At 31.1% G+C, this 269,888-nt stretch overlaps 11 protein-coding genes and 1 long non-coding RNA gene across 22 annotated transcripts; 4 read left to right on the top strand and 8 right to left on the bottom strand.

The window, feature by feature from the left end:
- Positions 1–6,767: 6,767 nt before the first annotated feature.
- LOC126748975 (zinc finger protein OZF-like) lies at positions 6,768–12,407 on the bottom strand. Its single transcript, XM_050458541.1, has 6 exons — positions 12,164–12,407; positions 11,425–11,896; positions 11,088–11,375; positions 9,341–9,673; positions 9,125–9,289; positions 6,768–7,536 (listed from the first exon to the last, which is right to left on the bottom strand). Exons 1-6 carry the CDS (start codon positions 12,311–12,313, stop codon positions 7,259–7,261), a joined length of 1,686 nt encoding a protein of 561 aa, XP_050314498.1. The 5' UTR covers positions 12,314–12,407; the 3' UTR covers positions 6,768–7,258.
- Positions 12,408–12,501: 94 nt separating this feature from the next.
- Positions 12,502–15,430, top strand: LOC126748976 (protoheme IX farnesyltransferase, mitochondrial). The gene is made up of 6 exons (XM_050458542.1): positions 12,502–12,708; positions 12,794–12,989; positions 14,366–14,561; positions 14,616–14,791; positions 14,851–15,165; positions 15,221–15,430. Exons 1-6 carry the CDS (start codon positions 12,622–12,624, stop codon positions 15,409–15,411), a joined length of 1,161 nt encoding a protein of 386 aa, XP_050314499.1. The 5' UTR covers positions 12,502–12,621; the 3' UTR covers positions 15,412–15,430.
- Positions 15,431–21,501: 6,071 nt separating this feature from the next.
- Positions 21,502–30,825, bottom strand: LOC126748797 (ribosomal protein S6 kinase beta-2-like). Its single transcript, XM_050458261.1, has 10 exons — positions 30,582–30,825; positions 26,707–26,747; positions 25,964–26,228; positions 25,368–25,501; positions 25,047–25,238; positions 24,894–24,984; positions 24,585–24,833; positions 24,420–24,527; positions 24,130–24,331; positions 21,502–22,428 (listed from the first exon to the last, which is right to left on the bottom strand). Exons 1-10 carry the CDS (start codon positions 30,666–30,668, stop codon positions 22,268–22,270), a joined length of 1,530 nt encoding a protein of 509 aa, XP_050314218.1. The 5' UTR covers positions 30,669–30,825; the 3' UTR covers positions 21,502–22,267.
- Positions 30,826–34,956: 4,131 nt separating this feature from the next.
- LOC126749027 (uncharacterized) lies at positions 34,957–37,014 on the bottom strand. The gene is made up of 2 exons (XM_050458631.1): positions 36,785–37,014; positions 34,957–35,671 (listed from the first exon to the last, which is right to left on the bottom strand). Exons 1-2 carry the CDS (start codon positions 36,936–36,938, stop codon positions 35,319–35,321), a joined length of 507 nt encoding a protein of 168 aa, XP_050314588.1. The 5' UTR covers positions 36,939–37,014; the 3' UTR covers positions 34,957–35,318.
- Positions 37,015–43,403: 6,389 nt separating this feature from the next.
- LOC126748641 (leucine-rich repeat-containing protein 70-like) lies at positions 43,404–47,583 on the bottom strand. The gene is made up of 2 exons (XM_050457997.1): positions 47,427–47,583; positions 43,404–44,694 (listed from the first exon to the last, which is right to left on the bottom strand). Exon 2 carries the CDS (start codon positions 44,692–44,694, stop codon positions 43,471–43,473), a length of 1,224 nt encoding a protein of 407 aa, XP_050313954.1. The 5' UTR covers positions 47,427–47,583; the 3' UTR covers positions 43,404–43,470.
- A 21,627-nt stretch (positions 47,584–69,210) lies between these two features.
- Positions 69,211–71,944, bottom strand: LOC126748459 (uncharacterized). Its single transcript, XM_050457714.1, has 2 exons — positions 71,926–71,944; positions 69,211–69,782 (listed from the first exon to the last, which is right to left on the bottom strand). The coding sequence occupies exons 1-2, from the start codon at positions 71,942–71,944 to the stop codon at positions 69,211–69,213; spliced, it is 591 nt and encodes a 196-aa protein (XP_050313671.1).
- Positions 71,945–85,938: 13,994 nt separating this feature from the next.
- LOC126748460 (homeobox protein goosecoid) lies at positions 85,939–133,468 on the bottom strand. Its single transcript, XM_050457715.1, has 4 exons — positions 133,380–133,468; positions 132,876–133,294; positions 108,265–108,515; positions 85,939–86,115 (listed from the first exon to the last, which is right to left on the bottom strand). Exons 1-4 carry the CDS (start codon positions 133,466–133,468, stop codon positions 85,939–85,941), a joined length of 936 nt encoding a protein of 311 aa, XP_050313672.1.
- A 14,612-nt stretch (positions 133,469–148,080) lies between these two features.
- LOC126749240 (arrestin domain-containing protein 3-like) lies at positions 148,081–149,973 on the top strand. Its single transcript, XM_050458943.1, has 9 exons — positions 148,081–148,100; positions 148,368–148,485; positions 148,543–148,695; positions 148,755–148,975; positions 149,026–149,208; positions 149,263–149,454; positions 149,506–149,680; positions 149,737–149,793; positions 149,864–149,973. The coding sequence occupies exons 2-9, from the start codon at positions 148,374–148,376 to the stop codon at positions 149,896–149,898; spliced, it is 1,128 nt and encodes a 375-aa protein (XP_050314900.1). The 5' UTR covers positions 148,081–148,100; positions 148,368–148,373; the 3' UTR covers positions 149,899–149,973.
- Positions 149,974–150,069: 96 nt separating this feature from the next.
- Positions 150,070–239,259, bottom strand: LOC126749239 (uncharacterized). 11 transcript variants are annotated; one of them, XM_050458938.1, is made up of 23 exons: positions 175,526–175,861; positions 170,211–170,359; positions 166,237–170,130; positions 166,038–166,105; positions 165,876–165,986; positions 165,544–165,686; positions 163,273–164,082; positions 161,922–162,236; positions 161,371–161,614; positions 160,591–160,757; positions 160,321–160,535; positions 159,535–159,637; positions 157,378–157,536; positions 157,109–157,314; positions 156,863–156,987; positions 154,831–155,017; positions 154,651–154,772; positions 154,383–154,568; positions 154,262–154,329; positions 154,014–154,152; positions 153,715–153,954; positions 153,406–153,572; positions 150,071–151,797 (listed from the first exon to the last, which is right to left on the bottom strand). In XM_050458938.1, exons 2-23 carry the CDS (start codon positions 170,231–170,233, stop codon positions 151,432–151,434), a joined length of 8,058 nt encoding a protein of 2,685 aa, XP_050314895.1. In that variant the 5' UTR covers positions 170,234–170,359; positions 175,526–175,861; the 3' UTR covers positions 150,071–151,431. The 11 variants fall into 11 exon arrangements, with proteins under 11 accessions (XP_050314894.1, XP_050314895.1, XP_050314899.1 ...); XM_050458942.1 differs by having other exon boundaries at positions 166,237–167,257; positions 167,528–170,359; XM_050458939.1 differs by having other exon boundaries at positions 166,237–167,392; positions 167,528–170,359.
- Positions 176,220–181,733, top strand: LOC126749241 (uncharacterized). Its single transcript, XM_050458944.1, has 6 exons — positions 176,220–176,955; positions 178,976–179,233; positions 179,402–179,515; positions 179,630–179,854; positions 180,364–180,515; positions 181,274–181,733. The coding sequence occupies exons 1-6, from the start codon at positions 176,821–176,823 to the stop codon at positions 181,470–181,472; spliced, it is 1,083 nt and encodes a 360-aa protein (XP_050314901.1). The 5' UTR covers positions 176,220–176,820; the 3' UTR covers positions 181,473–181,733.
- Positions 209,031–217,337, bottom strand: LOC126748462 (uncharacterized). The gene is made up of 2 exons (XM_050457716.1): positions 216,371–217,337; positions 209,031–209,269 (listed from the first exon to the last, which is right to left on the bottom strand). The coding sequence occupies exons 1-2, from the start codon at positions 217,335–217,337 to the stop codon at positions 209,031–209,033; spliced, it is 1,206 nt and encodes a 401-aa protein (XP_050313673.1).
- Positions 239,260–246,248: 6,989 nt separating the features above from the next.
- On the top strand, positions 246,249–249,070 carry LOC126749243 (uncharacterized). The gene is made up of 2 exons (XR_007664941.1): positions 246,249–247,803; positions 247,921–249,070. It is a non-coding gene; the product is annotated as an uncharacterized LOC126749243 (long non-coding RNA).
- The last annotated feature ends 20,818 nt before the right edge of the window (positions 249,071–269,888 follow it).

A 269,888-nucleotide genomic window follows, 5' to 3' on the forward strand; every position in this document is an offset into this window, starting at 1 on the left:
ACATTTCGGTTAGAATTTTTTATCAGATCAACTAAAGAAAAAACATTGAGGGTGGGTATGGCTAGCTTCTTAGGATTCTGCATTTGAGTGTCTTTTCCGGTATAAAAAAAGGCGTTTACTAAATAATGCGTCCGAGCATCACAGAGACACAACATTTTGATTCCTTATTTTTCCGGCTTACTTTTGATAAACATTCAAAATCTACAATTACCGCGAAAACCAATGAACATTTCATCCACAGTTACATATTCCCCACATGAATAGTTTGTATGACAATTATTCACGAAGCGATAAAATATATCGGAAATATGGGCAAGCTTGTCTCCGGCTTCAATGCGCTGACTTCTGGTGTCTGGATCATCAAATCTCAAAGCTGTGAGGAGAAAATCTTTTTGCAGTCATTACGGAACGAAATATATCACGACCCGTGCCATCAGTTGCGAAAAGGGAATTAATATCTTCGTGGTTCGACTTGAATACGCCTGCCAAGAAAAGGAGACCAAAAAATGCCAACATTTCGGTTTCGTCAACATGATTTAAAAATTGGCAGGATAAGGCATTGTGCCCATAACTAGCTTGCAAGCTCGTTATTTTTTCATTGGTCTTCTCGATAATTTGCTCAATTACTGTATCGTCAACTAACAGCTTAAAAGCTTCTGTGGCTGAATTTGGTTTGTTAACTCGTGCTGGTCCAGAAAGTCCTGGTAGATGCGAAACAATATTTCTTGCACGAGCACAGCTTGTGGCAGGAGCTGTTGTTGACCATTTTTTTCTATTTTTCCCATAATAGTAGCTTCTTACGCCAATTTCACTCTCATCATCACTACTATCTTCCAAAATATCTGGTTCAATATCCAAATTTATTTCATCTGGCAAATTACCAACACCCGGTTCAGAATCACTATCGCTTGCAGAAATATGTTCACTAACGATAGTCTCGGCATCAGAAATGTCGCTGTCATTATCAAAAAAAGTGTTAGCAAGCTGTTCTAACTCGTACTCTGTTAGTGGTGCTTTTTTATCCTTTAAAGAAGCCATTACATTAAAAAATTAGAAAACCCAAAAAATTACGTTTAACGTATGGCTGGGTCAATTTTGACCCATTTAATTCACAGACCTTAGCTAAAGGAAAACTCAAACGCGACTGCTACTCAGTACAGCCGAGGAATACATGGAAGGCAGTGTTGTCACTTGCAATAGTTTTTCCTTAATAAAATTTTTTATTTTGAATGGGGTCAAAATTGACCCACCATACCAGTTAAGGGTTAATATTATGGATGATAATAGTAACTTTAGGCTTTCTCGGGATCTAAGTGCCTCGATTGATTTAAATAATCGACCTAATAGGCCTGATCCCCTATCACACTTTAATGACACACTGGAGCACTAATTTTATATTGTCTTTTTAATTGCTAGACTAGTTCAAAACGCTCATGGTTTAGAAAGGAGCAATCATGACTTCATCGAAAAATCTGCGGTCTGTCTATATGATTAAAAAAGACATGGATTGTCCAAGATTTCATCAATATTATAATTCGTACCCCTCTTTATATCGTCGTTTAATTAGGATCTTATTATTAAGATCGCATAAATAATTCTTCAAAGAAACAAAAGGAGAGCTAAAAATTGTTAACTATATACCTAGGTTTTAAGGGCATTTATTAACCAGTTATTAGACCAACTATAACATAAATAAATTGAAAACAGCTCTGTACTCTTTGAAAAACAAATATTCTTCTGCAAATGATGGGATTTCTGCTGATATTATCCTTAACCTGTTTCAGCTTTGTGTGCAGTAGTTGAATCAATTAAAACATCTTGAATATTTCCAGATTGCCTGGCATTTTTAACGGTGGAGACCCTTAAGACCTTGCAAACTTTCGACCTATTTCTTTATTCTCCACTACTATACTATATCCAAATTGATAGAGAAGCTTGTAAAACAGAGAAGTATGACTTTTCTGCAAACACCCAATATTCTCAGTATATCCGAGTTTGGATTTCGCGAGGAGATAGGTACCCATGATGCCATCCATATACAACTTTCTTTATGAGTTCTATGGACAGATAAAGGTGGAATTTCTGCGGCAGTGTTTTCCGAGTTATCAAAAGCATTTAATTGTGTCAGTCATAAAGTTCTGCTACGGAAACTTTACCTCTATCTTCAGAGACATAGCTCAGTCTTGAAAGTCTCAGCTTCTGTTTAGAGGTGCAGTCGAGTGGGGTGTCCTATAAGGATCTGTTTTCCAATTCCTTTTTTCATCTAGCAAATCTTGATATACAGGGGAAGTTTACGTTGTTTGCCGACGACACGTGCATTTTGTGGCACAGTTTTTCTTCACTTTTCTGTGCCTACTGACCAACCAAGTTTTTGCAGGTTTGACACCAATTTCCTATTATTGAAATCAAATGAAACAAAGGTTTTGTGATTCAAGGGACTTACCGATAGGATATTTAACTATAGAGGAAAACAGCATCAAGTTTCTTGGCTTAATTATAGATGAGGAACTAGGGTTTGAAGAACACATGCAAAATCTTGCCAAGAGGATTGCTTCTGGTTTTTTGCAGTATGGGTTTTAACCAAGGAACTTTGTCCACAGGTAGATCAGTATATTTTGCCTTACATATAGAACCTGTTTCTGGGGAAATGTTAGCCACTATCTCTTACAATTGATCTTGATCTTACCAAAACGTGCCCTTTTGTCATGCAAAATCTAGGAACACATACACACTAGAAATTGCTATCCTTTCATATAAATATCGGTATAGGTTCTTGGCAGACAATCTTAGTTATGTGACAACTATGCAATTTGTAACTACTAGACAACATTGAATTGGCACATATATTTATAAATTTTAATGAGAAACCAACAGGCTACTGCTTGGGTCGGGCGTGATTTTAAATTCTCCAACGTAGAATGTATCACAAATCACACAAACATCTATTTACAAATCTTTTTTCGGAATCTAAGGTTTTTTTTCTTGATATACGGCATTCAAATTAAAACTAAAATTGGGATTCCTAGGGTCGAAGTGCGCATATAAGAGAGTTACAGTTGTGAATTTGGAACATAGCTTCTTTGCCTAAATTGATTGGACACCTATTTCACCAAAAACTTTAAAAAATGGAGATATTAGTCTTGGGAGTTGAAAAAAAAGGTGGTGTCATAAAACAATTAAAAATTTAATTAAATTGTATTTTATACCTGTATTTATAATATAGTATGGTATTTACTATAAGAAAGTCAAATATGCTTATATGATACCAGTTTAAACAGTTCATTTAATCTAGTGTCTTTATAACAATGTACCACACTTACAAATTTCACAAATATTTCGAGTACTTTCCCAACACCTCCTTAAGAAATCAAGAGATGAGATATTAATGTGTTTTCCCTAAAAATAAGCAATTGTAACTTGAATTGTTAACAAAGAAAAGACCTATTTAAATCTATTATAATGCAATATAGTTCCCATAAAAAAATTGATAATAGTCCCGAAAAGCAGAAACTTTCAATCATTTTAAATTATGATCATGTATGGGGAAAACAAGTAGATAAAGTGTCATTTATTTTGCTCTACGACCTTAAATAACCTCAGAAAAAATTAAATAGTTTTTTAAGTTTTTAATGGTTTCCCTTGAATCTGGGTTTCTGTATAACCTGATTAATACCTAGTCCCAATACATCAATTAGAAAAAATGAACAATCTTCAAATAGGACGCAATTTAGGCCTTAATAAACAAAATATTAGGTAATATGGTTATTAAATTCTCCAATTGTCCTTTAAGTTAAAAACAATTAAAACTGCAATAACTCATTCAGTATTCTCCATAAAAAAGCATTAGATAATTAAGGCATGTTTTGCTTTATTAAACTTATATGGTGGTTTAAATAGGCAATAAATCGTGGTATACTGCTGGATCCGCAGCAATTTTCACATCCAACGAATTATATGAAAAATCGGTTATTTTTTGTGAAATATTTCCAGTTTCGCTCTATTACTATTCGGGTTCTATGTAGGACCATTTGTTAAAAAAATCTCATCAGATTCGTTATTAAAACCCAATTTGTTAATAGGATAATTAACAGCAAACGTAGAGATGCTGGTCTTATTAATTTTTACCTTCATGTACAAATTTAAACTAATTAAATAGGCTAATAAATATGCATATCTAAAGATAATAACTTCTTATAGGTATAACCTTAAAATGCCAACACTGTTGATACTATATAAATAAATCTATATATCTATATTATTCTATATAAAAAAAACTACTAGTTAATTCTAATATACGAGTTTTAGCTACAATTACTTAACTGCTTAAGTAATAAGATGCAAAAAGGAAGAGCTTGTCCTTTTCTTTTAAATGGTGCTAAGGATTGAATTAAGCAAAAGACAACGTTGACCTTTAAAGTCTCACTACCAATTTATTTGATTTTTGATTGTCCTAGATGGCATTTGAGTCTAATAAATAATGCTTATGAAATATAAAGGGAGCACACATATTTTTTACACAATCCAGGAAATACATTAAATGCATGTATTATGCCTTACAACCCTTTATCAAATAATCCCATTAGGAAATTAAGTGGAATTATAGTCAATATACATGACAACACTAGGTAAGAAAAATGCTGGAATCTATCCTGCTCTCAAGCTACAGGATCAAAACATGGACCTCAACTCACTCTATTTTGCCAATTCTACTAGACACAAGAAGTGTTTTTTATGTAAAACATTATTTTCACCAAAATGTATGCTAAGCAGTGCAAATTATTAATATTTATCTCTATTAGTAAAAATTTCAATAGACAAAACTGGAAATATGAAAGATAGTCTATGGTACAAAGTTTTAGTATCCCTTGAATATACTTAAATCAAATTTCTAATTGATATTAAGTGTTTTGCTATAGGTAGGCTTAATATTAAAAAGAAATGCTCAGAGGTGAAATTCATATGCATAATATGCTTTTTTTGCACTTTTTTCAAAGTGAGCCGTAATTAGTTCAAATTAAAATATATTGGGTGCTATTTTTATTTTTAATTAACTGGATTGCCCCAAAATACCTGATTATACAGGGAATACGGCTATTAAACGGACATAGTTTACAAGATATGAAGGTTTGATATAGCATATATATATTTTTTTAAACTACACATGTTTTTAACATTTTCTTTTAATAAAATATGATTTATGTAGCAGCAATGGACATTTTTAGTAAATTAGGAAAATTAGTATATAACTATAAATCCATTTATACTTGCTTAGGTATATTTAAGTTAGTAAACCAGAAAAGTCTATAAAAAAAGAAATGTTAAAAATATTTTGTTAATAAAAATAGGACATGAGTTTTATTCGTAATAAAACGTAGTCAAATATATTATTTTATATACTTGCTTCGTGTAATTTGCATTCTATTCAATTTTGTACATAGATATAATGTATCTTATTTAAATCGTAGTTATTTGTATATCGGTGTATCTTTATAATCGTGTACGTAGATAAAGAGTAAATTTTTATATAGAACATTTTTACCGCCGAGATCTTTCTTGTATGACTAAAGTGAAAAGAGAGTTAGCATAACAAGTTGTCTTTTTTCTTTCCATTACAGTTAAGTAAAAAACTGAAAAAAGTATACTTGAAATTCATACTCTATAAACGAAACGACGCCCGATGGAATGTGATGGTTCTTTTTATACTATTGTAGAAGTAGAATAGAACTCGTAGAAAATTGTGCAATAGAGATAAAAAATTTTCATAATTAAACTATGAGAAGCTGTAGATTATACGACTCAAACAAAAGTATTTGAACAGTATATTTTTAGTAAGCCAATTTAGTTCTTGGATGTCAAACATCTTTTGCAATAATTTATTTTAAACTGAACAACTGAAGCAGAAATATATGTTACTACTTAATTTACTATACTGTTCATAAGAATGTTATACAAAAGAAGAAAAGTTGAACAAATAAAAACATGGTGCTTAAAAAAAAGAAATCGATGCAAAAGACGTAAAGAACATGTCAACAATCCCATCCAGGCCTATATTTATATACTATCTGTATGTTCGTCACTAAATATCTGTGTTAGTTCGTTAACATCTCTAAATAAATTAAAAAATAAATATATTCATATACTTGTGACTAAGCAGTAGTTATCCCTTAATATTATATTCATTACCATATTTATATATAGTGAGAACGGATTTCCCATCCCGTTATAAAAATAAGTAAGATATGTGTAAATTTATAGTCTATAATTTTTCATATTGTTGTACGATTTTTAAGTTTATATTAAAATGTTTGTGCATTAATAATATGGTGTTTTCTTACCTAGTCTATGTTTGTTTTATATATGATAATATTATTATTAAAGACATTTTGCCTGTGATGTAAAAGCAATTTTTTTATAAAATAGGTTCCGACTCTCTTACTTTTAAATAAATAATTACATAGAAAACAGTGTTTGCTTCCATAATCGGATTTCTTTGAAATAATTAGGATGAAATATTTGGTGCATAGTAATAACGCCAAACTAAATAGAGAATGCATTACTTAACAAGTGTCCTTGATGTTCCTGTTACATTTTTTTACCAAATAAATCTAGACCAATATATATAAAATATAGGCGTGTTCAGCACCAATCTTTACTTACACTTTCCACACAACCCTCCAAATTTCTAATACTCCATACAGAATCATAATATTCTTATGGGTGTACGACTTAATAAAAATGACATATTATATATATTATCACATCCGCTTTTATGTAAAATTAAAAAATAAAATACAATACATAGTAAAATACTGAAAACAGCTAAAAAGTAACAAAAAATCTCCTTGTTTTAAAGTTATACACGAAAAAGACAGACTAAATTATTATTTTTTCATCTTATATTCCGTGCTAAATTCTTTAAAAATAAAATAAATAATCTAAGATATTTACATTTTCACATCCGCTTATGTACAGGGTAGATGCAGAAGTATGGGAGATAATGAATAAATTAAAATTGCACGTTTAAGTCGTCAATATAATTATTTATTATTAACCTAAATCTTTATACTACATAATTTTACAAAAAAAAATCATACTTTAAGCAGTAAACAGCCAAGAACATTATTTAACTGACCTTCAAGCTCCCATACTTCTCCACGAATTACAATACCTTTCTATTAAATATATAACACCTAATACAGAACCACAAATGAATAAATACATGCATTCCTATACATTAATTTACTTAATATTTATGACCCTAATCAACCCCATTTCTGTCATCTTTCTCATGAATCCCCATATGTTTTTTCAGGCCTCTACTGTCATAAAACGCCTTATCACACACCTTACAAACATGATTTCGTTCATGCGTGTGAATTTTAGTATGTGCCTGCATGTTCGCCTTTTGGGCGAATTGTTTGCCGCAATAACTGCAAGCAAACGGTTTCTCGCCAGTGTGAATCCGCTGGTGGTTTTCTAGGTGACGTTTGTTGAGGCATATGTGAAAGCATTCCTTACATTGATATTTAGTATCGCCTGAAAAACCAGTGAGAATTTATTTATTTATTTATTGTGGACATTTTATTGCATTACCCAGATAACACCATAGGAGACATTGAATGGCACATTCCAGCGATATTTTTTAGAGTCATTACTAGTATGATTTCTAAATGATGTTTCAGAAACATTTCTATATCTTTTGAAAAATATTCATTATATAATATTTACTTCATAAAAATTCGATATATTTTTCAAAAATAATTACATTTCACTACATTCAACAATTCTTCAAAAATGTAAGTAAAAAATTCGATTTTACTCAAAAAATTACTTAAAACAAGATTAATTAAAAAAAAAAGGTTTTATAATGGAAATAAACATAAAATAAATACAAGTGCATCTTAAAGACAAGGTTGACTGTATACAAATTCCCCGATAATTACTGACATCACTAGTATTACCAGACTTAAATATCGGCGTAATATACGAATTCTTCCAAAAAAAAGGAAATACTTCCGACTTTAAAAACAGATTGAATAAAGTGCCAATAGGCTTTGACAGAATACATACAAGAAGCCAGCTGGGTAGGCCATCTAATTAGTAAGATAATATATCATCATATTAATAAGATTATACACAATAGACCATTGGTAACCATACTTTTAGAGATAAATCTCACAGTGAGGGAAGATGTGCCATAATATATATGAACAGAGAATCAATCAAATATATATGAAAAAAAGGATAGAAAATAAGTAAGTATTTTCTGTTTTAAGTCTTTATTCATGTTTTATCATACAGTAACTGTAAACTGCAATGTCAGTAATATATTTGTTATTTTTTAGATAGGTACAACGTTGATAAATAAATGCTAGTGTATATTATAAAATTTGAGATATAATAACAATCTTAATGGAAATTCAATGCAAAAGTTACCCCATTTAAAAACAAAACCTTGACATTTTTCAATTGTTCCAAATGGGATTCTTGCTTGAAACGTTAGATCAACTAGTGAAATTTGAAAACTTCATTATAAAGATTTGTATTATCTATTCATGGAAATAATTATAAATTATAAGAAAAAAGACATATTATTCATTATAATTTTTGTTTGGAAATGAGGGATTTATTATTTACTGATTAATTTTAAATATACATTTTAGATGCCAAATCAAGCATTTCGAAAAAGAAACAGAGACTTCAACTTAAAATAGAAGGCTGGCTAAGAAAGGTTTCAGTAATGCCTAAAAAATTGTAGGAAGATGCTACAAAGTAGGATTTAAATAAAGCTTAAATTGACCTCAATATTAAGTTATTGACTCTAGTTTGGATATTTCTGGGCCTATCCAAATTCAAATCCTAGATAGTCCTACTAGACTATCCAAACTAGGTAAATATTTAAATAGTTTTTGTTTTGGTTTTTATATTTATATTTGTCTTTTTTCCAATATTAAATAATGTTCCTAATATCAAAATAGGATGTCAGAAAAATGTCTGGTACATCTGTGGGAAAATACGCTTATTCTGGGATGTCTCTATTTATCGAAAGAGGATGTTTCTTGCATGTTTCTGTTATTAGGGTATATGCTTTATGTGCTTTTTTCCAACTAAATAAAAGCCTTACCTGAATGAACTCTTTTATGCTGATACAGGCTACCCTTGCACGAAAAGTGCTTACCGCATTCGTCACATATATAGTTGTTTTGTCCAAAATGTGATTTCATGTGTACCTGAAGCCCGGTCTTTTGCCTATACTCTTTTTGGCAAATATGACATGAATAAGTATTTTCTAAAAACAAATTTTATTTAACCTAATAAATCACTTATCAAAGAAAAATACCTTGATGAGCTATTTTTTTATGATCTTGCAATCTGTTTGTGGTTATATAAGTTTTCCCACAAATATCACAGTTGAAGTTCTTCGGTCCGTGTAATAAAATATGCGACTTTAACGTATGTTTTGTGAGCAGTGTTTTCTCACATATATTGCATTGATACAGTCTGTCCTCTTGAAGTGGGTTACGGACGCTTCCTTTAGGTCCTATATGCATCTTCTCGTGATATGACAGTGTTGAATAAGAATGAAAGCCTTTACCACAAAAGGGGCATAATAAGAGTTGTTGACCAGTGTGTTTTCTTTCGTGGTCTATGAGGTATTGTCGCCTTGCAAAGCCTAGAACATGTAATAATAATTTAGTATTTATTTTGCAAATGTACACATATATACTGTTTCGGCATGGTGTTAGGAGCTCTATGTTAGACGTCTTTCAGAACTACCTAGATAAAAGAAAACAGTATAAAAAGTGACCTTCTTAATTTAAGAATAGGAGTTGCACAGGGAACAGTATTGTGCCCAACACTTTTTACCACATATATAAACTCTTTAACAGACCTACAAACATGGGACCTACATATGGGACATTGTGAGAGAGAAAACAATAATGGGCATATCAAAAATAAAGGATTTGCTAGACAGTTGACGTTTAATGTACAAAAAACCAAATATCCTATTATTAAGCCGATCGCCTTCATTTAATTTAATTACATACATATTGAAAATTTCAATGATATATTTAAAGAAGCTCCTTACACTAAATATCTTGGCATTATTGTTAATAAGGATTGGAATCACCATATTTTGCATGTTACAAAAAATGTAAGAATATTAATTCATAAACTATATATTCACTTAAATCACTTATAATATTGGTATATAAAGCTCTTGTCGAATCAATAATACGGTATCAAATAGTCTATATCAAAACTCTTTAAAACAGTTAAATTTTGTTCAGAACTACATACTTAAAGTAATACATATTAAAGGTAAATGATTTTCAACTGAACAACTGTATACTCATGATGTACTTGATATACTCATCATGAATTCTTATTTTATTTACAGGTAATTACTATAACATGTTTGTATAGTTTTGCTAATAAATAAATCAATAAATATTAATCATCGATTAAATATACTCTTTATTCTTGCAAAAAATTAGTGTGCAAATTATGTGGAGTGAACACCTTCGATCTTCTTCAATAGTCGCTTTTGCCGATGCCTGATCAGATGGATAGAAGGAATGTGTGTCATTGTCTAAGTATCATCTGCATATTGATACAAGTTTAAGCAAGACAGAAGGTTGTTTGTATATATATTGAAAATAATAAATCTAGGAAACATGAATTAATTATATTTGTTATGTAGAGCAGAATCATTGGACAACAAAGTTACATTTCAAGATTAATGGAATCGGGACCAGTTACCAATGATTTTACCTCAACATCTGCTAGAGTAAGAATTTTAAAACAAGGGTATGACAAAGTTAGTTTTGTTTTGATTTAATTGTTAATCTGGAGGTGCATTATTTGGAGTGAACTGCAAAAATAGTTTCATTTAGATATTCTATTTATAAGAAACTTGGAATTTTATTTTAGAAATAAAAATGCATTTTGGTCTAATTCTAAACAAGAAAAAACATTAACTGTCTAGAAAAAAATGTAAAACTTAAAAAAAATAATCTGAGACATTAAACCACTTTTAACGTTTTTCTAAATATACTGTATACTACTAAAAATCCCATATTCACCTTTCTCACAAAACTGGCAAGTGTAAGGTTTCACTTCCATATGCATAACCATGTGCCTCTTTAAGTCGGTCTTGAAATTAAAACACTTCCCGCAGGTTGTACATTTGTTTGGTTTCTCACCAGTGTGAGTTCGGACATGCTCCTCATATTTACAAAATGCATCAAATTTCTTCTCACAGTAACTGCATGTGTATTTAAGGGACTTTTTGTGTTTGGTTTCTATCTTGTGAACCTTTAATTCTTCGTAGCTTTGGAAGATTGAACTACATGTAATGCACTTAAATGGTCCTGAGAAAAAAAAATTATTGTCTATTTTTTAGAATTGAACATTACTGACCTTTTTTGATTGTATATGTCCTTTTACTGCTTGCTGACCCATCTGCTTTGGATATCAACTTTCGCATAATTTTAGTTTTATTCCTAGCTCTTCTTTTCTTTGTAGTTTGCTTACTATCATCCCCATCATCATCAAACTTATCTGAGGTTTCACCATTTTCCAACTCCTCATCACTTACTTGTTCAGCAAGACCATCAGTATCACTATCATCACTAGTATTATCAACTTTTATTTCAACCTCAGAATGAGCAAAATAATTATCATTTTCATTGATTATCAAATTGCTGGATTTTACATCAACATTTTCTAACTTAGTTTCTCCATCACTCTCTTCTGTTGCAATATGTTTCTTTAAAACATCCTTTAGACATGTTTCTGAAGTTTTACATTTTGAAAGAAATTTATATATTTGGTACATCATTTTAACGCAGGGTTTGCACATTTGCTGTGGAAGTTTATCTTCTAATGAAACCTAAAATGATTCGCAAAAGACTTACTTTAATTCTCTTTGAGTATAGTCAGACAGGTTAATATAATCATTTTATGAAAAAAAGAGATTTATGTTTTATACTATCTATGATGGATTATACCTAAAGACTACAACATATATATTCACTGTTGATGAATGCTCGGTTAACTACTTCCCAATCCTTGACTCAATGAGCTTGTTTTAAATTGTCTATTTTTTTTCTTTGGTATGACCAAGGCTCAATTAAAAGAAACTAATAAATTTAAATACCTTTAAGGAAGTCCAATCATTCACAATGTCTTTTAAATAAATTTCTTCATACTGAACATCTTTTATGGAAAATAGAACTTCATCGTAGGTCAAACAAGTCCGACAAATGCTACTAAAAGAACTATAAGATAAACTTTGCTCTTCATTCATGATTTTTAACTTTATTATTTATTCCTTTCTATAGAAAAGATTCTTTTTTAAGTATTTATTTATTATTTACTATTTACATATTATTACAGGTTCTTTTAACCTTGACAATTTGACGTTTTAATGGCTTCTGTCAAACGTGAACTTAAAGTTACGTTTGACATCAGCAGCAGCCACACCTAAACTGTCAACCTAAAAGAGAGGTTATATCGAGTGAAGTAACCCTTTTATTATGTTTATAACATAATCTGGCTGAAAACATTTAAAATGTTAATTTATAGGAGCCCTAAACATAGTTAGAACATAATATCATGTCTAGGATATTGCAACTACATATAAGATTAAGTAAACATCCTTTTTGTGCTTACAAAATCTTTCAAAATAGGCTCTTGGAGAAGGTTAGTTGATAGGACATATTTTGATTCACAAAATTACATAAACAGGATCAGGATATTTTTGCAGATATTTCTTTCCATGTTTTAGAAACCGGTCATAGTTCTAGTCCCAGTTAGTTTTTACGTAAATCAGTCGAGTAAAAAGTCTGCTTTTTCCAATGCAAGTATTAATGAAAACCAATTGCAAAAACCTAAGACCGAACCAGCATGGAGTACTACACCTGCAACGAACAAATCCAACATTATTCAGCATTACTTGAAACTTTCAAAAATAAGGCTCACAAGTAAGTTATTTATCTAACTTGGTCCAAGAGGAAACTAACTTATGGTTAACAGATCAAAAAGTAATTATACAAATCGGATAAATTTAACCATATACTTTAAGTAGCTTCCGTCAACAGTGAATAAAAACTAACAGTCTACAAAATTATAATGATTAAAAAATAAAGCACAACTGCACAGTATACTACAGGCAAAAGAAAATTGAATCAGGGGTTTATGTGGAAAGAAATATTTAATGGTTATAAGGTCATAATCATTGGGGGTAATTGTGTTTTTAAATGTAGTTGTAGGGTCATTAAATAAGTCAATATCATTACTGCTGTGTAAAATATTGAACCATAAAGATGCATTTCTTGCTAAGTTAGTAGATCTATTTTCCTCAGTCTATAGATATTTCAAAAAATCTGTGTGGCACATACTCAAGTCAGTCTAGATAGAGCTTAGGAAACCACCCCAGTAACCACACATTTTAAAGTTTCGTTTTAATATCCTGCACCTATATCACAAATTAAACTTGACTAAAAAGCAGATGTTTCAATAGTGCTGTATGTTTACCTCATCTAGTAGTAGCATTAAATGGTATTAAAAACACTGAGGTCTTTTATGTGTCAACATCTCTCCTTAGATGTGTCCAAAATGCAGTATCGCTATGTGTATTTTTTTGGCAATAACGCAGAACATGCTCTTGGTTTTTCTTACAAAAACATTGAAGTACAAATAACGGATAATGCTTTGTTTTTGGGTGAAAGATTAGACAAAAGACTCGATTAGAAGATGTATGTGGAAGAAATTGCTGTCTGTATATCTAGATATTATAATTGTCAAAAATGTAGGTTGGGATCATGCATATGTACAATCCAGAATTAGGTATAGTTTGATATTTTGGGGTAATTCTTTAGACATAGAGAGTTTTTATTTTTGCAAAAGAAATATGTTAGGATTATATTTAGAATTCAGCCATCTGAAACTTGTAAGGATACATTTGCTTCATATATGTTAACATTTGTGTGTATGTATATTTTGATTGCATTTTCTTTTTGTTTATAATAATAAAGATTTTTCCAATGAAACTCTTTCAAAACACAACTACTCAACTAGAAGTAAGTCAAATTTAGTCACCTGATAAATGTAATTTTACTTATCTTTAAAAGACTACCTGTACATAATTAAAAAATTTACAATAGTTTTCCTCTTAACATTTGAAATCTGAAGCAAATTAAAGCAAGATTTGTGGTTTGTTTTTTTATTTACATTTTTTTAATGTTGTCTTATTTCAGTAAATTTTTTATTACAGTTAATACCTTAATTAACAATGTTCAATGTCCTTTGGTCTATTTTATAAACAAATTAATCTTTATTTATCTATTTATTCTTCTAGCTCTAGTTATAGTGACAGCCATGGCTGGTTACGCAATGGCTCCAGCTCCATTTGAATGGACCACATTCGCACTATGTACAGTTGGTACTGGTCTACTTTCAAGTGCTGCCAATGCTGTGAACCAGTATCATGAAGTTCCTTTTGATGCACAAATGGCCAGAACAAAACAAAGGGTTATAGTTTGTGGAAAATTAACGTAATTGTACACAATGAATAGTAATAAAAGTTATTTAAAATATGTTGTTTTTAGGCCTTTACACTCAATGGTTTTTGCTGCGACAGCAAGCTTAAGTGGATTGGGAATTTTGTACTATGGCGTTAATGGTGTTACTACTGCCTTAGGTTTGGCAAATTTGTTGCTTTATACCTCTGTATATACCCCTTTAAAACGTATTAGCATATTGAACACATGGGTTGGATCACTCGGTAAAACTAAAAATAAATGAATTAATGGAGGGGTTATAATTTTGATGGTTTAATTTTAGTTGGTGCTATCCCTCCACTTATGGGCTGGGCAGCCTGTGCTGGCTCCCTTGACTTAGGTGCGTTTCTTATGGGCGCACTTCTTTACAGTTGGCAATTTCCCCATTTTAACGCCCTCTCTTGGAACCTCCGTCCTGATTATTCCAGAGCAGGATACAGAATGATGGCAGTTACAGATCCAGCTTTATGTAGGAGAGTAGCCTTAAGACATACTGTAGCTATACAAGTTTTTAGTATGGCTGCACCACTGGTAGACGCCACAAACTGGTGGTTTGTGCTGGAAAGTACCCCACTTAATTTGTACTTTATTTATTTAGGTAATACTGAGTGCCAAAAATAAATGTAAGGATGAAAAAATTATTTATTTTTCAGCCTATAAATTTTACAAGGACTCCTCAAGTGCGACCTCGAGAAAGCTGTTTCGTTTCTCCTTAATTCATCTACCTCTTCTGATGTTTCTCTTTTTAATAAATAAGAAAAAATGGTTTGTATTTGGAGAAACTGACGAAAATAGTGAAAATCATAGTGACCATAAAGAACCTATTATGTTTTTAGAAGAATAAATGTTTTTACAAAATGCAATTGTTCCAAATTCTTAACATTTTACTCGCATAAGCAACATAATATCTGTTAATCAAGATATAATACCTGTGGTGTAAACCTAAAAAAAAACATTTTAATTAATATTGACTTTCTTGATTTGCCTAATTAATTCAAATTTAGAGAATAAATTCAATATACAAGGTGTCTGGAAGGTCAACGATTTCAAGGGGTAATGGAGCAACTCATAAGCACCCATAAAAACATAAAATGACGTAAAAAATCGATGGTTTTCGAGATATTGGCACTTTAGTGGAAGTCACCAAATTTTCGATTGTCACGCTTTAAAAATAGATATTTTTTTAGCTTTGCAACACTGGATAGCCATTTTACTAATCAAAGACAAACATTAAACTAAACAGCGAAAACATTTAATAGGACACCTATTCTGAAATGAAGTATTCAGTGTTATGAGCGTTTAAGACACTCAGAGATCTATCGACAGGAGAATGACGGCCATATTCAGTTCTGTGCATAGGAACATGATAAACGTCAAAATTGCGTAGAGTTCTATTTGGAACATTGAGACCCACTTTAGAAAGAAGGTCAGGAGCATTAATCATGCCATTAACCAGCTTAAAGACAAAACAAAGATCAGCGTTCACACGCCTTTTGGCCAATGTATCCAGGTTAAGTCTTACTCTCATGTCCTCACGATGGTACTCGTCAAAGCTAATGCCCATTCTAAATGCAGCACACCGTAAAAATCCATCTCTCAATCATATCTATTGAATTCTGATGTAGAGGAGACCACACTACTGAAGAGAATTCAAGATTAGATCTAACCAGTGAGACATAAAGGAGTCTATAGGCTTACAGAGAGAGATGTGAACTATACCTGTTTACAGCACCCAACACTCTTAGTCCCTTTAAAGTTATTTTAGAGATGTGATGAACAAATCTCAGATGCTCATCGAACCACACGCCCAAATCCTTGACTACATTCACATACTGCAAGGACTCACCAAGGATACTATATGTAGAGTTGAATCTCTTCGAACTTCTATGAAATGATATGTAGCAACACTTGGAAATATTGAGCCTCAATCCGTTCATCACTGACCACTCACACAAAGTATCAAGGTCTTCCTGAAGTTTGGCTATATCATTCACCTGCTTAATCTGCATGTAGAGCTTCAGGTCATCAGCAAACATACTTACAGAACTATGATTGATTACATTAACAATATCATTCACAAATAGATTGAAGAGCAAAGGGGCACAGTGAAATCCCTGAGGAACTCCTGAGACTACATTAGTAGGTGCAGAAGTACAGCCATGCACCTTCACACTCTGAGTTCTTCCTATCAGAAAACTCTTTAGCCACTTTAAGAGGGAGTCATGAAAACCAGCACTTTCCAACTTGGCCAGCAAGAGACCAAAGTTCACCCTGTCGAAGGCCTTGGAGAAGTCCGTATAGACCGCATCAGTCTGAACCCCCCTCTCACACTCGTATTGAACCAAACTGCTGGTTGTGGATTTCCCAGAAGAGAATCCTGACTGTTTTTCACTAATGATTCCTTTGCATTGCCATGTTAGCTGACCGCACCAAACTATCAAACAATTTGGCCAATGAGTTTCGAATACATACTCCACGATAATTGGCAATATTCCCCCTATTGCCAGCCTTAAATATCGGCATGATGAAACTGTGCTTCCAAGCTTCTGGGAAGGTAGAGTCCTGTAAAAACATATTAAAAATCATCTGGAGAGGCCTACTAATTGTATAAATACAGTTCTTTAAAAAGACATTAGGTAAATTACCTGGCCCACAGATAAACTTGTTAGGTAATTTCTGGATCTTAGAAAATACCTCCGAGAGAGTGAAGCGTCCAACAATAATATTCTCGGAACCAAATTCAAGAGAATCAGGAATGGGATAAGTAGAGTTGTAAACGGTAGCAAAAAACTTTGCAAACAAATTAATTGCTTCCCTAGACTCTGCCATTTCCTGGCCCAAAAACATCGAATTTGGAAATGCATTGCTCTTTCTTTTGTCATTGACAAACCTCCAAAAGTAACGACTATCATCCACCACTGACCTTTCCACATTACCAATATATTCACTTAGTGAAGATGAGTCAGTTTGAATATTAATATGATAAGAAACGTGGTGCAAACTATTACTAAAAATGCAGTCAACAGCAGCTGAAATATTAACATTATGCAAATCAGAAAATACTAAATCTAAGCGTTTCTGTTATTTGGTACGTTATTGCATTGAAACATATTATGATAAGAAAACATTTCAGCTAATACTCGGGCTGGATAGTGTTCATTGCAAGCTACACAAACCCCGCATCAACATCATTTGACCAAACCGCCCCAGGTAGGTTTTAATCACCGAACACCAGCACCGATGATTGTTGATAGCTTTCACAGATTTCATGAACTGACATCCCATGTAACTCGTACTTATCGCGTGTAGCATTTGGTGGAATATACACTCCACCAAAAACAAATGACTTCTTGCAAATATTTACTTCTACATATACTTGATCAACTGAGATGTAAGGAGTAGCAATTTTTCTAGATCTAAATTTATTACTAACTGCTATAAGCACCCCACCACCTCTAATCTTTGTACTTGATTCCAGGCTACGGTCAGTGCGGTAGATGGTATATCCAGGCACAAGGATTTTATCGTCAGAGATATCCTCATTCAACCAAGTCTCAACTAGGATTATGACAGAATAGTCAGACAGCTGCACTCCGTGATGAAATTGTTCAATTTTAGTGCGCATACCACCAACATTTTGGCAGTAGAGGCTTAATCGTTTTTTGAGTTGTTATTACCATCTTGAGACCTCACATTTTTCAACAGCACGATCTTGGGAACTCCTCTAATTTACTTGATTCCCAGATTTTGTTCTCCATTATTAAGGAGATTCGAAAGAGTAAGCTTTAGTTCCTTAAACTGCTTTCTCTGGAAAAAAGTCTGATCAGGACCTAATTTAATACCAGTGTCACTATACACTCTGCTCCTCAAAATCTTCAATGCCACTTGTTCATTAGCAAGAACAGCCTTGATAGGTCTCACTCCTGTACCCCTGTTCCCAACACGAAAAACTTTAATAATTTGATCCTCTGGTCTGTCCACCACGTTCTGAAGCAAGCTTCTAACTTTGTTCGTATCAAACGCCACTCTCTCTCTAGCATCCTCAGATGTCGACTCACATTGTACAGCATGATGTTCTTAGATCGCCTCTTTCGCTCTTCAAATTCCTCAAAAAAATCGCCACCTGTATCTGAGGCAATGAGTGCTCTGTTTTCACCTTCACTCTGAGAATTAGATCTAGAAAAGGCTACTTGAAGGTCTAGTAGGAGGCTTTGTCCACAAATACTTTGTATTTTATGAAAACAAAGAATGTTTGGCTATTATCATCATCACCAATTTTGCAAGTTTCCTACTAATTCAGTTGCTTTTACCACTGCAAGATCTTTATAATAAGCGTTATTAAAGGATTTAAAAAAATAAACCAATAGTGTTTTGTAATATTTATTTTGTTACAAACAATGCCTAAATTTAGAAAAAAAGTAATTAAAATGATAGCCGTTTGTAAATTTTAAACCTAAAAAAACATAGTTTTTTTTAAACCCCATTGCACTAATTTTAACTCTATTAAATGACAAACACTGGGCAAAAAAACTACCACATTTCTTACTACTGAAAAACACGACAACCGTTTCTTTACATCACTAAAGTAAAAAATAATGTATATGTATTCATATCGATAATTTTTAAGACCAGAGTAAGATACAAGATTTTCAATTGAAAATATTAGGAAGGATAAGTCGCTTCCCAGGAAAAGAGTATTATAATTTTTTATCGTTCAAAAAAATACATTCTAACATTGAAAAGTTTGTATCAGTCACTCGTTTTGATATAAACACTAAACCCGATTATTAATAACATAGTGGTTAAGTAACACAAATTTAACTAAAAAACCTGAGGATACATATGTTATACCTAAATAAATTATAACTATCCAGTTTAAATACAAGTACAACACAAATGCAAGGCATTTGCTGTGTTCCTCTCGCATTTTCAAATATACAATAAAAAAAGGTTTTTTTTTTAAATAAAGGGCTCTATTTAAACCAGCTTTTTCTGATAATATATTGCATGGCTGACAACAAGAGGTGGCACAACGAAAAACGCACTGCATATATATGTATATTGACAAATTATAATGATCATACAATATAGTATCGGGAGAAAAATATATGCTATGTACTTTATTGTTTAAAATACCTGATACAGGTATATTTAGTTCAAAATATACACACAGGACCAGAAGACTTTTTCTCTAGGGTAAAGACTCCTTTCTCTATTGTCTCATATATTATGAGAACAATTAAACTGTAATAAATAGGGCAATAACTTACCTTGTACAGTGACTCTTTTTATCTCAATATATTGTGTCTCTCTCAGTATTGATTCCAGTAGAGCAACAAAATTTCGTTAGTTAGTTTATCCCAAATTAGTCAATTGTTTGATTAATTCAATTATTGGTTTTAAGCTTCTATAAAAAATATTAGAACTTAAGCACCTTATAAGTAACATAAAGAAAATACCAGCAAAAGTTAACATTTAAAAAGACAAAGTGTTTTAGTACCAAAATTCAATTAAAAAGTTTTCTTTTATTGGTGACAGAGAACTAAAGACACACCCCTAATTCTTTTGTACACATCCATCCACCTTTTAGGGGAAAGTGTTACAACTTTTTAACTAAATAAGATAAATCGTGGTAAAACCATAATAGTAAATTATATTTTGTTTAAATACCTATAATGAACACATAATGCACCTTGAGTTATGTTAAGTATTTCAAACGACATAATATATTAAATGTGATATAAAAACATACTTGTAAACTGAGCAAGCAAAGGTCTTTTGCTGTTTTTAGCATATCCTATGCTACAGGTAAGTAAATTTAGGTATTTCAGTTTAACCTGCCGTTTATTTTCCTTAATTGTTACTAACATGCAAAATAAGTTTTTATTTTAGTTTCATTTTGGATAATGTAGTAGCGCATTATAAATTTCCTATATTTCATATAAGCAAGATTACAGCAATCCGTACTTTATATCTTTTAAAGTCTGTATGCCGTAAGCATGCTTTTTGTTAGGAAAATAAAGCGCTTCCCTAAAAAATAGGCCTTTTAATGTCCACATTGTTTCATTATTTAAAATGGAGCTAAATCAGATATACCGAATGTCTCAAAGTGCCATACCGTATTTGTAAAAAGAAACAGGTTATCCGAAATCCGTACAATATATCCATTTATCTCATTCTGTAGACTTTGGCAAGATCTACAGTATATTACTAAAATAGTGAAAATGTATGTAGGAAATTCAGAAAAAAGTCTTAAAAACGTAATTTGCTTAGGAAATTTTAACTCATTTTCCTGGAAAACACATCTATCAATTCCATTAACAAGAAAGTCGAAAAATTGTTCACACCCAGCTAAAAAGAAATGACCCATAGTGGGTTTTTGTGCGTAATGCAGTTTTATATCCCTAGTCATCTTTTTGGTAGTAACAAGCGAAAAACAGCAATATGAAAAACACAACGTTAAATCAGAGAATATTATAATAAGTACGATATTTTGACTTCCTGTCGGATATATTCGATATAAATGAAGCCGTTAATGTTATTGGAAGCAGTTAGGCGACCAATATATGAAGGCACGAGCGGCCAGTGGAATCACGAAGCTCGAATGCACAATTGAAAGAAAGCCCATTATTTGTAACAAAAATCCGCATTTTATGCTTTTAAAAAGCTTAATAGAAAATCAACGAAAGTAAATAATGTGTTTATTGTATATTTTTGGTAATTAAATCCTAGGTTTCGAGTATCGTAATCCCACCGTGGGTTTTAATTTTTTGGTGAGGTTTTTCACTGGATTCTATTTAAGTGCAACTGATACTTCTCAAAGTCCAGTTAGGGGGACATTAAGTTGGAAAGTTTTTGACTAGCTGAAGTTTGCCCTAAATAATATATTTTAAGACAATTAACACCTTAAATCCACTAAATATAAAAACATAAGTTTATGTTTTATATTTCATGAATCTTATTTGTTTATTAATTAATAATTATTATAATCTTCAATTCCCTTGAATTTATAATTCTATTCTCAATAACAATTATTACACACGCTTAATATATTTTAATAATCTCCGTAGATTTTGAGAAGTATATATTTGTTTTTATATTTGTACTTATCTTGAGACATCCTTGGTATGATTTTCAGAATCTTGACAAGCCACCATAAGGCAATGGCGGTTCGCTTAACTATTACTAAAATACAGTCATTTAAAAAGCACTATAATTTAATTAACACAAGTAAATAGGGAACTATTAATTTAAATAAAAAGTCGGTAACAACAAAAACTTCTCGCAAAACCGTTGAATTAATCGACAAAATAAAGTTAAATAACTCAAATAATCGGTAACAGTGAAAACGTCTTGCTGAATCGACGACAGAATATCCTTCTCTCTACCATCGTTTTAATCACAAAGTAAATTTTTATCCTAAACCATTTTTGCATTTTGAGAACAGGCTAATTATTATTATTCTTCACTGGAAATCACTGGTGATGGTTTCACTAGTAATCAAACAAAATTAGGCCTTGTTACCATGACTCAATTTAAACAAAAACTATAATTTAGGAAAATAAATATGACTTGGTAGCGTGCACAAAATATCAATATAACAACTTAGGTCTAACTAAAAAGAAACGAAGAAGACGATCGTCGATTCAGCATTAAGATAAAAACTATAGATTAAATATTGTACTATAATTTATCTGATACTATATATGCGACAAGCCGCCGCTACTACTCACTTCCATCATTTCAGTGCAATTTTGGCTACTAAGGGGGTACTCAGACTTTCCTATTGGAATTCCGAATTGGGTCCTAATATTGCTGCTTCCTAGTCTAGATCCAGTCACGTCAGTAGGACCTGAACTACCTAAATAAGAAAACAGAAACAAACCATATTATGTACCAGAAGCAACTTTTTTGCAGATTTTTCCATTTCCTAAGTAGCAAGAAGAGCACAAAGATTAAAAAATCCTAAAAGCTCTACCCTCACCTCCCTTATACATGACAAAAACTAACGATTACTATGACAACCGTCATGGTCAGCTAATCAACAATCCTTGAGCCATGTTACTATGCGGCTTTTAATATCAGGCCAAATTAAAACTGTCAATATTTCGGAAACTATTAATTTTTGGACTGGATAACCTTATACAAAGTTAACCTTATTTTCAATTATCTTTACGAAAAAATAATAATAATAGGGGGTTTCCATTTAAAAAAATTGACTTTTAATGATTTTTTCACTTTAATTTTTAATGCTAAATTTTGACCCCGCTGTATTTTTTTTAGCCAAATATTAAAATAATCTTTTAAAGTGGTCCTTGCTTTAAAATAAAACCAAAACTAACCAATAAATAAAGGCTACTAAAAGGGAGTAATCGGTAATTATGTTAGGGTTCATAAACATAATTTTTCACATTAAATTAAAAATATGTCAAAAACGGTTACACTTAGGTATAGGACATTATACACAAGATATATCTAGAATTTCACGTGGAAGCCAAAAAAGTAAAAATATACAGGATGCTCTATTTAAAATAACAAAGTTGACACCTACTTCCGATATAACCGGAAACGTCACAACTGTCAAAATATTTTAGTTGGGTGGCCCTCATCGGCTGTGCCTGTGTTGCCAAATTTTCAACATTTTTGAAAAATTTGTTTCCGAGATATCGATCGCGTCTATTCGTCGTGAGACACCCTGTATAGAGAACTGTAGTGGATTAAACAAAAACTTATCTATAATCTGTTTATGGCAGCAGTTAGTAACTGATAGATGGTTTAAATCAGTTGAGCATCGATTTTTGATTGCTGGCCATACTCACCTTTCGTGCCATAGGGTTTTTGTTTTAATACAGAATATAATAAAAGTATGAGACGAGTTTATAAACCAAAAAATGGTTTGAAACTGTTAAGAAAACAAGAGACAGGTAGACCGTAAAAAGAACTATTTTAGATGACAACGAAAAGGTGCAATAAATGAAGACATTAAGAGTGTTAAAATAAAGAAACGAACGTTACATTCTGCCTGCATATATGAAGAAATAGGAGCATGTAATGAGGTTGAAAGTCAAATTTTAGGCCAAGACAAAGAGGAAGAAATGGATGTATGGAGTAAAGAAAATGAAAATGATGATGAGTCGAATTTAAACGGATTTTAATGAAGATTAGTTAAGATGTTAGGCCAGTACCACTTAAAATATTCCTAGTATGGAAGAATGAACCATTTTTTTCTCTAAACAGTTTTTTCAATATCCATATTTTGACAAGAAATATCTTTAGTTAATATTTTTGGCAAAAGTGAAAAAGTGATATGCCACATTTTTTTTCTAAATTGCATAAAACAAAGAACAACAACTTCTTAACATATTTGATTTATAACCTTTAAAATTATATTCTTCATGAAAATATTACCCAGTATTATTAAAGTTTACCCATAAGAGCATAATTCGGGATTGAATATTTAAAACCCATTTACCTCAAACTTAGCTTCTTCCTCTAAGGTCTTCAAAATCCGCCGCAATAATTTACTACATAATCTGACCTTATTACTAAACCTTGAACTTACCTGAAGCGCCTTCGTAACAACAGGGATCTATAAAACTAGGCACATTTGGATGGTGCAGGTGGGAACTGGAAGGCAAATTTGGCATGTTAAAACCCAACGGGTGTTGGCGATAGGAAGACCCAAGTTTACGTGGCGATCGAGACTTGGAAATCGATGGTTTGTAGATTTCTTCCAATATTGATGGAGCCACAAATGTGAATCCCTATTTAACATATTTTTTAGTTAGTTTTGTATAATCAAAATAAATTTGTTTGGCCTTAGTACTAAAATAACGGAAAAATAGTGCATACCTCAAATATCATATTAACACTCTCGCTTAGGTATGAGTCTACTGGTGAGTCGACAGGAGTTTGTCTGGTGAACTTGGGATCGAACTGGGATACGTCATCTTCACTGGACTAATGTAAGAACAAAACTATAGATATTTCCTTCCTTTAAAGACTTGAATAACTTACTACACAGGGTTTATAAGGCGGTTCTATCCTTTTATTCAAAACATCATCCCAATTGATATGCTTGAAAAAGGGGTGTTTTTTAATAGCTTTGGCATCGTCAGGTGGCACGCCAAGTCTGTCTTGAGGTTTCTTTTTTAATAGTCTTCTAAGAATATCCTTCATATCAGCGGTCATGTAAGGCGGAAATGCGAGTTTGCCTCTTAAGATCATTTCTATTGTGGCCTTTCTATTAGCACCGTGGAACGGCGGCTAAATAAATTATTAATTGTTTAGCAATATAATTTTACATAATTATATTGTTTAACGTACCGCCCCTGTAGTCATGTCATATAATAAGGCCCCTAGTGACCACCAATCAGCTGCTTTTCCATGACCCTGTCGTAGAATGATTTCTGGAGCCCTAAATATAATAAAACATACTCGGTTAATAACTAAATACATGCTAAGTATTGAACTATTTACATGTACTCAATGGTTCCACAAAAAGTTAAGGTTCTAGTGTTGTCTTGTATGTGCTCCTTTGACAATCCAAAATCAGTCAGTTTTACGTGACCTTCGTGGTCAAGTAAGATATTCTCAGGTTTTAAGTCTCTATAGATTATTCCTAAACTATGTAAATGCTCAAGAGCGAGGGTTATTTCAGCCAAATAAAATCTAAAAATAAAACCAGCTTGTCTAGCTGACTCCTTCATACATAGAAAAATCACTTTTAAGAAAATGTATTAGCTCAAATCCATGTAGTTTGCCAATGTTTAAATCATTAATGTAATTTATTTTACTTACGCAGAGCACTCTTCCATAAAAATGCCTTCGTTTTCTAAATGAGTGAAAAGTTCTCCTCCATTCAGATACTCCAACACCAAATAAAGTTTTCCTCCAGTTTGGAAAGCGTAATTGAGTTGCACAATAAAAGGGTGCTAAAGAAAATTGAATTAAAACAAATTCAACTGCTTGAATTTAAAAATATCATGTTTTACTTTGTATAGTTGGTACAAAGGATGTAATAAGGAGAAAAAATTTATATATATAATCAGTGCTTTAATTAATTATGATTTTACATAACTAAGAAATAGTTTAATTACTTAAGAAATTTGACATATACTTTGCTATAGAGACTACATAAAAATAGATTTTGATATTAAAAATATAAGAGGCCTGTTTTGTATGAAACAAACAAGAAAAGAAGGTTAACTTTTGTTTGCTGCCTTGTTTGTTATACAAATATTACACGTTCATAGGAAAAACCGGCAGCAAAAAGCATTTTGCTTATATTAAAGTTTTCAAATTAGAAAGAGTGGTTTCTGTATAATTTATTGCTTGTGAAAAAATATACAGTACTCTGCTTATTTTTGAACATTACAGGATAACTAGATACCCACCATGACACTTTCCAAAATATTCCTTTCGGCTTTTGTATGGGATACATCCTTTTGGTTTCTCACAATAGAGGCCTTTCTTAGTACTTTCATGGCGAAAATCTTGCCCGCATCAGTACCACTTCTTTTCCTGCATTGAAACACTTTACCATAGCCACCCTTTCCTAGCACCTTCAAAAGGTCAAAATCTTTAGGAGAAATGCGTTCCTCAGTCGGATTTACTGTGGCCTCTGTGATTTCAACAGTATCAAAATCACCATCGGTTAAACTAAAGAAATAATTAGAAAAACAGTGAGAGGACGAGCTGAGGAATTTTTATAGATTTTTATGATGACAGTGAAGAAAAAATTATAGTAGTAAAAGAATCTCTCTATAAGTTTTTATTTATCACCAAGAGATTTGTTAATAAAATTAGGTTTCTTGTGGATTTTTAAACATAAAATCCACTTAAACCATTTGAAAAATGCTATTGTACAATTTCAATAAAAGGAAAAGAAAATTAATTGCATAAAAATAGCTAAGAAAATCTTGTTTTGTTGATAAGTGATGCAAGAATTACTAAGTTTACAATTACTCAATAAACTATACATTTACTGATAATAAATGTGGATAAATTTCAAAATGTTATTACAATATGCTAATATCTTAAAAGTAATAACACTAAAAAACCTTATGCTAAATCAGAAATCCATTTTTTATTATTTTAAGAAAATTATAGTTATTATTTTAAGATAATTTATACTTACTCAATTACTTCATTCGGGTTAGGGTGTTCATTAATGAGTCCCTGAAAAAAAAATTATATATTTAAATATGTTAATAGCAAACAAGTTTCTTAAAAAAGGATTATCTGCTATTGATATTAAAGTGAGGGCAAGCAGTGTTTACAATGAATATTCTGTAGTCATCCAGTTAGCAATAAATATGTGAACAGCTAGGATATGTTAATTGAATGATATAGGTACTTTTAATTGAATTCTTCATATAGTCAAATAATGCCTTATTGTTACAACATAAAAAGTTTATAATAGAATAAAATGTATAACCAGGTTTATATCAACACACTGACTGTTTAAAAAATATCTATGGAATAATAAGTTTTACAATACAAGGGAGGATCTAAAATTGATCCTTGTCGTACAATGACCCAATTGATCCAGCTAAGTACAGAAATTAGATTCTATACTGTTCTCTACTTTTCCCTTTAAAAAAAAAAAAGACAGGTTTGTGCATAGTGGTGTTCACAACATATTACCAGCTCTTAAAGTCACAGAGTGCTTCCGAATATCAGGGTGCATGATTTTAGTCTCTGGTGCCTTTTATGGTACTGATCAGCTTTTAAATTATGTGATTGTCTATTAGACTTATTTGTGACTGTATTCCGATTTGTGGTCTTACTTTGATATTTTTTTTCTCCTATAATGATTGTATTTATACATTTTTAAGTGTGTACATGCAAATTGTATCTATTATTTAATTCATGTCATTTTAATTTAATTGTAATGTTAGTTTTCTTCCTTTTGAATATGTAAGCATAATTAATAATAATAAGCCTTTATTTCCAACAGGCAACTTGCCCAATAACAGGAAACAGTTGCAAAACAATGAAAAATATAGTTAAAAAAAACACACACAAACAAACCTAAAAGAATGAAAAGAAAAGAAAAAAAGTAAAGTAAAGTCACATTCTCAAAAGTTATCCAAAAAATTAGAATAAATAGGCAAAAGGCAGCCTATGAGAAGTGAGTGACTCAATCAAGTCGTTTATAAAAAAACTAAACAGGAGCGGACCCAGGTTCGAGCCCTGTGGCACACCCGACGTTACGTTAAAAAGTATTATTTTAGCAGTCTTCCAAATTTCAGGGATTTGTTCTGTTGAGAGTATTAAGTTGATAATGTAGGTCAGCGGATCAGCCAGGACACCAATGCAATCTTTAACCAAGAGGCACACCATCTACACCAGATGTTAACTTATTTTTAAGTTTATTAGCCAAAATAATCTGGGAAGCATCAACGTTGGAAATGTCAAAGTGGGGCACATTATCAGACGTCGACGAAATGGTTAATGAAATTTGATTGTATAAATGCCTCACCAAAGAACAGTGCAAAAGCATCAACTATGTCAAATCCTGGTGCCAGCCTTCTTAGAACCAATAAAATTCCAAAAGCTAGATGGGTCCAAAGAAATATTCCTTTCGGTGTTTGATATATACAACTTATATTCATTGCATATTTGTAGTTTGATAAGGCGTCTAAGAGAATGGAATTTATTTTGAAAGAATGGAGAATTGTACATTTTAAAGTCCTTGAATTCTCGAGAATAATAATTTGGAAATCTTCTTTTACATTGCTGCTTAAGAGGAATGTGTGCGGCAAATATGCCATTCAATATATCATATAGGGCTCCACATGCATCATTAACATTAGAGGATAAATACACAGTAGACCAGTCAGCTTCAAGGATCAACTCATAAAGGAGATGGAACTTGGCCTTTCTAAAATTAAAAGACTGAGATAAGTTTTTATAAAGCTGAAAATTATGGACATGTTGGCCTGAGATGGTAAAATCAATTTCCAGTGCAGGGTGATGCAAATCCTCCAAGACAAAAGGCATGTCACTATGCGAAACAGTACAGGTGAAGTTAGATAAAACAAGATCCAATAGTCTGTTATTATAGTTTAGGATGTGATTACACTGAACAAGATTAAAAGTGTTAGCAAAATTATTCACAGCAATAGACTTTTGACTAACAAGATTACCTGTAGGTGAGTTAATAGAGAAAAGAATTAATGCATATTAGCATGAGTAAATGAATTTGATTATGCAGACCCATTGATAAAGCTGAAATGAAGAAAACCAATTTAGAAAAATGCTCCTAATACACTAATCTTCTTCAACATAAATTTAATAGGTACTTTTGAGGATAATGTCTGATTGTAGGTGTTTGTTTTTACCAAAGTTTTGTGTGCAAAGTGCATAGGGACCATTAGTTAAAAGAGATGTGTGGATTCAGGAAAGCTGGTATTTTAATTAAAATGGCCAATAACATTAAAGGAATGAGATATTGAGAGACAAAAAAATGGTTTTAAATTCCTATATTTTTTTTAATATTCTGCATTACTAAAATTTATAATAAAATATTTACCATTAAAAAGACTTTTAAGAAAAAATGACTCTAGAGCAAAATGGATTATTTTTGACTAGGGGTTCGAACAAATATTGTTCACTATAATGTCCCAAACAACCCCCTTAAGTTTGGCACTATCTTTTTGAAATACCCAGTATTTATAATAAATAAAAAAAATAATGACCTAGTTTCTTATATTGCAGTGCAAATTAACAAACAATCTTATTAAACAATAAATGAAAATATTCATAGAAAATTCTAGTTAATTGTAATTTTTAATTATCATTTTGTTGATGAAAAATTCATAATCGAAGGTCAGAGAATCTATTGGCTTTATCAAGGATAATCTAGATTTTAAATATTGATATTAAAATTTACTTAGTTTTATCAAACAATACCAGTGAAACATAGCACACTTAATAAAGTACTCATTATTGCAATCATATTATTTAAAAAATATCATCATTCCTCCATAATCATTATTAATACAATTAAGGTTTCAATTCACCTGGATGATTTTTTTTTTAAATTTATCAAATAGGAAAGTATTAATAAAATAACTTCAAATGCAAAATATGAAATAAATGAAGATCCTCTTTTACTTCAAAAGGAAAACTGCCATAAGATAGTAGGTATAGCAGTACCATCAGTTTAAGTGATTTTTTAAACACATTTATTATTTGTTGGTGGCAAGACATCTCATATCCAAAACAGTCCCATTTAAATATTATATATTGTCAGGTTTATAGTAAGAAGAATATCCAAATGCGAGATTAAGAAACTTTCTAACATTTTCATGGCTACGGTTTATATGTATATGATTCTCCATCTAAATTACATTTTCAATATTCTCGAAATGCCGCTATTCAGATTCAAAACAAGAAGGTGATTAAGAAGTAATTAAGAAATATTAAATGACCTCTAAATAAATTCTGTCTGTGACTTCAATTCATCTGTGTACCTTTTAATGTTTATACATAGTTCCATTATTATATAATATGAAGCCGAACAATGTATTATTCTCAAATAAGTTTAATGAATTAATGTTATTTGAAAGTAATAAGTTGCAAATGGATAGTCACTTTCTGGTAACCTGAGACTTATTTTAAGTAGGAACAAGGCATTGTATTTCTTGTATCAAAAGACACATAGATATTTCGAAAGTAATAATAAACTAAAATGAATGAATGGAAACTTATCTGCAGACAATATTTATAAATACCAAATTTATTTTTAAGGACAAGTAGGTCATTTAAAGCTTATAGACCTATGAAAAATAAAAGATAGTTCCAGAGTAAATTAAGCTTAATTGGCTTAAAGAAGGCCCTATGAAAAGTCTCCTAGCATATACATTATACACTGTCCATGAAAACAATATGTTGTGCAATTCACCTTGATATACTTTTAAATATTTTATTGTCTTTACAGTGGGCCTCAATAATCGTACCTTGAGTTATAGAGAATCCAAAGCAAAACATAACAAAAATACTCACCTCTGTGATTTCAATCTCATTGTCAGAATCTGATGAGAGCTCCACTGTTTCCACATCATGGAGTTCTATATCAAACAGGTCAGCCATTCTGCCGTTTAGTTACGGATGCATTTAATAGAACAAAGAATCGACTGGTAATCGTGAAAAACTGGGAGATTTGCCTAATTTAAAGTATAAAGTAAAGAGATTTGGTTTGTTCGAATTCACAACACACGACATACGACACCAAAATCGAGGTTATGTTTCCAAATTTCTAATCTAAATACCAAAACGTCAACTGTCAGAATGTTGTTTATACAAGGTCAAAGCCTGTTAGATGGAAAATAGAAGGAACCTTCAAATGATTAGTTAGATTATATTCAGTGACGAAGTACAAACAGAGGTGGCGCTAGCGTATAACAAATATGTGTTTTTAATTTATATATTAAGTAAAACAGTACTATTTAAACTCTCTAAAGCGCCAATAATTTAATGATTTAAAATTCTTACAAAGGGAAAATATGATGAAAACCAGTTAAATTATATCTGGGAAAGAGAATATTCAATAATTTAAACTTACTCTTACCTAATAGATGGCGAAACCAGTACTTAGTTTGAATTCTTACCACCCTCCAGGTGCACGTGCAATTTTTCAAATCAAGGAATATAACGTATAACTTTAAAGGTTGCACGCTAGTGACCAAATGTAACGCGCATGTCATTGACCCAATGGTTAACAACTAAAATGCTGCATAATTTAAAATCGTTTGGATAAAATAGGTTTTGGTTGCTCTCCTTGGATAATTTTAGTAAAATTTTTCTTTTTATCAGTTTTGTTGGTACCCAGCATAACCCACAGAGGTTGTTTAGTAATGGTACTACCGAAAAAACGACTCGCGCATGTCAGGACTGTAAAAAGTATAAAAATGTGGGTGGCTTAAATAAACATCTGCTCATTAATTACAATATAACATGACTTAGGAGAAACAGCGCCTGTCTATCGAATTCCGATAACCTTCTAAAATCAGTGCTACAAGGATGTGCTTCAATTATAGTTTATTTATATCCAATAGATGGCGATACACAGGGTCTGGATCTATTAATGAGCTTTATTAATGTATTTAGAAGAAAGAGAAGCAGAAGCACAGCATAAAGAAACCAGCAGTCGCACTTCAATAAAAATACATTGGCTTGAATAAGCGAGTTCGGTGCATGTGTACTAACGCAGGCGAGGCATTTTTGCTTATAGTAGGGATGCCGCTGACACTCGCTACGGTCCACGCGGCTTTTGCCTTGGCTAGAGCCGGACTTAAACATTTTTTTAGATGTTATTATCTTGTAAAATAAAAATACCTACATAGTACAAATATTGATTTTTTAATATAAATAAAGTTCATACATTAACAAAATATTTAAACAAAAATAAACATCGCATTTCTACATCTAACAACGACGATATAGAAGAATACGTGCAGGAAGTTAATTAGGTATGAACCATAACTTTAAGAGACCATTCTTTGAGTAATTTTAAAACAAAAGGTTCATATAAACATATGTCCAGAAATTCTTCGTTCTCAATATACAGGGTGTTAAAATTTAACAACAACTAAAATATATGCCACTGACTTTTGTTCAATTTTTATTATGTTCTGTGGATTATACAAATAAAACTTTTCTGTCTCTTGAATTTTTTTCGTATCTTGCTTAGTTAATAATAAATTCCAAATGAAACTTTTCCCCAAATTCCTTGTGTGATCCAGGGATATGCAATTAAGTGGACTTTTTTTTCTCGAAAAATAAGCGACATACGAAAAAGTTGTATTTGTATTTGAGTAAATCAAATAAGATATTAAAAATGGCACAAAATTCAGGTGCCCCAATTTTTTTGCCACAAATATTTCTTCAGGTCCCGTACGAGATTACACTGAACCTAATAAATTTAATCATGTTAGGGGTAAATTAGCCTGTTAAATAATTTATGGTACATAATTAATTAACACCCTGTATAGTAACGCTTTTAGATTAACATCTGACTACATAGTAGTTTAAGGATAACTAATTATACAAATAAAGTAATATTTCAAAACAAATAGAAACTCTTAGGCCAATAAATAAAGACAAATAGTTGGCAACAATTCAAAACAATTCTAACATCTGCGAATTTTTGTTATATTATTAAGTACCAACTAAAGTAAAAGTATACAATTTTGCAACTCTTTTAAATATGGCAATACTGTTAAAATGGCAGAAATATAAATAATGTCCTTAAAAATCCAAAAAAAAAAAAAAAAACATTGCTGCAACTTTAACTGATGCTTAATTATGTTATTTAAGCCATACAGCCAAATTTGCAGCTATTAAAAACTTTGGCAAAGTCAATTATTTTGCTTCATTAATAATTTTTGACATACCCCTCTTTTAATACAAAAGTTTTTATAAAAAACGCTACGCTTTGTAAAAACGCTATCAAAATAGTCACTAAGTACGGCGCTGAACTAGGCGATACACCTATGAACACAGTTCGATAAACAATGAGCTCGGCATCCGGAGAACATGGCTGCGGCATGGCTAAGGATGCTATTAGTTCGCTTACATTTTCGAGCGGAGTGAGACTGCTGGTTTCTTTATGCTGTGGCAGAAGTAATCAATTGAAGAGAGTAATGTGTAAATTGAGAGGATAGATGTCGCCAAAGGGACCGCAGAATATTATTTATAAATATAATGTACCCTATAGTGTTTATTCGTTGAAACACTAGTGTCGTCCTAGCAAAGTAATCATAAAAGTAAATTTAGACAATTCAGTGAATATTTTATGAATATTCCAATGTGTATTCTATTTTTAGGCCAACAATATATGACTTCTTTTGATAAGAGGTTCAGAAGTATGAAATTACCAGCCACTTTTCACAATCCACTGTGTTACGAACTTTGGGATGTTCTCTTCCAACTTAAAGGCCTTGCAGTGCTCCATCTAGTTTTCTTTACTATAGGTTTTTGTACAAGTTCAGTTTTAAATTCATCATCTTTGCTGTCTTTTTCACTTGTTGAACTACCATCGTCATTTTCTGGTTTATAATTCTTACCTTTTAAATGATCATCCCAGTTCTTCATATCTGAGGTACATTCAGCTAATAAATGGCAATTGCTAGCTCCAGGTACTAGGTTTTTATTAATATACTTACTTCTGTTAAAAGCACTTTTAACATTATGATTCTCAAATGTATTATTAAGCAAACACTTTAAAATAATTTTAAAATTAAATTAAATGATGTTTAAATGATTTAAGTCATAATGCATTAGTTTTCCAATACTTATATAATGTAACGATATTGTAAACACCGAGAAACCAGCTGATTCTCCGTAATTCGAAATGGCACGACGTCTTGAAGGTCAGCGAATCTTCCGGAATAGTCAGCCGAGTATATAACGAGCCGCGTCGCCGCTGGTAGTCAGTTCAGTATCGAAAATAGACAACTAATAAATTAGTTGACTATTTTCGATTTAATTCACACCTAACGAACCATAAAAACGCTACAATAATAATCATTCAATTCTTACACTGGAAATAACCATCTGCCTTTATAGGCATTAATGGGGTATAATTTCTGTTACCTGACTCAGTTTGATGCACTTGTTCAGTGGAGTCTGCAAAGAAAATATAAAAAAGCGCTTAACATTATTATAATTCTTAAAAGTATTTTAAAGCAATTTTAAATTTTACTTTGAAACAATAATGTAAATGACAATCGTCTAAGTCATAATGCATTAGGCCCTCCGCACATTAAGAAACTAAAAAGAAACTCAACTAATTGGAAATTTAAATCACAAACTAGTTATCAACTAAGAATCGCACACGATGCAACTGATAAAATCACTTCGCTTCTGAATTATCGGGGGAATTTTGTGCTTAAACTATTATTTTAGTACAGTGCACATTAAAAAAAATGTCTAGTGATTCGAGTGATGAGGATATTATTCTTTATTACTATTATAGAAAAAGGAGAAACCGACAAAAGAAAAGGAGATATTGGATTTACCCCTACATTGAGAAAAATATAAAACGCAGAGCTTTTGTTGCTGCAAAAGAACTACAAGAAACTGACGCCTGAAGTTTCTGGCCTTTTATAGAATGTCAAAGGAATCATATGTACATTTAGTACAATTGCTTGTCCCTGCTATCCACAAGAAAAATACTCCAATGCGAGAATGTGTTGGAGCAGACGAAAGAATTTTAATAACCCTCAGGTAAGAAAAACAAATTTATTTTCTTTAATATAAAAACTGAATAATTATAAAAAAATGTTATTTACTAAATTAAACATCATTAGTATTGAACATATGTCTCACAAATTCATAATAAGACGAGGCTCTCTGTGAATTATGTGTTGCAATATGAAGGAGGGTCAAGATATTTCCTTGTTCTGTTAGAATTGTTGTGGTTGTAGGTTGCAACTCTGCTGAGACTTCAGACCCTGTCGATATATTTGAATTTGGGCTCAAAATCTTTGGCGTACTATGCACTATATCATCAATTAAATCCATTGCTTTTCGCTTAAACATTCTTGTTTGGTGGGAAGACATCTCGTTCAAATCGGGCAGTAGGCTCAGTAAAAACATTTTATTGGCCTCCTGCAGCGGATCCATATTGGCATCAAGTTTTTTTTTTTTTGCTTTTAAATATTCATCAAAGCTTTCATCTATATTATCTTTTAATTGTTTATTATCTCTGTGCTTTAAAGATGATTTTTTTTTATGAATTTAAGATTGTGGAGGCTCAGATGGCAAAGCATATGAGTGAGGAGATGGTAATTGCAATGAATTTGATTGTGGGGATGGTGCTAGCAGAGACACAGAATTTGTCCGTGAAAGTGTTGTCTGGGAATCATCCGACTCTTCTTCTTTATGATCATCATGAACTTCTTCTTCCGATTGTTTCGGCAAATTCCCTGAAGTCGCGGAATTTAAAGCTTTTATATATGGTAAAGCAAACTGCATCGCAGCTGTTAGATAATAAGCCTTTTTTAATTTAGCTGAAGAGCCACTTGGAGCTGGTTTCATATGTCTCACAAATACTGCTCTCAAGTTTTTCCACTTCTCCTTGCATTCGGTCCCTGAAATAAAAAATATATTTAGAAATGATGTTTCTGATTTGTGTTTTTTGCCTATCTTTTATTTAAATGAAAACTATTAGTCCACGGCAGATTTCCGCAAAAAAGTATAGAGTAGTAGAGTGTGTAAAAAAAATCAAAATTAAAACAAAATATGTACAGCGTTATTTTAAATATATTTTAGTTTCAGATATCTTGCGACTGGAGGAACATTCGTCAGTCTGGCTTTATATTTTGCTAGAGGAGACAATACTATTTCACAAATTGTGACCAAAACCACGGCTATTATATGGGATGTATTAAAGGAAGAATATCTGCCCATTCCAGATATGGAACAATGGAAAAAAATTGCAGAACGCTTCGGTTTATTGTGGAATTTACCTAACTGCCTAGGCGCTATTGACGGAAAACATATTCGTATTGAAAAACTTCCAAATTCCGGATCCACTAATTTTAATTATAAATCGTACCATTCTATCGTACTGATGGCATGCTGTGACGCTGATGGTCTATTTACATTAATTGAAACGGGTTATGCAGGCAGAAATAGCGATGGCGGAATTTTCCGTGCTTCAGCTATTAAGCATTGGATTGAAAATGAAGTCCTAAATTTTCCACTATCTTCAAAATTGCCCAGTGACGCGAGCAATAATCAATTTGCTGGCGACGAAGCATTTCCCTTACTACGCTACTTAATGAGACCATATCCACAACGTACATTGGATAATGTAAAAAGGATTTTCAATTACCGATTAAGTCGGGGAAGACGTATCATAGAATGTTCATTCGGAATGATGGCCGAGAAATTTCAAGTTTTAGATACTGCAATAAAATGTCATTCGCCCGAGAAAATCATTAAAATAATAAAATCTGTGTGTAAACGGGAAGGCATACCATATAATCCACAGCAATTTAAAGAAAATAATAGCCCGGTCATAAATCCCGATATAGAACGCCAAAATCTTCAAATAAGTGCTCAATCTTCCGCATGCAACTTAAGGTATTATTTATCTAACTATTTCATAACTCCAGCAGCTGCTCTTCCATGGCCATGGAATTACACTGTATAGCTTATTTTGTAATAATTTAAATAAATCTGTATAAATCAATACATACCTGATAAATTTAGTTCCTTTCCAATAGCATTCCAAGACTTTTCGGTTATGTCTTTGCGCGAATATTCATTTAATGTATACTCATATAGACAGGGGTATTCTTCCACTTCTTGAACTAATCTAATATTCAATGATTGTTCTGCCATTTTCGACATTTTGAATGTTTTCTCATAAAACACATTAGAAAGTAATTGCGAGCGACTCGCATGTCCGGTTGCTGCTGACAGATCACCGACGCGTTTCAAACTGGTTACCAACTAGTTGCGCTATGTGCGAGTGCTCATAGAAATACACGGGCGGCAACTAATAAGCAACTGATTGACGATTTAAGTTTGCAATTAGTTTCTTTTTAGTTGCCTAATGTGCGAAGGGCCTTAGTTTTCCAATACCTATATAATGTCGATATTGTAAACACTGCGAAAGTAGCTGATTCTCCGTAATTTCGTCCAGGTTATTCCGGAATGGTTAGCCGAGTATATAAGGAGCCGCGTCGGCGCTGGTGGTCAGTTCAGTGCAGTAAAGTTACATAAATACTACTTCTAGTAGTCGTAAGTGATCGTGTTTCGTAGTGTTAGTATGTCAATAAATTAGTTGACTATCTTCGATTTAATTCACACTTAACGAACGTAAAAACCCTACAATAATAATCATTTAGTTACAAATTTCTGTTACCTGAATCAGTGTGATGCACTTGTGCAGTGTAGGCTGCAAAGAAAATATAAAAAAGCGCTTATTTTTTTAATAATTCGTAAAAGTATTTTGGAGCAATTTTAAAATTTACTTTAAAACAATAATGTAAATGGAAGAGGAAAGTGGCTGTGTTGCTCGAAGGACTTTAAATACTGTTCGTCCTGTTTAGTGTTCTGTATAGTCTTAAGTGTGTCTAAATGTTATGTATAATTTTAATAATATCAAATGTGTTCCCACTATGGTAAACTTCTGGGCTTAGCTGACAATTAGCACTGATGATGGCTCATACGCCGAAAGCGCTCTGCTAAGCTTTTAAAATAAAATTGTTCTGAATACATCTGGTTTGATTAATTTGTATTGTTTAATAATATAAAAGTCAATCGTCGTTAGAGGAAGTCAAAAAAAAATATTACGTTATCTTTGTTACGACGTTTCGCCAGTAAGACTTGCTTGCCTCTTCAGGCAAATTTAAATTAAAAAAAATAAAACAAATTATATAAAATATTATGTGCGTAAGAGCGACGAATAAACTTTAATTAATTAAACAACTTATTTAAGACTTTAAATAAATTTAACAACCTCCTTACCTCATTGAGCAGTTACGCACATCGGTCAAACACTACACAAAGAACTAAATCGTTTCATGGCAATTTTTTTGCATATAAGTTATTATTTATTCGATAAAATTCCAAATTCCAAAAACCCAAAATGCTGACTTATATTAAGTCAGGGATAGTGTCCGTACAAAATGCTTACAAGAGATAGCCAGTTGAGTATTTTACCAAAACAAAATACGTTATTATTGGTTTAATGCAAATATGATTTTTGCAAAAATAATGGACTAAGGAGTTATAATTTGACTTAGTGAGTTTACCACAAAGACAGACATATTCTAGCATATAAATATTAATAGGAAAAATTATTTCAACGAATGGATAAGAAGCTGTTGTTGGTTCAATAATCTGCCTTAATTTAATGTATATAAGTACTACTAAAATAAATAAACAACATGAAAAATGTAGTATTATTCTTCCTAATTTCCTAGCACTATTTGTTAGGGGGGTTTCCTGCTCCTGTCATAGATTGTAATCAAGCCATAGCAGCAGCTCCGCTTTGCTGCGGTGTTACCCGACACCCTCCGTATAATGGACTGTTGTCTTATCACTCCTTACGACAATGGCTTGAATAGCACTTGACTACATACCGATTTCAGCCGGGCATTGTTGGATTCTTTTATAAGAATATGAACCTGACAGAGGCACTCACTCTCATTTAATGCAGTTTCAAGCTGGAAGTGATGGAGATCCAATCACGCTTTTCGCTTATCTTTCATATCGGTTTATATTATAAACGGTTATTGAGGGGCTGATTGTTCATAAATTACTTAAGTCAACTTTTTTTTTTAAGTGATTTTCATGCGAACTCAATGCGCGCATGTCACAATTAAGTAGCAGTAGTCGCTTTTTACGTCACTGTTCCTGTAAAATTGACAGCGCTAATTAAGAATCGAAATAGTGGCTGGGCGCCACCTTTGAAGACAAATCTAAAACAAAAATGGCGGTTGAGTAGTAAGGTATTAAATAATAATAAGGTATTTAATAATAATAATAATCCTTCAAGGCAGTACGTACCCTAGAAATGCAGTTGCTATTACTAAGAAAAAAACTTTTCAAAATTGATTATTGAAAAGCTATTAAAAACAATAAAAAAATTAAAAGAAATACTACAAGTGTGCATACTTTTTATTTTTTTTAAAATTTAACAACGGACATGGATAACATGGATTTTTAACAAAATCCACTCTCTGTCAAAAGTTTTATACTTGCAGAAAACTTGTTATAAATATGACAGCATAGTACAAAAAACTACACCTAAATAGGTTAAATAATGCCGAGGCATGCTCGTCTTATCTAAAAATCTTACGTTAACATTAACATTATATATTAACCAAAATCCGTTATTTTTTTGTAAATACGGTATGATGAGTTGTTTTTTAGATGTTATGGGTGTGCCGTTGTTTGTAACCTTTTTATGAACATTTTGTGATAATATAATGTAAGTTTTACTATGTTTTAAATTAATTTATCAGTTTAATAACACCCTTTTATATTTTTGCTTACAGAGTTTTCCCTTGACATTGGTTTAACAACCGAAACGCGTCGGGATTTTTGAAATAAAGATTGTAAAGTACAGGACCCTTCGTCTATTATTTTTGCATAATGGTACTTCACCATGGAGAAATCTATGGGAATGTTTTTCTTAAATTTAATATTATATTAACAGTCATCTATAATTTTTTTAGTACCTACTCTACTTTACATATAATTACCAATTTTGTAGTATTTGTATAGTATTGCAAATAAATAAATAAATAATCATCACAAATAATGAATAAGTAAATATCATTTTTAACCTAACATCTCTCTAAATAAAAATTTTCAATATCTTTTCCTATTTCTTTGTCAAACTTTCTTATAAATTCGACTTATAAAATTTGTTATAAATTTTCGTACCTAAAGTAGGTTTTTTTAACTCAATTTCATTATGAAAACAATATTGTCGCAAAATCTAAATGATCAATTTACTCGGTTTTTCTAATTTATTGTATAAAATTACTTTTTTTTTTAAGGTAAATTCGACTTGATAAAATTTTTTATGAATCTTTTACATATTATTTTTAGCCTAATTTTAATATGAAAATAATCATTTAAAAAAAAAAAATGATCAATTTACTTTCGCTTTTTCCATTTTACCGAGTAGATTTTTTTTTATGTTCATACTTATGGTGTAATATTAACTAACAACATTATTAATAATTTTCATTTTAATAATTTAATTAAAATACCTTCTTTTTCTATTTCTTTGTCAATAATGAATTGTTCATTTTCTTATAAATTTTTTTATAAATTTTCATACCTAAAGTAGGACTTTTAACCCAATTTCATTATGAAAACAATACTGTCTCAAAATAGAAATGACCAATTTAATTTCGGTTTTTCTAATTTTTTGTATTAAATTAAAAAATTTTTAAAGTAAATTCGACTTGATGAATTTTTTTATGAATTTTCTACGTATTATTTTTAATCTAATTTCAATAGGAAAACAATAATTTTTAAAAAAAAATTATCAATTTACTTTCGCTTTTTCTATTTCATTGAGTAAATATTTTTATGTTTGTACTTAGGGTGTAATATTAACTAAAATTCACTTAAAAAAAACACTTTTTACAATTTACCTTTATAATTTTTTTTATAAATTTTCATACAGAAAGTAGGACTTTTCACCCAATTTCATTATGAAAAATAATGTCTCAAAATATAAATGACCAATTTACTTTCGCTTTTTCCATTTGATCGAGTAAATTTTTTTTATGTTCGTACTTAGGGTGTAATATTAACTAAATTTCACTTAAAATAAATCACTATTTCACTTTTTTTTTCAATAATTTAATTAAAATACATACTTTATAACTTACTTAACATAAAAATAATAAAAAACTACAAGTTTGGTCAAAGTCTCCAACTTATATTAAGATTAATGAGGTTTATTTGGTAACACGTGTTTCACCCCTAAAGGCATCATCAGAACTAAATTTAAAAAAATACTATAACCTATTTAAAGTAACATATTTAATATAAAGTGTACAAACATATGTATACAGCGTGACAATTTCAAGAGTAGCCATGGCTTATAATTTTTAAACCGTAAAAGATATAAAAAAATGCTTAAAACCGTTTCTATAGTAACAAGGGGGAACCAAAATGATGAATTTTTTAGGGATATACTATCATCCCCCTAACCCCCAGAGCCACCCCCTTAAAAATTTTAAATTGGAAGGGTAGTCGAGTGATACCTTGTTTGAAAGGTCTATTAATTCCCTATATTTTGCCGTCTTACTCGTTAAAATCAATGCAACCATTTCCGAGATATGTATGTCCTTTTAAATGTTAGTCAATTCATTTTACTATCAGAATAAAAATATTTATTCTGATACTAAAATGAATTGTTAAAAGCCAAAACAAAACTCCAATAAATAGTACACTTATACTGAAATTATTGAATTGTCGGAATGGTATTTGGCGATGTAAAAAAAAGGAAAATTTTCGATGCCTGCCATTCTCGAAATATTTGTTGTTTTTTGTTTATTTAAATTTTGCCTTAAAATGTTCAATTTTTGGTTTGGTTAGTAATATCGTGGTTCTTTTTGTGATTTAAAGTTCTCTCACTGCTCTAGTTTTATTTTTACAATGGTTTATACGATCGCCGAAAGAGTTGAAATGATATTTATTTATGGTTCTCAAAATCGCTGTTTTCGTAGAAGTGCCACAATATTTAATGAGAGGCACCCAGATAAGCAGGTTGGGCATTATTACATCCAGAAGTTGGTAAGAAAATTTAAAGAAACTGGGTTTGTAGGTAATATAAAGAAAAATCAGCCAAGAATACTGGATGAAGCAACTCAGATTGAGGTTCTTGGGCATTTTGCTATGGATCCTGGTATGTCGACTCGTCAAGCAGCAGCTGCCACAGGAGTGTCTCGTGAATCAGTACGAAAGATATTAAAAATTAATAAATTCCATCCTTACAAGCTACAGATTGTTCAAGAACTTGGTGATGACGATCCAGACAGGCGGATCGAATTTTGTGAATTAATGACCCAAAAAATAATAAATGAGCCACGTTTTATAAAAAACATTTGTTTCAGTGACGAGTGCACTTTTTATTTAAACGGTAACGTTAATAAGCAAAACTGCCGTTACTGGAGTGATGAGAATCCCCATATTTTTAGGGAAGGGCACACCCAATATCCCCAAAAAATAAATGTGTGGGCCGGAATTCTAGGGAATAATATAATTGGGCCATTGTTTATTGATGATAATCTAAATGGAGAAATTTATGCTGAAATCTTAGAAACAACTGTTGAGCCTTTAGTAATAACGGAATTGGAAAACCAAAGGGATGAAAATGGAGATCTTGTTCTTGGGGCCCCACCACATTATGTATTGCCTGTTAGAGAGTGGCTAGATAATCATTATCCAGACCAATGGATTGGTAGAAGAGGACCTATTAAGTGGCCGCCAAGATCGCCAGATCTCATCCCTCTCGATTTTTTTCTTTGGGGTCACCTAAAATCGGTCGTTTTCAAAACGCAGCCTGCCACCATTGAGGAGCTAAAACAAAGAATTACACAAGAGTGCCGATTATTAACAACTGAAGTTTTTAGAAATGTTCGTCAAGAGTTTGAAAACAGATTCTACTTTTGCTTGCAAAATAATGGAAGCCACTTTGAGCATTTAATAAAATAATTAAAGTTCAATGCAGATTTTTATTGTTTTAAAAATAGAATAAACCGAATATTGCAGAGTGTTTTCCTAGTTCTTAACCATTTGTACTAATGTTCAAATGTTAAATATTTTATGACATTTTCAAAATATGTTAATTTTATAAGAAATTAAAAAACACTTAAATAACCTTTAATAAAATATTAAAATTGGCATAACTCTAAAATAAATGCATTGATTATTATAAGTAGGGTCGCATAATATAGGGAATTAATAGACCTTTCAAACAAGGTATCACTCGACTACCCTTCCAATTTAAAATTTTTAAGGGGGTGGCTCTGGGGGTTAGGGGGATGATAGTATATCCCTAAAAAATTCATCATTTTGGTTCCCCCTTGTTACTATAGAAACGGTTTTAAGCATTTTTTTAATATCTTTTACGGTTTAAAAATTATAAGCCATGGCTACTCTTGAAATTGTCACCCTGTATATCATTACTCGTAATATAAGTTCGAGATTTCGATGATTTTTTGTAGTTTTTTTATAATAAGGAAAAATAGTACTAGATTTGTGACAATTTGACAAGTCTAGTACTCCTTCAATGACAATTAAAAAAAAAATTTTAGGTGATGGGATTAAAGAAAAACCTTATAACTTATAATAACCTTGAGTATATTTCTAGATGTTCAACTTATACATAGTGTGAGGTGTGTTATTAGAACTCAGAACGAGTAATATGAATAGAATCTGATGCGATATTAGTAAAATAAAACCTAGTTTTCCGTTTTAAAATGAAATACGCAATTAAAGAGGTACAAACAACAGAGGCCATGATACTAAATATGACAATAACGCAAATGTTAGAGCTGTTAGCTTGTGAGTTAGAGCTCTCGTCCCTTTTTACCGCTTTACTCTTTTGCTTACTATTTAAAAAATCTATAAAATTCGGATCCTTAATTTCAGTTATATTGAGATTATCGCAAGCTATTCCATTAATTTGCCTGAATGCACTAAAGTTTCTTCCGGGGCTTATAGTAACATTAAATTTCTTGAACTCTTGCAGATAAGACTTCCATATGTTGCATGAAAATTGATTCTCATTTAAATCAATTGCAGTGGATGAATTAGCAAACATACCGACCACCTCTGAAATGTTAAAATACAATAAATAATTACTTGATAAATTTAAAACTTGTAAATATCTCGGGTTTAAGGTGTCATTGCCCAACCGTAAAATCACCGCTTGATTTTCAGTTAAATCGAGAATTTTTAACTTCCTACACGGTTTTAATGACGTAGTCTTGACGATGGCGAGATAGTTGTGGTCCAAATAAAGTTTCTTTAATTGTTTTAAGTTCCCTATGCCTTGTGGAATTTGCCTTAAAATATTAAATGAAAGAATAAGGGTATCCAATTTGGAACCTGCATTAAACGCGTTATTACTTATATTAGAAATATTATTATGCGATAAGTCAAGTACTTTTAAATTTAAAAGATTCCCGAACGTTTCACTTCCTAACACAGACAAATTATTCATTTTTAAGTCCAAATACTTCAAGTTCGCTAAATCACTAAACATGTCCCTGTTAAGATTCCATAAGTCGTTATTACTTAAATCTAGCACTTGCAAGCAAGATAAGTTGCTAAAAGCGTGTATTTCCAAAACATTTATTGATTTTCCGCTTAGATTCAGATACGTAATGCTATCAGCGTCATAGGTCACAAAACCATTCGCCGGGACCACTTTTAATTGTGGGAAATCAAACATGATGCCATTTTCCAGGATTGTGTTGTTTTCACTTGCAAAGGTGTCGTTGTTTTTTCGGAAATCCTCTAATGTTTTGTATATTCTGTAATGCGGTTTTTCACTCGAGATGCACTTTTTAGCGATGGCCATCATGCAGAATTGGATCAGTATTTGCAAAACTTGAGATTTCATCTGAAACAAAGAACAAGAAGGTAACTATTATATTAGTTTCAATACTGAGTCAATTGATAATTTCAGTGAATTCGCATGTGCAGATCCTAGTTAAATCTGCTTATATTTGTTTTGACTGTGACGACCCCATACTTTGTATGGGGTAATCAGGGGAAATAGGGGGAAAAGAAATATTGTTGATGTATTCGTTTTCTGCCTTAGGCATACAAGTAGCTTTCAGTTTTTTTGTGATAAGCCCTAATAATTATAATGAGAATAAGGAAACATTAACCTGGAATTAATTATTTTTTTTTGTTGATTAAACCTCAATAGAAAAACACAGCTTTGAAACATTTTTATAATTGAAATAAGTAATTAATGATGAAGCTTGTCGACTCATTATTAAAGAATCATTATTAAATTGTTATGATTTAGCTAAGCCTATATAGACTAATGGGTTCCTGTACTCAAATGGATTCTTCTGTTGCACTGAACAACCCCCAAAAGTTTGATCCCATAGTTCTGAAACACCCTGTATAATAATATATATATAGAAATAATCACGGAGTTGATCACAAGAGTTGTCGAAATCAATGAAACAATAAATTGTATGATTCTAATAAAGCCCTACTTGCCTAAGATGCCATTAATTATTTATAATTATATTATTCAGATGAACCCTTGTTTGTACCTTTGTTTGTCAATCAATAGTCTTATTGAATTAATAAAAATATTCTTTTAATTCAAAGAGGCTTTTATCAGCTTAGACAAATATTTTGATTAAAGTACAAAGAGTCGTAATCAATTTTTAATGATTCGTATCTGAATAAAATTAATTAATTAATTAACTCATTATCACAGTTCATCCTGATTGAATCAATTAACGAATTTTATTATTCAGATAAATCGTTTATTTAAGTTTTGATTATTCATGATTCAGAGAAGCCTTAGAAAGAACTAAATAATGTGATTACGAAGGATCGTCATACAAGTAATTAATTAAAATACACATTATAGAGGTTCATTCTCCTTGAATCGATAAATAAATTTTATTATTCAGATAAGCATTAGTGATGCCCTAATGATCCTCAGAAAATAATGAAATAATCACTCTTATGATTACAAATGTCCGTCGACGCGTAATTATTGATTATTTTTTAACGATTTGTACCTACCTATTATTTATTAATTAAGAATTAATTCAAGATTTTTTTATTCAGATAACCCCTTCTTTGGAGTCTTATTTATTCTTGATTCAGAGAAGCCTATATCAGCCTCATAAAATAATTAAATAATCACTGTTGGGATTACATAGGGTCGTCAATGCGTAATTAGTTTTTAATAATGATGCCTAACTGTCTAGAATTCATTAATTAATTCAGTTACTCATTATAAAAGTTCGTTCTCACTGAATCAATAAAAGATTTTTTTTGCTCACATAAACTCTTATTTAAAGGTTTAATTAATCATTTTTCAGAGATGCCTTAACTAAGAAAGGGTCATAGACACGTAATCAATTCTATTTAATGATTTCTACATGCATTTAATTAATTAATTATGACTCATTATCAAAGTATTTTATTATTCAAAAAAAACCCTTTTTTAGAGTTTTAATTAACCATATTTTAGGGATGCCTTAATCATCCTCAGAAAATAATGAATTATTCACTGTTGTGATTATAAAGTATTTTTTAAAGTTCCTACTTACTATTAAACAATTAATTAAGGAAACAATCAATTGGAATTTGAACTTGAATTAATAAAGGAATTTTATTATTCAGATAAACAATTTTTTTGATACTTAATTATTCATTATTCAGAGGGGCTTTTAATAATCGCTAATTTATTAATCAATAATTACAAAAGTCGATCATTTTTTCGAGTCCTACCTGTCTAGAATAAATAAGTTAATTAATAGAAGTTAATTTTCATTGAATCAAAAAATTATTTAGTTAAACGTTTCATCGAGTCTGATTTAATTAATTGATGAAGTTTTAAATTAATTATTATTATGAATCTAAAACTCCTGATTGGTTAAATGGTCATCTATTAAATCAATCATATACCCTAAAAATAACGAAATAACCATGGTAGTGATTATAAAGGGTTATGGACCCGGAATCATTAAAAAATATTTATGACAAACGGTAAATAAATGAATATCTTATTGGTTTATTATAATTATAATATTACATGATTCAGGTAATTTTGATCAATCCGGATTCAATGAAAAAATTGTTATGTGAATTGTCATTAATAATAATAAATATATATATATAAGGTGATTCTTAACGGTGACCCACCCCTATAACTTGTTTAGTTTTTTAAGATAAAACAGTAAAATTTGGCAACATGGAGTCATCAAGAGGCGAATTCAATCATTTTTTATCACTTTAGCTTTCATCAGAAATAACCCTTCAAAATTATTAGATAGATAGATTTAATTTTAAAAACGTAAATAACAGACAGTGTGACAGTAAATAACAGACTAATGTTAACAGATAAATATAGTGTAATTTTATTTTCTTATATATTCTATTAATCTAACTCTTGCTGAATTAAATTCTACTTTTGACCATGTATATAGTATTCTAAGTAGAAATTCTTTGTTGATTTTAAAAATTAAAATAAACATGTCCCTAAATGTTAATATAACCGGTCTGACATTCGATTAACCGGTAAACAAAAACAGCCTCTTAATTACTAATGTAAATATTTATATATCTATGAAATATATAAAAATAATTACTTACCTTGGAGCTTACCGTTAGGGACGTTTTGTTTACTTACTTGCTCACTATAACATACTTAACTGCTACTGTAGACGTTCTACGGTGTCAATATTAAAGGCAAAACAAAAAAAACACTCTAATAATCGATTGACCTTAAAGATCAGATTGCCAATTGTAAATTATAATTAATAAAAAAAAAGATGGTTAGCTCGAATTAGATCTACGTGAGTATCGTTTATTGTTATTGCGTTATATGTATACCATTGACTTGTGCAGGTTGGCCTTAATGCAATAAAAGACAATATGCTAATTAATATTTATTTATTGCTTGGAATTTTCGGAGCTTTAAGACTTTTTGTGGTATATGGCAACAGCGCTTGCATGATAAGTTACGAGTAGGTAGCGACTTATTACGAGTCCATAATTGGTTCAAATACTTTCCATAGTTGATGGAAAATTTCAAAAATTGCCTGAAATTAAATAGAGAAGTTTGTCAAGATGTTTGGTGTAACATAACCTCTAACTCAATGACAACTTTGACGTGGACACTTGGTATCTTTTACTTGGAGCGTGCGCCCTTGATTGATTTATTTTGCAGAGTTTATAATTTAGTTTTTTTAGTTAACTGAAAATTACTGATAATAATTAATAAAAAAAAAAAGAAATGCATAATCTCTAACCCAATGACTTTGAAACTTAAAGTCCACTATATCTTATTTGGAGCGTGCGCACTTAATTAATTTTTTTAGTTGCTCGAGAATTGCACAAAAATCCAAATTATTTATTCATGTTATTATACAATTAAGTACTTACATGTCAATAGTTTGTTAGCATGTCGACCTAAGTTGATATCACTGTTTCTTCATAATCAAGGCCCGTGGACGCTATAGTAGTATCATCCGCAAAAAGGGTGTAGTGGCTGGTAAGATTTTTTAAGATAGATCTTTATATAAATAACAAACAAAAAGGGGCCCACAATTCATCCCTGGGGTACGCCAACCACCACTTCTTTCTCCGAGGAGGGCATATTACACAATCTTCACCACTTGGTTGGTTCAACAAGTAACTGGATGATAGCGCAATACTACTATCTGAAAAGTTATATATCTGTAGATTGGCAAGCAGGACTTCATGGAAAACGCAGTCAAAAGCCTTGGTAAGATCGCAAAATGTACTGGACAAATACATTCCATTTTCAAGGGCTTTTTGCATTTGGAAGACGTGGTTGATAACAGTCAAATATTTTCAAGTCAAAAACTTCTCAAATATTTTCAATAGTGTTGATAGGAGATATATTGGCCTATTATTTAAGGGATCATCAGTATCTTCCTTCTTATAGAGAGGGACTACCATGGCTTTTTTCAGGACAGATGGAAAGCTACCTTTTTGCAAGCACTAATTCTCTCTGTACCCGCAGTTTTGATATCATTGATAATTTTCTACATACATCTCGTTCGATCTGACGCATTTTTTGATGAGATTATCTTTAGCTTCTTAGATAACTGGTAAGACTTTCTGAATTGCATGTACCTATAGTGTCCTTCGATGGGTATTGGTTCAGATATTCTTTCAAGATTTCTCTCATTGATTTCAAATTATCATCAAACTAGTTCATAACACGATTCTGACTTTTACGTTTGATGTAAGATTTCTGCGGAAAGGCGTTCACTGAGGCCTGCATTAAAACATCCTGAAATCTGGATAATTTGCCATCAGTTCAAACTTGATCTGGCAGAATAAAAGTCCAACTGATCACATCGACATTTTAAAAAAAAATATTGATATTCCTGTTTATATTATAGGCCTACATATAACCTTGGTCAGACAAGCATCATTGGTATTTGAAGGGATGAAAAACTCCTTAAGTTGGCTAAGATGATCAGAGAAACCCGTGTTGAATAGCGTTATTTAACTTAATCCTGCCTTTCAGAGCCTTATGAATCTTTACGAGTGGGCTCTATTATCAACTGGGAAAAACCAAATGATCTGAACATTATAAGTGATATTAAAATCACCAGCTATATTATCTGACCATCACCAGCAACCAGGCTTAGTGATCGCTCCATGATATCCAGAAAAACACCAGTTGAACCTGACGGTGACTTATATACTGTGAAAATATACAAATTTAGTTATTGTATATTTATGTAACAAATTTCTATGACATGATACGGGATCGGATACCTCCTGAAGGATCGTTCAATATATTATAACTAAAATCAGAGTTCGTAATAAACATAATAGCTGTTCCTTTACCCCTATGGATACTGCGTCACAAAGCTGATGCAAGGTTGTACCCTGGTATATTGAAGGTATCAGCTTCATCCTCAGTAAGCCTATATTCAGTAAGGCAGACGGTTAAATTAAGCATTAAAGACTACACCTGTTGGTCAACAGCTTCGATCCATCAATTGATTTCGATGTTCTGCTGGTACTTCGACTTTGAAAGAGCTATATTTGTGCTCAATCCTAGTTTTTAATTTACCATATATGGTCGCTGTTACTCCAAATTGTTTTATCAGGACTTGTTTATGTATCTATCTATTTGCGCTTCTTAAGCCTGTGCAGTTTTCTTTACTTGCCTTCATTGAAGATGGTCTGTTTTTGGGATCAGCTTTTGGTTTATTCTTACAAGTAACTGTCTTCCAGTAATTTTCATTAGGGTGTTTTTCGTGGGCCTCAGAGTTGATAATACTTCGGGAATTGAACACATCGTCATTTGATTCTGTGATTAAATTTATGCCTTCCTTAGAGCCATCTGGTTTTTTCATTGTGTTATTTATGTTGTAGTTTCCATCGATTTTCAAATACATGCCAATGCTATCAATGTCATGAACGTCACTTACTTGTAGTTTATTTGAACTACCAGAGATTTTCGGTTGACCTACTCGCCTCTGAACAGTGTTACCATGCGGTGACTTCAGACTGCTGTCACTGTTTTTATTTTTTGTTTGTTTATCTTTTTTTTCAGGACTAGAATTTTAGTATTATCGAGGAATTCGATTTTTTTCTGAAGGATCGTTTTCTTCAAGACTCTTGATTCTTTGTGGCATCTCCTTCATCATTGTCTTCAGCACAACTATTTCTTCCGATCCTGCTTTTGAGGTTGGTTACTTCACGTGCGAACTCTTTAAAATGGACGCAAATCGCATTTCTCTGTATCGGAGGTTATCTGGAACATGTTGGGTAAAAGACGAACTCCCACTTTTAAACTGCACTTCAGAAGCAACTTCCTTCTTGCAATAAGCACACGGTTTCCTCACCTTGACTTCCGCCATTTTTGATACACTAAGATTGATGTAAGACAACGTTGATATTGACACTTAAAGTCCGCTGTATCTTTTACTTGGAGCGTGCGCACTTGATTGATTTCTTTAGTTGGCCGAAAATTGTGTAAAATAATTAAAAGAGCAATTTGGTATTACGTGAAGACAGAGGTTTTGTTTCTTGGCAACTGGAAAAAAATTAATTTTTCTCATTAGTAATTTTATAGTCACCAATCCTGAATACGTAAAAACAAATCCTGGGCTCTGATTGGCTTATAAAAAATAAAATTCTTACATAAGCAGTGATTTTTTTAAATTCGAAATATGTAAACAAAATGGTGTTTCAACAGTGATTTTGAAGCTTTATGAATCTAAAACTGGTCAAAAAAGATTTCTCATCTGCTTAAAAAAAATATTAATAATTATTTTTTTTATTACGATCATGAATGTAATGAAATTTTTATCTCGACAATTATTTTAATACTTTGTCTTATTATTTATCACAGGAGAGAATTTAAATGTCCAGCATAAAAAATTGAAAAAAAAATCCCAACAGTGATTTTTAATGATTTGCCTCGGTTTGACAAAACAATAAATAAATGATTTTATTTGAAATTAAGACGATTTTTATCACAGCAGTGATTTTTATGGTGGCCACAATACACAATATATGTATATATTTATTTAACAGTAATTTTAAAGCTTCCTCCAACTTGAACAACTGAACCGATAAAAAAAAATGCTTGAAGACTAAAAAAGTCATTTATCACAGCAGCGATTTTAGATGGTTTTTCACCTGAAAATTACAAGATTTTTATCTCAGCAATGATTTATACCTGGAATAAATTAAAAAGAATTTTCTTCATTAATTAGGCTGGAAAATACAAAATCTCAACAGTGGTTTTAAATATTTGGTGTTTTGAAATCAGTGAATTTTTTTTGTTGGCTTAAACTTAATAACAAATTTATCTCAATACTGATTTGAAAGGTTCAATAAAAAATTTAAAAAAATTAATAATTGTTTTATTCCTCTATTATTTTTTCGCCATTTAATTTTTTTTCTACTACCGTGCGTAAAGTACTTACTTTAGACAAAATCCCGTTTTTTTATTCACTGTTGCATTCGCCTACTGCTCATGCCACAAATTTCCCATTCATATAAAAAGAATCACTTTACACACTTGTTATATAAATAACTGTTTTAAGCAACTGAGGGTATTGTATTTATCACAGCAGAGAATTTGAAGGACCAGAGCAGAAAATTGAGAAAAAATATCCGTGATTTTGTTCTTAGGTGCCTGGAACTAGTACAATTTTTATGTCAGCAGTGATTTCTTAAAGTGGCCACAATATTACATGATATATGTATAAATTTATTTATTTTAACAGTAATTTTAAAGCTTGCCCTTACTTGAACAACTAAATTGATAAAAAAATTTACTTGAAAAAAGGGATTTATCACAGGAGAAAAATTGACTTTGTTCTTGTGCCTGCAAATGATAAGATTTTTGTTTTATCAGTGATTTTAGAGCTTCATGGATGTAAAACTGTTAAAAAAATGTTTCTTTACTGCTTGAATAAAAAAAATTTATTAATAATAAATTATCTTGTTATTTACTAACTATTTTTGCGTTTACTTATATTACGGTTTTAAATTTGAAATAAGTTTTATCTTAACAGTGATTTCAAAGGTTTGGTGTTTTAAAACCAGTGAATTTTTTTTGCTGGCTTAAACTTGATAACAAAATTATCTCACTAGTGATTTCTAAAGGTTCAATGAAAAATTATTTACTTATTTTACTATTGACTTTTTACCAATTTATCTCGGTATTAATTTTAAAAATGTAACGACTTTGCACCTTGTTATTTATCACAGCAGAGATTTTGAAAATTCGCGACCCGAAAATGATTAAAAAAAAAGAAGCTTAACAGCTCAATAATAAAACTCTTAATCCAATAATAATTTTTATAATATTACATGAACACCAGTAGCTCTCGCCAATTGTCCCGTATTTAGCTAAACGTTTAAGCCGACATGTTTTACCATATATTGAACAAAAAGAAAAGACCCTTCGATCAAAATATAAGGTGTGCCCCTCGTGTGAGGTCTTTCTTTGCCCTATAACAACGAGTTCCGTCTTAAGAGAGAGATCATCAATGGTTCCCTTAAACTGTTTGTAATTGATATGGCCTACCGTGTGTAACATGGATTCCCTTTGTCCTTTCGTTTAACGAAAAGGGCAAATGCGTGTGTTGACAACGCGATTTTAATCTTATTGAGAAAGGATGTTGAATGCGACTCTATTATAAGAGCATAACGAATTTCTGAAAGCCTATATATATCTAAATGTTACCTGCGATTTATAATAGATCTTTAGGTTTATATGTTGGACAGTTGGATTTGTACATTTTGATCTCTCAATAAGACCGTTCGCAAGTTCAATATTTTAAATATAGTTTGCATAAGCAATGCGCTGAAGCAATATGAATTTACACTTGCAGCCCCTTTTTTCTATATTTATTTTTAGTACAATTTTAATATTAAACTAGATACCTAGATACTAGAATTTTATATTTAATATTTGACTAAAAGTAATCTTTCACATTTAAATAGAACCACTTTAGACATTTCTTAGTGATGCGAGGCCTCTGGCCACGCATAAACCTTTTTTAATACAAAACTAAGTGACAAGATATTTGCAGGATATTGTAACATTCATTAGTTTTTTAATAAAAATGCATTATCTATTTGCCCAGTGGCGTAACATATTTTCTTCAAAAATATTTAATTAAAAATCCAGTTCGGACACTACTAATAAAAAATTTAAAAACTCTTTTAGACCAGAAAATACCTTTTTTTTACTCCAAAGCCGTGCATCAAATTTCATAAAAATTCTTTAAACAGTAAAAAACCTTGTTTTTAAACATCATGTATTTTGAAACCGAAGCGTTTCTGGATATATGTTTATAAGAAAAATTAGGGCTTGTTCTGACCACAGAATAAATGCCTTTTTTTTAAATTACGGTAAATATTACAAACGTGTTTTTTAGTCGAAATTTGGCAAAAAATTTACTATAAACTTATTAGATTTTGAGCTACTCGATAATACAATGTACCATGTGTGCTAAGTATTATCATGGAAAGTGTGTTAATGTTGACATGCGCGGTTTTCATTTGAGAAAATCGACATGGAAATGTGAATCGTGTGATCCCTCTGGATTTAGTGATGGTGCATATAAGACAGAGTGCGCTGGGAAAAGAAGCCGCACAAATGATATTGTTCTTGATTTAGATGATGTAGGAGATATTATGGCCACCTTGCAGCTCTTAGTCAGTAAAACTAACGAGTTAAATCAAAAAGTCGATATCCTCTTAAACGAAAACCAGAATTTGAAACATGAAATTGCCAGCCTGAAGGAATGTAAGTCGTCAATAGCCCCATCAAGTGTGAACTCCAAGTTGTTATATGCTGCATCAATAGGCACCAAAAATGACAGCAAAGTTTTGATTGTAAAGCAAAAGTGTCCGGAGAAAGACGTAAAGCAAGTGAAGGAGGATTTGAGAAAGAAAGTCAATCCTACTGTTATTGGAGCCGGTTTATCGCTAGGTAAAGCAACTAAAAGTGGCGGCGTTATCATTAAGTGTGGCAATGACAAGGAGCTAACTTCGATTCAGTCGCAGATCCAGAACAACATGGGTGACAACTACAGTGTTGAGGTACCAAAACTTTTAGAGCACAGGATTAAGGTAGTAGGCATTAATGAGTCTGAGTACAACCTATCAGATAATGAAATTTTGACCAAAATAAAGAGTCAAAATAATGTTCCAGAATCTCCAAACCGAAAAATTCAAATTGTGAGAAAAACTAAAATCGTGAGCAAAAAGTTCAATATGATCTTGGTAGTTGATGCTACCACGTATGCAGTGTTTATTGAAAAAGAGAAGATGAACATTGGTTAAAACCGTTGTCCTGTCTTCAACGAATATGGTATCCGAAGGTGTTTCAAGTGCTGTCGGTATGGTCATTTACTGAAAGAGTGTAAAAAAAATAAAGTGTGTGCAAAGTGTAGTGGACCCCATGATGTTAAAGAATGTAATGTAAGTAGCGTTAAGTGTATCAATTGTGTAGTATCTAATGAAAAGTATGGTCTTAGGCTAAACGTCAATCACGTTTTTTGGGATATAACTAGTTGTGATTCCTATAAGCGAATTGAAGAGTTACAAAGGAATAAATATATTAAGTAGCAATTAGACCTAAAATTGCACTTAACACCAACATTGTTTATTTTAATTGCCAAGGTTATTTAAACAACAAAGATAACATTATTTTACTAGTAAATGACTGGAAGCCTAAGATCTTGCTTTTGAGTGAGACTCAAAAGCTCAACTCAAGGGCCGGTTATTGAACCATGTGAGTTGATTATTGATGGGTACAATTTGGAGCAATGCACTAGTTACAACAGTAGAACAGGTGGGGTTTTGGCCCTTATTGGAAACGATATTAGATATAAGGTGGGGTCTGTATTGTCTATTGATGATTATGTCTGGTTGTTGTCTTTTGAGCTATCTATGGGTAGAGGTAAATATTTGTGCTCTGTTTTGTACCATTCGCCTCAGAAACAAGAAGCCAAATTTATAGAGTTTTTTGGGGGATATTTAGAGCAAGTTAGTGGATTTAATGGCACCAACATTATTCTTGGCGATTTTAATTTTAATTTATTAAAAAACAGTTTTTATAGTAACAAATTATTAAGTATCATTTATACCAATGAGTTAAGTCAAATAATTAAGACTCCAACTAGAATAGTCCAAAGAAGTCAGACACTGATTGATTATTTAATTTCAAATGACAAATCTCTTTCGCATAGAGTCCATCAAACTCCTAAAATTAGAGACCATTCTACTATATCAATTTCTATAGATCAATCGAAGGAACAGCCAATGGATATAGTAAGTTATACTAGGTCTTCTTCCCTACAAATGCAATAAACTTCAGGAAGAACTGCTTACATGCAATTGGAATAGAAATAGTTCAGATGTTGACTTACTAGCTAATACTTTTGTCACAGATATTAGAACAATTCTTGACATTATGTGCCCAAGGATTAAAATTATGCAAAAACAGAAATATGCTGATAAAAAATGGATAACTCAAGATATAAGGGAGCAAATGCAGGAAAGGGATCGATTATATAAAAGGGCTGCCATAGAAAATAACGACAACATTTGAAATGAATATAAGGCTATAAGAAATACCATAGTAAGCAAGATAAGAGTAGAAAAGGACAGATTTTTTGCGAATACCATAGATCATAATAAAAATAATCAAAAAGAACTCTGGAAAAATCTGAAGACGCTTTTGCCAGGAAAAAACCAAAGCATGCCTAATGAAATAAAGTTTGAAAATGAAATCATTACACAGGAGGATGATATTGCACATAGATTTAATAATTATTTTGTGAATAGTATTGATCTTATTCTTGCAGATATTCCACCAGCAACGTTGGTGGTGGCATCTCTAAGCAGGTTCTTTGCGATGTTGTTTATGTTGTGGGTGATCGTCTTTTGGATATTATCAATACATCCTTAAGTACCGGGGTTTTTCCGCAAGCCTGGAAACTTTCTACTGTTGTTCCTGTTCCAAAAGTGCAAAACACTAAATTGTGTAATAAATTTCGGCCAATTAACAACGTACCTATTTATGAGAAGCTCCTTAAAGTATGTGTTAAGGAACAGCTACTCGAACATTGTAATATAAATAAAATAGTTGTACCTAACCAATCGGGGTTCCGTGAGAATCATTCATGTGAGTCTGTCATTATTAACATAGTTGATAATTTTCTCAGGGGCCTTGACTCTGATAATCTAGTACTTGCTGTGTTTTTGGATTTTAAGACAGCGTTTGAAACTGTGAGTAGAGAAATGTTAATTAGCAAATTAGAACGGTTAGGCCTTAAACATAATGTATTGAAGTGGTTTCAATCTTATCTAAGTGGTAGAGTTCAGCGAGTCATGTATCAAAGTAGTTCATCTGAAAGTGTTAATGTAAAGCATGGTGTGCCGCAGGGAACGGTCTTGGGCTCCTTGCTATTTTTATTGTACGTCAACGATATGGTCGAGGTAGTGAGGGGGTGTAATGTGGTGTTGTTTGCGGACGATACAATGTTATATGTGGTGGGTGAAGTAAACATTCATCAACTGCAACAGGTCATGAACGTTGAACTCAATAACTTATTCATCTGGCTTTGTAGAAATAAACTAAGTTTAAATGCAAGTAAATCCAATTTTTTTTTATTAGCAAGAGATCTAGATTAAGTTCTATAGACATGGGCAATATACAGATTTCTGTGAATGGGGAAAGTATTTTGTATGCCAAAGAAATTAAATATTTAGGAACAATTTTCGATGCCAATCTAAATTTTCATGCTCATCCGGTTTATGTAATGAGAAAATTTTCAAAAAAAAGTTGGATTTATCACAAGAATTGGAAAAAATTTGTCAATGTACATCAAGTTAAAACTCTACAACGCCATTGCTCTTCCTCATTTACAGTTCTGTTCAACATTATTGTTTAACTTGCCACAGTATAGAATTGACCCACTGGAAAGAATTCAAAATAGGGCTATAAGACTGATTCTAAATTGTAATCGTTACACGCCTGTTGTCTCTATGTTGGGTGTCCTAGATATGTTGTCTGTACATTAAAGAATTTTGTATAACGTCTATTTGTTTATTTTTAAATTAAAACATCAGATGCTCCCCGATTATATTTGTAATAGATTAAGAGTTTTTGGAGATATACATAACTATAATACGAGAAATCGTATAGACTTCATACAGGTCGACAGATGGAACACAACCCAAATGCATAATTCAGTTCTGTATAAAGGTTTAATTCTATTTAACAACTTGCCTGCTAACATTAAAAATTGTATTACTTTAAATCAATTCAGAGGGCTCTTGAGAAGATTTATCATGAATAAGTAATATTGTATTTGTTATTTTATTATGTTATTTTAATTATGAGGTTTATTAAGTTTTACTATAGTATGCATTGTTTCCGTTCCAATCGTCATCTTAATTGTGGGTTTACCTGTTGACTGGGTATTTTTGGGCCAACCGGGATACTGGTTACAGCTTCTTGGAACTACCAAAGCATTTCTAAGTGTTACACGGGGGGACCAGTGTGTCTGGTCAGCAAGGTCAACCAAGTTCCAAATGTGTGTCATCGGCTGCTTGCAACCGAACCGACTCGATCAACCTGAGTCGACATTATTTTTATTATTATAAGGCAAACAACAATTAACTGTGCTTTTAATAAGTGGGGCAAGGAAATAATGCTTAGGTTAAATCTAGTTTTAATTTATGGTATACCTCTGACAGGATATTTCTGGAACCCGGATGCTGTTTCTGGATTACCGAGACCATCCATGAACAAACCGGAGTGTCCTGATACAGTTATAGCCAACTTATACTTTATTTTTCATTTATGTTTTTATCGAATGTAGCTTTTGCTAAATAAAGATATTATTTATTTATTTATTTACTGTTTGGTAAACTTTTAACATAAAAAAAATTTCTTTAATAACCCTAATACCCCTGCACATATTTTTGTAAAAATGTTTCATCCCTGAATTGCAAATTTCTAAATAAAAATACATTAAAATAACTAATTATTAGATTAACCTACTCAAATCTAAATGACGGTTTTTTATTTTTTATGCAAAAACCGTGCATCTACCGAAAAAGGTGAAATATGTAGCAAATAAAAAAACAATTTAATACACAAAAAAACAGTGGCTTCCTGCCTTTTCTTCACGAGTTTTTAGCTGAAACTTCGCATTCACGCCACTGGCGAATATAAACATTTTAAATGTTTGTTAGTAAATGGCTTTGAATACATAAAAATTAGGTATCAATTTTTATACAATGGTTGAAAGGATTTAAAAGATTGTATAGTGTTTTTATTTTATAGTACAGGATTTTTTTATTTATGGGTAATATTTAATAGAAAAATTAATTCCTTCTAAAGCCTTTTATATTATTCTCAGGTTATATCTTTGAATAAACCTAAATTGCAAATACACTCAACGAATGACAATTTTCCCCCATGTATATCCCATTTGCAATATAAATATAATAATAATTTCCCAGTTCCTAATAGAACTGCATAAAACGATTGAAATTTACCGATTTAAAACTAACAATTGCTTGATTATTTTATATTATGTCATAGTTGATTAGGTTTATTCGGAACCGAATCGCATTTTAGTTTTGAAAGTAATACGGTTCAGTAATTAATTGTAAAATCAGCAAAGCCCGTGATTTCCTGATGCAGATATTCTAGCCGAATTGCTAATGAATGATAAATAACTATATATTTTAATTAGCACTAGCAAAAACATTTTGGGCCCATAAGCCATTTGACCGTAAATTTTATTAACAAAGGCATTAATTACCCGGCCGCGTATGTTACTGCTAAAACAATATTTTATGATTATTGCCATCAATTATGTACTTGCATTTAATTGGAATAACTGTAAGCTTTTTTGGAGGTTAATAATAATTTATTTTATTTGTTTAATTTACGACCTAAAAACAGATTGTATGCTTCGATTAAATTTAAGCTGTGATTTGTAAATAAATTATTTAGGTATAATATTTATACATTTTTTATCAGTTTTTATTACAGTTTTACAATAAACTTTCATTTATTAACTACTAGGGCTATTATTATTAATTTTATATTAAATGCTTTGAATGACAGTTGAAACGCCTATTTCGTTAATGGTCAGTCCTTTATAGAGGCATGTAAATGACCCTTAAAGCGATGGTTAAAATTTAAATAATAACAAATCAATAAATAGAATTTGAAAAATACTTAAAAATCTTGAGAAAATCAATAATGTTATTACAATTAAAAATATGGAGATTTGACTCAATTACACTCCAAGTACAAATAATTTAATGTTTAGCATGAAAACCCTAATTCAGTCACGATCATATTGTGGGAAAACATAATGATGAGGACTCTTATTTATTTATTTATTTATTTATTTAGCAGTTTATTTCCAACAGACAAAGCCCAGTTACAGGAAAATCTACAATTAATGTTTTTAAAGTGTAAACAAGTATTAAATTACTATAAATTAAATAACAAAAAGAAAGAAAAATAAAGAAAAATAAGGTAAACTTAAATTACTATAGTAACATCATGTATATATCAAAATTAAAGGAGATGTAAATTAACATTAGAATGAACAAAGAAAGGGATTCACGGGACAAGGGAAAAAAGGAAGAGAAAAGGAATTATGGTAACTGTTGGTTTGTCAGAGACAAAACTAGATCCTTTATGGAGCATACAAATATGTCACAGGTTGATGATACTGAATTAAAAATTCTGCACATTTGATATACGGGATCCTGAAACCTAATGTTAGTTCTGGCGCGATCTAAAGCAAAAGTGATATTTGCTCTAGAAGCAAATCGTGGTACATGAAATAGAATATCGTTCAAGAGAGGAGGAGAATTTATTTGATTATTGACCAACTTCCATAAGAATGTTACAAAATGAATTGTTCTCCTCATGGCCAGAGATTGCAGATTAAATCTACCTAACATCAGATCATGATCATGTCCCCTAACAGGATATATTCCATCCTCACGAAACATAAGAAACTTTAAAACCCTTCTCTGAACACTCTCGATGTAGCCAACATGGCATTCATAGAAAGGACACCACCATACCAAGGAACCGTATTCCAGTCTTGATCTAACAAAGGAAAAGTACAATAGTTTTATTGAGTTTGAGTTGTTAAAGAGTCGGCTATTTTGAATGACAAAACCCAGAAGTTTCAACGAGGAGGACACTGTCTGTTCAATATGTGGCACAAATGTGAGCCTATCGTCGAATACAACCCCCAGATCTTTAATAGAAGTACTTCTACAGAGGATTTGAATGTCTATATTGTAATTAAACAAAACAGGATCCTTGGTTCGGTGAAAGGAGATCACACAGCATTTCGAGATGTTAAGACATAACTGATTTCCACTGCACCACCCCCAAATTAGGTCCAAGTTACTCTGTAAGAACAAGCAGTCCAAGATACTATTGATACACCAGAATATTTTCAGATCATCAGCATAAGCTAGTCTAAGGCAGGAAATCAATTCTATAAGATCATGAATATAAAAGATAAAAAGAAGTGGGCCGAGATTGGATCCCTGTGGGATTCCAGAAGTTGAAACAAAGGAAAACAAGGTGTTAGATCTGCAACCTTCCACCTCAACAAACTGTAGATGGTCAATAAGGTATGACGAAAGCAACGAAATTAGCCTTTCTGAGAAGTTGAATTGCTTGTTCAATTTTTCCAGCAGAATGCTATGATTTATCTGATCAAAAGCCTTACTGAAATCAGTATAAACCACATCAACCTGACTTTTTCTATCGAGGGCTGAAGAAATAAAATGAGTCACATTACAGAGATTAGTGATGCACGACCTTTTAGGAATAAAACCGTGCTGATCTATAGAGAGTAGTGATTGAATTTGGGGAAGAATTCTGTTATAAACAATAGTTTCAAAAGTTTTGGAAAAATTGCAAAGTATGGACATAGGTCGGTAGTTGTCGATTCTGTTTATATCGTCTTTTTTGTGAATTGGTATTACTTTAGCCCATTTCCAGACGCCTGCAAATTTGCCAGTTTTCAAAATAAGGTTAAAAATATGACATAAAGGCTGACAAAGGACAAACATGCAGTCTTTAGCCACAAAACTTGGAACACTCAACTTGTTTTTTAGCCTCCGACTAGCAGCAATAATTTTCTCAGTGGTAATTGATGGAAGAATGTCAATGAGGTCTGAGGAATTAGAAGGAGGATAGGTTTCTGCGAGGTTGATTGGATCTTTATAGGCATTCTGAAAAAGTTTGGCAAAAGCTGGCACAATATTTTCTGTTTCTTGAAAGGAATTACCATTGACATCGCACATGATAGACGGAAGTGAAGAGTGACCCTTCTTAGCTCTAACAAAAGACCAAAACAATGAGGGATCAGTGACAATGTTCTCCTTGGCTTGAGTCACAAATGAGTTGTAGGCCTCACGGGCTTGAGATTTTACTGTCTGACGAAGCCTGTTGTATCTGGAAAGATTAAATTCAGTTGGAGAGGATCTATAATCACGATATGCTTTTTCCTTCTTAAAGATATTAGAAATAATTTGTTTTGAAAACCATACTGGAAATCGCCGTCGTCTTCGTTGTTTTAAAGGTGCTGAAGCAGCAAAAGCTGAATCAAGTTCCTTGCAAGCGCTGTCAACGTCAGAAGACTGCAAGACGGACAACCAGTCTGCATCAAGCAACAAATTATACATGAGTGGAAAGTCTGCTTTTCTGAAGTTAAACTGCTGTAGCTTATTTGAACTTATAGAAGGATTATATTTATGAGGGAAAGCCGATTTAAAAGAAATTGTCAAAGCAGGATGATGCAAATCTTCGTCAATAAGCGGTGATATACTTTTGGTAACACTGACGTCGAAATTTGAAAAAACCAAGTCAAGAAGCCTATTATTAACATTTGGAATATTGTTAAACTGCTTAAGACCGAGGATCTCTCATAGGTTGGTCAAAAGCTTGCACTTGACACTGCTAGCTTCGGTTGTCTGATAAGACGGAACATTAAAATCTCCAACAATCATAACGCGTTTTGTGTGGACCAGATCCAGTGACATAATTGTTTCACACAAGGTCTCAAAGTTTCTCTCGGTTGAGCAAGGAGGGACATAGATTACAAATAAATAAAATACAAAATAACCATAAGTGAGCTTACAACCTAAAATATCTATAAGTGGTGTGGAGTTAAGGATGTCTTCCAAGTTAACCCTCTCTAGGTGGATGTTGTGAAAAGCTGCGACCAAGCAGCCACCACCACCACGAGTAGCGGCCACTCTATCCAGCTGTCTGTCAGATCTGAGCACTCTAAATGTTTCTGGACACAATTCAGAGTCGAGAATATCTGGTTGAAGCCACGTTTCGGTGAAGGCAATGATGTCAAACTCGCACACGGAGATCCCTGCATAAAGCTTATCAGTCTTGGTGTGGAGGCCACGTACATTTTGATAAAAAAGACGTAGGTGGTGTGAAGTGCTGGAAGGATTTAGTTTTTTGTGGCGATGACAGGCCTGTCATTGTCAAACTTGATGTAGTACAATGGTTACATCAGAATTGTTTGATAGAACTATCTTGAGACATTTACGACCTTTACTATTTGGTCTGCCCAACTTAATCACTTCTGACACATGCACTTGCTTGCCAGTAACTGAGTTTAGAAGATTAGATATTTGGGTAATTTCTGAAGTGTGTGGTAAGATTTCCATATTAAACAGCATGATATTATTCATTCTCCTCTGTCGATCCGCGACCTCTTGCATTAAATCATTGCTGTCGTTGACCTGGGATTGAGAAGTACTAGGTGGTATATTATTGACTTGCTGTTAGTTATTGTGCAAATCACTCACTTTATCAATAACCTCACTAACTTGGGTGGTCATGTTGGCTTCTAATGAGCTCAGTTTTCCCTCCAAAGATTCAATACGCCTCTGAAGAACCGGGATGAGCTTCAAACCCTCAAGGCAGAGAATTCAAAAATTTTAAACTACGTTTATTCTTCAATTCTATGACTCTGATCTCCGAACTAGTCAGATCTGAACATTCATAATGAAATTGTTGCCTACAGCCATCACAGTCGACAAACTTGCATTTATCTGTAAATGCTTTTACACATTTGCAACACTTCGCCATATTTCTAGAAGCTCTATGGTGTGTAAACAGATTATGTTGGTTAGTCTGTTATGATGTAAGCTAGGCCAAAGAAGAAGAAGAAGAAGAACTCTTAATCATTATGTTTTCTAACTACGATTGTCCCACTTATAGAAGATCACTAAAATAATAACAAACATTTTATTAACCTTCATTACAAATGAAACAAGTAATTTTGTAATAGTGATAGTAGTGATAAGTATTTTCAGATCAAAAATCTGAAGCTATTCATCTTCTTGATATTTCACAATTTTTCACCTGCTTCCTGTTAAAAAATGTCTAATTTATTTAAATTCTGAAATGTTATAAAAATATATTAATAAGAAAGAAGAAAAATAAATGAAATTATTTCACAAATCTGGAACAAAATTTAATATTAAAAAAAATTAATAAAAAGAAAATTAAGAAAGACAATTCTAATTTTTTTGTTTAAATTACCATTTTTTTTGTGACTTAACTTAAAAATAACGAATTACCACAGTTGTCTTTGTTCTAACTTATACTAGGCTCATAATATCATATCACGTTTAAAAATGAACATTTACACCTTCTAATTAAGAAGGTAGATAATATTTATTTACGGTATTCAGTTAGTTAAAAAAGTGGCACTGATTTAAGTCGATCTTTTTACAAGTAGATACCGATACTGTCATAATACCATATCAAAGTAGAACCGTCATCGTAAGCGTAGAATAGGGTATAATAGAAATAAACCTAATTAAAATTTGAATGTGAAGTGTGTGTAAAATACAAGAATCTACAAGAACTCAAAAATTTTGTTGAAAATACTAATCTATTATTCGGCCTGTAAAGAATAAAAAAACTCGAGTTTTGTTTAGGATTTTATCAGCAGGACTGATGTTTTCTTTGTTGTCTTGGCAGCAAAATGGCGTATTAAAATGTTAAAAATTTGCATGAATTATTAAGAAATCTATAATAATTATAAAATATTTCATTTCCAAAAAAATACCTTTACTTTAATGGTACGTTAAAACGCATAAAGAGTTCATAAACAGTAATATAGTTTGTATTTAAAGCATAATCTATTAATAATAAATCTTTATCGAATTTCAATCAAATTCTTTATAAATTCGAATAACAGGTAACAGTAATAGAGTTAAATATTTTTATTTTTTTAAACACACTACATCAAAGGATTTTACAAATTATTTAGCATATCTCAAATAAACTCTAAAAATTAAATTAAAATCAAATTGGAACAATAGCTAAACAGTCTAGCTATGCTATTTTCTTATCAGTAATTATGCCCAAAACTCAAAAAGAATATATAGGTTACCCTATAAATTCCCTTAATACTAAAGTTAATTTTAATACGAATATTAGGTGACAGTAATAGAGTTAGATATTCGTATTTTTTTTAAACACAATACATCAATAAATTTTAAAGATCATTTAGGATATATCAAATTAACTCTAAAAATTAAATTGAACTGAAATCCGAACGAACAATAACTAAACGGTTAAGCTATTCTATTTTCTTAACATTGATGATGTCCAAAACTGAAAAAGAACTAAATGGGGTATTTTATATAAGAACTTTCGAGTGTCACCATAATTCTAGCCTTTAAATATTATAAGCTTTAAAAGTAAGGGAGCTATTTACAACCAATTATGTTAATAAATAAAGTTATTAAAAAAAATGTACTGTTCAAGAGCTTATTAAGTAACGTATTAATTAAAAAGTCATCTAATAAGCACAAGGCTTTTAACATATTACATTGAGTGACGATTTAGCTTACAGCGCGTAATACCTTCTTAAGCTCACAAAGGCAACTGTTATTGTTCAAATGTAATTTTTGAAAAAGCCCGACTGAATACCTTTCGCACTTTGTCACTCTTAGCTCCCGAATAAAGTAATTATCGCAATGCAATGGAGGATAGATTTAAAGCTTGAGAGCGGCTTTGCGTTGCCACGGATAAAGTTCCATTTAAATCCGGCTTAACAACATCGGTGCGAGCGGGCAAACAACGAACAAATAACTTAAAAGCTGAAATCAGCGCCGAAATAAAAGTTTTAAATTAAAAAGTCCACCTGAACGGGAAAAATGCTTTTTTTGTTGATGTCTTTTTTTAGGGTTGTGAGATTTATGGTTAATGAGTCAGTATACAGGGGTTTCATTAATATTGCGAAATTAATAGTGCCTATGTCCGCAAATGCTTAATTTCTAAGATACAGGGTAATACATTTTTTATTTTTGTTTTTTCTTAATAATTTTTGTAGTTATGCAGATATTTGAACGAAAATTGGTATCTGAGGGTTTTTTGATGTGGTAAATTCAAATTTAATGTTACAAGGGTTCGCACTTGTAGAGGGCGCTACATACACGGTTTTTTATACTTTAAAAGTGTCATATCTTTTTTATGGTAGCTTAAATTATTTTTTTTTAATAAAAAAGTAGATTTATCTATTATTTTTACGGAAAAATAATAGATTTGATTGATAGATTTGATGGGCCCATTCTTTTTGCCGTCATTTCCTCGAACACAAATTGCGCATACTTTTGGAGAATGTTCCATTGCAGCTAAGATTGCAAAAGTACTTCATGCATGATGGAGCCCCACCTCATTTCAGTTTAGTTGCACGGGAAGATTTGAACACAGTGTATCCGAATTATTGGATAGGCTGAGGAGGAACTGAACCTTGGCCTCCCAGATCTCCAGACCTTAATTCCTTGAACTTTTTCCTTTGAGGTCATCTTAAACATTTGGTTTATACAACCCCAGTAGATACTGTGGAAGAATTTCGAAATCGCATTATCGCATCCTGTGGAACAATTAAACACACCCGAAATATTTGAATGAGTTCGCCAATCGATGCGTCGTAGAATAGAGGCCGGTATTGCAGTTAGGGGTTCACATTTTGAACAACTGTTATAACTTATGTTCCACCAAGTGGCCTTTTTAAAAGTAGATATTTGTCGTAAGAACTTTGGGTAATTTTTTTTCACTAAACAAAAAAATTAAAAATAAAACTTAATAAAATATAGACATTTATTTTGAAGTTTCAAAAGAGCATTGAATAGTGAATAAAAACTCCAGACTCCATATTTAAAGCTGATGATATCTCGAATCTAAAACGTTAAAGTGTAATGCCTTTATTATTTTACTACCAAAAATCTCTAAATCGCTGGCTTGTAGTGACTTTGACCAAGATATCTTTGTACGTGAAAATGATAAATTTTTTTTTGTAAAAAAAAATATTTAAGCAACCATAAGAAAATTATCACGCTTTAAAGTATAAAAAACCTTGTATGTAGCGCCCTTTACAAGTGAGAACCCTCGTAACATTAAATTTGAATTGACCATTGACGAAAAACAAAGAAAAATACAAAGTCACAAAACAATCATTGTTTATTTATGCACTGTGAAGTGTGTGGATGGCTTCTAAAGGCCTGATGATGCTCTAACTAGAGCGAAACACGTGTAGCCCGTTTAATTACATGTTGTGAGACCGTGACTTTGTGTTTTTCTTTGTTTTTCGTCAATTTTGTATGTTGGTCTCTTAGAGAAAAATGGATGAGATTTTTGGATTTGAATTAACCATATCAAAAAACCCCCAGATGCCAATTTTCGTTTAAATATCTGCATAACTACCAAAATTATTAAGAAAAAACAAAAATAAAAATTAAACTTTAACACCCTGTATCTTAGAAATTAAGCATTTGCGGACATAGGTTAATAAGGACTTTTTTAATTATTTTTAAGCAAGGAAACTCCCCCTGAATTTTTTCGCAATATTAATGAAACACCCTGTATATATCTCCAATGAACATAATTCGTTTATTAATAAGTAATTTTTTAGAGCGAACACTGATTTTCCCAGATTGCCTTTAAGGATCTTATCACCTGCAGTTTACGACCTCAGCAGGATCCTTAGGTGAACTTCTAGTTCATGTCAGGACCTCAGAATCTATTTATACCGTACAGTTTGCTCAAGGACACGGAATCCATGTCATCTATTTTACATTTTTGGCCTAAAAGTTTTTTTTATAAATTATTTAGGATTTTGAATAGAGCTGAAGATTCCAACATATCCAAAAACTCTTCACAATTCAGTTGGTTTCAGTCAAATCATTCGGATAATCAACTGTTTTTGTTATGGTGTCCTTTTCCAATGGATGGAATTAATCAATAAATTAATTAGTGAATTATGGCGATTTACAGATTTCTTCAACCATTGAACTGAGAAAGCTTAAAAATAAATTACACCTTAGAACATTTCAGATAATTCTTGGTTATCATGGAAATTATAATCAAGAAATATGTAAAAGATCGAAAAAAGTGTCAGTAAATGCTAGCACGTTGAACGCCACGTGCCCACCAGTGGACATTTTAATTTTTTATAGTGGGACAAAGTGATCACCGGTGGTCATTAGTGATTTTAGTTGCTATGACAATATGACCACCCGTGGGCACACTACGAATTATATTTGGAGACCGCGTGCTCATCGGTGGGAACGTTTTGCTTATATTTAGCATTTAAAATATAAACTTTGGTCCCAGAATGTAATCTTTTTTTACTTGGACTTGGTAGTTTGGTCTGACAATGTACAAAAAAATACTTAAAAAAATATATATTTTGAACAAAAAATGAGTAACTGAAAAAACAGTCTAAACCAAATTAACATTATTCTTAAGCAATTTCATAAAAATAATTTACTTATGGTCATTAAAACATGGTATACACATTGGTTGTTGACATTGCTGACAAATAGTGTTCACCTTTTTAGCATTTTTTCGGGCATAGGCTGAATTATGCTGTCTTGACATATTTGTATAACAGATTTTACATCTCTTTCTAGTCACCCTCTTTTGACCCTCCACTTCCTTTAATGTGTGAACTTGTCTTTGGGACTCTCTAGAAGTTGATGGGCGAGCAGCTAATGGCATATCCAAATTATCAGTAGATTCTACCAGGGCCGAAGCAATAGATTCTCTAAATCGGGTTATATTAATTTTTTTGTTATTTACCTTGTTAAATACATGTAAGGCATTTACAACTGTCGTAGCAGTTATTAGATGAAAAAGTACACGTTTATACCATTTTACAGTACGGCGACAGTAGGGGGCATAGGTTGCCATCTGATCTGAGAGATCGATAAATGTTTTCCCTTTGTTGTAGTCTAACACAACAGCTGGTTTGGTATACATTTTCCCTTTTTTTAAAAAAGTTGTAACTGAATCGTCATGTTTGGTACTAAGCATCAACACATCCCGTTTGTCTTTCCGTTTTAGTACTACTGTTTTTATTTCATTCTGTCTTGCAATTACTTCTCCTTTTTTTAATGTTGCTTTAGTAACTTCTGGAGGATTGCCTTTTCGATTGGTTCTTAACGTTCCAACGAGATGGGTCTTCTGCTCTATCATTTTATAGGCTAACAAGACACTTGTATACCAATTGTCCGTAAAGAGTGTTCTTCCTGAATTTAAGAGGCCATCCATCAATTCAGTTACAACTTTTTCTGAGACTGCTATATCATCGGTCTTCTCCTTGCATGTATAGACTTTAAATGCCCAAGTATATCCTCCTGTTACACAAAGCTTAAAAACTTTAATGCCGTATCTGTGTCTTTTATTCGGTATGTATTGCCTAAAATGTATCCTTCCTCGAAATAACACATTGCTTTCATCGATACAAACAATATCTTCTGGAACATATGCTTCTTGAAACTTGTACTGGATCATCTTTAGGGCGTCACTTATCTAATAAAGGCGATTATCCATATCTCTTGGACTTTCGTTATCACAAGTATGAAACATGCTTAATATGTTTTCGAATCTATTTCGGCTCATTATTTTAGGAATATTATTTTGATACAGGAGACCCTTAGACCAATAATCCCTTAGTTGTGGTACTTGAAGTAAGCCCATCCAAATAATAATTCGTAAAAATTTACGCATTTCCAAAGGATCGGTATCAACCCACTTTACAATTCTTTCTTTACCCGTCTGATTGCCGGAGTTTGTAATGCCGATAATTTTTTGTGAAGCAAATCTGTTGGTTTCCGTAACAAACAGATTTATTATATCGTCATTTATGAAATAGTTTAAAAAATCCACATGATTTCCAGCTAACTCAACAGCTATGGCGGGATTTACTCCTGTGTTGTTCGGAAATGTATCGAATGTTAAACGGTCTCCATTTACAGGCTTCCATCTCTGGCCATTTATAAGATTCGCTAAAAAAACAACATCATCCGGATCTCCATCCGAATTATTTCCTCCATCTTCAGTATCAGATTCTGAATCAGAGCTGCTCTCCTCCGGCTCAAAATCTCAATCATTGATCCGAAAATCCTGTTATTATTTCCTCATCAGTCAAATTTTCTAATTCAGCGGCAAGTTCAGCATCGGTTACGTGTCCAGTCATTTTTAATTAATTCTGTAACAAATAATTAATTTGTACATAAACAAAATATAAAATTAAAATAAAAAAACGGTAAAAAAAGCAGTATGCCCACCGATGAACACTTAGTCCCAAGATGTAAAATTAGATTCTAGGACCAAGTGACCACCGGTGGATCATGAAAAAAAGAAAGTAAAGATACCATAATAAGAAAATATTTATCAAAAATAATTACTCTAAGGTCATACCAAGTCCAAAATATCAATAAAACTAAATAACAAATGTTGGTCCTGACAAGCGACAAAAGAAATGTCTACCTGATTTTAATGATGACCACCGGTGAGCACGTGGTGTTCAACGTGCTAGGAAAGAAGTACGTAAGTAAGAATCAGTATATAAGTATAAATATTTAAGGAATCAGGATATTAAATAAAGAAGACTACATAGAACTAGAGAACAAGATGATTAAGGAAGTAACGATAAAGAGGCAAACCAAATTGTTGTCAAAAACGAATTTAGATTAAAAAAGATCGTTAAATCGAAAAAGATCTTTAAATCGATAAATTAGAGCCAATTTGAAACATTTTATGCAGTTCTATTGGTCAATGTTTATTGGTTAAGATATAACATGAGAATAAGATTTTTGTAAAAATAAAAATTATTACTGGAATTCTCATTCAGTGAAACAAATTTGATTTTCTGCCTTTTTTTCGTACAATGCAAGGTTTTTGAGTAAAAAATAAAAAACATGTATGTCCTGCAAGGTTCTTCATTATTCATTATTCAGGTTCTTCATTATTTTCAGAGAAATCACAAGCCCAAGCTCTTTAAACCCAATCCAACATAAAACCAAGATTACTTATTTGCATTTATAAGCTCATTGGCCTCTGATAACTCTTGGAGAGACTTCAGGAATTAATTGGGATCCTTACGTATGCTTCTGATTCATTCAGTACCTCCATTCTTTAAGGGCGAATCTTAAAATTGCCTTTCTGGATCTCATTCATGCCCACCAATATCAGCTTCAGTTGGAATTTTCTCTCAGAAATTGAAATATTCTTTAAGCACATTCTTCATTGAATTCAGAGAAGGATGCAACCAGCTCCAATTCTTTAGATGTAAAACAAGATGACTTATTGCATTTTCCAAGTTGTTTGGCCTCTTATAACTCTTCAAAAATTAATCAGAATCCTTTTGTAAACTTCTGGTTTATGTCAGTACCTCAGAATCTATCTACGCTTGACAGCTTAAGACAAGGATGTTTTATTTGCTTTTCCTTACCTCCTTTTGACCTCTGGGAACTTTCAGTGAAATTTCAATGATCCTTCATGGTCCTAAGAGTACTTTGGGTCTTTGAATAGAGCTGCAGATTTTAACATATGCAGGAATTCTTCATAATTCAGTTTAATCTTTCGAATATTTAACTGCTTTTGCTTTAATGAACCCTTCATCGTTTTTAGCAGTGAATTATCAGCTTTTGTGTCAGGATCATGGATACAGTGCATCTCATCTCCGTTCATATGAGATATCAAAATTGTTAGATGAAAAGGTAGAGCAACGAGTTGATTAAGTCAAAAAAACCATACACAGAAAACTATTTCTGCTTCCGCAAAAAATATTACATTACACCAGTGCATCAAAAAATACAGTTGATCCCTAAAGTTAATTATTAGATTAATTAATTTTTATAATGCTGTAGGTTCAATAGAAGTGTTTTTAACAGAGCTTCTCCTGGGAAGTGCTAAATCCATAGATGTGTTGACCCATTAAACTGAGAATGATTAATGCTGAATTTCAAAACTCATCAAAGAACGCTTAAGTTACGTTGACTTTTATATTAGGAAGTATTATAGAAAAAAGAAATATTAAAAGAAGAAGACTGTTTTAATTTACTTATAAACATATATCTAAAAACGCTACGTTTTCCAAATATAGCGTATAATAATCCAAGATGACTTATTAGAATTTCCAACATCTTTGGCCTTTGGTTCCTTCTGGTTTATGTCAGTACCTCTAATGGACATAATTCATTCATTAATCAGTCATTTTTTGAGAGCGAACCTTGAGATTACCTTTCAGGATCACATCCATGCCCACGAATATCAGCTACAGTAGGAACTTTCTTTGAAAAGTTTGAATATTCTATAAGAAAAATCTTCATTTAATTCCGGCAAGATTGAGACGAGCTCATGCTCTTTAGACGTAAAAGCAAGATAACTTATTGATATTTCCAAGTTCTTTGGCCTCTAACTCTTGTTGTGGTCTGATTCTTGTGAATACCTCCAATTGACATAATTAATAAGTATTAATCAGTCGTTTTTTGAAAGCGAACCTTGGTAATGCCTTTCAGGATCTTATCCATGGCCACAAATATCAGCTGCAGTTAAAATTTATTTTTGAGAATGTTGAAAATTATTTTAAAAAATTCTTCATTTAATTCAGAGAAGAATGAGATGAGCTTAGACCGGTTAGACATAGTCGAAAAGATAAAACCAAGATGACTTCAGAAATTACTTATTGGAACTTCTGTTTCATGTCAGTACTTCAAAATCTATTTACGCCTTACAGCATACTTATGACAGAAAGAACTTATTTAATAGTTTTTCGTTAACTCCATTTCACCTATGAAAACTGTCAATAAAATTCCAATGATGTTCTTTGCCTTTATTTTCTTTTTCTGAAGCTGAAGACGCCAACTTATTGAATATATAAAGGAATTTGTCATAATTCAGTTGGCTTCAGTGCTTTGCTGAACTCTTTAATGAATCAATCATTTTTAACAGTCAATAATGAGTTTCTGTCTCAATATCGTGGATACAATGCATCTCTTCTGCAGTAATATGAGATATGAATCACCTACTGAACTCGCAATGCTTCGTGCTAAGGTTTGAACTCGTCAAAGATCGTTCAAGAGAATTCTTTATTATCATAGAAATCATTATCACGAAATATGTACAATATCGAAAGAAGAACATGCAATAATTTAAGTTTAAGTGTCGTTTGCTCTTAGACAAGAAACTATTTTAGTAAAAAGGAGCTTAATATGGTAAAGCGAATATTAAAAGAAGAAAACTATCAAGAACTAGAAAACAAGATGAAGAAGATCATTGAAGAAGTGACCAATTAGTTAAAGAAGCACTCCATATAAATGAATGAGAGATCTTAGATGCTTCAACCTATTGTGAGTCTTAAGTCGGTAAATTCAAATTAACTTAAAACAGGTCATTATTGGTTTATTGGTTCTGGTATATAATTATTATATTTATACTCTAAATAGGAAATAGGTGAGGGGAAATTTCCATTTGTTGGTTATATCTACGATTTAGGTTTTTTAGAAGAAATAATTTTGCTATTGGTAATCCCTTGGCTAAATAGATCAAAAGATGATATAACCACTTAATAAATCCTCAACTAATAAAATTAAAACATAAACCGTATTATAAATCATTTCAACTCACGTATAAATGCATACATACCTACTTAAATAATACATCTTATTGGGGCAGTAACCCAATCGAAAATCCCACCCAGATTGTGTCTGTGACAAATTCGATTTAACAGTATACATTATCCGCATCCAGGGCGTCCATTTACGCCTGAGATATAGATAAAGTACCAGATGTGTATATCAAGATTAAACCAAGGGTTGAAAATAATCCACCCCTAATCCACACGCTAGATTAACTCCTTTCACTGACTACATCAAATCCTTATTCTATTTTCTCAGTGTTTTTGACAGTTTAACCTTCGACGGGGTAGGTCCGAGCACAACCGGGTTAATAAGCGAAAGGATTTTTTTTTGATTGCTACTTTTGGTCCAAAATATAATAATAATAATAATAATACAGGGTGTCCATTTATAAACTGACACATTTTAACTGCTTATAAGTCGAGAACGAAAAATGACAACAATGTGCGGGTTTCACAGAACTTCATCAATATTTTTAAAGTTTTTCTTGACAGTGTTGCCAAGTTTCAAAATTCACCTGAATAGGAGGAAAAAAGTTGATGATTTTCAAAGGCCGATTTTTCAAAAGTTTTAAATGTAACACCCTGTACTTTTTAATTGCACATGAAAGCCTGTTAAATCTTCTTTCCGAAAATGTATAAATTGTCTTAAGTTCATTATTTTTTTACAGAGCCAATTTTAGTAAATGACACCTTTTTGAAAATTTAAAAGTACAGGGTGTTACATTTAAAATTTTTGAGAAATCGGCCTTTGAAAATCATCAATTTTTTGCCTCCTATTTCAGGTAAATTTTGAAACTTTCCAACACTGTCAAAAAAAACTTTAAAAATATTGATGAAGTTCTGTGAAAACCGCACATTGTTGTCATTTTCTGTTCTCGACTTATAAGCAGTTAAAATGTGTCAGGTTATAGATGGAAACCCTGTTGTTAATAATGATACCGTCAGATGTAAATACTAGTAAAAAGTACAGGAAATAAGTTGACAAATATTGACCTATCATACCATTTATCATATCTGAAACGGGAATTATTTACAAAAATTTCTATAAAATTTAAGCATCATCAGATTCAAAAGGGAATCATTCTAAAAACTTCTAACATAAGTCTGTTTAAATAGACAAACAGCCAGAAACATTCTGACAAGGCTAAATGTCTGCTATTTTACAAGTTTACACTATTTTGTGTAAAATAAATGTATTAAAAAAGTATTAATAACACAGAAAAGTAAGGCAAAACAAGCGCCAAAGTGCTTGTTTTGCCAATTTGCAAGAACCTAAACACAAATTGCATTGGAAATGTGAGAAAACTTTAATAATATTTTTTATTTTTTATAATATTTTGAAAATATAATATTTATCATGTAAGAAATAAAATAAATAATCAACATTTTTGTTTTTTTTTTCCTCTTGTTTTCAATTTTTCCTGGAATTTCTTTTTCATAATTTTAATATAGGAATACCACATAGGAACACCTTATATTTCCACGTATTAGTACAGTTAAAAAATAAACATTTTATTTAGAAATATCAGTGGCGTCGTTAAACTGAAAAATGAAATTTTCTATACATCTCAATAAAGCATACTGTTTCTACCGACTTTATATAATGTAAAATAAGATATATGCACACCGGGCATATATCCCATCTTATGTCAATATTTAATTTTAAAATTAAAATATTTTACGCAGAATTTAATGTTTAAGAATTAATTCAGGCGGTGAAAACTGAGCGGAACGAATGACGTTTGAAAGAAATCCCAATGTTGATCTTGAGTTTATCCACCTGGATAAACGTATTTAACGATTAGGCATGCCCAGTTGTACGAATTACTATACTCAGACGGTTAGGAGCTTGTAGGAACGTTTCTTTAAAATTTTATTCTGCGCTTTATTCGTTACACTATATGTTATACTTTTTTAAGAATATATTTTTCACGTGTAGGTGTATTCACATTTACAAAAATTCTATGATTTAAATAATTAACATTGTGTGCCATTAATTAATAAGAGACAACCTTTGCTTATGATTCGGTTTTAACATTTATAAGAAATCGGTCTATTATCAATTCTCATTATCCATTTTTTAAATGCATAAAAATATTCCTTAATCATAATTATCTTAGCAGTGACTTTTAAAAATTTATTAGTTCACAAATTTTTTAAAAAAAATTGTGGAGTACGATTGCGTTATATTAATCTCAGCACTGAATTAAAATGATTAGTTAACTCAAAACTACAATTTTTTTTCTTAATGGGGTTAGAGGTCATGATTTTTTAATCACAACAGTGATTTAATGTAAGGCTTACTAAACCTCTAAAACCAGTAAAGAATTTATTTGTCACTATTAATTTTTCATTCGATTGCTTGTTGCTCATAGCAAGGATTATAAGAGATTAACACAGAACTAATAATTTTTTTTCCCAATTAGCTTACATATAGGCAAAGATTTTTATTTTATCTCTGCAGTGATTTAATATAAGTTTTATTGACTCTGTAAATTTTGTTTGTCACTATTTAATTAGGGTGTGATTGCTCGTTAATCTCAGCAGTAATTTTAACAGATTTATTAATTCGAAACTAGCCAAAATTAATTTTTCCTCTAATCAGGCACAAGCTATAATTTTTTACCACGTCAGTGACTTAATATAAGGTTTATTGTAAGACCTGTAAATATTTTTTGCGCTTTAGTCTCAGCAGCGATTTTAAACAATTTATTAACTCAGAATTAGCAAAAAAATAATGTTTTCTTTATCAGCTTATAGGTTTAGACTTTTATTTGTTATCTACAGTGATTTAATGAGACTCATTGACGTGTAAAATGTTTTTTTTTAATGGACTTACTTAATTAGACTTAATAACCAAATGACTAAAAAAACGCGTAAAATGAATGAATAAGTTACCTAATGACAAATAAAATATTCACTTCAAAATTGATTGTGGGCAACTAACGAATAAAATCTATTGCAAAATAATAAAATTATTTTAGTGTTTATAAAATTCACGCTTATGACTAGATAATATTCAGGAAATTATTAAATAAGTTTCCTTAAAGAAGTTTTATTGTGTATATATAACAAATAATATTCACTTCATAATTAGCACTTTAACGAAGAAATTTCAGAAAAAAAAATCCTGTTATAGTGGTAATTTATTAGGCTACTATAGTAAGATAGTATATACTATAATTGAATTGTCGAAACAGTGGGCTGCCAAGGCAGTTGTGCATATAGGTCTCCTGATGGACCCGTCGTGCCCCACCGGGGTTTACTAGAGCCCAACGGCCTTAGAGAAACCGATAAGGCTCTCTGGTCTGAAGGACTTAAGGTCACTCGGTACACTGAAAGTGTTACCCAAGTATTTGAACCTGGCCCGCGTGAGTGCTGGGCACTCCCCAACTACATAGTCAACGGTTTCATCCTCCTCACAGCACCATCGGTATTCCGGGTTGTCCGCAATACCGATAGTATGGAGATGGCTTCTTCAGTGCCAGTGACCGGTTAAAAGACCTGTCACTAGCCGAATGTCGCGTTTTTTTAGGCGTAGTAGATTTTTGGTAAGACAGGCAGAGGGCCCACCTATGTGCGCTTTGGCCTGTCTCATACCAGGGGACTCAGTCCATCTTCGGTGGGTCCACTTGTCCAGCAGATCCTCTATTGACGCGACCGCAACGAATTTGGTGATACTATGGGTATGGGTCCCGGCCCCATCGGCACATTCGCGGATCCCAGTCTGGCAAGAGAGTCTGCTTCCTCATTACCTGCATGGCCTGCGTGGCCAGGTATTCAGACGAGCTGGACCCTGCAGCCAATCTACATCAGTTTTTTCAGGACTTTTATGCACTCTAGTATCAGCTTGGAGCTTACCTTTGCGGCCGTGATAGCCTTAATGGCAGCTCTGCTGTCCGAGCATATTGATACGACTGTATTGCGGTGTCCGCAGCTTAGGATTTTCTGTCCGCATTTTAATACAGCGAATACTTCGGCCTGGAAGACAGTGGCGTGCTCCCCCAGCGAGTATGCCCTACTGGTATGTGGGATCCCACCACAAAGCCCTGATCCAGCTCTGTTATTCATTCTGGAGCCATCTGTGTATCAGATGGTCCCCCTATTTAGCAATGCAGGTCTGTTGGAATGCTGCCACTCCTCTCTGCCCGCAATGTGCATCACGAATCCCTCGCAGTCCACAGTCACTGGAGCTATGCAGTCACTGCCCATCAGAAGGAGAGGACATTCCTCTATGGCCCGTGACCAAATTTTTGCGTGACCGGTCTCGCCAGCACGTAGTTCGTCGAGGACGTATACCCTGTACGCAGTCCTCATTGCCTCGAATTGCACAACGAGGTCCAGAGGCGGAAGACTCAGCAGAGTCTCAAGCGCTCTCGTCGGCGCCGACCGCATGGAACCCGTTATGCTGAGACATGCAAGATGTTGGACTCTGTCCAGTTGAGCACGAATTTTCACTAAACTTGCCACCAAACGATAGCCCCTCCCCATATGTGAGAAGAGGTCTCACAATGCGGGAGTTGATCAAGTGGAGGATCTTAGGAGACAGACCCCAGGTATTGCCGAAAGCCCGCCTGCAGGCCCATAGCGCGCAGGTGGCCTTCTTCATTTTTATATATACTATAATAAACATGAAAAATTAAATGAAATGCTAAAAATGCATAAAAATCTAATTGAAATGCCAGGGATCGAAAATATTAATCCAAATATCTGGAAAATAGACAAGAATTTATGAAATAATAGAAAATAAGTCTAATGCCAAGAACCGAAACAAAATGAGTTCAAATAACTCAAAAATATATAAAACCAAATCCAGTATTCAAAAATAGAAAGTTAGTTTAAGAAAATTAAAACAATTTAACTCAAAATACGTTGAAGTTATGAGAAATAAAATGAAATATTTATAAATGCATAAAAATTAAATTCAATTGCAACAAATCGAAGGAAAACGCGTGAAAGAGATACATGAAAAATATAAAAAATTGCATAAAATGCCAGGAATTAAAAAAAAATGTATGCATTACTGAAAGATATTAAATATTACATTAAATGCCAGGAATCGAAAAGAAAATACTCTAAATCCTAGAGGTTATAAAAAATTAAATCAAAATAGTGGGAAATTATTTAAAAATTTGAATTCAAGTGCCAGAATTCGAAGAAAAATGAGTCGGAATGCCTCAAAATTTTAAAAAATTACATAAAATGATGGGACAAGAAAGAATTGCTTTAAGACTACGAGAAAAAATGCCTGGAAGTTACGAGAAATTAAATCAGGATTAAATATTTAGTTCTGATGCCAGGAATCGAAGAAAAATGTGCCTGAAAATTTCAAAAATTTTTATAAAATTCCAGGATTCGAAAACAAATTACTCCAAGTCCCTGGAAATTGGTACTAAATACAAAAAAAGACCTGGAAGAATGAGTTGCAAGCAACATACCTTACGTTAATTTGATTTGCTAATCTAACTAGGAGATATCGCTCAAAACAGTATGTTCGTTAGTACCCCTTGCTATATACTTTAAAGTTCGATTGATCGTAAAGTCATAACCTACGCGCCAGGTATAAAAATTAAAATGTGTGTTGTTTACACTAGCAACAGCCGCAAAAATTTCACGGCAACTTAATTTTCAAATTAGGGTCTATCGACTACACGTTGTCGAGGGCACATAACTGCTCCGCAAACACTCATCTATAGAAAATGTCCACAAAAGCAGCTGCCTTTGTCCCGCACACACCCCGGAGCACCTAAAATATTTTTGACATTTCGACGAAGAACGGGATACCTGACGACAAATTGCTTATTTGATCTGTGCCAATTTTTCAATTAGTCGGTAAATATTTACTGCGCCGGTGACCCGCATGTGCGCTACACTTTCTTTTCAGATCTTTCTTTGGATCTTCTTTAGGGTTCTGTATTCTTATTATTCGCTTGAGTTATTTTGCTTTATATTAGGCTTATTTTTATTGTAATAAAGTGGTACTTTCTAGCGCATGCGCAGGCTTTCATTGACATTTATGTTTCATTCTTCGACACTGATTTACTGTATTATGTATTTCTTGGCGATATAAATATTACAAAATAAAAGTAAAGAAGTCCACAGTCAGTCATGTTAATATTTGTGAATCTTGTAAAGGCCTTCGATACCATATTCTATGCTTATTACAAAATATTGAGTTTTCAGAAAAGGGGTTAGAGTTCGAGAGAATCACACTTTAATAAAATCTTTTACAATTACGTACAAAAAATTCATAAAAAAATTTTTACTACGATGTTTTTCTTGGAAGAATAAACATTGGTTTAATTATAGAATTATGTATCTACAAATAATAGCGTAACACGAAAAGATACTTGATAATAACCCTATTTGTTGTTAAAAAATATAAAGTAATATGATTTTTGAGAAACTCAATGAGTAAATTATACTTACATTTTTGCCCAATAAAAAAGGTTATTTGAAATGTTAACAGTTATATAAATAAATATTGTCTTACTAAATAAACGTTAATAGTACATTTCCGGGAGGTCACTCTCATAACATTGTACCTAATAAAGCTTTCTATAACACGTTTACACAGAGGGTCAATATAAATTATTTAAGTTACCTATATTTGATTTCATTTAATACACTTATTTTACCCACGATTACCCGCGTATTTGCTCTTAACCCTTCCTTTATTGATACATTAAGACTAACTAGGTTAAATTAACTATAGAAAACTAAATATTAAGCGAGACGTAGAACAATAATTACTTAAGAATGGGAAAGAAAACGGACTTATTCTATTTTCCAAGTTTCGCGCCCTTCTCCCTGCGTACTTCCTTCAATATTTGTATTTCATTCAAGTTTGGTAAAAGTTAATACAATAATTAAAAGGGGCGGAATGAGAAACGTCATGTCTACCGTTAGGAGAGATAAAAGTATCATTTATCGTGTTTTACTTAAAATTTTATATATTTATACACTTCTTAGATATTTATATACAGGGTGTTTCAGAACTATGGGATCAAACTTCTGGGGGTTGTTCAGTGCAACAGAAGAATCCTATATACCTAAATAGGATCTGCTGCATTTATTTTTACCTTTTGTACATGATACCATAACAACAATTGTTTAAAATCAACGCTTATCAATGTCAATTCTCAATGTCATGTTTAAAAATTTTATAGCTCACAATTTTTAAACATTTATTGCTAATGAAAAACTTTACCAATCAAGAATTGCCGGATATGCATTTGGCCTACGGAGCAACAAACTGCAAAGCACGAGTAGCATTGCGGTTGTATCATGAACATTATCCCGAACGACAGCATCCTGGATACAAAAAGTTTATTGCGGTTTATCGGCATGTTTAAGACCAAGATGCATGATACTGGTGTTGCTCGAACCGTAAGAACGGTCGAATTTGAAGAAGAGGTGCTTCAGCGAGTTGCCGATGAACCATCAAATAGCACACGTGACGTCGCTAAGAATATGAATATGAGTAACGCTACTGTCTGGCGGGTACTACACGAGCAACAGCTCCATCCTTACCACTTCCAAAAAAGTTCAAGGTATGACTGCAGCCAATTATCATCCTAGAGTTCAATTTTGTCGTCGGCTTCTGGATCACATCATTTCACAATCAAATTTTTTACGATATGTTTTATGGACCGATGAAGCCTCTTTCACAAGAGACACGGTATTTTTAATAGTAGGAATAGCCATGTTTGGGACGAAGAAAATCCTTATGTAATTTTTCCAAGAAAACATCAGAATCGTTGGTCTGTCAACGTATGGGCAGGCATTGTTGATGATTATTTAATTGGGCCATACCTTCTACCGGAACGGTTAAGAGGACCTATTTATCTGCTTTGCTGAGCACCGTTGGATTGCCAGAGGTGGAGCACTTTCTTGGCCTCCTAGGTCACCCGATTTAACGTTGCTCGATTTTTTCTTGTGGGGACATGTAAAGTCTTTAGTCTACGAAACTCTAGTAGAATCAGAGCTAGAATCAATTGGTCGAATAACAGCAGCATTTGAAATCATTCAAAACGAGGATCAAATTTTTAGTGTAGTCCGCCGAAATCATGTGCGGCGTTTAAATCGGTGTATTGAGGTTGGAGGAAGATATTTTGAAGAATTGTTGTGATGGTATTATATACAAAATGTAAAAATAAATGCATCAGATCCTACTTAGGTAATTGATATTTTTTCTAAATTTAAACGCGTCTTAGGGCCGTAGTGGCGTAGTGACACATTTCCGGACATGGGTTCCTATACTCAAATGGATTCTACTGTTGCACTGAACAACCCCTAGAAGTTTGATCCCATAGTTCTGAAACACTCTGTATAGCAAGTAGTAAGAAAGTAGTAAGTAGTAGTACTTAGAAAGTAGTAAGCTATTAAATTAACAATTTTTTTTTAAATTTATTTTTGCTTTTATGCTATAAACAGTTTGAAATCAATAAAAAAAATTTAGAAGCTTATATAAACTCAATTAAATCTAACATTTCGCTTGTACGCATCCCTAAGGTGGTAAGGGAAACTCACGCGGCGACGCAGTAGGTTCAGACGGCTTTTATAGGCATATTGTTCTTATTCAACTTTCGAATTTCATAGACCGTTTTCCTCTTTGACGCAAAAAACAAAATTAAAGCACAGTACAAAACCTCACTTTTTCCTAACGTCTCACTTGTACGCATGCCTAAGGTGGTTAAAGAAGTCTATGCGTCGACGCAATAGGCTTTTATAGCCACATTTTCTTAATAAACTATTAACATTTATTAATTTTTCTTTCTTCGTCCATAATTCACAAAAATTAAAACAGTACCCAACCTCTCATTTTCTTAAGCTTTGAACTAATTATATCAGGCTACAGACCTGTATTTAGTATTTTCTAGTACGCATGATCGATATGGTGGAGGTAGACGGTGCGCCGTCGCAGTAGGCTTTAGTTGCACTTACGTAATCTTTCACTGTATAATTAAAATACTTGCCGATATTAGTGAGAGATTCATCCCTTGCATTTCTTATGTTTGGTATTTCAAGCTCGCAAAACCAATATTATTTACCACGGTGCTTATTCTAAAATAATTAAATTTTATCATTGAACTTTCGAAATTAATAGAGTTTTATTTTTTTACAAATTACTTAAAAACAAAAGTAACGCAAACAAAATATCCATTTATAAATAAATGGAAAACTCATATACTGCATACGTACATTATAATTGCTGACTAAAACAAGACACAGGGCCGGTCTATTAAAAAATAATGGCAGCTTAGTTATAATGTTAGAAAAACAAAAATTGCTTTTCGATTATAAAAGAATAAACAAGAGATTCGCGTGTATTTTATAAACCGGAGCATAAATATGCGAATATAAAATTGAATTTTTAAATTGACTGATGTAAGTAATACAAACATAAAATTGTGTGTTTTCCAGTTGCAATTTTATTCTAGCCAATATTCAAATCGGCAATTTTCGAAAGGGTGTGTATGTAAACATGCACCTACTTGAATGTATTTACATGTAAATAATATGTAAACTACTTTTTTATTTAATAGAATCTGTACTAACATCAGATTATTAGCACATTCTCCTATACCATGTGCTTTTAAGAGCTATTTTTACTATTGTATTCATTGTTTATACATTTTTAACGAACAAATTTATAAAACATTAATTATATATAATAAAAACCATTTTGCATTGGAGGATTTGCCATTCCTTAGGGACATCAAATGATTTATTTAAATTTATTCTTGAATTTGTTGCAATTTCGAGCGTACAAAAATTATATTCAAAAATACGCATGTTGATGGTCTTTAATAATTTAAATAAATAAATATGTAGCTTCCCGTCGGGGTTTTTCTATTTATTGTTTTTTTGTTAAACGATATTATTTTGCGAAACGTTTATTTTAACGCTGCCCAATGCCACGTGAAAATATTTTATTATAAATTATTTTTATAAATATTTATCAGGTACGTTTTGCATGTCGTCGTTTAAGGCATAAAACTTATATATTAATATGCATGTATGTATTTTTTTTTAAATTATATATTCCTATAATATGGAAAAAAAAATATTCAAAAAATATATAATCTATTATCCTGATATTGCTAAATAGGGAAAAAACACAAAAGCTTTATAAAAAATAATTGAATGGCAACTAATTTGTCACAACCCTGCATTCAACACGACAAAGTACGAGTTATTGCATCTGAGTTAAGGCGCATTTTTTAGGGTTTGTCTGGCTCAGTCAGCAATAGGGCTAAACAAACCCCATTTCTGGTTTAGGCTTCACATATTAAAAAACATATAAAGAGTCCAATATTTCCCTTATTAGTTTTCTAAATTATTTAAACTTCAGTATCATCCGTATAGAGCTAATGATTTTTTTTTTAATAATTAATCATTCAAAACTAAAGGCTTCACTCAACAAGCGCTTGCTGACGTAAATCAAAACTAAATAGAGCATAGAACAAAGCTTATTTTATTATTGTGGCATCAGTATGTCAAAAGTTATCAAGATTGTGAGGTCTACCCAGTAAGGGTTTGCTGAAGTGAACCAAATTAAATTGATTATATCTCGACGCTTAATTACCTTAAAAAAATATCCTGTTAATTGGGATATATCTTTTAACTGTTCTTATAATGGTTATGATTATAGATCAACTACCATAGAAGTTATTAGCGATTTTTGTTTCGGAACTCCGGTAAAGAGGACGTGTTGTCTTACAACTTCGTTATTTCCAGTCGTATTGGATTAGGGCTTTAATAGCTATTATTAACATTTTAGAGCATATCATTTTAATTAAAATAAAGCTTATTTGATTATTGTGGCATCAGTATATCAAAAGTTATCAACAAAAAACTGCGAGGTTTATTCTGTAAGGATTTCCTGACGTGAACCAAAATTAAATTAGTTATATCTCACAAACGATTGATCTGGTTCAAATAATCTTAGCAGAATTATGTTGATTGTGACACATTTTTTAACTTTTCTTATAATGCTCATGATCTTAGGTCAACTGCCAATGAAGTTATTAGTGAGTTTTGTGTTGCATGTTGAAGGGAATGTCTTGCTTAACAACTTTGATATTTTCAACTGTATTAGGTATAGAGCTTTAGTAGCTATTATCAGCATTTTATAGCAAATCAATATTAATCAAATAAAGCTTATTTAATTATCGTGGCATTAGTATATCAATAGTTATCAACCAAAGACTGCGACCTTTACCTGGTAAGGGTTTGCTGACGTGAACCATCATTAAATTGATTATATCTCAAAAATGATTGATCAGATTAAAATAATTTTAACAGAAATGAGTTCACTATGACACACTTTTTAACTTTACTTATAATGCTTATGATCGTAAATCAACCGTGAAAGAAGTTATTAGTGATTTTTGTGTCGCAACTCTGTTGAAATGAATGTCTTGCTTAACAGCTTTGATATTTCTACTCGCATTGGGTACAGAGTTTTACTAGCTATTAGCAATTAGATTTTCTTGCAGGATCAACATGTCAAAAGTTATCAACCAAAGACTACGAACTTTATCCAATAAGAATTAACAGAAATGAACCAAAAGTAAATTGGTTGTATCTCTTAAACAGTGTTACAGTAACAATAATTTCAATCAATAGAAAAAGGTTGATAAAAAAAATACTCCATATATTTCCATACATTGCTTTTTATTTACTCTTCATAATAATCAGTAAGATAAACATTAATAACTTATTTAAAGATTTCTAAAGTAATAGGTTTATGTTAATATTATACCTAATCATATATTACAGATTGAATGTGTATTTTTTAACAATACTGTTTAAGTTAATCGTTGATTCAAATGTTTTAATGATTAACAAAGGATTTATCGTCATAAAAAGGGTTAAATTTAAATTCGGCAAAGATTGAATTAAATATCCATGTGATATAAAACAAATAACCCTATTCTCCTTAATGTGTACATTTTATCCTAAACGGGATCACGTTATTAACCCTACAACCACACTGTACATTAACTATTTACATAAATATTTACATCGAAATGACTAGATTTAAAAGATATTTTTATTCATCACATAATTGCAAAAATATTTATATAACATTCACAAAAAAATGTAATTAGACCATATTGATACTGAGTCATTAAAAACGCGGATGAAGATTTTTACTTGTTATGGCATATTTTGTTTGGAAAAATCCACACGCATTTTTACTTTATTTTCTTTCAAAGTCACCCTCTGTAGAACTGAAAATATAGGGACTAAAGGAAAACTCGTGAGTACAGTACGAACATTCTAGTAGAGGGCATAAATGCGCAAAACGTCAAAACTCGTCTGTTACGCTGATGTGGAGTTATGTTTCTATGCAAATTTAACACATTAATGCATTGGTTTAGACTTAGTCCGTCGGCGCAGTAGAATTATTTTTTTATTCTGCGCAATTTCAGCATTTAATTACTACAGTGTATCAATTGAATCTAAGCTATCACTTTAAGGTCTGAAAATGTGTGATCAGGAAATTAATTTAATAGCTAAGCAGCACATGTCCTTCAGTACGTAAAAGTACTAAATAACAATTTGTACGTTGTCAAAAAAATTAACTGATTAAGAAATATGATTTAAGCGACCTCTAGGTCCGAAGAGTCTTCGTCACTAAATTGTTGTGTTGTCGGGGGTGCTAAGATCCTTTGGGATTCTAAGTTGGACCGTGAGTCTTCTTCTTGCATTTTTCTCAGTCTTTCTTGTTCCTCCCTCTTTTGTTTTCGCCATTTCGCTCGGCGGTTTTTAAACCACACCTGAAACAATATATACACTACTTTTAATTTTTTTTAAATGATGAGACCTTAAGACATTTTTATTCAAAAATCGTATGTGGTTGAAAATTTTGATAAAAATAAATATTTGAATAAATAAATGCGAAAACCCTTGCAACGAGGAAAATCCCACAAATTATGTTTACTCTTGAACATAAACCCAGAACAATGTGCCCGATTTGCAGTTTCATTATTCATATATGATTAGTTCATACGGCGGTTTCGCAGCAGCAATCCGCCCCCGTTCCGTTTGCCTTTTCCCCTCAAAAATAATCCTTCGCCGAATAATATACTCCCGCTTCCCGATATAACCTAAAACAAACAGAGAAATTGTGTTTATTAATGCGATGATATGGGTTGTTCCCGATGTGGATTTAACTGCCAATTCCAAATTGAACAATGGGGCGGTATTAAATATGTTATTGTTAGAGACTAAAGGCTGGATGGCTCCCTCCTAAATTCCTTCTTAACTTGAACTAAATTGAGTGTTTATTTACTTTAAAAACGGCCGACGGAGTGAGAGAGTGATATTCTTTAAGGCTCTTCATGGTAAAGCCTGTTAAGAAGGCTTAGGGGGTGAGGCTTGAGGTTCAGCCTGTTTTCATTGATAATAGTTTAGCCACTTAATTTAATGAATGATATCGGAATACTTACGTGTAAGGACCAAAAACTTCTATGGATTATTTTAGGTTAATATTAATTAAATTTGATTAGATCTTTATTTGGTTATTTGATTATTTGAAAATTTTAGTTACAAAATATCATTGCATTGAAACTCAACGTAAATTGAATTGTGATGCATAATTTAAATGGCTCTGATGCGCACTTTATCATTAAATATTTTGTGGTGTAAGTGTTTTTTTGCTGTGTAACTTGTTATAAAAATTTTATTTAAAATGTATTACTTATCCGAAAATCTGTTAAATATTAGGATAAAAGCTAGCAATAAATAAAAGCCCAAAAAAATGGTTTTACATAACTTGGATGCTCGTTTAAGAAAAAAAATTTAGCATAATTTTAAAGCGCTTCATGTGCACTTTATTAATAAAATTTTGGTATTAAATATTGATAGGGTAACTCATCATAAAATTAAATTACAAAATCCTCTACACTCAAGCAAGGTAAATATTTTTAGCAATACTCTTATTTAGCACGCTCTTAATTGTTCAAAACAGCTAAAAGCCTATCTAGTATCAAGCTGTTCAATGTGTTTAGCAAACATTAATTTATCATCAGCAAAAAATTCTCTATTATTTATTTATTTATTCAGTAATGTATTACAATTTGTGACACTAATATGCTATGGACCCAAACATGCATTATCCATACTTGAAATTTTAGATATTTCTCTTTGAAACCAATTAAAAGAAAATGGTTACATTATCACACCATGCTTTAACAATTGCCAAATTCTGAGGAGATGTGAATCTGTGCAATTCGAGACCATAGTGTCATCAGTAAATGATTTGCATCATCCATACTTCGGTCCTTTATATATACTAAAACCAACAGCGGACTAAGTATAGAAATCTGAGACACACCCGCAGTGACACCCAATTCTGAGTTACACCCACTAAAACGCACCCTCTGACACCTATTAGTTAATAAGGATTCTATCCATCTCAGTACAAAACCTCAACAGCTCATTTTCAAGAAAAAGGTTTGATATGACTTTGGGAGTCATTAGGGAATAGTAGGAAAAAAATACCAAATAGAGGTTGCTGGCATAACTTAAATGGCTATGATTTACACTTCCATATTTGTTTAATTTTTTATTGTAAAATATTATTTACACATATTCAAGGTGCTATTTAAAGAAAATGCGTTAAAATTAAATATTTTAAGACACAGACCGTCGCATTAGGTTGATTATAAAATAAATATTGAACTTTTTAGGTTAAAAATCCGAGAAAAAAATTACGTTGCTTTATATGATACACATTTAATAATCATTTTTTGTTTAATGATTATTGGGGTCCCTACATTCATAAAAGCCACTACATAGCCTAAAGCCTTTGACCCTTGTTAAGGTACATAAGTGTGCCAATGAGTTCCAAACAATAAAATTATAAGATAATTAAATTTTAAAGTGCACAATAGCCATTTAAGTTATGCCTTATCAGAGAAAATTTGTCTTTGGTATAAATAATTTCTAGCATAACTTAAATGGCTATGATGCACACTTTTAACTAAACTAATTTTAGTTCTTAAATATTATGTATATATATTTAAGCTGCGATATAAAGAAAACGCGTTGAAAATTAAACGTTTTAAGATCCAGGCCGTCGGGTTAGGGTGATTATAAAATAAGTATTAAATGAATTAAATTTTTTAGTTAAAAAATCCCAAAAAGAAATGACTTTGCATGATATGATGCACATTTAATAATAATTATTTGTTTAATGATCATTGGCGTCCCCAAGTAGCCGTAAACCTTTCACTTGTGTAAGATACAACTTAGATAATACTTTGGTACAAACAATTTCTGGCATAACTATCACGGCTATGATACACACTTCTAACTAATTAATTTTAGTTATAAAATATTATTTTTATATATTCAAGGAGCCATATAAAGAAAACGTTTTAAAAATTACATATATTAAGATACAGTCCGTCGGATTAGGGTGATTATAAAATAAATATTAATTTTTTTAGATTAAATTAGTCCCTAGATTTTTAAGAGCCACTATGTCGGCTTAAACCTTTCACCCTTAATAAGATAAGTGCGCCAATGAGTTCCAAACAATTAAATTTTAATATCTATTTAAGTTATGCCTTATGATATTTTTCAGGTTATGAATTATATTACACTTAGTCAAGAGAAAATTTGTCTTTATTATATACAATTTCTGGCATAACTTAAATGGTTATGATGCACACTTCTAAATAACTAATTTTAGTAAAAAAATACATATTCAAGGTGCCATATAAAAAACACGCGTTAACAATTAAACGTTTTAAGATCCAGGCCATCAGATTACGTTGACTATTCACTAAATCTTAAATTAACTACAATTTGTAGGTTAAAAATCCGAAGAAAAAATTACGTGGTATGATACACATTTAATAATAATTTTTTGTTTATTGATCATTGGCATCCCTAGATTCACGAGAGCCTCTACGTAATTAAAATTTTTTTCCAGTCTTTTCTTATGACTTTCTTCTATTTGTTTCTAAATTTTTAAGTCTAGTTGCTCATTAAATATAATTTAAATAAAGCACCCTATATTTACCAACAGGGATTTGTTAAAATATCTGTTAAAGAAAAAAGTTCATTGGCTCTTTTAGGTCACAGGATATTAAGTAAAATTCATAACTTAAATGGATATAAAGCACAATTTTTAAAAAAAATCCTTTGGTTTAATTTTTTTTTAATTATGGAGTTTTAAAATTAAATATTTGGGTTTTTTAACTATATCTTAATTAGCCACTTTTGCTTTGAATAAACTAATTAGTATAATATAAAGATAAAACTAATAAGTAAAATTAAATTACTTTTTAATAATTAATTTACTTATTGATCTGATGAAGCCTATAAGTAAAAACAGGTGTATCACCACTGCACTTCGTGTACAATATGTATTTACTATACATAAAATTTAAAAACTTAAGTAACCAAAAAGTAGCAAACTTCTACAGCAAGTCAGTCCACAAAAGAAAAATGAACTTCATGTCCATTTACGTTATGCCTTATGATATTTTTCGGGCTCTAAATTATATTATACTTAGTCACTGTTTAGTATAAACAAAATTTAAAAACTTCAAGTAAGTAATTTCAATAAAGTGAGCATCATAAGCAATAAAATTATGCCAACGATTTCATTGTTTTTCACCATTTTGGATTTTCAATCACAAAAGCGCTTTGCCACATCCGACTGTCGACATTTTATTGAAACAAAGGCCCCTCGAACAATATTGTACGCAGGTGTATTTCCGGAAGAGCGGATTGATAACGTATATCTCATGCCTCGCATTGTAATGAGAAGTGAGTAAATTGGAATTATTTTTGGCTGGATGGCTGGTAAATCGCGCCTCACAGCGTCACATCAAAGACAAAAGTCGGGACTTATTATCGTTATAAAACTGAGCTAAAACTCGCCTTTGACGTTACCGTGAGCAATATAATTGGTATTATTTGCTTTAGAGCAGAAAGCTGACAATATTAACAAGCGACAGCCGTAGTAAACAAGTGAAATGAAATGCTTTTGAACACTTGATGCTTTATACCGGTAAACAAAATGGAGGTATAAAAAGACGGCTAACGTTTATTCCTTTTATATTTGTATTTAACTAATCCTTTATATATACAATAATTCTTTTAATTCAAAACATCAATTGTTATCTACGTGTTATTAGTTTCTAATTGGTCCAGGAATTTTATATAAATGATATAAATGTAGTGTATATTTATTTTATATAACAGAATTATATGCAGAACAAAAAAGCTTAAAAATATAGTAATATTTTTAATTCCTAAAAAATTAAAGAAAAATGCATAACCAAAAAGGATATGACTATCATTTTTTTAAAATATATTTGTTTTTTTAATTATAATTCGGACATTTTTTGGCATCTCTTGGATTTTTCTTGGATAGAACTGAGAAAGCTTAAGAGAAAACCAATTTTTTGGCATTTCCTAATTTACTTCAGTAATTGCTATAATTTCTAAAAAATTGATTAAAAAATGCATAACCAAAAAGTATATGACTGTCATTTTCTTAAAAATACTTAACGGTACTTAAGGAATATTTTTTTGGGACATTTTCTGGATTTATTTAGACAATATTTAATAAATTACATAAAATCAGATTAAGCGGGAAATATATTTAAAAAAATGTAAAACAATAACATCCAAACGAACAACATATTCGAAGTGCATAACCATAATGGATGTGGCTGTCATTTTCTTAAAATTGGTTTATTCTTTAAATAAAAAAGGGATATGGGTCATAAATATACAATTTTTTTAAATCCTAATATGGCCTAATCCTACTACCTCGGTATGGATTCTTATTATAAATGTATCATAATATTAATTCATAATACCTTGCTGATTGACCGTGGCATTATTTTAAATTAATCCACTAATTCGTAAAAGAACAAAATGGTTTTCCCCCGTTTTGTTGATTTTCGTTTTTAGGAAAAATTGATCTGTTTCCTTATTTCCTGGCATAATATTTAAATTTAAGGAAATGGCTCCGGCGGGAAATCCATCCAAGTCCCCGTAAAATAAATACAGGCAAAGCAGTTTAGTTAGTTTAGCAAATGGGGCGAGTGTTTTCGTAAGAGACTGCGGCCTCAGTATCTGTGCTAGACGGATATCAAGCCTTGATTTAAACGGGATAAAATTATAAAATAACCATCTCCACGATAAAATCGAGAATAACAATCTTTACAGATATTTTCGATTCGGCTGTTTTTCTTTCCATGTTGAAATTATGTAAATCTTGCCGAAGTTTTCTAACGGAATAAGTTAGCCTACGGTGTTTTAGTTTCCGCTTTTTAAACACGTTTTGGAACCGACCGAACCAGGTACGCTTTTAATGTAATCAAGAGATACCAAAATTAGGTCATTATCCTTAAAATGAATTTAAAATTACCGGAAAAAAATTTATTATTTGTTATAGCAGGTTATAGATAAATGCAATGTATATATGGTTAAATGCACGTAGGGATACAACAAAAAAAATACGCTTTTTAAATCAGTTCATTAAAAATTTTATTATTTAATAGAAATGCCTATATAAGAAGTGCCAGTCATGTAAATTATAGTTATGCATTTTAAAGACTATTCTTGTCCTTATAAATCCAATGCCAGAAAACGTCCAATATATAACTTGTCAAAAAAATTACCTATTTAACGCTTATGTACCTTAAATTTAAGAACATGCTCATATTAAAATGACAATAATATGCATTTTTATTATGCATTTAAATTTAAAACTATAATCTCTTTTCTGTGAAACTTATTTTTTTTTTTAAGAATCAGATTTTATATATTTTTTTAAATTAAAACAAATATCCAGGTATAAAAATTTTAAAAACTATATATTTTATATATAAAAAATGACAGTCATATCCATTTTTGTTATATATTTAAATTTACAACTATAACCTCTGCTTTGTGAAATTTTTAATTATTTTCTTTAAGCAGACGAAGGCTTATTATATTTTTTAAAATTAAAGAAAAATGTCAATATAGATCCAGGACATCTCAGAAAAAGTCTCAAGTGAAATTTATTAAAAAAACTATATATATTATTAAAAGAACAAATTCATATTAAAACAACAGTCATATCAATTGTGAATATTTACTTAAATCTAAAAATATAATCTCTTTTCTGTCAAACTTAAACTTATTTCTTTCAAGCAGAATAAAAATTAAAAAACGTCAAGGTAGATTTATGAAATGCGAGAAACTGTCTCAAATATAGTTTATTACAAAAAACTTAATATATATGAGCTTTACGTCATGTTATTTAAAGAACAAACTTATATAAAAAGTGATAGTCAGATCCACTTTGGTTATGCATTTTAAATTTGTATGTATGTATATTCGCTATTCTACCAAAATTTTTAATGTGGTGTTTTTTTCTAATTGCATTTAATATTAAGAATGTACGATAGATGTGTGCAAATGACACTTAAATCCAGTTTGGTTGTATCACTTATAATCTATACATTGATCATTTGAGTATAAGAATAAGGCAGAAACAAAGTTTTTTAAAACTTAATCTTTTGACAAATTGTTACTTTATTACTAGATTTCCCAAATATTTACCCCAGTTCATCCCTCTGCAATTATGATATTTTCACATAAAGTTCAAAAAGTTCTTATATACCAACAAAATATTACTGGAAGCCACGACGAAACGCGTCTTTATAAAATCAAATTCTAACGTTCATTTACAATTGTAAAAATTTATTCACTAACCGGAAACAAAAGTGAATAAAATCGCCATTCCAGCAATGACCGAGGGGCTTTAAAAACCGGCTTATTGTTTACCATTGGACTATGAAATCCTGGAGTGCCTTTGTGCCTTCGAGCACAGAAAAGGTTCGCATTGTCTCTGAACTTAAGATAAATGAATTCCGAATATGGGTAAAATCAATCAAACATCCAGACGTTTGTTGTAAACTCGGGATTGAGATTTGTTAAAACAACCAGTTGGCGAAGATTAAATTTTAATTTTTGAAATTTTGGATATCCATATGATAAAATATAGATAATAAAAATCTGTTCAAATAGAGTTCTAAGGCCTGGTCTGTGTTTTCATTAGATAATATGAAGCAGATATTCATATGATATTTCTCAAAGTTCATAGTGTCACTGGTGAAGCTCAATAAGCAAAATGAAGACGACCAAACTAGTGTTCAAAATATTAGGATCATTTCTAGTAATACATTAAAATAGAGCAAAATACCGAGCAATTCTAGTGAGAATGTTTTAGATAATAAAGAAAGGAAAATTTAAATTTTCGAAAATCAAGGCGACAAAATACTGTACTCTACTTGTTGTTTTTTTGACTAAATTTCTATATTTTAAAATCCACATATTGTTTTTATACTTAATTACTGTTTTTATTTCATGTTTTGTTATTTACATCTTATTATTTTTTATTACGCGATACCTTACATTCGTCAGATTAATTAGGGCTTAAGCTAATTTTAGTTTTATTATTCCTACAATCCTCGACACAGTTCTTATATCTTACCTACTAATACTACTACTGGAATTATGTGAGAAATGAAAATATGATTAAAATGCATACACTAAAAATCCAGAAATTGACATTTTTCTCATTGGAGTGCCTGGAAGAAATAAAATAATTTAGTGACTTCTGATCTCTTACTCTGATGTCCTACTAACAAGTGAATATCTTTAGCTTAAAATATTACAATTCTAATGCTACCGCTGGAACCAGGTGATATTTCATTATAAACATGTATCCTACTACTAAGTACCATGGATGTTTTAAAAAAATAAAAGTATTTCTACGTCTGAATATTTACAACGTATTAAATGAATATTTTTTCAAAGGTTTTTGATAATGGCATGATAAATAATTATTATTTTACCTTAAGAACGAACTACAGACTCAATACACTAATAACTAAATACGATTTTTTTAGATTTAGCATTGACATGCGTCATTCAGAATGTGGTTCGTTATTCACCGTTGTTTTACACATTTTGAAAACTCTGCTTGTACTTTTAGCGTTAATACACAACGAGCAGCTAAATAAACTAAAATCTAATTGTGTATATGTTTGTTAAAATTATGAAATTATTGAATTTTCTGTCCTAAAATTGTCATAAAAATATTGTGGTGCCAAATAGCGTTAATCGCTTTTTTTAAATAATTTAAAATAGATCAAGCATTGCAAAAGCAATTTTAATGTTTTTTTTAGAAATTCATATTTTCAACATTGGACAATAATAAGAATACAAATGAATATCCTAAACCTGTAATCCATTGGATTTCGAAAATTGGCTGTCCAATTAATGCTTGTACTTGGACATAATTGGACTAATTATGGTCCAATTAATGTCTATTGGACAAAAGATGCTATCTGGGATAGAATTCCAAAGTCAGGATTACTTTTAAGGAAAGTATACAAACTTAAGTTTTTTAATTGTAAGGGAATTTCTTATAAGGGAATAATTAGCATGTTAGTTGTAGAAAATTAAGAAAAACTTTAAATTTAATTAGGAGTTTTTCCTCATGTTCTCGAAAACTATTGGAAAGATGGAAAATTTTTTTAGTAGGTAAAAAATTTGAATTTTTTTGTACAAGTTGATAAATCGCTCAAAAAGCTTCAAAATAGTCCTATGAAATATTTTTGAAAAATGTACCAGAAAATGTATACAAATTTTCCCAAAAAAAAATTTCCTCTAAAAATCAAAAAAAAAAAACCCATGGGAAAATCTTCATAATTTTGGTTTTTATTTTTTTTTTTTGAAAAGCTATTGGCTGAAGAAAAAAATTGTTAAAACAACCGTGGCTTGGATTGTCAATGCGCATTAAATGCAATAGAAAAAGATGTTTTCAAGAAAATTAGGAAAAACATCTTTGTCGGAGTTTTTTCTTATTTTCTCGAAAATAATTGGGAATATGGAAATTTTTCCTTTTCCATGGTATTCCTAATCAAAAACAAAACAAATGATAAAGAATAATATTTAGTCGTAAGCCTCAAAATAAAAAAGTTATGAAGGATTTTAAAAAATTGGTAAATTTGTAGGCAAAAAATTTGAAAATTAAAAATCCTGAGAATTTTTAATGTTTTTTTTATAAATTGATTCGCTTAAACAACTTTAGAAAAGATTTGAAAAATGTACCAGAAAAAAGTTATACAAAATTTTCCCAAAAACGTCTTCATGTAAAAATCCAAACAGGTATCCATGGAAAATGTTCATAATTTTGGTTTTTATTTTTTTTCTGAAAAACTATTGGCTGAAGAAAAAAATTGTTAAAACAACTGTTGCTTGGATTGTCAATGCCCATTAAACGCAATAAAAAAATATTTTTTTTTAAGTCCGACAGTTTTCAAAAAAATTGGAAAAACTTCTTAGGAGTTTTTTCTTATTTTCTCGAAAATAATTGGGAATATGGAAAATTTTCTTTTTCCATGGTATTCCTAATCAAAAATAAAACAAATGATAAAAAATAATATGTAGTGGTAAGCCCCAAAATAAAGAAGTTATGAAGGATTTTAAAAAATTGGTAAATTATTCAATTGGTAAATAATTTCAAGTGCTGTCGGTATGGTCATTTACTGAAAGAGTGTAAAGAAAATAAAGTGCGTGCAAAGTGTAGTGGACCCCATGATGTCAAAGAATGTAATGTAAGTAGCGTTAAGTGTATCAATTGTGTAGTATCTAATGAAAAGTATGGTCTTAGGCTAAACGTCAATCACGTTTCTTGGGATGTAACTAGTTGTGATTCCTATAAGCGAATTGAAGAGTTACAAAGGAATAAATATATTAAGTAGCAATTAGACCTAAATATTGCACTTAATACCAACATTGTTTATTTTAATTGCCACGGTTATCTAAACAACAAAGATAACATTATTTTACTAGTAAATGACTGGAGGCCTAAGATCTTGCTTTTGAGTGAGACTCACGTAACGCCGGTTATTGAGCCATGTGAGTTGATTATTGATGGGTACAATTTGGAGCAATGCACTAGTAACAACAGTAGAACAGGTGGGGGTCTTGGCCCTTATTAGAAGCGATATTAGATATAAGGTGGGGTCTGTATTGTCTATTGATGATTATGTCTGGTTGTTGTCTTTTAAGCTATCTATGGGTGGAGGTAAATATTTGTGCTGTTTTGTACCATTCGCCTCAGAAACAAGATGCCAAATTTATAGAGTTTTTTGGGGGAAATTTAGAGCAAGTTAGTGGATTTAATTGCACCAACATTATTCTTGGGGATTTTAATTTTGATTTATTAAAAAACAGTTTTTAGAATAGTCCAAAGAAGTCGATTATTTAATTTCAAATGACAAATCTCTTTCGCATAAAGTCAAATATAACATCAAACTCCTAAAATTAGTGACCATTCTATTATATCAATTTCTATAGATCAATCGAAGGAACAGCCAATGGATATACTCGTCGTAAGTTATACTAGGTCTTTTAAAACCTACAAATGCAATAAACTTCAGGAAGAATTGCTTACATGCTATCGGAATAGAAATAGTTCAGATGTTGACTTACTAGCTAATACTACACAGATATTAGAACAATTCTTGACAGTATGTGCCCAAGGATTAAAATTATGCAAAAACAGAAATATGCCGATAAAAAACGGATAACTCAAGATATAAGGGAGCAAATGCAGGAAAGGGATCGATTATATAAAAGGGCTGCCATAGAAAATAACGACAACATTTGAAATGAATATAAGGCTATAAGAAATACCATAGTAAGCAAGATAAGAGTAGAAAAGAATATATTTTTTGCGAATACCATAGATCTAAATAAAAATAATCAAAAAGAACTCTGGAAAAATCTGAAGACGCTTTTGCCAGGAAAAAACCAAAACATGCCTAATGAAATAAAGTTTGAAAATGAAATCATTACACAGGAGGATGATATTGCACATAGATTTAATAATTATTTTGTGAATAGCATTGATCTTATTTTTGCAGATATTCCACCAGCAGCAAATGGTCAAACATATTTCATTGAACCACCTTCAGTCCAGAATACCTTGACACAATTTAATAAAGTTTCGATGACTAAAATGAAGGAAAGACTTAAAAATCTAAAAAACGTTGGTGGTGGGGAGAGTGGCATCTCTAAGCAGGTTCTTTGCGATATTGCTTATGTTGTGGGTGATCGTCTTTTGGATATTATCAATACATCCTTAAGTACTAGGGTTTTTCCGCTATTATAACTAAACTATCATATAGTTGCCTGGTTTACAAGCTTCTTGTCAGGCCAGACTCAGCAGGTTAGATTGAGTAGTGCTAGATCCAGCAATATCAATATATGTTCTGGTGTACCTCAGGGTGGACACTGCACACCATTGCTCTTTAACATTTTCATTAATGATATAGCTACATGTTTTGAAAATAGTGCCTTTTTATTGTTTGAAGATGACCTTAAATTTTATAGAGTAATCCAGACTCCCAAAGACCAAATTTTGTTACAGAATGACCCGAATAGGCTAAATGATTGGTGTGTCAACAATATCTTATTCTTAAACATAAAGAAATATAATTATATTAGTTTTCACAAAAGAAGTAAAAAAGTTGTAACATCATACAATATAGAGGGAAGCCCTGTTCAGTATTCTGATACATTCAAAGATCTTGGCATTTATTTTGACGATCATTTAAATTTTAATATACATATAAATAATATAGTGGTTAGGTCCTCCAGGGTTCTGGGTTTTGTTCAGTGTAACTGTAGAGAGCTATCAGTCGAGACCTGTAAGAGAGTGTACATGTCTTTGGTGGTTTCCTTATTGGAGTATGGCTCAATGATATGGTCCCCCTATTACATGAACAGCTGTCTGGCCCTTGAAAGGATTCAGAATAAGCTTTTAAGATTTTGTCTATTTAAATTATATTTGGAAATACCAAACGATCATGTTTATGATGATGCACGGAAAGTGCTGGCTATGACAACATTGAGAGAAAGGCGTATTCGTGGTGATTTAACCTTTGTATTTAAGCTTTTTAATGGTCTGATTGTATGCCCCGACCTTCTCGGTAGAATTAGCTTCAATGTCCCCTCAAGACTCTTGAGACGAAACCGACTATTTGCTTTGCATTTTCACAGTACCAACTATGCCACTCACTCCCCTATCGAAAGAACCTTAAATAATATCAACCATGAGGATATTGAAGTTGTGGGCATTGGCTTGTCTAGTTTTAGGAATCAAATTAGAGAGATTGTGTAAACTCTTCTGTTGATTTTATGTTGGTTTGCCTGTAAAAACATATTTGTATTTTAGCTACGTTTTAGCTAAGTTAAGTATAGTTAGGTGTAACTATTGAACTAATTGAACTTTGTAATATTGTTTTTTTTTGTAATGGGGTTGATCCCGTCTATTAAATAAATAAATAAATCACAAAATAAATAAGTTATAGAGAATTTTAAAAAATTCGTAAATTTATAGGTAAAAAATTTGAAAAAAAAAATTTCTGAGAAATTTTAATTTTTTTCATAAATTGACTAATCGCTCAAACAGCTTCAAAAAAGATTTGAGAAATGTACCAGAAAAAAGTTATACAAAATTTTCCCAAAAACGTCTTCCTCTTAAAATCCAAAGGGGTACCAAAATGTTCATAATTTAGGTTTTTATTTTTTTCTAAAAAACTATTGGTTGGAGAAAAAAATTGATATGTCGATGTGAATCAGATACAATAGAAAAATAATTTTTAAGTTTTCCAGACAATTGGGAAAAGCCTCTGGGGCGCTTTTTTATTTTTTTCAAAAACTATTAAAGGTATGTAAAAAAATCTTTTAGCAATGTATTCCTAATCATAAACAATAACATTTAGCTCTAATTTAAAAAAAAATAAAAGAGTTATGGAGGATTTTTGAAAAATTTGAAATGCACAAAAAATATCTGTCACTACTACTTAGTTAATCTCGGTTATAACACTGCGATGTAAATTATTACTAGACCGGAGCTCTTTACATGAGCCACGGTCTTCATCAAAGGGTTCGTTCATTGCGCATCCAAATTTCATCGATCACTTAGATATGGTTGTAGTAAGTTTTTTATTAATAAAAGATTATATTTTAGTACATTAAATGGGAAAATCTAATAAGGCTCTAGCATACGATGTATAACATAAAAGGCCGCCCAGTTTGGCCGCTTTAATTCAATTAAGTTGATCGGCCGGTGCGCTTGTTCAGCCGGCGATGCGAGCCACCCCTTCGCACCCCCCCGAACGCTGCCTTGCAACCACTGCTATTTTAGCATCGCCAGTCAGATTATTCTATTACCGCGTATCAACATCAGTCCGGGCTAATTTTGTTTATTCTCAAAACATTCCATTGTTTCAAGTAGATCAAAAATTCAACGCAATGTTAATTATTACGGACGCCGGAAAGAGTCTACCGCTGCCGCTGCTACACCGTTATCGCCCGGCATTAAGGCCGCCCCGGGCTACGGCTCGACTCCCGACGCTCAGGACCCAGGAAATAAAATTCCAGCAAAAAAAAAACTGGGGGTTTATTAGTTAAATGTCGCTGTAGGCGGGGAAATGCGAAAATAAATTATTTATAAATACTGCCTTTAAATTATTAAATGAATAAGCGGTTTTTGTTAGGAAAATATATTTAAGGTATTTTGTTTGCGATTAAATATTATTTAGTTTGACTACTTGCCATTATTTACAAAAACTTTCTAGTTATTTATATTTTATAAACCATTTTGAACCATATCAACATGAGGAAATTTAACGTTGCGTTTTTGAACGTTGATCCAACCATCACACAGGGCGTCGATACGTGGACAAAAATAAAAAACATAATAAACTGTCTTTTTGTCAAGACAATATGATAAAGAAATGCCAAACAATTGCATGCCCGTCACCACCAGAGTTACAAATATTTATCAAAATTCGGAGTTAAATATACTTTAAATTGATACCATTCGAGGTATAAAAGGTTTAAAAAAAAATTATTGACATGTGAATTTTTTTTCCGCATTCTTTTCATCAACACAGATATCCTGGGCCAACTGTATTTATTGTTATACCTGCTTAGTTATTTGTAATTTCTAAGGAAAATAAAGAATTAGATATTGGCAAGCAGGTCAAAGGAAAACAGATATATTTTTAATTAAAAACCTATTGTTTCTATAAAAGTAGACCAGATCTGTGGATATATTCTTTAAGCATCATTTAGATCCTTCGGTATATTATAGTGTATACTTTCTATTTGAGGACAAGCTGTATCTTTAATAAGATTTTAAGTGTAGTTTTTAAGATGTTTTCCATTTTAAATAGACACAACCTCTATTTAATACACATTTTTGCAAGGTCAGTTGCATTATTTAAGGAACAAACTTATATAAAGAAACTGCTAATCATATCCCTTTTAGTTTTAAATTTTAATTTTTTTTTATAATTTTTAAAACAGACTCTTATTTAACATTAAAATAAATTATATTTAGAGACACTTCTCATCAAGATAAAGGTTTATAACAAGAAACAAAATTAAACTCTTAAAGTCAAAATATCATAAATGCAGCAATTATTTGTTGGGTTACGCGTTTCGCGTTATGGCATTATCATGTATTTATGAGACTTTTCCTTTGAGTTCAATTTTTTTTTCAAAGACTCTTTAAGAAAAATGGATGAATAATTCGAATTAAAGTTTCATGGTTCGTCTTCCAAAAACCATCAAAAACTTTATTTTTTTTAAATACAATCCTGATTTTTTGTTTTAAATTTATTGTGATACTTGTTAAGACTGTTAAAATATCTAACATTGTTGTTACATAAATATTTTTTTCAAGGTTAAATGCTTAATTTCTTAGGGAACAATTTTATATAATCATTTTAATTATGCATTTTATTTTTTTTAAACAGAATCTAATTAAATTAATCTTTTAAAAATATCAAACCATCTTCAGGTTTTTTTTCAAATATGACGAATGTATTTTAATTTAGAATTTATTTACTTTTTCTTACTGGTAAAATTACTATAATTATAATAACACATTACATCTGAAATAAATATTTTATATTTAATTTAGTTACTCATTAAGACTGCCTAAATAATTATATACTCAACTCTATCTAACACATTACTATCATCAAGCACTATGGAAACAAATATTCTTTAGGGAACAAATTTATTTATATAAGTGCTTATATACTTATATACCCATTTTGGTTATGCATTTTAATATTTTTTTAAATAGAAGCTGATTTAATATCAAAATAAATTACATGTAAAGCTACTTTTTAACTTGTAGAGGTACACTTGTAACATGATATTATTAAATTTAACTTTCTGTGTTTTATATTCTAGAAATCATCTTCAATTTTATTTGTTGACTCTGTCTTTTTACTTTAAATGTGTATACTTATATGTGTCTAACCCGTTACTGTTGACATAAATAAATTAAGACAATATAAAATAAACTGACACTTCCCTTACAGTTTCTCATCTGAATGAGGAAAACCTTATTATAGACATAAATGTTCACTAATGAACTTTTAGAATGGTGTATTAACAATGGCTTAATGTTTCACCCTCAAAAGTCAGCACTCATTAATTTATCTAAGCGTCGTAAGACCGATATACGATAAGTCCTACTTAATAAGAATGAATGAAAATTGCATAAAAAACATCCGATCTACGAAATTTTTTGGAGTTAGAATACAGATTCAGGTTTACTTTGGTGTTGTTATCACAATAATTATTTAAGTGGAAAATTAGCAAAAACGATCGATTTGGTTTTTTTTCTTCAAAATACCACCCTTCATTGTTATTTAGACTATAGAAATCAATACTGTTAAAATAAATATATACCCAACTACGTATGATCCATTACTACTCGTTCCAGGTCATTAAACCATTCAAATAATTATTAAAATTAATGTCTTTCCAAAGATAAATGCCCTGTTCTTTAGAAAACAAATATATATTAAGATATTGCTAGTCATACCCATTTTGGTTATGCATTTTAATTTTATTATTGATAACTTTTATCATTAATTTTCATTATAGACATAATTATTTTTTAGTATTTATAATAATATATATAAAAAATATATATTATATTCTTTTTTTTTAATATCTTTATAAGTATGGTTTTGATCTTACTTAGTTCGGTGTTTCTCATTGTTGGGCTTTCAAAGTTTAACGTTTGCAGAATTTTTTTATTTTGCTGGGATTTTAGCTTCTTCAGTAGAACTTTGAGCCTTACTATAACTAAATTATGTTACTGCATCTGTTCCAGGATAGGCTCTAGATATTTTAGAATTTTGGTAACGTTCATTAATCAAGATGTAATCAATTTGATTCCAAATCCTTGTGCCAAACCCAAAATCACTAATAATATCTTTTACTTTCCCCTTTTCAATCAATTTCTATTATTTTCGTAATATCACCGTTCTTTGTGCCATCCAAAACTTGTTGAATTTCATTATAGAATCGTACTAGTTCTTCTTAAGTCTTATCGGAAGTGGCGGTGTATACCTAAATGATATTAAATGTTATTTCGGTTTTGTTGGTTTTATCATCATTACTCTAAAGTCAGTTATAAATTCCTGGACAAAATTATAGCACCACTTGATTTTTAAAGATTTTTTTTAATAAAGATAAAAAAATAAGCAAACTTATAAGCATTGTTAACTATGCATTATTAATTAACAAAAACAATTATATTCTATTTAACAAAACGAGATTTAAGTAACCAAATTTAATACAAGGAAAAGCATCGATTTTCACTAACTTCAATTTTGATACAAAAATAAAACAATAGACCCATAATAAATTCTTAATAACGTGTATTGCCACCTCTAGCTGCAATGACCGCTTGAAGTCTTCGCAGCATTCCTCGTATCAAATTATGAAAACTTTCCTGCGGATGTATTCTCACTCCTCACGAGCAGCATGTTCCATGATAAAGCATAAACATAGTTTTTGTCCAGTTCTGCTTTTTATACGAGAAAAGATATTATAACTGTTTTAACTGATATTTATTTTTATTTAAATTCTCTTGACAAAATAATTAGTGGTGCGATAATTTTGTCTATTTAAATTATTAATTAAACTCGCCCTGTCGTATCTATTTGATAGTGAATATTAGCATTAGTATTAATTTAATTTTGTTCAAGGAGTAACTGCAGTTGGTTGTTGAAAAACAAATCAATCAAAAACAATCTCCAAAATAATTTTTATTTTGTGGTTTTTTGACAGAACTGTTTTAATATAGAAGAAAATAATTAAATCCATAAAATATCCAGTAATTCATATATTTGCTCTCTAAAAAACCGTCTCATATGACCGCTAGATGGATTAGAGAAAATTTTCTAAAACCACTCTTATGAACCAAAGTTTCAGTAGATTAGATGACGGAAATGCAAAGGAAAAGGTGGCCTGATCTTGGTACTCAGATAACTCAGATGAAATTTGATAATTGGTCTTTTGAATCACAAAATCAATAAAAACTAAATGTATCTTTATCCTAATAAATTTCTTTTATCCAGCTACTATTCTAGCGAGTCTAAAAAAACAGGATCGGACTGAAAAAAGTGGCCATAATAATAAATCATAAAAACATTGATACACATCAAACACACAAATCAAATTAAAAGTTGGGAAAAATTGTAATGTAAGGCCATGTCTTGTTTATTATATTTAATATTTTAATTCTTTTTACAATCTACGTTTAATTTTGAATTTTTATTAATAAGTTCTTAGTTTTCTCATCTTAATTTAAAATAGTTTATGAATAATGTAAATGCTAATAATCAAAAAATAAATATTAAATAAAAGCCCATAAAATACAAATTTTAAATAAAACCTTTATTACTTTTAATAGCAGTGAGTTTTAAATGCAATTTATTAAAGAATTTTCTGTTAAATATTACAAGTTACTTAAAGGATTTTAATTAAAGTTTAATTCCCAAGAAAACATGTTTTTTTCCAAATAAAAAAAATTGTAAATGAAAATGTTGAAACTATATATATATATATATATATATATATATATATAAATGAATGTGGCAATTATTTTATTTAATTTTATATACATATTAATGCAAATAAATTATTTAAAAAAAATGAAACACCTTATATTTTTAGTTAAATTATATAATAATAATAATAAAAAAATTAATATTTTCGTGCATAATATTAATGGGCACGATCACTCTTTAATTATAACATAATTATAAGCTTATGTAATCGACAAAGCCAATTCGTTCTGTGCATATTTAGACATTATAATGCCCTGTTTATAAAACTTATTAATATTAGGAGACCAAAAAATAATATAATATAATAATATATTTCTGTTTTTGATTCAACTAACTAATTTTGTTGCATAATTTTATTGGTCACCCTTTTCTTAATTAATCAGTTTGCATTAAAAGTTAAATTATATTTAAATATGTAATAATAATAGAACATGAATCCTTTAATTTCAAGAAAAACCGCTGTAATGGATAAGTATGAAAAAATGATAGGTTCCTTGGAATTATCCATAAGTAGCACATAGTTCTATTCCCGATCCATTATATATATATTTTTTTTGGTTGCCTTGCCTTAAGCAAAAACATGGGTCATCAAGTACCACCTTTACCCTTTTCCAAATCTAGAAGAACCCCATTGAACACCTTGATTCTATTACTCTAAAATAAAAGTGTATTAGTTTTGTGCATAACTTTAATGGATGTGGTAATTATTTCTTTAAAATCTACTTATATTAAGAAAAAGTTAAATTATTTTTCATATTTCGAAAAAATTATAATTTTATGTCTTTGATTATATTAATTGATTTTGTGCATATCTCTAAAGGGCACAGGAAGAGTGGTTTCCTTTTTTAGACCTATTTTTATTAAGAAAATAGTCAATTATATAAAAAATAAAGATAAAACTTAATAACTTATATTATTGACTATACTAATGTTAATAATTAATGCTAATAATTCTCCTTCTAAAACCTTAATATAACCTCAAAAGCTCATCTGTTTCATATCAAAACAGAACAGGTTTAATTTTTATGAAATAAATAGAAAAAATACATTTCAAAAATTGGCCAGTTCTACTTTAATATACTTTCCATGTAAGTTTGAAGTTTTTCAGCAAACCTCTTTAATTTAGAAAGATCAGGATTTCGATCTTTAACAATTTTTTTCTAGAAAATCATCCTTATAATATATATAAAAGTTATCCAAAAAGATTGCCCAATCAGTATCTAAGTCATTGATAAAAAAAAATTCCAGTTTATGCTATATAATTGATTTTTCCTGTGTTTGAGATTGGTCTAGAAGTTCTTTGTATGGGTGCATAATTATTATTTAAGTTATTAGTTCCTACAACTCTCTGCTTAATCAGCTATATAACAGTTTTATTTTACCAATTATCAGTCAATTGCTTTAATTTTTTTAATGATTTCCTATATTTAGGATAAAAAAGCTGGTTTTTCCCTAATAATCTAGTCAACCCCTAAATTTTCTAAAACCTTAAAGAACGCTAAAGAACGTTTTATTACCAAAACAGATCTGAAAACGCAACATGAAAATTCGATCAGCCAAGAAAGATATGTGATACCTCACAAGTGAATCGCTTTATTTACATAACGCCGAGTAGCCAAGGGGGGAGTTAATAAAATCTCAGGCACCCCATTATAGCCGTTTTGTGCTCCTCGAAGCCGTATCTCAACCGCATACGCAAATTAGGATGCCGAATAAGTAAACAGAGCTATTCTTCTTTTTAATATAAATATCGATCGAGGAATCCCTATTTTTCAAATCAACTTTAAATACATTAGCGCTGGAAATCCTAACTGTATACAAGCCAATAAAGGAAATCAATTTATCCGCGGGCATTATTTTCCTTTTTTTCTCTTTTTTTGCTTGCGTTTAAAGTTTTTAAGATTGGAGCGGTTTTTTTTTTGTGTGGAGTCGATAAACTCCGGCGTTTGTAAAGTTTCTTGGTGTAATTTACGTGTTGGGATTATACTGATTACGGATTTTTTTTGATAAATTTACTTTAAAAGGCACATTTTTTTGAGCGCATGCAGGGTATATTTTCGTCTTATATTATTTACTGCGGATCTCCCCAATGTAACTTTTACATCATTAACCCGCGCTTAAGTTTGATTATTTTCCAAACGTTGAGCTAATTAGAAATTTAGATTTTCCCCGGAACTTTTCCGAGAATCGGGCCGCGACCGAGCTTTCTTTGAGATGTATATTATTACTCCGTTAATTACTAACCAATTAAGAAGCCCTCTTTAATATTCGTTAAATAGAAAATTAATAATATAAAACCAAAAACTTTGCACCGTTTACTGCTTTCCGGTTGAAAACTTACTTTGCCTTTAAAAGGAGTTGGACTTCTGATGATATAATACGATTTTAATTAATTTTCTTTGTATTGTTATGTGTAATTTTTTTTTCAGTGCCTAAAAAAAAAACTTCATTTTATTCAATCATTGATCTACTCCTTAGCACGTGTTTCTATTTGGAAAAGATTTTTTTGCATAATTTAAATAACTATTAAAGTTTTTAGCTGATTTTCCAGATTTTTGGACGTTTAAATATTTAAAGTATTTTTTTATTTTTATTGAAGTATTGCTGCTAAATCTTCCAGCTATTGGATTTTTTTTTGTATGCCTAGGACTTTATTAAAAAGTATTTATGATTAAATATATGAAAAATATGCAAATTGTAAAAAAAAACCATTGATAAAAAATTAAAAGGGACCTCTCATTTTATTGCAGGGATTTGACGTATTTATTTGTGTCTTTTAACCACATAAGTTTTTTTACATTTTTTTAATTATTTCTAAAATTTTTAACTAGTTTAACGGGATTTTTTTTCTAGGCATTTAAATTTGAGTCTATTTTGGATCTTTATTGCAAATTTAAAATAAAATCTGAAATTTTGGTTTTCATTCCACTAACTTTCTGGTGGTACATTAGTAATAAGTTATTATCTAGTTTTTTCTGTTCATTTGTCGGTCATATTTTATAACCTTGGAAGAACCATTGATGCAACGAATTACAAAATTCTTTCCGTACTCTTCGCTTTTTGCCTCAAGTTCTATTATTGCTTTTTTATATTCTGTACAGTAGTCTAATCAGATTTTATCTTGCAATCAAATTGCGCTAATTTTTCTTGGCTTTTAATACAGGATGAATCAGTATAGATGACTTTCAGGGGCCCACAAGAATTTTCTTACCTCTTACCTATGCGAAGAAGCTTTTCTACTTTATTCATACTACCAAGACTCGGCTTGATATGTAATGTCTCAAATACTTTATACACAACCTTCTTTTCATCCTCCATTTTCCCCAATAATTCATCGCTACCTAATTCTTTAAAGTTTTTTGATCTGATTGTCCTTCATTTCGCTAAAAACTTTTTCAGGATTAATTTTAGACTCACCATGGTTGCATTTCTGATGTTTGATAATTTAAAGCTAATTTTTTATAAGTTCCACCTCCCCCTTCAACTCTCAAACTATAAGTTCCGATGCATTCGACTCTATACAGGCTGCCACAATACACCGTTTTTGAACCTTCAATAGTATTATTTTCCATTTTACTATTTCAGGTCCTAACCTCACTTTTGAAAAAATCAAAAAAATTTCTTTGCAGATTAAAGTATATCCATAAACTTATTATTGGCGTTCAGCAAGGACCTTCAAATGCACACTTCACTGACATTTTCTATATTCTACTAATGAAAACTTAAGACGTAAATTGGAGTCAACATATGGTCTTGAGACGTGAGTCCGAAAAAACGAAGAAATTACTGCAAATACTACAAAATGTGAATGTGGAATAGGAACACAGAGTGAGAAATCAATTAACCCTAAAGATACCAAAGAAATATAGACGTGAGAAATATCGCAACTTCTACTAACTAAAATTCTAGTGGAAAGATTCATATTAACACAGAACCTACCTCAACTCGTTCCTCCTTAAGATCAACTTTCAACGCTAGCTGTTCACGAAGAACAACATCTGGATAATGCGTCTGCTCAAAAGTTGCTTCCAGTTGCTCCAGTTGTTCTTCGCTGAAAATCGTCCGGTGTCTGCGTTTCCTTTTTGGTGGTTGATGGTGATGGTGACTAACGGTTCCAGCTAGGGAAGCTGCTTGGGAGGCTGCTGCAAGAGCATGTACGTAGCCTGGATATAATCCGGGGTATGCCATTGCTGAAACAATATGGAGTGGTAAAATTACAGTTAATGACAGTTTTGATAAGAAAGCAGTCCTTGGTAAAACAACATGAACTAAAGTATTTGATGTTCAGTAATAAATTATAAGTTATGAGTGGAATTTTTAAATTTGAAAGTGTTAGGTTAGGATTACGAAGAGAAATTTGTTTAGTAAGTTTTTCTTTGCAAGAACAGAGTGGACCACATAAGATAGCCCAATTCAATTTCTCAGAATCTTCAGAATATTCAGAGTGGATACCAACTTTGTTAACTTTAAATGGGACACTCTGCATTCGACTGTTCAATTAAAGTTTTTTTTTTGCTTCCTTTCATTTCTTTATAGGATATTTATAGAATTTTTAATAGCTGCATGATCGATAGGTGATGCAAATCCTAATTTTTTGCGTTCTTCAATAATTTTTAGGATGTCTTCAGTCACCCAATATTTACGTCTGTCGACATTGGGCTTTGGAGTACCTACACGTACTACATCCAAAATGATTTTTTGGGGTTGTTGCCATATTATATCTATGTCGTTCTGGTATACGGATGCAGCTTGGAGTGCGTTTTGAGGATTTATGGGCTTAGGGGTTTGCAGTTTTTTTGTAGGTTTTTGATATTGATGTGGATTTCACTTTCATCTCCAGCTCTGCTCTAGGCTCTCTTGTGATTTCTTATGTTCACCTCTTTCATTTCTGGTACCAAATCAATATTTACCTACAATGTTTTTAATATATATGTCATTTTTCCAGCAGCTTCAATCTTTAACAGGTACACTAATTTGTGTACATATTTGAAGTATTGCTGTCGTTAAAAATCTTCCAGGTATTGAAGTTTTTTTTGTATGTCTAGGAATTTATTAAAAAGTATATATGATTAAATATACAAATTGTAAGAAAAAAACCATTGATAAAAAATGAAAAAGGACTTCTCATTTTATTGCAGTGATTTGACGTAATTATTTGTGTCTTTTAACCATCACATAAGGTTTTTTTAATTATTTTTTTTTAAGTAATTTCTTAATTTTTTCAGATTTTTGGGATTTTTTTTCTAGACATTTAACTTCGAATCTATTGGGGATTTTTATTCCAAATTTAAAATAATTTTTCATTATTTTCAGGCACTAAGAATCATTTTCTATATCTTAAAGAAATTTGATATTAAACACTTACAACTAACGCATATTCACAACAAAATAAATTAAAGACACAAAAGAGAAAAATGTAATAATATGATGTATTTTTATTTTAAGGATACAATTTATTAATACACTGGCTGCCACTAATGAAAATTTTCGTCTTCTAGAAAGTGCAATCGCCGTTGAATTAGCTCAATACATAGCACATACCGAAACATTTGCGAAGCCCTATTTATAAGGCATTGTTGGCAAAATAGATCCTGTAACATGGTGGCAGGGTTATTGCTCGAAAACAGCTATCAAGGATTTAGCAGTAATCATTTTGACGCTTCCGCCTTCGTCAGCCGCGACTGAGCGAACATTTAGTAGGTATTCGTTAGTCCATACTAAACGTCGAAATCGTTTGACGGTGAAGAGAGCGGGACCTTAATCTGATAGCCAAAGAGTCCCAAGTCAATGGAGGTAAACCAACCTCAATCCTTGGATACTTCCACGTCTAAACAGACAGCTCCTCCTCTGGGTGATCAGGTCCATGATTTATTATTAACATTAGAATCTGAGAATTCAGAGACTGATGAGTCCGATGACGAAGAGAGCGGGGCTCACGATTTCGATTCCAATAGTAGCATTGCGCCAGAAAGTTTCGATGGGCTTGACTACTGTTGATCTTGATATTGATCCACAATTAGAGTACCTGAGTTAGGTTAAAACTGTATTTTTGGTTTATTGCAGATTGCAGTTTATTTTTTTATATAAAGCTTTTTTTCGAGTTACTTTTTACTTCTTACATCATAAAACGTTTCACATATTATTTCCATGTTACCTACTTTGTATTTGTATTTACATTGCATAGCACACAAACTATGCTCAGTTTTTAAGAATATAATATCAAACCTGATCGGTAACATGAATTCTTGTATATTCTTTAAAAACCCCTTTAGATATAATATTTGGTTATTTATGATGAATATTCTTATTCTATCCGGATTTATGAATATTATGATGTTAAGGTTTTTATAAAGTTAGAACAATAATTCAGTGTCGGTATTTTGCAAAGCATTAGGAGAATATTGAGCATTTTTCTAGGCATTTTGAGAAAAAATCATGAAAAATAAGTTTTTGAATACTTTACCACATCCCAAACATAAATTCTCAGGTTTTTCTCGTTTATGCTCGTTCGTGCTCAGGGAACAATCTTTTAAATTACGTGCTCGAGAATTTTACATCACTATCTCTGTCTATCCCCTCTTTCACTGTGAACCAGCTAACAGCGACTTAATTACACTGGCATTTGGTTCAGACCCTTTGAGTAAATTATTTACAATTACCAGTGTCATTCCATTTTTTAATAAAATGTTGTTTTTTTTCACAAATCTAATCTTATTAGTATAATAAATCTTTTCTTATGTTAGTAGTAGTATTAGTGTGTGTTATAAAATATTATGTAAAAGAAACATAACTAATATAAAATATAATACCCTATACATTAGAATACTTTGTCCGGACTTACTTTAAAATTCTGTATCTGCTCATTTGTGCTCGATACAATATTCTGTATAGTTTCAGGCTTGTGATGTCCAAAAATGAAGAAAGCTAGACTTAAAGTAACAATTACAGAGGCAATTAAAAAGTTTTTAGTCCTCATTTGAGTCACAGTTAAACCTTGTGATGAGATCTTGCAGAGCTTGTCAGGCCTCCAAAGATTTAAGTGATACTTAATAGCAAACACTAGAACAATACTAATAAAAGGCATTTCCTAAATTTATTTGAAAGATCCATTATTTCTTTACACTATTTTCCTTATTATTTTGTTTGTTTACAACCACTAAAATCAAAATTAGTATTTGAAGGCAGGTTTGTGAACAGCATACTGTACCGCGACATTGCCAATATTCCGGTGTAGGCTGAAAATAATATTATATAATGTCATTATTATATAATACATAATAATGTTTCTTCTTAAATAAAAGATGGACAAGACTAGTTGGTTTAGGATTTTCAAGAAAATAGCAAGTTATAGTCAACGTTAAACTACGAAATCTTGCTTTCGCACAAAAATTAAATTATTTTACTTTAAATTATTAAATTATTCGCTAAAAAGCACAAAAATTAAAAAGGATTTCTTATTGACGTAATTATGAAAATCTTCAGAATCATTTTGTATATCTTCGAGGAATTTAAAAAAAAAAATTTATGGCTAAATATCTTAAAAATATATCAATTAAAAAAAAACGACAAACAAAAATAAAAAAAAAAATTCTTATTATATTGCAAACACTTGACGTAATTATTTATGTCTGTTAAGCATGTGAATTTTTCTTAAACATTTTTTAATAAATATTTTTTTAAATAACTTCTCCTGTTTTTCAAATGTTTCTACTCTTTGATTTCTTTCAAGCATTTTTAGTGGTTTTTCTTTTAATATAGGCATTTGAGTTTGAATCTATTAGGGATCTTTATTCCAAATTTAAAAGAATTTTTCATATATTTTAGGATTTCAGAATCATTTTCCATGTGTTCCAGGAATTTGGTATTAATTATTTGCGACTAAAGAAAATAAATGATATAAAAAAAACATTACCAAAAACGACACAAAAGAAGTACAATCATACTGAAAAAGACAAAATATAAATGGACTTCTTATTGACGTAATTGTGTAAATCGTCAGAAAAATTTTGTTTGCTTTTTAGGAATTAAACAAATAATATTTACAACAATTGTACAAAAAAACTTCAAATAAAATAAACTCAAATATGCAGTTTTTCTCTTACACTTCAGTAATTATGTTTTCAAGTAATTTATCATTTTTTTTCGAGATTTTTGGATTTACTATAGACATTTAAGTTTAAATCTACCATTTTTTCATTTGATTTTCATTCCCAATTTAAAATCATTTTCCATATGTTTTAGGCTTTTAGAATCATTTTCTATAACGTCCAGGAATTCGATGTTAAGTATTTATAACTAAAGAATATTAAAAATTGATAAATTTTAAGAAAAATGACACAAAAAAAAACACAAACTAAAAAAGACAAAAATAAGAAAATATCTCTTATTGACGTAATAGTGTAGATCATCTAGCCATATTTTTTACATCTTCTCAGTAATTGAAGACCACAGGGGAAAAAGGATCAGGGTCCAAAAAACGAAAAATTGAGATAGACACGCCAAATCGCGGAAAAAATCCAGTATTTTACGTCTATTATACCGTACCGAGGAAAACAAATGACATGACCATATAAAGTGCGTTTTGGTATAAGCCATACATCAGGGGAAAAAAGATGATGGTCCACTCGATTTATACAAAACGGATGAGAGTCCAAAAATTCCCCACTTTTAAAAAATCTTGTATGCTAGTAAATTCGGGCGTCAACAGGAAGCAGTTTGCTTTTGTTTTTAAGTGCGGTAATGTGACTCTCGAGTTTTTGTCTGCTTCACGTGTTTCTCACGGAATTTTTAAGATGGCTGAGTGTTAGCGTTACTAAAAAAAGGCCAAAATTAGATCGCGTTTTTGACTCGTCAAAAAAACTAAGATTGCAAACACATGAAACTGGTAGCAGTTGTAATTGTTCAAGGTTAAAATGTTTTGAAGTAATTGGTGTTCAAGACCGTTTGGCGATTATTAAAAACTTTAATGAAATAAAATCCTATAATGAGCAGACCTTATACTTGGCAGGTCTCATTTCGCATGAGCCAGTTAAAAGACGGCGCCAAAGCTAACGATGAAGATGTAGTTTATCACTCATTCTCCTACAAATATAAGGTAAGTTGTATTATTGTTCTAGCTCATTACTTGTTTTACAGTAGTTAATTTCTTTCAAGGTTCGAGTAATGCGAGATAATGGAGCCAAAGAGATTCCTGTTTGATACAAGGCAATGCTGTCGTTACATGGAATATCAGCGAAGCGCATTCAAAACATCCAGCAAAAGCTTGTTAAAGACGGACATGTTGGTGAAGATGGTCGTGGTCGACATTCCAATCGACCAAACAAGTTACACCAAGAAACCACTAATGCTGTCTTTGCTCATATTCGATCATTTAAAGGTAGACAGTCACACTATAGCCTTCACAAGTCGAAAAAAACCTACCTACCAGAGGAGTTAAACGTTAAGAAAATGTTGCAAATGTTTAAGGAATTACATCCGACTAGATCAATTTCATATGAGTCATATAGTTCTATCTTTGTAAACAAATTTAATATTAGTTTCGGTTACCCGCGCAGTGACACATGCAGCAGTTGCGATGAATATAAAGCAAAAATTGCAGATCTTTCACAGGCTTCAAACCTTGCTACATTACATGTGACAAATCAATTTCACCTTAAGAAGGCAGAGGCTTTTTATCAAAGAAAACGATCCGAACGCAAAAGAGCTCAACAACACCGCCATATTGAAGCTATTGCTATGGATTATCAAAAAAACTTTAGCACTAGCTACACTTAGCCACTGCCAAACATTAGCACTAATGACGTATACTACAAACGACAGTTATCGTTCTCCTTATTTAATATTCACGTTTTAGCCAGTGGTGAGGCATTTTTTTATACGTACACAGAAACCGCCGCAAAAAAAGGAGCAGACGAAGTTGCTTCTATGCTGTTTAATTACATACTTAATGAATTGTATCCCGAAGATCAAGAACTTGTGATTTTTTGTGATTCGTATTGTGGACAGAATAAAAATTATACTTTGTTTCGAATACTTCATTATGTTGTACATAAAGTAGGCCGACTTCAGTGTATAAAAATGGTTTTTCCAATTAGAGGACATAGCTACATGGAATGTGATCGTAATATGGGCTTAATCAATTCCAAAGCTTTTGTCGAACTTCCTTTCGATTGGAATGATCACATTCGAAATGCCCGTGTTAAACCAAGTCCCTTTAAAGTAGTTAGCTATGAATATCAAGAGATTTTTCGAAGCTGGACTGATCATTTAACAAACTATTATGTAACAAAATGTCCCTTTTAAACCCGCCCAATCAGAGAACTGCTCTTAAAAAAAGAAGAGCCCAGAATGATCGATCATCGTGATTCGTATAATGGAGGCTTTATTTCAAGCGTCGTAGTGCCTACAAAAAAAACTGGGAACTACCAAAAAAGGAAAAGCGAGAGGAAAAGCAGCCAAAGGCAAATTAAAAAATGTAGACAATATAGTTGGTATATTAGATCTACCTTCAGGACAATTTGAACTTCCAAATTTCAAATATGAAAACAGGATTCCCATCAATGCTAAGAAATACCAAAACCTGCAGGATTTAAAACGTTTTTGTAGAGTCGAAGCTCAACTTTACTTTGAAAATTTAAATGTAACTGAATACAAAATTTTTGGACCTTCATCTTTTTTTTCCTGATTTTGTGTACCATAATGAAATTTTTTTCTAGATGCTTATGTTAAAAAATTAGTAGTTTTAAACTCTTTTAGTAAAAACAAATACACAAGCCTACCTTTTAAAAAAAAATCTTCTAAAAAGAGTTAAGCTATAAGAAAATACAAGGTTTTTAAATTTAAAATCTGTTTTGCACAAAACTTTGGATTCGTGACCCTCATCCTTTTTCGCCTGTAGTCTTTAATTGTTTTTTCAAATAATTTCTCATGTTTATAGATTTTTTTTTTAAATTGAAATTTAAATATAATATGTACAAATATGACAAATTAATTAAACTCCTAAGTAGAAAAACTGGAATAAATTCCCTAATTTTCCACCGATTTCCATGAAAATCACATGTATGGAAAGGATTTTTAATTAAGAATAAAAAGTATGTTTATAAAAATGTGGAAAAACTGGATGTAAAAATATGACAAATTAATAAGACTCCCAAGTAGAGAAACAGGAATAAATTCCTTAATTTTCCACCGATTTTCTTCAAAAATAATAATAAAAAATCGTGTTTTTTTATATTTTTAATCAGCAACATTCTTTGAAACAAGATTAATGTGTAATCATATGGCCCTGAAGTATCAGATTAGGTATAGTATTCATCGTTTTATAAATATTGGATAAGTATAAATACTATATCATATTAGATATTTATAAATATATTTTTCCTTTAAACGTATTATTCCTAAAATAGAGGTTTTTAAATTTGCTGACACTATAATTTGAAAAAAAAAATCCGATGGACTTCAATCTTGTTTCATCCCTTTAAGTATTCATTTTTCCATTTGTTAACCATCTGATATTTCGATCGAATAAAAATAGTACATTTTATATGAAAAATACTAATGATTTTCAAAACTGCGCTATTTTAAAATTTTTTTTTTTCAATTCTGCGTCAGTCAACAGCGGTTTTTTTAGTCGAGGATTTTAGTTTAAAAAATTGTTAGTATAATCACCGAATATTAAAACAATCAGTGCAAAAGTTTTTAATAAATTCTCAAAAATCACTTTTTTTTTAAACGTCTATTTTAAAACCCATTATATCTTTTTAGGCCTAAACCAAAATAAATTAAGAATATAAAATTCATATAAACGTCTAACAAACAAAATAACTTATATATACAAAAATTTAATAAAATAACACTTCGTTTGAAGCTAGAGGGTTTTGCACTATACACCCTATTGATCTTTTTACATTATTTAATATTGGAGCAAAGTCTAAGGAAGTGTACGTGAAAAGGGATGTTTTATCTCTCTTAGGGATATTATTCCAAATTTGCAATTAACAGATTTAAAAAAGTTCGTTTTTTTTCCAAGGGGTTAATAAAAGCGCACCCTCATGTATGCAAAACAATGGTGAATTAAATAATAAAAATGCGGGCAACAATAAGCTTGGAAAAATATTGTTTGTATACAAATTTTTATTTACAACATATATTTCAATACCGTATAATAGTTTTATTACATTGTGTTTGTTTTTTAGCCCCATTATTTTGACTCGCCTCCCTCGTTGGTTTACTATTAATTTAAAAAAACAAAGATTGGCGCAAATAGGACTTTAATTTTGGAAAAAAACAAAATGTAAACAATGCCATAAAAACAGTAAAAATATAACATGCATATGTGATATGGTTAATTCAATGTTATGCTTCGCTTCTTTTTTTCGATAAAAAAACTGTATATATAAAAAATACATTTTCAAATTGCATTATATTTCGTTAGAACCAATTCAATTAATTTAAAAATGTGATTTTAAGAGATGGAAATTATTTTTATTTTTTTAATCTTTTGAAACTGTCATCAGTGAGGTTTGGTATAATAATATTTATACAAGAAAGATAATTGAAAATTGATAGAAATGTTGGGGAGCATATGACAGATTAGTTATTAAAAAAAATGGTGTCAAAAGGTGCACTTTTTATTTTAAATTTTTATTAATATTATTACTTGTGTAAAGGAAATATATGCATAAAATATAAGACCTAAGCAAATATTTTGGATCTTCTAAATACGATTTCTTTTAATCAATTTCAAACATAAACATAGTTAAAGAAGAACAAGACTAAGGATTCGCAAAGCATTTTACGTAAATAAAAATATGGCAATTATTTTATAGAATTTTTAACGTTAAAAATGACTTTTACATCACCAAATTATACATACTCGTTAAATCTGAGCTCAGTGTCTAAAATCAAACAAATAAATTCTTGCACAATCCATCTTAGGACGAGTAATTTTATCCAATACAATATTCAAATTAACTTTAAAAAAATCCTTTTTTGGGTAAAAAATCATGATATTTGATTTAACAGGGTTAAGTTTAAAATTGTGCTCTGAGTCTAAATTAAATTTATATAAAAAAAATGCATTTAAATAATCACGATGTTTAAAATAAAAATAAATTTAAGTGTCATCTGTTAAAGCCTATAGTTTATAGTACTGATCTAAAAAACTATAACTTTGCTCTTAGAAGGTCATAAATAATACTATCAAAAGCCTTCGAAAAATCTAAAAGTACCAGTGCTATTGCAAATCTTTTTGTCTTTGTCAATTTCTGTTAATATCATTATCAACAGTGATGGTACCAAAAGCAAGGCCTGTGCTTCGATTCTTTTAAACACATTGACTTTCTAGGATAATCTTATTAACATTCGACGTTGGTAAAATCATAATTATTCTTAAATCCTTAAAAGTAGCAGTGCAGATTTGCCTATAGATAGCGTTTTATTATGCATTTATTAATTGTGTGAGTGAAGTATCCATAAAATGACTTTAACATTTTGGTATTACTTTGATCGACTTCTTCAGAATATGTATTAATTTCATGTATTATTTTATTAATTTAATTGAATATTATTCCTTAACTTGTTAACTATATTCAAAACGTCAAAAATTACAGAACTCCTGTTTAAGTTTTTCTTTTAATATAACATACAGAGAACACATTACGCCTTACTTGAATAAGCTTTCCATTTTATCAATGACTAACAGGCGAAAATGTCATTCGCTGAGTTTTGTGCATAGAGTTTTAAAAACTGGTCAGCCACCTTATTTGCGTCGGTTATTTTACTATAGTCGACATAACCATGATACAAGGCATATAAATAATTTCTTAATTCCGCAACATAAAACTGCGAATTCCCAAAAATCATTCAGTTACGTAGCTATTAAGTTATGGAATGAACTAGCGGACGAAATAAAAACACAAACATGTACATTAACGTTTATAAAGAGTGTTAAAAGTAACTTATTGACCAAACAAGGAAATATCTTGTGATTTATATATTTAATTTTTTTTTGTATTGAACATGTGATTGAATTGATCTGTGTATCACAGGTTATTGCTTTGATTAAATCTATTATAGATTTCTAATTAATACAATACAAATTGCACGGTTTCTTTTAGCTTTTTAAGTGAAATAATTTAAGAAAACTGATTACTACGTGTGTTCATACATAAAAGTTTTTAGGATTTTATTTTATTTTGTTTTATTATAAATGTAGGCTTAAGTTTAGGTTTTATGTAAACTTATAAAAAATATATTTTTTTTATATTGACTATAAAAAATAATTTTCAAAGAATAATCGGAAATGCTCTGTAAATATTTACGAAAAAAATAAGTTATAGTATGGACAAGCATGGAAAGAAGCTAAAATTTGTCCACGGTTTAACAAAGGCGATAAGACAGGTATTACAAATTATAGGCTCATATCACTTCTCTCCTGTCCGGCAAACATTTTTGAGCCTATATTTTGTAAATTTGTAAATTTCTCTGAGCAGCAAAAGACTAAAAACTCTACATCTACAAATCTCTGTAAGATTACATAATATATTGCTGGAGCTGTTGGCAAGAAGTGCCAAGTTGATGTATTAACATACAGATTTTGCTAAGGCTTTCGACAGAGTCATACAGCATATTTCTTCAAAAATTGTACAATAAATTTGAATTTAACTAAATTCTTTGCATCATACTTGGACCTCATCTCCAGCATAGCGGGGTGTTATAAGAGGTCATGAGTCAAACTATTAATTTGCAACATCAGGTATTCCGAAGGGATCTAACCTTGGGCCAATACTCCTTTTGTTCATCAATGATCTGGTTAAGGAGGTAAATGGTTCCAATGATCTTAAAATTTATTCTGAAGCCAATAGTATCTTTGACTGTCAAAATATTCAAAAAAACTTATAAAAGATATATCCCTGATCTAAAAAAATTAAAAACAGATTACATTTTAATATTGATAAATGTTTTGTAGTTAGCTTCAATAGAAAGAAAACCCAGGTTGAATTTAATCACAAGTTGGAAGAGGCAGTATTGGCAACTATCTTTTAGGGCACATATTAAGCACATAACTAATAAAGTATCTAGAATGTATGTATGGTCATTGTAAGGCATTGCATGTATCTTATATTACAAGTATTCTAGAATATTACTCTATCATATTATTATGAATATGTAAATACGTTAATTATTCTCCTAGTTTTTGTACTATTTTATTAGTATTCTGTAGTTAAAGTTGATTCGTAGGGTTTATTTAGGGTTCTACTTACGTTTGGTTCGAGAGCCCCAATTTGGCCCCAATTTAGTTTATTTAGGTTATATTATTGTAAATCCCTGTAGTTTTAATTTTCTAGAATTTGTATACTTGCTTGTTTTGACTGTCAGTATTCTCCTAAAATTATTGGTCTCTTTCGGCAAAAATAATGAAGATAATTCTAAATATTTCGAAACTGTTCCATCGGGCTTTAAGAAGGACGCGCTTCGTGACATTTCATTCAGTTTTAATTGTTTAGTCAGTTTTTACCTTGGAAACAATTAAACGACAGTCAAGGCGAGTTAGGTTAGTGTTTTTGACGTTGACAGTAAAAGTGTGTTCCTGAATTTTGTTACAATATGGAGTCCTCGTTATAAAGCCCATAAGTATTCTATAGAGAAGATTCAGAACAAATTTTTATGATATTTATATTATAAGCAAACAGGTATATATGAAATGCACATGCCTAGGTTAGAAATAATAAATTTGCATCAAGGCTTAGAAAGTGGGAGAAATTATCTTGCAATGTTGTTTTTTTATTAATATGATTTTATAAATGCTCTGGATTTACTTTGCCAAATTAATTTGTATGCACCTAGGTATATAACACGTAATCCTATGACTTTTTATATGGACAGTACTCGTACCAAATATTACAAAAGTTCATCACTTCATTTAAAAATGGCGGCGGAACGTCATTTTGAAAAATTAAATTAAAAAGAAAGGGGGGTCATGTGATACATCGTTTGAAAGCTCCTACTGAATGCTTTATGGTCCTAGAGTATTAAGTCATTACTTCTACCCATAGCAAAATGGCAGCCTTTCAAAATCGTATTTTTTTTTCATTTAAAATAATTAAGCTTTAGGTAACACAGAAATGTAACACTATTTACAAAAGATGTTGAAACTTCAAGACAGTAAAACAATCTATTCAAGAACTCTTCACGAACATTTTGGAAAGTGGCAACATCAATATTGAGACATGCATCAATTATTCTTTGACGTAGATCGCCCCATAAAAAAAAGTCCAGAGGTGTCGGATCGGGCGACCTGGCTGGCCACTCGATAGGTCCTCGATGACCAATACACCGATTAGGATAAGTATTAGTCAAATATTCTCTAAAATTTCCGGTAAAGTAAGGCGGTGCTCCATCTTGTTGAAAAACTGTTTCCAACTCAAATTCATGAGGATTGTCTTCAATAATCTCAAGGATCAGTAATTCTACTGCATATTCCAACGTGTTTAAGTAAAGGTCCCCTGTCAAGTTTTGGTCTTTACTACATCTGGACAGGTGTAGTAAAGAAAATAAAAATAAGATTTTGAAAAGTTGCCATTTTGCTATAAGTAGAGGTAATGACTTAATATTTTATTAATATAAATTAGAGCTTTTAAGCTATGTATCACATGACCCCCTTTTATCTTATTTTATTTTTGGGCAAAATGGCGTCCCGCCGCCATTTTGAAGTTTTGCAAAATGAGCTAGAGATCAAAAAGTAGTATTTAGGTTGCTAATGATGTGTGTCAAATTGCAAATTTTTACACTGCTTAACAATCGAAGTGGATATTATAAAAATCTGCAATTTTAGTTTGCCATTGATTTACAATAAAACAAAATTAAATGTAACAAATAAATCTCTATTAAGTTCACTCACAATAGCCCTAAAAAAAATTTAATAAACAGATATCTCCTAAAAAATGTAAGTTTTTAACACACAACAGGAAAAATTAAAATAAAATTACACCCTGTAAAGCGTGCCCCAAAGTCCTGACATAAAAATTAATACCTCGTAGGTCCACCCCTGGCTCGTCTTAGTGCTGTCACCCTGTTCGGCATAGTTCTTATTAAATTTTTAATGTAGTGTTGAGGAATGTTTTGCCATATTTCCGGTAATTGATTGGATAGTTGTTCTAAGGTTGGAGGCTGCTCGAGCTGGTTTAATCTTCGAGACATTTCGGCTCATACATGTTCAAGGCAATTCATGTCGGGTGAATGTGGTGCCAGTCCATTCTGGTAATGCCATGAAATTCAATGCGATCATTGACAATTCTCGCACGGTGCGAACGCGCATTATCATCGATTAAAACGAATTCTTCGCCTATTACACCAAAAAATGGTACAATTATGTTCTCTATAATATTGTCTCTATATCGTAGAGCGTTTATTGTTTCATTTCTTAACACCACTAAATCGGTGCGGCCATCGAAACATATGCCTCCCCAAAGGCAAACTGAACCGCCACCAAAAAGGGTAGTGGGCGCCATCAAATATTTATAGTATCGCTGTCCCCTTTCCCTCCACACCAAAATGCGACCATCACACATATGTAGCCGAAATCTGGACTCGTAATCCGTAAACATACAAGACCTCCAGTTTTGAAAAATCCAATTACTGTGTTCTATTGCCCACCGATTTCTGCATGAACGATGTTTCCCCGTCAACCGTGGATGTGTGGCTGGCATGTAATCTTCTTCTAACAGTCTGATTAGAAATTACCCTCCCAGTAGCATGCCGTAAGTAGCTGTTAATTCTCGAAGCCGTAAATGTTCGGTTTCTTCTTGCGGTCACTGTTATATAGCGGTCTTGAGCATGAGTTGTAGCACGTTCTCGGCCTCCACCATGCCTGTAAGCTGCAGACCCAGTCTCTACATATCGATTCCATGCACGACTCACGACACTTTGGGACATATTTAGCCGGTTAGCAACTTCTTCTTGAGTTCGGCTCTCCTGTAGCCAACGTACTAATTGCTAGAGTTGTACTGTTTCTAACCGTCGTAGAACCATTATTTTTAAGAAAGTAAAGAGATTTATTGGTAACAATGAGAATAATAAAGTCTCTACAAGCACTTTTATGTGACTAAATTGTTAGGATTTTGAATATTTGCTATCAACAGGATTTATTTATAGCATAAAACGCAACTTGATAAATTTTATTTTTTTAAGCAAATTTCGGTAATTTATAAAATATCCAGTTCGATTGTTGAGCAGTTTATATAAATGCATTCAAACGATAAGAGGGGCGGGATACAATTAAGAGCCGCACTGTATATATCGTATTTGATCAAACTCATTGTGATTTATGGAATGTGGAGTCAATACTAGTTTAAGTAAACAGTATCTGGAAATCTAAAGTTATCAGGTATGTAATAAGCATTGAATTGCATTATATTATTTTCTTTTCCAATTTCCCATCTGTTGAGTTTGTACTAAATAAAGAAATAAATATATTATTAGGATCCAATAAATGATTGAGAATATTTAATTCATTTCTTAAAAGGATATTAAGTTCTTTTAAGCTTCAAGTCTTTTAAATATTTTTTTCAAATAATTCATTAGCGGTAGTGTCAAATTCTTTAAACTTTTATAATTCTCTCACTCCTGTATATATACTTAGATGCCCTGAAATTTCGAAGTGCCTAACTCAAAAAATGTTTTTTGATACTCCGTATATCACCTGAATGAATCCCTTATAATGGCAACATAAAGAAATCTTCATAATGGCACCCTTTACTTTCAAAACACATCTAAAATGCAAGTTCTATAATCCGCCGTTGCTTGTTTTAAAATCGATAATAGAGCCCCCAGGGGGGTTAAAGTATAAAATAATATTATGCTTTTTTTAGACGGAGTTGGAAACGGCGGTGCGGGATGAAAACGGGGGAAGACGGGTGGAAAATCTGCTTCCAGCCGGGCATTTTTGCATGCATGACTACTTTAAAGTAAAAGAAAAGTAACTTAAATATTGTTCGGATTTTTTAAGTAAGGCGATTTTAATCTTGTGGGATTTCTGTTTAAAAGCTTACTTTCCCGAGCTTTGTTTTTGTTTGCCGACCCGACCGAATTCGACTTTTCCCTGCCGGTTTTTCATTGATTTTCTTTATGACCGTTAAAGTTCCATTTAAGTTTGCCAAAGGCTTAATTTGTAACATAGAAAAAAAATCTCTTGCGTGTACGAAATAATTCCTCAAGCCCTTACGAGCTTTAAGCCCACCCGCGTCGATTCTAAGGTGTTTTACTTTAAAAACCCAAGCGGGCGTAAATTCACACTCGAAAGAAGACTTTATCATGGCATACATTAAGTAACCGCCAAATCTCCATACTTGTAACAGAATTCATATTTCTTTTCCGACACAACACTTATTGATTTTCTACTTATTTTTTTTTCCTTTGCCTCGCTTTTGCTTCGCTGAACTTCACTCAAATAGAGATTTTTACGCCAAAGTGAAGCTACACACGAACAATTAACCACGGCTAATCGTAAAAGTGCCTCCATATTAAGCGTGTCAAGGTGTTTGTAATTACGCTTTTGTCGAAAAAGATTAAGGGTGTATTCAGAAAATGTTTAGTTTATTAGAAAAAGGAAGCCGCCCTTAGAATAGTAGCTACAGGGGGTGGTTATAGCAACCTTACTAATAATATTCTAAAATTTTTTTTCCTATATTTTTTTTAGTAATTTTTCTGATCTCTTCTGATCCCAAGGATTATGTATGATACTTTATCTCTCTCAAAATATCTCAGAACTTTAGTAAATAAATACAAAAATCTATATACTAAAATTTTTTTTAAATATTGTGACAATTTAAACTACAATGTCAGCCATGGTTAAAAAATAATAAAGAGCCCTGCTGTATAAAACTAATATTATTTTTAAATGTAAATTATATCCGAGTTACCCGACTAAATTGGTAATTATTATTATCCGTAAATATTTATGCAACGTTTTATGGCAAAAAATCTACGTTTATATAACCAAAAATAGTCGTTTATTAATTTAAATTTTAACGCGAAACAACAACATGCGAGAGCCACGATGCCATCGGTTTCTTTTTAGTTGAATTTTGGTTTATAATTGCTTAAGTACGCCAAATGTACGTACGTTTGACAACAGCATTATGGTCAGTTGAATATAAATAGAAATTCAAGAATTATTATATTAATTAAAATACAAGAGCTTAGACAAATAATAAAAATTTAACTATCTTTTATAAATTTACCAAACATGCTCCTACATACGTAACGTGACATAAGGAAATATATTATTTATTAAAATGTTTTCCCACACTATAATATAATTGGTAATAATTGTGAAAAGTTTCCTTATTTTATTATTGTTTAATTACATTTTACTTATGATATATTGAAAAACCACTATTTTATATTATCCAATATTAAAGAATATAAAAAAATACGCTTAAAATATAGAAAATATTCTGTAAAATAAGATTCTATGTTAAAATTACATTAAATCTGTATAAATTCATTTATTCCCTTATGAAAATTATTCATTTTAATATGATAATTTATTTTTTGCTGTTTTTCATATTTATGATAATAAAATGTAGATTTTTATTAACATTTTTTGAATTTTAAAATTAAATATATAAAATGTATTAAATATTCTCTATTTTACATAATTGAATTGAAAAAATTTTTACTAGTGCAATAATAAATGTAATGTATTTGTATAGAATTATTAGGGAAGGTTATTCATTTTGATTTGATAATTTATTATTTACGTTTCTCCTTAAAAAAATTAAATGTAAACTTTATTAAAATATTCTTATATATCATTTTTTATATCTCCAAATTAACTGTGTAAAATTTTCACAAAATTCTCAATGTTACTCATTAATAATAATTTACAATGTAATATAGTATTTGAAAATATCGAAATGTATTGTATATATTCTATTTGTAATTTTCCTTGATGTACCCTTGTAGTTGATTATTTTTAAGTTGATTTTTTATTACACAGTTTTTATTTCATTTAATTTGGGAATTTTCCGTATCAAATGGGACAAATTTCATTTTAAGAATGTGCCCTTGTAAAGTGACATTAGTAAATATATATTTAATTACTTAATTAATAATAAAGGGTGTTTTTTTGAGAAGTATACAAATTTGAAGTGAAATAAAACTATAAAAAAAAATTTATTGACATGGTATTGGATTTATTTAAAAGATATTGTTATGCCATTAGTCCTTAAAAATGATTTAGGGCATATGAGCGCCACGGCTGGTTCAAATGTAGCGTAATCGAGTAATAAAGTCCAATTTTCGACCACTTTTTCAAGCATCTGGGGCCGTATCTTGGCAATAACGCGGCGAATCTTTGCTTCCAAGTGATCCAACGTCTGTGGTTTATCTTTAAAGACATGTGACTTCACATATCCCCAAAGAAAGTAATCCAGGGGTGTGAGATCACACGATCGTGGAGGCCAGTTCACAGGTCCATTGCGTGAAATTATGCGATCATGGAATGTTTCCCGCAATAAATTAATAGTGTCACGCGCTGTGTGGCATGTTGCACCATCTTGTGGAAACCAAAGCTCTGCCACATCAAGTCGGTTCAACTGAGGAACAAAAAAGTCGGCAATCATGGCTCTATAACGTTCTCCATTGACTGTAACATTCTGGTCGTTATGATCTTTAAAAAAATATGGGCCAATGATTCCTCCTGACCATAAAGCGCACCAAACTGTGACTTTTAATGGATGTAAGGGCGTCTCAACAAAAGCTTCTGGATTTTCTCCACTCCAAATTCGGCAATTTTGCTTATTGACGAAGCCGTTCAACCAAAAATGAGCCTCATTGCTGAACAAAATTTTGGATTGAAAAAATGGGTCAAGCTGAATACTGTTTTTCGCCCATTCACCGAACGTACGGCGCGCATAATGGTCATGGGGTTTCAGTTCTTGCACAAGTTAGATCTTGTAAGCTCGCAAGCCAAGATCTTGCCGCAAAATCTTCCACAAAGTGGATGGGCACAGCCCCAATTGTTGTGCACGATGGCGAATCGACTCATTCGGGTCTTCTTCAACACTATGCTCCACAGCAGCAATAACTTCTTCTGTATGGCGTCTTTGTGGATGCGTATTATCAACTAGAGTATGCGTGGTACGAAAACGATCCATGGTTTTTCGAATAACTTGCTCGGATGGCCGATTATGTCGACCGTAAAATGGACGCAGCGCACGGTAAGTTTCGCAAATTGAACTATGATTTTCAAAATATATTTGCACAATTTGAAAGCGTTGTTCTGGAGTAAGTCTATTCATTATGAAATGGCAAACTGTACTGACCACGAATACACCACCAACTGTCAAATTGACAATCACCAGAAACAGTTTTGACAACTTAAAATCGAAGCCTCTAAAAAAAACACCCTTTATAAATAAATAATTAAAATAATAATTATTTATTAAAAGGTTTTTCCACATCATAAATAGAGGATTTGTAGACATTGTCAAAAATTTCAGAATTTTTTTATTTAAAAATATTGCACAATATAAGAATATATTATTAAAAAACAATACTTTATGTTGTTTACATTATGCAATATTACAAAATATGTAAAAATACACTTAAAATTTTATAAAATATTGTGTAAAATATAATTCTATGTTAAATTACGTTAGATTATTTGTTTGATAAAATCATATTTATTATAGTAAAATAATAATTTTTATTTAGTAATTCTCGTTACAAATCCTCATGTAAATTTCTAATTTTTACAGATAAATAATAATTGACAATGTAATTATTTTTAAAGAAAATCAGTATATATTATTTATCTTCTATTTGTAATTTTCCTTGATAAACATTCTTATAGTTGCAAATATCCTTGTAATAAAATATTTTTTCTTCTTGTTTATTCATAGTAAAATGTTAATTATTTTTTATAAAATATTTCTATTATACATTTATTTCTTATTTCTTTTTGTATATGATTTATAATTTTTTCATATGTATCAAATTTTATATTTCAGAGACAAGTAGAAATATAGTTATTTACAAAATATTTAAAAATATGCTGAAAATCTATAAAATAGAATTGAATAAACTAGAAATTGTAAAAATTGTACTAAATTTTATAATTTTGTTGTTTAGTGCTTTGTGAAAATCACAGTAATTAATTAAATTATATTTAAACTATTATAATAATTTTATATACTTTTACTCATATACCAAGTTTGAAAGTGTAACAAAAATATTTATCTATCACTGTCATTTTTTAAATTATTTATTAATTTATATTTTATGTTTGCAAAAAATCAAAGCCCTTTTTTCTATATGTAATTATAACGTTTTCTATACCTTTATCAATAGTATTTTGAAGCCTATTTTTTTAAAATATAATTACATTGTAAATTATCAATTACTAGTAAAACTAAGGATTTTTTTGTAAGCTTTACACATTTGATTAGGAAATTTACAAAATAGTATGTAAAAATATTTAAATCAAATTCTACACTTTATAGTCATAAAAAAGCAAAAGAGAAAAATTTATTATTACATAAAAATGAATAAATTTATATAATTTGTAGTATTTTCTCTATATTTTGTAATATTGGATAGTGTAAATAACATAAAAATGTGAAATTTATTACAATTATTACAAATTTTATATTTATGGTACGGAAAAAAGTTTTAACAAATAATCAACATATTGATACTATTTTACACATTTTTTAGCGTCTTTTTTAATATTATATAATTGATTATTTACTTATTAATATCAAAAATTCACAATTTAATAAAAAATCAACGTTTTGCTATGAATAAATGAGAAAGGTACAAAACACTCTATTACATTTATTTAATTCAGTTCAAGCTAAAACGCAATGCTTGATTATCAAGATCTAATGTAATTTTACACAAATTTCTATTGCTCAGTTATGGAATAGATAAATTATATATTAATAAAACTTATGTTACAAGCGTACGTTATAATCAAAGAAATGTACAAATAGATGATATATTTAAACATAGTTGCGTTGTAAATTATTATTAACCAGTAAACTTTACGATTTTCTGTAAATTTTACACATCCGATTTGGAAATTTATGAAATGATGTGTAATAAAAATATTTTAATAAAAGCCACCCATTACAATACATTGTCACATCAAAATGAGTGACCTTCACGAGTGCAATAATGAATTTATACAGACTTAATATCATTTTACATAGAATTCGATTTTATAGAATATTATATATAATTTTCAGCATATTTTTAAATATTAAATGTTTGCTAATGTCACGTTACAAGAATACATTCTTAGAATAACAGTTGACACATGTGATACGTAAATATTAGTACGAGTAAATGAGAAGAAACATAAAAAATTCTTTTAAACACATTTAATGTATTCAGTCTAACCAAACAACAAAAGTACTTCAGTGTTTACATTCAAATTTAATGTAATTTTACACATATTTGTATTATGTAATAAATCATATATTTATTAAAGTTTTATTTACAAGCGAACATTTAAATTGAGAAAGATGCAAACAGAAGTTATAATACAAATTAATTTTTTTAAATGTAATTTGAGTGTCAAGTATCTATAATCGAAAATTTTTATTAAATTTTATATATTTATTTCAAAAATTCACAAAATGATATTTAAGAATATTTTAATATTAATCTATTTGTTATATATATGGAAAATAGCAAAAAATAAATCATTATATTGCAATGAATAACTTTCACAAAGGCAATAATGAATTTATACAGATTTAATGTAATTTTACATATTTTGTAAATATTCAGCGTATTTTAACATATTCTATAATATTGGATAATATAAATATTATTAAATATTGATCTTTCAATATACCATTACATTTTACAATATTAGTTAACAATAGAATTAGGAAACTTGATACAATTATTACAAATTATATTGTGATGTGGAAAAATATTTTAATAAATAATCGACATTTTGCTATGGGTAAATGAGGAGAGAATTCATTACATTTAATAAATTTAATTCTAACCAGCTGACAAGTGCAATGTAGTTTTTGTAAATATTTAATTTAAGATTACACAGATTTCTATTTTACCTACAATTTTTAGAACATTTTGTACTAAATAATATATTTAGGTTAAGTTAGGATATTTGATATTTTTCAACGGAAATCATTAGGGTTGCCAAAGAGAGTCACATTTATTTTGCAGCATTTCCACCTAACTTTACACATCTTTTATAGCCTCTGAATGTTGGAGCAAAGTTTACAGAATAGCATAATAAAAAATTAATTCTAATAAATAAATTCTATTCCGTTAACTTTGGTTGGGGTTTTTAGTACAGTAAAGATAAAGTGGCGAAAAGTGTTAGACGCATGGAGGCAGGAATCAAGGCAGTTAGAAGCAATTTCCATTACTTTTGACCAGATTGTGAGATGCTATCAGTACATAAAAACCAACCTTCAAAGAACGTTTAGAGCGACTGGATTTTTTCCATTTAACTCCGAAGTAGTTATAAACAAACTGCCATCAGAACTAAATGATTCTGGCAGAGTTTTAGATGCAAGTTCGTTGTAGTTTTCGAAATAATCCAGAGGATATAATGAAGAAGGAATTCGCCAAAGAAGAGGCAAAAAGATCACCTCAAAACCAGGAATGCAGATATCATTAGATTGTGAATTAATTCAGTCTGAAATTCCTAAAACTCTGTCTACTATATAAACATGTAACATTATTTTCGATGAAAAATATTGCGACCACCTCCACGACTAAAAATGAGTCCTTAGATGATGATATCCCACTTGCGAAATTTGTGCACAATTTGTAAATGCGTGACTTGTTAAGGTTGAGTGTGTGAATTGTGTAACAAAGGATCTGAACTTACAAGCTACGCATGCCCATGTTGTGAAGATGAAGATTAATAAAGATTTTATATTTACTTTTTGTTTTCCTGTATTACTTTATTTTTTGTTTACAGCTTATATACAACTAGTCTAAGGCAAAGGCCATATATTCAATATAACAATGGACCAAGAACTAACTCCTGCGGCACATCACAATCCTGACATTTCATTTAATTTAACATTCTGTTAGATAAATAAGAAAAAGTTTTTAAATATTTGTGTATAAATGATAACAAAAATGTTATTTTTTATTACATTTTCAACTATTTTGGAAAAATTGCTTATTACTGTAATTGGTCTATAGTTTTGCATTAAAGTTTTAGGCCTGATTAATACAATGCACTTACTCTGCCGATTTTTACAAGCTCTGCCTAAATTCCATACATAATAAACTGATATTTGGTCATGACTAGGCACTGAGTTGCATTTTAATTCATTAATTAGACCTGTTATTTTATTGCAGTCAGGACTACTTAGGTACATACTGTTGTGAATTTATTCAAAATTAATTTGCTCATTCCAATATTATGTTCTTAAATTTTATTAATAATACTTTTACTTGGACTACCAAAATATCCATTTAAACTAGACCTTTTCTCTTAAACACACTAACAGAGACTTAATTATGCATTTGGTTCTGGCCATTTTAGTAAATTATTTATGATTACTACACTTTTTAATAAAATGTTGATTTTTCACAAATTTAATCTTATAAGTATAATTCGTTTTTTTAACCCTAAAACTATTCATATTAAAAAAAAATCATTTGATGATGTCAAAATAATCCTGCGCGGGTACTACTTTCATCTAAAACGAAAAATAACGACATGTCAAAAAAGCCCCACATGCGGGGTTACTTTGACACCAATTTTAAATATTTTTTTTGGTATAATTACATGTTTTAAAAATTGGGTAAATTTGTAGTTAAAGGATCCTATCAGATAAAACAAATGCCTGATTATTAAATATTTTAAAAATTACACCAGATAATTCCCTAAAACCATGTCAAACTAACCCCGTTTTACGGTATGTTTTGTGAATTTACAGAAGACGGTTAAATTTTTAGTATTTGTCTAAATTTTTTTGTTTTTATTAACAATTTTTGAATTAGTAAAGAAATAGTCCATACTTGCAGTGAAGTCGTAGGTTAAGGTAAAATGAAAATCCTGCATTCTTCGTCCACTTATTTATTAAGCATTTAGTTATTTAAAATTCCCGACATGTTTTGGACACAGTGGTGTCCATCATCAGGAAATGAAAGGTATAAAATTGGCCCCAGGGTTTGATTCCATGTCAAAAAATTTCTCTATTTAATTTTATTGATTTTTTAAAATTTTATTAGTTTATATTCTGTTGTTGACAAAGACCGAACAGTATGCTAAAAAATATATATTCTAAACTTAATGTCTTAAAATCTAGATGTCACCTGCCTTTAAGTTTAGAATGTATATTTTTTAGCATACTGTTCGGTCCTTGTCAACAACAGAATGTAAAAAAATAAAATAAAAAAAAACAATAATTAAAAATAGAGGGTTTTTCTGACATGTAATCAAACCCTGGAGCGTATATCTAATACCAATTTTAAACCTTTTATCGCCTGATGATGGACACCACTGTGTCCGAAACATGTCGCGAATTTTAAATAATCAAATGTTAAGTGGAGGGAGACTGCAGGATTTTTATTTTACCTTAACCTACGACTCCATTGCAAGTATGGACCATTTGTTCACTAATTCAAGAATTGTTAATAAATACAGCAAAATTTAGACAAACCATAAAAATTTAATCGTCATACTGTAAAACGGGGTTTACATTGATTGACATGGTTTTAGGGAATTTTCTGGTGTAATTTTTTAAAGATAAAATAATTAAGTAAAAGATATTTAATAATCAGGCAATTGTTTTATCTGATAGGAGCAACTGATCCTTTAGCTACAAATTTACCAAATATTAAATTTTTAAAACATGTAATTATACCAAAAAAAAATAAATTAAAATTAATTAGTAACCCCAAAGTGCAGGATTTTCATTTTACCTTAATTCTTGAATTGTCAAATAAAGTTATTATGTTTATACACATCTGACCATTGTGCTATTGCCAATTGTACGTTATTAATTTAAACAAATAGATTTAATATGAAAGAAAATTATTGCGGTCTGAACTTAACTGGGCGACTGTAAAAATGTGATTTTCGTTTCTGATTCCGTTGCTAACTTCCATGACGTTTATTGGGCTTTAGCCTGATGTGTAGACTAAATTATAATAAAATAAAAAAAATTTACAAAGTCCACATAAACGCCTATGGCAAATATAAAAAAAATATTTGAATAGTTTATTGAAAAAAGGATCTTGTTGCATAGAAACTGAATATCAATAAAATATCTTTAAGGGTATAAAATTTAAGAAAAAAAGTTTGTTTCTTAAAACCAGGACCTTCAGGTTATAGGTACATTTTTGCATAAAACACCCCGTATGGAGAAATTATTAATTGAATTATGCACATAATTTCATGTAAGGTTTTGCCGTAAATTAGTATATAAAACCTTAATAAATAGGATCCCCGACGGCCGTACAGTGTTCCCATTTTAAAAAATATATCCTTACATCAAAAGGGGTTTTATTTTGTAACATGTATGAATAGTACGTACCAAGAAATTCAGCAGAAGTGGTGCCAAATCCAGCACTGGCAGCAGCAATGTGTCCAGCAAAATTAAAGCCAGCAGGTGGTCCAGTTTGAAAGACCGTCGGCCTTGGCATCGCTGTCACCGATGTAGGTCTCGGTCTCGATAAGATACTATCAATTGTAAACAACGAACTACCGCTAGGGGTCGATGAGGGCTCCTGCGGCCCGTTTTTCCGATAAACCGGTTTAAAACCCTCATTCATTTGGTTTAAAAACAGAAAGTGCTGCGGCAGAACGGTCGAGGGCTGCGGTGCCGACGTTTCGACCATCCTCAGGTCTGAATCCTCGCAGTAATCTTCCGTACCGCTGGACTCACACCAATCCAGATCACCGATTTCACGTTTTACGGCCAGCGTAAAAAAATATTCGAACAAGCCCGGCAAACTGTCGAAGATTAATGTCGGGCTCCATTCTGTTTAAAACTTCAACCGGTGCCTAAAGAATCAAAGAGGACCGAAGAACCGCCTACCGGCTGCTCCTATTGGCCCTACTATGCCAATAGGATAGGGTCGATTTCATCCCTTGCTTACGAGAGATATTCGAAGGGGGGGTTGACATGGTTCAATGTCATTATAGAGGGGTCCTTTTATGATATTTGCTCGAGCGTGTATAGGGTAATCGTTTAGTTATTCGAATTCTCGGTTTATTATTACACATCGCTTAATAGACAGCTTTCGACTCCACTATTAAACGATATGTGATATTTAAAATCTTTTTATGTCGGACAAGGGTGGGGGACCATTGAATCGCTTTCGAAAAAATGGTTTTTGATTTGGTCTGCCATGTGTGCTAAATGGGGATTACCGTGTATTATATGTTACATGGATTATATTAACGTATTTTCCTGATTATCTCTTCTTAAACCTAAGCTATGAAAAATATATTCTTTTATTCTTTTTTAAACTGTTTTTTTTGGACCTCTTTTTTTATTTAATTTTTCGTACGCGCTTAAAGGAGATGATTTTAATAAGGTTTTTAATTAAGGCTCCTACGCCGATTAATAATTTTTTTTAGGCCCTTAAAGCTTCTTTTTCGAGTTTTCCAGTTAAATTTTTTTTTAAATACTTTCCAATTATGTAAAAGTATTCCTCTTTTTTTTTCTTACAATACCTTCCCAAGCAGCACGCAAAGTCTACTACTAAACAAAATAATTTTATATTTGTTATGCGCTTATTGAAAAATAAAATATTGCTAAACGACTTTAATTAAAATAATGGTGTCTTTTAAAAACCGTATTTTATAAATAATTAAGAGCAATTGCGAAAGAATAAATCAGAAGCGCCTATGTACCACTAAGCTAATAAAAAAGTACGAACTCTGTCAAACGGTCAGCAGTCTGAACATTTACTATAAGTTTTTTTAAATTATTCTAGTTTTATAATCGTTTTAACTGCTTTAATAGTAAATTCGTTAATAACTAAATAATATTATCATAGTAAGCAATTATCTCAAAAACCATCAATATTTGATGTATAATGTCGTCTATAATGAAAAATTAATTTTTGAGACACATTTACAAATACTGTCAACAAAATAAGTATTTTCAAACAAACACTTTTTTTTTCATATCATCAACAGGGCCGAAAAAAATCGTGTGTAAATAGAGTTTTATACAGGATGTCGCATTTAAAATAAAAAAGTTCATATTGGCCACTGTTACATGAAACACCTTGCATAATTTTTTTTGCTGACAAAAATAGGCTAAAAATAATAAATATACGTTTATTCGCCAACATAAAAATATCTTGAAATTACATCAACACAGAAGAGCAATAAAACGGGTACTCTCATAAGCTGCACTAATTTGCCCCTTGTTTGTGAAATTCTTGACAAGTCACATTTCGGTAGTAAAAGTCACATTAGGGAATAGGACACTTTTCAATATTGTAGTCACATTTGAAAGTCCTTGACGTCCTTTTGACTCTTTACTAATAACACCAATACAATAAATAGGCCTAAAATTTTATTTAAAAATTTATAACTCCGATGGAGATAATACATAAAATACATTTCAAGAATTATTCACCAATTGTATTATGGAATATTGTTTTTTTTTTGTTTTTTATATCCAATTTTTCAGATCATTTTTAAACTACTTATGTTTTATATTATCTTGTAGAATTTTAGGCAGTATATTGAGGAGTTTTTTGACCAATAGCTTTTTTGCTTTTTGGAGCTTTAGAATGTTTATTTTCCTTTTTTCTGGTGGTGTAGGGATGTGCTAGAAGACTTATTTGAATTTTATTCTTTTTTACGTTCATTAAAAAAATAAATGAATATAACTGTCGTATGTCCATTATTTTTGTTTCCTTGTGAAGTAACTGAGTTGAAAATAACCGATTTTTCTCAAAAATAACTTTTATTATTCATTTTTGTACTGTAATTAGTTGTCTTAGGTGACTTAATAAAGCCAAATATTATTCCTTCAGATACTGGAACTTTATTAAAAAAGCCCAGAATTTTTTTTATTGATTTTTTTAAATTTTTTCCCAAGAATTTAAACAAGCCTTTTTATTCTTTTTCTAATATTTTCTAGTAATTTTCTAACGACATTTTAAATTTTATTCCAGATAATTCTTTCAATTTTTTTTCTGATTCTTAAAAAAAATATTGAATTTTTTTAAGGCACATAAATCGAATTTTTCTTTTAGACATTTTAGGACTTTCTTTCTTTTCTGTACACTTTTAGGTATTTTTTTTTCCTGCAGAGTTTTTTTTTATATTTTTTGTCAGTTTTCTAAATATTTTGCCCAATCACTTAAACCAAAAATTTAATATTTTCCCTACCTATCTAAAAATAATGTTTTTAAGCTCTTTTAATAAAATTTTGTTTTGTAATTTTCTCCCAAAAATTTTAACAACCAACAAGTTTTTTTTTTTCTTATGACTTTTCAACGACATTTTTATTTTATTACAATTTTTTTTCTGATTCAATTTTTTTACATTTTTCTTCAAGGTCATAGAACTTTTTCTCTTTTCTGTCCACTTTTAAGTAATTTTTTAATTTTTTCCCGGTATTTAAAATATTTTTTTGATTTTTTGTAGTCGCTTAAAACCATTTTTCCTTTCTTTTCCACGCACTTTTTTAGTTTTTAATTTTGCTTTTCCAGGTAATTGAAGAAATTTTTTCCAGGCTCTTTCTTAATATTTTTGAGATAGTTTAGGTTAGGCAACTTTTTAAATTTTCTCAGGCATTTAAAGTGACTTCTAAATATTTTTTTCTAGTTATTTTTTTGCCAATTTTATATTGTAAAATATGTAGTGATAAATCAAAATATCCATTAGGGTTAATGTAAATGCATAAGAATCTTCTACGTAAGATTTCTATGTTTTTTTTTTTGTATTTTATTATTCTGTAAATTTAAATTGCACTAATAAATTATTAATTATTAATTATAATAAATTTTACAATATAATATGATTTCTTGACATGATTAAAAAATCTTTTTTTTTCGAATAAATTTACTTAATGTTACATTATTTTTTAATTAATATGCTATAACTTTATATATATATTTATTACAGGTATCAATATTTTTAATTCATTTAAATTTACAACTGTTTTGATATAAAAATATATATGTAAGTATTAAAATAAAATTAATATTTATTACAAATAAATATGAAACAAAGCACGAAACATTTATAATTGAATTTAACGAAATTTAATGTTAGTTAATTTACAACAATCTACAAAAACAAATTTATGAAGCCACAGTCTGTCTAATTTATACAGGGTGGCCATTTGAAAATGAAACAGAGCCTATTTTGGGTCCCTCAGAACATTTGCAAAAAAATCCTCGGGCCCGTCAATTTTTGATTCAAAGGGGAAACATTTTTTTGCTAGTTTCTTAAAGCCCTAGCGGGGGTGACAAGGGCCCCCAAAATTTTAAATGGAACGGGGGGTCGAGTGATATCTTATTTTGAAGGTATTTTTATCTGGATTATAACCCTAAAGTTTTAAATCGTTACTATTTGCCTAGTCGATACAGGGGCTAATAAAAGTTACAAAAAAAAATTAAAAAGTATAATTTTAAATAAAGGGCGTAAAGATAAAATCAATCAAGTAAATGTTCAAAATGTTGGCCTTCGAGTTCCATACAATAATACAGGTTTTGTTCAAACCAAAAAATTTCTGGGGTGATTTGACGACATTCATCAATTATTCTTTGTCGCAAATGGTCTAGCGATGTTGACTGACTAGCATAAATTTTAGTTTTTAAATGGCCCCATAAAAAAAAATCTAACGGGCTTAAGTCCGGGGAACGAGGAGGCCATTCAATAGCTCCTCTTCTTACAATCCATCGTCCTGGAAACGTTTGGTCCAAATATTGACGAACCCTTGCAGCATAGTGGAGTGGCGCCCCATCTTGCTGAAATACTATAGACGATTTTCCAAGTACTCGTTGTTATTTTCTAGTATCTCCACTAATGCTGGATGACTTGAATTTTCTAATAACTCCAGGTACATCTCTTCTGTTAAATTGCCAGCTAAAAAAAGGGGCCTACGATATGTTTACCAAAAATGCCAGCCCAAACATTTAATTTTTCAGGATGTTGTGTATGCACCTCACGAAATATTCTGGGATTTGAATCAGCCCAATAGCGACAGTTGTGACGATTCACAGTACCGTTTAGGAAAAAGGAGCATTCGTCAGAAAAACATACATTAAATAGAAAGTGTGGATCATTGGCGGCTTGTTCAGATATAGTTTCACAAAATTGTACTCGCCTATCAAAATCGTCTTCGTTTACTTCTTGTACGAGATGCATTTTGTACGGATGAAGCTTTTTTTTTTTAATATTTTCTGAATGCTGCTTCTCTTAATACCAGACACGGTTGATAACTTCCTTGTGCTCAGTGTAGGATCTTGCACAATATGGCCTAAAATAGCTACTTCTGAAGCTTTATTTACCACTGGATTATCTATTTCGCGCTTTTTATTAGCCACAGACCCAGTTTCCCTACATTTTTTAACTAATTCCAAAATGTCCTTGCGATGGACCTGTCGATTAGGGTGTTGTACTGTGTTAAAGAGCTGGGCAGTTCTATTAGCATTTTCATTGTTCGCAAAGAAAAGAGAAATTATTTGAACTCTTTCAGCAAGTGAATAAACCATTAGCACACTCAATGTTGTAACTAACTAACCTTAAAGAGCTATTTGTTTGACACACTATGATCTGCCAGCAGTAATTGACAACCACTATTAAACTTCAAAATGTCGCTATAATAACAGTCTCAACAATAACCAAGAGTTCCCTTGCAGAATTGGCATAGATACCTACGGGTATTAAAAAAAAAAAACAGAAAGTACGGTTCACAATGTAGGAGAACAAAATTTTTTGTATTTATTTAACTGCTAAATTTACAAGCATTTTTTTTCATAAAAAATGTTGACATATTTTTGTAACTTTTATTAGCCCCTGTATGGACTAGGCAAATAGTAACGATTTAAAACTTTAGGGTTATAATCCATGCACATAAAAATACCCTCAAAATAAGGTATCACTCGACTCCCCCCGTTCCATTTAAAATTTTGGGGGCCCTTGTCACCCCCGCTAGGGCTTTGCACTCAAGGGGGCGAAACTAGCAAAAAAATGGTTCCCCCTTGAATCAAAAATTGACGGGTCCGAGGATTTTTTCGCAAATGTTCTGAGGGACCCAAAATAGGCTCTGTTTCGTTTTCAAATGGCCACCCTGTATATTGATTAAATTTCAAAATGTTTTGGGTAACCTTTATATTTTGTGTAACAAATTACATATTTGCTAATATTAAATTACATGAATAAACTACATATGAGTGACACACTGTTTTAGTAATACTGACTGAATATATATTTTTTAGGTACATTTATTCTGTAAAAATCTAATCTAATAAATTTACATGTTTAATATTCAAATGAATATAACGCAAATATTTAAATTTTATAATAAAATCACACCATTTTATTTCAAATAAATAAGGAAAAATGCAGAAGTCTTAGTAGATTAACCTGAAATTTATTATAAATAACCGAAATTGCTAAACAAATCATAGGAATTATGTATAATAAACTAAATATTAATTACATGAATGATGTACATGTATTTGTAATGTTACATTTATTACTTTGTAACTTAAAATTGACAAATTTTACGTATTTTATATAGAAGGTTTTTTTTAAAAGTTCCTTTACTAAAAATTGGCCTTACATTGCATTTTATTATTCACATAATCTTATTTTTTTATTTAAATAATAATTTAATATATTTATCTTAAAGAAAAATTGTTTGTTGACGGTTACATAAATCTTGATAAATATTCTTCAAAATTTCAAAAAAACGTGAACTGTTTTGCTTAAACTCTTCTAAAAATGTGTACGTAGAGAGTAAATAAAAATGCATTAAAATTAAATATAATAGTTGCTTTTGCTACTTACCTACTTTATTTCATTTTTCTGGTAATGCAAATTTGATAAATAAATAATTAAAATAGACAAATTATGTAATTGTTTACGACTATGGTTTTTGATAATCATCTATCATAATATATCATCTATAATAATATATTATATCATCAATATATTATAACATCTATAATATATTATAAATAATATCTAATTTTAAGAGACAACAAGCGAATTAATAATATAGCAGGGAAATTTGCACCAGTGGTTAACTAAAGCTTCTTACCAGATGTGAGTATACCACCATACCTACTTTTGATCGTTTTTCAAAAACTTTACAATATTTTGAATAAAAAAAAAATTTGGGATTTTATTTGACAAAATGCTTATAACTTAAAAACCAAGCAACTTCGACCTTCGCAATTTTTAGTAAGATTCTTGACTTAATCTCATTAGACACTTATTTCAGAATTTTTCTAAAAATATACAGAGAGTTGCAAAAAAATGCCTATTTGTAAATATTTTTTTTTCAAAAAATAAGAAAATGCTCATAACTCGAAAACTAAGCAACATAGAATTTTCAAAATATACACTAAGATTCTTTATTTAATTTTATTGAACACTTATTTCAGCTTTTTTCAAAAAAACTTTTAAAATTTAGAAAAAAAAATTATAGAATTTTTTTTAAATGCAGTTTTAATAAGACAGTTTTATTTTACAATATACCTAAAATTAAAATATGTACATTTAGTTATATAGCATAACATAATTTGCACTATTCATTACGTAAAAAAAAAATAAATTTAAATATAATATAAAGTTTTCTCCTAGAACTGATGTTCATTTAGCAGTAGGTGAATATTATTTAAGAATGTAAATTTACACCATTTGAACGTTAAAATACACTTTTTTTACAGATGTAAAGAATAAAACAAAAATTACTACGACCATAAATTTTATCTAATATAACATGAAACGCATAAATAATTATTTATTGTGTTTCTACATATGTCACAAGCATATACAATATTGGACCAGTCATTTTAGTGATAAAAAAAAATAAATCATTAAAATTATTGAGAATTAATAGGTATGTTTTACAATAATTAAATTCTTATTCCACTCAAAGGTTATGTAAAAAATCAATTTAAATCCAAGTTTATTATTTAATTTTGCACTAAAATTCATACAGTTGTACATGAACGCTTTTTATAATAAAAATTTACAATTTGATAGAGTTATACTGTAATTTTACATGAAATATCAATAATTTACTAAATATTTTAGGTTAGGTACCTTATATGGTTTAACTTGAAAATTCAAAATTACTTTAAAATCTTCGGCAATTAATGATGTTCCTTGCACACATTTTTTTGATATTCAATGTCAAATACTAAACTATTATAATTGCAGAATTCACGTTCCTAATCGATCAGAACAATATAGTGCAGAAAAAGCTCATTGAAACATTAATTTATAATCGTTATACATGAAAGGTAATTGACGTCTCATTTTGCCTTGCTGTAACGATCTTCTCTCGATGTCTGTCTAAATCAATTCCGTGTTAAACCCTTGGGATAGATAGGGATGCCACCCGTTCTTGGTAATCGATTCGGGAGAAGCACGCAGGATTATGAGGATTAGCGAAGGAAATGAGAACTCTCCGCCTCAGCCAATAGTATAAATGTCTATAAGACTCCGCCCATGTTATTTAACTGGTGGGAACCAACATACTGGCTCACGAGACTCTCGTTTAAGATTACAGAGTTTACGTTACGTAATTGTTTAAGTCGCCTAAGATGCTAAGACGGGACCGAGACTGGGCCCGATGGGGCGATTTATGCGCATTTAGTAAATCGTCTATCGTGGACTTATGCTCTTTTTAATTGTCCTTAATATCTTATCGAAAATATATTTTATTCTGTATTAATTTAAATACAGGAAGAAAGGATGACAAGTAACAAGGAATAAAATAAACTTGTAGATCTAGCTCTGAAAAAAATATAAGTAACAAAAGCAATTACCTATCCTACACACTAAGTAACTGAGGCAATTCTCTCATCGTATTGTTGATTGGCGAGCAATCAACCTCATTGACCAAAAATCACCCTCTCTAATTTAACCTTCAATTGAACAAGGAGCTTAAGATAATTAATTAATCAATGAAATACCTTTGTGTTTGATGGTACTTTAAGAGATTTTTTAGTTAAAAAATCTCGAGTATGCTCCTGTAAGACATCATATATGAGAAGGCATAATGCTTTTTAACAAACAAGTACCGCAAAAATCTTTTATGTACCTTTTCAATTCGAGCGTATTTTACTATTTAATTTTCCTACACATCTATTCACTTTCAAGTAATGGTCATTCTCGGTATTTTGGGTAAGACATGGCACGGTATTTGACAAGTCTTTTCCATTTACTGAGTAATGGATCACGTATGAGGGATGACAGGTAGATGGAGACGTTGGAGTTACCTAAAAAGTAGATGATTTTACTATAAATGTTCTGATTTAATAAATGGAATTTTTGAAGAATAAACTGATTGCCCTTCTGGCCTTTCTTCGTCTCGAACAAGTGAAAAGAAACCCTTGATTTATCACATTTTTCAGTTTTGTTTTGCTTCATAAATATCTAAACATTTGGGTATTCAAAGTTCTTTTTGGTCCATATAAATCACGTTTACCAAACAAAAAAACAAAAAGAACATAAATAACCCCATTTTTTGATTCCGAGCATTCGGAGGTTTGACACGTTTAAGTTTATAATAATTTGTCATCGCTGTTTGTTATCGTACGGTTTTTAAGCCCCAATAGGAATAGGACTACTCTTGCTTCCTTTGCGGAGTTTACACCGGAAGTTTAGTTTCAGCCTCTGTAGTTTCGACTAATTAAATGTGCTAGAAAATGAGCTATAGTAATACGTTGTGAAATACGCTTTTTTTTCTGGAAATTAAAAGGATTTTTTTTTGTTTAAGTAGGTATACCGGGTGGCCTAGGGTATAGTATAAAAAAATATTAAGTGACATAAAACTCTAGAGAAGTGACTGCCTGGACTAAATTATCGCTTTATTTCAGGCACTTGAGCTCAGTTGTAGATCAAAGACCTAAATGGGTGCCACAATTTATTCCAGGCACTTGAGATTGAATTCTTCTTTGTGGAAAGAAAATGATCCAGACATCAGGTTAAAAGAACATAAAACTGTAGGAAAATGACTGCCTGGATTAAAATATTGCTTTATTCCAGGCAATTGGGGTTGAGATATAATTTGGAGAAGAGAAACATACAGAAATCATGTTAATATATTATTTATTTCAGGCATTTGAGCTCAGTTATATTTTAAAAACATAAAAGGACGTCTGGACTAAATGATTGCTTTATATCAGGTAGCTGGTGGTTACAGCTGTAATTTGGAGGTAAGAAACATACAGAAATCATGTTAATAAATTATTTACTTTAGGCAGTTGAGCTCAGTTATATTTTAAAGGCAAAAAAGGGTGCCTGGAATAAATTGTTTCTTTATTCCAGGCATCTAGGGTTTAATCGTCTTTGAGGGTAGAAATAATCCAGAAACTAGGTTAAAAAGCAGTAAACAGTAAGAAAACGACACTCTTGACTGGATTGCTTTATTCCAGGCAACTAAGGTTGCAGCTGTAATTTGGAGGGGAGAAATATACAGAAATTTGGTTAATAAATTATTTATTCCAGGCACTTAAGCTCAGCTATATTTTAAAGGCATAAAAGCCTACTTGGAATAAATTATCGCATTATTATAGACATTTGGGGTTGAATTCTTCTTTGAAAGTAGAAATAATCCAGAAATCAGGCTAAAATGACATAAAACTGTAGAGAAGTGTAAGATAAATGATCGCTTTATTTCAGGCACTTGAGCTCAGTTGTAATTCAAAGACATAAATGGGTGCCACAATGTATTCCAGGCACTTGGGATTGAATTCTTCTTTGAGGAAAGAAAATGATCCAGAAATCAGGTTAAAAGAACATAAAACTGTAAGAAAATGACTTCCTGGATTAAAATATTGCTTTATTCCAGGCAATTGGGGTTGAAATGTAATTTGGAGAAGAGAAACATACAGAAATCATGTTAATACATTATTTATTTTAGGCATTTCAGCTCAGTTACATTTTAAAGGCAAAAAGGGTGCCCGAAATAAATTATTTCTTTATTCCAGGCAACTAGTGGTTACTATCTAGGGTTGAATCGTCTTTGAGGGTAGAAATAACTCACAAATTAAGTAAAAAAGCAGTAAATTGTAAGAAAACGACTGCCTTGACTAGATTGCTTTATTCCAGGCAACTAGGGTTGCAGCTATAATTTGGAGATGAGGAATATACAGAAATTAGGTTAATAAATTATTTATTCCAGGCACTTGGGTTTGAATTCTTTTTTGAAGGTAGAAATAATCCAAAAATAAATTCCAAAGTGCATAACACAGTAGAGAAATGACTGGCCTTGTCTAAATTATCGGTTTATTTCAGGCAATTGAGGTTAAGCTGTTACTGTTGCGAAACAGCCAGAATGCATGTTAATAATTTATTTATTCCAGGCACTTAAGCTCAGCTGTATTTTAAAGGCGTAAATAAAAAGGCATTTGGGGTTGAATTCTTCTTTGAGAGTAGAAATAATCCAGAAATCAGACTAAAATGACATAAAACTGTAGAGAAATGACTGTCTGAACTAAATTATCAGTTTATTTCAGGCACTTGAGCTCAGTTATATTTTAAAGGCATAAAAGGATGCCTGGACTAAATGATTGCTTTATTCCAGGCAACTAGTGGTTACAGCTGTAATCTGTATTTCAGGTAATTAAGCTCAGTTGTATTTTAAAGGCAAAAAAGGTTGCCTGGAATAAACTGTTACTTTATTCCAGCCACTTAGGGTTTAGGTCTTCATTTAGGGTAGCAACGATGCAGAAATCAGGTTAAAAGGACACAGAACAGTAGGGAAATGACTGCCTGAACTAAATTATCGCTTTATTTTAGACAATTGTGGGTGAGCATCCAGAAATCATTTTAATAAAGTATATTTATTCCAGGCCTCAGTTGTATTTTGAAGGCAAAAGATGCCTGAAATAAATTGTCGCTTTATTTCAGGCACTTGAAATTGAATTCTTGTTTGAGGGAAGAAAATGATCCAGAAATCAGGTTAAAAGGGTAATTAAACTATAGGGAAATGGCTACCTGGACTAAATTATTGTTTTGTTCCAAGCATTAGCATTTGGGGTTAATCTGTAATTTGAAAGTGAAAAATATACAGAAATCATGCTATTATATTTTTTATTCCAGGCACTTGAGCGCAGTTATATTTTAAAGGGAAAAAAAAGGTGCCTGGAATAAATTGTTACTAGTATATAACTAAATTTTTTATTGGTACAAATATTGATTAAGTAATTTTTAAAGTTGTTCAGTTGTTAGTATTTATTGGTAACTTACGAATATAAAATAGTACTTCTCGTAGCAATATCTAATGTAATATCAAGACAATTTCCGAACTAACTTTCTATTAGTGTAAGATTTAATTGATAATATATACAGTAGCGAAAGTTCCAGTGCAATATGTATTTTTAATATGGATATAGAGTTTAAAATTGGTCCATTACACCTGGAAATTATAATCCAATTTTCATTAAACGTTTATGCCATATTTTCAAAATGTAATAAGAAGTTCCCACCTCATTTAACCCCACCAAAAAAAAAATACAAGAATTTTAAAATACGAGATATATCTGTCGTATTTCAATTTAAAAAATAATAGTAAGGATTTCTTGTTCTAAATTCGTTTGGTAATGCTTCCAAATCTTCGGCGTATAGTATGAAAACAAAGCAATATTGCCCAGGGCAAAATAAGTAATATCTAAAGTATAATATTTATGTAGATGCGAGAATAAAAATATATCCCCTTCTAAAGTGTTGCCTAAAGCAAGCAGTGGGATCAAAGGGCGAAAAAAAAACGTATTAAAATTAAGTTTATAATAATAAAATATGCCCGGCTTATCGTGATTTTTGGAGGTTTTGGATAAACCATGGAGTTTTTTTGAGAAATAATAATTTAATTCTAAATCGGCTTGGAATCGTACAATCCTTGTATAGCTATTAAATCAACAACAACAAAAAAAGAAATGAGAATCATATCAAACAAAATTATGCATTATTCAGCCGATGCTATTGATTAAAAAAACGATCAATTTTTTAGCTGGTAATTATTGAGAAAAAACAGTTAATCTCTAATGTAAATTTAAACAGGTTGTTGGTCTAAGAACTTTTTACTTCCAATTTTTAGCTCTAATAATTTATAACCTAAAAAAACATTGGTATAATAAAATATGTTCAGAAAAAAAACTCGATAGCTATATATGTATATAGAAAGTTTACCAAAAATACTCCTCATATGTACCTATGTAAATCCATTAACACATCGGAAGTGAAACTCGAACCCTTCCCATATGCATGTATGTATATTAGTACTATAAGTTTGGTTAGTCTTTTATGTATTGAGTTAAGGGTGTGTTCCACTAAAAATGTAAATTTAGAGGGTGTAAAACGGTAAATGGCTGTTAGTGGTCTATCAGTTTACACAGTGCAGTGAAAAATCATTTGCCTAACATATGGCATACGTGTTGACGTTTTAATGGATTTTTCTCAATCTTGCTGTATGTATTAGGTGAAAATGGATGGCGAGTAGGCGTCAAGAAAAAGCCTTTTTTTAATATTAAACCCTGTTGATAATTTAAAATTTAATGTTGTTTTCCAAGTATGTTTTCTTCATTTTCTAAATGTAGTTTAACGTTATTCGCCAAAACATCAGAAATAATTTGAAAGGCGATTTAATCAATAATCGCGTTCAACAAGATCACAGATTTCCATATTCTAATGTTTAAAAAAATATATATAGAAAAATGTGAGTATAATTTTATTGAACGTGATTGTTATATGTTTATTCCTTTTTTTTGTCAGGAAATTATGAAAAAGTTCAAATTTACTGAAATAATGGTGGAATTTAACGTCTCATCAGTCAAAAGTGTTTATCCTACAATTATAGTGGAGCATAATTTAAATGGATATGATTGTTAGTTCATTTTTTACAAATTAATGGACACAACAGTAATTTCTTTGTTGTATTGTTTTTTTCTTTCCTCTTTATGCACATACAAGCTATAGATAACCTCCATGTAATTATATATTATAATTTTTTTATACCTATATATTGGGGTGTTGTTGAAATTATTCATATTGCAATACTTGAATAAACTTTCCAAACAATATATCATATATTATTATTAAATATGTATTTATTCAACAATTTCTTAATAAATTTTTGGTTTTGGTATTTATTAACCGTATATGCTCAAGGAATATTTATAACTGTAAATATACGTATATTATGTACGATTTTGTTTACAAAAGGAAGATAATTTTATTTATTTAAAAAAAATATACACATTATTTACATATCTAGTTCTTAAACTCGATTATTACACCTGAAATATTTAATGAAATCCTTCTAAAAAATCATTGTTTTTGTCCATATTATACAATCTAATGACGCTGTTTTGAAACGGTGTTATTAGATTAGATATTAATGACGAAACCAGCTATTATTCATGCATATTATTTTGGAAAACAATGATTTTTGAAAACAATTTCTTACTGGTAAGTTGTGTGGGGTGGGTGGGGGGAATAAGGGTAGGGTTTATGAAAAGCGTTTTTTTTGCAGAAAATTATTTTAAATTCCTCAACGTATATCATTCGGATATTTTATCCAATATTTATAGTTGTTCAACCAAAGATGTATATTTGGTGTAAACCAAAAATAAACGTTCATTTAACCGTCGTGTGTTACTTGGGTTGAACTTGAAGTGGTTTTTTTCTTGTAAGGGAAAAATAGTATAGAAGCATATAACCTAAAAAAGAAACAGACGTAATAAATCTGTTTCGAAAATTTAATTTTTTTGAAATATACAAAATGTTGAAAATCAAAAATTAAATGGCAATCAAATCCATTAATATTATGATAATTAGGAATTAACTAAATGCTTATTTAAAAAAAAAATAAAACGGTGACAATCATATTCATTTAAATTATGCTCCAATATAAAGCGGGCGCTAACGTATGATTAAATTTCAAAGGGTCATTGTGAATATTCAGAACCCTGAACGTCTATTTTGGTGATAATATAGTGTAATTCGGAAGAACATCCTAAAAATACCCTTCTCAGGCTCATATCACGATATAAGTTAAAATAATAAAATAGTAATAAGACGACCATGACTATTCGTAAAAACATTTAATCATATAAAATTCACACGAAATTATATTAAATTCTACGATGATGTAATCAATGCAACAATAAACTGTTTACCACACGACCTTCTAAAAATACTCGCGCACACCTCTGATGTCCCCGTTTCGGCCGAATCGGAATGGTTTAGATGCGCGACCTTCCTATTTGCTTTTCAACTTGAGTGTTGTGAAAAATTCATTGTTTGACAAATATTTTGCGTGTTACTGTGTTATAGACAAAAAGAAACTAAGCCTATTGCTAGCTTAAAATACCGGTAAGCCCTATATTATTGTTTTCCTATTAAATTAGTTCAGGTTAAAGATTATGATACACAAGTGGTGGTGCAGCTGCGCAATCTCCATAATATCTATTAGCCCCTGCAAATCAACAATAACAGAGGCGTAGCAAAAATAACTTTTTAAAATTTCTTGTAATTTAAAAAAAAATGAATAGGTGTCGAAGAAAGCTAACTTAAGGGCGTGGCAAGGGTTAACACCATAAATGTATTGTTTAGTATTATTGAAATTTGTGACAGTCTGCTTATAATACGCATGTGTTGAATAATGAGCTATATGATAATTAGCCAATCACTGATACTGATCTAATAGCAATAAAGGCATACGCAATAAAAGCAAACATAAGCTGACCTATTTATATAAATAATTTCATTTATATAAATAATTAATATCATAATAAATAATTTGTATTAATATTCGTTAATCACATTCCTTATATTTTTGGAAAGCTATAAATTTCATTTATTTCTGCAGAACAAGATGCCTCAACAGTGTAAACTGTTATTGGACAACTATACTGGGCAATACACTGCAGGTTCACCAATCCAGGGAAGGATTATTCTTTCTTTGGATTCTGATATAACATTAAGAGGTGCGTATCGAAACCCTTCATAAAATTACCATTTTTTAACGACTATGTGGTTTTTAGGCCTACGTATTACATTAAGTTGCATTGAACATACCGAGTGGATAGCAACAGAAACTTACTATGATAGTGAGGCAAACGAACATAAGTCGAGGGACACTCAGTTTGTAGGAAACACGGAAGTTATATCTATCAAGCAATGGCTATATGGCGACCGTAAGTACTAATCTACAAATTGAGTTAGTAAGCTTAAAAGTTTTTATTTTAAATTTTAGAACATGCCACAACAAATTTGTCAGTAGGTCAACACATTTATCCTTTTCTAATAAATCTTCAGCAAAATATTCCAAGTACATACCAGTGTGAAAAGGGTTCAATATATTATAAATTAACTGCTACAGTGGATCGACCAATGGCTCTAGACTATGAAGATGAGATGATGATTGTAGTATATTCCCCTATTGATCTGAACTTCCTTGCCAGACCTGAAGATCTGGTAAGAATTATATATTTGTACTTTAATCGTTAATAAATATATTTTTACAGCAACCCTCTTCTTACTCGGATGAAAAAACGGTTTGCTGTTGGTGTTGCGCACAAGGTCCAATTACTATGGATATTGAGTTAGCAAAGCAAACGCTGATCCCTGGTGAACACGTGGAAGTTAAAATGAGACTAACAAATATGGCGAATATAAATGTGACCGGCGTTAGTTTTGAACTGAAACAGGTAAACAAAAACCTAAATTCTTGCAATATCCGAGTCGTTTGACTTATGTTTTAGATAATATCATATAAAGTTACCGATCCTAGCAGAGATGACAAGCAAGAGTCACATATTTTAATTGATCTTAAGGATGTTGGATTAGGTGCACATGGGGAAAACACTTATATATTCAATGTCACTTTGCCACCGAACGTGGTGCTTCCAAATTTTGCCCAATGTAGCCTATTTTCTGTGGAATATATTTACACTGTAAGTAATATTCGATTTGTAGCAATCATGCTTAAAAATAAACTATTTTAGGCCACTGCTAAACTACCATCCACGCACACAAACTTAGAAGTAACTATGTATCCAAAAGTTGGACATATACCTTTGGGGAATCGTTTTGGACCATCCCATTATAATCCACACCCTCCAATTGGAGGGGGAGCTCAACCACCATTAGGTTGGACTAATCCTAGTGCACCTCCTTTAGGTTTGTATATATATAGTAATAATTTGATAGTAGTTGCAGTAAATAATATCATTTAGATGAAAAACAGCAGACAATGGGATATCCAGAAAAAGTATCGGGACCCAATGAAGTACGTAAGTATTCGTAGTATAAGTATAACTTTTTATCAAAATCTTAATTTTAATTTATTTTCTTCTGTTTTAGCGCCCCCTTCATACGAGAGCCTAAATATGCCTTAATGTTGTTCTTAATAATAAACTAAAATAATACTCAGCTATTTTTTATATAATAAATGAAAGAAATACAGATTTTAATTTATTTGACTCTATGCACAGAACACCAAAAAAAAATTTCACTGGACTCCTGATTGTCGGAAATAAAGAAATACAACAAATTTCACAAAAAAAACTATAATGTTCATTGAATTCGATAACAAAACTATGACTAAATAACAAAAAGGTTAAATTGAAAATGCAAGAACACCTAAAATACAATAGTCTAATTATTATTGACACTATATAAACTTTAATTCTGATGAAACTATAGGATATTTTCAAAACACAATTGAACAGGAATCATTAGGTTCTATAACATGAGCACAATTAATTTCTTATGAAATATTGTGCAAAATGTTAACTAACACTTAATCTATAATAATGACCTTTGGTGCATCTGTTACAGTTCTAATGCATGAAATAGTAACTAAGGATTAACTGGGGTGTTAATAAATGCATATAGAAAACAGATCAAACCAGAAAAGTATTTTTTTAGGTAATAATCACTTGAGACTTCATACTTTTTTACCCGTATTTACTAAGATTTGCGAATGAGTAATACACATTCAATGGTTATATAAGATTGTCGATTTCCTTATTTAAGTCAAATAGAACACCATATTCACTAAAAACGTTTATAACTTTATTTGACTTTTCCGATAAATACTAGGTGACCTTTTACTAGCTTATTTTCAGAAAGAAGAAGGGCACCAATTGATACAAATATGCAGAAAAGACCAAAAAAATCGCATGCTATACATAACTTTAAAAGTAAAAATGCAATTTTTTTTAGTAAATAACCCCAAATAATCTTATATAACCTTTGACAGTTTATATTGCCTAGTGTTATTAACACCCATAATTTGGTAAAATGCCAAGAAAAACACAATAACGAGATTAAATTAAAACATTACATAACGTGAAGTATGGTAAGTGATAGACTTCGTTTCCTGTAGTAGAAATTTAAAAAACGAATCATCGAGAACTATTTCTTAAAACCACATTTCTGAACATTTAACAAAATATTAAACTAACTTTTTTAATTTTTTTTTTTAGTTTTATATGCCGCAACTGCACGAAACATTATTAACCTAAGAGTCTTTTAATATCTATACAACTTCCATTGTGTTCCACCTTTTTCTGTAAAGGTTCGACCAAAAGTTCGTTTATATAAAAAAATGGCCACAAAACGCTATACTATTTGTTAATTTATGCCAACATGATTCTTTCGGTGGTTTAATTATGATAAGAAGTAGTGGCATAAACTGCACTATTCAAGGGCATTTTATGTGTACCATTAATTTTTGATGACTTCCTTTGGATAGATATTTCATTAAATATTTAAACTACCTATATTACTAATAATTAATACACTGCCGGAATTACATTAAAGCCAAACAAGTGCTTAAAATACATAAAAAAGTCCTAAGATTTGGCAGTAATATGTCGTTAGAAGTAAAATGGAATAGTCTCCTTGCAGAACAAACAATTTCGAATTTATTTTTTAGGCGAGAACTTTCCACATAGGCTCCCAACACTAATCCTAATCTTCTCCCTCAATTCAGCTTTTTTCAATTTTTTTAGCCTACGTCCAAGACTTAGTCCGAACACGTCATCTGCGGCGCTGCTACCCGTGCTCTCGTCTTCTAAATATTTTAATGGTGATGATGATAGCAAATTTAAATCTTCTAAATTCAAATCTTCATAACAATAATCGGACTTTTTGTATTTTGATGGTGGGTGAGAAGTAGAGGCTTCTTCACCGTTGACGATTTCCTCCGTAGTCGATGAGACTGTCTCATCTGTCTCGTTTGTGCGCTTTCTTTTGACTGTTTTTACCATCCGGTCGACAACACTGAATTCCTGAAAATATAATTATTGGCTTATACGGTAAACTAATAATCACAATCTCAGTACAGTAGACACTGAATGTTAAACAAATTAATTATTTCATCTGTAATATGTCATAATAAATATTAAAAAAAAAAAACACATAAAGTTAGGAAAAACTCCAATACAATATTTTTCCATATTTAGAATCTTAAAATTTATATTTACGTTTAGGGTAGCAGGGGCGTAGACTTTCAAAGTTCAACATAAGATAGAGCGTTATGGCGTGCAGGCAATATATTCCAAATAAATTAGAAAACTCAATTAATATTGACAGGATCTCAATTAAAAAAATATATTTTTAAATACATTTTTGAGTCCCCATTTGTTAAATATTACAATATCTAACAAAAATACTAATACTCTTCTCGAGCTTATACAGGGTGTCATGTGTGAAGTTTAATTGAGTTAGAGGGGCTACCTTTTAAAATTAGTTTGGTTGATACAGGGTGTCCCGAAAACGCGTGATACCTATATTTTTTTCGAAATAGCAGTCTCAGACTTGACTCTTTCTTTAACCCTAAAACTGTTTTTCCCTAAAATGCAATGTTGCCTAGTTATTGACAATTTAAAAAAAAATCACTTAAATCTTAAAATTTATTACCGACGTTTTTTATCTTTTTGAAAAATCTATGTAGAGGCTAAGTTCATTTTATCTTTAGAAATTCCAATTTTTTTTCTATACGGGATGATCAAAGTCGTTACACAAATATTGATATTTTCGATTCAATTTTGCGCTATTTTTTTTTAATGGAACACCCTGTATCTAGTAACGCGTTTTAATAGAGCATTTTTTTATATCTAACCGTTTTCTCAACTTGTTCTTAAAGAAAGAATGAAATTTTTTCATAGGCATTACCACACTTGACACACGACAAAAAACAATTAATAGATATTTTATGGAATAATATACAAAAGCTTGTCACTCTGTTCAATTCTATTTCGAAAACACTAATTAGTAAGAAAAAAAATCAATAGTTTCAACAACCATAAACCATAAAAAAACTATAGTCAAAGACAAGTAATATTAATCCCTGATGCTTATCTTATTTAAAAATAATAAGAAAGTTTTTCTTATAAGATTGGCCATGATTCATTTCTTCTTTGTTGTGTGACGTATGTCAATTATCATGTTTACTAATCATTCATGTTCATAGATTTTCCAAAAAGATAAAAAATGTCGGTGGTAAATATTAAAATTTAAGCGATACATTGATGTTCGTGAAAATTTATTTAAATTGTTAATAACTAGGCAACGTCGCATTTTAGGGCAAAACAGTTTTAGGGTTAAAGAGAGAAGTCTTAGACTCCCATTTTGGAAAAAAATAGGTTGTTCCATTAAAAAAAATCAAATTATGTACCACGTTCTTTTAAGACCCTCTATTAAAGGATTTTTCCGTTTTAATATTTAGCCACAATCGAACACCGATATTAAATCGACACTCTGTATATTTCGAACTTAAACAAGAGCAGTATTTACTAATTGAATACTATTTAATTTTATATTTTCCTAAGTAAAGTGCTCTTTGAATTAATAAAAAGTGTAAATATAATATGTGTGATTGAAAATAAAAAACTTACGGGATCGTGCGACGTGCACACATATCCATTGCTATTGGAACGTCGGATTTTGCCTTCTGCATGGGACGGACAGAAGGCAGTCATGCATTTACTACAACACCGCTGGGTCCGATTAGAGCATGCTGCACAATTATGACGGGGACATGAAAATTTGGAAACAGTTGATGCTGCATTAAAAAATTTTTGTTTAAACAAATAACTATAGTCACTATTGATTGGAATAATAAATGAATTATTAATTATTAAATAGTATAAACAAAGCGTAACCTTAGTCAAAACCTTAGGAACATTTTTTGACCAAGCACTTACCGTCAGGCATCTCATCAAGATTGACGCATTGCAAATGGAAACTTTGCAAGCAAGCTTTGTTGACGCACGTTATATCTGTGTTTTTCTTATTACATTTGAAACAGACTTGTGAAAATGATGGAGAGGTTGTAGATGGTGATGGTGCAAGCGTCCTTTTTTTACCAGATTTACGTGATTTTCGCAGTTCCAAAGGTAACGCTTCTGCTTTTTCTGGCTTTACACCTGTTAACGGAAATTTTCCTAAGCATTCGATTAATATTTGGAACACTAAACAAACAACAAACAATTCGGATACTTACCGATGAATCCGCTGCAGTTTGACGCGCCACATTTGCAGGGTTTCTTTTCTTGACCAACCACTGCCAGATTGTAGTTGAACGTTAATTCCGAGTCTGGTTGGATATCGTATTTGGAAAAAATACCTACTCTCGTGTCACCCTGGTATAGAATAAAAATCGTTTAAAAATGTTCCGTAAAAACAAATATTTCTCTTTTGTTTTTAGTTACAACTATTCTTATAACTAAATTAAATTTAAACAAAACTAACCTTTACAGTCCACTTTTGTGTTATGCAGTTTGGATTGCACGAGTGATTCATAAATCTAGATAGGTTACCTAGAAATTACAAAACCATTAGTCACAACCCGTATTAATAAATATTAATAAACCTTTTGGACCGGCATCAATAACACGTTCACTATCAACCGTCATGAAATAATAGTTTTCCTCCTTCTTTTCGTGCATTTGTTGAATTCTTCTTTGGTATTCTTCGGTGTCTATTAGTTCCCCGACATATTCGATAATGAACTGGCCCTTTTTAATGGGTCCTAAGCATTTTAAGCCCCAACCTCGTCCTAGATAAATAAATTGCAATTTTTAGCATTCTCTCAGAAACAGGATTCAAGTGGATTACGGCAGAACAAAATAAATATTTACCCGAATTCCTACCTTGCGTTGAATAAGCAGTTAGTGGAGGATAAATTCGTTTTTGGAATGATTGATTTCCACATCTTTCACCTGCACGGCATAATTGCGGGTCACATTCAGTTAGTAATAACCTAAGAGAAAATATATTTTAAAAACGCTTTTATAAATTATTACGGCTCTATTACTTACCTATTTATACAGCTGGAATCTGGTCCACAAGGATTAGTTCTACTAGGATCACAGTCACAGGCAGTGGCGTTACTTAAGTTTAATTCTAGCGATTTTACATTTCCTACGGGCTTATTCTTATTTATTTTTACATATGGTGGAGGCTTTAATCTGTCAACGCATAAAGCTTCTGTTTGTACTTTGAATTCTAAACAAAAAAAAAACATTTATTGGTAATTTCGTAAACTTTACACCTCCTTGAACAAAGTATATCGCCCGATTTATAGAAGTACATCCTAACTCAAAAACTTTTTATTTTTATAATGAGAGGTTTTTATAAATGAGATGTAATTTACTATTCTCAAAGTAATTCATAAAATTAACTTGCTAAGAGGATTTTTAAATGATGTATCATAAAATAAGGGATACTGGTATGGGGTAGACTTTATAATAAAAGCATGTACAAGTTAATTATAATACAGAAGTATATACTAAAAATTATACTTCGGAAAAACAGATTATATTCTTCTCATTTGCTTTTTAATAAAGAAATATTAATGGGTACCTAAGGATACTTCGGTCAACCAAAGGAATATACATATACCAAGAATATACATATTATATCAATATATATATATATATATATACATATATATATATACTCACAGCTTGATTTTTTATACACACTGAATTAAGCTTTAAAATTTTGATAGGTCATACTTATGAAACAAGAGCTAGATGCTACCGACACATCTTAATCTGAGATACATAAATTATTTTGGTCTGAAACTCTATGAATTATAACCGAGTGAGGTCAGAAATTGCTCTAAAGTAGAAAAATTTAAAGTATTGAAAAAAAATAATTTCTGAAAATCATTATCAATTTAAAAGGTTTTTTAACTAATTAAAGTCTTTTTAAATTTTTTAGTTTAAATTTATCTTTTTCGAGTTTAGTATTCTAGGATGTAAGTAAAACAATTCCTAATTTGAACAATTTTTTAAATAGGCATGAATGTATATTTTTTTTGCCTCTCATTATATCCATGTAGTAGATCGTAGGTCATGCATAATAATTTTGCTAATAATAATAAACTTAATACATTTTTAAAAATAAGCCGCACATTCAGATGCTTGACACCTAAGTGTTAGAATAAAGCATAAAAACTTATATATCTAGTAAATATTGATTTGTTACTACAGTTGAATAAAATGTAGTTTGTAATATAATTAATAAGAATGAACTATTTTCTAGAAGACTTTCTTCTAGAAAACAAATAAAAAATTATTTACATGAAAGATCATTAAAACTTGTACATCACAATATTACCGACAAATGGCACTACTGTCGAAGAAACTTAATTCTTAAGTGAGATTGTTGGTCTGGTCCTAATTTTACAAAAGAAGGTAATAACAGAAAAAGTGTCGATAATTATGCAGTTGCTTTACTTGATTTGCAAGCTGTTCTACCATGCCAAGTACATAATTTCTATGTAAATGTATGCTCTAAAAAAGTATAATACAATATGATATGTCCATCTGTAATCGAACGACAAGTAAAGTCCTACTTAAACTCAAGATCAATATTTAAGTATATTAAATTAATAAAAATTAGGCAACTAAGCTAATCACAGTTTTTTATAAAACGTCGTAATCATATGCAGACTTTTCGAAAATAACGGTCAGAACTATTTGAGGCAAGAGTAACAATATCACTGACCCTTAAAACTACATTAAAGCCTAAAAAAAAATTAGTGAACCTAAGTGAGATCGTGGGAAATTTAGTAAAAAATGAAGGTATTTCCTCATATTATGCAGATTTTCAGAGGTCACAAGTAGTTATCAAGCACAAGTTTGTCAATTTAAGAGTCTCATATCGCCTGCTAACAACAATAAAGGCATTTAATTTGTCTGCAATGCTAAATTAATACAAAAAAGTTAAAAAAACATTATTCTTTAAGCCGTTATACTGACAAATGTTGATTTTTGAGTTATGACGGTTCTTTTATAAATGGAGCGATATAAAGCAAATGTTTTATATTTAAAGATGGTTTACCTTTTTTTAGTTTATAAACAATCTTTGCGTCCGCGACGGCTTTTTCAAAAACTATAGCTGACTTTTTCTTAAGTTTTGTATCGCTGGGACTTCCTCCTTTATCGTCTTCTTGGAACAAGAAAACTCTACAAGAAATAATAAGCAAGTTGTAGTAATAATAGGAAAAGTAAAAAGCCAACATGCTGTTTTTTTTTTTGGAAAATGTACAAGACTATGTTCAAAAATATATAAACAGAAATAATTTACCTTCCTTTGTTCGCCCAATAATAATCATTCGTTCCGAAAAACCTAACAGCGAAATCTCCTCTGTGTTTTCGCAAAATGAATACGTTTGTAGGTATTTCGTTAGGGAAGAGTATAACGGCCGGCCACCACGGATAGTGTCCTAACTTCGCCCATACGATTTCGTCGTATAAAGGAAAACGTCCGGATTCGCAGTCTTCGCAAATATACTAAAAAAAAAATTACGGCAAATAATTTCGCTTAGAAACGCTGTACATATTTTTGATAGTTACCCTATCATCATCATCGAGATGAAGATTAGGTTGACATTCTAAATGAACGCTTGTAGGACAATTTTCGCAACATATTAAATTTCCTCCTTTGGCACAAATAAAACACCATATTGTATTGATGGGTTGAACCGGTATTGTCCTATGCTTCGGGCATATAATCTAAAAACAAAATCATTTACTAAATATTTACGAAGATCTAAATTCACTCATTTTACTTCTAGAAAAGTCATGAATATCGAATTTATCGAACGAATTTAAATAACTTATAGAAAACTAAGTCCTCCTGTAATAAAAAAGGAGATCCGACATTGGCGGAAAACTATAGGCTAATTAGCTTGCTGTCGAACTTAACAAAAGTTTCCGAAAAGGTTTTTAAACACACTGGTTGACTAGATTCAGAAAAGCTATTATTGAACAATCAATTAGGTTTCCAAAGGAATAAATATGCAAATGATGCCATTGCACAATTAACCCATAAAATATATAAAATACTTAATTCAGGTTAACATAAGCAAACAGGTAAACAGCAAAAGTATTTGATATGATCAAATACTTTTTTACAAATCAAAGAGTACTAAACTCTTAAACTCTCTATTACAGCAAGAATTCTCAGGCGACATTATCTCGTTCACAGATACAAAGCTCTTTGTTGATGGTGGTTCTAAGAGTGAAGTAAAACAAAAAATTAATTTTAAGCTCAGAAAAATTATACACTGGTTATTTTACAGTAGTTCTATTTACAGTGAATTAAAAAATGACCGCTTACGTTCCATTTTCAAATAATGTATATAATTTACCTCAAAATAAAATAGTTCATATAGACCCTCTTTCTAGACAACAGTCAAACTGGTCCATAAAAAGCTCCAGACAGGTAACCTACCTAGGAATAACTGAAGATCGACAACTACGTTAAGACATGCAGACATGCACATACAAAGCCTACCAAAACTACATTTACTTTTCTAATTTTTTAATATGTTACATACTCCATGCTAAATACTGTAAGATCTGTGTACTTTAATTTCGTACGATTATGTACGACTCCATGAAATCACTTATTACTGAGCATAAACTAACAATTAAACTAATCTACCATCTTGATATTCGTTTTCCAACCAATATGTTATATGAAAACTCAAATCTCTGTAACATTACAGATTGTTTTACAAGGCCTCTTTCTTATACTTATAGAAGAAAAAGGACAAGAACTTATAGAAGAAAAAGGACAAGTCAAAGCTGTGATAATTTCGTAAGTAAAAAAATTTAAACTGTCTTCCATTGGATTTAAAGAATAAAATTAACACGGTAATTTTAGTAATCCAATTTCGAAGTGGTTGGGGGCTAATAAATTAGATGTGCTTGCTTAATCTGGTATATATCCATTTAAATCCATCTATTTAAAGAGATCATGTCATGTATCAAATATTAAAAAAGTTTCGGGGATGATGGTCTGGTATTAAACATTATTCTAAAATTACCTGATACGGTTCTTCAATATCAATACGGTCTTAGTATTTGCCATAAATTACTCTTGGGGAATCAATAATCTTCCCTGATTGTCTGAAGCTAGCAAATATCATCTTTCTGTGACCTTTCAAAGGCATTTGATTTTATACAAATCATAGAATAAGAAGTAGCCTTGAAATGGCTAGTCATATTTATCAAATTGGAGACAAAAGGTTTGTATATTAATTCCACCAAATCTGATATATTGATAAATTCCTGAAGCGTCCCTCAGAGCTCTGTTCTGCGCTTCTTGCAATTTTTGATTTTCATAAACGACTTGCCTCATGTTTTCTATCATGTTTTTATGTACGTTTTTAATTATGATTTTACTTTATTGGAGAGATTGTGTATTTTCCTTATCATTTATAATAAGTAGAATAAAGCATGAACTGTATGTAATGTTTGACTAAATAATAGCCTTAGTCATTAACAGTTTTAGTCAGTAAGTAGTATTTAAGTCACACAAGGGGCTTTGGTTAAGTTCATGCCCTGTTTACTCCCACATTCTATAATATTCTTGCGCCGCAAAATTATGTTAAAATGAATTACCTTAACTACTATCTAACTACCTAACTTTCGCCGCTTATTCGTACAGTCATTGAATAGAATATACAAGATAATAAAACATAAAATTAGAGGACTTTTATTTACCTGAGAGGCGCCAAACACCTCGGTACCGGCCGGTATGCAAAACGTAGATGTGTGGAAAGCAGCAGGGCACAATAGACATCTAGCTATCTTGTCGCCTGGTAATCTAAAAAGTGTTTATTATAAAAAAATTAATAAGCCTATAATAAAACGATTCCTAAGCAATAAAAGGCCTTTTACCATTGAAAAGTATTTGACATGAGGCAACTGCATTTTTATAAAGTTAATGCTAGTAAATACTAATATATTGGATCTACAATCAGTAACACATTATACAAGATTTGAAAGAGGGGGCATGATTGTTTCCTTTGGTAACAACAAAATTGGCCACAAATCAATTAACAGTTTAACCTCAACTTTTCTTAATAAGTGGCCAAAATTATTGAGACATTACTTTTCAAAAATCATTTCATATCACAACACTAAGAGAAAATAGATGATAGATGAAATAGATGAAAGCAGACAAGAAATACATTCCTTTTTTACGTGAGAATAAATCAGTAAGTAAATTAAAGCATTATGTTATCTGTACTAATAGTAAAGATATATAAGTAGATTTAAGTTTATCAAGACTATGCATATGCGAAAGCTTTAACCCATATTGTGACTCTTTTCCCGAAAATGACATTAAATCCAAAAATTCCGATTTTTAGATAAAAGTGACAGTTATCAGATAACACGCAGTACTCATAAGCAACGCTTAACCCTTCTTGTAGGTTTATTATACTAACTAGAAGCAATACAAAAAAAGGTAAAAAGAAAAATAAACTATTATTTAATTATCATTACCTGCAGCCTGCAAATGCTGATCCCAAATCTTCAGAGTAACAGGTATGACAGGCGTGTGTTGGACATGTAAAGTAGTCCGTGCATGGATCACCTTTTATGCATTTCCCAATGGCCCACTTAGTTTGGGGCACATTTTTAAGACAACCCGGATGGTAAAAGCGACCACATCTGTTTTGGGTACACTTTTGCCTGGTAGTTTCACCTCTTCTTGACACCTAAAACATTTTAAATAATATAGCAGCTGTTTATCATATGTATAAATAGCGTTACCTCCAATCCGCATACAAAACAAGGTGGCTCTTTATTATTTAAGCAATAGGCACATTTAATATTTAAAACCTCTGGCGTACTCGTATTGGGTAGCGGAACTATATGAGAATCAGCAGTAACATGTTTCATGTGTGAAGTTGAAGGTGGTATTAACAGCTCTGCATTGCCTAGAACAAAAAGAGAGTACCTTGACCCGGATCTGTCAATTTTGAAAGGTTTTCCGGACTTGCAAGGTGTTATTCATAATAATAATTCATTTTTTCAAACATAAAATGCTATAATAAAGAACTATTTCGATTAATGTGTTTAAAAGATATACTTAATATGTTGACCTGTTAAGATTGTATTACTTTGTTTTAAGCCAGTATTTGGCTTAACTATAGTTAAGGTACTGCATAGAAAACTAAAAAAAAACATGCTCTAGATCAGAACACCCGTTATTCAAAAGCAAACATTCCACCCATATCACTTAAAAAGATGTCAAACCCAAAAATAAAACAAACGAAATGGATTGTTCTTGTCAATTTTTAAATACATTTTAGTAATAAATTTCGCAATATTTCTTATGCAATACCAGCCCAGCAATATCATATCATAAATGTACACATTTAATAAATTGTATGCAACTCTATACGTACGAGATAAGAGGGAGCTAAAAATAAAAGTATTAAATATAAAATTATTAACAAACTACAAAGCAAAATAAGCAAAACTACATAAGCAGATAAAAGCAAAAAACCAAAAACGCTATATGCCTACAAAAAAAAATAAAGCAGTTACCTTGTAGCAATTCTTCAGGCGTTAAAATTTTACCTGAACTCTTTTCTTCTTCATCGATAATCGATCCATCGCTACAAGCGGTGGATATTGGAGAGTCAGAAGATCGAATTTTACTTGGATCTGGTGTACTTAGAATGCTCTCTTCTGATGGGGCTCTACTAGAAAGCCCCCCGGTAGAACTTGCCTCAGAGTCTGTAGAGTCGTTATGATAAGTTGATTGCCCATCATATTTGCTCATTAATGCCTAGTAAAAAAATTTTTTTAAATAGAGCAGAAAACTTGATAGATGTTTTGTGCTTTACAGGAAAACTATGGGTAAATTTAATTTCATAAATCAATAATGATAAGTGAAAATACAGGATTTAAAATAAAACTTTTGGTAAACTTATAATGATTTTGGATTCGATTTTTTGTACAAACGGTAAACGGAGAGGTAAAATCCTCTTACAAAAGGAAACTTTTGTAAGAGGATTTGCCAAAAATTACTTTCATATCATCATAATGACATTTTTTTATCTATAATGAACTTTAAGTGATTAAACTGTATTTACCTGCATACGCAAATCAATCTGGTCAGTCACAGACAACTCGCTATAGTTCTCAGGCAAATCCTCTTTGGGTGAAATAGGGACTGAAAAGTTTTTAGTTTTTATAGTAACAATTTCAACGGACGACTGATTCTGCCTCCTCGTTACGAGACAATTTTCATTTTTTGCATTGGGAGCTGTCTTCAGTGCGTTCTTTTTTCTGTTGCGTGTGCTTATTAGCGGTTTGTCCACCCTAGATGCGCAATCTAGGTGGAAGAAGAGACCACATCTTCCCTTGCACTTAAAAAGTTCTCCTTGTTTAAAGCAGTAGTCACAGACCTAAATAAGCATAATATATTTTTTAAACGCATTTAATTTAAACAAACAGCACAGGGTGTCCCATTTTGGCTACTTTTGGGGGACGTCTCCGTTATTTTTAGAGATAGAGAGTTGCGGTTTTCGCGACACTGTACTACTTTTTGGTAAAACCAAAGATGCTGTCAACAAAATTTTCATAGCCCTTTTAATTTTTAAGATACAAGGTATTTTTGAAAATTTAAATTAAGCAAAAACTCATTCTTATAGATTTTTTTTTTCGTTGAATCCAGTGGTGCAGTTGTATTTTTTTTATTAACAGTTTTTGAGTTATAATCAAAACTTATGTTTTTTTTTAAAACAGATATGGGGATATGTACAAGATCAAGTCTATAGAAAATAATACAGCAATCTAATAGAACGTCAAAACGCAATTCATTTAGCATTTCAAAATCTGGTAAGGAGACAAATTATTATTTTGAATGCTATTCAAAGGGTTACAAAGATGTGCCAATTTTGTATCAGAGGAGATGGTCCTTTTGAGCATCTCTTGTAAAAATGTTGTTTTGTTATATGGTGGTTTTCTTATACTGTTTGTTAAATTTATATATTTATTTTATATGTTTTTTTATTGCAAAAAAAATTAAAATGATACAATTCCCGATTCGTGGTAAATTGTTATTTATTTGCGTAGTTTTGAAAATAAGTCCATACTGTGATATATTTTTGAAAAGGTAAAAAAAGGCTAATTTTATGAACTATAAAAATACAGGGTCTTCCGTTTAAAAAAAGAAAGTTTGGATTAAAACTCAAAAACTGTTAATAAAAAAAAATACATCTACACCAATAAATTTAACGGAAAAAATCTACATATAAGAATGAATTTTTACTTAATTCAAAATTTTCAAAAATGGGCTATGAAAATTTAGTTGACAGCATCTCTAGTTTTACGAAAAAGTAGCACAGTGTCGCGAAAACCGCAACTCTCTATCTCTAAAAATAACGGAGATATCCCGCAAAAGTACCCAAAATGAAACACCCTGTACCTAAACACATTTACCTTAGTATTCCGAAGCCCGTTAAACAAGTTATTTCTTTTATGAAGCTCCTTCTGATATTTAAATGTATACATATGAGGATCAACTTCCACTTTTGGCCTTTTTCTCGGACTATCTTCTTTCTTTTCATGGGCACCTTCAGCAGTTGCTCCTTCAGTGACAGATATGTTTTCAGAATTTCCACCAATATCTGTTACAGAAGGTATTTCCCTTAATTCTTGCATGTTAATCCTTTGAACTGATTTTAGACTCCTTCCAGACCTTCTTGGACTATTTACTGAATCTTGTAAACTTCTTTCAGCATCTGAAGGGCCTGCAGTGCCTTGCATACGATCAGAGGGAACATCTATCTCCTGAATCTTACTGCTTGAAGAAATATTAGCCATTTCAGACAGCAGCTCGTCTTGTACTAGTACATTTGAAACATTAATTTCAGTGCTATTATCAGGAGTTGGTAATACACTGCACATCTCTTTCATTGTATTTCCAGATTTGTCAAAGTTCTCATCTTTGTCTTTAGACTGGAGAGTTTCGGCGGAAGTATCTGGTAAGACTTCGGCAGGAGTATCAGCTGAGATTTCGGCGGGGGTAGCACGTGAGACTTCGGCAGAAGTATCAGGTGAAACTACCTTTGAAACCGCATTGGATTTTGCTTTCTGCTTACGGCTGGATGAACACGATCGAGCCAAAAATTTCATAACTTTCCTGTACGAATTACACTTGTTCATCTCGAGTTCCTCGACAGCGAGATTCCATTTCTTTCGGTATAATCGAGGTACCGTGTAGTTTTTGACCCGCTTAGGATCTTTACTCTGAAAATATATAACAGGATTATTATTTTTAATAATGATAATAAGTTTATTCTTTAAAAGATTAGAATTAGTAAACAACAATGTTTAAGTTTAACATGTGCACAAGGGCAAGAGGAGAGTTTTGTTTATAAACGTATTAATCGATTTTCTGTTGTCAAATTTACACATATTTTCAAAAGAGGAAAATTTCAGCTATATATGAACTTATATTATAATGTTAACTTATTGATTTTGAATTAAAAGTAAAAATATATATATTATCTTATTGTAAGCGCAAAAATAACATCTTTAAAGCAAAAAAAAAATGAGAACACCGCAAGCAAAAACTGATGTCATCTTGCGAAATGTTATCTTGTCAAACGGGTTGTGTTTACATTCGGAAGTACATTAAAAAAACGTATAAAGAGTTCATAAACGGTAATATTGTTAATAATTTAAAGCATAATCTATTTTTAATAAATATTTATCATGTAAATATTTTTGACGACGTCACTTTACCAATGACGTCGTCACATATTATATAATACTCTATATATTCAACAAAATAAAGTTTAGAATTAAACTATCTGAAGACACAAATGTTGTTGTTCAAAACTCACTGTTGTTGTCACGGATTTATGAATATACAGAGTAATAAGTTAAACAAAGTAGTTTTTTAAACAAACAAAAATCTTATTCTTATTCAAGTTTTTACTGCTAAGAATTGTTAAAATACATTTAAATAACAATTTTCGAGTTGATGACATTGTACAATGAACTATTGATGAAACTATTATGTACAATGTACTATGAAGTTTTGGAATTATAACGATCAAATTAGGTAATGATATCTGTAAAATAGGGATTTGTTCAAAACCTATTTATTAAATTATTGTTTTTCTCTATTTTTCAATTTTAATATACATGTGTTCTCTCTTTTTATCTATATTTATTCTACGCCAACAGATTCTAATAACTTTATATATTCAATAAAGTGTATATGGCTAAAGGTCTCGATTAAATTGGTCCAAAGAATACACAAAGAAGGTTAACGAGTTCTGATATTATTATTTCCTCCGTTACATAATAAGTCTATCCTGGTATCTGTGGTAAATTTAAGTTTGTATGTTGATTGATTAGGTGAGGACAATGATTTAAAATTCTCTATTAAAGCTATGTAGAAATGTAGAAAGACTTCGTATGTTATTATGATAAATAAGAAAGTCACTTTGGTCAAGACCAACTTTATTAGCAAAATCTGTCATTTCTCCGAAAACTCTGCAATCTTTGTATTTTATCCTGTATAAAATTTCTTACATAACTATACATATTTTTTTAAATACAATTGAAATGCCTTATCTTAAACATTTTTCAAAGAAAACAAGTTTAAGTACAACTCAGAATAATAACAGCAAACAAAACAGAAAAACGCACATATATCTCTACATATTTTTGTAGTTATTTGAGACACTAATTACATACCTCCATTAGAAATTTATTTCTAAGCATCTCCAGATCCTCTGGACTGCAATACATCATCAAGTGGCTTGGGTGGACCCATGCCCGCCTTCCCGCGTCTCCAAAAAATCTTACATGATACTTGATAACTTTTTTCTTATGTTTACCTATAAAATAATAGTAAGAAGATGTTAAGTTCAATAAACTTAATGTATAGTGTGCATTTAATGATTTATGTAAAGCTATATACTTATTAACAAAATATACCATCAAAATATAAGTCCTTGCTGATAAGCCTAATTTGTATTAAAAGCTATGCAGAATCAGCACAAATCTTAACTATACACAACGTTTACCTTTAGAAATATGTTTTTGGGTAACTGGATCTTCGCAAATAATAGCGGGCCAGTAAGGGTATCCGGATATCGCGGCCCAAACAAATGTCCCTACCGTGTAGTCCCTTTGTTCTGTAAGATATAGCATTAAATCATTTTAATTCAATTTTATATAAAAGTTACCTTTTAAAGCGAGTTCCACAGGACTGAGTATTACACGAACATTGAAAAGCCCGTCGTCTTCCTCTAACCTATAAATAAAAGGTTGTAAATATCGCCTCTGACTACCTAATTAGCCCTTTGAAGCTACAGAGCATGCACACTTGCTCATTTTTCTGATAAAATTAATGTTCACTTTTATAATATTTTATTTTACTCTTACCTCTTCATTCTATCCAAGGACCGTTTTTTCTTCCCACGTTTTTTCATAAAGGGTAAACTATGGACATTATGGTCAGTTTTTATTTCATCCTTCAGACTGTCAGTCTCACTTGATTGTAAATTACTGTTCTGAGAACTTTCACTGCAGGCATCTTCAACATCATTCTGAATATTAAGAGGAAGTTTTTCTTCAAATGTTGATTTTTCAACAGGTTCCAATTGTTGCATTGTTGCGTTTTTCTTAGGACTAATAAATTTACTATTCTGAGAATTTCCACTGCATGCATCTTTAACAGCATTATGAATATTGAGTGGAACTTTTCTTTCAAATGCTGATTTTTCAACAGGTTCCAGTTGTTGCATTGTTGCCTTTTTCTTAGGATTAATAAATTTACTGTTCTGAGCATTTTCACTACAGATATCTTCAACAGCCTTCTGAATATTGAGTGGAACTCTTCTTTCAAATGCTGGTTTTTCAACAAGTTCCAGTTGTTGCATTGTTGCCTTTTTCTTAGGATTAATAAATTTACTGTTCTGAGCACTTTCACTACAGATATCTTCAACAGCCTTCTGAATATTGAGTGGAACTCTTCTTTCAAATTCTGGTTTTTCAACAGGTTCCTGTTGTTGCATTGTTGCCTTTTTCTTAGGATTAATAAATTTACTGTTCTGGGCACTTTCACTACAGACATCTTCAATAGCATTCTGAATATTGAGTGGAACTTTTCTTACAAATGCTGGTTTTTCAACAGGTTCCACTTGTTGCATTGTCTCCTTTTTCTTAGGATTAATCACTTTACTGTTCTGAGAACTTCCACTACAGACATCTTCAATAGCATTCTGAATATTGAGTGGAACTTTTCTTACAAATGCTGGTTTTTCAACAGGTTCCACTTGATGCATTGTCTCCTTTTTCTTAGGATTAATCACTTTACTGTTCTGAGAACTTCCACTGCAGGAATCTTCAACAGCCTTCTGAATATTGAGTGGAACTCTTCTTTCAAATGCTGGTTTTTCAACAGGTTCCACTTGTTGCATTGTCTCCTTTTTTTTAGGATTAATCACTTTACTGTTCTGAGAACTTCCACTGCAGGAATCTTCAACAGCCTTCTGAATATTGAGTGGAACTCTTCTTTCAAATGCTGGTTTTTCAACAGGTTCCACTTGTTGCATTGTCTCCTTTTTCTTAGGATTAATCACTTTACTGTTCTGAGAACTTTCACTGCAGGAATCTTCAACAGCATTCTGAATATTGAGTGGAACTCTTCTTTCAAATGCTGGTTTTTCAACAGGTTCCACTTGTTGCATTGTCTCCTTTTTCTTAGGATTAATCACTTTACTGTTCTGAGAACTTCCACTGCAGGAATCTTCAACAGCATTCTGAATATTGAGAGGAACTTTTCTTGCAAATGCTGGTTTTTCAACAGGTTTCAATTGTTGCATCTTTGCTTTTCTCTTAGGACTAATAAGTTTGGGCCTTATCTTATCCTCGTCCACTTCAATATCCTTAAATCTGACAGTTTTCTTAACGCTATTAATTTTTGTCGAAGATTTCTTTAGAATAGTTGGTTTATTAGGGGTCTTTGCAAGCCTTGCTTCTTCCCTTTCTTTTTCCCTTGCACGCTTTCTTGCCATGAACTCTTTAAACGACATATAAGTTAGAGCTTCAATGCTTGAATCTGAATCCCATCGATGCACGCGTTTTTCGACTTTCTTCTTTGTTTTACGGGAAGACGCTACTTGTTTTGTGACTAGTTTATTTGGGCTTACGCTTGGAATTTCTGAGGAACTTTCAGGTAAGGTTTGGGGAGATGTTGTAGATTTAGGATGTTCTTTAGAAACGCTGGTCTGTTTATTGTCAACAAGAGCAACGTGCTCAGTGGAGTTACTATTACTTACCGAGAGATTGGTTCCTTTGGCTTGAGTACTTTGAATTTGAGGTAATGAACTTTTACAAGGTTTTACAGTAGCAAACGGCTTTTGTAATAAAGGGGCTAATTTAGCAATTGGTTCAATAGTAGTATAATCTGATTCTTGTGAACTATTAATAACGATTACGTCGTCATCACTGCTAAGAGGTTTAGGTTCGCTTGGCTTTGTTTCTTCATGAGTATCATGTACTTGAGCAGATTTTTTTGGAACCATTGATAATTTACTGCTGCCAGATTTTGTCCGTTCTCTAGATCTTCTTTTAAATGTTTTCGACCACTGAGAAGCTGTACTTGAACATGGCATACTCTGATTGCCAGACGTATCGTTGGATTGCTTAACAAGAGGTTTACGGTGAAAATAGTCAGGAGGTAAAGATTTGGTTCTTTTTGACCGTTTGACACTGCTTGAAGACCAAGCAATCCTTTTTCTTGAGGAAGAACGATTATTATTCCTGATTTTTTTATTTTTACGTTTTTGTATCTTTATATCTAACATAATGTCATCTAAAATCTCATCAGTGAATCTGAATTCACGATCTGCTTCCTGGCTGGTCTCAGGAGAACTGTCCCCAAAGAAAGTTTCTTGTATACTTGAAACAATGGAATTGTTTTCTGTTTCAGTGTTTTCTTCTTGTTGACTGTGGATGGAGCTTTCTTGTGAACTGGTTTCACTGGAACTAACTTCCATTTGAGAACATTTTTGTTTATTGGGACCACTGGAAACTACCTCAATTTCATCAAATGAATTGGGCTGTTCTTCTCCCGAGGCCCTGTTAGGTTTTCTTTGTATACTTCTCATAAATTTGTCTATCAATGGCCCCTTCATTACCATTTTAGGCAAATAAGTGATTTCAGTTCTTTTTTCCTTGCAATTAAATGGTTGGTTTTCTATTAGTACTTCTTGTGCACTGTGGTTAGCTGTTGTAGAATTATTTTCTGTTTCTCTATCCACAAGACACCTTTTATGTTTTTCCTCCAAGAATTTTTTTAGGCATACTGAATGGTAAGTTTGTGACACAGGCCCATTTTTTTTATTTTCTTCAACAGGGAACCTCTGAGGTTCACTATCTGTTAGTTCATTCTGAGTAAGGGATACAGTTTTAGGAACTTCATTATCAGGTATAACTTTTGAAGCTAAGGGACAATTTTCAGTTGTGCCAGGGGTAAACTGAATATCTTTGGAATGATTTGCGTCTCTCTTTTTATTTACTTGAATTACGTTTCCATTTACTTCTGGCAAATTTCTGAATTGCTTCTTCTTCTTGATTTTTTTTTTATATAAGCTACTGCTTGCTGTAATATTTTTAACCTTACTCTGGAAAACTGCATGTTTTTCTTGGACAATATTAGATTGTCTAGTCAATTTTGCTTGAGCAGCTGCTGAACTTGGTATAGTGCCAAAGAAATAGTTTTCCTTGCTAGAAGAAGATTGTGAGGACTCATTTTCTGTACTCGCACTCACTCTACTCTCAATGGATGACGATGTGGACAAATCGTCCGAACTTTTATTAAACTTAATCAGAATCTTTAAATCTGCCTTTGACGAATTTGTTCTCATAGCATCTTCAAGTGCTTTACATACTCTTTTTTTTAATAGTGAAATATCATCAGTTTTGGAACTCTCAATTTTCAATTTAATTTGTTTCGTCTCACTGATTGTGGATATTCTGGAAGTCTGGCATTCTGCATTGACATTTTCCATCCGTTTAAGAATCTCACTATTTAAAAAACTGTCATTGTCACTGTCACTATCTACATCACGAGTTGGGGAAAGTCTATGTCTAAATTCTGTCATGTTTTCATTAAGAAAGGATTGAGGATGACAGAAAGGCGTTACAACTTCAGGATCTTCAACTAACCACGGAAATTCAATATTATTCATGTGCACTGCACATATTTCCCAAGGTTTGACTCTGTTATTCTGTGTACTGCATGCTTCATCCTTGTCTCCATAGATAAGATTACTAAAAGATATAGGATTTTCAATTAAATTAATATTTGTGGTAAAAAATGGTCGAGAAGCCGAACTTTTAATGTTATAAACCTTTTGGAGGGCTGCTTTGACATCACGATCAAGATCGTTTGAACATCCAGGGAATGTAAAATCGCTATCCATCGTATCAGCAGCGGCAACTCGGGTTGCGGTTCTGTACTGAAATCTTTTGACACATGTCAGTGCTTAAACCAGAAAATCTGAAAAAAAAAGAAAGAATAATGTAGAATAAGAAGCAAAACATGACTATATTGGTTGAGGCCTAGTATAGAGTCTATAGAGGTACTTAGACCTTACTAGAGTCTATCTTTATTAGAATTTTAAGTTCGGTAAGGTCTTTTGAACCCATAATTAATATCAAGAACAATAAGAACTTGTTTATTACAAATTGGTGTTATTGATTTGATGCCTTAGTGTACAAGACTTCCTTGGTATTCCCCTGCACATCCTTCGGATGCCTCTTGTTTACAATACAAACATTAACCGAAATTACTTGTAGTTTCTCTATTATATGGCAGGATATTTTAATAATTGAATCTACTCGATTGTTCCAAGGCATTTGATACCATAGACCATGATACGTTATTACTAGTCTTGGAATATCTTGGTTTTCATCAGAGTTCAATCAGATTAATTCAGATTAATTAGAATAATTATATTATATATAATTACAAAAATACAAAATATATAAAAATGCAAAATACAAAAGTATGTCTTTCTGTAAGTGAAGATCTAAAGACCATGCTCTCCACTTGAGCCCAAGTAAATCCTTTGTGATGTTTTTTGGCAGGCCTACTGATCTTAAACATCTGACTAAAAGAGTTATCTTAAAGATTGGCGATGAGATTCTTGCTATGAAATCAGAATGCAAACATTTCGGGCTTATTTTAGATAACGAATTAATATTTCTATGGGCATTCAAAAAATATACAGGGAATCTTCATGCCTTATATAACTTGAGATATTTTCTTAATTAAAAAAAAGTTTTATGCGATACAATGGTTCTCTCTGTTTTTAATCATTGTGATGCTGTTTATGGACCTTTTTTAACTGCAGATTATTATGAGAAAATAGAACGATTTCAAAAATATTGCTTATTCATGATATTCGCCGTAGACAACCAGCAAGTTATAAACTGGAGGCCACCGGGTGAGTAAATATGAAACAAAGACGTTTTATTTATAGATGTCTATTGTATCATAAAATAATATAAAGTTAAAGTCTCCTCAATACTTGTTTCAAAAAATCACATTCAGGACAGATGTTAATATCCTTAATTTGCGTTTCAATGGGATCATCATATCTAGAGATTAATCCGCAAAAATCGAGAGATCTTTTAGTATTTAATAGTCTACCTTAATTTAACAGCAATAATCAAATCTTGTACCCACACATCATCTAGTTTTATGATATAATTTAAAAAAAATTAATTTTTCTTCTTGAATTTATTAGCATTAGAATCTTTTTTTATTTTGCTGAAGGAATGTATGTCTACTTCTCCTTAAGGATAAGTGTATAAATCAGCTGAACAAATTATGTTCAACTGCACTCTTGCCTTTTCATTGTATATGTATAAACTTATACTTGAATATAGATTATTATTATTTCAGACAGGCTCTGCTAATGATCCATTTCTAGCAACAGTACAGTGTTCAAATTTAAATAGTAACTTTATTATCCCAAACTGACTTATTGACAAAGCCTTATCAAATTAAGTCAGTACGACCAGAGGATATCAACAAATACTGTATTATTAAAGAGATAATGGGCATATGATCTTCCGAAACAAATCCCATAGCGAAGATGTGACTCCACAAGGGCATAATAAGCATTTTTTGCCATGTAAATGTCTAAATTCTTAGAAAATATTCTATAAGGGCATAGCAGCGTGATGACACCCTACTGCACACTGTAATTATGTATTTCATTCATTCATTCAAGAAAGTCGATTTGCATTGCATCATTCCCTAATCATGAGAGATGCTCTCTACTATGCATTTGTTAGATCCAGGCTGGACTACAGCTCCCTCATTTGGTCTCCCATTTACAGCACATTCACCTATTAGAATCAGTTGATTGCCAAACATTTAAGGATGATGTAGTCTATCCTCCAAGGGGTTTTAACCATAACCTGCTGCTCTCTAGATATACTGAACGGTCACTTGCGAAGAGGAGAGAAATACATTCGGTGAAATTCTAGTTTAATTTACTTAACCATAAAATTGACTGCCCATCCCTTTTGCAAAGGATTTGCTTACATATACCACGCCCAGGATCTAGACAGTGTCCAGCTTTTAACTTGGACACAGCCAGGTCCAACATTCTGTACCAGAGTCCTATTCACTTTATGTATCAAAACTTTACTTGATTCTTATCCTAATTTAGTGTTGATTTTTTATTATTTATTTTCTCAAACTCACTACTTTTTTTTTTATTATATAGCAATTCTTTTATAGTTTAGTTGCATGAATCTAATACAGTTCATGCATTCATACTTGTACATTTATATATTTAATTGATTTTCCTGTAACTGGGTATGTGTAACCTGTTGGAAATAAAGCTTATTATTATTATTAATCATGAGCAAGTCAGCGTCCAAAAACATTCTCAGATAGTCAATGTGTTTTCCATGCCAAATGATGGTGGTCTCATCTGCAAACATAGTTATCTTGATTAAAGAAAAATGTCTCCTCCACATTTACTTGTCTCATATAATCTTGAGCTGTATATCTACTAAAAAAATTCTTGGTGAGTTCAGAAGCAATGTTATGCTTCAGTCAAATCTGAATTATTTAGTTGAATAGCTTTAGACTAGACCCTAGGAATATAAAAAAGAGAGAAAGTATTTGTTCCTGATAAAATGCATTTTGAACTTGACCCAACATAACCTCACAAAAATGTGATAATAGAACATGGTAATTTATGAATAACAGAAGAATTTTTCTTGCCTATCTGAGACTTTTGTACATTGTTTTCGGAAGTTTATGAGGCATATATGGAAGTATCTCAATTAGGTTCATACCTATAGAGACCTAACCTCACTTCTGACTATAAGATTTATATCATGTTTTGCATATTGATTGCTTTGGAAAAATCATAGCTACATATCGAAGATTTGTTTTTTTTGAGTTTTTAATAAATGGTGTTCTGTTGGAAATCATACACTTGTCAAATATTGTATGCAACAGTGAGCAAGAAAATAATAAATAGATCTAAGCAAGTGTTAGGGAACAGTATATGAAAGTTGTTGTAAAATACCCACTGGGACATACAATATTTTTTTAAATTCCAATGTGTTGTTCCTAACTAACCTAAACCTTTTCTAACTATTTTAATTAAAAAACTCTAAAAGTAATGGTTGTTTATTTGACATTTTTTAAGAGGACACAATTATATATCCTGATTTTTCAGCATTTAAGAACTTCAAAGTCATGTTTTATATATTCTTTTATACTTTTAATTGAAGAGCCACTATAAATAAAAAGAGTATCATCAGCATATAACCTTATTTTGCCTTTTAACTTCAGTTTGTAACAGAGTTTATATAGATAAGGAACAGGATTGGACGCAAGATTTAGCTCTGTGGCATTTAAGGTAGAACTACAGGTATTGCTAATAAATTACTTTTGATGTGTTACACAGTCCTGAATCTATGTATGTCAAGAAAATCCATTCTATTAGTTTATGGATCACTAGTTTGACATGGTATTTTGGTTTGGATAGATAGAAATGATAGAGATAGAAATTAAATATAATTCAAACATACATTTTTAAAATTATATATAAAAAAGATAGATGGTACCCAATAGAACTTATTTTTAATGTTAATGTTAGAAATAGTGGTCCATGTATGTATTTACCATTTGTATTTACAAACATGAATATTCACATACTTTCTACACTACTAGGACACATAATTACAGCAAGAGTCCAACATGATGAACAGATTCCACTCCCCCTTAATTAATATTAATTTGAATTTTAAGTACATTAATGATATTGGTTTAACAGCATATAATACAATACCTATAGAAATCAGAGGCTATAAAAACATAAATTAATTTAAAAAGCATGGTAGGCAAATAATTGTTGAAAAATGGAATCAGTTTGAGAAATTATTCTCTTAGTGCATTAATGGTTAAAAATGTTTCTTTTATGTATGTATTAGTATCTTATTTTATTAGTCTTGGTATTGATACTTATTTACAAGTAGATCTGTAAAACAATAAAATTTTCGAAACATTTAGGTGCTTAGTGAGACTCTATCAAATGCTTAGCATATTTTTAAGGAATAATTATTAAACATCTTGTAAATTTTAAAATTGCATAAATAAATATACAATTCTGAGTGCAAACCATAGACACAAGTTTTCTAAAAAAAATACTATGAGCAACACAGTCAAATGCTGTGGTCAGGTCCAGATATGATATGAAGGTCTCCTTATTGACTTCAAAACATAGATGACCAGATGGTTTATTGCCAACACTGTAGACCTATTATGCCAAAAGCCAAATTGCCTCTGAAAGTATCTTGGTCACCATATTATCAGGCACAGGCAATACAAGTTGATGATATTGCCTGTGCCTGATAATAGAGAGATGGTACAACACAAGTTATATTAAATTGATCAGGTATAAATTGCCATGCCAAGGTATATCACTTAATGTTTTGCTCAACATTATGTCATAAATATTATAACCGAACTTAGTAAAAGAAGAGAATACTATGGTGTCTGTTTTGCTTTTGATATACTCTGTGGGTTTATAAAAAGCCCTGAATGTTTGTCTTTATTTGGCCTGATTATGTTTGAGTCCAACTCATCCTCTTCTTCATATACCTAACTGTTGGACCTGTTATTTCTTATTTAGCCCAGTTAACAGAATATGAATGAATTTAAATAAACATTTTAAGTACTTAGATATATTTAACCCTTTGCACTCCATAGGGGAGCTCTCAAGTTTGAAGACAAATTTTAAATGGCTCTGCTTTAGAGCCCTGAAGTGCAAAGGGTGAACATTAGAAGATATAGGTTTAAAACTTTACTCTTACTTATTAACTTATTCGGCAAATCTATTTTGAAAATATTCTGGAAAGTTGTGTTACTAGCAGATTAGACTATTTCATTTAAGCATAGCATTTAAAGGTCTGTCATAACCTTGGCACTAACCTTTAATTTGCTTTCCCTATCATATTTTAAAAAGAACACAAACTCGGTGGCCTTCTGTACATATTATACTGATAAGTATTTGCTTGGAATTTATAATGGGCCATTTAACTATAAGCAGCTGAATTAGCAAATTTTAATCTAGGTTAGGTTATCTAACAACATTAAATTCCCACATAAGAAAAGGCGAAAAAATCTTACCATTTTATGAATAGGGATAGACTTAAGGATAATTGGGATAGGTAAAAAGGATAACTCTCGGGAATATAGGTGGAGCACAGGGATTTAAGTCCACTCTAAATATTGCAACCTAAAGTATATCCAAGTTCCTATGTATACAAAATTTTCTGGCACAATTAAATTATCACTTGGTACTGGTAACTTCAGGCGATAGAGGAATATTCGCAGATTTTTCTAAAATTGAAATAACAGCACTCTCCCTTTATAACTTTGGAACTGTTTCGAATTTTCGGCGTCTCCTTGGTAAAATCAACAAAACACAAAAACAAATGCTGATCTGCCGCCTGGGACCGTTTGTTGCTTGATAGTTTTGACAATTATGACAGTGGACATACAATGTTAGCGCTGTTGCCAAATGCATTAATCAATGTCGCGCATCGGGAAGTGTGACGTCACCATTGTAAAACCCTATTAGGTTAATTTAAAGTACAGATAAGGACTATAGATAATTAAATAAATCACGTATTATATTATAATTATTATTATAGATTACATAGATGCTATTAATTGTTATTTTAAGTGAAATTAGATAATATCTTTAGACTTTGGTTTACTGTGGGGATTAAGAATTGGGAACAATGGAAGATAAAATTGATAGTGATACACACATCACCAATCATTTGTAAGCACTAATTTGAATATTTGCCTCGTGAATTGCCAGTCTTGATTTGGCATTTTTTATCTTTTATTTTAATAAGGGACCCAACTCTCATTCTGTTTACCAATCACAGCCCGGTGCTATGCCGATTATAATTCCGTTCATAAAACTAAGGTTAAGTTTTCTGGCCCAAGTTCAAATGTAGGAAGGCTTGTGCACAGCACATCAAACCCCCCTTATATTTGCAAACGTTTTCAGTGCGAAAGCAAGGTTTTATAGTTTTACGTGAAGTATAACTTGATATTTTCTCAAAAATCCTAAACCAACTAGTCTTATCAATTTTTTATTTAAGAAGAGACATTATTGAACCAAATTTTCAGCCTACACCGGAATATTGGCAATGCCGCGGTACAGTATGCTGTTCACAAACTTGCCTTCAAATACTAATTTTGATTTTAGTGGTTGTAAACAAACAAAATAATAGGGAAAATAGTGTAATAAATCATGTTTTATAGAAAGAAATAATGGATCTTTCAAATAAATTTAGGAAATGTCTTTTATTAGTATTGTTCTAGTGTTGGCTATTAAGTATCACTAAAATCTTTGGAGGCCTGACAAGCTCTGCAAGATCTCATCACAAGGTTTAACTGTGACTCAAATGAGGACTAAAAACTTTTTAATTGCCTCTGTAATTGTTACTGTAAGTCTAGCTTTCTTCATTTTTGGACATCACAAGCCTGAAACTATACAGAATATTGTATCAAGCACAAATGAGCAGATACAGAATTTTAAAGTAAGTCCCGACAAAGTATTCTAATGTATAGGGTATTATATTTTATGTTAGTTATGTTTCTTTTACATAATATTTTATAACACACACTATTAATACTACTATCATAAGATAAGATTTATTATACTAATAAGATTAGATTTGTGAAAAAAACCAACATTTTATTAAAAAGTGGAATGACACTGGTAATCGTAAATAATTTACTCAAAGGGTCTGAACCAAATGCTAGTGTAACTAAGTCGCTGTTAGCTGGTTGACAGTATATAGATATTAGTTTAAATGGATATTTTGGTAGTCTAGGTTAAAGTATTATTAATGAAATAAATACGGTAATTTAAGAATGAGTTGAATATTGGAATGAGCAAATTAACTTTGAAGAAATTCAAATCAATAACAGTATGTACCTAAGTAGTGCTGACGAGAAAGTGCATTATATAGATCAGGTTCTAAAACTTCAATGCAAAATTATAGACCAATTACAGTAATAAGCAATTTTTCCAAAATAATTGAAAAGATAATAAAAAAGAAAATGTTATCATGTATAGACAAATATTTAAAAATTGATAAATGTCAATATGGATGTAGTGAAAACAGTAATACAAGCTAATAGTGCTCCGATGGACCTTATTAGTAAACAGAATATCCACTGACCTTGATAATAAGAAAATTGTAATTGGAGTATATGTCAATTTGGAAAAGGCCTTTGACATGGTCAATTAAAGGTTGATGTAATAAGGCAAAGGTAAAAAAAATTGGTTTTAGCGGTCTTTAGTCTTAACTTAGTAAAGATAACAAATAGGGGAAGTCTTTATCTCCAAGAAAAATGCATGTGGGACACTTAGGTAAATGTATTATGCATTTCGGCTGTGTAAACAGCCATCATCAGATACAGAACATTACAAAAAACATATTTTTTGGTGAACGTATATGTTTTTTGTAATGTTCTGTATCTGATGATGGCTGTTTACACAGCCGAAATGCATAATACATTTACCTAAGTGTCCCACATGCATTTTTCTTGGAGATAAAGACTTCCCCTATTTGTTATCTTTATATACGCATTCTCCTACAAAATATGGACTTCTATTCAACTATTAACTTAGTAAGGTCATATTTATCCAACAGAATGTTAAATTTATTGAAATGTCAAGATTGTGGTGTCCCGCAGGAGTCAGTGCTTGGTCCATTGTTATATTGAATATATGTGCTTTGCCTAGACTCTCTGTATATAAGCTTTCAACAGAAAAGAAACAACACATTTAATAATTACAATGCTTACTTTGTAGCACATCTTTGATACTTGATTCCGATATGGGGTTCCTGTGATGTGACAGAATTTTAAAGAGTTCAGGTACTTCAAAACAAAGTATTGAAAGTCATTTAAGTATGATCGGTTAACACCCACAGAAATCTTGTATAGGAGTTAGGTGATGCAATTAGATCAATAAGGAATTTCAAACAATGCAATATATAACAAACAAAGATCAAACTGTGTAATTCAACATACAGAAAATATTCATAATAGTTATATGTGGGTGCCATAACAGTATTTATTAGGAATTTAGCAGAACTAATAAAGGACTTGTTCAGTAAAGGATTTCTTTTTTGTATTAATAAATTGAGCTAGTAATAAAATTAAAAAATTGTACTTTCAATACAAATTAACACTTAGGATTTAATTAAACTTTGAATCAAATTTTCTGACTTGTCAGTTCAGTGTAATTAGATAAAAAGACTTGATAAGTAACATTGTTTCAACTGGAATCCAATGACAAATTACTGATGACCCAGTAAATACAATTTATTCATGGATAATAATGCAACTGTCAGTATTCTTGGATTGTTATTTAACAATCATGATTAAATATCCATTAGCATTATTCTAAAAATATCCATTATTGTGATATTCCCCTGTAAAGTAACCAAATGTATTTTCTTGTAATAGAGGAGTTTTTTTTAATTTAGCTAATTTGTTCCTGAATGCTTCTATATAAATAATAATATTTATTCTGTTATTATTTAGGATAATTTGAGAGATGCTGAATCAAAAACATTGGTTACTGACCAGAAACTTCTAGACGTTTTAGGATTTTCTGAAGAAGATCCGAGATTGTACCCTAAAGATGTTTGGAAGAACACTTCTATGCCTGTAATAGTGACATATGTACTAGAAGGACAAGAGAGTCAAGCTGTTGGCCTTGTATCCAATGTACCAAGGGTTCTTCATAATAACACTATTTTAGTGTATAATTTGGGACTTAGTGATGGTGGGTTAAAGACGGTGGGTGAAAATAAACATTTTACATATAGTAATAATTAGAAACATTTTTTGTTCAGAATAAAATCTTGATAAATAACAACTAAATTAATAAACACTAATGCCTACTTATACCACATTTAAGTAAAGAAAAATTATTAAATATTCTAATATTTTATTTTTATATTTTAGTTACAGAACTATTGTAACAGTTCCCGATGTCAAGTAATCACTGTAGATCTTTATGACTTCCCTTCTCATGTGCAGGATGAAGTTTTACATGCTTACAGGCCAATAGTAATACAGGTAAAAATAATTAAAAAAAAATAAATTGGTGTCATAGTTAGTACATTGATTTTTCCCCCATTCGAGAAAGGAATTGTCTTTCAACTACCAACAAACTAACATGTTTAATTCTAGGATGCTTTAAGTAGAACTGGAGCAATCCTGTTCATGGAATGCAGCTACAGAATTTTGCCCAATGTTACGCATAAAATGATCATGGATCTGTTTGAAAATCGAGCTCTTCCACAGGGATTCTTAACATTTCCCCTTAAAACGAAAAACCCAGTGACAAGCTTAACTCACAAGAAGATGTTTGAATATTTTCGAACGGACGCTGAAAACTTTCAGTTTTTGCAAATGGTAAGGATATATTTTGGAATTGGTTGATTAAGGTTTCAGAAAACATTCGAAATTCATGTTGTAAACAGTCATTTATTAATGCCTTAGTCATTCTTATTACAAACTTTATACAGTACATAAATATTCACTTTTCCTATTTACATAATAAAGGATTTCCCATTTAACCCTTCTGAAGCCCGCCCCCTGAAATGCAAGTTATCTAAATTGATTGGTGCACGCACAAAAACCATTAAAATCTAATGTTTTACTTGCGGATATTGCGGCGACTAATAACCTGCTGTCCTCTATCATTCGGCTTAAGAATTTTTAATAGGCATCGGAAAATCTACATATTTGACGAAAACATGGAAGATTTCCTTATCGGCTCAGCCAGGTTATAAGTTTCTAAATGCATAATTGATATTTAGGGGTTTTTTAGCTTAAGATATAAATAAGCGTTTATCAATTTGCGTTTATACATCTGCTAAATAAATTACTTTACTATGCCTCACCTCTTTTCTTATTTTTAGGTTAGTGCCGACGTGCTTTTTATTATAAATATTAAAGAAATCCATCAAGAAATAATGCTTCCTTGGGTCCAATGTGCTTTGACGCAGGATTGCATATTTCCTATCGGAGCACAATCGGCTGGGTGCAAGTTTGACAAGAAACCCTCTTATAGGTAAGTATCATTGACATGAAGGCAATTTTAACATGTCAACGAGATATTTGCAATTAAAATTTGGAGTTTAGATCTTATATGCATGAAACATTAAAAGGATCTAATACCAAACGACTAAATAATTTTTTTTGCGGTGTTTTAATAGTTTGACAGTTTTTATCGAAAATGCGTCAGTTATATAATGATTTCATTTTATTTAACACTTAAGCGATTTATTTTATACTTGTTAATTAATAGGGATAAAATTGTTGCGATGTTGCCATCTCACTCCATTAGTTTGCGATCTATTTAAAAAAACCACACATATTCTTTCTTACCATACTCATAAAGCTGTTATCACATTGTTTAATAAATACTGCTCATATAATGTTTGTTGATTTTATGTGTCAATAATGTATAATCTCTTAAGGCAATTCATTGTATATTCTACGATCATCGTACATTGATATACCTACTTGAAGTTAAAATTTTTATTACTAAATGGTAGTGGTATTTGCTGATCAAGTCTATGGATTTTGAGTCATGGTTATAACTAGAAAGGGTCTCATTTTATACAGTGTTTTTTTGAACACAATATATAGTTGCTTATACAAGGTAGCTCAAAAAAACAATTATATAAGATATACTGAAGGTTGGAAAATTTCAATTAAAAATTCTATTTGATACTAAAAACTATATTTTGAAGACATCCTAGAGTTTAAACATGTTTTACTATTAATTTTACATTAGCTGTATTTTCTATAATAACCTTTTTTTAGATATTCTGGGTGCCATTACTATGATGCCTCAGCTTTAAATATAGTACTTGGATTAAAATACAGGTTCATAAGCAACAAGTACTCCTTTCGAAAACCAGTAAGATACTTTACGGAGGTGCCTCTGCACAAAGCCAATTTCATTTTAAAGATGTTGGATCAGAACACCACTACCGACGGCCATCTGCAACTCGTAACTTAAGCTTACTTTTATAGATTCTTACCAAAAAACGTGTGATATTTAGAATAAGTTTCCAAAATTCTTTTTTTAATCTGATTTTGCTTGACCGTATTATAAACAGAAGCCTATGAGTCGCTTCTAATTCAAGTAATAATTTACAATGAGGTGCTTTACCTTTCTGAGGTGTAATATTTATTTTGAAAACAACCACTCTATAGATGTATTTATAATTTCTGTAAAATAGATTGTATTGTGTGTATATATATGTATTTAAACAAGAAAGTGTTTTTTAATGCCCTAATACCCCTATGCATAAACCGAGCATAAGTGGTTCCTAAGTACGACTTTTTATTTGCGTTTAATCAAACAAATGGAGTGTGAGGAAACACTTTAGTTGGCCTCTCGCTTGTATTTATTTGCGTTTATTAGTTATGCTAGTTTGATTCAGGCCAATAAATTAAAGATCTCTTAGACAATTATAATTTATGTTTTATAAACTATGAGGTCATCATTAGGAACCTAAAAATAGATTAGAAATCTCCGAAAATAAATTAAATAGGGAATAAATAAATTGAATCTTCTGAATCCCGAGATAATGTTTACGGAACATTTCTTATATATATAAACTTTTCAACTTTGCAGATTGCAACATCACCATTTTTCTACTCTTTTTTTTGGCGCATAACTCAGGAACTAACCGTTTAAAGTATTTTCGTGTTTTTTATACATTAATATAAAGGAATTCCTGGGGATGGATTTGAGGACAAAAACTTGTGGATTTGGTTGGGGCATTTACAAAGAATAGTGGAATTTTTGGGGATGGATTTCAGAACACGTGGTCTTGAGATAAGGATTTAATTAACTTAAGAACGTTTAGTTTGCGGATAATTTTAACGGTCAAATGACAATGAATGTTGCAGGTTTATTTAAATTAATTACTGCTATTTTCCAGAAAGTTCGTCAAGTTTTACGTAATTATTTCGAAAATCTCTTGCACCCCTTAAATCACCTTGAAATGTAATTTTCCTTAAGGGATCATCCATAAGGGGTGAGAGGGTTCAGAAAATGTCACGACGTGACGCACAAACCGTAAGGAGACTCTTCAATTAAAAAAACGCAATTCAATATCAGAACATTTCACTGTTTTATTTCAGTTTCTTTCAATTTATTATCAGATATTTCTCCGCTACACAATTAGGAAGATATTTTAATATCACAAAGAGGGTGGTGTGACATAATTAAGTACTTTAAAATTTTACCTTCTTCTTATTGCATATATCCTTAGACAATATATTGGTATTGGGACATTAACATTATATACAGTCTAAGATTAATTTAAAATGTATGCGGTAGATTTGTTAGAAAACTTTTTGAGCAAATTTAATTATTTTGAAATGGTTAATCGCATTAACTTGAAATCTTGTTGCTATGTATATTTTAATACGGTCTTTAAAAATGCGCAATAAAAAATAGCACTAAATAATATAAAAAATAATTAAACTTGCATCGACGCGCTTTTCTATTGAGGTTTTAATAAAACTCATTTCTGACATTTTAAAATACTGCTCTTGGACTATAAAGAAAATCTACTTGAGTTTTAAACACCACAGTATATAAGTGATCCCAAAGAAGAAAATCAAGGGATGTTAGATCTGGTGATCTTGACGGCTATAACGTTTGAATATTATCCCACATCAAGAAAATAGTGAGGTGACGCTCCATGTTAAATATTCAGTTAGGTTCCTATTTCTATTAGTATAGTACAGTGATTTTCTATTTCTTTAACTATTAGAGGAGGAATGGCGTCGATCATTTCCAAAAGCATATTTCGTTTTTAAGGTTACCATTATTAAATAAAGGCTCAATAATAGTATCATTGCTTAAAAACATGCGGGTTTAATAGTGTTAGTGTAGTAGTATAGTAGTGGTGTTGGTCATAACTCGTTGGGAATAATTCTAGACTTTCTGTCATTTTGTATTTATATTTGCATCTTGTACAGATAAAAATGATTTAAGTACCTTATAAACAAAACAAATTCATGAGAAATTTGTGTGAAAGCCCTAGCAAAATGTACTCATACTTTTATTATCGATCAACGACTTCTAAGTCTCGCAAAGGAAATTATCCGTCGTGACAAATTTTTAATCAAATTCGTCTACACTTTAAATAATAGTCATAAAAAAATAGGGTTGGCATGTAAGAAAATAAACGAGTACGTCGTATTTGAGACAACCTATATAAATTTATTTCACATTAAAATAAAGGCGATTGAAAATACTTTCCGAGCATATTTCCAAAAAAAAAGAGCACCTTTAATTTAGTCAATTTATCCAAAGTTAGAGACTCGCACTGAATATATTTTACTTATTATCTTTTAAATTTTTTGAATGCTTGCAAACATTTCGGAACATTCATAGAATGAATGTCAAGTGCTACGTGAATATTCTACACCACCCATTTCATTGTTATCATCCCCTAAATCGCTTTGAAAGGTCACTTTCTTAAGTAATTATACAGTGCTTTTCTTTAATGTCCCCCCTCTTTATTTTTTGAACGAATCAATTATAAAAGGATCAAAATACTGAAACTTAAGGTAATGCAATTGACGAATGAATACTATGTTTTAAAGCAAAATTGACACATGAAAATTTCAAGATGACCGCTGGGCGCCATCTTAGAAAAAAAAATTAAATGGAAAGGGTGGTCTTGTAACACATCATTTTGAAGCTCCTGATAAGTATTTTATAACCCTAGAATATAAATTCAATATCTTTACCTGCTACAAAATGGTGGTACATTTAATAATTACCTGAAAACATTAACATTTAACTTGATATATCGAATAAATACATTGACAAGATGCTAGAAATGGTTGCCTTGAACTTCTTGACACAAGAACAGTTGGTCCGAAATTTCACCCCGAATATTTTCAAATACACTAACATCGGTTTTTGTACAAATATTCGTTATTGTCTGTCGTAAATCCAATACTAAAGCAGGTTCAGTTTCGTACAACTTTTGCTTCAAATAGCCCCATCAAAAAAAGTCTAGACGTGTCAAATCTGGCGAGCGAGCCGGCCATTGCACAGGTCTTCGACGGCCAATCCAACGACCGGGGAAGTTGTTATCTAAATGTTCCAAACTTGTCTGGAGTAGTGTGGTGAAGCTCCATCTTGCTGGAATACAATATCCATATCGAATTCATTAGGATTCGTTTCGACAAATTCGATGATTTAGAGGGTCAATAGTATTTTCCAGCATATCTAAATACAGTTCCCCTATTAAATTTTGTTCGATCAATAGAGGCCTCACAATATTTCCCAATATCGCTGCCTAAAGGTTTATTTTTTCTAGATTTTAAGTATAAGACGTGAGGGGATTAGTGTCACTCCAATAACGACAATTTTGTCTATGAACATTACCTTTGAGAACAAATGTATATTCATCACTAAAACAAATATTATGGAGATAGGTAGGATGCCGTGCGATGGTTTCTTTACGTAATTTGTAGAGTATTCAGGTAATTATTAAATGTACCACCTTTGTAGTAGCTAAAGATATTGAATATTCTAGGGTTATAAAGTACTCGTAGGAGCTTTAAAATGATGTGCCACAATACCATCCTTTCCATTTAATTTCTTTTCCAAGATGGCGCTCAGCAGCCATCCTAAAATTTTCATCTGTCAATGTTGCTTTAAAATATAGTATTCATTCATCAATTGCATTACCTTAAGTTTCAATTTTTTTAATTGATCCGTTAAAAAAATAAAGAGGAAGGGGGGACATTAAAGAAGAGCACTGTATATTCTCCCCCTAACCAAGCATTATCCTATCAGGTCTCTATGATTTTTTGAGTCTAAGATGGAAAACCATGTCTAAGAGTGGGTTTAATAGTGTTAATTTTTTTTGTTTTTTATCACATTGGACAATTATTTCTAAACGTTTAAGCAACCTAAATATCATTGCTAGATGAACAACCGAATACATCTTAAGATTGATTTAAAATGTCTGCAGTCTTATTATCTATATATGTTTTATCTCTGAACCACGTGATCCGAAATCTATTTGCAGTAGGGAATGTGCTGAAAGGTCAGTAACGATTTTTAGGGAGGAATATTGTCTGTAGCCGGATAAACTTCAGCCAGCATGAATCAAACTTCTTCGAGACGACGACGCCGACGGCGGCGGCGACGGTGGTGGGGGAGACGGCGGCGGCGGCGGCGATTCTACATGTCGGCAACAGCAGCCACCCTCTGGATGGATCCTCCAAGTTGGAGCGACAAAAACTGCGTTTTAATACAAAAACAATATTTAGTTGTCTGAACAAGAGTAAAATCATTGGTTTTATCATAGGACAACAATTTGTGATTTAAGTAGTAAATGTAGTAACTTGCTAATTAAGTAAATTGCGGTAATGCATTGAATTGTCCATGCATTGTTGTTGTTTAGGTTCCTTTAAAACACAAAACTAATAAAAAACACTGGATTAATAAGAGGATAGGAGTTTCAGCAAAAAATTTGCAAAAATGCTGCAATATATACAAGAACCATAAAAAAGTAGTTTGAGATAGTACATCGATGGTCGGAAGGGCCTCGTTTCCAAAATACAGGGTGTTGAAATTTAAAAAAAAAATGTTTTTTTCTTCTGTATTAAAAACGCTTTAAGCGATTTAAATAAATTTTTTAAGGAATTGTAAATAATTTGACTTGTCAGGGGCGAATTTTTTTATAAAAAAACATGTACGTCATTGTTTAAAAAAATACATATTTTTTCTGGATATTCTGTTTATTTCTAATAAAACACAGCCCTTGCATTTTTGCGGTTCGACGCACCGCTTTGGTACAAAAAAAATTAAATTCATACCAGACTTCTTTATTTTATTAGTTTATTTCCCGAAAATATTATATTTTTTTTTATAAAATAAATATAATAATAATAAAGTGTGTATATGTTTTTGTTAGGTTTAGTGTCAGTCAGTAAAATAGTAGGTACTATCGTATTTTTACGGTATGGGAGTCGCTTTTTTAGGAGATCGAATCAAATTTTTGCAGAAGATCGAGATACCATACCCAATTGCAAATAATGTTATCAGAAAGAATATTAGAGATCAAAGAGAACTCCTCTGGTTCCAGCATGATGGCTGTCCAACGCATTTCACTCGTACTGTAAAGGCTTTCTTAGATCAGAACTACAACAACAGGTGGATTGGTAGAGATGGTCCAGTCCCTTGGCCAGCAAGGTCACCTGATCTGACACCTCTAGACTTTTTTGTCTGGGGCGTCATGGAACAGCTTATCTACGCAACACCGGTAACCAATAGAGAAGACCTAGTTGCTAGAGTTGTGGTGGCTGCGGAATTTCTGAGGAACGATCCAGGGGTCTTTGCTCGCGTACATCTTGGGTGAACAGGGGCAGAAAATGTGTGGAAATGCGTGGAGGACACTTTGAGCATTAAATTGTTCTTTTTCAGTAGTTTTTTATTTTATTAGATTTAAGTTGTTTAGTTAAATTATTTATTTTTTCTTGTACTGATATTAAAATTTTCGTTTCGAAGGATCCTTGTATGGATTTTATTTTATTGCACGAAAACGGTGCGCCGGAGAGCAAAAATGCAAGGGATTTGTTTTCTTAAAAATTCACAAAATATTTCGACGATTTTTTTTTAAACAGTAGTGTATCTTTTTTTATAAAAAAATTAACATACATGCGCTGAAACTCCGTCCCTGGAGAGGTCAAATCACGTGCAATTCCTCAAGAAGTTGCCTCACCACCTATTATTTAAAACCTAAAAGTTTAATTCAAATTGATATAAGCGTTTTTAATACGGAGGAAAAAAAAAACGATTTTCTTGAAAAATTTCAACACCCTAAATTTTTGAAACGAGGCACTTCGGACCATCGGTGCCCTATCTCAAACTATTTCTTTATGGCTCCTATATATACTATTTGACCATTTGAAAGGGGTCACCCTGCACACAGGGTTATTCACGACATGGGATATTTTGGCAAAATTACAGGATAAAAAAAATGGGAATATCAGAGGCGTTCCAGAAGTATATTTTAACATGCAGGGTGTTTCAAAGCGCAGAAACATATCAAAGTTATGTGTTTTTTTAATGGAACACCCTGTATATTATTTGATTTTTGGACTCATTCATCGTAAATAAAGGTAGGTTTTATTAAGGTTTACTCAACCTAAACATTAAAGTTTTCAAAATATTGTGTTTTGTGAGACAATTTCAATAAAAAAAATTCCTTAACACGTGTTTTTTCTTTTTTACCATATTTGCACTGAGGAGCACTAAACTATAAAATTTTACGTTGCCTTTGTAAAAAAATTTACTATTTTATACAGGACGTTTAAGAATTAGGTTTACTGTTTTTACAAGGCAATAAGTTGATTACTTTACACCCTGTATTTTATATCACAATTCATAATAAATGTGACAATGAATTCTTTTTCGAATTTAATAAGGTCCTCCTATAAACACATTTTTATGAAAATTACTTTTTTCAAAATATATGTTGATTTTTCTATTTATTCAATACCCACTGAGTAGGCAATGACAGGTTGGCAGCTATATATATAACCTTCGCTTTATCGTAGAATTGTGAAATTTTATTATAATAATAGAATACAAACCTCTTCAAATAAACAAAGATTATCTGGCAAATTGTCAACGAACTTAAAAGTAAAAAGCATTCTAAAAAATCATCAGATTCCAACTTGAATGCTTATGAACAAAATGATTTTTACTCTAATATATCTGAAAATGTATCAGGTAAAATACAATGTGACGTAAAGTTTGACAGTTTTTTAAAAGAGTTGCGTCAACCAAGGGCATTCTTATTTACATCCAATAATGAATATGAATTTAGAGAAATAATTTAAAATCTAAATAATAAAAACGGTCCTGGGACAGAATTTCAACAAGTTATTCTCCTAATAACACTCTTAGAATCTTGGGAGAAGCTATAAATTACTTCTTTGTTACAGATGTATTTTCTTCTAGTTTAAATGTTGCCGATGTTGTTGCACTATTTAAAGGTGCAGATGAAGAAACTGCCTCTAACTACAATAGCTTTACTACAGATTGTTTCAAAAGTGGTAGAAAAACTGACAACGAATAATGTTTTTTTTAACAAAAAATAACATCATAAGCTCTAAACCATTTAGTTTCTTAATTGAGATTTTACTATTTACTTAAGCACTAGTTTATTTTGTTTTAAATTTGATCATTCTATTTTATATATACCTAAATATATCGGTTCATAAATTTTATTTTTATCATACAATTTTAATTAGTGTTACCTAATATCGAATTACTCAAAGGAACATAACTTAATCATAAATCCTAATAAAACGAAGATGTTGCTATTTACTAATAAAAAGTCTCGTAGAATTATAACTTCAACTATAAAAATTAAATTAAATAATACATTAATTACTTTTTCTGTAAATAAGTAATAATACATTAATTACTTATTTACTTCTCATTATTACGAGTATAAAAGTTTTAGGTCTCACGTTAGATGCCTCTCTTAGATTCAGAGAGCATGTTAGTACTATTCTTCAAAAGAGCTATTTGCGTTTGCGTATGCTTTATGCTAATAAGTCAATATTAAACTTCAAGACTAGGAAAAAACTTGCCGAAACTTTTGTTACGTCAATTATCCAATATTGTCTGATAGTTTTCTTTCCGTGCTTGGACCAGCAGACACAATATCGGTTACAACGTGTGCAAAATACCTGCTGTAGACTTATCTTTGACCTAGGAAAGTTTGATCATGTGTCTCAAGGCATGTATGATTTGGGGTGGTTAAAAATACCTTATCTATATAAGTTTTTGTACTGCACCTTAGTATATCGCCTTTATAAGACCTAGAAATCATGTACATGCTCGAAATATTAGGCATAACACTTTGACTATGCCCCATCACTCAATGGCTCTCTTTGAACGATCATTCACTTACAACGCAGTCAAATTTGTGAACGTCTTTAGGCCTGATTTTAGCAATGGCCTGTATGTTTTTAAAAAACATTTCAGGAGCCTGTTTCTACAGGAATCATTAAGGTAAATCAAAGGAGATCTTATTTCTGTTAAATGAATATTGTTTTATTTTCTATTGATTTATGTTTGTTTATTTTATTTATTTTTTTGTGTAATTTAAGAAGGTTAAGAGTTTAAGAGTAGTTGTTAATCTTCGCCTTCGAAGGCAAAACTATGTATTTGCTATAAATAAAGGCGCTTTATTATTATTATTATTATTATTATTATTAATAGCTTGGAATGATCCAATTTTTATATTTTTATTTATTTTTACACTCTATATGTTACTATATCTGGATCTTATTCTATTAATTGGGCTTCTATATAAACTTTTTTTTAATTATTTTTTCTGCAATACTCTTTTTTTTCATCATGATCGACATATTAAGATTTATTAATTTTTTTCAGCTTTGATAATAAGAGCCTTTATGCAATAAAGCATTTTTGATTTGATTTAAATTAATTATATTGTCGTCTTATATAGTCTTCATTCAAAATTCTTATGCGAATCTAATGTGAGCCCCTTAGGTGACGCCTATGACTTCTTGAGATATAAAAACTATGGTCGGTTAATAGTTTCTTGCTTTTTGACTGGCCTAGGTTGGTATTTTATGCAATATTTTCATTCGTCCGGGCAATTAAATTCATCAGATAAGAATCATTTCAATACAATGGCCCCAGAAATATCCATTTATAACCTGGGATTAGCAGTAAAACAGGTATTTTAAATGCATAGTGATTAGATGAGTACTTACTTAAGAAATAATTAAACGCTGCTTTAATGGTAATTTCGTTTTATTTTATACGAGATCTTTGGTCGAAAATTAATTATATACCAAGAATGTTTTGTCTGTGGTTCCAGGAATATTTAAATTGCTCACACAAATAATTTATTTCATAAGACCAATGCCGTAAGTGGCATGGAAAACGACAGAAGAGAAGAGAAAAAAGGCAGAAACATTCTTATACGCATTAGACATATGGCTTTTCAATTTAAAACTTAAAAACAGTAGACAATATAACGCAAGTGAGAAAAAAATTAAATGTTTCAAATGCAAATATTAAAGACAAGTGATCGGACCAGATCCATTATTAAGAATGCCTCTATAACTCTGAAATATAAATTTTTAAATATGAACAAATTCATCTTTTTTATATGAATAGGCAATTCATAGACGCTTTCTAAAGTGTAGGTGTCATAAAGAATGTTTAATTTAAGTCTTAATATGTACTAAACCATAATATACGCACGTATAGAAACTATTAGAAGGATAAGTCGCTGACGCACGCGCAACTCCCAAGTAGAAGGCTCTTACTATAAGATTCTTTTAAACTCATTAGGCAACTTCTTTAAATTGATATTTCGAAGTAAGTACAAAAATGCACAAATTAATCTAATGCAGGTGCGAAAGTCTCATAAAAACGCACATCGATTAGACCTTGAAAAGTGGTGTCAGATAAACCACATGGATGCCGCGCATTCTGGAACAGGATAAGTGGTTGCAGACAAACCACATGGATGTTGAGCGTCGTTTTTATTTTGATTAAATAATCATAACAAAAAACCCGAAAATAGTAAACAGCATACGCATAAAGCGAAACATAGTGTAAATCCAAACATTAATGCTGTAGAAGAACTTTTTAGCGTCGGCTGCGATCTAAGACTAGACTTTTGTGAAATAATGACTATATTGAACAGAACCTTCATTTTTCAAACAATATTGTGTTTTCGGATGAAACGATTTATTTATTTATTTATTTCGAAAACAGCTCAACAGTAAACAATTTATGGAGGTGAAACAACATTACATAAATTAATAAAGAATAATAATTAAAGTACTGTGACAGTATAGTTATATAACTAGATTGCACATAATTACAAAGAAACAGTATGTATATCTATATGTATAATAAATGTTTAACTGTTCAAATGAATTTAGAGTAAGGCCAACTCCATAGCACAGGAGATGTCTGAATCAAGTTAGTACGAGCTTGTGGTGCGTAGAAAAAATTGCTCTATATAGCAGGAATCATTGGGACAGTAAAATTAATTGTGCATAACAAAGAGGGATACACAGAGACACCACCTATCAACTTATACAGAAACAAGATTAAGTGTAATTGTCTGCTCTTGAATAGATTTTGAAAGTGGAATGTTTGTAATAGGTCTTCACTATCTGACACTCTTGGGGGATAAAATAGGTCTTTTTTAAATGTCAAAATGCTCTGCAATTCATTTACATATCACTGAAATCTAGGTGAATAAATAACAGAGTTAGACTTAGTCTATGGGGCTAATTTTCATCATTATCACCAATATAGTTTTGTTAAAGCTCGTAGTACTGAAACGTCTGTTAAAAGATTATTTGATTATATTAAAGCTGACGCTAATAAATATAATTAAAGCTTCTATCTCTCTCGATATTAATGGCATTTTTAATAGTGTTTCGGAGCCTCTTTTTATACATTGTTTACATGATCGATATGCTGATTTTCAATTTGGTCCTACTATTATAAGTAAGAAATTAGAACGAGGTTCAAAACTCGGTGCTAATGTATGAAACCTTGTGGTGAATCTCCTTCTGAAAGAACTGAATAATATGGTCCTGGATTATAGGGCAAACGCTGGATTATTATCAATAGCTTAGGCTAATGACATCGCAAAATATAAGGCAATGAATAAATATAAAATTGAATTTTCTTATAATAAATGTTGCTATATGGTATTTGGGGCAAAACTTACTAAAAATCCACCTATTAGACTGGGAAATGGCAGAATTAAAAGGCTCTTTTCAAAAACATTTCAAAAAGGCTAATAAGAACTTTTGATGGCTAGGAAGAGCACTTTTAAGAGTTTATCAAATAGATCATAGTTGCTTAAGAACTATTTTCTTTATGGCTGTTTTGCCTTTGTTTACAGACTGTTTATATTTATTCGAAGATATACTTTTTCATGTTAGAACTAGAAATAAATTTGACAAGATCAGTGGTGCAGATTCCTCGACTTCCTCTGAGGCTTCAATTGTTTTGGCCAATATTCCATGATAAGAAGAACATAATTAATGCGGTGGATAAATCGAGACACAAACATGGCATGATTTATTTAATTATTTACGTCACTCCACAGATTTACATCCAATTATTGAGTGTGAACAAGAAAGACAATAAAAAAATTAATAATATAACACAAAAACAAATTTGTGATTAAGAAAAGTGTACCTTTTTAATAGCTACAAGACTACAGTAAAATATATCACATTGATTTTGAACAGAATTATATGTGTTGGACGTTCTACGCAGTGAAGAAAAGTTATTGATATTTGTTATAGGTCTTGATAGGTAAAACGTTTGTGAGTCTTTGGCTAATATGCGAGGCAAATCGATCCTGTTATTTATCAATTTATGTAAAAATGCAAATCAGCAAATTTCTGCCTTTTCTCTAATGTAAGAAGTGAAAATCTTTCCAACAGTTGTGTGTGTGGAAAATCAGTTTTTAGGTACACTCCGTCGCACTTAAACCATAGAAATTTCAGAAATCTTCTTTGGATATTTTCAATATCATATGACGATCAATAGATACCATGCTGTTATTTATTCCTGCTAAACTTTTGTACTTAATCGCAAAATTAAACGAATTTTTGTGTTGTGATTGGAGTTATAGAAGAAGCCTGTATGAAGATGTAGAACGTGCATCAGTGCTGTACTGGCCATTGGAAACATATATCAAGCAGAACACTTTGCATCGTTAAGTATTGTGAGGCCTTTGATCAAGCTAGAGCGCATTTGAGTAATACTATAAATGTGGTGAATCTGGCTTTGATAAAAGCTTTGTCTTCCTATTTTTGGGTATTGTGCATACGCTGGATTTAAATACTCATTTTAAATCAATATTAATAGAATTAATTTAAATTGACATATTGACAAGGTTGTTGGTACGTCCCTGGTTTTTACCAGTAAATTAGTATGTATCCTATTATTATTGTACTATTGTTGAAATGAAGATTAACAAGTAAAGACTAGCAAAATAAAAAAGGAAGAAATAGGAATATTGTTTTTGGAAGGCGCCTAATTGTCCCTTAAGGACTTTGGGTTGGTACGTGTGGGTTGGGACCTTCCTCTTTATCTTTTTTAGTCTACTCAAACAGAATGTTGACATTGTAAAAAGATTTACAGTTTCGTATATTAAAACCTAGCATCTGCCTTGCAGTAGAGACTACCACCTCAATGTGATCTCCGAAAGTTGTCCATTAATTAATACTCCTAAATCACATGCACTCTTCAGAATGGAATTACCAACATGATAATTGTATTTTACGGGAGATCTCTTCTTAACTGGCATCACCGATATTCAACAACAGCCCATTCTAGTCTCCACGTTCCAGTACAATTTTAAGTTGTTTGCAAATTATTTAAAAATCACTATTACATCGGCGATATCATGGATAAAAACCAAGGATAGCAAGGGGGCCAAGATTGCTGCCCTGTGGCACGCGTGATGTTAAAAATTGTGCGGATTTACACCCACTGTACTGAACAAACTGCCTACGACCAAGCAAATAAGGTCTAATATGAAAAACATTATTTGATATACCAAAAGCCTTAAGTTTCTTAAGTGGCATATCATGGTTAATTTTATCGAAGGCTTTAGAGAAATTGGTAGACACCACATCCACCTGATCTCTTTTTCCAAAGCATCAGCAAGAAATTGCGCACAATTGCGGTTCTCTTGCAGAATATCTTCCTTAATTCTCTTTTTAAAATGCTTTTTAAAATGGGATGCTCTGGTACCTAAATGTTGTGCAACGAAGAAGCACATTGCATATCGGGTCAGAATTTTCACATTTGGGCTAGAGAGTGGTTCTTGTAATGCTTAATGTTTCCAAACTCAATTTTTTTTTTTTAATTTTCAGTTTTTGAACATGCTTGATCTTCTGAACCATTGTACGCCGCAGCAACGTCAGGCAACAGCAGCAGCAGCAGCAGCAGCATCGCCCTTGCACGGCCTTTTCCCGGGAGAAGCGCAGCGGGAGAAAAAGGGGATGAATTCAGTGGTGGTGTGGCGTAGGTGGGTGTTTTGGGGTGCGACTATTGACCCCGAGTTGGCGCGCCGGCACTCGGGTCGATAGCCGACGTCTGGCGGAGGAGGACCATACATAGCGTCCCGTCGGTCCCTCCGCTGTTGCCGACGCCGCATAGTGAGTGAATCATTGCAGTTTCTTGCGATGATAAACCTGTTTTTTATGTTACACATGGATTTTCCGACGTCTCGATGGCCAATTTTAATGCCTATCCAAATTTCCCGGTTGTTAATGCAGGCGTGCGATGGCTCATGGGGAACTTTTCTGTCTGGACAGTAACTGCTACTGTTCCACAAAAAAAAGTATCCAAACGCAAAGTTGGCAATAGAGGCAAGCGGGCTCACAACAAATTTAAAACTACCGGTCTAAAAGGTGATATTTTTTACTGGCACAAATGGTACTCGAGTATCCCGAGTAGCGCCAGTGTTATGAAGATGTCTGTGGTCGGTACCTGTGGTCTATACAGGCTTGCACTTGTCCATAAAAAGGCGCCTCGATACAGCCACGTTCTAAGCGCCTGCAGATGCACTCGATATCCCAAACAGCACACATCCTTCAATGGATGTCCTGCATTAGTCTAAGCTAAGTCGAAATCTCCATGGATTAATTATGGACCTCTTGATGATAATTTTGTACAAGCCAATGAATTTTAAATTATCTTTATCCAATGGAGTTTCATTGGTGTTACAAAAGATGGAAGAATTGAAAAGTATAAATAGGTTTTTTTGAGAAACCATTGGATTCATATTTTTATAGGTACATCAGATATCCATTACTGGTCGAAAGATGTAAGTTCATTTTGATGAATATGCGTAACGTACTATGGATTTACGAAAGTCTTAATCCCACGGCTTAAAAAAAATGAGAAACTATTGGATAAATACTAATGAAGACGTTCATCTTTTCCTAATAAATGTATTGAACATTCTATGGATTTAGGTAAATGTCAAGCCCATGCATTGAAAAAAAAGTGAAAAGCCATTAAACGAAAATAAATTAAAAGTCATGGACACATATTTTCCTAGATTATATTTTAATGAATAAAGGTTGTTTCAAATTTGACCCTCAACATGGAGATGTCGGCATCAATAAGAGATACGATTTACGAAGATGGTTAAATTGAGGCAAAATTGAGAATTATTTGGCTTAACAATAAGCAGTTTAAAAAATGTAAATATTCCAAAAGATTCCGAAGATAATCGAAAAATAAAAAATTTTTGGAAAATCAATTTTATTTTTTCCAGAGCTTAGTTCTTATCCGATTTTAAAATAATTTGTACTTTTGCATTGCCGCTTTTTTCCATAAATAATGGTGTTTTTAGATTTTCAATACGACGTTTCGCCTTTTGCCAACCGTTGTTTTTTCTTATGGATGCCGTATTGGATATTTGCGTTTTTAAAATCTTTGCAAAATTCGCTTTTTAATGATGATCATAAGTAATATTTTTAGATTTAAAATCCTGAATTTAAGTCCAATGGATATTAACTTTTCCTCCTCCATAATATATTTAAATAACTATGAAATAAAAAATGGATGAAGATCCAATGGTAACATGAATTTCGGTGCAAAAAGTTCATTGGACGTCCATTCAGTAGCGAAACAGGTCCATTAAACGGTTCTATCTTTGCTCTCATTTTAAACAATTCCGCTGGAATTGCCCAATGTCCAATTGCTTTTTATTATTGTTTGACCAATGACTTCCTATTTTTGTATTTATTTCGTAAATCCATAAGACGTCCAATATACATGGTGTTTCAAGTTCGACCCTTAACATGGATGCGATGGTTAAATTAACGCAAAGTGAGAATTTTTAAGCATAATATTATGCCATTTAAAAATTTCAAATCTAGCCGATGATATTAAAAATCCGAAAGTTTACTGAATTTATGTCTTAGCCGATTTTTAAATAATTTACACTTTTGCGTTGCCGCTTTTTTCGTCCTACATGATGGTGTTTTTATATTATTAATATGACGTTTCGTCTTTTGCCAACCATCATCAACTTTGTTTTCTCTTATGGGCCTCATATTGGATTTTTGCATTTTTAAAATCTCTGTAAAATTACCTTTCCAACAATGTATCACAAGTACATTTTTTTATTTAAAAAAAAACCATAGCATGGCATTTTTTTAACGATTTATCCTAATAGTTTGAGCAGGTATCTCTATCTATAAAGATTGAATTTTAGGAATTTATTTTATGAATGGAAACTAAGAGTTCCTCAAGGAGATTCTTTTTTCTAGTTTTAAGATATGATTTCGTAGACTATTTGTATAACATAATTCTTTTAAGAAATTACTATACATTCTGGTTTCATTAAGTTGGGTCTCCCCTATACAATATACAACAAGTTTCATATTACATTATAGAATGGTTTTGTCACTGGTGCATTTGGAGATAATGGTGCCGTAAGACCAGCAAGATCTCCTGATGTGAAAGTTTTAGATACATTTTTATTGGAAACAGTAAAAAATTGAGTTTGTGAGGGGGGAATTTCAAAATATTAAGGAGATGCGGTTAACTATTATTAGGGAGTTTAACAGATTAAGCGCGATGCTCAATACTCGTAAGAGAATGTCTTGGTATACAGGGACAATAATTTGAGCACTAATATAATTTTGGTTTAAGATAAATGTTTTTAGTTGTTAAATTCGTCGGTTAGGGTAATTCCGGGAGAGATGGCTCTCTCTAATATTTCCTAAATATATTGATTTACGGCACTGTAGCTTTAGACAAACCTGCTGTATATATCGTGATCCAGGTTTACGGTTTTTTTCCACACTTTAAGGTAAGTTTTGCTAAAAAAAATATTTTACAAGCATTAAAAATATTCAACCTTAAAAGTAATGTATAGTTTTTTTCTGAAAATTTTTTTTTCAAGTTTTTGTTACTCCTTTTGGGTTTGTGCATTTTTGAGGTTATGTTAATGCACCCGTACCTCTAAAATTTAATAAATCTTAGGAAATATTTAGTGGGCCATCTCACATCCTGACTTTTGGGATAGATGGCCCAACTACTAAATGGGTTAGTTGGCCCATGGGCCATCTATCCTGGAAAACAAAAATAATTTTTTTATTTAATCCTTACAAAAATCTAAGTCTAAAATTGGCATTTAAGTATACAATTTAGACATCCAAACTATATAAATGTATTTTTTAGAGTCATGCCGACTGACTACATTAGAAAAGGTTCAGTGCAAAGAGGAAACTGGACTGAAGAAGATTTAGTCAATGCTGCAGAAGCTGTCAGAAATGATGTTATGGGTATCAGAGAGGCATGCCGTAATTTTGACAACATTCCACCACCAACATTTCGCAGGCGCTTCAAAAACAATGATTTCCAGAAACGAGCTCTTGGTCCACCGTGTGTTCTTGGTATCGAAAATGAGAAAAAAATTAAGCTACATATCCAGAAATTACAGAAACATGGATTTGCATCAACTCGTGAATGCGTCAGAGCAATGGCATTTAACTTAGCAGAGCAGTTGAAACTTAAACACACATTTAATAGAGAGAAAAAACTGGCTGGGTATGTTAGTTATATGTATAATTTTGACGACCTGTATATTTAAATATGCTTATTAATTAATTATTTATCTTATGCTTTATATTCAATTTATTATGCTTTGTAATCACTTTAAGCTTATATATTCTCATGTAACCTATTGTTTAATAACTCTTTGCTCGTATGTCTTGTAAGTCGGTCACACCCTGTCATAATAAAAGTTTTTTAAAACACCCTCGTGTTGGAAACTTATTTAACTGGCGCAGTCGGTAGGATCGGGGCAGTTTTGGCAATAAAAATTCACGTCATCGAGACGATTATTGCTTCAGAACGTGAGTTTCAACTCTTCAGCACCGAGACGAACTCCTGGCAGCTGTGGTTGGCAAGCAAGCAGCAAAGTGTTCACCCGATAGGAAGAAGACCGAAAAGTACCAAACGGTAAGTGCCCAATTCCTATCAACCCTTTTCATTTTCTCCGTTTGAGCAGGTGAAAAGTTCTGTTAATTTCTCCGATTGAGCAATTAATAGTCTAGTATTAAGTTTTATTTTATTTTTATTGATTTTATAAATTGGAAACGATATATTCCAAATCGATATTGAATTGCACATTTTATTTAGCATATTTAAATCTTGACGATTTTAATTTGAATTTTAGATTTAAGATATAATAGTTAAAGAAAACATTTCTAGTCAAAATAATATTTTATGAATACTAATTTTGAAGATATTGATAGTTTAATCAATACATTTTCACAAACATTAAGATTAAATCAAGAAACTATAAGTGAAAGTATTGAAATATCAAATCAATTCACAATGCCTGAAACAAGTGCTTCAAGTAATGTTAACTATACTTTATTAAAGATGTATGTAGACACGATTCTACCATACAACGGAAATCCAAATACCTTAAATAGCTTTATTTCCGCCGCTGATTTCTTATTTGCAACTTATGGAAATGAAAATGACGTAGTATTAAAAAATTATTTGATACGTACGATTCGCATGAAGTTAATTGAAAGAGCTCAAATTCTAGTAGGTTGTAGATTAGAACTAGTAACATGGCTTCAAATTAAAAACGCTTTATTTGACTGTTTTGGCGACAAAAGAAACTTAGAGTGTTTAGAACAGGATCTTTTTATGGCAACCCCTTATAAAAATGAACCTTCTTTACAATTTGGAAAACGTTTACAAGTTTTAAGAAGTTTATTAGCACAAAAAATCAATGGTTACCCATCTACTCAAATGGATGAAGGTACCAAATTAATTCATTTAAGACAATATGATAACGTATGCTTAAGAACCTTTATACGCGGATTACCAAATCCTTTACAAAGTATAATTCGACTCAAAAGTCCAGACTGTATTGAAAATGCTATGACAATGATTGTAGAAGAAGAAAATTTCCAATATACCCAAAATTTAATTAGACCGACACCTATTCATAACAAACAACAACCCCAACAAAAACCAAATCATAATCATACTAGACAACAGTACCAACCCAATAATATTAATTATCATAGATCAAATAATCAAAACTATAATCCAAATTATAACCCTAATTATAACAATTACAATCCAAACCCAAATAATTATAGTAACCAACAATATCTAAACCAAATACACAATAATCAAAGATTTAATACTAATCCTGAATTTCCTAGAGGCCCAGTAGATATTAGACCTCGACAATTACCTCAAAGACCATTACCAACAAATAGACAAGTTTTTGGCCCTCCTCAAAATGTATTTAAACCTACAGGAGCAATTCCTAAAAATCAACCAGAACCTATGTCCACAAGGACAAGTTATACTATGCCTTCTCAAAAGAGTTTTCAAAATAAAAATAATAACAATAACAATCAAAATCATTTCAGACAAACAAGCCCAAGAAACTTTATATCTGAAGAACTATACCAATTTGAAAATAAACGAGAAATTAATCCTAACGAAGAAGAATATTATGCCGATAATATTCAAAATGACTATTATTCTGATAATATGTCTAACCAAGATCAATATTATTCTGGTAATAATGATCAAGAACATAATAACCACTATGAATCATATAATTGTAACGATAATCCCGAATATGACCCCAATTATGATTATTCATCATTTAATGATTTAACATTAAATGAAAATCATAATGAGAATGAAAATTTTCAGATAACCAGCCCTTCAGAAATTCACAAATGATTTTCGATATGAATGTAGAAACAATTAATAGCCTACCATATTTACAAATAAAACAACCCCCTATTAAACTTTTAATTGATACAGGATGTTCTCATTCTCTACTAAGACCATCAATCGCAGAAAAACACTATCCAGACAAAATATATCAATTTTCCTCTACCTTAAAAACTGGCGTAGGAGAGAAAGAAATTTTATTTAAAGCCGATATTCCAGCTTTTCCCGAATTTAAAACAAATAAAAATATTTCATTTATCTTATACGACTTTCATAATTATTTCGATGGCATATTAGGATTAAATGACTTAAAGAACTTTGGGTTTAATATAGATTTAATTAACGAAAGACTAATCAGCAAAAATAATTCATTAACCTTATTTTATCGACAACCCGAGCGTGAGAAATATAAAATTACTGTTAATGCATACGAAGTATTAAGTGCCAAGATTCCAGTAGCACATGATGACATGGATATAATTTTACCAGAGACAACAATAGGTAACTTATACCTTCCTGAGACACTAACAACAGCACGACATGGATTCGCACGCGTTGACATTTTTAATTATAGCGATAAGAATATTCAAATTGAGTTAAATGAACCACTTAGAGGTCATATTTTACCTAATTTCCATAAAGAAAATTTTGAATTTTTCCATATAGAAGATTTGAAAAATAAACCTTATAATGTAAATAAATCGATACCTAATTTTGATATAAATAATTTAATCCGACATGAACACCTTAACCCTGAAGAAAAAAGTAAACTTTTTAAAATAATAAAAGAATTTTCAGATATTTTTCACAAAGAAAATGACAAATTAACCTTTACTAATAAAATAAAGCACGAGATTAAAACCACCGACGAAATTCCCATACATACAAAGTCTTATAGATACCCCTTTATACATAAACAAGAAGTACAAAGACAAATAAATAAAATGTTAGACGACGGTATTATTAGACCAAGCTCAAGTCCGTGGAGTAGTCCAATTTGGATTGTTAGTAAAAAATTAGACTCCAGTGGAAAACAAAAATGGAGAATAGTAAACGACTACCGAAATGTAAATTCCAAAACTATAGACGATCGTTACCCTTTACCCAATATTAATGATATCTTAGATAAATTAGGACGGTGTACTTATTTCTCAACAATTGATCTATCATCCGGCTTTCATCAAATAGAAATGTCTCCTAATTCAATTGAAAAAACCGCTTTTACAGTAGAAAATGGACATTACGAATATGTTCGAATGCCATTTGGTTTAAAAAACGCGCCGGCAACCTTCCAAAGAATAATGGATAATATTCTAAGAGATATACAAGGAAAATTTTGCTTAGTTTATATGGACGACATTATCGTGTTCTCTACAAGCCTTGAAGAACACATAAAACACCTAAAATACGTTTTCGAAAAACTTAGAGACGCAAAATTAAAAATTCAATTAGACAAATCCGAATTCCTTAGAATCGAAGTAGAATTTTTAGGACACGTAATAACTAGAAATGGCATAAAACCAAACCCCAAGAAAATCGACGCAATACAAAAATTTCCAATTCCAAAAACAGCAAAAGAAATAAAATCTTTTCTAGGATTGCTAGGTTATTACCGAAGATTTATAAAAGGATTCGCTAAATTAACTAAACCATTTACAAAATGTCTAAAAAAGGGAGCTACAATAAATTTGACACCAGAATACGTTGAAGCTTTTAATATATGTAAAAACATACTATGCAACGACCCAATACTTCAATATCCCAACTTTGAGAAACCATTCTTACTTACGACAGATGCTTCCAATGTTGCTATAGGAGCTGTACTTAGCCAAGGAACAATAGGCTCAGACCTACCTATTGCTTACGCATCTAGGACACTAAACCCCGCAGAACTTAATTATTCAACAATAGAAAAGGAACTCCTTGCTATTGTTTGGGCAACTAAATACTTTCGACCATATCTTTTTGGAAGAAAATTTACTATCATCACTGACCACAAACCTTTACAATATTTATTTAATATGAAAGAACCAAATTCACGTCTCGTAAGATGGAGACTTAAATTAGAGGAATTTGACTATGATGTAAAATATAAAAAGGGAACCCAAAATACTAACGCAGACGCACTATCCCGCATAGAGATTAATGTAATAGAAAATCAATCACTTTCAGGAAACCCTGGCGATATCTCAGATGATATAAATCAATACCTATCTAATGAATCAGAAGATGTAACAATTGAAGAACTAGATCAATTAGAAAATATATTTGACCCAACCAAAAAGAAAATCCACATAATATCAGACATTCAAATTAGACCCCCATTTAACCTTCAAAATATTCAAAATACTCAAAATATTCAAAATCAACAATCTGATGGAAATACAGTCCATTCAGCAAATGAAGATCCAATACTAAATATACCCACAACAGAGAACTGTTTGAACACTTACACAAATCAAATCATTATTACACAAAAATCCAATGAAAAATTTAACGTTTTAAAAACTATTCATTTTAATAATAAAAATAGGTATCACTTAACATTAACAAATAATTATGAACAAGAAATTATAAAATTCTTTAAAGAATATGTAAATCCAAAAGTAGTACATTGTATCTACATTATGAAATCGGAAATTAATGATTTAGATTATAAAATAAGTGTAATACTACCCAATACGTTTAGACATAATTCTTATAAACTTATAATGACAAAATTATTTTTAAATGATATAATAGATAAAGATATGCAATTAAAACTAATAACTAACCACCATGAGAAAACTTGTCATAGAGGAATAAACGAATGCTTGATGTCCCTAAAAACATTATATTACTGGCCAAATATGAAGAATGATTTGACAGAATATATTAATAATTGCGAAATTTGTCAGCAAGCTAAATACGATCGACATCCACCTAAAATTAAATTTGCTTTGACACCTACACCCTCTGAACCTTTAGAATCTATTCACATAGACACCTTTCAAATTTGTAACACAAAATTTCTTACAATAATAGATGTATTTTCTAGATATACTCAAGCATACCCATTAGAACCAAGTTGCACAGCAACTATTGTGCTAGATAATTTATGTACTTTTATTAGTCATCACGGTTTACCACAACAAATTACTTGCGATAATGGTACCGAATTCAAAACATCACTAATGATTGATTTTTGCAAATTACATAATATAAAAATACACTTTACCACCCCCGGTAATTCAAACAGTAATAGCCCTGTTGAAAGAGTCCATTCAACCCTTATAGATTTATTTAGAGTTTTAAAACTAAAAGAACCCAATGCCTCTACCAAGCAACTTATGTTATACGCAGTAATAGGCTATAATCTTGCATATCATAGTGTTACAAAACAGAGACCATTTGACATCATCAATGGCCGTGTAAAATCTTTAGACCCCTTCGATTTAACTGATGAAATAATTCTCAATAAATACATTACGGATCGAAGAGAACGCCTTAAAATAATATATGACAATATATTTAAAACATCCCTAAATACTAAAATAAAACAAAACCAAAAACAAAATGAAAAACGTGAAACCCCCGTTGACATTCCTTCTGGTAGTAAAATTTATGTAAATGACAAACAAGCTCATAGATCAAAGGATAAACCTAGAAAGAAAATAGAAATTGTAAAGAAAGATATCGGAACTAAAGTTATTTCGAATAAAAAGAAAGTCATACATAAATCACAAATTCAAAAACCTAAAAGACTTTCTTTTCCGCAGGAAAATGAACCCCCTGATGATGACATATATCGCACTACTGGTAACTGCACCGACACAACAGATGACGGATCAGACTAAGAACGACTTATCAGTCACCCCTATAAATACGCCCTTACTCCCATTCCACCTTGGTAATGCACGAGTAATAGAAAATAAGCATACATTTATAAATTTTATAGACTTAGAACCCTTATTGTTAGAACTTAGTAATTTAGAAAACGCTTATAATATTTTAGATGCTTCTTGCAATAATACCAATATAATCAATTTAATGTTAATGCATCATATAAATACTTTTAATTTGCTTACGCACGCAAAATATTTAATTAATGAAATAAAAATTAAATTAAATAATATCAAACCGCATAGAACGAAACGTGGACTATTAAACGTTGTAGGAAAAACCTCAAAATGGTTATTTGGTACTCTGGACTCAGATGATGGAGAACGCTATGAAAAAGCTATTCAAGAATTACGTAATAATCAAAATACTTATAAAAAGGAATTAAATTTACAAATGTCTTTAACTAAAGAATTAATCAATAATTACAACAATACTATAAGCATATTAAATAAAAATCAAAAATCTTTACAGGCACATGTTAATCAATTTGAAAATCAAATGAACAAAACAATAACAGATATTTCAATACTCCTAAAATTACAAAATACTATAAACCATATAGTTATTAACTGTCAAAGTTTTATAACAATTTTAGATAACATTGAAGATGCAATCTCATTTGCAAAATTAAATACCCTGCACAGCACAATACTGTCAGCTTCTCAACTAGAACTAATAGTTTCAAATTTATCTACCCTTTATGGTACAGATAAAATATTAATGTTAGAGGACCTTAATTACTATTATCAATTAGCAGGACTACAAGTCAGCTTTTCAAAAAATAAAATAATTTTTGCAATTCATTTTCCAATATTCGTAAAAGAATCATTTGAATTGTTTCACCTGTTCTCAGTTCCTATAAACCAATCCTTAATTGTACCCAAATCACCCTACCTTTTGATGGGCACTTATTCACAACAATACCAAGATGAAGCTTGTCCCAAGATTGAAAACCTCTACATATGCCGAGATGCTTTAAATCCAGAACTCAATGATTGTGTTACTACCCTCATCAAGAAAGCTGAGATGACGAAATGCCAACTACTCAATGTAAATGTAACCACACCAATTATACGCCCTATTACCAATCAACATATTTTGGTAATACCTACTTCTACCAAGATTAAAATCCAGAAGCTGTGCCAGAATAAAGAAATCCTCTTCGTGACAGAACCAAGCCTAATTTCTATACCTTATAATTGTGGTATTAGTCTACTTGGATCCAAATTAATGAACAAGGAAGACACTGTGGAAAGCAGCCCTTTCTATCTACCAAAAATTAATTTCGACAATATTGAATTTAAACTTCACTCCGATGCTATTCAACTAGATTCCATTGATTTCAACCATGTCCAAAGACTACAGGAACAAGCTAAACTACTGAAGACCATTCCGGAAGATGACGACCCAGTCCACCCTATTACTTGGAGTTTCGCTACTACCCTTGGTTTATTGCTAATTGTTTTTACTATTGCCTTTGCAGTATACGAACTCCTAATTAAGAAGAAAGAAGAAAAAGAAGAAGAAGCTAACAACCCTACCAATGGTAAATCCGAAAACAGCCCTTCATCCCTGTTGTTTTCGTCTTAGGCGGGAGGAGTTATATGTATAATTTTGACGACCTGTATATTTAAATATGCTTATTAATTAATTATTTATCTTATGCTTTATATTCAATTTATTATGCTTTGTAATCACTTTAAGCTTATATATTCTCATGTAACCTATTGTTTAATAACTCTTTGCTCGTATGTCTTGTAAGTCGGTCACACCCTGTCATAATAAAAGTTTTTTAAAACACCCTCGTGTTGGAAACTTATTTAACTTGTTTGGTTAACTATGTTTTTAAAACCAAACCCCGACCTAAGTGTTAAAAAAGCTGAAGGGGTGTCACTAGCCCGTTGTAAAGGAATGAATAAGACAGATGTTTCTGTGTATTTTAATTTACTTGAAACCACATTAATCGAAGGAGAAATAATGAACAAAGCTAGTCACATATTTAATATGGACGAAACGGGCTTACAATTAAATAATAAACCTGGTTATGTTATTGCTACAAAAGGCTCAAAAAATGTTGCTGCAATTACTGCTTCAGAGAAGGGAGAAATCATAACAGTAATATCATGTTGTAATGCAGAAGGTTATTACATACCACCTACTTGTATATTCAAGGGGAAAAATAAAAAAGCTGAGTTTGACGATGGAATGCCCCCTGGCTCCACAATCAGCTTACATTAACACTGATATAATGTTTGCTTGGCTAAAAAATCAATTTATACCACGTAAACCGCAAGGTAAAGTTCTACTTTTACTGGATGGGTTTGCTAGCCATTGCAACTCATCAGAGATGCTTGAATACGCTGATGAACATGGTGTTATTCCTCTTTGCCTGCCTAGTCATACCACACAGTTTCTCCAACCTTTAGACAGATGTTTTTTTAAGAGCCTTAAAGCTTTCTTTAATAATGCTTGCAACACATTTATTAGAACAAATCCAACTAGGAAAATTAACCGGTTACAATTTGGCCAGCTGCTATCTAAGGCGTGGTCAAAAGCTGCGACAGTTGAGAACAGTTGAGCTGTACCTGCTTTTAGGTCAACAGGTGTTTGTCCCTTTAATCCTTCAGCCATACCAGAGTAAGCATATTTGGGATCTGAAGAGGAAATTTGGGTAAGTCCCTCTAACAAACGTATTTTTATTTATTTATTAAAAAAAACATTTTTAGATAATACGGCAACAGTTAATAATGATGCAAATAGGGCTAATAATGATGAAAATCAAATGCCAAAACAAGAACAAGCAATACCATCCACGTCAACGTCAGGCTTGAATAACATACCATCGGAACGTGATGAAGATCAAAATCAGGACACACCCGGAACACTGTTAAACAAATTTTCGCCTGTTCCAAGCACATCAGCTAATTTTGAAAATGCACGAAATAGAGCAAAACAGGTAGCTTGCGTCCTAACATCTCCGGAAAATATTCAAAAACAAAAATTGGCTAACGCGTGTAAGAAGGACAAAGAAAAGAAAAAAGAAATTTAAAAAAAACGACGATTATAAACAAGCAAAAACAAAAAAATAATGATGATGGGTCAAATGATTCCAAAAACCAAGAGCGAAAAAACTTAAATTAAATAAAGACGACTCATCCACAGATACTGACACATCAGACGACTATGTTTCCGAATCTGAGGATTGCTCACAAGAAGACGATTCTACAGAATGCCTTGGATGTGGCGAGATATACAAACTCACAACTAAAACTGATGACTGGATTCAATGTAATCACTGCCCAAGGGGGTTCCATGAAAGCTGCTCTAAATATTTGAATCTCTGTGACCTATGTGGAAAAATTTTATTAAAAAAGCGATGTTAAATTAAGTTTTTTTAATGGGCCGTCTCACCCAGTATGGGTGAGCCAACTAACCCATAGCACCTAGGAGAGTTGGCCCATTCAGCTTATTTTTTTAAAACTGTTTGTAGAGTTAGATTTTTTAGTTTTTCTTTAAATGTTACTTTTGACGTTAACTGGAACAAATGCTTATGTTAAATCTCTTTTCTTTGGTTTGATTAACTTTGGGTTTTCATTTTATGGCATTTTTTTAAAAAGTGAGCCAACTATCCCGGACTTACCCTAATTATTTATTTAACAACGTGTGCTAAACTCAATATGAAATAAAATTGTTAATAAAGTTTCAATACTTTTTTTTTGAGTAAATAAAGTAATTTAGTCCCTTTTGAAATATTTACAGGGGTTTATTCCAGTAAAAAGCCAAACTGGTCTGCCTTTAAGCATAACGATATTAGACATTCTACGCAAAAATGAACTACTCTTAGAAAGACTTCGTGGGCAAGGTTATGACGGCGCGGCAAATATGAGTGGCATATGGTGTTCAAGCCGAGATTTTAAAAGTATGACCAAACGCCTTATATGTGCACTGCGCCGCGGATAATTTAAATTTAGTCTTGAATGACGTTGTAAAAAGTGTTGAGGAGGTCAGAAATTTTTATGATTTGGTTGAGAATGTCTGTTTTTTTTTGGCCATAGCATTAAACGATGGGCGCTTTTGCAAAGTGTTGCTAAGAGTAAAATAACTTAAAAAAAATTGACACCTACCCGATGGTCATCAAGACACGATGCATTAGAGGCTCTTCGTTTTAGATATGTAGATATTTTAAAAGCACTGGCAAAAATAATTTTAACCTCAATAAATAGATCAGAAGTTACTGAAGCAAAATCTTTAAGAAAGCACATGGAAGAATTTGAAACAGTTTTTCTTATTATCCTTCAAACTAAAATATTAAAAGTTATTGATACTTTCATCAAAAATTTTACAAAAAAAAGATCAAAATATTGAAGCTGCGTCCAAAATGTTTACGACAGCTAATGAAACCATAAATAAAATAAGAAATGACTTTGATTTTATTAAAACCGAAGCTGTTCAATTAGCAGGGCAATGGGGCACTACTAATGAATTTAAAAATAAAAGAATATCAAGATCAAAAATATATTTTGACGATAAAAACAACCATTATCAAGTTCAAACAAATGATGATTGGTGGAGAATAAACGTTTTTTTCAAAACAATAGATATAATAACAACTCAATTAAAAAATCGAAGTTCTGGGATTTTTTAAATTTATTCCTATTTTCGTGTTTTAACCCCAAGTATTTTACGAGATCCTTCTTTTTCTGACATTGAAATTCACAAAATGTGTCACACTCTGCACCTTAAATATTCAGAAGATATTGCGGATACAATTTCTTCCCAGGTGCTTTCTTTTAGATATTGTTTTAATCACGACTTAAATAATTTAACGTCTATTTTTGATTTATTAGATTTTATTGTTGTTAAAAATTATTTTTCGTCTTCGAGTTTCAGTGAGATTGTTACAGCTTGTAATATTTTTTTGGCCATTCCAGCTTCGGTTGCATCAGCTGAACGGTCTTTTTCAAAATTAAAGTTAATAAAAACATACATAAGGAATTGCATGGCTGAAGAAAGATTATCAGCTTTAGCAATTATTTCCATAGAAAATGAGGAAGCTCGAAAAGTAGATATTGCTAATGTAATAACCGATTTTGCGCATTCAAAAGCTAGGAAAAAAGATTTTTTTGGTAGTTTATAATTGTTTTAGTGGTTTTTTCTTTAAATATTGTTTTTTGTTGTTATTTTATGTATCTGTTTTTTAATTTATTTTATTTTATTAATTATTGGTTTTTATGTTGATTTTGTGTTGTTTAAATTTTTTTAAATTATAGTGAGTTAGTGTCAACTGTTTTGTTTGTTCGCTGTACGTGAAGAATATATATAGCTCTTCCTAAAAAATTGTTTTACTTTTTTTTTAAATTGTTTTTTATAAAAACCTATAGATTTTTGATTTTATTTGGGGCCCGGCAAAATTTGTTACGCCACTGAATGTGTGTGTCTTACTACGGTATTGCATTGCTAGTATTTCTGGCTATCTTGTATTTAAAACGTGTAATATTTGTTGAAAGTTTAAATATTGCCATGGTTTAGGCATAGCCTACTGCGGCAAATTAAGTTTCTTCCAAAAATTCAGAAGTTTAAAACTAAAAAATATTACTTGTGATACATCATTAAAAAGCGGATTTTGCAAAGATTTTAAAAACGCAAATATCCAATACGGCATCCATAAGAAAAAATAAAGTTGATGATGGTTGACAAAAAGCGAAACGTCGTATTGAAAATCTAAAAACACCATTATGTAGCACAAAAAGAGTGGCAATGCAAAAGTGCAAAATTGATTTTTCAAAAAAAATTTTTCGGAACCTTTTGAAATATTTAAAATTTTTGAACTGCTTATTGTTAAGCTCAAAAATTTTCAATTTTGCCTCAATTTAACCATCTTCGTATCTCTAAGACTCTTAGAGGAAGTTTCTCCATACCCCTCAACATATCATCAGAAGATGACTGGGTAGGTGGTAGTCATTTTATTTGCTCAATATACAGCGTTATCTGACCAGATATCTTAAAAATTCTTTCAGACTCTTAAAAATCTTGGATAATGATTAAAAAATAAAAAAAATCTCCATATGCACGTAATTATGATTTATCAGTTATTATAGTTAGGAAGGAAATTCTATACGCAAAAAATGCTGTTTGCATAGATTATCTAATTTTATAGGAAGATTGACAAATAATATACTGATAATCTATTCTATTAAAGATAATAAAAGAACCATTAAAGAACCAATTGAGATTGGGTATTCCTATATTTTTTCTACGGTAGCTAAAATGGCCCCGATAAGAGCATTGTTTTTAAAATTTCACGACATTTAATATATACTGTTCGTGGTTTTGCTTGAGCGAAATATTTTAATTGTGGCATTCTACAATGACTGATATATTTATACAAGGTGAAGGTATTTTAAGAATTACAATTATTGAAATAATTTTCTAATAACAATGACAACGAAATCATTTTATTACCCTTCATTATGATACCTACCTCAGACCGAGATGGGATAGAATGGAAATTAACATTTCAATTAAAGAAAATAGATTTGTCTAAAATTTTGCAAAATTAACGCCTTTTTTGCTCTAATTTATTTGCATGGCCACTTCAATATTCAGTCGGAAACATTCCAAAAATCTTAATTTTTTTGTGACCATGACACTATTTGAAAGCTTTGTACAAAAGACTTTCTTTTAAAAGAAAAATATGCGACCAATAAAGTTACGCTACATAGCCGGTATAGTCATAAGACGAGTATGCAAATGCATAAAGGAAATGATTCATTCACACGGAAAGCGGAATATCAATATTATCATTATTATAAAAACGGGGTTATTAAGGGCAACCCAATTAAAATTCATCAAATTTTATTTCTTCTAAACACACGAAGAACAAAGATTCTTATGGCTTTGACGTTGATCTAAAAGCGATAAACCGAAGACGCTATAACTCATGTCTTTCTAATTTTTCGTCGGCGAACCGCTTTTTGCATGGCAACAGATTTGGTTGGCGACTACTTCAGGGTCACATGGTCGTTTAATGGGAATCCTTCCTTTACTGCATTTTTTTTTTCAAATAATTTTTGAATCTTGGTTTAGATATATTGTAAAGACCTTCATTATGAATGATCTTGTGGTTTCATTTTCGGGGTTTTATTAAAATCCCTCCTGTATAATTTTTGGTTTCTTTTTATTTGAAGAAGAGCCGCTGTGACTAAGGGAGATTTTTGTTCGATTTGCACCTGCGATGAAGATTCAGTATATATTGAAATTAAACATTAAGTAGCAGCAAGTTTGATGGGGTTTTAAATAAGGCGTTTTTGAAATTGGTTGTATTATAACTGTGCAATCATTTTTTATTTGTCACATTTAATTAAAATTGATATGTGTTATTATAAGAGTTTGTACAAATTGCGATGAATAAAAATGTATTTGATTTGACTTCAAATGTGTTTGATTCAAACATGTGTTTGTATGGTATAACATCTTTCGGACACGTATGCAACAATTGTTTTGGGTACTTTCCTTAAGAGATATTATTAGAAAGGATGATGGATAATTTTTACAGTCAATATGCTTCGTTGAAGAATTAAATTGAAACCCTCATTAAGTAGAGAGAAAGGTGACCATCAGAAAAAAGAAACAATTTTTTTTATGTTTTTGCGACTGAGTATTACTAGGGGTCTATAACTAAATTAGCACAAAAAATTATGTTTTTTTTTTGCAAAATTTTCGAAAATTTTTTTTTACAGGAAATCCGGAAAAATGGATCAGTGCTACAGAAAACTTCAAATATTCCCATTTTGGCCTCGAATCCATGTGGTATAGAAATGAAACGGTGTTATGCAAAAAAAGTGAAAGTACAGTTTTCATTCTTATCTTCAATATCCAAAGGCAGATTCACGGACGGGAATTGACAAAGAGTTCTTCCCCCAGAATTTTTGAAAAAAAAAATACCACAAATAATTTGAAAAAAATTAATCCAAATGACAAAAATTGAATTTTAGGTAAAATTTTGAAAATTCCAAAATTTGAACTCTTAGTGTAATTCAGTCAGCTTTTGGAAGAAATAAAAAATTCCCTGTGTTAACTTAAACAAAAATTGGATAAAACTCTTTTTAGTTTAGGATTCTGGAAATATCTGTAATAAGTAAAACAAAATAACTTCTTGCTAAATGATTTTATGCTAATCTCATCTGTCAATGCCAATAATGTCACATGACACGTTTGAGGCTCCCCGTTCTCTCGTTTTTCAAAGACAAAAAAGAATGAACTTGAACACGAAGTGTGAAATGTAACACAAAGAAGGCATATTTAAATTTGATAAAAAAATAAGTGAAGACAATATGAAGGAAACACATATAAGTAGAAATAAAAAAAACAAAAGCAAAATTGAAATATATTAAGTGTTATTAAATTTAATAATTTTAATAATTTTAAATATAATAATTTTAAGTTGTCTGAATTGTTTTCTTCCGGAAAATTATATAAGAGGAATAAGAGGAAAAGATGCCAAGGATTTCGTCAAATAGAACGTTAGATAGTATATTTAGGAATGAACTAGGTAAAAGCTCTTCCTTAGTTAATCAAAGAGGGAACTTAAGGTTGGATAGGTTCTAGTTTATTAAAATATTTAAAGGTAAACCGGTTTTATTTTGAATATAGAAAGGAATTAAAAATATTATTTATACATTGGTAAAATATTTCCTTGTAGGTGACTTCAAATATATATTCAACAAAAAACGTTTGTTTCAAAAAAATATAACATATTCAAGTAATATATAATTCAAGTCGTAGCTAAAAATTATGCGTTTTCCGTGATTTCCAAAAATGATTTTTTGAAATTGAAAATTGATTGATTACTTCCAGGCACTTGAATGAATTCAATTATTTAACAGTTAACAAAGAAAGTAAACTGACTCAACTGCCTGGACGAATATTTTGATTTAATGACTTCCATGCACTTGAATAAATTCAATCATCTCGCAGTGAACAAACTGCCTGGAAGAAATAAAAAAATTACCACAATTAACTTGAAAAACAATTGCTTAAATAATTAATGGCCTTAATTATATAATGGTTTAAAATAATTGGCCGAATTGTTTAAAATCCTGGATCCTGGAAAAATTCTTCACAAAATATTTTAAAAAAAGTCATACAATTGCTCCAAAATCTCCAGCATTTGAAGGACAAACATTGAATTTTCGGTAGAATTTTGAAAATACAAAAACACTCGAACTTTAAGTGTCAAGTGCCTGGACGAAATTAAAAATTACCTCAATTAACTTGAATAATTGTTTTTAGTGAATGAAAAATGATTTCCATTGCCTGAAAGGAATGATGGTTCTGAAAATGCCTGTAAGTGAAACAAAGTAACTTTACTTCAAGTGAACGCGAGAAATTAAAAAAATACCACAACTAACTTGAAAAACAATTGACCCAATCGCTTAAAAACCTGAAAAATGCCTGTAAGTGTAACAGAACTGGATATTTACCACAAATAGGGATAAAAATTGAAGAAAATTCTAAATTCAACCAGTTATCTTGAAGTTCTAAAAATCTTAAGAAGTCGAAAGAAACACGGTTCTACTAGGAGAGTCTACGTGGAAGCCGATTTGAGTCCTGCCGAAAGGAGTGATCTTCAGAAAGTCAAGGATGAATTGGAACAGCGATAATCTAATGGTGAAGCAAATTTAATAATTTAGTATGAGCATAGTAGGCCTAAATAAAACCATCATTTCGTGTAATCTATCGCTATCTTATCAGAACGTCCGAGGATTGCGTACAAAAACATACACGTTTTTAACAGCTCTTTCCTGAAGCAGATGCTGTATTTAGGTCTGACATACAGCTAGGGAGAGAATTGAAAACCTGGCAAGGGTTAGGTGACTTAGAATTAATTTTTGGAAACTTAGCATGAAACTCTCAATCTGATATACAAGCACATAAACCGACAAAAATTTTTGTCATATTATTGGGTTCATTTGAAAGCTTTTTACCCTAATACCTTGGGTTCTAAAGGCCGGCACGATCTCCAGACCTAATTCCCTTAGACTTTTACGTCTGGGGGCAGGCCAAAGCTTTAGCTTATGCTACTAAACTTGATTTTTTGTTTAATTCTGATCGATTTCCGCTCTTGCTACAGAATACCGTATTTTTTGAACCATACATTTTTTTATTAATAATAAGCACACCGTCGGAAAGGTCAATAATTAGCGAATTTATTAAAATGAAATGAAGCCCCTAATTCCTGCTACTTTCTTTTTTATTTAAATTTTGACGTTGATTTTTTTTCAAACCATTACTGACTTTGTAAAATAAAAAACCTCGAATGTCCCTTTAGGACAATCAGTCGAAACAAAAGCTGTTAACTATTTAAATATCATAAATTATTTTTCAAAAATCGTAATTTTACTGTCACTAATAAAAAAGTGATATGGTTTTAAACGCGACATTTTAAGCAATTCGAAAAAAAACATTAAAAAATTCATATCTTCGTAACAGTAACTTTTAGGACCCGAGGTATGAAAAATCTTGCTATAAAAACCTTCAGTTTCCTATTTTTTGCTTCAAACATCAACCGACTTGTCAATAATCCAATAGGACCAAATAAAATTCCATCGTAAAAATCCATCCAGGTCTCCATATTCATAAATTCCGCATTAAAATTTTTTATTCAATTCCTGACGCAATCTCATAAAAATAAGTTTACATACTGTTAGCCCCTAATGGTTCAACAGACACGAAACATCATTAACAGTATTTTCGTTCGTCATTAAATTTTTATAACGGTTTCGCCATCGTTGTTACTGCATTAAAAATGCTTTCTTAACTAGTCAGAATGAGCCTATTTATGAAGCATCGTGATTCAATGAATAACACTTTTTCCCTGAAATAAAAATTATAAATACGTACCGGGTATCTGCACATCGTGAAGCCTTCCCAGAAATATTTTTAGATTGCGGTTTAAACTGAATTCGGCAACTATGGCCGTCTTTAATTAAATATACTTAATCGGTTTTACTGGGTAGTCACTCCAGATAATTTTATTTTTGTACAGTTTAATTGCTTAAGGTTTCTTTTTAATCATAAAATATATCATCGCAAATTTTTATTATGGTGTGTTATATGTAGACAAAATGTTCAATTTTATGATTTTTTATTAAAATCTCAATCATCAACCTGTTTTTGCCCCAAGGGAATTTGACCCTTCAGCGTAAAAAAAAACACGTTTTAAATCAAGTATAAAGGTATTCAAAGAGCCCTTTACAAATAACCAAGCGCAATTATACGTTATGAATATATTCACAAGAATGAATTCATAATCTTTAATAATTCTAGATTTTTATTCAGTTTTAAATAATAGAAAATCTATGGGTTCCAGACAAGTATAGTCTACGCAAAGGATATTTGAAAGCCTTTCTGATTTTTGAAGCATTATATCTCAGTCTAGGGAATCATAAATGTGGTAATTAAATGATGGTTTTTTCATTGAAATTGGGTTAAATGTGCGATAAAAATGCTATTTCTAGAAGACAAGGGCGTCGCCAGCCGGTAAGCTAGAGAGGGGCAGCATGAAAGAACTAAAGACAAAAAACAAAAATTTTAATTAAAAAAAAATAAAAACCGAACAAAATATTTACATGAAAATCAATTGAAACATAATCTTCTAGGGTTCTTTGCGAATTCGTTAGTCACTTTGTTAACAAAATAGTCCAAGTTTTTAAAAATGTGTTGCCTGTGTACACTCATCATAGCGAGGCCATTGAGTGGAGTTTTAGACATGGTGCTCCTCAGCCAGGTTTTGATTCTCCTAAGGCTACTAAATGACCTTTCAACTGTACAAGTCGTACAAGGTAATGCAACAAGGATCTGTAAAGCCTTCTTAATTTCAGGAAAGAAATCATCAGTTTCCTTGAGGATGTCCACAACACTCATTTTGACCGATTCTGATTTTTCCTTCCATATTTTTTTCCAAAGCTCTATCTCATTTTGGATATTTGTAACACCGTAAAAATTTTTAAATTCCTTGCAAGCCTCTTCAAGTTCTTCTAAAGAAATGTTTTTCATTTGTGCAGGATGTACTTTTGACAAAGTAAATGATGGTCTATTTTCTTCAGAAAACCTTATTTCTAGGGAATTTATAATTGAGTCCAAATAAGGAATTGTTATGGACCTGCGCCAAAATTCTGACGGGCTTTTTGATGGGTGGTTGCTACGGTGTTGTTGTCTTTCAGCAGTACGCGGTATTGATTTCATATCCAATACAATTTTTTTCGCAATAACAGAAGCATCTTTGAAAATTTCTTCTGTTATTTTTTCGGGATTCTCACGGTGGTTTTTGATCAGTTTTGAAATACGACCAATATGCTGTGATGCCTGAACTGCATCCAAGGAGACTGATTGGAGCACGTTTACTGTTGGTTCTAAAAGAGCGGAATATTTGGATATCAATCCAAGGCTAAAAATAAACGAAACTTTGGAAGCTGCAGACAGGGTTTCTAGTGCCTCCATTATATCACAAAAGTTCTCTTTAAAAACTCTGATGCTCTTGTATTTCTCGCTGCACCTTGTTTCGCACAGCTTGGGAATATTGGGTATTAATTTTCTTCTTAGAACCGATTCACGAAAAAATGTAATTATATCTTTGATGGCCCCCACTGTATTTCGGATCTCCGGCAGAGCATTCAGATCATTGATTACCAGGTTGAGTTTATGTGACGAGCAATGAAAAAATAGTGCTTTCTTGTATTTTTTACGCAAAATAGCCTGAACGCCACCTTCTTTTCCAGACATCGTGGAACAACCATCGAATCCCAAACCAACGCATTTATCTGGATCGAGATCCTCTTTCGTCAGGAATTCGTTTATTGCCGTGGCAATTGATTTAGCGTCCAAGGCTGTAAGCTCAGCAAATCCGAGGAATACTTCTTCTATGTTGCTGGTTTCCTTATCACAATATCTTATGCCAACTGAGAGCTGTTCCTTTCCAGAGATATCCGCTGTTTCGTCTGCTAAAATGCTATATGCTTGCAAAATCTTCACATTTTTGATGCAATCGGCCTTAATAACATCTCCACAAATACTGATAATCTCATTCTGGATGTCAACCGATCGATAACTTGCATTTTTCTTTCCATGCTCAAGATGGTTTTTTAAAATAGTGTCTCCTGCATCAATACGCATCTTATACAGCCCTTCCAGAATTCCATCACCATAGCTTGCCCCCCTTAATGCTAGGTCGTGGGATCCGCAAAACGCAATGCAGGAAATAATCGATCTTATAATTTTCCTGTTTTTTCAAGACTTTCCTGAGAGTATTTGTTAATTTGCACATCTACTGGCACATTATCAAGAAAAAATTTAGCTGCTTCCAATGCCGTCTTATGAAAGTGAGTATCTGCGTGTTTTCTGCAGTATTCATGAACATCTTTGAACTTACAAAACGGCCTTATAATGAACGAACCTAAAACACCTCCTAACGGAGCTCAGATTGGGTGGAAATAGTGTACAGAATTTACAGAAGGCTCCTTTTTGTTGGCGGGAGTATGCTAAGCATGGTGAGTACACTTCTAACCAGGAATGATTGAATTTTCTTTTCAGATACTGGGCGTCTTTGGCAAAGTCGTACGTTTTCCGTAGTATCCGTAGGTTCTTGGCTCAAAGTGAGCGCAATCGTTTCAAATTTCAAGAGTTGTAATGTGATCTGTGTAGGTCTAGGCCTGATGATGCTTCGACAGGAGCGAAACACGTGTAGCTTTTAAGCTTTTTTAAGAAATTATATAGATTGGATGAGACCGTGACTTTGTGTCCTTACCTTTGTTTTCAATTCGCTTTTCACTTGCGAGCGCTTCGAGCCCCCGAAATGTAAATATGTATAGGTATAGTAAAGCCTTATCTTAGATTGAAGTTACCTAATAGCCTAATTATTAAGTGAAATTAGAAATTAATAAGTGATAAGTTACGAAATATACGTTTTCAAAAATAAAGTTTCAATTAGCCGGATGCCTGGTTTAGCGTTAACCTCTAGGCCTTTACTGCCCCTCTTTGGCGACGCCCTTGCTAGAAGGTCCAGACAGGAGCATAGACTAAGGCGGCGAGTTAGAAAAAAAGATATTTTATATTTGTATCCCTATCTCATTTTGAGGTATCATAGAGAATGGTAGTAAATGATGGTGCGAGAAAGACGCCATTTTCAGAAGAAGTAGAAGTGAGGAAAACTTGATGAATTTTGATCCGTTGTGAGGTATCATAAAATATCATAATAAAATTTTATTTTTTATTATAATTAGACAAACTACGCGAGAAAACGCAATTTCTAGAGGATCCCTACAGTAAAATGAAAATAAAACAGTCACATACAAAAAAATTTGGAAATATTAATTTTCATCTTTATATTATCTTCGTCTCATTCTGATAATAATTTAATTATCAGTCGAGATCATATCCATAAGAATATACACATTTGAAGTAAATTACCGAGAGCATTCTACTCATAACTAAGAACGTTACTAGAATCTAATTATCGATTTTTGAACGCTATAAGAAACTAAATACTCATCCTGTGGGAATTTATTTTTTCGGAAATATTTGCCCACCTGGCAACATTGGGACAGCACGTCCTTTTCTAACTTAATATTGAATACGAGGGGAACAGTAGGTATTGCAACGAGGTGATTGATCATTTATTCGCATGGAGTAACCCACCCTTTTTTTTTTAATAATTATATGTAAGGCTTAAAAAGTGACTTATTTGACTTGATATGTTGGCTTGTATGAGTGAGTGACGCAATAACACTGTGGCGTCCATTTTTTAGGTCCTTACTGGAAAAACTTCTTTAAGCTTAGTTTATAAAAATCCATTAGTTTGTGCAATATCTGTTTCAAAGTACCGTATGACTATTTTTTTAAGAGATAGATAGTTGCAAAATTTAAACAGTGGGACACCCTGTATGTGAATACACGTATGAACTTTAAACGTAAACATTTCCATGTGATATGCCGTTAGGGCAAACATAATGTGTAAATTCCCCCATAAAAATTATGTCGGAACACAACAATAATAATTTATGTGCGATTGATATGTCAACACTGCAAATAAATATGCGATAGACTTTCTGAATAATTGAATGTTTACAAGTGTAATTAAATTATTATTTTGTTTTTTTTTTTTTTTTTTTATCATCGGGTGATTAACCTGAGAATAGACGCACATGTTGAGTAATAAACCTTAAATTGAAGTGACGGTTTTCGATTCGTATTACACCTAAAGTGAGCATGTCAAGCTCGGAGATCAATTACCAATAATTCCGTTTGCACTTAAAACCATCAATAAATAAACAAACTTGTGATGCAATTACCGTTAAAATTAGTGCATCAATCTGCAGTATCAAATTGTTACGGATGTCAATGAAGCGATATGTTTGTTATTAGAAAGGAGATTTAGTGATGTTAAATTATTGGATTTTTGTCTATATTGTGACTTACGGTTAGTAACTGTAAACTTAGAGCACTTTGATACACCAATTTTTAAGAAAAAATTTATTCTAAAGCAAATTGTCAACCAGTTGATTAAAGTATGGCACGTCTTCAAATTCTTTCATCCATTTTTCTTCCAATAGTGTGCAGGTAACTATAACATGTAATTGGCTTTTAAATACAATAAAATATCCTTGTGTGGGAACATTAATGTCAAACAGAAAAAATACACCAAAATTTGAAGGCCGCTTAAAAAGAGGTGAATGCGAAATGATTGCATGCAAAAGAGTATATTAGCTAGTAAATGGAAAGACACCAAAGATGTTCTAGGTATCATAAAATATGATAATAAAATTTTATTTTTCATTATAATTAGACAAACTACGCGAGAAAACGTTAATTTCCAGAGGATCCATACAGTAAAATGAAAATGAAACAGTCACATTCAAAAAAATGTGGAAATATTAAATTTTCATCTTTATATCTTCATCTCATTCTGATAATAATTTAATTATCAGTGGAGATCATATCCATAAGAATATACATATTTGAAGTAAATTACCGAGAGCATTCTACCCATAAAGTATATTGTACTAGTCATGAGTAGTTGTCATAATAGCACGATCGGATTGATAAAACGAAAAGTGAAAGATGGCAGTCTAAAAGAAATCAGTTGTCCAGACGCAACAATTTTTTATAACCAATACAGCGTTGATCACGCTGACCAAATGATTAATCTCTATGACTTAGAAGGAGTAACAAATGGTGGAAAAAGGTTTTTTTTCGACTGGTAATGACGACAGTCTTCAACAGCTTTATCATTTACACTGAATGTTCAAATAAAAAAATGACATTCATTGATTTTGTTATCGAGTTGGCAGAATCGTTAATTACTGGAGGTAAATCAGAATCATGGCACAAAAGAACAAGGAAACAAGGCCGCAATTCAAAGAGAGTAAAGGTCATCTTCCAATTGAAAAAGCTGGGAGGAACAGATGTGTTAAAAGAATGAAAAATATTTGTCGTCAGTGTCAAGTAGCACTTTGTATTGAATGTTATACGCCTTACAAAAAATGTTTTCAGCTCATATTAATAAAAAAAAAATTCATACCATGCTGTTGTTTTATTACTGCTGGGACATGCAGAGCGAGTCTGTAACTTGGAATAAATTCGATAATAAATAAATGGGGGCGTGTTCGGAAAAACGCTCGGACACGTCAATTGAGATTGTAAGTTGCGTATTTTTTACAATAAAAATTTTTCATCCAGCGTGTGCCATGTAGGCGGGGCTACAAACGGGACACCCTATATGTTATTATATTTTTGGATTCTCCACAAAATTCCAAACATTTTGATGTATCACATGCCATACCTTTATTCGATTGTTTTTAAGATACAGGGCATTAAAGAAAACGTATTTCATAAACTTAAAGAGGGTTCTTTTAAATCTTCATTTACTATTTTCTGATTATATTAAGATTTGTATCCTTGAAGACCTTCAGATTTTATCAGGATGGTGTGCTTCCAACAGGCTCGTGTTTAATGTAAGAAAGACGTCTATTATGGGGTTTAAGTGCGATGTTCAGAGTCTGAGGTTTGACGAAAATTCCCTCTTGCAGAATAAAGAGTGCTGCAAGTTCCTAGGAATTACCATTGATGGTCGCCTTCGGTTTGAAGATCATATTTTACATTTAGCTGGGAAATTATCTTCTGGATGTTTTGCAGTAAGAATGGCAAAACAAGAGCTGGGAGGGGTGGTTGCACGTTCAGTGCACTTTTCACTTATTGAATCTCATATTCGGTATGGCTTGCCTTTTTGGGGTTTAACCAATAAGGGGCTACTTAACATTGTCTTTGTTATTAAAAAAAAAACAGTTAGATACCTGTGTTCAGCTAAGTTAAGAGATTCTTGCAAACCCCTCTTCATTTCTGAAAAAATCCTAACTCTTTTTTCACTCTTTATCTTAGAAACAGCTGCTCTTATTCACAAAATTCCCAAACTACCCTCTGACACTGGCCATTTGACTCGTCGTGTAAATGATGTTCCCCTACCTATTCCTATACGTCTTCCGTTACCAAAAACTCATTAATTTACATAAGTAAAAAAAATTACAATCATGTTCCTCTATGTGTTAGACATATATCGGATGTGAAGAAATTTAAAAGAGAATTAAAGACGTTTTTATTGGCTAAGGCATATTATAACCTGGATGACTTTTTTAATGATAGGTTTTAACCTTGGACATGTTGGAAAGTTTTTTTTTTTCCTTTTTTCTTCTCTAGTTTTGTCAATAAGTTTACCTTTATTTAGTAATTGATTGTTTTATTTAGTTATCTTTAATTCAAGTATGTTCAAAAAGTTTTGTCTTCTTGTGTTTAATTTTGTTCATTGTTTTGTCAATTTTTGAATTTGTATTTTTGTTTTGTTTTTTTAGCTTGTAGGATGCTTGTACACAAGATTATTCTTACGTAATATAGCACATTTTCTTTCTTTCTTTCTTTCTATTTGGCGTCGGACGAAAAAAAACCAAGAAATCAAATTTGCTAAAAAGTGATTGAGGATTTTAAAAATAATTTTTATTTTAAGAAAAAGCAGTCGCGTAGTATTTTTTTACTTAAAATATTGAATAGAAGACCTGTAGGGACGCCACTGGCAGAAAAAATATTTTCTTTTGCACATCAAAAAATGCGCCTTGATGCATAGAATACATGTAACACATTTCATAAAAATATCTACAATATTGTTTAAGTTATTATTAAAAAACTGATTTTTTTTTTAAACTTTAACACCCTGTATCTCAAAAGTTAAGACGTTTAGGATATATGTTCATAGAAACTTTTTTTCTTAAAATGGGTCCAGGAATCACCCCCTTAAATATTAGCACGTCTCTAACACCACCCTGAATAATAAAATCTAAAAGTCGTATTGAAAGGGTTAACTTTAAAAACCGATTTTGATTAACGAAAGACGAAGAAGAAGAAATGGCATGTTTATAAAAACTGACATTTTATTGCTAAGAGTAACTTGACGGTAAAAGTTAACTTTTTAAAAATGTTTATAATACCGGAAGTCCTGGATTTACACTAGAGGCAGTCGGGGCAAGTGCCCAGGGGGCAGAATTTTGAGGGAAGAAAGAAAAGAAAATATTTTTAACGGTTATACATATAAATTACCCCGGGTAATGTTTACATGTCAAATATTAGGAGTAAAATTTGCTTTAATGAAGTAAATCGAAGGCCTGATAAATACTTTAAAACGTAAACTAACAACTCGCAGCATCTTTTTGACGTTTTTTGACCCAAATATCTGAATGAAAATCCATATTGATAGTAAATAATGAACTTTTTTGAATATAATGTAAATTACCTATTGAAAAGCTCATATACATCTTAAGATTTCTATAGCTTTCAGATCGTTTTTCGAAACAGTTAATAATATTTTCATTGTCTACATGATGAAACAAGCCTGTAATTAAAAATCCGTCTCCATTTTGCAATTGTATTAAATGACAGAACATTTTACATCTGTCAATTCTCAATAAAAAGTATTTTTCTCCTGTTATTTTATATATTTTTTGTCTTAACTTCCCTTCATGATAAAAAAAAAGACGAAAGCAAATTATATTTAATTGGATACAAATTAATTTCTAAAATAAGGATTTTGCTAGTATCTCAATACGATAGTTTTAGATAATATACAATCTAATATTCAAATTGATCTAGCAACCGCACTCGTCAGGACAATAAAATATATATAAACACCTTAAAAAAAAGAATGATGAAGCTAGGATGTTGTATTACCATAGAGGTCAGATACAGAGTTTTCCTTCAACTACAGTAGTACGGCACGTTATTATATAAATAGTGTTACAGATTTGTGAGTTCTTCTTTCAAGTTCTTCAAAAGTTATGTTAGTTTTTTCTCAAAGTTAACTTAGGTTAAAAAAGGAACGTTTGACTCTTAAAAGTGTCAAAAAAAGATGGAATAAAAAAATTATTCATTCAGCTTATTACAGATCGTATGAAGCAAGAGATAGATCGAACGATAAAATATAAGTTTATTTAAGTATTTTTATCTGTAGAAACTTAAAGCAGAAAATTGCAGAAAACACCATAATATGTACATCTCTGATATAAACGTAAATGTACAAAATAAATCAGTTGACCAGCAACAAATAACAAACCTCGGCATACGATTTTACCTATTCTCACTTCGCAAGCTAAAATCGCCTCAAAAAAAAGGGCGGCATTTTTTGTAAATCTGGGCCTGCCTGTAGGGACGCCACTGGCAGAGAAAATATTTTTTTGCACATCAAAAAATGCGTCTTGATGCATAGAATACATGTACCAAATGTCATAAAAATATCTACAATATTGTTTAAGTTATTATAAAAAAACTGATTTTTTTTGAAAACTTTAACACCCTGTATCTCAAAAGTTAAGACGTTTAGGACATATGTTCATAAGGACTTTTTTTTCTTAAAATGGGTCCAGGAATCACCCCCTTAAATATTAGCACGTCTTTAAGGAACACCACCCTGTATAATAAAATCTAAAAGTCGTATTGAAAGGGTTAACTTCGCTCTTCAAAAAATGATGGATGGGTCACCGATGACCCGGTTTTGGGATAAATAGGTATATGCTAAGACTCCCTTTTTTACAGATCTTAACAAGAAAGTTGCGTATATTTCCAATTTATTGCTTTGTTGTTCAGTTTACTGTCGAAGGTTACTGTGAGAGGGTTATTTTATTTTTCAATAATAAATAGTAAAGTGCCATGTGGTCTAAAAATAAGGGTTTATCCAGCAAGGAACTCTACGAAATATTGATGCATTCTTCAGATGACGAGTGTGAAACCGAAATACCTTTGGAACAGGCATTTAGTCATTTGTCAGATGATGAGGACACCTCGGATGAAGAGCCCGAGATACATGACGGCAATCATTCATTTCAAGAGTTAGGAGAACAAATACATTTACCTGATCCATTAGAAGACGAAACAGAGAGCAATAAACAGTCGTACGATGTTGATAATCGGACTTGGTAAACTGTTGCATATAAAGCAGGAAAATCCAGAACATGCAATACCGTGCAAGAAAATAAAGGTCTCACAGATAAAAGCAAAGATATAAATTCTATCATTGACTGTTTTAAGCTGTTCTTTTCTAATGATTTATTAGATATTATTATAAAATACACAAACAAAAAAAGCTAAAGACTTCATAAACGCCTATAATGAAAGTCATGAAGTCAATTGATTAAGGTAGACACTACAGAATTTCTCGCTTTCCTTGGAATCCTTATTCTTACTGGTAGATTTCGAGAATCAAGAGAAAGTGTACGTAGTTTATGGTCGACTACAAAAAATGCATCCACCAGGCCTATTTATCAGGCTACTATCAGAAATAGGTTCACTGACATTTTACGTCACCTTCGTTTCGATGATATATATCTACAAGGGCTGAGAGAAAAAAGGAGGATCAACTTGCTCCGATTCGTGAGATCACTGAGATATTTGCTGAGAATTGCAGGAAACCTTTAAATATTTAAATATTTAACTCATTGATTTCTATATTGAAATTTATTTTTTCCTCTTCACATACTTTTAATAGTGACAGTAACTCACATTCTTTAGTTTTTAAATTTGTTAATTCAATTTTAAGTTCATCATTAAGTTTGTGTAGATTATCTAGGGAGGAAGAAAACTTCTTTTCGGCCTCTGACACTTCATCTTCAAACACCAAACTGTTTCTTCTCATTCTTTCTATATGCCTATCCTTTTCTTTTAGTTCAATCAATAATTCATGAATCTTCTGCTCGTAAGACTTCATAATGCCTTTGTCATCTGGATTACAAAAAACCCAGACTGGAAAAGTTCTTGAAAATAAGAAGGAAACTTTTTTTAGAAGAACTAGGTAACATGTTGACCCATGATAATATTGTTCGGCGAGCAGAAAAAATCATGAGGATGCTAAAGGGTTTTCCGCAGCTATACATGTCAAGCTATTGAAACTACGGGCGTTCCAGTAAAAAAGAAGCAGTCCAATCCCCACGCGGGCGCAAAAAGTAGATGTTTTCAGTGCCGGGGAAATGATAACAAATATTCCACAAAATGTGACAATTGTCACAAATTTGTTTGTCCCACACATTTAGAAATTAAAATTTCTAAAACAGTAGTATGCTACTATTGTTTAAAAGACGAGGATGGACAATAAGGACTAATGTAATTTTTTAGACAAATAAAAGTAAATATTTAGTTTGTTATTCTTTTTCGTAAGTTTTTTGGGTATATGTACAGGGTGAGTTTTTCAAAGCGCGGAGTAGTATTATGCATTGATGATATTATTTATCGATGACGTGCTCCTGGACTATTATTTGGTTAAGCATTCTTCACATTTTAAAAATATTTTGGACTATACAGAGTGCTCCGAAAAAGCAGGGCACTACAAAAGTTAATTTTTTTAAATGGAACACCCTGTATTGCAAAACATTTTTGAATTCTTTGCGTAATTACCAATCTTTTTTGATAATGGTTTAATATGCCAAAAATTAATAGTTTAGGAGATAAATCAAATTTTGTTAAAAATTTAGAATTTGCACGCATCTCTTTAATATTAAAATTTAGCACCTAAATTTTGAATACAGACTTAATTTTTATCATCAGAAGTAAAATAAAGTTACTTTGATATGCGTGCTATGTAAAATTATTCATTTTGTTATACAGGGTGTTTTTTTTGAAAGGCCAAACTTACCCAACTTTAAATATAAAAATCTCTCTTATTTTAAATGAAACACCCTGTATATTTTCATGTCATCTAATAGCTTACTTAAGAGCCTATAAATTTTATTAATAATGTCCTATCTCTATATCTAACAGTTTTTGAGATATCATGGATTTTTCTATTTTTCTCCTGTAAAAACTGACAATGCCGACTTAAAGTTTTGAAGCACCTTGTATTTTTTATGTATCCATCAAGGCGCCGTGGAAACAAATGAAAAAATCTCAATAACAAAAAGACAGTTACATTAGTTAATTAGAGATTAATAGTTAGATTTGTTTTAAGGTGTTTTTTAGATATTTGTTTTCAATATTAAAAATGAATTATTCAAGAAATGAATTTATTGATATGATTTTTGTTTTGGGTGAAGCAAATAAAAATTGTCTGCTAGCTCAAAGGCTATATAGAGAAAAATATCCTCAACGGCGCACACCCGATTCCCGCAGTTTTCGCGTTGTTATGGACCGATTTATGACGACTGGTAGCGTGGATCTGCCAAAACGTAATGTTGCTAATAGGGTGGCAAATGAAGGTAAAGAACTTGAAATTCTTTTGCAAATTGAGGAGGATCCTCACATTGGTAGCCGTAGGTTAGCCTTACTTTCTGATGTTTCGCAGACAACGGTAAACCGGACAACACGGAAATATAAATACCACCCATATCACATTAAGTTGCATCAAGAACTTCACAATCAAGATTTTCAGCTACGTGTAACTTTTTGTGAATGGTTACTTCGCAAAATTGAAATTAATCCAAATTTTGTTAACTATATTATGTATTCCGACGAGGCGACATTTAAAAGCAATGGTGCTGTCAATAGGCATAATATGCACTATTATGCAACAGAGAACCCTCATTGGGTACGTGAGGTTCAGCACCAGAATCATTGGTCCCTTAATGTATGGTGCGGCATCCATAATAACCGTATAATTGGACCATATTTTTTTAATGACCCTTTGAATGGGCATTCATATCGAGTATTTTTACAGCAGCAATTGCCTGAATTATTAGAAGAAGTCAATCTCCAGGAACGGCAAAGTATGTGGTTTCAACAAGATGGTGCGCCTCCCCATTTTCATCGTGCAGTAAGGGAATATTTGGATCAAGAATATCCTCAAAGATGGATTGGTCGCGGAGGATTTGTTGCATGGCCGCCAAGGTCTTGCGATCTTACGCCGCTAGATTTCTTTCTGTGGGGTTATCTCAAAGATAAAGTCTATGCTACAAGGGAGGATATGATTATTAGAATTAGGGATGCCTGTCAAACCGTAACACCAGGAATGTTATACCATGTTCGACAAAATATAATTAAAAGAATTAATATTTGTATCGAACAAGAAGGACATATCTTTGAACATTTGTTGAACAGAAATTAACTTTTATTATATAAAAATAAGTGAATTTAATAAAAAGAAACGTCCATAAATTTGTTTCATTTTATAAGAAAAAAATAACACGAAATGAAGAAATATAAGTATATTTCAAAAACTATTAGAGATAGGGATAGAATATTATTAATAAAATTTATAGGCTCTTAAGTAAGCTATTAGATGACATGAAAATATACAGGGTGTTTCATTTAAAATAAGAGAGATTTTTATATTTAAAGTTGGGCAAGTTTGGCCTTTCAAAAAAAACACCCTGTATAACAAAATGAATAATTTTACATAGCACGCATATCAAAGTAACTTTATTTTACTTCTGATGATAAAAATTAAGTCTGTATTCAAAATTTAGGTGCTAAATTTTAATATTAAAGAGATGCGTGCAAATTCTAAATTTTTAACAAAATTTGATTTATCTCCTAAACTATTAGTTTTTGGCATATTAAACCATTATCAAAAAAGATTGGTAATTACGCAAAGAATTCAAAAATGTTTTGCAATACAGGGTGTTCCATTTAAAAAAATTAACTTTTGTAGTGCCCTGCTTTTTCGGAGCACTCTGTATAGTCCAAAATATTTTTAAAATGTGAAGAATGCTTAACCAAATAATAGTCCAGGAGCACGTCATCGATAAATAATATCATCAATGCATAATACTACTCCGCGCTTTGAAAAACTCACCCTGTATTTAGAATAAAAAGTTTTAGTTGTTTATATTTGTAATAAACGTAAAGCAAAATATAGAAACATCTTTTATTATGATTCCCATATTTTTTCAAATACAAATTTTACAAAAAAAAGGGTCAATTTTGACCCGGTTCTGGGATCCAAAAAAATATTACTATTTTGGGACGGCTAGGGTTAACTTAAAAACCGATTTCGATTAACGAAAGACGAAGAAGAAGAAATGGACATTTTATTGGTAAGGGTAACTTGACGGTTAAAGTTAACTTTTGAAAAATGTTTATAACACCGGCCCTAAGGGGTATTTTCATTTTAATTAAAAAAAACGTCCACGGCAACAATGTTAAAGTGACTGGTATCAGCAGCAGCAGCGGCAGCACCATCCAGCCGACCGCTATATGCACGCTGTCGCTGTCCGACCCGACGCGACGCGACGGTTCACGTCGCGGTCGTTAAGTTAGGTTAAGGACCCCAGACAGTCCAGTTTACACAGCACAGTTAACATCGTGTCGTCTCGGTTATTTTCGTGACCGGCTTCGACGCCATTGGTCCACTTTGCCGGTATTGGTGGTTGCACGGTATTACGCCTGTCTCGCAGCCTACTCGATCACAGGAGGAATTTCACTTCACAATCATCTTTCAATTCTGTCTTTCGGAAGTTCGGGGTCTGTTGCGGTGCCTGTCTGCATTCGCGATCCGAAGATTTTTAGTCAATTTTAGTTTTAGTGTGTTCCGCGATGGTCGAACGTTCGGTTTGGTTGCGATTTTTTTTTAAAATTTTTAAATTCTCGTCTTCCTAGGTGGCCGACAGTGTAATTTTCAAAACAACATTTTAGGTAGGGCTTTGGTTTTATTGAATTTTCTGATTTAAATGGGTTTGAAATAAATTAGCAGTAAAATGTAAGTCTCCTCGGCCAGGCAACGGCCTTGTCCCAAAAAGCAAGACGGTCATGACTACATCGGCTGTTTTTTTTTTTGCTCGATCGAATCTGGCTTGGTAACAGCAACAGCAGATTTTTTTTTTATTCATACGTGGGATAAGGTATCCCGTGCGCAGATGGATTTCTGTTATAATCGGGTAAATCGGGTCGGATTTTTTTTTTTTTAATACTGACTATTTAGTTGAAGGTTCCAGACAGGCGCTGACGTCACCCTTTTGTGTTTGGAACCTTGGAATTTTTCTTTTCGCGAACGTCGGGTCTCTGCGGTTACTTCTAGCATAACGACCACATTCGTCTTTTGGTTTGGTATCCATCAAGGTAACTTTTTTTAATTAATTACATAAGAATATCAAATATTTTACCTTTTAGTAATGCAGTTGAAACTGGAATTTCCCATGCGTCATCAAGACCAAATGGTGATACTTGATGACGCATGGTAACTTTCTAGTTGGTAGATTGGTTACGTTACATCCCCACCAATCATCAGCTTATATTGTCTTTGTCCTATATCCGGATTTATCTCTCTTTGTTCAAAAATTTGATGTGTCTTAGACTGGCTTAGCAGACACATCCTGTACCCTACATACTTTATAATTATTTTAATGGTTTATTGCAAATTAATTAAGATTAAGAAGTGTTGCAATTTTTTTTTGGGGCTCACGTGCTATGACAGTCAATGATCTCAGATGATGACGTCAACAAGAGATGGGAGGGCCCCAGTAAGTGACGTCTGTAGTATTTGTACAGTAATACATGATATAGGTATGTCATTTCCAGTTACACCGGATATTAATTCCCATTATCATTTTATTAAATATTATATTTGACTCATTCCTAATGTAAGTATTCATGACTAGTTTCAACTTGTTCTTCATGGCGCATATCATACTAACCCCAAGCAGTTACCCCACATGGCAAAGTTTAAATTTGTCAAAAACTTTGAACCGGATACGCCCATTTTTTATTACTGCACCAAACATTTTTTTTTCAAAATATTGCACCATATTGCTTTATATTAATTTATTGGTTACAGTGGGTAAAAAAACTCAAAATGGTATCCACACTAATCTAAGTTCAAATAAACGTCTACAATTGTTTCATGTTAAATCAGTTAACCTCAGTTTGAAAAAAAACTTCTATTGTTCTTTTTCAGGTATTTTTTAGTTTGGAAACAGTAAAGAATCCAAACCGTTACAATATTTACTGCTCTTTTGCTATTTTACATAAAGGGGAATTTTGAGTGGAATTTGTCTTTTTAAAAGGAATTAAAAATATCTCATTAGCTTGAGGAATGTTAAAATTAAAAAGTGATAAAATAAGAGGTGTAAGAAAAAAATTATGTATCTATATATATACTCCTATTAAAAAGTGTAGTTAGTAATTTTTGAATCAACATGAAAATCACTAAATTTGGTTTTAAAAGAAAGGAACATTAAAAATTAGTTTTGAATATTTTCCAAATGATTAATGTAAACTTCATACTTAGGGCTCCTAATGATGCAGTCAGAATTCAATCTTCCAAGAAAATGTAACAAATAGACATGTCATGGCCTAGTATGCTACAAGATTCTGATGCTATAAAAAGTGAACAAATAAAATGTATAAAAAGTTTACAGCAAAATTTACTCAAAAAAAACCTAAAGTCAAAACTAGTAAAAATTAAAGACTGGCAGAAATATTATAGAATAAATAAAAACTTGTGAAAAAATACCAGAACTCTCCACTGTATAGTACACAAGCAGCATTCAGTACCTTAAAGTATTACAAATATTTGAAATTGTAATATTAATTCACATTATTATTTGACTCATTCCCAATATAAGTATTCATGACTAGTTTCAACTTGTTCATATGGCGCATATCGATTAAAGATTTAAGTAAAGCGCTAGCATAAAAAAAATTATGATGCTTCAAAAGTGCTTTTGTGTAGGCAGTGTCCCTATTACTATTAAATTAAAATTTTGCTTGTCAAAAACCTCTAGACCCCAATTATATATTAAATATCAACATAAATTCAAAAACTATTTAGAAGAAAAAATAAATATAAAACTTTAACACCCTCTATCTACAAAATGAAGCATTTTAAACATAGAGGTTTTTAAATTTTTAAGTAAGTAAACTCGTTGGGAATTCTAGACAGACACCCTGTATAACCCCCTTGATAAAGGTCTTTTTATCAAAATATTGCACCTTACTGCTTAATTATTTTATTTTCATTTATTGGTGATCATACAGGGTATACAAGGGACATATCAAATAAACACTAGGTATAATTGTTTCACTTTAAATCAATTAATTTCAATTTAAAAAAAACTCTTTTAGTGTTCTTTTTAAAGCATTTTTAAAAGTTTGAAGACAGTTCTAAAAAAGGCCAAATAATATAAAGTTAGTGCTCTTTTTTGCTATCTTACATAAAGGAAAATTTTTGAGCGGAATTTATCTTTTTACAAGGAATTAAAAATATTTTATTAAATCTAAGACTAGCTTGAATAATGTTAAAATTAAAAAGTGATAAAATAGATGACATTCAGATGACCATTAACAATTTTATATAAAAATAAAATATCATTTTTGAATTACATCAACTGATAATCACTAAATTTGGTTTTAAAAGAAATGAACTTTAAAATCAGCATCCTATACAAAGTATTTAGAAAGAAGGTAAAATAATGTTGCATATTATACCTAGTGTAGAGGGGTATTTTTGAGACTCAAGTTTAAGAAATTTGCTGCCCTGACTCTTTAACTTGTATGTTTCATTGTTGTTCTTTCATTTCATCTACTATGATTTAGCATATTAGGAAGTTTTACTTTGTTTTATTGTATATGTTGTATTTTGGTTTTTTTTGACTAATCTCTAGAACCATATTGAAATTTTATGACCGTTTATGTAAGTTTATAATTATTAATATGCTTTGTCCACAAGAGATAATAAACCATATTTTAAATTTGAAAAAAATTTAATAAAAAATTAGTTTTAAAGGCTCTAAATAATGCAACCACAATTCAATCTTCCAAGAATAAATGTATTGAATAGACATTTAATGGCTCGAGAGTCGAGATCTTGAAGTTTTCACATTTTCCAAAAATATATTCTATAGTAATCTAGAGGATTCCAGTGCTATTAAAATAATATGAATTTCAAAAGTTAATTTAGAGTCCGTTTGTGATCCCTAGATCTCCTATATGATTAATTTTAGAAATGCACATATTGTTTATTTCATAATTAAAAATATTTCTATTTTGTGGAAAAGTAATTTAATATTAAGCAAGAACTCTATTTGAACAGTAATGAATAAGCCTGTTAAATCAATATATGGATATTCAGAATGTCAGTGGTGTTCTCAATATTATTATAAATTTTTTAATGTCTGCATAAAGCAACAATTTGGAATGATAAAAACAAATTTTAATATTATTAATATAGATAATGAGAACCAAAGGTCCCAAATGGACTCCTGTGGAACACCAGCTAAAGACATGCTTAAACTAATATTTGAAACCACTCCTCTGTTAAAAAAAAGTGTTGCAGTTTCAACCTTATTTAGATCATCATCAAGAAAAGAAAATTTGTTTTAATGCTTTCCCAATGACTTATATAAACCCCATATATAGAGCTGAAAACAATACAACCAAAGTTCAATCTTCCAAAAATAAATGTATCAAAGAAAGATTTCATGGCTCGACAACTTGAGAATTTCACACTTTCAAAAAATATGTCCTAGTAATCTAGAGGGGTCCAATGCTATTAAATCAATAAAAACAAATCAGAGAAACTGAACAAATAAAATGCATAAACAGTGTACAGCAAAATTTACTCAAAACAAAACTAGTACAAATTAGAGACTGTCATAAATATTCTACTATAAATAAAAAGATGTTTACACAACAGAAATGCCTTGGTAAGAACAAAATAAATACAAGAATTCAAATTATTTCTATTTCTTCAAAAAGTAAAGTAATGCTAAGAAAAAGCAATCAATAAGCCTGTTTAAATCAGTGTCATTATAGACTTTATTATGAATTTTCAGATAACTTGCATAAAACAAGACATTGGGAATGTGAAAAAAAGAAGAATGGTGAAAACAAATTTCAATATTAAAATAATAGATAATGAAAAACAAAGGTCCCAAATAGACCCTCGTGGAACACCAGTTGAAGATTCAACTTTTGAAATCAATCAAGCCTTCAGATGGTTCGAAACATCCACTCTTAAAAAAAAATGGGTTTGAAGTGTAGTTAATTTTTTCTAAACCTTGTTATAAAAAACTACAAATTTGGTCAAAAGTCTCAAACCTCTAACTTGAGAGGTTTATTCTCGAAATCTGAGTGATTGGAATAACTTTCTAAATACTTTTTTAAACAAACATCCAAATAATTTAAGGGTTTTATTCTAGGAATCTAACTCACATTGAGTGTCTGGAATAATCTTTTGAGTACTCTTAGACTTGTTCGAGGCAATGAAATATATCATTAAGAAATTTAAATAATGAAAATAACTATAGTGAAGGTAATCTTACCAAAGTTTGTAAATAATTTAAGAGTGTTATTCCAGAAATCTAAATCACATTCAGTGCCTGGAATATTGTTTTGAGCTCTCTTAGACTCCTTCGAGGCAATCAAAAGTATCTTTAATGAATTTTGGAACTAGTTTGAGGGTTTTGTTCTCGGAATCTTAGTAACTTTTAGTGTCTGGAATAATCTTTTCAGTCCTCTTAGCCTTCTTTCTTGCAGTCAAAAGTATCTTCAACATATAATTTCAAGATTTTTTTTAAGAACATTTGAAAACAATTTTTTTTTTTTTGAATATTTAACAGTATGGCCATACTTCACAAAAGTCCATAAGGTAAAAGTCAGCAGTTCTTTCAATGATAAATTCTAGTTTTCACTAGGAATATTTGTGTTCATAAGTAAATAAAAGACTTGTTCGAGGCCATGAAATATATCATTAACAAATTTAAATAATGAAAATAACTGAAGGTAATCTTATCAAATTTTGTAAATAATTTGAGAGTGTTATTCCAGAAATCTAAATCACATTCAGTGCCTGGAATATTCTTTTGAGTACTCTTAGACTCCTTTGAGGCAATCAAAAGTATCTTTAATGAATTTTGGAACTAGTTTGAGGGTTTTATTCTTGGAATCTTAGTAACTTTTAGTACCTGGAATAATCTTTTGAGTACTCTTAGCCTTCTTTCTTGCAGTCAAAAGTATCTTTAATGTATAATTTCAAGATTTTTTTGAAGAACATTTAAAAACAATTTTTTTTTTGAATACTTAGCAGTATGGCCATACTTCACAAAAGTCCATAAGGTAAATGTCCGCAGTTCTTAACAATGTCAATGATAAATTCTAGTTTTCACTAGGAATATTTGTGTTCATAAGTAAATAAAAGACTTGTTCGAGGCAATGAAATATATCATTAAAAAATTTAAATAATGAAAATAACTATAATGAAGGTAATCTTACCAAAGTTTGTAAATAATTTAAGAGTGTTATTCCAGAAATCTAAATCACATTCAGTACCTGGAATATTCTTTTGAGCACTCTTAGACTCCTTCAAGGCAATCAAAAGTATCTTTAATGAATTTTGGAACTAGTTTTAGGGTTTTGTTCTGGGAATCTTAGTAACTTTTAGTACCTGGAGTAATCTTTTGAGTACTCTTAGCCTTTTTTCAGGCAGTAAAAAGTATCTTCAATGTATAATTTCAAGATTTTTTTGAAGAACATTTGAAAACAATTTTTTTTTGAATATTTAGCAGTATGCCATACTTTACAAAAGTCCGTAAGGTAAATGTCAGCAGTTCTTAACAATGTCAATGATAAATTCTAGTTTTCACTAGGAATATATGTGTTCATAAGTAAATAAAAGACTTGTTCGAGGCAAGGAAATATATCATTAACAAATTTAAATAATGAAAATAACTGAAGGTAATCTTATCAAATTTTGTAAATAATTTAAGAGTGTTATTCCAGAAATCTAAATCACATTCAGTACCTGGAATATTTTTTTTGAGTACTCTTAGACTCCTTTGAGGCAATCAAAAGTAACTTTAATGAATTTTGGAACTAGTTGGAATTTTAGTAACTTTTAGTACCTGGAATAATCTTCTGAGTACTCTTAGCCTTCTTTCTTGCAGTCAAAAGTACCTTCAATGTATAATTTCAAGATTTTTTTTAAGAACATTTGAAAACAATTTTTTTTTTTAATATTTAGCAGTATGGCCATACTTCACAAAAGTCCATAAGGTAAATGTCAGCAGTTCTTAACAATGTCAATGATAAATTCTAGTTTTTACTAGGAATATTTGTGTTCATAAGTAAATAAAAGACTTGTTCGAGGCAAGGAAATATATCATTAACAAATTTAAATAATGAAAATAACTATAATGAAGGTAATCTTACCAAAGTTTGTAAATAATTTAAGAGTGTTATGCCAGAAATCTAAATCACATTCAGTGCCTGGAATATTGTTTTGAGCACTCTTAGACTCCTTCGAGGCAATCAAAAGTATCTTTAATGAATTTTGGAACTAGTTTGAGGGTTTTGTTCTTGGAATCTTAGTAACTTTTAGTACCTGGAATAATCTTTTGAGTACTCTTAGCCTTCTTTCAGGCAGTCAAAAGTATCTTCAATGTATAATTTCAAGATTTTTTTGAAGAACATTTGAAAACTATTTTTTTTTGAATATTAACAGTATGGCCATACTTTACAAAAGTCCATAAGGTAAAAGTCAGCATTTCTTAACAATGTCAATGATAAATTCTAGTTTTCACTAGGAATATTTGTGTTCATAAGTAAATAAAAGACTTGTTCGAGGCAATGAAATATATCATTAACAAATTTAAATAATGAAAATAACTGAAGGTAATCTTATCAAATTTTGTAAATAATTTGAGAGTGTTATTCCAGAAATCTAAATCACATTCAGTGCCTGGAATATTTTTTTGAGTACTCTTAGACTCCTTTGAGGCAATCAAAAGTAACTTTTAGTACCTAGAATAATCTTCTGAGTACTCTTAGCCTTCTTTCAGGCAGTCAAAAGTATCTTAAATGTATAATTTAAAGATTTTATTGAAGAACATTTGAAAACAATTTTTTTTTGAATATTTAACAGTATGGCCATACTTCACAAAAGTCCATAAGGTAAAAGTCAGCAGTTCTTAACAATGTCAATGATAAATTCTAGTTTTCACTAGGAATATTTGTGTTCATAAGTAAATAAAAGACTTGTTCGAGGCAATGAAATATATCATTAACAAATTTAAATAATGAAAATAACTATAATGAAGGTAATCTTACCAAAGTTGTAAATAATTTAAGAGTGTTATTCCAGAAATCTAAATCACATTCAGTGCCTGGAACATTCTTTTGAGTACTCTTAGACTCCTTCGAGGCAATCAAAAGTATCTTTAATGAATTTTGGAACTAGTTTGAGGGTTTTGTTCTTGGAATCTTAGTAACTTTTAGTACCTGGAATAATCTTTGGAGTACTCTTAGCCTTCTTTCTTGCAGTCAAAAGTATCTTCAATGTATAATTTCAAGATTTTTTTTAAGAACATTTGAAAACAATTTTTTTTTGAATATTTAGCAGTATGCCATACTTTACAAAAGTCCGTAAGGTAAATGTCAGCAGTTCTTAACAATGTCAATGATAAATTCTAGTTTTCACTAGGAATATTTGTGTTCATAAGTAAATAAAATACTTGTTCGAGGCAATGAAATATATCATTAACAAATTTAAATAATGAAAATAACTATATTGAAGGTAATCTTACCAAAGTTGTAAATAATTTAAGAGTGTTATTCCAGAAATCTAAATCATATTCAGTGCCTGGAACATTCTTTTGAGTACTCTTAGACTCCTTCGAGGCAATCAAAAGTATCTTTAATGAATTTTGGAACTAGTTTGAGGGTTTTGTTCTTGGAATCTTAGTAACTTTTAGTACCTGGAATAATCTTTTGAGTACTCTTAGCCTTCTTTCAGGCAGTCAAAAGTATCTTCAATGTATAATTTCAAGATTTTTTTGAAGAACATTTGAAAACAATTTTTTTTTGAATATTAACAGTATGGCCATACTTCACAAAAGTCCATAAGGTAAAAGTCACCAGTTCTTAACAATGTCAATGATAAATTCTAGTTTTCACTAGGAATATTTGTGTTCATAAGTAAATAAAATACTTGTTCGAGGCAATGAAATATATCATTAACAAATTTAAATAATGAAAATAACTATATTGAAGGTAATCTTACCAAAGTTGTAAATAATTTAAGAGTGTTATTCCAGAAATCTAAATCATATTCAGTGCCTGGAACATTCTTTTGAGTACTCTTAGACTCCTTCGAGGCAATCAAAAGTATCTTTAATGAATTTTGGAACTAGTTTGAGGGTTTTGTTCTTGGAATCTTAGTAACTTTTAGTACCTGGAATAATCTTTTGAGTACTCTTAGCCTTCTTTCAGGCAGTCAAAAGTATCTTCAATGTATAATTTCAAGATTTTTTTGAAGAACATTTGAAAACAATTTTTTTTTGAATATTAACAGTATGGCCATACTTCACAAAAGTCCATAAGGTAAAAGTCACCAGTTCTTAACAATGTCAATGATAAATTCTAGTTTTCACTAGGAATATTTGTGTTCATAAGTAAATAAAAGCAGTGGAAAAGCGTCATAACATAAATTTTAATTTTTTTTGTTAAAAAATGGCTCATCAAAGAATTTTTTTGTCTTAATATAATCTGCATAAAATCCTTAATAAAAGTCGTTGGGTCGTAAATTACTCAATCACCAAAAAATATTTCATTTGAGGTAAACCTGCTACCCCTAAACTGTTATGCATTCACAAGTACAGTAGCACTCCCATGAATCGAAACATAAAAGGGGGTGAAAACTAGAGGGGACGTAAAACCGACAGGTGATAAGTAGATACATAAAATTACTATGAAACGTATAGTTTTGTTTCAATGCTTTTTTTTACCTGAAATTGATTTCTCTTATAAAGCATAACCACAAAATAGAATAGAATTCTGTCATAAATCACTTATTGGAATTTTTATGATAGATTTAATGAAACATCACAGTACTAACAAACATTATAACCTCACTTTTGTTGACCAAAAAATCATCAAAATTTTATTGTATTTCTTCCTACCATTTAAAAATTGCAAATGCGCGGACATGTTGTAATCAGTAATACAATAAATTATCAAACACATAGACAAATTATTAAAAAAAATTAAATCAAATTTATAAAGAAGGATAGGTATACCTAGCCTAGAGGGCCAAGCGGCGCGTGCGTGGAATTAGAAAGAAACGCCTCTTACCTTTTGCTAAATATGAAATTAAAAAAAATCCACTTTTGATGGTAACAGCCTAGTGACGGCGTAACAGAAAAGAGATTAAAGCACTTTAATGCCGGCACATGAACAAAATAATTAAAAATAATAATTAAGGACTGTCACTTGTCATACCGGCCTTCTGTGACGTTGCGTTGCAAAGCCGATCCAATAATTTGATGGTTATAAGTTATGTTCAGAGTTGAATGAAAATTTGTGAAATATTTAAAATATCTCAATTTCTAACAAAAAGTCATAAAACCGAAAAATATTATAATATAAAAAACATATTAAAAATAACCAACAATTAAGATAATGTGTGGCGGTTGCCCAAAGCAACGCCTGCGCACTATTATGAAGTAAATCGCCTACCTTTAAATTCTTCACTAATAAGGCGATTTGCAAAACTCCTTGTAACAATTACCGAAAAAAAAACGTACTTACATACAATTTCCACTTTTTAAATGAAAAAAATTGAGATTAAATTACTTAATCGCGACACAAGATTGTGACACCTAAAAATAATAATCTCGAACCGTCACTTGTCATTCCACAAACCGGCCTGCTTTGCCGTTTGAAGTCACGTGAACCCCTGAGTTAAAATGTGTTGTTAACCTTGACGTGGGGGGTAACAATAATTATAGTGATTATCCGCCGATAAACAGTAGACATCCCCTATAAGCAGTAGCCACAATCGATTTTGCGGTTATAGGTTATGTTCAAATTTGAATCACATTAAATGGAAAATTGTTAAGTCTCAAAGGCAGTTAAAGCAATTTTTGATTAATTTTGTGGTATCACGGAAATTAACATTTTTTTCCAAAATAAAAACTCTTTACACAGTTTCAGAACTTTTTTTAAATTATTTTTTAGATATTTAGATTGAGGTACTGACCCTTCTTCATTTTTTTTTTTTAATATTTTATATATAGGTTCAAATTTTTCCAGAAACTTGTATATAACAAACTTTATACCCCCTTTTAATTGTTTATTTCTTAAGAACACGATTTTTTCTTAAATTTTCATGCTATTGGTCCAATTTTTTTAAGGTTTCGAAGCAGTAATTTTGTTTGAAATTACTCGAAGTGCCACAGGGCTCTCACTCAGGCCCTGTTTTGTTTTGCCTCTTTTTGATTGATTTAGTTTCAAAACTTGAAAATTGTGCCAATGTTTGCTGATGATGTGAAGCTATTTAGGCCTATCACATCCCTTTCCAATGCTGTGCTCCTGCAAAAAGACCTTAATTTGTTCTTTGATTGGTGCCACTTGAATAGAATGCCCCTTAATATCAATTACATTTTCTAAGCAAAGAAACCCTATTGCTTTTCTTTATAAAATAAATAATGCAGCAATTGGTGTCAAAACAGAGGTTTCTGACTTAGGAATATTTATTGACACCAGGTTGTCTTTTAAAAGCTGGTAGGGCAATGAAAATGCTGGGTTTTATCCAACGGTCTACAACTGATTTGTCTTTGTTTACTTTTAGACTACTTTATTGCTCTCTAGTTAGGCCCATCTTGGAGTATGGCTCAATTGTGTGGTCTCCATCATATAACTGCTACATTGAGCAGATTGAAAAAACTCAAAATAAATAGTGGGTCAGAGATAACCTGAACTTACCCACATTAGAGTCACGAAGAACATTACTCGACTTATGTTTTATGCATAAGGTTTTAAATGCTACTATAAATTGTCCCGAGTTATTGTCTCTTTTTAAACTTAGGGTGCCTTCCAGATTAAATAGACAATCAGAAATATTTTCAGTCCCATTTCACCGTACCAATTATGGTATTAATGAGCCAATTACACGAATGGCTCGAAGTGCTAATGGTCTCTCAGGGCAAATAAGCTTTTTTGACTCTAGGATTACACCTTTTAAGGGGCAGTTAAAGAATATTATTTCATAGGGGCTTTAATTAATTAACTCATCTACACCTTTCCTTGATTTATAGATGGTTTTGTATCTGAATATATATGTTTGTATGGGTATGCTATGTAACACTTTTATATGCTAGCACATTTTTGTGCTTGTATCATGCAGTGACAAAAATATCATTTTTGGTGCTTTCTACATCCCTCCTGCTTCTCCTTTATCAATTTATGAGGAATTTGCCTCTACATCCATGGATCTTGTGAGTGTTCATACTAGTTGTGATATTCTATTTTGTGGTGATTTTAATCTGCCACATGCGGTATGGAGGAACTCTGTGAACGGACTGCATGTTGAGACGGCTGAGTCTATAACATCTGCAAATGTGCTATGTAGTTGTTGTAACTATCTTAATCTTAAGCAGGTGAATGGCTTGCCAAATTTGTTTGGTACATTTCTTGATCTGTTTTTCTCAAGTTTGTCAAATGTTAAAGTCATATATGCTACTGAAAATTTATCACCGGCATCAAACCACCATCCTGCTTATGAAATAAGTATTCCTATTAATTGTGATTTTAGTCTTAAGTATGATGTTTATTATTATGATTTTGTAAACTGTGATTTTGTTGCCATTAATAATTACCTTGCTTGCATGAATTGGGATACTGCTTTTAATCAGAAGGATATTAATAAATGCATTGATATTTTTTACAATGCTCTCTATTTTGCTATTGAGATGTTTGTTCCAATTAAACATTTTAAATCATCTAATTTTCCCACTTGGTTTAGTAGAAAATTACAGAATCTTGTTATTCAAAAAAAGATTGCTCACACAAAATTCAAAAATAGTAAGGATCCCATGGATTATGTTAATTTTTCAAATTTGAGGAATAAATGTGAAACTCTTCGTGATGAATGTTTTAGGTCATATATTGAAAGATTATATACTGAAATTTCTCATGATCCTTCTTCATTTTGGAAACACATCAATAGATTACGTAGGTCTGATTCATACCCCAATAGCATGCATATGGAAGCCGAGGTTGCTGGTAATGGTCAAGATATTGTAAACTTATTTGCTAGATGTTTTGAAACCACATACAGGCAACCTGTCCGCAAGGCTCCTGACTATAAATTTCATTACAGTCTGGATTTAAATCGCATCTCTTTTTCTTTATTGGACATATTTTATGAAATCTTACGCCTTCCGAACAAACATTCTTTTGGCCCTGATGGTATCCCATCTGTTTTTCTTAAAACCTGTCTGTGCACTCTGAGTAAGCCTCTGCATCACCTTTTCAATCTTTGCTTGACATCAGGCAAATTTCCTGATTATTGGAAGGTAAGCTTTTTAACGCCAATTCATAAAAATGGTGATAGAACTGATATTTGTAACTATAGAGGTGTGTGTATTCAGTCTGTAGTTCCTAAGCTGTTTGACAGGTTGTTTTCTGTGCGATTTTCGTGGCACTGTAGGCGATTGCTTAGTGATCATCAGCATGGTTTTTGTCAGGGTAGATCTACAGTGACTAACCTGTTGACTTACCAATATGATTTGATTGGTGCTTTTGAGAGGTCTGTACAGGTCGATAGTGTGTACACAGACTTCTCGAAGGCCTTTGATAGGGTTGGTCATGAACATCTAGTTCAGAAGTTTGGGGCTATGGGCCTTGGTAGGACTTTGGTCGAGTTTTGTCACAGTTTTTTGACTGATCGCACACAGTTGGTCAGGATAAGTAATTATATTTCTAATGGTATTGAAGTATCTTCAGGCGTGCCTCAAGGTTCGCATATTGGACCGGTCTTTTTTAACTTGTTCATAAGAGATTTGAGTGATGTAATTGTTCATTCAAAACATCTTGGGTTTGCTGATGATTTTAAACTGTATAAAGCCATTGAGTCATATCTTGATGCTGAGCTACTTCAATTGGATTTAAATAGTGTTGCTGAGTGGTGTAATAGCAATAGTCTGGAACTGAATGTAAAGAAGTGTGTATGTATTTCGTTTGGCCGTTCTAATAAAATTATTAATTATCAATACACAATCAACAATAACGAACTCAAGTCAGTTGATACAGTTAAAGATTTAGGTGTTCTTTTTGATACCAAGCTAACTTTTTTGCCGCACATTTTGGATATTATTAACAGGATTATGCGTAGTCTTGGTTTTATCACTAGAAATAGTGTACATCTTTCACCTTATTGTTTCAAATTACTTTATTACTCTTTGGTACGTTCCTTGCTTGAGTATGCGTCTGTAATTTGGTCCCCTTATTACGATTCTCATATTGAACACCTTGAGGCTGTACAAAGAAGATTCTTAAGATCCCTTGCTTATAGAGCTGAAGTTAATATTTTTCGTAATTATTACATCGACTATAATGCTATCAGTGTCCAATTTAATATCCCTAATCTTGAAGTCAGATGGCATTATTCTGATGCTTTAACGTTTTATAAGATCTTAAATGGTTTATATCATTGTCCTACCATCTTGGAAGCAATTCCTTTTAACACCTATCAAAGAAGGATCAACTCTTCTATGTTTCGTTTACCCTTTCATTCGGCCAACTATGGGTTTTTTTCTCCACTGACTAGGACCTTGCGTTTCTTTAATGAAAATAGTTTGGATCTATTTTCCGGCGGCTTACGGTCATTCAAATCAAAAATAAATAATCTTACACTTTAACCTATGTTCCTTGGATAGTGCTAAGTTTTTAGCCCTGTTGATGACTGTTTTTTCAGAGGTTTTATCTTGGTATATATATATTTTTTTGTAATTCTAGTATTGTATTTATATTGCTATATTGTCTAGTATTTTGTATTATCTGCTCTGCCGTATATTGAAATAAATAAATAAATAAATTCTTGCAGGCAACTGAGCTAATAATAAACTTTGTACCCCCTTTAAATTATTTATTTCTTCGTGGCACTGTTTTTTTTTTAATTTTTATGCTATTGGTCCAATTTTTTTAAGGTTTCGAAGCAACTGGATTCATTTTTGGTTTTTTTAAGCAGTTCAAGTAATTTTGTTTAAAATTATGCCAGGCAACTGAGCTTAATTTTTATTACTCACAGGCAGTTAAGTAATTTTTAATTTTTTTCTAGATATTTGATATGTGGTTTTAGCCCGTTTTAGGTTTACTTTTTTAAAACCATGGAGGTATTTTTAAATAATGTTCAGGCAGTTGGAAGGAACGTTTTTCACCCTTTTTACTGTTTATTTTTTCTGGGCACTGAAAACACACACACTAGGGTTTTATTTAAATTTTGCTCCAGCCATGGGCCTAATGTTTTTATTTTTTTCAGGTTAAAAGAATTTTTTAAGACTTTCAGGAAATTAAAATCATTTTTTACTTTTTCCAGGTATATTCAAACAATATTTATTCTGTTGCTAAGTTGTAAAACAATAATAATTATTTCAAAAATCTCTATTTTGACCAAAAATTTTTAAAACCAAAAAAATATTCTAACATTAAACGATAAAACAAAACTAAAACCTTAGCAACAATCGAGAAAATGTGTGAATACAGAACTATTATATAGTCCATTTCTTAATCCGTAGGAGCACACGAAAGGGTCTAGGATAGCCATAAAACGGTGGTAAACCATTGGCGTCCCACTTTTCAAGTACATTAAGACCTGAATGTTTTCATTTGTTGGGTTTATTTAATAGTGCAAGAAATAGGCCAATTTTAGCCATAAATTCTTTGAATTACTTAAGTACCTAATGAACAAGTTCTTTTTAACCCTTATAAGTAGATATTGTCTAGGTAGGTAAATATGGAGGTATAAGTATTATAGGTACCTAAATTGTGCAATCTTAAATGCAAACAGGTAGTTATATTTTATGGTATATAATGTAGATATATCCTAAAAACTTAATTTATTTTTCAGTATTGTTGCGCATTTGTTGTAAGAATGTCAAAGTTTAGCCCCGTAGTGTGTAAAGGTGTTTTAGATTTTAAAGCAAGGACTATAGTACTAAACGTACATGTAGTTTCTACATGTGCCAATATGACAGGCATAAGTAAAGCAACAATTTACGGACTTCTTAGTGACAGAAAAAGTGAAAACCGTGAGAACTTGCCTAAGAAGAGTGTAAAGAAAACTGCCGGTAGGAAGCCGATAGCAGTTGATGAGACAGCAAAGCATATCATCAGGAGGACAGTACATTCATTTTATTTTAAGAATGAAATCCCAACTATCGACCAAATTTTGACACTTGTAAAGAAGACGAAAATGTACCAGAAATGGGAAGAAAAAAATTATGGAAAATTTTACACGAATTACATTTTTTTTTGGCAAAAGCAAAATAGAAAATCTATTTTAATAGATAAAGAAGAAATATTCTGTTGGAGAAGAAAGTATTTAAGACAAATTAAGGAGTATCGAAAGGAAGGAAGAAACATTTATTATTTGGATGAAACCTGGCTTAACGAAGGACACACCGTGAGCAAGTGCTGACAGGATAAAAATGTTGGAAGCTCCCGTCAAGTTTTTTTAGAAGGTTTATCGACTGGCTTGAAGTCTCCTTCTGGTAAGGGCCACAGATTAATAATTACACATATTGGGAGCTATAAAGGATTTTTAAATGGCGGTCTGTTTGAATTCGAATCGAAGTCAACTAAGGATTACCACGAAGAAATGAACACTGATGTTTTTGAAGATTATTTTTCCGAAATGATCAAGTCAATTCCCGAAAATTCAATTATTGTTATGGACAATGCCAGCTACTATTCAAGATTAATAGAAAAATTACCATCATCCTGCTGGTGAAAACGGGAAATAAAAAACTGGCTTACCGAAAAAGAAATACCTTTTGGAGATGACGCGGTAAAAGCAGAGCTTCTGACAATAGTTACAGAAAATAAATCAAAATATAAAAGACACGTTGTTGACGAAATAGCAAAACAACACAATATAACTGTACTTCGTTTGCCACCTTACCATTGTGAATTAAATCCTATAGAGTTAATTTGGGCTCAAGTAAAAGGATTTGTGGCTAGAAATAATAAAACCTTTAAATTAAAAGATGTGAGAGAACTTCTGAAAGCAGCAGTGGATAACGTTACCCAAGAAAACTGGAGCAAGGCTGTGAATCATGCTATAAAAGAAGAAGAAAAGATGTGGACCCTCGATAATCTTCTAGAAGAAACTGTCGAACCCTTAGTTATAACAGTGAGAATGTCTGATTCGGATGAAAGCGATGAGAGTAATGAAATGTGTGATTTATAAATTGATTTTTTTTTGTATATTTCGTAAATATTTTTATTGTAATATATGTAAATATGGTTAATAAATTAAAGGATCCTTATATTTATGTACCCTTCTTATAAATGACAAGATATGTTTGGAGAGTTGCATTTTTTATTGGTTGGTATTAAAAAAATGAAATTTTACAACAATTTTTTAAACATTTAAAAAGCAATCAAATTGCGGTATTAATCAAATTTTTATATTTCATTTTATTTGCCATAGTTTTATAATGAGGTTTTTCCGTTTTAAGAAATGTTTCTTGTTAATTTAATAAATATAGGTTATACCTACCAACCATACTTTTTCTAAAAATCTTTATCTAATAGATAATAGATAAAATCCAACATTATTTATAAATTTTTCATAACAGATTTCATTATTTAACTTAAAAATTAAAATCAATATCCATAGTCGGGACGACACTGGCAACCCGTTTGTCATAAAAATGAACTCAAAACCATTGTTCCGAATTTTACGACCTGTTGTATTTGAGACCATACAGGACTTGTCCACTTAAAATTGGTAAAAACAGCCTGGTTTATCATTTTGTTACATGTAGAAAAATGGAAGACTCACCCTATATTTATGCTACTTCTGCATAAATAATGAGGCACTATGCTCTCACCAAAAAGGAAATAGAGTATAGTTGGTTTTATTTATGATATGGACTTTATACCTGGTTTTACACATACGACATAATTATCACAGTATCAACAAATATTAAACATCACTTTTATTAATTTAATATATAGTCTCTGTAGTATAGAACCACAAACCGAAAAAATTATAACCCCATGCTATAATCAGTAATACAAATATCAAACACAATAATAAAATGTTTAAAAAAAAATATAAACAATTATAAAAAACACATACCTAGAAGGCCAAACTGCGCGTGCGCGCATTCAGAGGGAAATATCTCTTACCTTTCGCTAAAACTGAAATTTCAGCCGATCCGAGGATTTGATGGTTATAAATTATGTTCACATTCGAATGAAAATTTGTTGCTAAGTTGTAAAACATTTAAATAATTTAAAACATCTCCATTTCTAACTCATAAAACCGAAAAATATTCTAATATAAAAAACATATTAAAAATAACCAACAATTAAGATAACCTGTGGCGGTTGCCCAAAGCAACGCGTGCGCACTTTTATGAAGTAAATCGCCTACCTTTAAGTTCTTCACTAATAAGACGATTTGCAAAACTCCTTGTAACAATTACCAGAAAAAAGCAAAAGTACTTACACACAATTTCCACTTTTTGAATAAAAAAAATTAAGATTAAATTACTTAATCCCGGCACAGGCAAATGACAAATAATAATTAAGAACTGTCACTTGTCATTCGAAATATCAGCCTGCTTTGCCGTTTGAAGTCACGCGACCCTCTGAGTTAAACTGTGTTAACCATGACGTGGGAGTAGCGGTATAGTTATTATCCCTCGATAAACAGAAACACCCCCTGTAAGCACAACCGCTTTTACGGTTATAGGTTATGTTCAAGTTTAAATCACATTATGATAAATTAAGACTCGCAGGCAGATAAAGTCATTTTTTATGAATTTTTTGGCACTGAAATAAAAAAAACAGCATTTTTTCTAAAATAAAAAATCTTTACAGTGTTTTAGATCCTTTTTTAACCCTTTACCACATCATGTGCCATATATGACCCAAACTACAAAAATATAAAAATATTGTCTAAAATTATACTGTATCATATTTGGAACGTACCCGCTTACACAGCAAAATGTACACATCGATAGTATTGTTCAATTATACGACAGATATTTCGCGTCAGAGACTATTGCACGCTAACAGCTGATTGATACGTTTTGTTTGCAAGTTTTTTGTTTCTTAAAATTATAATATTATCGAAAAAAAATTATTGGCATTACGGGTGAAGTGTAAGCTGTCTTATACAGTAAGTTATTTTTTATTTGATGGTAATTTAAGAGGTTATATTTACGATTTTGTGCTTGTGCCATATATGGAACAATATGCAATTATTAAAGTTTACATTGGTTGCTTTTATTTTCAGTTATGGACACAAAGAAATTTTATGGTACTCTACAACATGTAGCTAATATAGACTCCGATGAAAGTGATGATCCAGATTTATCTGGCGACGAAGCTGAAAGTTGTGTAAATTCAAAAATACAAACCAACCAAAATGATCCAGATTCAGAATCCGACTATTCATCTGATGACGATATGCCCCTATCAGAAATTCGAAAACGAATATCGAAGAATATTGAATGGCACGAAGGTAATCTATTGAAAAACGATAACGAAATTCAATTTAGAGGTTGTCAGGATCTTCCGGATTCGATTCGTACGCTTGCAACTCCAGTAGAATAGTTCAAATTCCTTTTCCCAAAAGAGCTCATAAGTTACATTACAGAGCAAAGTAATTTGTGTAATATCCAGTGTCAACCACACAAGCCTGTCCATACAAAAAATTCATGAGATTGAGTTCATCGGAATCTGCATTTTGACTTCTCTAATACAGTTGCCTTCTACAAGAGATTATTGGAATGGTTTATTAGGCCATCCTGCTGTTTCTGAGGTTATATGCTGCAATAGATTCGAGACGATAAAACGCTTTATTCATTTCAATGACAATAGTCAAATGATCCAAAGAGGTCAACCAGGTCACGATAAGTTATTCAAAACTAGACCTTTTCTTACCCAAATAAGAGAAAGACTACTATTGGTACCACGTGAGGAATACCAAAGCTAGAAGTCAACTAAAGCAATATAACCCTAAGAAACCTCACAAGTGGGGTTATAAGAACTTCATTCTTAGCGGAAGTTCCGGGTTCAGCTACGATTTCGACCTTTTTGCAGAATTCCAAAGCAACCAAGTTCCTAACGGGCGCCCCAATTTAGGAATGAGTAGTAATGTTGTAATAAGGTTATCCGAGAGTGTTCCAAGGAATAACAACTATAAACTATTTTTTGAAAATTGGTTTGCTAGCATACATTTGATGATTTACTTACATAAAGAAGGGATATTGCCTTTAGGGACAGTGAGAGCCAATCGTATACCATGTACATTACCATCTGAAAAAGATATGAAGAAAACTGGTCGTGGCACAATAAAAGAAAAAATATCTCGCATAGATAATGTGGATATTGCAACAGTGTCATGGTATGATAATAAAGTCGTGACCACCCTTTCTACCTATGTTGGTTCTGAACCTCGTGGTGAGAAAAAAAGTAACTCATAAAATGATTGAATGCCCTAGAAGTGTTTTTGTTTACAATAATTATATGGGAGGCGTCGACCTTCTGGATGCCATGTTGGGATTTTATAGGATTAAAATTCGTTCAAAGAAATGGTATTTACGCTAATTTTTTCACATGTTGGATTTGTGTTGCGTAAATGCTTGGTTATTGTGGAGACGCAGCAATAAAGAATTTGACCTACCCCTTAAGGACTTCAAGCTGGCCATCGCTGATTCTTTATGCAATGCTAATAAAGAATATAAAAGAAGAGTAGGAAGACCTTCAGCAGAGGTTCAGACATTATATGCTATAAAAAAGAAGCGTGGACCTACCAAAGAAATTCCTCAACAAGAGGTGCGTCTTGATGGTATTGACCATTTACCAGAATGGAGTGAACAACAAAGATCAAGATGCAAGTTTCCATTGTGTGAATATAAATCTTTTGTGTCTTGTACGAAATGTAAAGTTTTCTTGTGTTTTAATAAAGACCGAAATTGTTTTATGATGTTCCACACTGAATAAATGATAATGTTGTTGCATAATGTTCCATATATGTCACTTTCCATTTTTTTATAAATAAATAAAGCAAATATTAAACAAAAATTTTTTTGGTATTTTTTACATAAATAAAGCGTGTTCCTCCATCCCTGGGAATTTTTTCGAAGAAAACAAAAAATTCATGCAGTAAATGGTTAAATTATTTCAAAGCATTTTAGTATTTTTTAGATGTTTAGAAGAAGGTATAGATCCTTCTTCATTTTATATTTTATTTATTCAAATTTTTCCAGGGACTTGTAACAAACTTTAAACCCCCTTTTAATTGTTTATTTCTTCAGGACACTTGTTTTTTTAATTTTCATGCCATTGGTCTAGTTTTTTTAATGATTTGAAGAAGTTGGAATTTCTTCCAGGCAATTGGGGACATTTTTTGGTATTTTCAGACAATTGGAGCAATTTCTCACTTTTTTAAGGACATTTTTGATAACATGCAAGCACCCGGGCTTAATTTTTATTACTCACAGGCAGTTAGGTAAGGACTTTTTAATACTTTTGGGAAATTGGACTATTTTTTTACTTTTTCCTGGCATATTCAAACAATATTTATTGTGTTTCTAAGTTGTAAATGATTTATTATTGTTTGTTTAAGGTTTTTGGTAAACTTAACCAAAAAATATTCTAATATTAAACAATAAAACAAAACTAAAACTTAACCAATAATTAAGAAAATGTGTGAAAGCAAAACTAGAGTTGGTATTATTCATGATGGACTTTATACCTGGTTTTACACATAAAACTTAATTATTACAGTATCAACAAATATTAGAACTTCACTTTTATTGATTTAATATTTACTCTCTCTAGTATAGAACCACAAACCGCGAAAATTATAACCTTACTTTTGTTGACCAAGAAATTAAAAAAAAAAAATTGTTGTATTTGTTTTTTACCATTTAAAAATTGCAAAAGTGCATTCATGCTGTAATCATTAATACAAATATCAAACACAATGGTAAAATGTAAAAAAAAAAATTACAATCATTAAAAAACCCATATCTAGAGGGACAACAGCGCGTGCGCGCATTTAGAAAGAAATATCTCTTACCTTGCGCTAAAACTGCTAAAAGTTAAACTTCAAAATTCCGCTTTTAATTACGGCGTAATGGGAAAGTATTTATCTACAATTTCCAAGAAAATGACAAATAAAAAGAATAGTTAAGAACTGTCACTTGTCATGCGATATACCACGTGACCCTCTGAGTTGGGAGTGGCGATATATTATTACATCCACAATAAACAGTAGCCACAATCGATTTTACGGTCATAGCTTATGATCACGTTTGATTGACATTTTAGTTGCTAAGTTGTAAAACATTTATAATTATTTCAAAAATCTCTATCAACCCAGAACATCGAAAAATATTCTAATAGTAAACAATAATAAAACATTACCAACAATTAAGAAAATATGTGGCGGTTGCCCATAGCAACGCGTGCGCACTGCTAAGAACGAAATCACTTACCTATCTTTGAATTTTTTTAAAAAACGACTCCCAAAACTCTACTTTTTCTCTTAGCAACGACTGCAGAAACACGAGAGTATTTATCAACAATTTACATTTTTTAAATGAGCAAAATGAGATTAAATTACTTAATATGTACCGCACAGGAACATGACAACTAAAATGAATAATTAAGAACTGTCATTTGTCATTCTAAATAACGGCCTACTTCGACATTATGTCAAAGCCGATCCGAGGTTTTAACGTGTTAAACGTTACGTGGGGGTGGCGATATAGTATTACATCCACGATAAACAGTAATCACAATTGATTTTACGATTATAGGTTATGATCACTGTTTGAATGATATTTTTGTTGCAAAGTTGTAAAACATTTATAGTTATTTTAAAAATCTCTATTTTTTCATAACGCCGAACAATATTCTAATATTAAATAATAATAAAATATAACCAACAATTAAGAAAATATGTGGCGGTTGCCCATAGCAACGCGTGCGCACTGCTAAGAACAAAATCACTTACCTACCTTTGAATTTAAAAAAAAAAACGACTCCCAAAACTCTACTTTTTCTCTTAGCAACGACTGCAGAAACACGAGAGTATTTATCAACAATTTACAATTTTTAAATGAGCAAAATGATATTAAATTACTTAATATGTACCGCACAGGAACATGACAACTAAAATGAATAATTAAGAACTGTCATTTGTCATTCTAAATAGCGGCCTACTTCGACGTTGTGTCAAAGCCGATCCGAGGATCTAACGTGTTAAAGGTCACGTAGGTAGGGGTGGCAATATAGTGTTACATCCACGATAAACAGTAATCACAATTGATTTTACGATTATAGGTTATGATCACTGTTTGAATGATATTTTTGTTGCAAAGTTGTAAAACATTTATAGTTATTTTAAAAATCTCTATTTGTTCATAACGCCGAACAATATTCTAATATTAAACAATAATAAAACATTACCAACAATTAAGAAAATATGTGGCGGTTGCCCATAGTAACGCGTGCGCACTGCTAAGAAGGAAATGAAAATTTTAGTTTGAAATTACTTAAAGGTGATCATAAAATACCCGGCAAAGAAAAATGACAAATAATAATAATAATTGATACGTAACGTGACCGGTATTATAAGATATGTACATTTTTTGTTTGGCCAAATCATATTTTAATTAATTTGGTTTTATTGCTTGACTAGTAAGCAAATTACAATTATTATATCCACATTTTCTATTTCTACCAAAAACCCGTAATACTGAAACATATTTACTATACAATGACAAAATAATGGAGCAAAATTAAAGTTTAAAAATTTATGGCGGATAACCAAAACAGCGCCTGCGCAGAGTGATAAAGAAAATATCCCTTACCTTTACTTTTTTACTAATAAGTCAAAACGCAAAGCGTGGCAATAATGAACAAATAAACACAAAGATATTTTACACTTTTTACATGCAAAAATTATAAATAATTACTTTATATAATTTAAGAACTGTCACTACAAAAATGAAGAACTGCCAGCTGTCAAGTGTCTTTCGACAAAGTGCGATGTTGCCAAGTCTAAAATTTACACTTTTTTTAACCTAAAAGTTAGGATCGACTTTTATTTAATTTAAAAAACTGCCATTGCACTAATTAAGAAATATCACTAAGTCTCTTCGGTTCAAAATTCGTAAAAAAATTTACCCAATATTTGCTTCAATAACTCCACCAAAATAAAATCACTGAAACATCCTAAATAGGTGCTATAAATCACCTGCAATAAACGTTATTGCCTACATGTATTCACTTAATACTTCCACCTGACATGAAACAAGGGATGTTATGGAATATTATAAAAGGATTACACACTAAATGATCACCCCGATTAACCCTCTTTGAGAATAAAAATTTAAGCCCCTCTCGCATTTAATAATATATTGATGCAGGAAGGGTTAAAAGGCTTAAGGCCATTGTTGTCTTTGTATGATGATAATCGTATATGGTATGTAGATACTTTTTTTATTCGTATGATTTGTAAAGTAGTTGTTGACATTTTTGTAATTTTTAAGCCAAAATATATAACGCGCCCCAGAACGTTCATAATCCGAGTACATTGTATGAAAATTGCCTTATCTAAAAACTTAATGGTCTATATTTATGTAATCGCGGCATTTTAAAAATATATAGATATTGTTTAGTCCAGTCATTTAAAGAATAGTTTAGTGAATAACTTGGATGCCTAAAAGTTAGGGTTGTTTTTGCCTTACGAGATATGCTCAAAAAGGGAGATCAAAAAAATTAAGAGAAAGAAGGTCCTCGGGGGTGAAACCTGCTTAGTCCTGACATTTTTTTTTGCGACTTTATCGCTAATTTTACCGCACTATTAATTTGGCAGTTACTGACTGATGTAAAAAAAAACCTTGAGTTTATCATATTCTTTCGTCGACACTGACTGGTTTCCACGATAACGGTTATATTTTTAGCCGTGCTAATTTCAGATAATTCATTTTTTAACATTTTTCATTTTATATTTAAAAAAAAAATCCTCTATGGCGATCTTTATTGGGTTATTACAGGATCTGCCGGTTATATTAGTAATCGTGAATATTTTTTGGTGTTTTTATAAAAATACAGCACATCAATTCCAATATTTTCATGTTATAATACATGCATATTAAAATAATATCTTCATTGAAAAGGTACAAAAGTCATTCAGAGTCATTATTCTATTGATTTCAAAGACAATCATTCTTTAAGAGAAACTCTTATATAAAAAATGCAACACAGGCAGACAATACGCAACTTTACAATAATTAAAAGTTTAATTAAAATTGGAGTCAAGTCTTGCTACATGTAACTTTTTTGTATATAAAAATGTATCTACTAAATCCTACACAAACTGTACAATTCATCTACGCCTCCACCAGTAATAGGTTAATCTTGAGTAGATACTCACTTACTTGTAGATACCAAAATTTAGTACTTGTGCTTCTTCTAATGTTAGCCAATGTTCAAACAAACAATGTGAAATGACTTATTTCGAATCAATCTGGTATTCATGTGAATTTAGTTTATTATTGTTGATGTAGACATTTTTCTTCGCTACTTAAAAAAACCGTATTTTGTTTGCTTGATAATTTTCCCAAAATCCTCAATTCCTGATTTTAATTATTTTTGAAGGTCATGATGATTGGCATAAAAGCAAGTTTTTCCAGTGGAAATTGCAATAGTAGAAACTGTTAATTTTCGAAAGTGTCCAATGACTATTGGAGAATCTTTTTTTTCTCATTTAATATTGATTCACGATATTTCATGAATATTTAAGTAATAACAAACATTTACAACAATAAATTTTAGTTCAACAGTTTAAAGTCATTATCTTTATGCCTTCCAAAATATTGCAAGCACTTTCTTCACTTCTTTTGGATAATTAAAGCTATTTTGTTACTTTTGCTGGACAGTTATTATGTAATTTTTACTGTTATTAAACCATTCCTATATTTATTCTCTGGCAGTTCAGAATTCTTTTTCTACATACAGTTGTTAGTCTTCAATAAATTTTCTTAGATTCATAAATTCAACTTCCAGGCCGAAAAAAGTCATGACTTCAAGATGTCATTTATAGGTAATAAATTATTTTTCTAGTCTCACAAACTGGTGAAAACACCTCGAAATAAATGATATATTTGAGTAGTTCCTAACTCATATCGTTGCTTCATTATTTCAGGCAGTTCAGACCAATTTATTACTTGTTCCATGCAGTTGAAACAGTAAGTTGAAGAAAGTAAATTCTACAACTCGATGCCATGAGAAACTTTCACATAAAAACACTTTTAATGGGAAAAGATCATAATTAATTGACCTTGAAGCTATTGGTCTTAACAAGATTTCTCAAGTTCATGCTTGTCTATAAACCATCTAGGAAATTTTAATTACGTTAAGAATTTCAGGGTAATGGGATTTCTGCTGAAATGAGGCAACGAAAGAGCAATAATAATATCGGTATTTCATTTGTCATGAAAACACCTTAAAAACTACAATAATTACCTACCTTGCTTTGGAAAAGTTGTTAATGTCAAATGTAATTTGTCATTAAAAAGGTTAATAGCTACACTATAAACAATTTATATTAATCATGACGTTGGGTACAATCTACAGTACAGTGACACGGATTATAAATAAAACAAAACCAGATTTTTAACATAAATAGAGGACAGATGAATGTTGAAGAGCAAAGCAAGTGGGAGTCACCTTCAAATTTATTTCGCTTATGGGTGGCAGCAGCAACTTCGGTTTTGCATATTTGCATTAAATCAGCAACTCCCACTTTTATATTAATACAATTTATTGTTTTGTTTAGGGATTTCCATGCAAAATGTCATACCTTTAGAATTTATGCCAATAAATGATAAGATTATAAATTATAAGGAAATTCATCATTGTGTATTTTTAGATAACGGGACAAGCCCAGATGCCTTTGACGTATTATAAGGAGAAATCCACATATAACCTCTGATAAATTTTCTGAAAACTGAATACATCATACACGGTTATCTGAAATTAAGTATGATACGAGAATTATTAGCACTGAGAAAACAAAAAAGCAGTCATAGGCAACACTGTTAATAAGTTATTCATGTATTTTTTAAGTGGTATACCTTATAATTATTATTACACCAGTCGATAGCAACTCTTTATCTGAACAAAAAAGGTTATGTGTACTCTCAAGTTGAAAATAAGAGAGTTATGAACGGTTTTGTAGTAAATATTTAAATAGTCAAGGGTTAGTTTTAAAATTTTTACTTTGTGTTATCACCCACAGTGTCCTAAAGAGTCTTTATTTATTTATAAAAAGTCTCTGAATTTGATGAAATGCGTTGTGATAATAAAGAATTCCTCAACTGTGTTCATTTAAATATAGAAACTTGTGATAGTTAAAAGTCCGCCAACATTTTTCGTGTTAAGTTTTAAAATTTTACTAGAACCGACCTTATGCGTGGAATATTCAAGAGTGTTTATTTATTTATAAAAAGTGTCGTAATTGGAGGAATTGCATGTAGTCGGGCGTAGCCTATGGCCAAGCACGTTTTTAGTACAAATTTTTAAATTGTGCCAAATTCTTTCAATATTCTTTCCCCTTTACTAGACAAAGAATAATTTTTAAAATTGTACTAAAGCACCTTATACATGACCAAAAGCTGGGCGTTAGTAAGCATTCCTCAACTGTCTTTATTTGAATATAAAAAATTATGATAGTGGTAAAAATTGTGTTCCTAGTACAATTTAAATAGGCCCAAGGTCTGTCAATATTTTAATTTATAAATAGCTTAGGGTTAAGTTTTAAAATTGTACAAGAACCGACCTTCTGCTTGGAGCATTTAAGCGTATTTATTTATTTATTTATAAAAAGTGCTTGAATTGGATGAATAGCATGCGGTGGGGCGTAGCCTATGGCCACGCACAAGGCCAAACACGTTTTTAGTACAAATTTTTAAATTGTACCAAATTCTTTCAATATCCTTTCCCCTTTACTAGACAAAGATTAATTTTTAAAATTGTACTAAAAACACCTTATGCATGACCAAAAGCTGGGCGTTACTAAGAATTCCTCAACTGTCTTTATTTAAATATAAAAAATTGTGATTGTGGTAAAAATTGTGTTCCTAGTACAATTTAAATAGGCCTAAGGTCTGTCAACATTTTCATTTATAAATAGCCAAGGGTTAATTTTTAAAATTGTACTAGAACCATTCCTATGTGTGTGGAATATTCGAGAGCATTTATTTATTTATAAAAGTGTCTTAATTAGAAAAATGACATGCGATGGGCCAAGCACGTTTTGACCAAATTGTACAACATTCTGCCAACATGCAAAGTAAGTCAAGAATAAAATGACCCTAACTTAGCAGGACTCATATGCCCTTTGAAAGTCAATCGGTGATTTAAATTGGGATTTCATCAAAGATGACAACTATTCAGATAAGAATGATTTGGTACATTCGTCCAGACTCTGGCACATCATGATGTGCCTTCCTACTTTCCACTTAGATGGGTAAAGGCCAATAAATATTAGAGAAATGCCAAAAACTCTAAGCTCTATAAATAAAACTTATATTGTTATGGGTTTTATTTATAGAGATCATGATGGTCTATTATTAATAATTATAAGAACCCTTTACTAGCCGAGGGTTAATTTTAAAGACGCATTATGCATGGCTAAATGCTACGCATTACTAAAAATTAAATAAAAAATAGTGCTAAGAATTGTGTTTTAGTACAATTTAAATAGGCCAAGGTCTGTCAATATTCCATTGTAAATAGCCAAGGGTTAAGTTTTAAAATTGTACTAAAATCGACCTATGCGTGGCCAAAGGATATGCATGAAATTGGGCCAAAAAATCGACTTTTTTTTTAAATATATCAAAAAAAAATATCGTAAATGTTTGAGCCATTCATATTAATATTAAGAGGTCTATCATCTTAATTTTCGATATTTTATTTGTGCAGTAATTTTTGCGTCAAATTATCTGCACATATATTTATAGGAAATTAAATTCTTTACAAAAAAACCATTCTTTGAAAATTTTCGCCAGACGAGTCGCTTCCGAATAATCAAGCTTTAAAGATTGATATATTTTTTAGATTTACCTTTGTTTATTTTGGAATTTTGTAACTAACAAACAAATTAATATATAGAAAAGCACAATTTAGATTCTTACAAGGAATTTAATACTCTATAAAAAAGGTCTCCTAACGTTTTTGTATAAAATCACTCTTTCACACGTTATTCTCAATTTTAGTAATGGTATATATTTAAATGAAAAAAAAATAGTCGGATCTTTTTGGCCCAGTCTAGTATGAATCTCCAGGAATATTCAAGACTCTTTATTTATATTAAAAGTGTCTTAATTAACTATAATGAATTAACTTTTAAATTGTACACACTTTTTTCAACATCCTTATACCTTTACTAGACGAGGATTAATTTTTAAAATTGTACTTAAAGCGCCTTATGTGTGGCCAAAAACACTTTATCACACCTATACATTAACTCGAAAATGAATAAAAAATTCAAAGTCCAATTTATAATATAGCAATAACGCCTATTATAAATGACCTTCTTGTAAATTAAATGGAGAGGGCCGCAAGTCAATTGGTCTATTTTTATTATAAAATATGAAAAAACTTGTGTTTGCCCAAATAATGATGATTTTTTACTGAAAAAACTGATGAAAGAATGAAAATTGCATTTTTATGGCAAAAGTTAAATAGGGAATTTAATTTACAAATAAAATTGTGGAAAGCCTTTGCACAACTCACTCCAATATTAAAACAACCCTTAAAAGTAAAACTGTAAATACTTAATTAATAACATCTTTCCGATGTCGAAAGCTTTTGAGCATTCCGCCATTGAATTCGGCACTTAACAGCGGTATTTAAATGGTTGAAAACGTCTATCCATTTAAGCATCAATCAACATCCCGCCATTTACCTTATGACATTCTGATATGGATTTAAGCACCGTTCAGTATGCCACCATTGAATTAAGCAGCTCACCATCCACTTCCTTTAGTAACTCTTTTTTTGCGTAAATTACAATTAGATGAAAAGTGCTTCTTAAATATATTTCAAAGGTATTCTTTCTCTATAAGGGTAAATGTGTTAAGGGTAATACCATTGGTTCCTTGTACCATTGATGTGTTCTTCTGCAAACAAACAAGAAATATCCCAAGCAGACATTGGATAGACTCTGAGTACTGCTGTTACAAACAAGTCAATTGGTCATCTAATTCAGAATACAAGTAAAAAGCTAATTTTTATAAAAACTCAAAACTGAGAATTTTATAATAGTCTTCTATTTATATTGCTGTTTATTGTATACGCCTCTTATACATTGAATGTTTTTTCTTATACATTGAATTTATTTTCATTTTGAAATATTTAAAAAAGAATCACTTCAATAAAAAAAAATCAAGGTTGAATTTGTATTGCAATAACGTGTATTGTCAGAGCGACCAGAAAAGGTCCCTTTGTCCCTTTGAAAAGTCGTTTAAAAATCAATGCAAGTATTTGATAATTAAAAACACTATTATTAATATTCATATTTCTTTTTCAGTTATCATTTGACTCTTCTAGAGTTGCAGCACCAAGAACACCAATCTACATGAAACTTTTTCTACTGGTGCTACTTTGGTGCCTCGTCTGTGTTTTCTTACCAGTCAGGTACCTGAAGTAGCGCGCGTAGAGTAAGTAGCTAACACCCAAAAGCCCTTCTTACCTCTTTTAAGATGCCTATTGAATTTTTAAACGGTAAGTAGTTCCACTTAAAATAAGAATAACCGAAGTAGTAAAAATGACTCCTTTTATACGACATGAAAATGGCACTCCTCTGGAAAACCTCTAAAAGTTTTCCCAATAAAACTGTTAATGGAAAATTCCTTTTATTTTTCTTATTTAAGCCTCGAGAGACCTGTCAAAGACCGTTTCCGGCATTAGAAAGCGCCGACCGAATTTTCTAGCTGCTGTTGGAAAGTTATTTATATATATATATGTGCATAAGGATCGATTTGATTTCAACTGCGCAGCATTTGGTGTAAAACAAATAATTTCAATTTCGACTGCATCAAGATGGGTAAGTCTTAGATTATCTATATGCGTTGTATAAAAAAAAATACAATTGACAACGTTTTAAATTGTACGCATTGTAAAGCCACCACTTTCCTTTCAATTGGGTCATACACTAATTGAATATTTTGCTTAAAATGGTTTTATTAGTCGCTACATAATTTTTCTTTGTGTTCCAATAGATTTTCAAGTGCGTTTTATATGGGTTAAGTCATTGCTATTATTTTAAAGAAAATTACGGCGTTAGTGTGTTTCACTCTTAAAATATACCTCAGACATGAGCTTCAAAGGACGCCAATTCTAGTGCTTTTTGTTTTAAAATTTGACGTTCTGGTGACTTGCAAATGGCTAGTAAGTTATTTTAGGACCTTAACAAAAAAAATTATTTTGTCAAATTATTTGTGCTAGAGAACTAGAAATGATCGGACAGACTTAAAATGAGTTATATTGATAATGTCACATAAAAAATGCCTGAAAATAATGTCAAATGCATAAAAAAATTAATACCTAGAACGAAAAAAAAATATCTCAAAAACATGAAACAAGAATGACTTTTTAATTTAAAAAAATTGAATGCCTGGAATATCATACAAAATCACGTCAAATGCCTGGAACAAAATTATGAATGTATCTTAAAACCTTAAATAAGAAGTACCTTTAAGGCTGTAAAAGTTACGTTAGTTGCCTATTAATAGCCATTAAAAAAATGAAAATAACTAAAAGACTAAGGGGTACACATTATTTTTAAAGCCTAAAAAATGTGTGAAAAGACGAAAAAAGTAACGTAATATGCCAAAAATATGTTTTAAAAGACCTGCGGAAACTTTTAATGACTTTAAATTCCCAAAAGCCTAGAATAAAATGAAAAACTAGCTCTAATGCCCCTGAAATATAATAAAACAGTTATTTCATGTTGCATGTAGGAATGTCTTGTAATTAAAACATCAACATGAAGTTGAAAATTAATAGTTTGAATCCTAGAGTAATTTCTGAACATCAATTTCTTCATAATTTTAAGGAACTTCTTTAAAAACAAATTAATAACTAAACACATGAACTTGGCAGAAAATTGAACAGGAATTGACCATAAAAATGAAAGCCTGGGATGCAAAAATGTATTTACAATTTTTGGAATATATTTATGTTTTACCTATCTATTATTGATTTATAATACCTTAGAAACGGAATATGTTATAGTAGCAATAATACCTGCTATCACACCTAGGGCATTATAAGCGGGCATTAAGATAATGCCCGGAAATTTTATTGCTTATCCAATTTTATTTCTCTCATAATAAAGAATAAACATCCATTTTATACAAAAAATAATGTTTCTTTAAATACTAAAAATTAAACTTTATTTCCAAAATAAAAATTACAATGTTGAAATGTCCCGGAAAATGTAGCTGATCCCACTATAGAATGGTCGGTGTTTTTTGTGATGGTAGAGGTGGCAGCACTAACGCTATTTTGTATAGTTTGTAAATTGTCCATTAAAGAATTTTCAATAGTCGATACGGAATTAACTGAATTGGCAATAATTTTGGCTATTTTATTTTTGGATGAAATACTTTCTTTTATATATCCTTCAGCTACTGAAGAGCTTTTCCATTTCCCATGTTGTTTTAGCATTTCAAACGAAGCACCTGCCTCAACAAGTAAAGTTGACGATGTGCGACGCAAACAGTGGCCGGTATAAGCTTCTGCATTATCCAGTTTTAAAAATTTTGCGATCAATGTTGGGACGCTTCCTATGGTATTTTTTCCAACGGGTTGTACGGGTTGCGACTCTTTCTATAGGTAAGAAAGAATCTTCGCCCCTTTATTCCAGCTGGTCTTAATGCTGCGTACTTTTTTATTAAATTTGAAGCGCCTAAATCTTCTTCAATGATAGTAAAACTTTTTGAAGTTGAAGTTTTAGTTTCTGGAACCTTTATAAGCAAGACCGTTCCTCTATCTTCAATATCATCAATGGTCATTTTGACCAACTCATCTCGTCTTAAACCTCCAAAAACACCCATTACCAATATGACTTTGTGTACCAAGTAGATATCATCAGGAGCCTTCTTAATAAATTTTATTATTTGTTCTCCTTCCAAAACTTTAGACTGCTTCGGGACATATCCTTTCGAATTAACTTTTAAAAAAGATATGAGACGATGGTATTGCGAGATATCTATATTTTTATAGACCATTAACGTAGACCTTAGGGTAGAATACTTGGTCCAGTATATGTACCAATGTACCATGTACATATGTACCAATTAAAATAAAATCAATAACTTACCAGTTCCTGAAAATATGACATTAGAACGGTTTCGGTTATTTGAACAATTGCGTTGGCATCTTTCCAAATACCAAATATGCCATATTCCCGATCATACTGTTGCCTTGATTTAACTGGCAAAAGATTTTCGGTCGCTTTTATGGCCTTTTCTCTTATATTTTGTGGAATTTCTTCCATTTTAAGCAAATATTTAAACAAAAAATGCCAACTGACTAACTGACAGAAACATCAAAGTCAAACTTAAATAATCACTGTAAGTCACTTGATAAATTTCTGTAGGTACACCTACCTGTACAGGTAGACCCTATTTTTTAATTAATATTAAAATTATTTTTGTTCATAAAAATCAATTTTTAGGTAAAACATAAAGCATTGTATGCACCACGGGCATTGTTAGATTCTAATGCCCATCAGGCGAAAACCTAGCCTACTATTTCCACCTTCCGGGCATTATCGTCCTTACAATGCCCTTGATACATAAATAGCTATAAATGCCTGTAAGAAAATAAAAATGTCTTTAAAGCCTGATATAAAAATGGCTTTTTATGCCTAGAAGAAATTTAAAATGAAGGAAAACTACATGAAAATTAAGTTAAAGGCATCAAAAATTACTCCGAAAAGCATTGAATCAATACTGTCTAGATAACAAAAATGTATTTGTAATTTTTGGAATATATTAAATGCTTGGAAGAAAATAAAAATGCTTTTAAATGCCTGATATAAGAATGGCTTTTTATGACTAGAAGAAATTCAAAATGACAAAAGGAAAAATGCCTAAAAGACATAAAAATAGTGTGAAAGGCATAAAATATGACTCCCAAAAGCCTTGAATCAATACTGCCTGGATCGCAAAAATGTATTTGTAATTTCTGGAATATATCAAATGCTTGTAAGAAGATACAAATGCCTTTAAAGGCCTGAAATAAAAATGGCCTTTTATGCCTAAAAAAAAATTAAAATAACTTGTAATTTTTGGAATATATTAAATGCCTGGAAGAAATTTAAAATGACAGAAGGAAAAATGCCTAAAAGACATAAAAATAGTGTGAAAGGCATAAAAAATTACTCCCAAAAGCCTTGAATCAATACTGCCTAGATCGCAAAAATGTATTTGTAATTTCTGGAATATATCAAATGCCTGTAAGAAGATAAAAATGCCTTTAAAGGGCTGAAATAAAAATGGCCTTTTATGCTTAAAAAAAATTTAAATAACTGAAGGAAAAATGCCTAAACGACGTGAAAATTACCTTAAAGGCATAAAAAATTACTCTATTACTACATGCCTGGAAGAAAATAAAAATGCATTTAAAGGCCTGAAATAAAAATGGCTTTTTATGCCCAGAAGAAATTTAAAAATGCCTAAATGACATGAAAATGGTGTGAAAGGCATTCAAAATTACTCCCAAAAACCTGGAGTACAAAAATCTATTGTCAATTACTAGAATATATCACATGCCTAGAATAAAATAAAAATGCCTTTAGAGCGTGAAATAATAATGGTTTTTTATGCCTAGAAGAAATTTAAAATGAATGAAGGGAAACTGTCTAAACGGCATGAAAATGACGTCAAAACATAAAAATTACTCCTGAAAGCCTCGAGTAAAAGAAAGAATTGCTCTAAAAATATAAAACCAAAATGATGAACCTTTAAAAAAAAATCAAATGCTTTAAATGTAAGGGATTTTTTTAATGCCTAAAAAATATGAAATTTTTGTCCTCAAAGCCATAAAAATAACGTCCAATGCCTGGAATCTATGAAGAATTACTCCGAAAGCCTGAAGAACGTCGAAAATGGCTCTAAGATCCTGGAAAACACTAAAATGTTCGTCTGGAATAAAATGAAAGTTTAATTGCGTAAATGTATGACATTGACTGAAGTCTGATATAAAATAAAAAATCATTTAAACACCTGAAATAAAAATGACTTTATGCGTAGAAAAAATTTAAAATGACTGAAGAAAAAACGCCTAAACGACATGAAAATAACGCCAAAGGCATAAAAAATTACTTCAAAGAGCCTAGAACTAAAATTAAATGCCTGGGAATTAATGGAAAATTTCTTTAAATGCCTAAGAAATATGAAAATTGAAGCATTAAAAAATGATTGGCAGAATGAACTGAATAATCCTTGAAGCCATAAAAATAACGTCAATAACGATATAAAATAAAAAATCGTTTGAAGGCCTAAAATCAAAATTATTTATTTAGATCACATGCAACAAATTTTTCCAAAGACCTGAAACAAAAAATACCTTTAAGACCATACAAATTACGTTAGACGCATGTTAGTAATAATTAAAAATTTGCTCCTGAAAGCCTGGATCTCAAAAAAGTAGCTGGAAGAAAAAAATAAAATGATGTTTTTCGAAACCAGGCAAATAGATATTGGCCTATATATTATTATAAACTTGCGTGCATAGAAATCGGCCCACTGTAAACTTTTGACTTTAAATATATTTTTTTTTAAAATTATCCATCAGATCAAAAAAAGAAATATGCTGTTTGAAAGACAATTTAATATCCTTTAATGTGAGTAGAAATATAACAAATTTGTCAAATAATAAAATTATTGCGTTTGCAACTGAAATTTGCATATTATTCGTTTTTCATAACCTCAATAGTGTTCAACTGTGTTAATTTAATGCATACTACACCACAAAAAGCCCCCCAAGTTATTGCTTTAATCGAAAATGGACTTAGTCAGCGAGCTGTTGCTAGACAATTGGATATGACTCGCGCAGCGGTTCGAAGAGTGTGCCAACGTTATGAGGAGACTGGATCCTTTCATAGGCGACCTGGAACAGGTAGGAAGCGATTTACAACCGCTCGTGATGACCGCTTTATTGTGTCAACAATATTAAGAAATCGTCACCTTAATGCCGTTCAAGTGCAACGACAGCTCCGTGAGGTGCGAGGAGTGCCTATTAGTCAGTGGACAGTGAGACGAAGCTTGCAGGAAAATAACCTGACCCCTAAAACACCTGCGATTGGTCTAAAACTTACTACAGCTCATCGGCAAGCACGCCTGCGTTTTGCAAGGGATCATCTCAATTGGACGTGGGAACAATGGGGATCTGTTCTGTTCTTAGATGAGTCTAGAATATGCCTCCATGGTAGCGACCGAAGAAGGAAAGTGTACCGAAGACCAAGAGAGTAATTTGCAGATTGCTGCTTTGAAGAGCGAAGTGCTTATAGAGGTGGTTCCTGCATGATCTGGGGTGCAATTTCTATAGAAGCACGAACCGACCTTCAGTTCATTCGTAGGGGCGACCGTGTTCACGGTAGAAGAGGTTTAACGGCTGCTAGGTATACCGAGGAGATTTTAGCAATTCATGTGGTACCTTACGTCGACTACATTGGAGATGAATTTACCTTTATTCATGACAACGCAAGAATCGTGCAAGATTACATTGCATAAGTCGGTTTTCGGGTTATGGAGTGGCCAGCATACAGTCTTGACCTAAATCCAATCGAATATTTATGGGATGAGCTAAAACGAAGAATTCGAGCTAGACTTCGTACCCCAAACTCGATCCCAGAGCTTATTATTGCAGTAGAAGAAGAGTGGCTAAACATCCCACAAGAAACAATAGCAAACTTGATTAGATCTATGCCTAATCGTATGAGAGATGTTATTAGAGTAAGAGGAGGTCATACCCATTATTAAAAAGTTAAGTTTTAAATTGTCAATAACCCTATTTATGTTAATAATAAAAAGCCTAATTTTCTTAATGCATTAATTTCACTATGTTAAAGATAGGATGTTCAAATAAGTTTTCATAAATTTATACTCATATTAAAGGATGTTAAATTGTCTTTCAAACAGCATATTTCTTTTTTTGATATGATGTATAATTTAAATAAATATATATATTTAAAGTTAAAAGTTTACAGTCGTATTTCTATGCACGCAAGTGTATATATTACTCTGTTTTTTTTAAATGTTTTTTTTAAATGTTTTTTTATGTTTTTTTTAAATTCATAAAAAGTGCACAAAATCTATTCAATAAGTCTCAATTTGGATTTAGAAGCTTACTTTCAATAATTGCAATACATAAGCCGATGAAAATAATTCATAATAAGTGTTTTGAAGTCGGGGCTTTCTTTTGTGATCTAAAAAAAGCCTCTGGTTGTGTCTCACTTAATTTTTCCATAAACAAGTTAAAGCTAAACAAATTTGATGAAATAGAAAATTACTGACCTAAGCAACAGAAAACAACTGGTAGATCTGTAGATTTTAATGACAGTATGAGTGCCGTAGGGCTCAGTGCTGAAACCGTTTCTCTTTTTGTTGTATATCAATGATCAATCTGGAGAGCTGTGACCCAAGTGCTGACTTACATAGTTTTTTTGCGGACGACACAACAGCCAACTCTGATGACAAGATCCATCATACTGTCGTGACCAAGATAACCATAGGTAAGAAGTTGTTTTTCAAAGGGGCTGAAATAATAATGACTTTTTATACCTAGAAGAAATTGAAAATAACTGAAGGAAAAATGCCCAAATGATGTTAAAGGCATAATAAATGCCTCTCGAAAGCCTGGAATTAAAGGAAAAAGTGCTCTAAATAGAACAAAATGACTTTTCGTTTATAAAATTAATTGCTTGCATCTTCTTAATGGAAAATTTCTTTAAATGCCTAAAAAATTTTCTCATTTCAAACTCAAGGACGACATTAAGTGCTTATTATAAAATTAAAAAATCATGAAAAAGCATGAAATAGAAATGATTTATGTGGACCGTCAAAATTAAATTAAATACCTGGAAGACATAAATAATTACGACGAATATTGACTTGTAAATGACTGAAAATTAAGTTGAACATTAAAGAAATGACTGAAGATGTAACTGAGTACTTGATAATACATTGAGAACAAATATTATTATCAGTTTTCTCCAAATTTTTTACCTTCAGTTAAATTATTTTGGACATTCAACAGCAAAAAGTGATATTTTCTCTTAACATTTCGATGCTACTCATTACATTACACAATTACATTTTTCTATCAAACCAATAGGATTTTAGGTCAAAGCCTATATAAAAAAAAACCTTCAAACTAACCATAAAATTAAGATTAATACCGACATGTGCAGAGACTACTTGTGACAAGCTTCAGCAGGTTTTTACATCCGCAATTGGTCAAATCTCATTTCGCCTTGAGTATGTACTATCGAACGTTACTCAGCAACTAAGACAATGGGCTATAAAGAAGGTGAATAATCAGAGAATCAATCTATTGATTCATTGTAAGTAAAGTTAATTAAACTACTCCACTTGGCAACACTGTTATGCGCATGAGTGTATTTTCAGCAAAGCAATCGGATGAGCTCGTGCTAGACCGGTTTAGCTTTGTTGTCATATGATGCAGAAAGTATGGTGCGAATTCTTTTTGAGTTATTATATATATTGTATTTTTTTTTTAATATAAAACCCAAGCTGCGATCAGGTTATTCCAGTTACCTAAAACGGTATGAACATTAAAATTAAGAATGGAGTGAGCGAAAATTTCCAAATCACCGGATCAGTATAATTTTATGGGCTGGTGATTTTGTTACATTTATTATTACTTTTGTTATACGGACAAATGTTTTATTATTATTTTATCGGTTTTAATATACACCGTGGTGCGATATAAGGCATTTAAAAAAAATTATAATTCGCTAGTTTTTTTATAGCAGTAGATAGATGCTTTTTAAGTAAATAGGGTTTTACTTATATTTAGAGATATTTTATTTAAAATGATGATTTTAATCTAAACAAAATTAGTTAACAGCTGATTTTATATGTATGTGTATAGTACAAACATGGATAAATAATTAAAAACTATATGATATACGGCACAATTGTGGGTTTATAGCCAACTTATATCCGGTTGCGTTACCGTAACGTAATAAATAATATGATGGCCTCGAATTTTATCACTATCATGATATATTGTCTAAATAGTTCAATGCCCCTTAGTTTTATGCGCAGTTCTGTTGGTAGATATGATGATGAATAACAAAATTTCGCCTAAAATAGTTAATTACTCGAACGTTATCAGTTTTAGCATGTTTAAAGCATAATTGATTTTTTGAGACACGTGCCACGATCGTTTTAGAATCGTAATTTTTTAAGTAAATATTGTTGGAAACCGGATAATGGAATATACGCAATAAAATGTACTCAAATAAGCCAATTATTATCTGAATATTTCAAAGTTCAAAATGCCAAATACGATTTTTTTCTTATTATTAGAGCCTACTGTAGTGTAATTTGTGTCCTACATAACGCTATCCATTCGACCACTGTGTGCCGCCATATTGAGGAATTATGTTATTCGCGTTTAGCAAAAAGGTTTATCACATGTTAATAATATTCAATTATTATTTCATTAAAGTTAAACGTTTAAGTATGGTATATTGTATACTATTCAAAGATGCTTACAAAATGCGTTTAATGAAATGAAATGTATTTACCATCAACAAAATGTTGAATATTTAGTTATAGAAAACCAGTATAAAACCTTTAACCTTAAACTTTAACCAAGAATTCTTACTACCGACAAACTTTAGGGGATGATTCTTTAACAAAAAGTAATATAAAATTTTTATATGAATGTATGTTCAAAACGTCTTACTTTGAAAAAAATAAAATTTTACCAATGGTGTCCATAAGAGGTTTATCCTAAATAACATTTAATAAAAAAAAGGTATAAGACTGCTTAAGTACTCCATCTTTCTAAAATAAATTTAGTTTTTTAAATTTGTGTTTAGTTTTGAGCAAATTTGTATTCTAGTTTTTTTTATTTCTATAACTTAGTTGGTATAATTATTGATACAGGTTATTCAGCATTTCCTATTTTTTTTTCTAGATTTCCCTGTGTAAGATATCCCATTATTACACTATAAGATACGTGTATGGAAAGTATATCGCATGCTACACAGTGGCATATATGTGATATCATTTTATCATACATTTAATATATAGTAATCGAGTTTAAAAACTAGATTCAGATTCTGTATCATTCAGAAATTTTCTCACTTTTATAAACAGAATCGTATAAGAAAAACTGAAATTTCTTTAACAATTATTAATTTATTTAAAAAAACTAAATTTCTACTTATTTGCGATAAAAAATGGCACAACTTTCGAGAAATAAAATAGAGTTTTTTTTTCACGTTTTGCTCGAAAACCTTAAGGTTATGTGAGAAATGTATGGGTACAAATACTATAGTTCTTTTTATACCTATAATTTTCTTAAAAACCATTTTTCTTTGAGGCAATTAGTTTTTGCAAAAAAAAAGTTTTTCATTAACCCTACCCTTCCCCCCTTTTTTTTACATCTTTAGTCATTTCTTTAATCTTCAACTTAATTTTCAGACATTTACAAGTCAATATTCGTCGTAATTATTTATGTCTTCCAGGTATTTAATTTAATTTTGACGGTCTAAATAGATAATTTTTATTTCAGGCTTTTACATAATTTTTTATTTTATATCAAGCACTTAATGTCGTCCTGGAGTTTGAAATGAGAACATTTTTTAGGCATTTAAAGAAATTTTCCATTAAGAACATGCAAGCAATTAATTTTTTTAACGAAAAGTCATTTTTGTTCTATCTTTTTAGAGCAATTTTTTCTTTAATTCCAGGCTTTCGAGAGTCATTTATTATGCCTTTAACATCATTTAGGCATTTTTCCTTCAGTTATTTTAAATTTCTTCTAGGTATAAAAAGTCATTATTATTTCAGCCCCTTTGAAAAACAATTTGTTAGCTATGGTTATCTTGGTCACGACAGTATGATGGATCTTGTCATCAGAATTGGCTGTCTTTAATGCTGTTGTGTCGTCCGCAAAAAAACTATGTAA

This window comes from Anthonomus grandis, chromosome 22 (genome assembly GCF_022605725.1).
Source record: "Anthonomus grandis grandis chromosome 22, icAntGran1.3, whole genome shotgun sequence".
Taxonomy (NCBI): Eukaryota; Metazoa; Arthropoda; class Insecta; order Coleoptera; family Curculionidae; genus Anthonomus; species Anthonomus grandis.

Bases quoted from the DNA above. Each gene is read 5' to 3' on its own strand.
- LOC126748975 (XM_050458541.1), bottom strand. From the start codon at position 12,313: ATGAATGAAGAGCAAAGTTTATCTTATAGTTCTTTTAGTAGCATTTGT. The intron at 11,376-11,424 runs GTCAGTAATGTT...TTTTTTTCTCAG, and splicing joins GACATATACAATCAAAAAAG to GACCATTTAAGTGCATTACA. The intron at 9,290-9,340 runs GTATTTTTCTTT...ATTTGTTTTTAG, and splicing joins TAAAAAAATAGCTCATCAAG to AAAATACTTATTCATGTCAT.
- LOC126748976 (XM_050458542.1), top strand. From the start codon at position 12,622: ATGTCTAGGATATTGCAACTACATATAAGATTAAGTAAACATCCTTTT. The intron at 12,990-14,365 runs GTAAGTTATTTA...TTATTCTTCTAG, and splicing joins TTCAAAAATAAGGCTCACAA to CTCTAGTTATAGTGACAGCC. The intron at 14,792-14,850 runs GTAAAACTAAAA...GTTTAATTTTAG, and splicing joins CACATGGGTTGGATCACTCG to TTGGTGCTATCCCTCCACTT.
- LOC126748797 (XM_050458261.1), bottom strand. From the start codon at position 30,668: ATGGCTGACCTGTTTGATATAGAACTCCATGATGTGGAAACAGTGGAG. The intron at 24,528-24,584 runs GTAAGTTATTCA...TTCTTACATTAG, and splicing joins CGCCTTATAAACCCTGTGTA to TCCAGTGAAGATGACGTATC. The intron at 22,429-24,129 runs GTAAGTTCAAGG...TTTCTTATTTAG, and splicing joins TTGTTACGAAGGCGCTTCAG to GTAGTTCAGGTCCTACTGAC.
- LOC126749027 (XM_050458631.1), bottom strand. From the start codon at position 36,938: ATGTCGAAAATGGCAGAACAATCATTGAATATTAGATTAGTTCAAGAA. The intron at 35,672-36,784 runs GTATGTATTGAT...TTTTTATTTCAG, and splicing joins AAAGGAACTAAATTTATCAG to GGACCGAATGCAAGGAGAAG.
- LOC126748641 (XM_050457997.1), bottom strand. From the start codon at position 44,694: ATGAAATCTCAAGTTTTGCAAATACTGATCCAATTCTGCATGATGGCC.
- LOC126748460 (XM_050457715.1), bottom strand. From the start codon at position 133,468: ATGTCAACCCCCCCTTCGAATATCTCTCGTAAGCAAGGGATGAAATCG. The intron at 133,295-133,379 runs GTAGGCGGTTCT...AATCTTCGACAG, and splicing joins AGGGCCAATAGGAGCAGCCG to TTTGCCGGGCTTGTTCGAAT. The intron at 86,116-108,264 runs GTAGGTTCTGTG...ATATTGTTTCAG, and splicing joins TTAAGGAGGAACGAGTTGAG to GTGTGGTTTAAAAACCGCCG.
- LOC126749240 (XM_050458943.1), top strand. From the start codon at position 148,374: ATGCCTCAACAGTGTAAACTGTTATTGGACAACTATACTGGGCAATAC. The intron at 148,696-148,754 runs GTAAGTACTAAT...TTTAAATTTTAG, and splicing joins GCAATGGCTATATGGCGACC to AACATGCCACAACAAATTTG. The intron at 149,681-149,736 runs GTTTGTATATAT...AATATCATTTAG, and splicing joins TCCTAGTGCACCTCCTTTAG to ATGAAAAACAGCAGACAATG.
- LOC126749239 (XM_050458932.1), bottom strand. From the start codon at position 170,282: ATGGATAGCGATTTTACATTCCCTGGATGTTCAAACGATCTTGATCGT. The intron at 165,687-165,875 runs GTAAACGTTGTG...ATTATTTTATAG, and splicing joins CCAAAAACATATTTCTAAAG to GTAAACATAAGAAAAAAGTT. The intron at 153,955-154,013 runs GTAAGTATCCGA...TCGAATGCTTAG, and splicing joins AAACTGCAGCGGATTCATCG to GAAAATTTCCGTTAACAGGT.
- LOC126749241 (XM_050458944.1), top strand. From the start codon at position 176,821: ATGAGGACTAAAAACTTTTTAATTGCCTCTGTAATTGTTACTGTAAGT. The intron at 179,234-179,401 runs GTGGGTGAAAAT...TTTATATTTTAG, and splicing joins GTGATGGTGGGTTAAAGACG to TTACAGAACTATTGTAACAG. The intron at 180,516-181,273 runs GTAAGTATCATT...ACCTTTTTTTAG, and splicing joins GACAAGAAACCCTCTTATAG to ATATTCTGGGTGCCATTACT.
- LOC126748462 (XM_050457716.1), bottom strand. From the start codon at position 217,337: ATGCGTATTGATGCAGGAGACACTATTTTAAAAAACCATCTTGAGCAT. The intron at 209,270-216,370 runs GTAGCAACCACC...CTTTTTTCCTAG, and splicing joins TGCTGAAAGACAACAACACC to CTTTTGAATGCGCAAAATCG.